General features: G+C 45.4%; 6 protein-coding genes across 6 annotated transcripts; 4 read left to right on the forward strand and 2 right to left on the reverse strand.

Annotated features, from left to right (window-relative positions):
• Window positions 1–27,865: 27,865 nt before the first annotated feature.
• On the forward strand, window positions 27,866–90,483 carry HK1 (hexokinase 1). The gene is made up of 18 exons (XM_075000242.1): window positions 27,866–28,075; window positions 37,822–37,984; window positions 46,202–46,350; window positions 57,351–57,470; window positions 60,725–60,820; window positions 62,389–62,488; window positions 62,579–62,762; window positions 65,249–65,404; window positions 69,624–69,857; window positions 72,012–72,316; window positions 73,293–73,441; window positions 73,550–73,669; window positions 75,406–75,501; window positions 76,407–76,506; window positions 78,851–79,034; window positions 81,994–82,149; window positions 85,787–86,020; window positions 88,678–90,483. Exons 1-18 carry the CDS (start codon window positions 28,013–28,015, stop codon window positions 88,820–88,822), a joined length of 2,754 nt encoding a protein of 917 aa, XP_074856343.1. The 5' UTR covers window positions 27,866–28,012; the 3' UTR covers window positions 88,823–90,483.
• An 8,787-nt stretch (window positions 90,484–99,270) lies between these two features.
• On the reverse strand, window positions 99,271–105,437 carry TACR2 (tachykinin receptor 2). The gene is given in 5 exon segments (XM_074999553.1): window positions 99,271–99,467; window positions 105,047–105,104; window positions 105,107–105,135; window positions 105,138–105,197; window positions 105,200–105,437. Coding segments are annotated over 5 exon segments (582 nt in total).
• A 9,607-nt stretch (window positions 105,438–115,044) lies between these two features.
• TSPAN15 (tetraspanin 15) lies at window positions 115,045–154,873 on the forward strand. Its single transcript, XM_075000244.1, has 8 exons — window positions 115,045–115,262; window positions 126,114–126,299; window positions 134,357–134,431; window positions 143,004–143,099; window positions 145,553–145,669; window positions 152,327–152,374; window positions 152,493–152,609; window positions 153,044–154,873. Exons 1-8 carry the CDS (start codon window positions 115,167–115,169, stop codon window positions 153,194–153,196), a joined length of 888 nt encoding a protein of 295 aa, XP_074856345.1. The 5' UTR covers window positions 115,045–115,166; the 3' UTR covers window positions 153,197–154,873.
• A 3,724-nt stretch (window positions 154,874–158,597) lies between these two features.
• On the reverse strand, window positions 158,598–175,187 carry LOC142015787 (broad substrate specificity ATP-binding cassette transporter ABCG2-like). The gene is made up of 14 exons (XM_074999589.1): window positions 175,128–175,187; window positions 174,606–174,723; window positions 173,235–173,390; window positions 172,140–172,297; window positions 171,565–171,716; window positions 170,890–170,982; window positions 170,192–170,379; window positions 169,373–169,524; window positions 169,040–169,129; window positions 167,028–167,152; window positions 165,544–165,698; window positions 161,333–161,422; window positions 159,803–159,855; window positions 158,598–158,789 (listed from the first exon to the last, which is right to left on the reverse strand). The coding sequence occupies exons 1-14, from the start codon at window positions 175,178–175,180 to the stop codon at window positions 158,642–158,644; spliced, it is 1,731 nt and encodes a 576-aa protein (XP_074855690.1). The 5' UTR covers window positions 175,181–175,187; the 3' UTR covers window positions 158,598–158,641.
• A 34,644-nt stretch (window positions 175,188–209,831) lies between these two features.
• Window positions 209,832–210,473, forward strand: NEUROG3 (neurogenin 3). The gene has a single exon (XM_074999743.1). The coding sequence runs from the start codon at window positions 209,838–209,840 to the stop codon at window positions 210,471–210,473; it is 636 nt and encodes a 211-aa protein (XP_074855844.1). The 5' UTR covers window positions 209,832–209,837.
• Window positions 210,474–248,739: 38,266 nt separating this feature from the next.
• FAM241B (family with sequence similarity 241 member B) lies at window positions 248,740–259,383 on the forward strand. Its single transcript, XM_075000128.1, has 3 exons — window positions 248,740–248,866; window positions 255,865–255,993; window positions 259,129–259,383. Exons 2-3 carry the CDS (start codon window positions 255,901–255,903, stop codon window positions 259,381–259,383), a joined length of 348 nt encoding a protein of 115 aa, XP_074856229.1. The 5' UTR covers window positions 248,740–248,866; window positions 255,865–255,900.
• Window positions 259,384–288,358: the final 28,975 nt, after the last annotated feature.

Here is a 288,358-nt window from a genome sequence, read left to right on the forward strand (position 1 = left end):
ACATTGTCTGTGCCCTCTGTAGTTTAAGTGTAAATCAGTAGAGCACTGGCAGCAGCAGCTGGATCATGAATTATCACTCAGCTAGCATGACTGCTGCCTGCTCACACTTCTGTCAAGTCCACGTGAGTGAGTCTGGCAGCAGAGCTGTGAGGAAGGTTTCCTCTGCAGCTCCTATGCTCGGTTCATCAGTCAGAGTCTACTGTTAGGGCTGATGAACAGGCAGTCAAAGCTTGCCATCTTCTCCCCCTTTTCCCACTGCTCTATTGTGGACCATGAGAGTGCAATGGATGGAAGGGGGATGAAGGCAGGAGGAGGTGCTTCACTTTGGTTTGACTCTGGCTTTCTCACTCATTTGCCTCCTGGCGTTGAAAGGGCATATGATGCCATCACATATTTCAGCCTCCCAGGAGGGGTTATTATTGGTAGGGAGGAGCAGACAGACACTGTAGGGGAAAAAGAATCAATAAATGAGTGGGGGAGGTTAAGAGAGAAAACATTGCAGATAAAATAAAAGAAGGCGAAAGTGTGGCTGAAGAAAGGATCTGGTAGTTAGACCTTCAGGATTCTATTCCCAGCTCTGTGTGTGTGGTGGTCATGGGTCATCTCACCCTGACTGGGGTCACATCAAATAGGGCAAGAATGAATATTTATGGTGCTTGGAACTGAAGTGGTTAAATGAACAGATAAATCACATGCCTATAGTTTGCTCAAGGGAGTCCAGCTTGCTGGGAAAAATATGAGAAGGGTTCACAAAGAAAGCTTTGAAAAGCTTAATAGGTTTTAAAAGAAAGTAAACAAGGAAGGTGTTCCTCTAGGTGCCTCAATAAAACTGCAGTGAGGAAGCTTAAGGACAGTGGTTTTAGAACTGTAGCTGATTGTGGAAAATGAATCAGAAAAATAGTGGCAGGAGAAAGAAATAGTTTACATTCCTGAAGGGCACATGTGCTGTAGGCAGTAGTGTTGCAGGCAATTAATTTGAATCAAAAACAGGTTAGGAAGCTAAAAATCAAATGGGACAGAAAAGTGATTTTATAAAGTAGCCAAGTTAAAGTGATGGACATGAGTGTCCTGAGTTGTATTGTGCTCACACGCGAAGGAATACAATAATGTTTTGGCTTTTGTTACTCAGCTTTTCAATGAAAAATCTCCATTTAGTGTGCTCATGACTCTGTTTGTGCTGACTAAATTTTAAAGATGTTTTGTTATATATTCGGAAACTGTGGTCTAGAAACTTTTCTATTGCTTTCAAGTTTGTTTTTTTCAGTGCAAGGTTGCAGCACTGTGTTTCTAAAGCCCAGTCTGTTTGTCTGAAATTTAAATAATTGCATAGTCATTAAATTTTACACAAAAAGGAATTGACTCTAATACCAGCTGATTTGTTATCATGATGAGAGCAATAGCAATGCCTTCATTCATCACCACAAAGTAACACTGGTGGAGAAAATAATTCACATTTTTATTGAAAGATTAAAAAGAATTCATTTACAGCTTTTAAACAAAGAACTTTTAATTCAACAAACTACAGCGGGAATAAGCAGTAAGTAGCATTTTTTACCCACAGACGTTTTAACTCTTTATGGCTTGCTGCCAATAGAGAAATATGAAAATTTTATTTGCTGTATATGCTGCCCAGTTGAGCCTGTTCCTATGCTGACATGAAGAAACTTTGAGTATAAAGAAACAAGGGAAAGAGTTAATGGTAGCATTCTTTTAGAAGAAGCCCTGGCTATCATCTTTCAGTTTGACATTGCTGTCGTAGATATGTCAAGGTATGATGTTTCTGAGGATATCTTTGCTAAAGACTTATCAGGGACAATACCTGTTAATTTACATGTGTTCTAAAGTATTTGGGTTCCTCTTTTATTTTGTTCTTGGGTTCTTTTACAGTACACTGGAATATGGAACTATTAGTATTGTCAGCTAAAGGCGGTATTAGGGATGCTTTGAAGTTTGTGTGTTCGTTCAAATATTCTGGATATAAGCAGGGCATCCCAAAATCTGAACTCGTTTTCCTTTGGTTGAAGGACAAAGAAGTCTCTCACTACTTAAATAAATCTAATATCCTGCTTCTGCCAGTGGCCTATGCTTGTGTAATTCTCTGTGTTATCTGTGACAGACCTCAGATTTGCACCTCCAGATAAAATCAGGTGTGAAATTGGTATTTCTATACCGAAGTGAGAATTTCCAGTCCCAAGCAGAAATTTGTTTAGAAACATAACAGTAAAGTTTATTACACAGATAAGAGCAAAGATTCACTGAGTCAGGAATCCACTTTCAGGAAGGAGATGAAGATATCATATAATGTACAGTACTTGGATTTTTTTGGCGTGGGCCATCTTTACTTGAAAGAGTATTGGCAAAACTGTTATATACTTTCCTATTCATCAGGGTGGGGATATTTCCTGACTCTTAGCATCATCAGCCAATAATCTGAAACCTGAGATTTGATTATTTTAGAATGAATGTATCATTTTATATATTTGGTGTAAAAACAGCAATGGAAAAAGATTGATATTGATGTGGGATGATATCACAACTTCAGGGGTTTTCTGGCTTTAAAAATGCAGGTTTTATGGGGAACCATTCTTTTTCCCCAGTGTTGTTAAAACCTCTTATACTGCACACTTGAAATAAGTATGTTCAACTGTGTTCCCAAACTGTGCTGTAACTCTGCTCTGTCCCAGTCTGGGTCACAGTTAAAGACTGTAGTTAAACCATCAGTGCCTGTACTTGGTGCACTTCAAGGCAAAACTATATTTTAACCATGTTGGGGAACAAAGATGCGTTAAGTGGGTAACCCATCTGAGTGGTTGTTATAACAGTCTCAATAGGATAGGTGTTTTTCAGCCTTAGCTACGTTACAGCTGCACGTACTCTTTCAGCAGAACAAGATTATCTTCAACTAATGGGAGCACCTCAGCTATTAACATTACTGCGGTGTTTAATTCCAGACTGTAGATACTAACATTATTATTATTATTATTATTATTTTATTAAACAAGGTGATGTTAAAAACACAAACAACAACAAAAAGCTAGGTACTTCTGAAAATAATATTGTCTCCAAGAGCTCACCTTTCTCTTCTCCGGCATGGGATTTTCATTCTTTCTCCAAAATCAGACTGCTTAGAAATTGCTTTCTCCTGGTTGTTCCTTCTCCACCCTGCTCCCCTCTATGTTCCTTTTCCCCTCTTGTTGCTGCAGTGTGGCCCTTTGTTCCTGGGGTGCGGGACTGGTGGTGGGGACAAACAAGCCAGTTTAGATTAAATACGAACACTTTCACCCACCCAGATTCTGGGATTCAATTTTTTCTCTTCCAATCTATTTCATTTTTGTGTGCCATTTGGCTGGTAATGAAAATAACAAGCACATGGTTCTTCCTACTTCTGTTTGGGCTGGAAATACCAGAAGCCTCGTAGGCGGGGGCAAAGAAAGAGAAGGGTAAAGCCTATTGTGTAATTTACATCTGAAATCTGCAGACCCAACAGGTGCTGATGAAGGTTTTACTGAAGCTTGACTTTATTTTTTCATCTTCATTTGTTATCAGTAGGACTCAAGCCACTTTAAATACAGCTTGAATATCCCACCAGTGAAGTCAGTCAAATGCTTTGCTATTGGTAACACTGTATACTTTTTCAAGACCCAGGTATAGTCTGGAAATAATTTGATAATGAGTGCAGTGTAAAAACTTGACAGACTTAAGATCTTAGATAAACTTAGGTCTCTTGAATTGTTGATTCATGTTGCAGAATGGAGAGGGGTAACTAGTGGTGTTCCCCAAGGGTCAGTCTTAGGACCAATCCTATTCAACTTACTCATAAATAACCTGGAGAAAGGGGTGAACTAGGAGGTGGCAAAGTTTGCAGATGTTATGAAACAGCTCAAGATGGTTAAGACCAAAGCAGACTGTGGAGGACTTGAGAAAGATCTCACAAAGCTGAGTGATTGGGCAACAAAATGGCAAATGAAATTTAATGTGGATAAATGTAATGTAATACACACTGGAAAATATAACCCCAATTATACGTACAACATGGTGAGGGCTAATTTAGCTACAACTAATCAGGAAAGAGATCTTGGAGCCACTGTGGATAGTTCTCTGAAAACATCCACACAGTGTGCAGAGGCAGTCAAAAAAGCAAACAGGGTGTTAGGAATCATTAAAAAAAAGGACAGAGAATAAAATGGAGAATATCTTATTGCCCTTATATAAAACCATGGTACACCCACATCTTGAATACTGCATACAGATGTGGTCTCCTTATCTCAGAAAAGATACATTGGCATTAGAAAAGGTTCAGAACTGGGCAACTAAAATGATTAGGGGTTTGGAATAGGTCCCATATGAAGAGAGTTTAAAGAGATTAGGACTTTTCACCTTAGAAAAGAAGAGACTAAGGGGATATGAGAGCAGTATATAAAATCATGAGTGGTGTGGAGAAAGTAAATAAGGAAAAATTATTTACTTGTTCCCATAATATAAGAACTAGAGGACACCAAATGAAATTAATGGGCAACAGGTTTAAAACAAATAAAAGGAAGTTCTTCTCACACTGCACAGTCAGCCTGTGGCACTCCTTGCCAGAGGAGGCTGTGAAGGCCAGGACTATAACAGGGTTTAAAAAAGAGTGAGATAAATTCATGGAGGTTGGGTCCATTAATGGCTACTAGCCAGGATGGATAAGGAATGGTGTCTCTAGCTTCTGTTTGTAAGAGGCTGGAGATGGATGGCAGAAGAGCGATCATTACCTGTTCAGTTCACTCCCTCTGGGGCACCTGGCATTGGCCACTGCGGGCAGACAGGATACTGGGCTGGAAGGACCTTTGGTCTGACTCAGTATGGCCATTCTTACGTTCTTATTATGTGAATTAAGGCACATATTTAGACATAAATGTTAACAAGACACACAACATGCTGAACTGAGTCATAAACTTCCATTTTCTTAACAAAAAGCAGTCAAGTAGCACTTTAAAGACTAGCGAAATAGTTTTTTAGGTGAGCTTTCGTGGGACAGACCCACTTCGTCAGCTTGGTCTGAAGAAGTGGGTCTGTCCCACGAAAGCTCACCTAATAAACCATTTTGCTAGTCTTTAAAGTGCTACTTGACTCCTTTTTGTTTTGACAACTTTTTGTTTTGATAGTGTATAGACTAGCACGGCTTCCGCTGTGTTTCCATTTTCTTGAATTTTTAACTGTCATTACTGCACTATTCTGTTACTCCACAGTGGAATATTGCACTCCAGTCTGGCTCCATTTGTCTCACGTGATGCTGGCTGATATGTACCCAACCATGAGAACTGTCACTAGGACAGTATGACTCACCCCAGTACCATGGCTCCCTGCTTTAGGCAACATCTCCACACATTTGTCATGAGGGTGCTGCAGGTAGAATGCTTGAGAACATCAGGGTAAAACTGAGCCTACTACAGGCTGACTCTCTCTTGTCTGGCACCCTTGGGAACGGACTAGTGGTGGATGAGGGAATTTGCCACACAACAGGAGGTCAATATTTTCTTGCACATTACTAACACTTCCATTGCTTACTGGGTTCTTAGGAGACATTTGGGGTAAATTATAGCTAAACAACAGCGCAGAACACTGAGAGCCAAGACTGGTGGCTATAAACAAACTTTATGGGACCACAAGAAACTTGGCTACACACACAAGTGGTCATCCAGCTAACTAAAATCATGCCAGATTATGGAGTTTGCCAGACAAGAGTGTTCCACATTAGAGAGGTTCACCCTGTACTGTACACAGACCACCCAAGAACATTATTGTAGTTACAGCACCTATTGTGGGCCCCCTTGCCCTATTTAGATTACTCTGCCACATTGACATCTGCAGCTGATATCAGAGACTGTTATAACTGACGTGACCATGCAAATACCAGGCTTTGATTTGCCAAGCCACTCATGGGCCCTCGTAAACTGATTATTGAATAGGTCAGGGTCAATGTGCAACCAGCTTTCACAGCTGGGGCCTGCTAGGAGATCCCACTGGCAGGTGTGGCCAAAGGCAGACAATGTCATATGCCACTGATGACTACCCTCACACCGGAGTTGATGGTGGTCTGAGGACTCTGCATTTCTCTGATGACACTGCTCCAAGCAAACTCCACATCCCATAGGAAAACTACTGTGCCTATTTCTTATATAGCATAGTCTGGGGAATCACCAGTTGCTGTAAGAACTGTGGGTTATGGGCCTTTCATATGATGAGCATTAACTATAATATCCCTCCAAGACTTTTCCCTGCAAAGTCTTTCTTTAATTTTTTGAGAATCAAACAAAACCATACTCAATTTGAGTCTGAAGTGATCATTTTTAAAAATTAAATACCCAGGAAGGAACTTTGCATTTGGCAAAAATTCTGTATGAATCTGTAGGTTCCTGTGTTATGAAGAGGTCTTGAATGGTCAAGGGCTGAATTTGTTGCGAAACACTAAATTCATTCAGAAACTGTACACAAGGGTGTCTATCCCCACTACTTTTGGTGTTCATCAGCTCTTGCTTCTCTCACCAACTGGTGGGGATGTGGGTTGGGGTGTGGTTAGGAGAAGAAGGGACATGGCGGCACAGAGTTCTCTCATGCTGATTCTTCACAGGTGTAGGTCTATTAGGGCCCACACACCAGTAATGTAAGTTACAGCAGCCAAGGAATGGCTCTAATTAATGCCATGGCTAAACTGGTGCTGATTCAGGGAACCATAACTGGATTCCTGCAGACTTCCATTTCCCCTGAACAAAGCAGAACATGGACATGGAGAGAATCCTAAATCATTATGTAACATGCAAAGATAGAGTGGTAAAGTTGTTTGGTCAATCTTAGGCTTCAGTTCTGCCCATGAAATGTCAGCATGTGAGCCTTCTGCACTGAAAAAAGGATCTGAGTCCCTCACTCTCAGTGCAACTTAAAAAAAAAACAACACCCCTTCTCTCCCTACCACACCCCACCTCTCATACCCTCATGAGGATCCATACCACTGACATTTCAGCACAGGAGGACTTTCTTCATAACTTATCAATGAGCTTTTTAGTCAGCGACAAGGCTTGCTATTGAGATATGAATGGTACTTCTTCCCCAGGAATCCAGGGCCCACCATAAGGTTCACAGCACTTTTCCATATATGCAGAAAGACAACTGAACCTCACTTGAAGGATCGACATCATACCTGGCTCTACTGTGTGGCAGTGTGGAGCACTACTGTTGTTTGTGAGGCTGTGATAGGCAGAAAGATCAGAGAAACAGATTTCATTAAGATGTATAATTATTAATCTTTGTAATTATTTTAAATAAGATAGCTCTCCAACATTCTAGGTACCCTAAAACATTAGTACAATAAAATCCCAGCAGCTTTAAGATGGTCATTTCAACAGAAACTTGGCCAGCCATCTGCCTGAAGAAATGGTTTTCCTCCCCGTTATACTATGCTGTTTATCAGTCATACTCCTTTTCACTTTTATTATGTTGGCTCATTTATTTTCTCTGGCTTCACAATTACTTCTTACTGTTTGTTTTCTTATTCTTCAGCCTTTCTGACTCCTAGTTACTGGGTCTCATAAGCATATTTCAATTTTTAAAATGTAAGTGAAAAATAAAATGTCTTGTTGCCTGTTGGTGCCTGTACTCACCATCATACCTCTTCACCTGTACCTTAGACTGAAATATGTCACTTAGTGAGTCCCATATAAATGTTGTATAAACTGACCTGAGAATATTGAAAACTCATGATGCTGAGGTGACAGAAAACATCATGGGTGTAACTATGGCGCTATCAAAGTTAATGGCAGAATTCCCATTGATTTTGCTGCTTCCAGAGGGTGGTTTTTTTTTTGTCCACCTGTATTTGGTATTGTCATTTCTAGTTCAACCACAGGTGACTTGCATTTTCCTGTGTTCTGGATGGAGGGTGCTATTATTTTAGTGATCTGGTTCCATAAATTATCCTACCTTTCCCTATATGTATCCCAACTAAAGGGTAACTGTTACACCTGCTGGATTCAGGAAGGTTTAACTCATAACAATATTATACAAAAAATTAGTTTTATGAATGTCCTAACCAGTGAGGTATCTCCCACCCTCAGGGCTTGTCTACACTTGGCCATTTGCTGAATTAGTTATTCTGGAATTGAAGTTTCGGGTAAACTTCAGAAGAAGAAGTCAAAGCCAAAACACATAAATTGATTGGTTTGACTTGTTACCTGATACGTGAATGCATCATTGTGAATAGTTAATGTCTATTTGGATCATAAGGCCTCAGTTGTGACTTTAATTGCACAACTATTTCTGATGTGTGTTTATTTAATAGGAAAACATGTATGTGCATTTTGGGATAAGAACTGTCCAATACCTTTATTGTTGCTTACTTTTTTTTTCACAGCCACTTGGGATTATCATGTGACATCACAAGAAGTGCTCCAACTATGGCCACAGAGGGAGACCTTAATGCCTTAGATGAGTCTTACTATTGCTGCTCCTCAGAACCTAAAGTAAGTGACTAGTAATCTAAAAAGACACATGGTAAAGTATACTGTGCAGGTTGGAGGTTTAAGTTTCGTTAAGTAAAGAAGAAGCAACATGATCATTATAGTAACAAAGAAGAGGAAAAACTTTTGTGACTTGGAAGATTTTGTCACTTTTATAGATCTTTGTCATAAATTGTGAAACAAAAATAATTGCATTTTAGAATTTTAACCCTCACTAATAAAGAAAATAAAATGCCAACTTTTTCTGGCAATGACACCACCCTTACTCTGGCACAAAATTGGTACAGTATTTGAAATTGTCAGAATTAAGTAGAATCTGCCTTACCTCAGTGTGGCATACCAGGGTACAATCCAGACTAATAAATCATTGTGTCACTCCTGCCCTGCACCTTTAGGTGCCTTATAAAGCCCTACTGAAGTAGCTCCCATCTGGGCTTCTCAGAAAGAGCCTCCAGCATAGAAGCCATACTCAGAGCCTGTGTGTAGCTGTAGCCAGCCAGCCATTCCTTTGTTATGTGGTATTTTCATTTCTAGTTAAACCACAGGTGACTTGCATTGTCCTGTGTTCTGGATGGAGGGTGCTGTTATTTTAGTGATCTGGTTCCATAAATTATCCTACCTCACCAGCCTTAGTTGTACTGCAGGGTGACCCCAACACTATCCAGGTCCAAATCCCCATGCTCCAATCCCCAGAAATATCTGTTTTATGCTGCCCAGCCCTCTCCTGGATAGAACAAAGTATTTTAAGTTTATTACTCCTGAAAGGGAATAGTATGCCAGTTTATCTAAAATAGTTATTTAGACACCTCAACTTAAATGGATTAGATAAAATAGTAGAACAAAATTAACTACAAAGACTTTAACTGAGTAAAAATAACGAGGCATAAAAGTCAGAAATGGTTGTATCTAGACTGCAGCTTGCCTGATGTGGCCTGCAAGGCTCAGGACTCCAAAACATTCACTCTGCTATGGGTTGAATTCTATGGAGAGGAGCCTTGGGGTCCATATCTGGACGAGCTGTGGGCCGGATCAGAACCATGGGCCAGGGGTTCACCACCCCGACTTAACAAACTATATCAAGAGTCAAGGCAAATTTCTAAGTGAATGCTTTCTACAGTCTCACTGACTAAAGTCTGTAGGTCAGGACCCCACACCAGAAACCAATGAATGCTTCCTTTGTCATGTCAAGTGAAGTGAATCCAATGGTCTTGGAAAGAGGGGAGGGTGCGGTGGGGTATTTTGACCCTCCTCTTATCGTTTCAGTCCCTTTATTGAAAAACTTTTCCTGCAGGACACTGAGGCTTTGTTTACACAGGAAAGTTATCTTGAAATAACAGCAGTTATTTTAAAACAACTTTGGCAGCATCCAAACGATGTACGAGCTATTTTGAAATAAAATCGAAATAGCAGGTGCATTATTCTTATTCTGGTAAACCTCATTCCACAAGGAATACCACCTATTTTGAAATCACTAGTTTGAAATCGGTTCTATTATGATACAAAATAGTGCTATTTTGAAGTAAGCCATAATCAGCTTCAAGGGCACTATTTTGAAATAGCACTATGGACATGGCAACTGTATTTTGAAATAGCCGGGTGATATTCTGAAATGCGTTTTGTCTGTGGATGCATTATTTCAAAATATTTTGGAATAGTGCTGCTGTGCAGACATAGCCTGAAGACAAAGAATCCATGTGGAAGTCTGTTTCCTGATGGCATTTTCTGATCTGTTTGATGACTTTGTTTACTGCTTAAATAAAAATTAAGCAGAGCACACATCCCTTTATTTAGGTCAGATTTGTTCACCAACCTCAGTTTGTGGAGAGCTATTGGGTTTGGAGGATTAATATCCTCAAACAAGGCAATCTTAACTTTTTACACAGTGCTGTCACACATTTTATCAGGACAATATTGACCAGCAAATAGGAGTTTTCAAATGATATTTTACAAGACATACCTTGTACCAAAATCACAGTAGCTTACAGGGTACAAACACAGGGGGTGCATTCTGTCACAGGCAGCTGTTAAAAAGTTTCTAAACTGCCTTCCTCTAGATAGACAGTTTTCTGCTTCACCATTGTGTTTACCAAGAATAAGCACTCCAGATCACGATCCCAAAGCAGTCACAGGACCAAGGTAGTCTTCTGAAATTACTTCCTTACCCTCATGTCCCAGTTAAGCCACTGCAAGTTGAAAAATGCAGGATTGATCCTCTATTGCATGAGTGTGAGTAGTATGTTGTGTGTGCATGTGCACTTCATAACTGAAGACAGCAATTGCAACTCCAGCTTTGTTCCCTGTAGGAGCATTTATGCCTTCAGGTCCATGGATCGTGCTTGTCTCTGAGCCCTGGGTAGTAATTTTTTAATAATGAATGTAAACAGCAAGGAATTCCCATGGAGTCTAGACTATTCAGAAGATATTTAGTGCAAGTGATACTTAAAAGTGCTGTCTCTCTCAAGAATGCAGATTAGAGTCAAATATTTTTTCCCTGTGTATTTACTTTTCATGGCAATAATGCTGTATTTATATCGATGCAGCCCACAGGTTTTCTTTTCCCTATGGGTGCCAACATCTTAGCTTACATCTGTTTTCTGTTGCTCTGAAATCTGTAGATGTTTATAAATGGTGTAACATTTTGTTGAATTTTGATCAGGAAAAAACATGCCATTAATACTGGATTGCTGTTGCTATGATGATCAGCTAATTAAAATTGTAACTGTGATTCTCTGTGAGCAAATGTATATGGCTTGCAGTAATTACTACTTACCAGTGCACAAAAGAGGGCAGTTATATGACACAACAGTTTTTGCCTCAGGAGACAAATGTTCTATTAATGCAGGACAACAAGCTGGATGAGAAAGTTCAGCATAGTTATTGGTTTGCTTTGGGGAGACTTAAAATGACTATGTAGGTCTGTTGACCGCAGAAAGGATTGCTCAGAGTTGTAAAGATGAATGGCTAACATGAGCAGAATAACAAACCAGTTCTGAGTTAAATTTATTCATAGTACATTTTAATGAATAAATAAAGGAATCAGCTATTGAACTTGGATGAGAAAATACAAAGTAGTGCAACATTCTTGTACGTGAGATGTCCTGAAAATCCATCAGGCTAGAACATGTGTGGACTAACATTTTTTAACTTGGATGATAGCAAATGTGACTAGAACCTCATGTTTAAAAGCACAGTTTGTGTTTTAAAAGCATTAGCTGTTTTTTCTTCCCTGAGAGTAGCAAAAAGGAGGCAAAACAACCTGAATTCAGATCTTCCTGCTCTAATACCAGAAGAAATAGAGGTTAGTGAAATAAGAACATGAGAACATAAGAATGGCCATACTGGGTCAGACCAAAGGTCCATCCAGCCCAGCATCCCATCTGCCGACGGTGGCCAATAAGTGATATGCAGCAGCATCCCTAGGTGAGTTGCTAGGCACACAGCTGGATATAGGCCAAGGTACACAGGTATATGCTTAGCTAAAGGTTCTTCATTGAGTACTGATCCTTATGTGCATGCCACACTCTATGGCCCACAACTCTGCCCTGTGCAAAATATTCACTCAATGGGGAGATCTCTTTGTTGCAAACAGAAACATTTCCCCTGTATTCCTCCAAAGGCTCTGTGGGCTATGGGACTCAGGGCAACGCTGTCCTGTTGTCTTTGACAAACAGTCTCAGATATTCCTTTCTTCCCAGTCCCCTAGTAACACAGGTTCTGAGAAAAATCCAGCATGGCAGGGCCAGAGTCATTCTTCTAGCACCCAGTTTGGTTCCCAGAATTCATGAAAATGTCAGCCCTAACCCAATCAAGATCTGCCTCTTCCCAGACCTCCTGACTCAGAAGGGAGGCAGAATCAGATACCTCAGTCCAGACTTACTCCATCTCATGGCCTAGAATTTGGATGGACATTGGAAAGAGAATGCTCCTGTTCAACACCTGTTCAGGCTATACATGCCCAATGTGGGAAAGATCCATCTAGGACCTGCTACCTAGCTAAATGGAGATGTTTCCACTAACTCGCTGTGGGTCCATCTCAAAGGAATTAGCACCTTCCTTCCTCTGGTAGAAGGATGCTCTGTTTTCATCCACACAACAAGATTCATGAGGGGCCTAACCAGGATCTTTCCACCCCGGGTCCCTACCTGTCAATGGGGCCTCAATCATTTTCTGCCAACACTCACCAGACCACTATTTGAACCTTTGGCAACTTTAAGGGAAACTGCACATGTGGGCAGATGAACTTGCTGACATTTTGAAAGATAAGCAAGATGTAAGAAACTGAATGGAACTTGTTTATCTAAATTGTGACAGAGGCCTATGATATAGGTTCATCCAGATCCATGAAATAAAGAGCATGTTTTGAGGTGCAACATGCTACTGAAACTGACATTGTTTTCATTTTATGGACATACATTCTGCCTTAATAGCAGCTATTGTTGCTGTTCACTTCTGCAAAATGCCCTCTTTGCAAAAGGTGAATGTGAGTGGATAGAGTTCAGGACAAGAGAATGGTATGGTCTTTGACTTACATGTGAGATATGGAGGGCAGATTCTCACAGCCACTTTGGTCTCCTGGTATGGGGGCTTAGCAGGGTGTGGGAAGAAGGTCCCAGTTGACACAGATGATTCCTAAACCATCATCATTGCAGCCCTGAATGTAGGGGCTGTGGGTGGTCAGAGTGGGATGTGCTCTGGCTATCCTTGGCTGGCAGATGGTCCCTTCAGGTTATGGGAGCTGCTCTAACCTGCACATAGGGTTGAGATCAAACAGAGAGTCTGGCAATCATAACTAAATCTCAGTGTGAACAATGTAAACTGGATACACCAGGGAAAGTGGGTTTGTTGTTGAGGTCTGCACCAGGCCACCACTAACCAAACTTTCAGGCTAAATGTTCCTTTTAAATATATATACACCTAGTGAATAAGTTCTGGAGAAAGGGGGTTGATTAAAAGTGTTGGAAATAGTCTTATTTATGTGGACTAGGGTGTGACAAAACTATTGTACTCATTTTGGATTAACGGAAAGTGTTAAATATGTGAGGATTTTTGTGATTTAACTTTAACTTCAGTGTGAGTATTGCTGCATACATTATTCCAATGTCACTAGGTCTGTAATGCTGATCCAGGAATCACCTTACATATCCCATCGAGCGGGGCCAACAGCCATACCAGGCCTCTGGGTAAACGGGGGGGGGGGGGGGGGAATAGGGGAAGGTGGAGAGGACCCGCCCTGTGTCCCTGGAGGGGGCAGGGTCTCAGGCAGTCAGCCTGTAGTGCTGCCCAAATGATGGCTTGCTCCACCCTCCCAGCCCTCAGAGTTGTACAGAGTGGTGCTCCACCAACAATTCGAAGGGTCTGGGGCTCTGGCTGCCACCACTACTGCTACAGTAGCGGTGTCAGGGAGCTCTGGGCCCCTTTGAGTCTCCAGGCCCTGGTGCAATATGTACCCTGAGGTCCCACCTTGGCAAACCTGATCCTGCCTAATTCTTTTTAAATGTGTGATTTAAAAATTCTATGAACTCACTGTTTGTGCATAGCTTGTATATTTTCCAGCATACACATCTTTTCTAGCAAGGACTGCTCATAAGTTTGAATATTTTACTTAAGGCTATCTCCACTGAAAACCATGGTTCATTTAACTGCTTTTTCTATATCCAACAACTCTGCAATAGCGTTCTTCTTTCTGTAGAAAGTTGACAAATGATTCTCCAACAGTTTTATGTTTGACCAGCAGGGGAGGCTTGTACACAAACTGTAAAATGTTTCATGTCTGGAAAACTTACAAGGTATCGTCATATCTGTGACATATAATTGAGTTTTAAATGAACTGACTTTATTGACTTACTCTAAAGATGGTAAATATTTTGCAACAACAGCAAGAACAAAAACTGATAGACCTTTGACAGTAACAAAGGGTCCTGTGGCACCTTATAGACTAACAGAAAACTTTTGAGCATGAGCTTTTGTGAGCACAGACTCACTTCATCAGATGCTGGTCTTGGAAATCTGCACGGCCAGGTATAAATAAGCCAGAGCAAGGGTGGGGATAACAAGGTTACCTCAGTCAGCAAGGGTGAGGCTTACTACCAGCAGCTGATCTGGAGGTGTGAACACCAAGGGAGGGGAAGCTGATTCTGTATTTAGCCAGCCATTGGCAGTCTTTGTTTAAGCCAGAGCTGAGGGCATCGAATTTGCAGATGAATTGTAGCTCAGAAATTTCTCTTTGGAGTCTGGTCCTGAAATTTCTTTGCTGTAGGATAGCTACTTTTAAGTCTGCTACTGTGTGGCCTGGGAGATTGAAGTGCTCTCCTACGGGTTTTTGTATATTGCCATTTCTGATGTCTGATTTGTGTGCGTTTATTCTTTTACGTAGAGACTGTCCAGTTTGTCCGATGTATATAGCAGAGGGGCGTTGCTGGCACATGATGGCATAAATTATATTGGTAGATGTGCAGCTGAATGAACCCACAATGGTGTGGCTGATCTGGTTAGGTCCTGTAAGGCCTGTGGCTACCATCAAGCACTTCAAAATGATATCACCCTCCTCTACGAACCTCTATAGAATAACTTTATTGTACAATATGACAGATGTAATTGTTGCACGCAATTTTATCTGGAAGTTGTTTTTTCCCTTTTGGAATCAGAATGCCAGGGCTTGGGGAAGTGACAGAGGTATTGTCTTTTAGACCTAGCTCCATGACAGGATTTAGATGCGCAATGCTCTTTGTTCCAACATGTAACTTTTAGGTTTTCTGAATGCTGCATGGGGAGAGTTAGGTGTCTAACTGTCTATCCTTGGAAGAGTGACTTTGAAAAAGACTCAAGGATTATTGTGGCTAAAGAGCTGAATATGAGATCCCATTTTGATAATGGGGCCAAAAGAGCTAATGTGATCCTGGGATATAAAAATAGGGAATCTTGAATAGGAGTGGAAAGGTTATTGTACCTCTGTATCTGGCACTGGTGTGATTGCTGTTGGAATAGTGTCCAGTTCTAATGCACAGAATTCAAGAAGGATGTGTATAAACTGAAGACAGAGTTCAGAAGAGTCACAAGAATGATTAAAATATTAGAAAACATGCCATGTATTGATAGACTCAATTTAGTTAGTTCAACAAAGAGAACATCAAAGTCGAGTGATTTAATTACAATCTGTAAATCTCCACATGGAGAACAAAAAATGAATAATGGGGTCTTCAGTCTAGAGCAGAAAAGTATAACAATCCAATGGCTGAAAGGGGAAGCTACACAAATTCAGACAAGCAGGAAGGTGTAAATTTGTAGCGGTGAGGATAATTAACCATTGGAACAGTTTGCTATGAACTGTAGTGGATTCTCCATCACTGACAATTTTAAAATCAAAGTTGGCTGTTTTTCTCACCAATCTGCTCTAGGAATTATTTGGGGAAGTTCTGTGTCTTGTGTTATACTGCAGGTAACGTTAGATGTGATCACAATAGTCCTGTCTGGCCTTGGAATCTAGGAAGGAAGCAAGAAGTAAGGGAATCTCAGGCTATGTCTACATGGTGAGTGGGTTTCAAAATAATTTACACAATTTGCCCTGCATAAATTAGGTAAATCATTTTGAAATCCCTTATTCCAAATTTGGTGCCATCCAAATGGCACCCGAGTTCAGAATAAGTGGCTATTCCAAAAGTTATGTTACCCCTTGTCCAATGAGGGCCACGAGAACTGGAATACTGTACTCAAAAAGCCAGCACTATTTTGAGCATGGGCAAAAAACCGCAGCTTTGCTATTTTGCTATTTATTATTATTGGTGGATATGAGCTAGGAGTCCCACCTCCCTTGCCTCTTTTTGCTGCTACAAAATGCCTTCCCCCAGCATGATGGTGGCACAATCTGTGGCCCCTCCTGCTGCTCTGCCTGGTGGGAAATTTGAATACCAAAGCATTTGGTTGTGCAAACTACAACAATTTTAGGGAGGCAGAGCTTACAGGGAAAGAAATGTGGTTAGTGTCCACAGTTTACATGAGGCCCGAGTGCTCACTGCATGTCTGGTCAAAGCACAGACAATGCTGCTCCCATAGTGATACAAATGCCCTGTAGCCCATGCTGTAGTTGGCAGCCACTGCAGAAGCCCACCTATTTTCTTCTGCACTTTCTCCATGTCTGTAGGGGAGATATAGCAAAACTTTTCACACTGAGAAATGGCTTGGTTTTGTTTTGTGCATTAAATGGAACAGCCTCGCATAACCCCAGTTTGGCTTGCAAACCCTTCCCACTCCTGCAGCACTCCTGGGGGAGACAATCCTGGGTGAAAAACTTCACAACATACCTGGGTGGTCTGCCCTTTGCCTTTTATATAAGACAATCCTCTGCCTCCTAGTCACATGCATCAGCATAACATCACTGAGGCCTGATCTATACTAGGGGATTAATCTGAATTTAAGGGGCTCTGAGGTTGATTTTTGTAAACCTGATTTCATGAGAAGTAATGCCAACATTGAATTTTCAATGGCAACTTTGGGCTAGTGCAGATTCAGTGTTGTTAAAATAAATTTTATTAGCCTCCAGAAGTATCCCATAATGCCCCCATGGGTCCTTTCTGGTCATTGCTTTCACCTCTGCTGCTCTCCACATGGGCAGGAAGTAGGTGACAGGAAGCAGGAGTCATCAGTATGAATTCATTTCCTTTCTGGCCAGTGTGGCTAGCAGAGCTCAGGAGCACACCTCAGCAGCATACCTAGCCATGAGTTCAAAGAGCCACAAAAGAGCCCCAGCATGGAGCTATCAGGAGATCCAGGACCTCATCACTGTGTGTGGGGATGAAGCTGTCCTGACGTATTTCAAAATCAGCAACATGTTCATTCATCTCTCAAATCTACCTTCTGGTCACTGAAAACACCAGTATTTGAGAGTCCAGCCACAGCACTCAGCCTCAGAACCCATGAAGATGAGAAGTGCCAGGGGTGAAGTGTCTACTTGCTCTTAACTTTAAGGATACCCTATCCCACCAATTGTTGTATTTGAAACGTTTGGACTGTTGTACTCTCAGCTTTGTTTGCACTGTTGCAGAAATTAAAGAATTGCATATAGTTGAATAGTAACAGAGAGGAAGCCGTGCTAGGCTATACACTATCAAAACAAAAAACAGTCAAGTAGCACTTTAAAGACTAGCAAAATAGTTTATTAGGTGAGCTTTCATGGGACAGACCCACTTCTGCAGACCATAGCCAGACCAGAACAGACTCAATATTCAAGGCACAGAGAACCAAAAACAGTAAGCAAGGAGGACAAATCAGAAAAAGATAATCAAGATGAGCAAATCAGAGAGTGCAGGGGTGGGGGGGAGGTCAAGAATTAGATTAAGCCAAGTATGCAGACGAGCTCCTATAGTGACTCAGAAAGTTCCCAAGCCACATGTTAATGTGCCGAATTTGAATATAGAAGCCAGCTCGGCTGTTTCTCTTTGAAGCCTGCTGCCAGCTTTGTCCACATATCTTCTCCGGAAGTACCATCACTGGACCTAATCAGGTTACTCACAGAAACACGGGCACTTTCTCATGCTCCTCCACTAACATCATATATGCCATCATGTGCCAACAATGCCCAGATGCTTTGTATATTGGACAGACTTCTAACTCCCTTAGACAAAGAGTTAACGGGCACAAAACAGACATCAAAACACTCCAGATCCACAAACCAGTTAGTCAACATTTTAATGGAATGGGGCATCTTCTATTAATGACCTAAAGGTATGTGTGTTACTGAAAAAGAACTTTCGCACCGTTCTTCAAAGAGAAACAGCCGAGCTGGCTTTTATATTCAAATTCGGCACATTAACACGTGGTTTGGGAACTTCCTGAGTCACTATAGGGGCTTGTCTGCATACTTGGCTTAATCTAATTCTTGACCTCTCCCCCACCCCTGCACTCTCTGATTTGCTCACCTTGATTATCTTTTTTTGATTTGTCCTCCTTGCTTACTGTTTTTGGTTCTCTGTGCATTGAATATTGAGTCTGTTCTGGTCTGGCTATGGTCTGAAGAAGTGGGTCTGTCCCACGAAAGCTCACCTAATAAACTATTTTGCTAGTCTTTAAAGTGCTACTTGACTGTTTTTTATTTGCATATAGTTGGTGACTAAAGATGAATGATTAGTTAAATATATTTCCAAATGCAAACATCTATTCTTCCATTGATGTCAGTTTTATTATCTTTTTTATTATTCTTTCATAATAAAACGGTTTACAATACATCCCTTATGAGTAGTTAGTGCTCTTCACACAGAAGATCCTTTAAATAAAACTGAAATAATTCAGGGGCTTTACAGTACCCCAGTGCATACAATATCTGCATCCTAACATACCCACCATGGGCTGACAGGTTTGGGCAGGCATCCCTAGTAGCATTTTCCCAGTGTTTTTGTTCTGCGTGGGATGTGTTGCTGGCTTCTCAAACTTCTCAGCAAGCCATCATACCTCATTCATTGACTAGACTTTCCCCTTTGCTCTCACAACTATTGTGCAAAACATAACATGCAGTTATAATGGGTGGAACATATTTGTCCTCCTTTTAACCTATTTCATAATCAACGCTAACTGCTTTTCAAATGGCCAATGGCATACTTGGCAAGCATGATGCAGCTACCCAGGCAATAGTTAAAATATTCCTTCCTTTTCTATTCAAGCGACCTGTGTGTAGCTTCAAATTAGCCAGAGCATCCGGGGAATTAGTTGGGACTCCCAGAATAACTGGTCAACCTTCATACCATTAATGTTCATGTTGCTCATCAGGGAAAACACTCCTTTCATTGTAAATTTAAATAGTACTGAGTTCTGAAGGATCCTAGCATTGGGGACCCAACCAGGTCACCCGCAGGTATGTCTGAATATCTGCCAGAGTGGTTTACCAGTCCTTGGAGCATTGTGGAGAAATACTCCTTTTGGTTTATACATTCTGTGTCTTGGCTGGGGGACGATAGGCATCTCGATTCTATCAGTTGCCCCAAAAAGAGTTTGGGAAGCCACGTGTGCATAGGCATAAATCATATCCTGAGCATTATGCCGCCTCAATGCCTTGGTTAGACAGCACCTTACCAATGCCATAGCAGACCTGAACAAGAACAGCCCCAGCAGTTGATTTCCCCTGCCCAGAGTCATTTGACCGCCTACAAGCCAGTAGCACACTAGGGTGGCTAGCTTCCAGATGGCAGTGGCAACCTGTTTCTCCACTGGTACACGGCAACACTGTTGGTACCCCATCACTGAGGGAAATAAGTGCAATTATTAATATTATTAATAATATAATTAATATATTTATTATATGTGGTGTAGCTGTAGCTGTTTTGGTTCCAGGACATTGGGGAGACAAGGTGGGTGACCCACACAGAGTTCTTGTCTCATGATTATCATTGTTATTGAATTTGCTCCGAGTCTTTACTCATCATACTGAAAGAAAGAGGGCAAGGGGAATGGGTTGATAGCAAATGTGCCAGTGTTGCTATCTGAATAGAGAAGGATTAATTAAAGTAGCCACTCTTAAACCTTTTGTCACATGCAAAGCAGCTCATTATATTCCCTCTACTGGAACTTATAAATGCAGCAACAAAATGGGTGGGCAGAAGCAGAAAGATCCCTTCCTTTTGCAAATTTTGGAAGACTGATGATTGGGCACTAAATTCTGAGATAGAGGGGAGTCTTTGGGAGAGGAACTGCTCTAGAAAGACTGTACAAATCCAGGGAAACAAGTAGGAACAAACAAGAAAGTTTTGGTGAATAAAAAAGAAACCCTGTTCTTTAAACACAAGATTGCTGCTGGCTGCTCAGTTAACACAACTGCAGATTGAGCAGGGCAATTCCTCCCTTCACCTTAATCATTTAAACCATGCTTAGGGGAAATCAAGGAGGCATTCCCCTCACCCTCCAAACAAAACATATAGGATTAATGTATGCAGATCAGTGAAACTCTTGATGCCATAAGAACTGAGCTTAAATAAATATAGAAATCTAGGGTATGAATTCCTGCTGACTGAGGCTGGCTTGCCCAAGATAAAGAAAGGTAAGCCTTGCAAAGGAGCCTGTGAATTTTCATTATTGCAAACAAATGATTTCACCAGAACAGCTTTGAAAAGGAAGCCAACATCTGCGTGCCAAATAGTTAATTACTTGGCTGTAGTAATTTGACTTCAGTGCAAACACTGTCAAGGAAGTGTTTCAAAGTCAAGGGTGTGTTTATGGCATTACACGCTGTTTCTATAGCACTTAATATATTCAGTGAATGTCTCCATATTGTAAATTGTAGGGAGCTTCCTTCTGCCTGTCCCTGCAATCAGTTCAATGCTCCCACTCCCACTGCAGTCAGAAAAGGTGGTAGTTCTAGTTTAAAGTCAGTGGGAGTTGTACATCCATACTGGAGAATGAATTTATCCTTCAGCATGCAGAAAACCCCTGACTCTCCAACATATCCTTTCCAAAAATGTTTTTCAAATCAGTAATTATTAATTATTTGTAATGCTGAAACATCCAGGATCCCCAGTGACAGCCAAGGACCCCATTGTGCTAGATGCTGTACAAACACAGAACAAAAATACAGCCTCACATATCTCAAAGAGCTCACATTCTAAGTGATTATGACCAAAGCACTTATTAATAGAGAAACTGGTAACTTTTCCTACTCAATTTAGATAACATGAACTATTCAGAAACTGTGGTGATGGGAGCTTATAGGAACGTAGCTAGCTAGTAATTCATGTAATTGATATAACGCCTTTAGATCTGAAGATCTCAAAAGACTTTGTAAACATTGCTTATATCTGAAGCCTCACAAAATTTAAAAAGAGTTTGAAATGACATCCCCTTCTATAGCCCTTTCATTTCATATTGCTGTCCTATCAATGGCCAGAATTTTGATTTATTTATACAATGACCTTCAATAGAAGGTGAACAATGAGAAATAATATCAAAGGGTTAGCTGCGTTAGTGTGTAGCTTCACAAATAACAAGCAGGCCTGTGGTATCTTAGAGACTTACAAATGTATTTGTAATGAAATTTATTTATAAAGCTGTTACTCTCTAATATGCCACAGGGCTGCTTATTATTAATGAGAAATAAGTTTGTTTCGTGCTCATTTCCTTTCCTGTCTGGTCAATGGTGACATCTAGGCCACTCAAGGCATCTTTGCTTTGCCTGGTAGAGCAGGGCCCTACTACCAACACTGTTTTAGAAAATCAGCCTGCAGACAGTGACGAAGTGGGATACAGTTTCACCTCTTTTCCCTGGATTAGAATACATTGCCTCTGAAAAGTCCCCCAACCTTAGCAGAAGTCCCAGGCTACAGCAACACTACCAAAATCTGCCCTTTGGTGACAAACCAGTGAGAACATACATACAGCAATGAGATTTTTCTTGGCAAAACCATCCAGTTTTGGCAACCAGACTTCACCCCCACAAGAGACTTTTTTCTTTTTGCCTCCCTTTATTGTCCACAAAAAGCCAGTGTAGACATTGGTGTTCATTTTGTTAACAGAACTAGCTTCAGCCAGTAACCCACAACACCTCGCCAGTCCTGATCACTCTGCTCAGTGTTTTGATCTCTGCTGGCCTGCAGGCTTGCACCCCTCCGTTTTCAAAGCTCTGGGAAGTACCTGACAGCGGAAGGAGCAGCTCCTTTTGGGGAACAAAAGAAGAGCAAATAATTGGAGGGCTCTTGTTCTACCTTGCCCTAGGAAGACTGAGTCAGCAGTCTGAGTAAGGGACACAGGTTGCTGGTTGGTTTGACATTTTTAAGCAGGGAGAGCTCACAGAGCTACTCATGGGGCCACTTCTGGAAGCTGTGATGACTGTGGGAGAATTCAGAGGGAATCCCAAAATGCCCAGGGATCAGCTCTGCCTTCCCGCACTGCACTGTGGGATACATGCCCACAGTGCATTGCTCATGATGTCGATGATCGTGTCCCCTGTATGGGCATGATCAGACAACAGAAGAAGCAAGTGTGAACACTTTCTGGTGATTTTTAATTTGTCAACAAAAGTTGGTAGTGTAGAGGTAGCCCCAGTGTTGCTCCCAAATCTGTGTAACATGCAGAGCAACATACTATTAGCAAGCCACAAAGCCAGATATTATGCTGTTACTGTAAAATAAATTTACGTGAGCTTCTCATTTCCATATGAAGTAGGTTCTCTGAGCACAAAATCAGGTACCAGTTAAAACAAAAAACAGTCAAGCAGCACTTTAAAGACTAGCAAAATGGTTTATTAGGTGAGCTTTCGTGGGACAGACCCACTTCTTCAGACCATAGCCAGACCAGAACAGACTCAATAATAATAATAATAATAGACTCAATAAGGTACCAGTTGTCACCCCTTTAAATACTTGTTTGTTAGCATACATGTGTAATGATGGCTTAATGGCCTTTTTTTTGATGTGGTTAAATGTTGCTGCAACCATTCTAATGCTTAAAGGGAGATACTTAAAAGACATAAATGAGAACTAGATGCTTAAATTGTATTGGCATTCAATGTGGGGCTGCGGGAGGAGGATTTATTATTTAGCTGCCATTTGTATCTCTGAAAATCACCATTTTAGATTATATTTTCAGGTAAGGGTCACTCTTTTAGAGTAGGCTGGGATGGCAAATAGTCATTTCCTGACTGTATCGTCTCACTGCTCCCCATTGCATTTTAAGCTTTCTGACTCTGTCTTGCAGCCAGTGCGTCTCTGATTGATGATGCTAGTCTATATATAGGATTCCCGTCAGAGCCTGCCTATACTGGCTTTAAAGAACATTGATGAAAAATACAAGAGAGGCGCAACAAAGTCCTTGTCAGCACAAGAGACAGCAAAGAAAGGCTCCTAAATAAGTGGACACAACTTCCAGTGATTTTTAGAGTAATGTTGCTTTAATCCAGGGAAGATGTTAGCCCAGTAATGGGAAAACAAGACTAGTAAGCAGGCTGCATGAGTGGCCCTCCTTTGTCTCAATGGGCTTCACAACTGGCAGTGGTGGGCAACCAGTGGCCCCCTGGGGTTCCGCCTGTGGCCTGCACACTCCTCCTCAGCCCACTTTCCCCGTGCCTCTTGCACATGGAGGACTGGAGCCCCACGCTTCCTATCTTCTCCCCCACCTCACAGAACTGTTGGAGTGCCATGAATCCACTGATGTGTGCTGTGGCTCCACTCTTCCTTCTCACTCCCGGAGACTGAACAGCCACAAACTACTGATTTAAAGGTCTGTGAGGGAGGTGGAGGAGGGGGGGATAAAGTACAAATCAGAGCATTCATGGTGCTCCAAGAGTACTGTGGCGGTGGGGGACAGAAGGAAGTGTGGGGCTCCTAGTGCATGAGAGGTGTGCCTAAGGGCAGTGGGTGGTGCTCTGGTTGCAGGTTGCCCATCCCCGAGTTAGTCATAGGAATCAATCACCGTAAGAAGCATACCACAGCCATTAGGCCACCAGTGTGTCATTAGGTCATCATTTGCCAGCAATGGCCCTCTACCATGTACATTGGATAAACTGGACAGTCTCCGTGCCAAAGGATGAATGGACACGTAACTGATATCAGGAATAACTTTCCTGGACATTCAACAGTAGATTTAAAAGTAGGATTTCATCAGAAGATTACAGAGGGAGACATCTGAATGGGAATTCATTTGCAAATTTGATACCTTTAAATTAGGCCTTAACAGAGATCTCAATTGTTTCATGCATTACAAGGGCAATTTCCCCACTTTTGCTATTCTCAGGAATTTGCTTCATCTGCTGGCCCAATAAGTGACAGTGACAGGTAATCCCCTCTCCCCTTTCTTCCCCCTCCTTCCTTCATGCCCCCTCCCCACTGCCATATAAACCCTGGTTTCTAAGTGTGTACTCTAATCATCTGGAGAAGTGGTTCTTACCCATGAAAGCTCATGAATTAATAAATTTGTTAATCTTTAAGGCGCTCCAGCACTGCTTATTATTTGTGTGCTACAGACTGACATGGCTACCCCTCTGAAATTATTTACCCTTCATGGCAGTAGACACTACTATGCTGTCTCATCTGAAGATGGAAAGCAAACTGTCAAAACACAATGGAGTATAAAATTAATTCTAATGGCTATTTGTTTCTCTAGCACAGCTGCCAGCTGGCTGAAGCCCTCCTTTCTCTGGATTTTCTTCAAACATTTTCAAGTGAAGAAGGTCTTCTAAAACAGCCCACCTGTTCATTTTTAACATATAGTTTTACAGTGCTGATGTCAAGGCACATTTTACACAACAACCTCACAGACTAAGGTAGATTTCCATCTTCTATTATGTTGTAAAAATTTTGACAACATGTGAAGATCTGGGACACAGGTCTGAAAAACAAGTTTGAAATACCTTGACACTCAAGAGCTTCAGCTTTGCATCCCAACCCAACAACTTTGGAGCTGGGTATATTGAGCCACAGACATCCTCGTGCGCTCTGGCTGCTCTGTACTATTCTGGTGGCTCTATGGCCATGTCTAGGCATGCAAGGCTTTGTATCAACATGCTATATCGGCAGTAGTAGGCATCCTTCAGTCTGCATAGACTATGGATCGCGCCCTTTATAGTTTCAATTGAGGACTTCATTTACAGCTTCTACTGTGACTATGAAGACCCACACGAGAGTGACAGTCCTTGCTGCAACTCTTGCAGGTGTGGTGGGTGTCTGGCAAGTCCTTAGTGTGCTTACTGTGCGCTCGCTTCTCCTCTGCTAGCTGTCTGATCCTCATCTCGCCCTTCTGAAGGCCCTTGTGTAACCCCTGCCTCCATCTGCTGCGGTCGTCTGCTAGTTCTTCCCAGTTGTCCAGTTGTCGAAGTGACAGTAAAACTGTGGTTGGTTCTGCAGCTTTTTCCAGCCCTCTGAGTGAAATAAGCTATTCTAGCAAAAGTGCCGCTGGCATGGTTATGTTGGTCACACATTCCTGACCAACACAGCTGCGCTAGCAAAAGTTAACAGCAAAGAACTGGCTTAAGCAGCCTCGAATCCAGTTTAAGTGTCTGGTTTGTGTCGGCGGGTTTGTGAAAACTGGAGCACCCTGCTAAATAATCTGGCTGCAAGAGTGCCACCTGAGTGTATAGAGGTCATATGAGCAATGTTCCCTCCATGTAAGCTGGGTGCTTGTGCAACTGCTCAGGAGGGATTCAAATCCTGCTCAGCTAACTAGCTGACTGCCCACAGCTAGGTTTTTGTTTCTTTTGGTGGTGCACATTTACACATTCCTCAGAGCACATAAAAACATATTCTACACATGGATGGAAAAAAAAAACATGGATAGAAAAGATCGGGGCAACATGGTACATAAGGAATTACAAATTAAAAGTTTTGTCTGCTTTCTGCCGTTCATTTGGAACCTATAGCACAATGTTTCCTAAAGTGTGGTAAGTGTACCACTGGTGGTACTCTAAAGGATTTCAAGGGGTACGTAGCAGAAAATAAATTACTAGAAGTCAGGAGATAAACACTGGGACAGCAGTAAGAAAGGGGGTAAACTGATAAGGCCAAAGTCATGAAAGGGGTATGCGAATGGTTTAAATTTGGGAAAAAGTACTCTCCTACATTCCATAATGGTAGGTATGTCCTGTTGTCTTTGGTCAAACTCTTCCTTACTTCAAACTCTGACACTTTTTGTTGGTCATGTTATCTGGAGTGGCCTGGTCTGTGCAAGTTATAAATACTATCTGAACAAATACCCAAAATAATCTTCTGACTAGTTCTTAACAAATAATTTCTGACTAATGGTTAGAAGGCTTCACTTATTAGGCAGCTAGCAGATGTTATGAGTTTTTATTTACATGTTTCACTGTAACAGCTAGATCTCCAATACTGCTAGTTAGGACAAAGACTGTAATTATTTTTCTCCTTGATTGTAAACTGTGTCCAGCATAGGATGGTAGCTGCCCTCTGAATTGAAGACAAGGCTTTGATAAATGAGGGACAAAGGAATGTGGGTTAGCAGATATTGAGAATTAAACACGTAACTTGCAGGAGCTGTCAGGCGTGACTACGATTGCCAACTGGCCAAGATTCATTCATTGGCTACGAAGCACACTTCTTGTGGCATTTCCCAGTGATCGCTCAAGCTGCATTAGTTTCAGCGAAAGCAACAAGGGGTCCTGTGGCACCTTAAAGACTCACACATTCATGTGGTCTTAAGCTTTCATCCAGCCCATGAGTCTTTAAGGTGCCGCAGGACTGCCCATGTTTCATTTTCTTTTGAAGGAATGTCCAGGCAGTTTCCACAGTAGTTTGCTTGTGGGATGATGATTTTTAGTGTGAAAATATTGAGTGTCTGTGTACACGTTTATTATCATCACCACAGGGGTAGCTGAGTTAGTCTGTATCTTCAAAACCAACTGAGAAGTCCTGTGGCACTTTACAGACTAACAGATATTTTGGAGGATAAGTTTTTGTGGGCAGATGCATCTGACACAACGGGTCTTTGTCCACAAAAGCTTATGCTCCAAAATACCTGTTAGTCTATAAGATGGCACAGGACTTCTCGTGGTACATGTTTATTGCCTGTAAGCAGTGACAGGGCTGCAGGGAGGCAGCCGTGAGGCTGAGAAGCCATGCGTGCGGGTGCGGAGCCTGGGGACGCGGCAGGGAGGCAACCAGCCCTGGCAGTGGTTTACTACTGCTGGATGGCCCCGTTAGTGTCGTCCACGCGATCCCCGAGGACACAGCGACGGCTCACGAGCGTCACACACGACCTAGCGCGGCCGACGCCTCCCGGGCACGCCAGAGCGGGAGGGGATGCTGCAGTCTCCGCGGCTCACGTGACCGCGAGCGGAGCTGCGCGGCGTGTCTGCCCGGCGCGCCGAAGGCGGCGATGTAGGGCTTGTGCCGGAGGCGGCTCTTTCCCGCTCACAATCAAAGACAAACCCTCCGCGGAGCTCCGCCCCGGCACCGCTCTTTGCAGCGTGCCTAGGGGGGAGCCAGCGCTTTAAAACGCGCGTTCTGGCGGGGCCTGGGGCCGCCGCGAGGTGTTAAACGCGTGTCCGCGTGCTAAACAATAGGCTCCGGCGGGTCCTCTGCCGCGTCGCCCGCTTCCCGGGCTCGGTCCCCCCTCCCTCTACCCGGGCGGAATGCAGCCTGGCGGTCCGGGCCCCGGCTGGGCACGCCCTGCCTCGTGCAGGAAGTGATGGCCTGCTCGCCTCTGCCTAGCCAGCCGGCGCGTCTCCCAGCGCGCTCGATAACGTACGTGGGGAACGTGCAGTGCTGTCTCATTTGGGGGGCGACTCTTTTCTTACGCCTCCTGCCCATCCCGGTGCCTAGGAGCCTGTTTCTCCCCTACTGCTGCAGAGCCCTCCCGTAGCAGCCAATCCCAGCGCAGGAAGGGGGCCGGTTTTACGCTGTCACTCGCCCCTGTATGGAAAAAGCCGCTGCATCTTTTTACGTGGTGGCGGGGAGCGGAGGAAGGAGCTGCCTTTCTGCAGAGTAGCAGCTCTCCGTGCGAGGGGGAAACAAGCCGGAGCCCTTTAAATCGTGCCTGGGAGGGTTGCGTGTGTGCTTTGGTGTTGAGCACAATCCTGCAGTTGCTCCCCTTAATCAGACAGGATGATAGCCGCCCAGCTTCTGGCCTATTACTTCACGGAGCTAAAGGATGATCAGGTGAAAAAGGTAAGTCGGCAACCAAATGTTTGCACCCCAAGCGCCAGTTTATGGTTGCACAAAGATGGCTTTGTGTTGTTCGTGCCCGGCATGTGCTTCCACTGGATGGAAATATTTTTTTTCGAAAAAGCTCAATGGAGCAAAACTGGAAATATTTGCTTTTAATAAAAGGGATTCCTCTGGTGTGGCGCATGTGGGGTGTTTGGGGAAAAAAAGCACCGAAGTGTTGGGTTTGTGAAATTTAAAGGCTATAACCCCTACAAAGCTGTGTAACATGCTGCAGTGTCCTTGAAAGCAGGATGTAGATGTCCTTTCTCCACTAAGCAGTCCCTGTAACGTTTTTCTTGCTGCAGGGCCTGTGTAGTGTAGTCTAGAATATATTAATACATTCACTCAGGCTCATAATATGTGTTTGAGTGGTAAACACGTTTTGGTATAGTGAAAATTCAAGGCCTAGACCAATTATTATTTAAAAATTAAGTTATCTGAACTGTAATTATTTTTTAACTTTAGATGCCTACCAACAAAATTTGAATATTTTCATTAACAAGAAATAACCTTTTTAGCAACCAATTGAATGAATAAAACGAGTAAAATATAATATTTAAAATTTAGACACACATTTGAAGCAATTTATTTATATTCTTATTAAAAGACAAATAGGGTCACTAGTTTGCTGTATGGTTATTTTATACATTGTCCCCATTTCTCATAGGTGATAACTTAGAGCGACTGACCTCCCTATAGAGGAGAAATACTGTGTTTTTAGTACCATCATTTCCTTAGGCCTCTTAAGGAGGAAGGCCAACATTTTATTATACTAGGGGTTTAGTGCCACTGTGTGTGTGCACAGACTTCGCAGAAATATTCCAATTTCCTTTAAAAAATAAAAGAAAAAATAAGAGTTTCCTTGTGCTGTTTCATTTACATTTGATTTAGTTTTGTTGTCAATGGTCATTGCAGCGTCATTTGAAAATGAAGTTCTGATTACCAGGAAGCCAGTTCGGTGTGCATCACTTCAATATATTTCTATTAATTTCTTCATATATACAGCAGGGATCACTTTTTTATCAGTACTTGCACAGATGTGTGTCAAAAGAGTGTGAGTTAAAATAAATTCAGCCATAAGAAATTTTGGATTTTTTATTTTTGTGACATATAAATGTGTCAGGCAACAGTATTTTTAATAGTTAATTGACAAAGTCTGTTTGGAAGTTATGTTAAAAAGCAGAGTTTTAAAGCTGTTATGGAGGAATTTTGTTGTGTGCTAATTAGTTTTACTGTTTTACAGTATAGTATAAAATGGGGGTGGGGTTTAGTATAAATAGATTGTGAAACAGAATGATCTTATTTTTGAGTATTCAGGTTGCAAGGGTATGGTGGCTTAACATTAAAAGGAAAAGCTCAGTACTGTAGTTAAATACTTAGCAATGCTGGAGCCTTGCACTAGGGGCCTAGGCCCCCCCTCTCACCATCCTTAAAAGCTGAACTTTCTCTTTCTGAAGAGGCTCCCTGGTTTTTCACAAACAGCCTTTTCCCTTTCTGTGCCAGTTTGTCCATGTTACATGGATTTGTGGGGAGAACTGGATAGAAGGAAAGAGCAATATTGCTAAAGGTGCATGCAAGATTTTTATAAAATTCTGCATAATGCAGCCTTCTACTTTCTTGTTAACGTTATGAATGGAGGGCATTTTTCTAGTAATATCAGAGCTTGTCTGTACTATGGAAATGTGCACCTGTGTGACTGGATTAATGTTGCAACACTGATATAAATTTTAGTATTTGTGCAACCTACCACAGTAACTACCCAAGATAAGTCACTTTTGTACACACCCCATCTTTACACTTGTGCATCACATCCTTGCTGGAGTTTGATCCTGCCCAGTATCAGTGAGCAAATAAATCCCTCAAAAAGCTATCTTCCTCCCCACCCCCCCAGATAAAAACCCAACAAAACACAAAACACAGACAGGGCCTGAGAATGTCCTTGATTTTTTTATTTTTTTTTTTTTTTAAAGTTTCCTCTTGTAGCTTTAGGTCCTTTGCCTATTTCATTTGGCTTTCCCTATCAAAAATACATTTAGGAGGTGGAGGTTAGGAATAACTAGTTTGGCCAAAGATCCTAAATTTGCTTTCTCACTGAATTTTTCTATTACCTCAATGTGTGCAACATATATATTTGTTTATTTGAAACTCCCCAGCACTGATTCTTGGCTTGAGGTTTAGGTGACAGCTTGTAGTGCAGGTGGTGAGTTTCACTGAGAAGGCCACCATAGGGCGTGGAGGATAAGGAAGGATTATCAGCAAAGAGGGGACAAGGTAACCTGGAACTGTATCCCGCAGTGTCCTATATCCCACTGACTAGAAATTTTTCCTCTTCCACAGAATCTTCGTGGTTACATAGTTATGATAGGAAACAGCCAGTTCTCTAGTACTGTTCAGCAGGTGCATTGATTATCTGGTACATGGGCTGCATTTTGATGCAGCTTGGATCATGTAGTTTTAAGCAGTATGTAGTATAGAGACTAAAAGAGGCCATGTGATACGGAAAGCATTTCTTCAGGCTGATGAATTTCTAGGCCAGTGTTTACAAGCCAGACAGTAAATGGGGATAGACTGGAAGCTGATGGAAACTGGAATGGGACGCAGATACCTTTTAACCAGATCTCTGAAGGCTGAAGTGTTTCAGTGTATTGTTTGCTGCCCTTGTCCTCTATGAAGATGAAGAGGATTGGTGTAATACCATGAACAAAACAATGCAGGGCTTCAGGGGAAGCTGGAACTCTGGCCCCTTTCCAGTGTTATAATTTCCTATATCTCACTATGTAGGGTTGTAAAATAATGAACAGCAAAAGAGCCATTTTATGTATTGAAAAATCTGGCATTGACCGAGGGCTGAGTTATCTATGACCTTGGCCTGGGATAATTTTGGAGCGTGGTGTGGTGATGTCTTTTTTTTTTTTTTTTAAATTGTTCGGCATTTAGAATGCTAGAATAAAATCTGGAGACATGGATTAGTGAGCAAGGACAGATGAGTCAGTCAGAGATCTGTGATCCATTAATATCATGGACTTTTGTAGCTTATTGTAGTGCCTCCATGTAGTAGGTGAGTGCTTATGTTTATGTAATATACAATACATGTATCTATGAAATATTTTGGATCCTTTGTGATGAAAGGCATTAAATATGAGGAGTGTAATGGCTGGGAAGATTTACTTCCTGTAGATACTGAGATGAGAATAAGGATAAAACAATCTCTATTTTTTTTTTTTAACATCTGCACTTCTGTTCATCAACAGTACAAAGAGTTAAGTAATCTGTTGAAACAAAAAGCAGTCAAGTAGCACTTTAAAGGCTAGCAAAATGATTTATTAGGTGAGCTTTCGTGGGACAGACCCACGAAAGCTCACCTAATAAACCATTTTGCTAGACTTTAAAGTGCTACTCGACTGCTTGTTGTTTTGATAGTGTATAGACTAGCACGGCTTCCTCTTTGTTACTTAAGTAATCTGTGAGTGAGTTTTCCTTTCCTCTTCAAATTGAAACCAGGAAGTTTTGTAATCCTCAGTCTTGCAGAGTTGATGAAGTTTAGGCTGATTATTTGTGTGTCAGTTCCCACAGAAGTCTGAATATGTTGCTATTTGATGCTATGCACATTTTGTCCCAGGATCACGTGTCAAATGTTGATAGTTTGTCTTGGTGGCTGTTGTCTCATGACATTTCTTGCTCTGTGGATTGTTTGTTTGTGCAGGTAACAGCTTTGGCATACCAGATGGGAGCAGAAGCCCATATAGTTGTGCATGCTAGACAGTGGACCCAGTCCTTCCAGCTGGTATAGACTGGGGGCGGAATTCATTTTATTATGTTGAAATGCTGCATTTCCTAGTATTCTTTTCTGTGTGAGCTTGCAAAAATTGTGCTCTGTCAAAGGTATCATAGCCCTAAATATTATAGTCTATGCACTACTTCATTTTTTTTCTTGGGATAGAACCAGAGAAATTACAGCTCTGCTCACTGGATATTAGCTAATCAAATAACCTATTGAATAGTTACTTTATTTTCTTGCTCAGTTTGATAAATATTGTAATTGTTGAATTATAAAAGAATTAACTTGAAGCCTGTAGAGGATTTATGTCATCCCTTTGGGGCAGTTGCTTTTATGGATGAAAGAAAAAATTTCAAATAGTAGTAGCACAGCAGAGAGTTTATTTATTAACATGTACAAAGTGATTTAAAACACAGATATTTGTACTGGGAGAAGTGCATACCTGAATCTAAAATGGCCTCTTGAATTCAAACCTCTGTACCTCTTTGGTATTGGGTTTGTTTCCATGGTTCTGTGTGTGTCTCAGTGGTTCAAATCAAATCGGAATCAGAAAGGTACTGTGTTTATAGGATGTGATCAGTGATTTTTTTTGTAAGATTTTTCTCCATGTAAATGGTAACTAAATTAGTAATGATGTGTTTTAGCCTTCTCATTTGGATCAGAGCCTTTTGCAGACATCCTTGCTAAGCCAGGCCAAGTTTTTGTGAAATGTTTATAGAGCTACTATTCTGTGGCTTTTGGGGAAGTAGTATTAGTCAGATACTCTGGTGAACTGGAGAATACTGCATACTGTACCCTTGATTCATTCTAAGTGATGCTCCCCAATATTATTAAAAAAAAATTCAGTAACACACATACCTGAAAAGGAATTATCGCACCCTTCTGGGAAGGGAAACAGCCGAGCTGGCTTTTATATTCAAATTCGGCGCATTAACACATGGTTTAAATCGTGATGGGAACTTTCTGAGTCACTATAGGGGCTCGTCTGCATACTTGGCTCAATCTAATTCTTGACGTTCCCCCACCCCTGCACTCTCTGATTTGCTCACCTTGATTATCTTTTTCTGATTTGTCCTCCTTGCTTACTGTCTTCGGTTCTCTGTGCGTTAAATATTGAGTCTGTTCTGGTCTGGCTATGGTCTGAAGAAGTGGGTCTGTCCCACGAAAGCTCACCTAATAATAAACTATTTTGCTAGTCTTTTAAAGTGCTACTTGACTGCTTTTTGTTTTGATAGTGTATAGACTAGCATGGCTTCCTCTCTGTTACTATAGTGTATTTAAAATGCTGCTGTGACACTCTCTTCAGGGAACTCAGATCTGCAAGCCATTGTGTTGCCCTGTTGTCTTAGTAAGAGAGCTTTGCTGGAGACATACCTGAAGATTCTGCCAGGGCTAACTAGCTGTGCCTACATGAGCGTGGTCATCCAAAAGATAAATCGAAAACCTGGGCATTTTCAAAAGAGTGCACGGAGAGTTTACATACAATGAGCTCTTTTGAAAGTAAATCAAAAATGCGGTGTCCCTTTTGAAAGCACCTTCCCTTTTGAAAGAAAATGTGGGTGGGTGCTCCACAGGCCGCTTTTTCGAAAAAGAAGTCCTCCATGGCACTGGCAGCTGAGGTGCAGAGATGCTCTGGCCAGCGGCAGTGAAGCTCTATGCTTCCTGTTTCCAGCTGCATTTAAAGCCACACAGACCCAGAAACCCCGTGGCAGGAAGCTGAGAACGTGCTAACAGTAGGGATGGCACAGAGCTGAGCGCGCCCTCAGGGCCATCCCTATAGGCCAGCCTCCAGATGGACAGCAGCCAGCCCCCCTGGGAGCCCTCTAGGCCCCCTCAGAGCCCTCATAGGATGGACCCAGAGCTGCAGGACTTCCTAGGACTGTGGCAGGAGGTGGAGGTCCTGTGGGAGATGGGTGGCAAGCGCCACAATGTGGCCACCCTTCACCCACTTAGTAAATGGACCAACCACCTGAGGACACCCTGCTCACTCCCCAGATCAGGTGCAGAGTAAGGTGAAAGAGCTGCAGCAGGGCTATACCTGGCCCTGGGACTCTGCTGGCTGCTCAGAGGCAGGTCCTGCATCCTGCCCCTACTACCGGGAGCTCCACAGCCTCCTGGGGCCTTGGGACAGCTCCCCACCACCCGCTGTCCTGGACACCCTGGTGGACAAGCTGGGGCCTGAGGATCACCCCCTGTACCCAAAGCTGGAACTGGCCACTAAGGTCTTCAGCGAGGTGAGGGACCTCATGATAGATCTCCCATCTTGGTCGTCAAGCTGGGTGATGGCTAGCTGGGTGTTGTCAAGCCTCAGCGAGTGACCCTCTGATAAGTGTCCAGCAGGGTTCACACCCCAGCTTGTGGGGTGGGGGACCACAGCTGCCCGTGGGCCACTTACGCATCTGGCAGATCTGGGCCGGATGCAGCCCAGCTGACTGTGGCTCCCAGCATGCCTCAACAGCTGCCGGCGACACTCAGCACTTGCTCCTGTGGACAGCGCTGTGCACCACACGGGGGTGAAGGGAGTGAGCGAAGCTAGACTGAGGTTGGGGACTGCCCCACATGGGTGGGGACCCCTTTGGCATGCACAATACCCCATGGCTGCCTGCTGCTGGACAGGAGCTGATGCCCATGGGGGGGTGGGGGGTACCAAGGGACTGATCATCTTTTCCTCTCCATCCCTGCAGTCGCATTGCAGGAGGGCAGGGAGAGCCCCGACTGTTCTGTGGTCCCCGACAGCCCGGCAGAGGAGGGGGACCACTTGCTATCCTCAGCAGCATCACGAGGGGCCTGGAGCAGGAGGGCATGGTGGTGGGATATTGCCACCTTTTGCCAGGAGGAGGTGGCAGAGCGGCATCTGCCTGGGGTGGGCCACCATGCATGGTGCAGTGTTGCATTGGAGGATCTGATGGTGGGTCATTTGCAGGTTTTAACAGCAGTCCTGTGGGAGCACTCGGGGCTCCTGACCCACCTGCCTCGACTCCTGCCCCTGTCATTTCCCCGCACCGAGCCCAAGATTTGGTTTATTTTTGCACTGTTTCATCCTTGGTGCAGGGATGGTGGGAGCTGTGGGGGGAGGGGAGGAATGATGAAGAGTGTATGTTCAAGGGGGCCTGCTTGGTGTGACTGAATGGGGGTCACAGGGTGCTGTGTGCAAAGCTATGCTGGAAGGCCTCCCAAATGCGGACCCCCTCCCGGTGGGCCTGGTGGCTTGGGGCAGGGGTTGTCTGTTTGTTTGAAGCCAGGGCTGGATTCAGTCACCCACTCCTGGGGGAATGCATTGCCCTTTCCTTCCACAGTGTTGTGGAGGATGCAGCAGGTGCCCACCACCTGAGGGACTTTCTGGAGCTTGACCTCCAGGTGCATTAGCAGGCACCACCACCAGCCCTTCAGGTGCCTGAAGGCTTACTCCACTACATCGTGGGCTTGGTTCAGGTGGGTATTAAAAACCTCCCAGGTAGGGTCAGGATGGCGGGCATAGGGCCACATCAGCCAGGGCTGCAGGAAGTAGGTGGCGTTGGCCACCGCTCAGAGGGGCATAGTGATGTCCCAGGCTGGGAGCTCCAGCCATGGGATGTATATCCTGGGCTCCATGCGGCAGCAGAGCCCAGAATTCAGGGGCATGCCTTACCTCCAAGAGGACAGCCCCTACAGTGGCCTTGCCCATGCCAAACTGTTGTCCCACAGATCAGTAGCTGTCCGGATTGGTCAGCTTCCAGATGGCAGTTGTGACCTGTTTTTCGAGGGGGAGGGTGGTCCTCGTATGGGTGTCGTGGTGCCTCCTGGAACATCTGTTTGGTTCATTTGGAAATTCTGGAGCCATCGAGTGTCATCCAGCCCCCAACACCAACAGCCCCTACCAGTTGGAGCTGCTGGGGTGGCGCCAGGGCGCTTAGGGGGTTTGCCGGCAGGTTCTCAGGTCAAGGGGCTCCAAAGCCCCCAGGAAGAGATGGAAGGCAGTTCTGAATATTGTGGCCAGGTGGCTGACTGCAGCATCAAGGGTGGCCAGCTCGACGAGGAGGAGCTGCTGCTGGTGGCCCATTGGGACAGGCTTCCAGGCATGTCTGGTTCTGCGGGGGCTTGTGACAGCTCTGCAGGCCTCGGAGTTTGCAGGGTGGGGTGCTTGGGAGGGGCCCTTTAAGAGCTTGTCAGCCATATGACCCCATCCGCAGCATTTCCTGCTCTGCTCTTTCGAAAGAACACCCGTGGCTGTGTAGAAGCTGTCTTTCGAAAGAGCCGTTCGTGACATCAGTCTGCTTTTTATGTGCAGACGTAGCAACTGTGCCCCAGTTCCTGGGTTCCCCAGGTATGTCTCTGTGCAGTGTCCACTCCTGCTTCCTAAAAGCTAGAGCACACACTGATTTGTTAGTTTGGATGCAGTCTCAGCACTGGGATAGTTTTGGTAATAAAACAAGACTATACATATTTGTAAAGAATGCAGATTTAAGTGATACCACAGAAGAATAAAAAATAAAAATAAAAATAGCACTTTTTAGAGCCTACAACTTAATATTAGCAAGCTGTGTATTTGTCTAAAATTTCCCACTTCAGGCTACCAGCATCTCTCATCCCTCCAGATGAAGATGATCCGATCTTCACAGATCGGAGGGAGCTGCTTCCTTTCCCCCTCGGGTGTCAAAAAATGAGTGACCTTTTGCTTCCCTTATATTTCCTAAAGTTCGCTGTCTTTATCTCAAGAGCCTGCAAGACCTGGAATTTTGGAAACCGGTGTCTTTCCCCCTCTCCCCCAGCAAACTGTTTCCTCTGATGCTTGATTGCTTTGTTGATTGCTCTATGTGTAAATTTCACTTCAGTTGTTTTCTGCCAGTAGTCAAGCCATGCAGACGAATAAACCTGTGTTCCCTTATCTAAGTCAGGTTCTGAAATTACTTTAAGCATGCCTTTCCAGTACACATACATAATTCTCAATACGCAATCTGTATGTACATCCCACAGTGAAATTCATTACCACTGTCACCAATTCTTATGATACCTCACATGGCACTGTTTGACTAAAGCAGCTGCGTGTTGCCAGTTAGCATCAAAGACACTGGGCTTGTCTACATTGGCAAGTTACTGCATTGAAACCTTTTCACTCAGTGGTGTGAAAAGTTGTGTCCATCTGTTTGTCCCTCTCCCCTCCCCTCCCCTCCACCCCTGCCACCAGATGCAGTGCAGTGACTTGCCAGTGTAGACAGGCTCCCAGCACTGGGAACTACATCTATGGTCCAGGTGGGTTTTTTAAAGTGCTGGGAGAACTGGCTTGTGAGCATGCTCTGATGTGAAAGTGCTGCAGCAGCAGTGCTTTAATCTGGTTAAGTGTAGACAAAGCCTTAGGGTTACTACATATAGTCTCCTATCCAAGATCTCAAAGTTATTTTCCTGACACACAGTTCTCCTTTTCATGGGTCTTTCTCCTTTTTTTTTTTTTTTTTTTTAAACCCTGCCCAGTATTTATGCGGCCTAAACTGCAGTGAAACCTTTTCAGAATGGCTTTAGAGCCTCTTTGCTGTGAACTACTTCTTGTCCTTAAGCTAGGCTAAGACTTCTGATAAGTTCCATGCTTCAGGATATAAACTGGTTATCTTCCAAGGAAGGAGATTTCCCTTCTCCTCACTATTATATACTACAACCAAGTATGTTATATTTTGGCCCTGTTTTGAACTTGAGAGCGAATGCAGGGCTAAATATGCCTCTGTTCTAATTTGGTATGTCAGTTACTGTGTTCTTATTTTTATTTTTGAGCTAAAAATAGAAAATTGTTTGCATTTCTCATTTGATCAGAAAGTCCCATAATCAAGCTAGAAAAATCATATGTTCGGTATATAAACATTTAATAATGCTGGAAAAGTCCAGTTAAAGAAAAAAGTGTCCATGTTCATACACAGAAGCAAATGCAGGATTTTCACTTTTTTTTTTTTTTTTCCTTCAGATTGATAAATATCTTTATGCCATGCGGCTCTCTGATGAAACACTGCTGGATATTATGTCTCGCTTCAGGAGAGAGATGCAAAATGGTCTTTCTAGAGACTTCAGTCCAACAGCCACAGTGAAAATGCTTCCTACGTTTGTAAGGTCAATTCCTGATGGTTCAGGTAAGAATTAGAATATTGTTTGGCGTGTTAATGTAATACACTGCATGAACATGTTGTGGTTTCCGTAGTGTTTAGAAAGGGTGAAGCATTTTACTTTCTCTAGAACCTCGTGTGGAATTAACATCTATAATTTCTTCATAGACCTGTACAAAATGGGTCGTGTTAAAGCTGGAAGAGACTATCTTTTTTTCTTAAACTGCTTTATAGATATTCTATCCATCAGCAACCCCCAACTGTTAATTGGATTTAAAATCTTGTTTCCATGGCAAAATGCTTGTCAGTAAAATTAGATTTTTCTCTTTTTTATTCATTAACAATGGACAGGCTCATCAATGGAGGTGATGGTGAGAGGTAAGGTGGGCGGGGGGGCAACTGTCTCAGCACCCAGCAATTTAAAGGGGCCCAGGGCTTCCAGCCACCACTGCAGCAGTAATATCAGCTGCCAGAATCTTGAACCCTTCAAATCTGTCTGAGCCCTGGGGGCAGCACTGAAGGACTGGCTGGGGGGAGGCTGACTCACAGGTTGACCCCTTTTTGCCAGAGGACTTGCCCCTTCCAGGGAGCTGGAGCCAGGGCCCACTGAGCTCTCTCAGCCCCTTGAAAGTGGACTAGGCATTTAAAATGTGGACATGTGAGTCTTTCTAATAAAAATGTCATGTGTCCTTCACAACCCAAGGAGATGATGTGTTGGTATGTAATAGCAAATTTTCTCCCTTTTTTTTTTTTCATCCTCATAGTGATTCATTTTCAATCTCTGCATTATTTGATATAAATGTGCTAGTAATTCTACTGCATTTCTGTAGTAGATCTAAACCTCTGTTTGCAGGATAGTTGTGCAGTCCTATTGGGAGAAGTGTTTGGGTTAAAACCAGCAAGTTAATATTAGGCAGTGAAATGCGAGGCTGTATTTGAATGGAAATCTTTATGGTTTTGCTCTGCTCTTGCTTCTTGAAACTTCATATTAATTTTTAATTTTTGAAATCAGTGAACTGTGTTAAGTATCAGAGAGAGAGTTGTGTTAGTCTGTATCTTCAAGAGTAACAAGAAGTCCTGTGGCACCTTACAGACTAACAAATATTTTGGAGCATAAGCTTTCGTGGGCAAAGACCCGCTTCATCACGGGTCTTTGCCCTCGGAAGTTTATGCTCCAAAATATCTGTTAGTCTATAAGGTGCCACAGGACTTCTTGTTGTTCCTGAACTGTGTTAAGTGTCTCAGACTGGTAGCTGTGTTCATCTGTAGCTTCACAAATAACAAGCAGTCCTGTCACACCTTAAAGACAGACAAACGAGTGTTAGTCTTTAAGGTGCTACGGGACTGCTTGTTGTTTGAGTTAGGTTCATTTTTAAAGTCTCCCAGTTTCACTGAGGTGCTGTTGGCTTCTACATTGAAATTTACCAGTGTGCAGATCATCAGCCCAAAGCCATAAATCTGCTTGTCGTGCATAAAGGCTGTGGTGGCAGATCCTTGGTGAAGTTACTATGCCCAATTGCTGTGGGAATGGGTTTTGCCAGGGAAAGGGGAGTAGTTCTGGATTGGTGGTCCATGTTTATATGGAGTTAGTAGCCCTAGTGCTTCATGAAACACATATGGAGAGTATGTGGCTGCCATAGAAGAATGATTCAGTAGTTCTGTTCTCTGGATATGACTGGGATGAAATTGATTTAATTTTTCTAGTCCCTCTGCACACCACCCCCCGAACCACGTACTTAAGGTGAAATTCACTCACTCTGTAGAAAATCTATGTGCATATGTTGGGTTGTGTGTTGGCCTAGGAAGGAAGCAATGACATGGCTGTGACTGGTCACACGTTCTCTTCTCCTGTTTGTTGGTTGCAGACAGTGTCTGTTCTTGCTGCCCAATGACAACTGTAACGTATTTACTGACCCCACTGCTTCAGGTTTTCCTGTGTTTTCACTTCTTCCAGTCAAGCCCAAATATGTTCCCTCTCTCTAGCACTCAGCTGCTAGTAGATTAAAAACCATGACATGCAGAGTAAGTAAAACAAATAATATTATGAATGTTTAAAAGATGTAAAAAACAGAATCGGGGACCCTTAGGTACAATTCTGCAGGATGGCCTAGGACAGGAATTACTGGGATGTGTTGGGTGTCAAGAGTATCAGGGTCAGACCCGGTGCAACAAGTGTGATTTGATTCTTGGCAGTGCTGTTAGCATTTCACTTTCATAACCACTTAACTCACAATTAAAAATAAAACATAATAAAATAGTGACATTAAAATCCAATCCTTAGGCAGTGCTGAGTCAGGACAAATGTCAAATTTAATCTCTTCCCCCACCCCCATCGGTACAAATGCATTAACATATTGGCTTCCTCTTAAATCTTACATGACTTACAAAAGAAACAGGATACTATTCTTGGTGCTCAATCCTGTTTCCACTGAATTTGGTGGTACTCAAACTCCCATTGACTTCATTGGTGCAAAAGAAAGTGGTTATAGTTTGTATATTGCTGTGTAAACGTAGAAGATAGGGAGCTAGCAGTCTATATCCATTTCAGAAACACAAGTAGACAGTGCATTCTTGATGTAGTGCAGGATTTTAGTATCTCTGTTTTGAATAATAACTGAAAAACTAAATGATTATACTGGGAAATATTTGTGTAAAAATGCATGTCTGACAGAAAATATTGTATGTGTCGTATTTTAAGTAGGTAACCATTGGTGTCTGTAAATGTGCTGTTTTGTCATGTGTCTTTTATGTTTTCTGCAAATGAAAACTCCACTATTGAACGAATGAGACTAAAGTGCCTCTTTCATTTTTTAGTAATAGGTTGCTGTATGAAGATTTTTGTCTGGCTCTTCTGTGCATCCTTTACAGCAGTCATGGAAAAGTGGCTGTTGTAACTATTTAGACTCTAGTAAAAATACTGCACATAAGAACCCACCCGCTGTATGAGCCAATACAAATCTGCGTGAGGTGAAACTGGAAATAGGAAAATTTTTAGATGTTTATTGGTTCCTTGGGCCTAGAAGCTAACATACCCAGATCTGAGATACATGTATCTAAGGTGAGGTAGAATCCTGTGGGAGCAATCTTTTTGCTATTTTATATCAAGTATGAAAATAATTACAGTAATGTCAGTGCATGAATTAACTGTAAATGCACACCATTCAACATGAATGAAAGCTGAATATTACGAAGAAATACTGTTGTTCATTTAGTAACCTACCTTCCTATACTGCCTTAACTAAAAACTTTTGAGTATTATCTTTTAACAGCTCTGGAGACATTCTTAGCATTATTTTGTAAAATTCTGAATTCATTAATTTTGAGAGTGCAGAAATTTTCTTGGCCATAATGGTAAGGATGGCATCTAGAGCTATTCAAAATATGTCACAAAAAGATCTTGCTATGTTTTAATTGACTCTTTCTGTTACAAAACTTATATTAAATGCTGTTACTGAGATTTGTTTAAAACTTGAAGTAATCTGAATTAAAATGCTCATGGAATATTCTAGGGGGTTTTGGTTTTTTAACTGAAAACATGAATTTCTCCATTTAAACTTTTGGTTTGTAAGTAGAGCCAAATATATTTGAAATCAAATGAGTTAATTTGTTACCTATTGCCAGATTAGAGGGTTCTGAAGTGCAGTTTTGTTTGAAGTATATTTCAGGGTGCATTTAAGCTTGAAAAAGGACCATCTGTTTTAGTGTTTGTTTATAATTATTTATTGAAGGTAATGGCTTGTGCCAGACAAATGATGCTGTCTTATGATCTGGCTTATTCAGGTATTTCATATAATAAGGTGACTGAGGTGAACTTTTTAATTTCTGATTCTGTGACAAAGGCACTAGTTACGAAAACCATGTTCACTGTGTTAAATATGATGAAGCTACATGCACAATTTTGAGGATATATTCAGATATTAAATTCTGTTCATTTGAACAACTTAGAAATAATTTAAAAACTACATACTTTGAGAAATACATATGCAAGTACTAAGGGAACTTTCTTCCAGAAAACAAAACAGGATCAGTTCAGTATTTGAGGTGGCAGAAGAAGGGAGCTTTAAGTTGTGTGGTAAAAATATTAGATGAGCCTTCGATTAGCAGGCGTGGCTTTTCAACTTTACCAATTACAGTTTTTCTAAGTATGTGTTGTTGTTTTTGAGGTCTTGCATGTGGTGGCTTGCTTGCTACTATATGCTGTGACTTGAGAAAATGACAGCTGGTATCTTAGACTGGTCCAGTAACTCCCTGTACAGTCGGCAGTTTTTTTGCAAGTAGATCCAGTTATTGGGCCATTCATGTTTCCAATAGAGTGTGTCTGGGTTGTCTCATTGTTATTTCTAGCTGTGGGACTGAACCGCGTGTTCCTAAGGCCAATCTCTTGATATCCTTCTTTGAGATGGGGAACACTGCTGTCTAGCCACCCTAAATCCTGAAACCGATGTCTGGGGCCCTTCCTCATCAGTCATTTACTCGCTTAATCCCTTGAGAGGGAGTGTGGGAAAAGAGCAAGGCACCCAGGCATAGCAAAGGAATTGCTTAGCTACAGTCATGTGAGGCCTTGTCAAGATGTAGCGTTAGTGTGTGTTAGCAGGTCTGCATGTTCAGTTAGTGCACTGCATGCTAGTGTGCTGTAGATTTGTGCGTGTGGTGCCATGTACTAATGCTCAGTGTAGACCAAGCATTACTCATAACAGTTGTCACATCTCTTTGAAAATATCAAGTCCTGACATTCCCCCACCCCCAGTGTGAGCTCGGCCTTTCACATCAATCTGTGGTTTGCCAGGGCTTGTCTACACTCTGTGCCCTTATAGCACTTCAGGGAAGGTGCTGCCTATGTCCACTAGGGATGTTATAGGTTGTCTGGTAGGGGTAGCTCCCCACCCAGCATGATCAGAGGGTTGCTCTAGCCCCGCTGGGCTGCTGTAGGTGGGGAAGCTCCAGCACAGTTTGGAGCAGCCCCCACTTGCAGCATCCCACTATGGGCTGCTGGGGAGGCTGCTCCATCCCAGCCTGGGCATCCAGGGCGGAGCATCCTCTGCCCATGACGTGCCTGGGGTGCTGAGAAATAGGGCTGCTCTGGCCAGGTTGGAGCATTGCTACCCATGGCATGCTGGGGACTGGGGCAGCTGCAGCTGTGCTGGAGTGCCCCCCACCTGCGATAGTGCCATGGGCAGGGAAGCTCCAGCTGGGCCAGAACAGCCCTGGTCCCCAGTGCACTGTGAGCCAGGCTGGAGCAGCCCCACCAGAGCATCCCTGGTTCCCAGAGCACTACAGTCGGGGGTTGCAGGGGGACAGCAGGGGATGTCGCAGCAGTCTTCCCCACCACCCTCTCCGTTTGTTGGATAACTGGGATTTTACATTCCCAGTGCCAATAGGACAACTCTGCCTCTCTGAGAAGCAATAGATACGTTGACAGGAGAAGCACAGCTGTTGACATAGTGATGTCTACACCAGGAATTTGGATGTGGATTTTCCAAACCCCTGAGCAACATAATTAATGGACATAAATTTGTAGTGTAGAAATTTGTAGAGTTTTACACTGGGCAGTGTCTCCTGCAGGCCATCCTTATGTGTGTTGTTGGTCAGCCCCTTGCACTGAACAGAATCTCACTCTTCAGTAGGGCCTTGTTTTCCAACTGTGAGGTTTTGTAGTCACATCTTTCTTGCCCACCTACTGCAGCTTTTGTGGAAAGACCATTGTTCTGTGAGGATGGGCCATTAGCAGGGAGTCCCAGTCAACAGCCCCAGGTTACAGCCTTATTGGCTTTCAGTGATGGTCCTTCAGCAAAGTATCAGATGCCTTTCCCAGGCAGGGCAGCTGCTGGGAATGCAGCAGAGTAGGCTGCCCCAGGCAAGTCTGAACTGCTGCAACTACTGTGCCAGTATATCAGCATAGGTACAAAACAGACTTCATAATATGGTTCTGTCCTATATCCCACTTTGAAACAGTGGGATCATGCATGCTTGAAAGTTACACTGCTTATGGAAGCTTATTAGGCAGTGCAATATTTCTGGAAGACTGGCCCCACTTCGATGTTATATGCTCAGTGCGGAGAGGTGGCAGTATAAATAAGACTATAAGACGCTACTGCTTGTTTTCAGAGGAGTGGTCAAACACTAATGACATACTGTACCATTTATTGTGGCAAATTATTTAGTCCATTACTCTTGATAATTGGTGAAAACCTGGTCCTGTAGAAGTCAGTGGTAAAACTACCACTCACTTCAATAGGGCCAGGATTTTACCCAGTATATATGTAATTTCTGAAATTTTAATTAACTTGACAAACGAGTGGAGAGTTGGCGTTTGGGAGAACCCTAAAAATGCAGCATTATTTTAACTGCTGCTAAGTTGCAAACAGCCCTTGGCTGCTTTTTTGTGTTTGGGGTGGGGTGTGGGGTAGAGGAGGAGGACATAAGGGCTTCAGTGTTAATGTACAGCACACACAGGCCAGTATCTCATTGTGGTAGAGGTTGTGTAAATGTTTCCCTCATTATCTTTTCCTCAAATGGTCAGTGATAGTGTTCCATTGTCTGGTAAGACAAGTCAGCACAAGTGCCATCATCTGGCTCAGTCAAGTATATTTGCACAGCAGTAAACAACGCACTGAAAGTGTGATGGTTTTTTTTTTTTTTTGTTTTGTTTTTTGTTTTTTTTTGTTTTTGTTTTTGAGATATGCCAGTCTCCCTAGCATGACTAGGTCACACCCATAAGGCCTTTTGAACTGTTCTTGGACAGGAAAAAAAAAAGTGAATGTTGTCCATGCATAGAATGCATTTAGGTGCACCAAGGCAGGTATGAATGTGCACAGTGGGTGGCTGTGGGCACTCTGCTAATCAGCTGGTGGCACCTGAATCTGTCTTGGGTGGCAGCCCCAGCACCCTGCTTACAGGGAACGGGGCTCTTGAGGTAAATGATCAACTGATTTTGCTTTAAAGTTTTGAAGCCCATCTTCTCTCTTGAGAGAGTGAGAGTTGGAAATGCCCTTTTATTTTTTCTCGCTCAGAGGAGGAGATAATTGTAGGCAGCTCTGTGTCAGATTTCAGATGTTACAAATTTTGAGCTCGTCTTGTGACAGTACAGATTTGTTGAGACAGGATCTTAGTATTTCTCTCTCTCTCACATCTATTCCTTTGTAGAGTTCACCTGAAGTTTAGCTTCCATTAATAAAACTTTTGGTTTATAGTTAACTGTGTTCCCATGTAAATGGTGTAATTTGTTTTTTTTTCCTTCTTAAGACTAAATTGTATCTAGATCCACCAAAACTTCAGAGTTACCCCAGAAATACTTTAGGTCTCACTGGAAAGACTCTTCTTAGTTTGTGCCCTTCTCCCCTAGAAACACTTTTTAATCTTCCATGCACTAGGATTCCAGTCCATCCAAGATTGCAGTGTTGCTCCTCAGATCTTCCTCGATGAAGTTGCTGAATCAGCTTAGTCGTGATGCCTGATAATGGAGCAGTTACCAGACCTTCCTCTGGATATGCCACACTATTATCTTTACACTACTGATCAGTGTGGCTGTTTCACCAATCTTAGGTTAAAAACAACAAGAAGTCCTGTGGCACCTTATAGGCTAATAGATATTTTGGAGCATAAGCTTTCGTGGGCAAAGACCTGCTTCATCAGATGCATGAGTGGTCTTTGCCCATGGAAGCTTATGCTCCAAAATATCTGTTAGCCTATAAGGTCCCACAGGACTTGTTGTTTTTGAAGATACAGACTAACACGGCTACCTCTCTCATGCTAATCTTAGATTGAATTACAGTTTGAACCTCTCTAATCCAGAACAGACTTGTCTGGCAACATTGGTGATCTGGTTAGGTGGATGACCTCTTACCATGAATACAGCCAAGTTTCCTATGGTCCTATCAAGTTTGTGTCCAGCCATCAGTCTTGGCTCTCGGTTGTTTGTGCTGCCACATAGCTGAAATTTACCCCAAATGTCTTCTAGAAATCCAATAAGCAGTGACGGTGTTGGTAATGCTACTAGACAATCTTGACCTTTTCTGGTTTGACAGATTCTCTCGTTTGGCACCAGTCAGATCCTGAGGGTGCAGGATGAGAGGTTCAACCTGTACAGGGAATTAGCTTGACGTACTGTGCATAGACATGCTATAGCTAGAACTTATTTGTATACACAATTACATTTATTTGTGCTTTCTATTTAACATAGCTTGATGTTTCATGGATCAGAACCATTCAGCAATTTTAATTACTTGTATCTTGTCTCCCAAACAGAGAAAGGAGATTTCATAGCATTGGATCTTGGTGGATCTTATTTTCGAATTCTGCGAGTGAAGGTGTCTCATGAGAAAAAGCAGACAGTACAAATGGAAACTGAGATTTATAACACACCAGAAGATATCATACATGGAAGTGGAACACGGGTAGGTTTTTTTCCTCAGGGATACTTATATAAATACTAGATGTTTTATACATTAACATTTTGAGGAAGTGTAGGAAGAAGAATCTTATTAATGCTTTAATATTCAAAGCTGTATACTGAACTCTGTAATACTTACTGATATTAAGCCTTGGTAATTAGTAAGTAAACTAGAATGCAGCCCTTGTTGCACAAGTAACCTCCTGCTGAGTTCTTATGTACCGTTTTACCTCTCCCTCAACCCCGCTTTGTAGGGCTTTGTTTCCAACCACACACACACACCTGCCCCTTAGCCACCATGATCTTACCATGTCCTCAATGAAATGGTCTGGAGACGTAGCTTCTTTTCTACAGAAGTTGATTCATAGTCATCCTGAAGAAGCCAGAAGTGGCCTTGGAAAATAAAACTTGCAGTGATTGTGAAATAGACACCCATTCATTGTATGTGTCTGTATGTTGTGTCACATTTAAAAATTGTATCTAAATTTTGACCAGGCAACATGACTGGGGATGAAAAGGTCAGTGTGATGCACAGGAGGAAATGAACAAAGCAGGACCTTATCCTGCAGCAGCTAGAGAGGCCCAGAAGAGTGAGCCCAAGCAGCTGCTGATAGAAAGTGGAGCTAGTTGTAATGGCCAAGTATACTCCAACACCGGAAAGTAGACCTAGGAGTGGTGGCAAAGCATGCTCCAACACAGGAACCAGGACTCGTCAGGGCTCCTGTCATTAGTAAAGGAGCCGACAGATATGCTCTAAGTCATGTTGGAACTGCAGAGGGCCACACACCACAGAATGCACAGTTATGTGGCCTTCTTACCTTGTTGCCCAACTTCCCCTTGTTCGGGGCCCCGAATGCTAGCAGGGAGGGAAAGGAGCAAGGACAGTCTCACAGTCCATCTCCAGGATCTCTCCACACTGCTAAAGGCTCGCATTCCTCCCCACATGTTGGCAGGATTCCCTTTCTTTTTCCCATTCCTTAACCCTCACCCCCCAAATAAAGTGCTGTAGAGAAAATCACAGTGTCATTTACTGGTTAACATGGAGTGTGGTGTGCAGTTGGAGGTGCTTTCATAAAGGTCAAGCATACGTCATTATGGAGTGTGTGGGTGGTATCACAGTAGTTAAATGCAGCAGATTCAGGTGGCTGTCTGCTTATTCATACAGCTATTTTTCAAAGCATCCCTGACTTTTGTAGCATCTGTCTGTGGATTGCTGATTGCCCTTGTGTCCAGCTGTGCATAAGCACTGCCCAGGGCATCTACCTCTGCCACCCAAGCTGGCATGAAATTTGCCCCCTTTGATTAGCAAATGTTATGAAGAGTACAGCACACAGAAATCATGGCAGGGATGTTGGCTTTGCAGAGGTCCAAATGGGTCAGAAGGCACTTGAATCTGGGTTTTAAACAGCCAAAGGCACATTCCACGGCCGTTCTGCACTTGCTCAGCCTGTAGTTGAAGTGCTCTTTGCTGTGGTTCAGAATATCTGTGTATGGCTTCATGAACCAAAGGAGCAGAGGGTAAGCAGGTTTGCCCAGTATCACTGTGGGCATATCCATGGCTCCAATCTTGATTTTCTGGTCTGGGAAGAAAGTCCTGTCCTGGAGCTTTCTGTACAGATCTGAATTTCTAAAGATGCATGCATTGTATACCTTTCCCAGCCATCCCACGTAGATATTGGTGAAATGACCTTTGTGATCCACCAACGCCTGCAACATCATAGAGAGAGACCCCTTGTGGTTTATATACTCTGAAGCCAGGTTGTCTGGTGCCAGGATGGAGATGTTCATTCCCTCTATGGCCCCACCACAGTTAGGAAACCTGATGGCAGCAAAGCTGTCCACTATGTCCTGTACATTTCCCAGAGTCACAATCTTTCACAGCAGCTGGGCATTGATTGCCTTGACTACCTGGTCACCCCACTGTGGAGCTGGCCACTGACTGGTAGCTGTCGAGCATTGCAGACTTTCACAGAGCACTTGCTGCTTGCTTGTGAACTGTCAAAGCAGGTCTCATTTTGGTATCTCCAGGTGGGGCGGGGGGGGGGGGCGGTAAATAACATGTGGAAGCTGTTGCACAAGCAGAAGTTCTGCAGCCAATGCTGGTTGTCCCAGACCTAGCACTCAACTGCATGCAATGCACGCAGGTGTGCATTCCTGGTCTCCAGTTCTTCAGTGTCGTCTGAATCAATGTCTGCATCCACCTCATCCTCCCACTCACATTGACTAATAAAACAGTGCATGATGCTTTGGGTAGTGGTCATAACACACTGTGCAATGGCTCTAAGCTGTTCAGGATCCATGCTAGTGCCATGTGCCTGTGTGAGCCAGGGCAGGCTTTGGAAAAATGGGGTGAATTTCCTCGGGTCCTTGGAAGACAAATGGCAGGGGGTGGAGTGAGAGGATAATCACTTTGGGATGATGACATCAGACACCCATAAGCACTTGTGGCATGTTTTTTCCCCAAAACACACTGGCACAAAAACCTAGAATGCAACAGGGCAGCAAGCACTGTGGGATAGGTACCCCGATGCATTGCTGAGACAGTCAAACCTCACTAAGGCAATGGGGAGACGTTGACTGAGTGGATGCTTATCTTTTGACTTTATAAAAATCTAGTGGTAAAAAGTTGATTTCAATAAATTTGACTTCATTTTGTAGTGTAGATGTAGCCTTAGTCTCTTGTGTTCTTAGCATTCCAGATTTGGCTATGGAGAGACATTTACCTTTTCCTAAGTGGTCAGGAAACAGATTTCAGAAAATATTTTATATACATACATGCTCTGCTCCAGTGTGAAATGCTTTATGGGATTATAATTGTTGGGCAGATACAATTTTTCCTGCCTCTTAAATTTCTTAGTAAGATTAGGAGCCATTGAAGAAAGTGAAGTATTGTGAGTATTTAGAAATTTCAAAGACATTTTTTCAAAAAAATGAAAAAATTGGTTGTGAAGGAATCTCCACCCTTAATGTATTTTGACAGATCTGGTGACTGTTCATACATAGTTACAGAATCATCTGACTATGACTGAAATGACTGGGATTAATGTATATAACAAGTGCAGCCATATTTGAACAATACTATTAATATTACAGCCCTCTGAAAAATTATGTTTTATTGCTTTGGCTAGATTTAATAGGTAGGGATTTATCTAAAATATATACTTTAATTTTCATTTATGTTTTACAGCTTAAAATGTTACAATTTTTGGAAGAATGGGGTTCAAAGTGGCGGGAGTTTTCTGGTGTAGAGGTATTGAGAGAAGGTGATAATCCTGTGGACAATTGGCAGTATACATTTGACACGAGCAACACTACTCTCTCATCATGGTCCCCAGACTTGATGGTGGTGCTGCCATTCTCTTGACTGCCAACGCCATATTATGTAGGTAGCTGTTTTTTATTTTTAACAGAACAGTGACAAAAAAAACCCAAAATGAAACAAAACATAAAACCCCAAAACAAACCCACTTACTGGGTGTGTGATCAGGTGGGTGGCTTTTCCCATCTTGGAGAGAACTAGTTGTGCTAACTCTGATCAGATCAAGTTAGTGTGCACTTTAGAAAAGAGTGTAACCATGGTATCATGAGTGGTGGGAGGGCCTCACTGCTCAAGTACATGATTAATGGATTGGGTGGGTATGTACTTGAAGTGGCTAGCTCCTCCTGCCAGTCACTCCCCTGCAGGTGTGCTCTTTTTTTGAAAGCTAGCTTGATCAGATGTCTCCATGACTGGGAATTTACACTTGCAGCTTAATGGGTAGACATACCTCTAGAGAGCCCAATGGGAATTGCTAGATACTGAACAAACACTCAGGCTGTGTCTACATGTACATGTAAATTTGAAGATACAGGTCCTCTTTTGAAAGAATGCAGGGAGCACCTACAAGTACAATGTGTTCTTTAGGGGAGTTGAGGGCAGAAGAAGCACTAACTCTGTTTTCTTATTACTTGGGATAGTGGTGTGTGCAATGAGCAGGTTAAGGCCTGTTTTAAATATGATTTTAGAAAAGTAAATCGTAAGATAAACAATGTAAATATTAGATGCCTCTCCATATATTAGACACTAGCAGCCTGGGCTTAAAACTAAAAGGAATCTTAAAGAAGGCTTTAAACTGGTAAGAGAGGTAGGAATACAGCTTGCACCTCTCAAATCTGATTCCTCTCTTGTCTGGCAGCATCTGTGGTCCAACAGGCCCACATATGTTCCAGGACGAGAGATTACCCGGCTGGTGCAGGAGGCCCAGTGGGGTCAGGAGCCAGAGCCCCTGCCTGCCCCACGACAGTGTGGAGGGGCAGCCTCTTTGAGCCCAGGCTGGGTCTGGAGTGCTGGGGGAGGAAAGCTGGGGCCTTCAGCTGCAGCATCCCAGAGTGCAGGGCTATCAGGGTGCACAAGTCCAGGACCTCCCCTCATCTGGCAAATTCTCTTGTTTGGGACCTTTCAGGTCCTGAATATGCCAGATAAGGGAGATGCAACCTGTATTAGAAATAAAATGGAAAGGTTATCAGACTTTAGGTCAGTTTAATTAGTTCTTGTGTGACAGAACAAAAACATGAGTAAAATTTTCAGTGGTTCTATGTTAGTTGCAGAATTTGTGCTATACTTGTACAAGGGCATCTGAGGCAACTGATAAGCATTCAGGTGGTTAATGATTAATGCTTTTGACTGGTTCTAATGCTAATGTTTCCTTTTAAATTTGTGAACCAGTTATCACAATTAGCTGATTAGCTGTTCTGTTGACCTACTGATCAAGATAGGTTACTCATGCTCTTTTTGAGCAACCTGCATTGTTAACCTCAAAGATTTATACCCTTATATCCCATTTGGATTAGTGGAGGACTTTTGAATTACAACTTCATGTCTAGCAGCACTTTATTTTGAGTTTTTCTACATTAGTGTATTCAGACTTTTATCTTCCCACTCTTGTCAGATACCAACATATTTTGCCTTTTTTAAGTCCATTTCAGGGGTAAAACTCCAGTTGGCTTCAGTTGTGCAGCATCATGCAGAGTGTTTCTGGAAAATCTTCCAATTTAGTCTAAAGAGCTAGAGCTAATTTAAGACTTAATTTCTGAAATTATCTTTGTACTCTACATCCTATTAAAATAGGTTTCAAGTCTGATCAGTGCACATTTAGCTGATTTTCCCCCCTCCCCCATTAAAACTTTACTACTAGTTTCCTGACTCTATCAGATGTCTAGGTTCCTTTCAATTAGACATTAACCCTTAAAGAGAGTACTGTTTTTTCTGTTGTTTTTTTTTTTTGCAGGGTTCCAGCCAAACGAATCAGTAAAAAGACTTGTGTATGAGTCACAGTGGTATTTCAAAAAAAGCATAAAACTTGTTGGAAATAAAGATGATAGCCAAATCGTATCTCTCACTTAGCCTAACAATCCATTCCTGTCTCCTACAATTTGCTATGAGAACAAAAAAGCAGTCCAGTAGCACTTTAAAGACTAACAAAATAATTTATTAGGTGGTGAGCTTTCCTGTGGTGGTGCTACTGGACTGCTTTTTTTGTTTCGGTAGTATATAGACTAGCACAGCTATCTCTCTGTTACTACAATTTGCTAGTTAACTTTTTTTTTTTTTAAATCTGGTAATCCTGTACATCATAAATTAAAGACGCTCCTGGCTGTGCTTTCATAGTCACGAAAACATAGCTCATTCATTCACTTGATTTGCTTGTCTAGCTTTTATGTAGTAAAATATCTCTTACAGTCTAATGTCAGTAGGACTCACCAAGATGTGCTCTGAGTCCTCATTGGTGCACATTATGGTTCCAGTTCACGCAGGCATTGAGTGAGAATGAGTAGTTTAGCAGTCTAATTGCCATATGTGATAGTCACAGGGGTAGCTGTGTTGGCCTTTATCTTCACAGAATAAAAAAAATCAGTCTTGTAGCACTTTAAAGACTAACAAAATAATCTATTCGGTGATGAGCTTTCATGGGACAGACCCACCACTTTAGGTCTGGAAAATTCTGATAAATGATAATTGAGATGAAGAGAAGTTACCAGACAGATAATAAAAAATGAAATAAAAGCTCATGACTGGGGCAGAAGTGGGGGAACAGGAGGAAGAAAACTACTTTCTACAAGTGTCTATTAAGTGTGTTGCCTGGGATCACTACAAATATCAAAGATGGGGACACTGTCCTTGCAATGTGTAAGGTAATTGAGATCTTTGTGTCGGAGATGTAAAGTGTCAAACTTGAGAACAAGCTTCAATTGAGATGTTTCCCTTTGTAATCTGGTATTAAAGTCTTTCTGTTTTAGAATGCAGGCTTTTAAGTTTTGAATGCTGTGCCCTGCTAGGCTGAAATACTTGCTGACAGGTTTATGTGTATTCAGAGTCTTAATATCTGATTTGTGTCCATTGATTCTTTGGCTAGTGATTGTCTAGTTTTTCTAATGTACATAGCAGAGGGACATTGGTGGAAGTACAGGAACGAGAGCTCCTGATCATGTAACTGACATGGTTAGGTCCAGTGATGGGTGTTGCAAGCAAAAATTCCAGGATTAGTATTTCTGTGGTGTGGCGCATGCTTGCTAGTTAGGTGGTTGCCTGTAGGAAAGGACAGGTCTGTCACTCAGGGCCCTTAAGTGTGCATCATCATGTTCCAGTATAGGTTGTAGATAATGCACTGGTGGGGTTTGAGTTGGGGGCTATAAGTGATAATGAGGTGTTCTGTTGTTAACCTTCTTGGGTCTGTCTAGAAGTAGCTGGTTTTTGGGTATTCATCTGGCCTTGTCAATCTTTTTAAACTTCTTCTGGTGGTAATTAAGTTTTGTGAATGCCTGATAGAGATCTTGAAGTTTTTGGTCAGTAGAATTGGAGCAGATGCAGTTGTCTCTCTAACGGCTGAATTATAAACAATGGATTGTGTGATGTGTCCTGGATGGAAGCTGGATGTATGTATGTAAGAGTAGTGGTCAGTGGGTTTCTGGTAGAGAGTGGTATTGGTCTGACCATCAGTGATTTGTGCTGTGGTGTCCAGGAAATAGATCTCTTGTGTGGAATGGACAAGTCTGTGATAGATGGTGGGATACAGGTTGTTGAAGTCCCTGTGGATTTCTTCGAGTCTCTTTACCGTGGGTCCAAATGATATAAAGATATCGTCAAAGTAACATCAGTAAAGGAGGAGTAAGAGGAGAAGGGAACTTAGGAAACATTGTTATTCTAAGTCAGCCATAAAAACGTTAGCATAAGTATTTTTCTTCCTTCTTTTTTCCCCTCCTTCTGTCCTATGTAGCTGATTCATCAGTTGTTTCATTTTTTGTATGTTTCTGTTAAATGATAACTGAGATGAAGAGACTTTTTTCAGAATTTTCCAGGTCTGAAGAAGTGGGTCTGTCCCATGAAAGGTCATCACTTAATAAATTATTTTGTTAGTCTTCTAAAGTGTTACAGGACTGCAGTTTTGTTTTGTCATCATATATGTCTGTACTTATTGGACTTATCTGTTCAAAGCCTGTCAGGTTGGCCTTCATCTTCTCCAAGGCAATGCACTGAGTTCCACTAGCTCACTGCGTACAGCTGGGGACCTTTCTGAATTAGAATTTAACAATCGGTCTGGTGGCCATGGCAGCTTGCCAGAAAGCAAGAGTTTGTGTCAGTGTCCTTGGTTAAATTTTCTTCTTCTTGTACTGTAATTTTAATGTCTCTTGGTTGGTTCTTCACCTGCCTATCATGTTTAAGTGTAGTAAGGACTATATTTTAGTGGCTCTGCTGTCCCGCCATACAGCTGGCTCCACTTCGTTCTGCTGCCCCCACCCTCCCACTGCATCTCCAGCCCTGGACTCCCTTATCTGCGACCCATCCATGGCCCCTGCTGGGCTGACACCAGCCTCAGCCATGCCCAGGCTCCAGGCCCAGCCCCAGCCCCATCCTCACCTGGGCTGCTGGCGCATCCCAGGACTTGTGGAGGTTGGTTCCAGCCTTGACTAGGCTGCCTGGCATGGCTCTAGCCCTGCAGAGGTTGGCTGCTGTCTCCAGCTGGGACACAAGCCTTATCACGTCGGTCCGCCTTGCCCAGGGCTGCTGCTAGCCCCCTGTCATCAGCTCTGCTTGGCCCTCCCTCTACTAGCCTCCCAACCCGGAGCTCTCTGGCCAGTTAATATCTGTGGCCCTATTGGGCCTTGGATGTTGCCGGACCAGAGAATCCCAGTTTTGAGAGGTGCAAGTTGTGTAATCTTCTGGTAGAAAGAGAGAGACTTGTTGCAGGATTAACATTCTTGGGCATTATAAGTCAGTCTGAGGTACAGCTAGCCTTATCTACTGATAGAAGTGCATGGGGTGTTGTACATTTTAGTCCAAGGGGCTTGTGTCAGCCTTATGGTGTGCTTTGTGTATTGCTATATCCATAGTCAGTCACTGGCTGGTACAATGTTTTTTAGTAGATTGTGTGTTTAGATGGAGGTGTTGTAGTAACTGAGGAGAATGATCTCACAGATTTACCATGTGTAGTTTCTGATATCAGAAAACCCAGAAGCTAACAGTCGCAGAAGCCACAAAATTCAGTAGGTAAAGCCAAGGGGGGATGGAGATGACATTGGCAAGTGTCTTCTGCTATAACCTAGAGAGAAGAAAAAAGGCGGGAGAGAGTGGAGGGGGAGATCAAGCAGCTCAGTGCAAGTTACCTTTGCCATCATCCTGATTGACGGTACACCTCTTAGCCAACCTCTCAGCACATCTATCAGCGTTCCCTCTATTTTTTTTTTCCTTCCCTGAGTGGAATTAATTTTATCATGTCCACCAATGTGCAGGTGCTGTGTGATACATCACCTTCATATTCCATGTAGCAAGAGTGAGGCCATGGGGTTCTGCGTGTGGGAGGGGGTCACGGCTTTGGTATTGGATAGTGGTGCAGGAGTGTGGGGGCTCCAGCTAGGAGTACAGGTTCAAGGGTAGTGCTGGGGTTAAAGGGCTCAGGGCTGAGGTTGAGGTGCAAGACCTCTGGCTTGGGATGCAGGCTGTAGCATGGGCCTGTGAATGAGGAGCTTGGGGTGTAGCTGGGGGGCTCCAGGTTTAGGGTTCAGGGTGGGGGAGTTGGCATGTAGGAGGGGGTGTGGGTTTTGGCATGGGACTGGGGATGAGATGGGCTGGGCGCTCAAGATGGGGCAGAAGATTGGGGTTTGGGTTTACCTGGGCAGCTCTCTGCTGGGGATGTGAGGAGGGGCCCCTTTCCCTGACTGTAGCAGTTGTAGGATTAGGGGGAAAGATCTCTTCCCCACTGTAGCTCTGAGCTCCCCTGCATGGGGCTTAACGGAAAGAACATGATCACAGAATTTAGGGGGAACTTAGCCATTTCCTCTTATTTTTACTGTTTCTTCAGGGACAAACTTACCTGGATATTCATTTCTGATGTCCTGCATCCTGCCAGCATGGTTAGTAGCCCTATGGCTGTCGTGCCAGCTGCTGAGCTATTGGTATTAGATCTACATTTGCTTGTTGATATCATTGCTGTTGTAGAAAATGACATTTGAACCAATAACATCCATACTAGCCTCTGTAACTGAAAGGATCAGTCAATTATTTCAGCATACAGGTAGGGTTTGGCCAACTCTAGTGCTCTGGACTTTCTTGATAGGCGTCCGCTGAAAATGAGATCTGTTTTAAAAGATGGAGCTTTGGTGACTGGCCTGATTTGCAGCACAGGGAGTGGTTGTAGGGGTATGCTCAAGCCAGACTGGAACTGCAGTGCCTTTTTGTTTTGAACACGCTGTGAAGCACTTTGGCACTTACTGATTTGAGATTGTAGTGTTAAATTACCAGAGTAAGAACCCCAGTAAATGGGGGGAAAAGGGGGTTTTTTAGATTTGCCTACCCTGGTATCTTGTCTTGCTATGCTGTCCTGGTTCTCCTCTTTGCAGTAATGCTGTTGTGTTTGTCACTGTTTTATAATACCTAAGCTGCTACAGGACTGGAGATATAGTAAGCTCAAAAATGTACCCTGCCTGTGTAGTTTGGCATTTTAAAATTGATAAGCTGTTTCCATCATAGTTTGTCCTTTGGATCATGTACTATATCTAAAAATCTTTTGCTTTTTTAAAAAAATGGTTAGAAGATATTAGTCAAAAGTTCAATCCTGCATGGTTCTGGTCTTTTTCGGGCTCAGTCCAGCAAATTTCAAAGAACTTGGGTAGTTATATTTAAATTAAGGATGTGAATAATTTCAATAACGTTTACCTTGTGTTGGTTTTCTGGATTGGCTTCTTGTGTTGATTTTCTGGATTGGCTGCTTGTGTGATCAAAAGCCAAGTAACAAGTTCTTTCATATATAAGCATTTTCCTAGTAAATTTGTTAATAACCTTTAAAAGAAACTGATTTTTTTTTTGTCTCCCCAAATTAATAGATCTGTTATAATATACAGAAAATTTACATATCCAATAGCCCTGGGACTTGGAGGTTACCAGATAGTCAAATATTCTGGATAACAGCGAGGTATACCTAGTAATATATAACACTAAAGAAACAGATGATTAGATATTAAGAAACAAAAATGTATTCAAGAGTACTTTATTTACCATGGCAGTAGTATTGTATACTGTAAACTTATACTGTATTTGCTGTATTTAGTTGTATTTACTTTCACTATACTGTACTTATGGAAGGTGTAACTAAAACTTGCTTATGGTTAAAATGCTGGTTATCTGAGACTTCTGGATAATAGAATGCTGGATATGAAAGAGTTTACTGTACTAGAAGGGCAAATACCATCATCCTAGGTTTTGCATTTTACCATGGTTGTGAAAATAAAAGTTAAGTAAAATTCCATAAACAAATAACTTCTTTTCCTTATTCATTTTGAAGTGTTTGTTGCCTTAATTTTAAAGCGTTACCAATTCTGAATGACACATGAAATGTCTTTAAATTAGAAATTGCTTGTTTATAATGGTCTCTCTAATTCTTTGTAATCTCTCCTGTGCGGGTGAAGACGTACATGTTTTTGAAATGGTCTTTATGACTATATTGTCATTTTGTGCTTCTCTTTTTCTTACAGCTCTTTGATCATGTTGCTGAATGCCTGGGAGACTTCATGGAGAAGCAACAAATTAAGGACAAGAAATTACCAGTTGGCTTTACATTTTCTTTCCCATGTAGACAATCCAAGCTAGATGAGGTAAGAATGCTTTAGAATTTTTTAAATGTACAGAAGAAACACAATGGTATTTAACTCTTCTCTGCCCTCCTCCCTGTCAGCAAACAGGCAGTATTTCAGTGGGCCTGATTTCCAGTGTAAGAATCAGTTGTTCATCTCAAAATTATTTAAAAATGCTTTTTAAAAAATGAATAGTTTTTTTGCTATTTTGTGTTAATAGGGTTGAATGAGAATGCTCTAACAAAGTAAAGTACAATGTATGGTTTATAATTTTGAGAGGTGGTGAGCATCCTTCACTCATTGAGCAAAAATGGGAGTTTAAGGTGCTTAGTCATGTCCAGAATCACTACACTATGTTGAATAAACACTATTTGCGATGGCTTGAAAAACAAACATGGCTACAAAATGAAATCTGTCTGGCTGTATTTTTACTCTGAATGCAAAATGATCGTTTGTGAATCCTTCTACTGCAGAGTGCGCTGTAGTACTGTATTTCTGCATTATTGCCCTTCTTTTACTTCACATAACTAGACTGACTCAATGCCATGCTATTACAGTATTGCTATAGAAACTATGTACTAATGCCAATGTACTAAGAAGCAATAAGTGTGCACATATTGGACGTATTTTAAACATGGCATTGGTACTAGTTCTACAGGCCGAAATTTTATGGTAAACACAACAAATCACATCTGATTACATCCCTTATGGGTGTACAGGTGGCAGGAAAAATTTGTAGTATAGACCTCAGTGTGTAACACTGGGCAAGTCATTTACCCATTCTGTGTGGGTGTCCCCTTGCAGGGCTGTCATCAGGTTGGTCATGAATGCTCATAAAATGCAATGAGGTCTTTGCGTGGAATTTACTCTAGCAGCGTATGGCATCTACTCTTCATATTCATTCTGCGTTTCATGTTGCAGAACCACCTCTGTGGTGGCAGGCAGATGATCATTTTATTCTCTGGGTTTAGGTGTAATCAGAAGGTCCAGAAGGAATATATTTTTCCAAACAAAGCCCTTTTAATGAGAGCAGCCTTCAAGGAGTTTATAGAGTTCAAACAGCAGCTGGAAGCCTATCAATAAAAGAAGCAGCTGCATCAAGCTGGAGCCTATGTCAGTCATGAAATGAGAATTAGAAGCAGGCATGCGACTGAAGAGTCCCAGGGATACTGTCTGTGCTTGAGAAATGTCAACTGCGTATTGTATGCCAATTCCTGCGAAAGACTGAATAAAATGGATAGTTAAGCTGTAAGAATATATAACAGGCCTGTATGCAGGAATTTGTGTGTATGTGTGTGTGCATTTATACCTGTGTGCATGCTCATTGTGTAAGTGTGGGAAACTTCCCCTCCCCCAGCAGGCCCTGCTCTTCTCTCCTCACCCCTGGCTCAGCCCACTCCTCTCCAGCCAGTCTAGCCGTGCTCCTCACCCCCAGCATCCTTGCTGCTGGTGCCCATGCCTGTGCACTCTGGGGCCTCTGCTTCCCTACCCCTCTCCACCCCTTCTGACCTGTCCTTTGCACCGGGGTCCTGGCTGCGATGCACTTGGGGCTCTCCCAGGCAAAATGGACTAGTTCAGAATTGGAGTACCCATGCTGAAGAGCATATACTTGCAGGCAGTAGTCTTGCATTGGAATAGGCAAGGCTGGACTGTTGTGCTCACATAGCCTACTGGCTCACAGCCTACTGACTTCTCTTCTGGAGGATTTAGTAGCAGGGCGTGATGTTTTCTAGGGTCCTGAGACACCTCTCTGCTGATCATTGTAACCTTTGTGCATCCCTGTGCCCTCTGCCAATTGGCACCAGGAGGTCTCCTGGTCACACAGCATCCTTAATGGCTTCTAGGCAAGAGCAATTATTTAGGAGTTAGTGACAGTCTACATCATGCTGTGAAAAATGTGAAAGAGCTAATATTAGCAGAGCCGCTATATATGACAAACCTTTCTCCTGTGTCTGCTGGAATAAATATTGTCCAAATTTGAGGGGAGAAAAATGTTATGTTCCAAAAGAGTTTATAGAAAGAAATGGTTGGTAGGTAGCTTTTAAGAGGAGACCCTTGCTGACATTCAGGAGTATTAGCTTGCGGGCCATTTGTAGATTTGTATTTTAGCTCCTGGGTAGGCATTGAGACTCTCTGGTGTAGCTGGTGATGTTCCAAAAGCCTGGATGGGTGGATAGCTTGGGGGCGGGGTGTGTGTGTGTGTGTGTGTGTGTGTGTGTGTGAGAGAGAGAGAGAGAGAGAGAGAGAGGAAATAAACAGTGTTAGTTTGTATTTTCTCTTTTCTTGATAGTAGCGTTTTGTCGTCTTTCCTTTTTTCATTATTATTTATTCACCAGTTGCCCCAAAATGAGCTCGGCTCCATCCAGATGCAAAAAAATTTCCCTTTGCTCTGGAGAGCTCACAGCTTAATTAACACAGTTGCCAACAGGGTGATGGGTGAGGGAATGCAATGCAAGGGTGAGTGATTATTTATTTCCTATTTGTTACTTTATACCAACCCTAGCTGTCACTGCCTTGATTATTTAGTGAGCCTAGACAATTTTCTCTTATTCAGTAATTTAACTCTTACATTTGGATAACTGTAATCTGTTTATGCCTTACTTTTGCATAATTCTATTTTTATTATTTTTATTTTGTTTAACCTTGGCCTTTGGTCATATTTTTATTCCTCTTAAGTTCATTCCTTTTCAGTCTTTAAATTATTTTAACCATTATTATTTTAACTTTATTTCTAAGTATCCCTAGCATGTTTTAAATAATTTATATAGTTGTCATTTTCTAAAAATTTATACTTGATCTTTGCATATTTAGCTTTACAAAAATACTTTAGCCCATTACCTTTGTAAAAATTGGTTTTAGCGCCTGCCACATTTCTAATATTTCAGCCCTTTAACACTAGCTTTCCAGTTGCAAGATGCCCACCTGCCTCTCTCCCTCCTGATGTAAATCAGTGATGATGAATGCAGACCAGATCGATTCCTCAGATCACCTTTCTTGTTACATGACATTACTTAAATCTCATTCTACTTCCAGTCATGCCTACATGGTGAACTCTTTGGTGAAGAACTTTCCCCATTTTTTTTCAACTACCTGTAGCAAGAAACAAAGATTGCCAGCCACATCAGATTAAGATGGCATTGTGGGTAAAATGATTGATCATCCAAACCCAGGGGTTTTAGCGTCATTTGAAGTGCTAAAGTTTTGTTTTAGAGAAAATGGTGATCTTTGTGGGTTTGGTTTTATATTGTATTTAATGTTACTCTCCTTTTTATTAGGGTATTCTGATAACCTGGACAAAACGCTTCAAAGCAAGTGGAGTTGAGGGAGCAGATGTAGTCAAGCTACTAAACAAGGCAATCAAGAAACGTGGGGTAAATTTGTTTGTCTTTTATATGCATACTAGAAGTTTTTTCCTGGGGTTGCTTGGGTCCTTAACTCAATGAATTTTTGTTTTACTTCATTTAAATTCTTGCTGTGGGGTAGGGCTGAGGGTGAAGAGTTTGGTAGGCAGGCTGCCTTGGAGAGAGAGGACTACCGCAGCCTTCTTTCTCTGCAACAGTTAGGGGCCAAGTGAAAATCACCTCTCCATGGCCACTGCAGCTCCAGTGGGCATAGCCAGGGAAGGCGTGCATGTGTTTCAGCTCCTCCCACCCCGCAACACTGTGCCTAAGCCTGGCTGGGGCAGGTCCTAGTTCGTCTTCCCCCTGGTCTCCCCAGCCAGAATGATGAGGAGTGCAGTAAACTGTGTACTTTCCCCTTAATGTTCCTGTATGAATTGGGGTGGAGGGAAAGTTTCAGTCCCTCCTACCTAACTACCTTCAGGGTGGGGCAGTCCTGGATTGGAGGTGGGCATGTCCCCAGCCAGCTCCTTTCACCTGCCTGGTGATTCTCTTTTCTTTATGGTTTTGTGATAAGCAGTCCCATTCCAGGCACATCAAGTAACAATTCCAGGCACATCAAGTAACAATTAAGTTACTGGATCTCACAATAATGAATTTGAAGGCACAAGCAAGTTTATCACTCATTAAACGTGAAATTACATATGTCACTATGCTAGCTGTAGTGATGTTACTGGTAGCTCAGCAAATTCTGTTCATGAGTAACTGCTTATACATGTGGCTGAGACAATCAGATGAACCTATTGATGTCCAAGTGTGACTTGGTTTGAAAATGGAATGCTCTGCTGAAACTGGACACTTAGTTACATTGTAGTAACAGAAAAACCTTTGGTATGCTGAGTTTTATCTTCACCAAGACATGCCACTATGTAATGTATTACTTATTCGGACTTTGGGGGAGATGATAAAACTCTCCAAATAAATTGATTAATGGAAATGCATTGATTTATGTAATTTTGTTAAATCCTTTGATTTTAATATTCACTGATTATGTACACACAAATCTTTTCTCAAAGTTAACACTAATTAACTAATTGTTTTCAGCTAATGCTAATCTTTACGTCATTCAGTAGGATTCTTGGAGATGCTCTGACTCTTCAAGAAAAACTAATCTAAACATTCTGTTGTAAAACAATTTGATCTTTGCATTATGTAGCTTTTCAGTCACTAGTGAATTTATATAAAGACAGAAATTTTGTTCCTTAGAAGTTACTGTTACTTATTCCTCACCTTGAACATTAATTTGTTGTTAGTGGTCTTTTAATCCGCTCCAAATAAACTTATCACCCACAAAAGGTTTGTGACTTCAGGTAGACAATAGGCTGGAAGAGTAGTTGATTTCTTAAGAGCAAAATTCTTCTGTACCAGCAAATACTGGGCTTGGGGTAATACAGAAATTGGTTGGTTATAAACAGAGTTGTCTTTAAAAAACAATGTTTTTCAGGGTTCTGTGAGTCACTGACACTTTACATTGATGTATCTAGTATTTTTTTTTTAAAGGAAAGTGTGTGATATAAGTAAAATTATTTTTTCTCCTTCAGGACTATGATGCAGACATCATGGCTGTTGTAAATGACACAGTAGGAACAATGATGACCTGTGGATTTGATGACCAGCGTTGTGAAGTTGGCTTGATTATAGGTGACATATGTTCCTCAGCTACAGTGGACATGCTACGTTTTGGTTTTGTTGGCTTGTTTTGATAATATCTGCTAGTATCTTTTCCTAAAGGAACTGGCACGAATGCCTGCTACATGGAAGAAATGAGGCATATTGATCTGGTGGAAGGTGATGAGGGAAGGATGTGCATTAACACTGAGTGGGGTGCCTTTGGAGATGATGGGTTACTAGAAGATATCAGAACTGAGTTTGACCGGGAGATTGACCGTGGCTCCCTTAATCCTGGAAAACAATTGTAAGTGAGAGTTTCATTTGCTTATTTTGTGACACAAAATGGTCAAGGCTGATCTCTAAACTGATAATACAGCAAGCTCTGCTGTGCTTTGTGCTGCAGTGATGCCAGGTCACTTACTGCTGTCTTGGCATGATAAGGTGTCCTATCATGGAGGGTAGAATAAGGCAGCCCTCCCCAGAAAGTTTCTGAGAAGGATTAAAGAGTACCTCGATGAGAGCTCTGTAGAGACGTGCTGGGAGGATTCTTGCTCCTTCTCCAGATATTAACAAACTTTTTCAGGGAGTTGCCGCTGCATGGACAGACTGGCTGCCAAAGTATTCCAGTTGCTCAGGACAGATCATACAGATTAAACCCAAGCTTCCAACCACTGTAACACAATTAAAAGATGAATTTACAAGAGGTGTCCTCTCTGCCATGATGGTCTGGCAACAATAGGTCCTGGGGTGGGATTGGTGTCAAAGTTAGAAAAACGTTGTGGCTGTTGGTGAGGTCAGATCTTCCACTTGCTTGCTGAGCCTTCTCCTCCTCATTTTCAATGCCCTGCTTTTTGCCAGAGGCTGCCTGAAGAGATGCTTGGGAGGTACCCAGGGACAATCTCAGTGTAGTGGTTGGGTCCACCTCCCCCACAATCCCATGCAGCTGCTCAGAGAAGTGGCATGTCTGCAGATCTGACCTGGACCGTTTGTCTCCTTGGCCTTCTCATACACTTGCCTGAACTCCTCCTTTATTTTCTTGTGGCGCTGCTGGGCTTGCCATGATGATCCAGCAGGTCCATTCTGTAGCCTATCATAAATGCCAGAGCCAGTGGAAGGTTCAAAATCAAAATGTTATGTTACTGAAGTATCTTCAGATTTACATTCTGAACTGTTTTTGAATCAGAAGAGAAATGAAGTTGATATTTAAAATGGAATTATTTGGTTACAATCATTACTGGGCCCTGACTGATGTCACTTAAAAATGATATTGTCCTCTGAAAAGGAAAGAAACTAGTGTGGTTGGTGGTATGGTCAGTCTTTTGACCCTATTTGTGCTTTGTCTGATGCAGAGCAGATAAGCAAATCGAGGACTTGAAACTAAGAAGCTTATAAAAATCTTATGTATATAAGTCAAGAAATTGTTTCCTTTATAAATGTTGTGACATTATTGGCTTGTTTTAGAGCTGTTACTTGATGACTCAAAAATTGTCACTATACCATGTGAATGGGGCATTTACATACATAACAGACCAGATTTTCAGCCAGGCCTATGTCCAGCTTTCCCTTTTAGCAAGACCAGTTCTGCTCGTACATGTATTTGCAGTGCAGGCCTTAGCACTAAGCATTGTAGCTCAAGCAGGTGACTTACAGAAGCAAATAGGTACCATATTTAACCATCTAAAGGATAAAATTTCATCCACAGTGATTTGCAGATGCATCTTGGGCTTCTCTAAGATTACTCTATATAATAAGGGCACTTTCCACTCATCTCAGTCCTGTGTCTGTTTCATATTTAAGTGGTGTTAATCACTAATACTGCCCATGTGGTACAGGTTGAACTTCTGTAGTTGGGCACCCTTGGGATCTGACCAGGGCTGAATGAGAAAATTTGCCGAGCCATGGGAGGTCAGTGCTGTGAACCCTTGATGTAATGGACAAATGGGGAAGGGGGGTGTCCATTAATGCTGAAAGTCCGTTTAAATGTGCAGATTTACTGTATTTGCTATAGTGTTATCCCTCCCCAGATAAGCTCCTCCAGCCCCCCCCCCCCCAATAGATGCTGGCAACTTGTCGGAGCTGCCACTGGAGCCACTGCCGTGGCCACTGCTGCTGGAGCTGCCACACGCTTCTCCCACCAGGGGTGCAGCATGTGTGCAAGTGCTCCCTGCCCACGTATGTGCCCAACCCGTGGTGAGAAGAGGAGCACATGGTGGCCCCAGCCATGGTGGGCGGCCCAGAGCCATGGCGGCTCCTCTGGTGGCTCCTCCAGCCATGGTGGGGGTCCCCAGAGCCACGGCAGCACTTCCAGCCATGCCAGTGGCAGCTCCACTGGCTTGGGTGGGGGTGGAGGACAGTCCTTTATCTGCTAAATTGGGGTCCAGTAAATCAAGGGTTTACTGTATTGACTGGCGGCTTTAGCAACACTTCCACTGCTTATTGGGCTTTTAGAAGACATTTAAGGGTAAATTAGAGCTAAGTAACAGTACAGAACACTGAGAGCCAGGACTGATGGCTATAAGCAGACTTTGAGATCATGGGAAACTTTGTCACACCATGATGAGTGGCCATCTGGCTAACTCAAGTCATGCCATATTATGGATGTTGCTGGATGAGAGAGTGCTGGATTAGAGAGGTTCAGCCTGTAGGAGACAGCAGAATATAGTTTCTCTTCTTACTAGAAAAGACGTAAGACAGAAGATGGTCACAGGCAACTTACACCTGAATGTTATGCCTGAATTTGTAAATTCACTGTGAAAACATTTAATCTGCATGTTCTTTTGGCTGTTACAGGTTTGAGAAGATGGTCAGTGGACTGTACATGGGTGAACTTGTCAGGCTGATCCTTGTGAAGATGGCCAAGGAAGGGCTACTGTTTGAGGGGCGAATCACTCCAGAGCTTTTAACCAAAGGAAAATTTGAAACAAAACACGTATCTGCCATAGAAAAGTGAGGAACGCTTTCCTTTCTTGTAAAGGCATCAGCATGAATGCAGTTTTGGGGCTGCCATTTCTTAATTGTTTGCTGCCCCTTTCTTGTTTGGCAGTGGCTAGGAAAGTGGGATATTATCATGCTGCTGGCTGCTGAGTGAACAAGGAGTTTCAAAGTGGGCTCTTGGATGGGCTGTTGCAAAAAGCTCTGCCTTACTGTGGTGTGAACAAATAGTGTCTGTCCAATAGCAGTAGACTATAAATGTACTTAATCTTGCAGCCTCCAGCCTTTTGGCTAATGCTCCTACAATTCCAGAGTTCTGAGTCACAACTGCCAAGTGTGTAAAGGTGAAGCTTGGATGTGGATCTCAAATGAACCTAAAACTTAGAGCAAGTGTATAAAATTACATCCAGGATCAGATTCTTATTACGCAAGGGCCCCTTTTACACCACTCTGGGCAATGTGAAGGAATCTCAACAGGGGTTTAAAGATAATTTCGTTCACATCCACTTTAAAGGCCATTTATGTTGTCAGAATGATGTAAAGTGGGACCTAGTGTAAATGAAAATCAGATCTCTAATCTGTTCATCTACTTACTATGGGAGCTCCAATGTACTAAAGTACTTGTTTAACTGAAAGTGCATTTATTTACATCCTGGGAAGTTCAAGCACCACTGCCATTAACAGCTCTTGATGCTGGGGACACAGCCTCTTCCCTGACCTGCTTACCCAGCTGAGCAGTTTGCTACCTGGGACCCCCTTCTTTGTGTGTATTTTTGACAGTGTTTCTGTCAGTTTGCTGACTGTCCTCCTTTCAGGAAGGAGGAGTCAAAAATAGGAGTTAGAAATGTCAACATGCTGATGAAGTTTGCACTTTGCTTTTGGGGGTAGGAATGGCAGTGAAGAATGGTGTTGTGGCATGCCTGTGGATGACTGAACATGTTGAAGTGCTGTCAAGTCCTGGCAGGTGGTAGTTTTCAGTAGAAACACCAGTCGCTACTATCATCACTAGAATGTTACTCCACTGTGGTGTACATTACGCGGCTCCTCCCTTTTAATTGAACCTGTAAAACGCTTTGTTCAGTACATCCCAGCAAATGTCTGCATAAATGACACATTCCCTAATCCCCTCCCCCCAATTCTTAGGCTGGCATAGAGTTACAGGAGAAAAGGAAGGTTGGAAGATATATTCATATAGCACATGGAAGCCACATGCACGGAGAGGGCATAGTTAAATGTGTGGAGAACCACCACTCTGGAGGAGAGGCAAGCTGGTCAGGAAAAAGGAGAGCAGATCATGTGGTGAGGAAAGAGCACAGAGTGTGAACTGGAGACCCAGGAGATGTTGCAGCTGATAGGTCAGCAAATAGAACTGCTGCAGTCCCTGGTACAGGAGCAGAGTCCCACTGCAGCCCATGAATTACCACGCGCCCTCCTCACCATGTTCCCTAGCCTCCCCTCTCCTCGGCATCCCAGAATGCAGGCAGGTGGGGTGGGGGTCAAGGGCAGCCTTGCATTCCACTCCTGGGGACACTTCTGAGAGAATAAGGCAGACGTTCTCCTACCTGTGATGGTAGAATGCTCTTGCTTACCCACCTGCCATGAACTCCTTTTGTGCCCCCTGAATGAAAAAGATTAACTTAAACAAAACAACAACAAAATCCCAAACCCCCCCAGTGTCTTCATTGTTTGTGTTGCAGTGGGATGTGGGGGTAGTTTACAGTCTTTACAGGCAAGCACCTGTCATTTTGGGGGGCACCTGCTAAAGAGCAACAGACATGACAGTCATGTTGCTTTTTGATCATTCATAAAGCTGTTTTTCAAAGCCTTCCTGCTTAGCAGTGCCCCTCACTGTGCTCTCCTTATTGCCCTGGTGTCTGGCTGCTCGTAATTTGTGAACAGATGATGTCTCAGCCCTCTAGCCAGGCATAAAATTTTCCCCCCTTCTCTCACGTACATTAGAGCACCCAGTAGGCTGCCACCGTGAGGGGAATATTGCCTTTGCTGAGGTCTAACTGTGTGTCAGGAGGCTCCTGAACCTGCCATTTAAATGGCTAAATGTACATTCTACTACCATTCTGCACTTGTTCATCCTGTAGTTGAACTGGTCCTTGTAGTTGAGGTAGCCAGTGAAGGAGCAGTGGGGGGGGGGGGGGCAGGAGTGGAAGGACATGGAACTTGTGTGAGGTAGGTGGAGGGGATGGGGGGGTGCTGTGAGGGTTTAAGCCTGGGTATGGAGGTGCGGGGGGGAGTGCTGTGAGGTTTAAGCCTGGGTATGGAGGTGCAGGGGTGGGGCTGACCAGGGCTCTGCATCCTAGCCGGCTCCAAGCTGTGGGGTTCCTACACACCCCCCCCTTGGCCGGGGTCCCTCAGCTGGTGCTGCCGGCCAGCTGCCAGGTTCCCTGCCCCGCACACCAGATTTTGGAAATCTTATGTAGGACAGGCAGCCCTGGCTGGGGGTCCTGTGGGTGGGGCTACCTGTCCTGCATAAGTTGTCCAAAAATCTAGCAACCTTAGCTGAGAGGGGTTCAAGCATGGGGGTGGCAGGGGAGTTTTGGGGCTGAGGGGGATTTAAAGCAGGGGGGACTTTGGGGCTGAGGGCGGTTTAAGCTGAAGGGCTGGGTGGGTGTGGGGGCGGGATGTTGCATTTTTCCCAGGGGAGAAAGTCCTTCCCCCTGCCCACGGTTTTGAATTGCCTTGGGTCACAAAGGCTACGTCTACACGTGCACCCAACTTCGAAATAGCTTATTTCGATGTTGTGACATCGAAATAGGCTATTTCGATGAATAACGTCTACACGTCCTCCAGGGCTGGCAACGTCGATGTTCAACTTCGACGTTGCTCAGCCCAACATCGAAATAGGCACAGCGAGGGAACGTCTACACGGCAAAGTAGCACACATCGAAATAAGGGAGCCAGGCACAGCTGCAGACAGGGTCACGGGGCGGACTCAACAGCAAGCCGCTCCCTTAAAGGGCCCCTCCCAGACACACTTTCATTAAACAGTGCAAGATACACAGAGCCAACAACTAGTTGCAGACCCTGTATATGCAGCACGGACCCCCAGCTGCAGCAGCAGCAGCCAGAAGCCCTGGGCTAAGGGCTGCTGCCCACGGTGACCACAGAGCCCCGCAAGGGCTGGAGAGAGAGTATCTCTCAACCCCCCAGCTGATGGCCGCCATGGAGGACCCCGCTATTTCGATGTTGCGGGACGCGGATCGTCTACACGTCCCTACTTCGATGTTGAACGTCGAAGTAGGGCGCTATTCCCATCCGCTCATGGGGTTAGCGACTTCGACGTCTCGCCGCCTAACGTCGATTTCAACTTCGAAATAGCGCCCAACACGTGTAGACGTGACGGGCGCTATTTCGAAGTTACTGCCGCTACTTCGAAGTAGCGTGCACGTGTAGACGCAGCCATAGTGTTCCTGAGTTGTCAAAATTGGTCCCTGTCTTAAAAAGGTTGGGAACCGGTAGGGCAGACATACCCTGAGATGCTATTTCCTTGAGGCCATTAACCAAAGAATTTTAATGGGGTTGCTGTTAACTTTGTTTTTGTTTTTTGTTTTTGTGGTGACCAATGACTGACCTCCACAGGCTTCTCCCTTCTTTTACTATCCTGCTGTCACATCACATGCTGTATTATCAGACAGTGCTTGGCAATAGTGATATACGTATGATTGTCTGCAGTTTTGGTTTGGTGTCACACTTGCTGCATGATGGCAAATGCACTAGAAAGTAGATTCACTCTAGCACAGTGAAGAATTACTCCCTGTTGGAAATACATCTTACAAGTACTTCTTAATTAAGACACAGTGCGCTTTTGGTCAAAAAGCGTATTTGATGCCAATGGCAAACAAATTTTGAGGGAATGGACAGCATTTTAACTAGATGCACAGGAGTAATCCAGCATATATAGAATGGTACTGACAGAATTGTTGAAACTGTTGTACCACTGATGGAAATAGAGCATCTATTAAATCATTTCTATTGGGCTTCATTGAAAAGCCTCATATGCTTAGCAAACATTATTTTGACTTATTTTTTATTTTGTATTGCTGAAGTCAGTTAATAGAGGATTGCCATAGGTGAATACTGCCCTCAGCTGCTTTGTCTAACACTCGTCAGAGTTTCAGACCACTGTCATGTGGCAAAGCACTGGTGTCCGATCACGTTACTTATTATGCATTTTATAATTTAATATTAAAGAGTTCACTCTGTAAATTTCTATTTGTAGAAGCAAAGAAGGTCTGAATAAAGCCAAAGAAATTTTGACACGACTTGGGGTAGAACCATCCCATGAAGACTGCATTGCTGTCCAGCACGTCTGTACAATTGTTTCATTCCGTTCTGCCAATCTGGTGGCAAGTACCTTGGGCGCAATTCTAAATCAACTGCGTGACAATAAAGGAGTAACCAGGCTGCGCACCACGGTGGGCGTGGATGGTTCCCTTTACAAGATGCATCCGCAGTAAGTCCTGTTTTTTCTATAATTAACATTTGGCACCTGTTAGGATTCATCTTTTGCAAAGGTCAGACGTGTAACATGAGGACAGCATCTTGATGCGTAGTCACGAATGAGATAATTGAACAGAAGTTGTGTGTCTGCATATATATATAGAAAGAAGTAAACAACTCAATCGGGAAATGTTGCCTTTAGCTGTAGAACTAGTCTGGGGGCTCAAAAGCACCTAAGGGAAGTAGGCATCTAACACTCATTGAAAGTAATTGGAGTTTGGGTGTCTGACTCCCTTAAGTGCCTTTGAAAGTCCCAGCAGTAGAGAACAATTTATTTGATCAAAAATACAGTTAAACAAATATCCAAAGTCTGTGTTGTTTGCCTATGGACTGGACTCTGAGGAGGAAACCCAGTAATAGGATGTTATTCCCTATTTCCAATTTAAAGTGAAAGCCCCATTTTGCCAAACATCTTTGGCTTACACTTGGAAGTTAGAAGGAAAAAATAGCGTCTGCATTTCCTTGTCCTCATAAAAGCAGTTTGTTTATTTTTTTTTGTCCTATTTCTAAGCTGCATTTTTATAATGTGTTCAGATTTAAGTAGAATTCATAGAGGAGACAGTCTAATTTTTTTTAGCATGTATTGTATGCAAAGTGAATATGTAAGTTGTTAACAGTTACTTAAAGATACTCTAATTACAACATTTAAACGAATGACCAAGACCTTGATTCTGGAGAAACTTACAAGTTATCAAGTCATTGATTTAGAGATAAGCAGTTGCATAAGAGTTTGTAGGATCAGGACCAAAGGGAAAAAAGCCTCAAAATAAAAATACTCTGACTGAAATAACCCACATGTAGTATTCATTTCTTTATTATCATTCATGTGCAGGAGCTAGAATGTTTTTGTTTTTTATGATGAGACAATAATCTTTCATTTCATTAATTTTTAAATAGTTTGTCTAGTCTGCTATACAATTCCTGTCACTCGAATTTTGGTGTTCACAAAAGCGGGAAGTCAGTACTACCTGTAACTACTAGTATGTAGCTGAAAAGGTTAATTATGTATTATGATACTACTTGGGGCCTGGAGCGTTTAGTATTAGCTAATTTGTAGATGGACTATAAAGGACATAGGAAAGTATTTTCTGAAGAGAATGTTTGGAAGAAACAAAAAACACATTTCTGAAAACTTTTTTGGAAACGTCCTGGTAGTTGAGGGGGGGGTGGGGGGGGGAAGAGAGAGAGAGAGTTTCCCAATATGAAAGTTTTGTTATGAAAAATACTGTTTTGGTCACTGTTATGAGATATGCAGTATCTAGTGTTTGCTATTCATTCATTCTGTTGATTTTTAGCTTATAAACTGTTATTTTGAGCTTGTAAATCAATTTTCTATGGTTTGCTTTAGATATTAAAAAATAAATAAAAACTCGAGGCTATTGTGATAACAGCTAAAAGGAATTGGCAGTAACATGGGAGATGCTGTAGTGGCTCACACCAGACAATTCCGTTTGACCTTGATTAAATTCTGTTAGGAGGATGATATCCTGGGAGGTTTTTCCCCATGGCTTTTGCTGTGATTTCCTGAACTCAAAAAAAGTCTGTGTGTGTAATGAATACTTTCCCACTCTCTGTCTTGCAATGATGCTTCCTTTTTTGTGTAGGAAGATGTACTTCAACTTGTGTGAGAACACTGCGTGAGGAGGCTTGGGGCTGGTGCATGCTCAGGTGGAATAGTTGGCAAGGGAAAAAACCCAGGCTGTGGCCACACTTGGCCAAAACTTCGAAATGGCCATGCAAATGGCCATTTTGAAGATTACTAATGAGGCGCTGAATTGAATATTCAGTGCTTCATTAGCATTAGGGCACAAAATGCTGCTTTCAAAGCACCACAGCCAGAAGCGTTGTATTGCTAATGAGACGCTGAATATTCAGTTCAGCGCCTCATTAGTAATCTTCAGAATGGCCGTTTGCATGGCCATTTCGAAGTTTTGGCTAAGTGTGGCCACAGCCCCATTGTGCAGCAGTAAGCAGAGAGTGGCAAATTTCAAAGACAGAGAAGCTAATTATATCCCATGCTCCCTTCACATTTTATAGCCAGTGATGATGAGTGCAGGTTTTTTAAATGACTGGCGATTACTGTTATACTATCTGCTTGTCTTCACAGATATGCCAGGCGTTTGCACAAAACAACAAGGCGATTAGTTCCTGACTCTGATGTGCGATTCCTTCTGTCTGAGAGTGGCAGTGGAAAGGGTGCTGCAATGGTCACTGCAGTAGCGTACAGGCTAGCTGAGCAGCACAGGCTGATAGATGAAACTCTGGCTGAGTTCAAGCTTACTCATGATCAGCTCTTGCAGATTAAAAAAAGGATGCGAACAGAAATAGAAGCTGGGCTGAGGAAGAAAACGCATGAAACTGCAAAAGTGAAAATGCTGCCCACCTTCGTTCGCAGCACGCCGGATGGAACAGGTAGTTTCATGGTAATTGTTGCAAAAGCAGCATGGTAAATACACACATGTACCAGTCACTGTGCCTTAAATATTGAGTCTGTTCTGGTCTGGCTGTGGTCTGAAGAAGTGGGTCTGTCCCACAAAAGCTCACCCAATAAACTATTTTGCTCGTCTTTGAAGTGCTACTTGACTGCTTTTTGTTTTGATTATGTACCAGTCAGTGCTTCTAGCCAAGGAGGATGCTGTGGTACAGGAAAATCACAAACATAACATAACATTAAAGCTGAAATGTTAGTTGATAATTTACTTAATGAATTGGATCTTGCGTGGAATCTGTGTTCAATACAAAAGTCTTAAACTATCAAAAAAGATGAAATTCTGAGTTCAGTCTATAATTTCTCTATTAATGCATCTTCTGTGAGTTAGACTTGGCTTTTTTGAGCCTAGCTCTTTTCCTGTCCCACTGCTTTCCGTTCTCTGAGTTCAAAATTGTAAGTCAGCGGGAGTGTTTACAGGGACTGGGCTCACAGCTTTCTGAAAGTGACTAGTTGCATTCTCATTGATCCTATATAGCAATTGATACCTCAACCAGCGGGGCAGCCTCCTGCTTTCTCTTGACATCCACAGACAGCAGAGAGAGAATGGTCACTCCCTTCTCTTCTTTCCCTCCCTGTTCCAACGACGCGCACTGCTTAGGACCGCACTCTGCAACTGGGGAAGCAGGAACATAGCACCATCTGCTGGCTTCCTGGAGAATTCTTTATTTTTAAAGCGTGTAGTTCTGCACCTACAGTATCAAGGGTCACCCTGTAACTGTTGTTAGAGGGAGCAGCAGCTGTGTATGGCAATGTATTTCTTCTTTTCAACAAGCAGAATGACTATGAGAAATCTCTAAACCCTTCAGATTGAGGGAATTACCAGAGCCTTATGTCAAAATGCCTGCTTGTGCTTTGTTTCTGTGTTCTTGAAATATACAAATACTTACTTTCTTACAGAGAATGGAGATTTTCTGGCTCTCGACCTTGGAGGAACAAACTTCAGAGTTTTGCTTGTGAAGATCCGTAGTGGTAAAAGGAGAACGGTTGAAATGCACAATAAAATATATGCTATTCCCATAGAGGTCATGCAGGGTACTGGAGAAGAAGTGAGCATTCGTATTTTCTTTCTCCATTAGCTCTAATTTTTAAATACTATATAAACAGACATATATTTAAACAAATATGTAATCATGTTTATATATTTCTTTTTAAAGCTGTTTGATCACATTGTTACCTGTATCTCAGACTTCCTGGATTACATGGGAATAAAAGGTGCACGTCTTCCCCTTGGCTTTACATTTTCCTTCCCTTGCAAGCAGACCAGTTTAGATGCTGTAAGTTTTATAATATCTTGTTATCTTTTGAATCTGACATATAGTGCTTCTTCTGGGCCTGATTCTCAACCTTTACACAGGCTACAGTATACTTACTGACAAGAGTAGTTCTGTTAGAGTTTGCAGTGGGAATGCTGGTGAGAATAAGCCTATAGAAAAGGCTGCAGAATTAAGTGCCCCAAATTTATTAACTTTTAGTGAGGGCCATTATTGTGTTCAACTTCTTAAAATGATGGCATTCTCTATCAAATTTTCATCAGTAATTCAATATTTAGTGCATGTGGTTATATTCTGGGCAGTACAACTTTCCCAGTAATATGATTTTTCTTTACCAAGGCTATAGCATCTTCAGAGAGCAAATGCTTCTTTATCTGGGACAATGACCCCCCCCCCCCCTCTTTTTTTTGTCTTGCATTTTCAGTGTTGAGTAGAATAGGGAACGATTTGACCATCAGATTGCATTTTAATTCTGGAAATTTTGTCTTTTGATTAGAATTTGTTGCTTTAGTCCAAATTAAAGAGTTGACATAAATTCTAAAGAAGCAAAGAGAACTTCTTTCTAAATGTAGCTTCAAGGCAAAATATTTAAAATTTGGTGCAAGAAGAATAATATTTAACATGCATATTGAAAATAAGAGTAATTTCCATACATAAAGGGGTGCACCAATAATAGGTGTTCCCTGATAACTTTGGATCTTTAAGAGACTTTTTTTTGTTTTTTGTTTGAGACAGCCATAACATAGTGCGCTGTATCAAGTAACTATGGTTAAGGATGCATCATCTACAGCAGCAGTGTCCAATAGGAATTCAAAGATTGCCACACCTGTGGTTTGTCATCTTTCCATATTCTCCACATTCTCCCCGATCAAAATAAATTTCCTCTCCTTCCCCCAGAGCCAGGTTCCCCCAATATGCACACTCCCCCCCCACCAAATAAATGTCCTTCCCCAGAGCTGGGCCCCCCCAGCCCCCCCCCCATTCTATTTCAATGCTTGCAACTTGTTGGGGTGCCGCAGGCTTCTCCCATCAAGTGTTGGGGCACGTGCATGGAGCAGGAAGATGGCATTCCCCCCTTTGCGGCTTTCAGGACCTCCAGCATTTAAATGCTCCAAGAGCTACATTTTAGCTCGAGAGCCATGGGTTGGCCACCCCCACATTCGCCACAACATAGTGTCCTATTCACCACGTGTGGTGAGTAGTGAACATATTGGACACTGCAGATCTGCAGTTTCAGGGAACAGAATTCATTCCTTTCAAATTGAAAAAATGTTCTTTCTCAAAATAAGCTGTTCCAGCAAGGAGCGGGAACCTGAGCGTGATCAAAGTACACAGTACATGCTGCTCAGTAGAGTGTTGTGGTACATTCCTGTACTTCTGTGTGTTTTCTTAACAAACATTAGAGATGTTCTTCCTTCTTTCAGCATTCCATAACTGTGTTCCACTGGTGTACAATCTAACAACTGGGTTCCAGGCTGTCAGAGTCATGGTTATGTCTGTGAGATCACCACAGCCAACTGCAGCTAGTGGGGCACCAGGGTTAAAATGAACAGCCACTCAGAGTGGAACACTGTTATTTTGTCCCACAGATTTAACTACAGTTTTCAACCAATCTGTTCAGTATGTGCTTTTATGTATTCAGTGCTTTGAAAGTGTGTTTAAATATTCTGAAACATATTCTCCTGTTCTAATGAGTGGCATATTCAGAAACTTATTAATGAATGCCTTTCTCTTTCTAGGGTATCCTCCTCAACTGGACCAAAGGCTTTAAAGCTACAGACTGTGAAGGAGAGGATGTGGTGTATTTGCTTAGGGAAGGAATTAAAAGGAGAGAGGTGACATTTCAATATTTCAGTATTTTCTTGAATGCATCTGTTAACTTGATGGTTCATGATGGAACTCTTATGTTTCTGGTATTCTGTCATTCATGAATGTGGATGCCTTTTGGCTTTTTTATTTGAACAAATGCTCATGTCTTACAAAGGAGTTAGGAAATAGATAAAAGACTGGCCAAACAAAGACACTTGCTTCTGCATGATTGATTGCTTTGTGGGGGGTAGTGTCTATGGAGTCTAGTTAGTATGCAGGCACTCTGAGGGGATGGAGCATGCACAGGGGAGATGAAGCAGCCCTTAAGGGATTTATTTGCCAAACTTTAACACATCTTTGCTTAGCATGTGTGAGCTTACATTTTTCAGAGGCTTGTAATTTGACTAAATTTAAGGTGAGCAGGTCCCTGACACCAGGACAGCGCCCTTGACAGATTTCAGGTTCCACTCCAAAAGAAGGGAGATACTAGAGCTTCTCAACCAAATGCCTGTAAGATTTTATTTAGAAAAACAAAACAGCATATTTTCCCCTAAGTGTATTCTTGGAAATGGGAGGAATTTTCCAGGCAAAATTTTCTAGAACAAGTTAGCCTGAGTTAGCCTCCAGAGTTGGAAGGTTTCAGCCTGGTTTAAGCTTGGCAAAGTTACATACTACTGAAATGAGGATCTTATAAGGGTGAATGTTATCTTATTCCTATATAAGAAGTTTAATATTAAGTGTCCTCACCTAAACTGGTATTCACATTGCAATGATTTCATTTTGATTATTAAGTTTTATGTTTTTATCCATTTATCCACTCAACACATTTTAGACAGTTGGTAAATTCCTTCCATTCTAACAAACATTGTAAAGGTTGCTCTAATGTATTACATACAAACAATCTATAGAATTTATTTTTTTTTTTTTAAAGGAATTTGACTTGGATGTTGTGGCTGTGGTGAATGATACAGTTGGCACTATGATGACTTGTGCATATGAAGATCCAAATTGTGAAATAGGACTCATTGTGGGTAGGTATTAGCGACATTTTGTTTTTAAGAATATATTACAGCTGAAATAAAAATAAACAGTTTTGTGCAAATAAGATTGCTAAGACACATGATGATGCGTTTCCTCTAATGTTGTTAACTGGGAAGTTTGTGGAGTTTTTTCAGACCTGACATAACAGTTTTTGTGTGATGAATAGGATAATATAAATCCATCCTAAAGCTTTAAAACCTAGATTTAATATATATTATTAATTGGAGAAATGTGCTGTTTCCCAATTCATATTTTTGCCAGTTTCATTTTAAAAGAAATTAAAAAGCTGACATTTCAATATGTTTTCTTGAATGCATCTGTTAACTTGACTGTTTGTGATGGAATCTTTATGCTTCTGATATTCTGTCATTGAATTTGGATGCATGTTGGCTTTTATAATTGTACAAATGAAAAAATAGAGGTGAAATATAGCTTTTGACTAACAGACATTTCTAAAAGCTATCTATTTAACCGTGTAAATGCAAAAATCCAAAAATGCATTAGTTCTTTGTTCATTAGAGATATTGTTTCATAAATATGAATCAATATTGACTATTTTAATATGAAAATCAATCAACATTGACTATTTTAATATGAAAATCAGTCTGTTTCACAGAATTAATGCAAAAGCAAGCACATACATTTTTCAGTATGTGAGGTTACCCATTAGTTGATTCTGTAATGTATATCCCTAAGTCACTAGTAGGATGACCCACGTCCTGCCTTGGTCATGTGGTCTGCCCAAGACAGACTTGTAAAGGCAAGCACACCAGTTCACAGCAGCTATACATTCTGCAAGCCTTAGTAAGCAAAGGGCACAGCACTGCAGCTGTGTCCTAAGCAATGCAATAGCTTTCAAATTGCCATCTTTCCAGGATTGTCCTGGAGTCTCCAGGAATTGAAGACGAATCTTTAAGTAAAGATTGTGTCATACAGTGAAATCTACAGGCAATATATCCATTCAGACTGATAACCCTAGCTGAGATAGTGCCACAGGAGACTCTACTAGAGCTATGTAGAAGTGCCATCCTGGTGTAAGTGGGAGGGCATGTGAATATCTCTGGTTTGTTTGTTTTTGTTTCTGTTATCTTTGGGTCCATGTCTCTGAGATCGAGAAGGCCAGATACTAAAGTTTTCCCATTGGGAAAAAGAAGAGCAATTGGAAGCCCAAATTACAAATTTTACATGGCAAAACTCATTGTCTGTTCTGAATGTCTGCAGTAAAATGCCAGATACTTCATACTCAGGTAGTATTTGGCAAAATGTTAAAAGTTAGTCAGGTTGTGCAGTTCCTGGCCTTCCATGCCCCAGGGGGCCACTTGCAGCAGCCAGCTGCAGGGCCATGTGAACAGCTCTGAGTCTGAGGGGAGAGTGGAGTGGGGGACTTCATGTTCTGCCAGTTCTTCAAACAGGCAGCTCCCAGTGGCTGGAGACCCAGGGACAAAAAGACCTGTTCAGCAGATCTTGCTAGGCAGGTCACCTAGTGACTGGTGTAGATGTTGAATGGAGTAAGTGGGGGGGAAAAAATTGATCCTTGTGCCTTTACAAGTGAAGGGGTCTAGTGATGAGGCAGTTTCCCCTTACTGCTCATTGTCTGCATCAATCCGTGAAGGATTCGTGATACAGTAAGCTTTCATCTCCGGCAGCCCTGTGACTGGGCGGTTGCTGGATATTCAGATATTCTGTAAAATAGAGAGGCATACCTAGCCAGAGGGTTTCTGGAAAAAGAAAAACAATTCCCTTCCCCCCATCCCCTGCAAGATCAGCTATTAAGAAGCAACAAAAATGTATGCTGAGTGCTTTATTTACCAACAACAGTAGTATTGAACACTGTAAACTTACACTGTATTTGCTGTATCTCTCTGTACTTACTTTCACTATATGGTGCTTGTGGCAAACGTAACTAAAATGCATGTATGGTTAAAATGCCAGCTGTTTGAGAGTTCCGGTTGACAGAATGCTGGCTATGAACCAGTTTACTGTATTCTCCTGCACATTCCCCTTTCCCCTGCAGCTCTGTCATCACTCACAGGCCCTGTACTGCACAACGCTTGTGCTTCTCAGACTTCCCCTGTACAATTCAGCCATGGGCAGGAGGAGTCCTCTTTTAGAGGAGGCACTGCAGGCCTGAGCCTCACTGTATCAGCCAGGAGAGTGTTTAGTTCTATCTTTTTTTATAAGTTTTGAAGATGCCTCATTACTGCAATAGGAAATTATTTTATTATAATATGAAAAAGCAGGTAAAAAAGCCCATAAGAGGGTTAGATGCTTTTTCTTGTGTGTGTGCGTGTGTTTTTGTTTTTTTTTTTAAATCTGTTTATTCAAATATTATAGGCACTGGCAGCAATGCATGTTACATGGAGGAAATGAGAAACATAGAGATGGTAGAGGGAGATCAAGGACGAATGTGTGTGAACATGGAATGGGGTGCCTTTGGCGACAATGGATGCCTGGATGACATCAGGACAATTTATGACAAAGCTGTTGATGATTATTCATTAAATCCGGGAAAACAAAGGTATTTAATAGCAAGAAATATGCAAAATTTATGGAACACTGGTTTGCTAGGAGTAAGTGATATATCTGTAGCTAGTTTTAAAAGGTTGTTGAAAAATGGAGGGATTAAGAGGCTATAATAGTTTTAACTGTCCCTATCCCCTGTTGGATCTCCCTTGTTCCTGCTTTCCTAGGTGGATGACTTTTCCCATATCTAACAGGGCAAATGGTTGCAGTCTTTCTCCATTGTGAACTCCTGTGTTGGTCATCCATGCCTTTTTCAGGTGTGTTACACGGCATTGCACTTTGCTTGGCACTACCGTCTCACCGCCACCTGGAAGTTTTAGCTAGTGCAGAATGCAGTTGTCTGTTTTGAAGGTGGGGTGAGTTATGTGCCCAGAAAATCTGCTCAAAACTTGGTGCTGGCCTCTTGTTTGTGATCAGTTTAAATTAAAGGGATTAGTGAGAAATTGGAAGAGGTAGTGTGTCTGAGCATGCTCTGAAACACTTAGTTTATGGCAGCACGATAAGTTAGGGTGTGGCAACTTAGGGATGCATATTCACACAGCAGCTTGTGGCACTCTAACTTGCTGTGTACACCAGCCCTCAGATAAACATGGAGTTATATGAAAAAAATATGCTAGAAGTGTAAAAACACATGAGCAATACAGACAATGGTGGCAGAATACTTAAGAAGCTCCAAAATGTGAGGATGCATTTTGAATCCCCCAAAGGATCAGGCGCCGAGGGAGATTGGAGATGCTTCTTTGCAATGACAGCAAAGGGAATATGGAACAAATTGCCAAAAGAGCATTTAGTTCAAAGTGAATTAGGCACTTGAGAGAGCCTGTTAATAGGAAGCAAGCCTGTTAGTGGATTTAAATGGAGAACATGGCTCTCATCCAGTGTGAAAAATTTTATGTTGTCCCTACATCGGATGGGGAGCCGGTAGAATCTCAGATTTGCACAAAGGACCGAGAAGACGCTGCAATGTAGTGAATTATTGATTAAAACAAAACAGCAAAGTGCATCTTGTAATGAATTGACAAACGTGGAGCCTTGGATCACTGTCTCTAACCCTAATCACTCATGTAAAAGAGAGAGAAATTCAGACTAGAACAGATGTGGACAAGGGCTGACAGGATGATGGTGGGAATGGAGAGTCTGTCCTAAAAGGGGAGAATAAAGGAAAATCTTTATAAAGCAAATGAAATTGTGGTGGTAGCAGGGGTAAGTAAACCTGTGCTGCTCTAGCAAGTACAGGTAGCGATCATAGCAAAGACTTGGTGGCACAGGTTTCTGCATCGGTTAGCAACCCAAGTACATATGCCCAGGGTCCAGTGTTCCCTGTAAACTGAGCATGTGGACGGCTGCCCAGGAGAGGTTGATGCTGTCCAGCCGATTAGCAGTGTCCACAGCTGTCTGCAGCCAGCAGCATATGTTTCAGTTGGGGGTGCACATATGCGCATGCCTTGATGCACATAACAAAATTTATTCTGCCCATGCACTTCAAAGACCAAGAGAGAAGATATGTTTACTCTCTAGAACTGCACAAGGGGTGGTGGCAAAGAACCCAGGAGAAAGAAGAGCTACGTAACTTAAAGTCCAGTGTTGGCACAAAATCATACGGGTATAAACTGGCCATGAAGAAATGTAGACTGGAAATTAAAAGATGGTTTCTAAAGATCAGAAGAGCGAGGCTCTAGAAGAGCTTCACAATAGGACTAGGGGGAGCAAATAATCTATCTAATTTTGGGGCAGAACTTGATACATTTCTTTATGGGATTATTTGGTGAAATAGCAGGGGCGTGGCCTTGATGACCCGGAGATCCTCTCCACTCCTATGTCTTATGTTCCTTTGTTTAGTTTGATTTTAAAAAAAAAAACAAAAACCCTTTGTTCTAATTGGTGAAAATGAGTTTACAAATCAAGAGATGTGCATTGGGATGTCTGCTTTTAAAAATTTTATTAATATGGAACCTCAGTACTGCTTTGTCTGTGTTACTGTATCACTTCTGAGGAATGGGAGTGGGCCACAGGCTTCTATGTTTATGTATGAACAAAGTGTGAATTAGCATTTGTGTTTTGTATAATATCTTTCATCTCAGGAATCTAGTGTGACTTGAATACACCTAATTACACTTCACTATACCTGTGTGAAGGGTGAAGATAACTAAAATGTTGCTCTGGCTGCACGTATAGCCAAAGTAAGGGGGCTTACGTTTAATACAAAAGGGTTTCTTCAGACAATTCAGTTTTTCCTTTTCAAGATGTATGACAACTGTTTTTATTGTAAACATCTGTAAAATTAAAGAGCTAGTTTAGGACATAGATTTTTTTCAAAGTACCCAGATGAGCAGGAATTCTATGGAGTCAAGGATAATATGGATAAAATGGAACAACTTGTTCCATCTCCCATAATCTTTAGTATAGCAGTATATCCCAACAGCAGTGTTAGGATCAAACTGTGTGTGTGTGTGTTTTTAAGTTTAGTCATTTGTTATATATTTTGGCACATTGGCTGTTGTTTCAACATCTGGGCTTGTGCAACAGAGTAAGTGCAACCAGACATGGAAATAAAATCTTCAGTGATAAAAATATAAACAGTCCTACTCTCTGTACTGATGAATTCATTCATAATGAAACCAATAATAATGGTTTTATACTCCCAGAAATACTCATGAACACATAATGACTTTTACTTCTGTTCATGCACTTGCTTTTTTTAATATGCTGCTCATAGCAGAACTCCTCTGTGGAAAAAAATGCAGTGCTCCAGGGACTGAAACTCAGTTTTGAACATACATTGTCTGTGTAACCTACCAGCACTGAGTGCTTGGCAGGTCCATTTCATGTTCTATCGGTTTAGCTATAGGACAGTCACCAAACTCTGCATTACTTATCCTGTACATCCAAGTAAACTAGCTGGACTGTTTATAATTTGCATTCCCTCTAAATTGTATCATTGTCTTTAATTCCAGGTATGAGAAGATGATTAGTGGAATGTACTTGGGAGAAATCGTTCGCAATATTTTGATTGACTTCACTAAAAGAGGGTTCCTGTTCCGAGGTCAAATTTCAGAAACCCTGAAGACCAGGGGTATCTTTGAAACCAAGTTCCTTTCACAGATTGAGAGGTAAGATTGATGCAAGATAGATTTGCTCCAGTTGAAGTAGTGCATATCTAATTTAATATTGATGCTTGAGGAGCTGTCTGTACCATGATCTTCATTTAAAAAGTGATGAATATCAGCTGTTCTAATTTTTTCTTGAATTAAACTTCGATAGATTGTATTAAATGTGTCCTCATTAACTAGATCTGAGCAACTGCTTGGCATTCAGTTCTTACTGAAGCTCACGCTGGCTTGTAAACTATAAGGTCCTGCTTGCAAACATTCATGTATATATTTTAATTCAGTAGCTTCACTGAATTCAGTGTCCTATCTAGAATGAGTAAAGTTAACCCAGAGGCAAGTGTTTGCAGGATTGAGGTTTAAGTTGAGAAGTTCTCAGGTACTTTGGTGTCAAAACTAATGAACATTTCTAATCGTTAGAGGCACTTTTGTCAGTGGTTATAGATAGACAGACTGACATTTGACCTGTATCTTGCATTTATGTCAGATAGATATTGCTGTTTTCCTTTTCATACTCGAGTGAGATTCAGCTTAGTTGCTCAGCTCACAGAATTTTAAACTAACTTGCCATTATAACATACGTTCATATCTTAAAGATGTGATTTTGGATTTTTTTTCTCCACATTTTCTGAAGATAAGATCATCTAGCAATTTAGGATTTCTAACATTTATTATATGCAACATTTTCCTTAAGTGTCAAACAGTAATTTTTTCCTGCCCAGCTAAATTTGCACATTATAACCTGGGAAAAAAAAAAAACTTAATGCCAGGTTAGCAAAACTATTTACAGAGCACAGTAATGAAATGGGAAGTTCATCATAGAATGATGTAACCTTTTATACACAGAGGCTAAGCGTACACTTACTAAAAACTTCGAAATGTCCTTGTTAATGGCCAAATCAAAGAATGCTAATGAGGCGCTGACATGCATATTGAATGCCTTATTAGCATGCCGCGGTTCGCTCCCCCCCGCGGCTCATCTACACAGGGGTCCGTTTTGAAAGGGTCCTATCAGCTGAGTCTGAAATTGAAGTAATCCTTGCCGCGGTCCAGGGTGCCTCTGTATGGCTTCATGAGGTAAGGAAGCAGAGCGTAAGCCAGGTCACCCAATATAGGCATAGGCATCTCCACGTCGCCAATAGTGATTTTTCCAGTCGGGGTAACAGTCCCATCCTGAAGTTTTCTGTACAGCCCAGAATTTATGAAGATGCATGCGTTGTGAAACTTCCCCATCAATCCCATGTTAATGTTGGTGAAATTAACTTTGTGATCTACCAGCAACTGCGACACCATTGAGAAGCATCCCTTTCTGTTCATACAATCAGATGCTAGGTGGTCCATGACCATGATGGGGATGTGCATGCCCTCTGTTGCCCCATCTCAGTTAGGAAACCCCATGGCAGCAAAGCCATCCACTATGGCTTGTACATCCCCCAGGGTCACAGCCTTCCTCAGGAGATGCTGAAAGATTGCATTGGGTATCTGCACCCCCACATTCCCCACTGTGGATCTGCCCACTCCAATTGATTTGCCACTGACCAGTAACTGTCAGCAAACTTCCACAGAGCAATTGCCACTCACTTGTGAACTGCTAAAGCTGGCCTCATTCAGGTATCACCATGCTTCAGGGTGGGGGCAGCAAATCAATACAGTTCCAGAGAGGTGACTTGCTCAAGCAAAAGTTCTGCACCCACGGCTGGTTGTCCCAGGACTCCAAAACGATGTGGTCCCACCAGTGTCTGCTGGTTTCATGAGTCCAAAACTGCCTCACCACTATCAGCAGTGCATCCAGGGCATCCAGCAATTCTAAGTTCTTGACCCACAGTTGAGGAATTTCCTCTTCAAAATCTTCACCCTCAACCTTCATCCCAGTCCACTCCCTTTATAGTCAAAAGAAAAACTGCACGACATTTCAGGAAGTTGATGTAACAGACTGTGTGATGACTCCAAGGCATTTGAGGATCTGTGGTTGTGCTAGCACTATGCCGGAGAAAAAGGCACAATCCTTGTGTTAGTTTTCCATGTAGTGGTGCTCTGAATTCTGGACGAGTGCTTTGCATTCAGGAATAGTGACATGAAACACACAAGCAAGTGCAGCAGTCGTGCCTCTCCCCCTCCCCCGCACAGCTCATGCAGTAGAACTTGCATAAGGCAATGGAGACGTGGTAAGTCGACACAGAGAATCGGTAGGTCAAAGTTCTGGAACATTTGTGGACAACTAAATTTGAGTTCCTAAGATCGAGGTTAAAAAATTGAATTTATTAAGTCAATTTTATTTTCATAGTGTAGGCATAGGCTGGGTGATGTAAATGACATCCTTTAGAACAACCAATTAAGGATGAGATATGCAAAAAATCCAGTCTCTTGAACCAATATTAGTTCCAAGTAGAGCATGCTGTATAGTTTGCTGTGACTCTGTATGGTTACTGATGCTTGGATCCATAGGATGGAGTAATGAGCTCAGGATATGATACTCTCTTGTGAGTGCTAACCTGGCTCCAACAGCAAATACTTGCCAGATGTGACTGTGATGATTTGGGAGTTCACCCAGCTGCATAAAAGGTTCAATCACTGCTTGTTTTGTAACCTTGGGGTACCTCTTGTTAATTCAGAGCCCCAACATCAGCAGCATGCCCATAGCGCAGTGGTCTCACCCTGCCTTCCAGCAGCCCAGCTGCTCTTTGCAGGATAACGCCAACATTTCTTCTGTCCGAGTCTCCCCAAAGCCATCTTCCTTGCAGTATTCTGTCCCTCTTACAGGTGCTCACAGAGGTGACACCAAGTTTGCAGTCTGTAAAGAGACAGTACAGCAGTCTCTAAAGAGACAGCACACCAACTTGTTAGCCCAGCTGGGTTTATTTGGGAAAGGATTATAAACAAAATCAAAAGAACACTCTAGTTTTAGTTGTAGCAAGAAATAATACTGCCTTTTAAAGTTTTACTCCAAATTGCCGGCATTCTCAGGCCCCTTTTAGCAGGAAGATTCAGCTTTCATAGGTACAAAGCTCTGGCTTCTTTGTTCTCTCAGTTGATGAATTATTCTGACGTTTCATCAGCTGATATTACCCCAGATTTCCTTATCTCTTTTTCAAGAGCCCAGAAGGCTTCCTGGTTGTACATACTCTGTCCCCCATTGTAATCTTGCTCACTTTCTAGTTTGATGGCTTTCTTTACCTTGCATGTAGACATAACTTTTCATTTATATTGTGCAGTCAGCTGGACAGACAAGTAAATGCATGTTCTTTTTTTTTTAGGGCTGGTGGGAATTTCTGGGCTGCTTGTAAATCACGTTTAGGACATCTTTCCATCCTACATTTATAACTCACTGTACCTACTCCATACATACATTGTTTCTGTGACCAGTGGGTCACCACTTTGCATATGATACTTTCCATAGGGTCTTTTAAGTTCAGATTATGACAGTAGTATGATGTTGGGGCAATGAGTGTGTCAGGCCTGATGTGAGTCAGAGTCTGATGTGCCCTTTGCCAGTTGACACTCAGGCCCTCCTATGGTCAAAGTGCTTACTGGGGGGGTTGAAAGAGTTTATTGTGTGTTGATTGTTGTATAACTACTAAATTTTGTTAAAGGCATCAATCAGTGACCTGGTCAAATTTTTTTTTTCCCTCTTCAATTTCAGTGACAGACTAGCATTGCTTCAGGTACGAGCAATCCTCCAGCAGCTGGGTTTGAATGGTACCTGTGATGACAGTATAATTGTGAAGACGGTTTGTGGAGCAGTATCGAGGAGAGCCGCTCAAGTGTGTGGAGCTGGAATGGCTGCTGTGGTAGATAAAATAAGAGAGAACAGAGGATTAGACCACCTAGACATAACAGTTGGTGTAGATGGGACTCTGTATAAACTACATCCACAGTAAGTAGTAGGCTTTCTTGTGTGTGTTTGTGATGAGTGCTACATAGCCATAGGTTTGGCCTTTCTCTGAAGTGTCTCTAGTCTCTCTTAGAGGAAGTCAGAAATACAAGGAAAGCAAATAAGGCCATTGAAGAGCGGAGAAAAGCATAGAATTATTGGTTCCTGGAAAAGAAAAGATGAAAAAAAACTTTTTTTTGCGTCAAGAGTTTCATACTGCACATTTGGAGCGTGTTTCTATGTAGTAGTGAGGATAAACTGTACAGACTGACATTAATGAAACCATGATAGGCAAAAATAAAGGAATTTGAAACAGATTATTTCCATGAAAGATCCGGCATAAGCTATCAGTCAGATAGCAGAACCATTGGCTGCTGCTAAGTTTATAATGGTATTGCAGTAGTGTCTGGAGGCCCCTATTAGGATTTGGAACACCATTGCGCTAGGCACTGTGCACACAGATGGAATGAAAAAGCACTCTGCTCCAAAGGGCCTTTTAATCAATCGATTGATGTTAATAATAATCCAGGTGATGGGCAAATGGCAAATATAGTTCCAGTACAGGCTGAAGCTCTCTAATCCGGAACTCTCTTGTCTGGCAAACTCCATAATTCAGCATGGTTTTAGTTAGCTGGGCGACTACTTATCAAGAGCGTGACCAAGTTTCATGTATAAAATTTGTATGTAGCCACAAGTCCTGGTTCTCTGTGTTATGTACTATTATTTTAGCTGTAATTTACCCCTAAATGTCCTCTAAGAGCCCAGTAAGCAGTGGAAGTATTGGTAATGTGATAGAAAATGTTGACCTCCCATCATCTGGCGAATTCTCTCATCCGGCAATGGTCAGGTCCCAAGGGTGCTGGACAGGAGAGGTTCAACCTATATATACAAACATTGCAACCCTGCAAGTCAAATGTGTGTATGAGGAAAAGATTTAGAGATGCTACAGATTGTGTTGGAAAAGGACTTTTGCAGGACTGTGAGGAACCAGTAGGTTTAGAATATATTGACTGTCAAACATGGGCCAGACAGTGTGTCATATGAAGTGTCTGATAATGGGAGTAGATAATGTTAGTGATTTCCAAGCATGCTTTGTATAGACTTGTAGTTTAGGCTCTCGGTCATAGATTGCCCATAACTGGCATTTTTTAGTAAACATATATACATTCATGAGTTCCCAGAATCCTCAGCTTCCATCACCCCGTTTCCTTGCTGTGGTGTCTGAAAGAAGAGCTCCTTAGGCTGCTAGGACATGATGGGGTCTATACAGATCCCTGCCCTTCAAATCTGAGTACCTCACAATGCCGTGTAGCTGTCACCTGAGCAGCCCACAAAATACCCTGTGTGTCTGTGTATAGCTGTAGCCCTACCAGCCACATATCAGTCACACTCTGGCTTCCAGCAGCCTTGGTTAGCACTTGGAGGGTGAATCAACACACTCCCAGTTCCAGTTTCCCCACAAAATGTGCATTCTGCATTGTCCAGTGTTCTTGTGGGCATCCAGATGTGTTGGATTCCGTTATCCCTCTGTCAGGATTTGTCACCCTGAATGGAATTAACTGCACAGTTCACAACAGTAGGTTAATTTTGGTTAAAGAATAGACTAAAACAAGTTTATATAACTACAAAGAGAGATGTTAAGTGATTACAAGAATAAAACATTAAAGTCAGAATGATTACAAGAGATTATCTGTTCTAGGACTAAAACGTAACAAACTAGTCTTGGTTCAAGCTGTAATCTCTTAACACTTATTCCCATTAAGATTACTCGGGGGGAAAAAAAAACTCAGGCCAGGAGCTCCCAAAGTCCAATGGTTATTTCTTTTGTTGTATTAGGTGAAAGAGAGGAAGGTGGATGGGGAGAGTGGCCTTGAGGGTGGCTTGCCCCCTCTTTTTTTTTTTTTTTTATAGTCCAATCCTCCTTTGAAATGCATTTTTCTGAGGGATACTCCTAGATAAAATTCATTCCCCACAGTGAGATTGGAGTAATGGAGTCTTGTGGTAAGAGGTTTCATGTAGATCTGTTCCTGCACCCCCACTCCTTGCCAAAAATGGACACTTGGTAGGTGATTTCTCATCAGCTTTGACATCCAGTAGAAATAATCTGCTTTTTCTTTCCTCATGATATATTTTGCAAGGCATACTTTGTACCGAGATTGTTACAGTTACAGTAGGGTGTAGGGTGTGAATATAGGGCTGCATTTAGTCACATTTACCTCGTAACAGCAATGGGGGGAGGCAGAAACAAGCAACTCATGGTAAAGACCTCTTTTCATCAGCTGTGGGCCTTAAGGAAGCTGCCCCATAGACTTCCCGGAGCCAGTGAGTGTCTTGAATTAATTCATGGTAGTAAGAAAGGACAGGAGAAGATGCCCTACCTCCACCCACAGAGGTGGTAGAGGTTAAGACAACCATGCTCGTCACAACTACAGGGTGGAACTAAGACACTGGCATTCAAAATGCTTGTCTTTTCCTAATTATTCCTCTTACACGGTCTCTCAACCACCTGCATTCTCCAGCAACGTTCTTCATCTCTGCCCAGCTAGTGTACAGAATGTTCTTGGACAAAATGTTCCTTATGGCAGGGTCCTGAAGCAATGTTGTGGTCTCAGAGATGGATGATGGATTACACTTACATCCTTATCTGTTTTTCTTTGTAGCTTTTCAAGGATCATGCATCAAACAGTAAAGGATCTCGCGCCAAAATGCAATGTGACATTCCTCCTTTCGGAAGACGGCAGTGGGAAAGGGGCAGCTCTCATTACTGCCGTGGGATGTAGACTTCGTGATGCTGAGCAAAACTAAACTCCAGAACACTGGCTCTAATTCTGCCTTTTGAGCACTTTCTTATAAAGCAGCGACTCTGTAGTCTGAACTGGTAGAAGGCCAGGATTCACTGCTTTATTGAAAAATACAACTACCGACATAAAAATAGGATACAAAATAGAATGTGTGCTGTTGATAATGTCGCCCATCTTTGGGCCCCCCAATCTGCATGTTTGTTTTCCACCTGATTCATACATACATTCCCCATCTCTAGGTCATTCAAATCAGTTTATTTATGCAGCTATCAAAATAAATTGTTTGAGGGGAAAAAATCCCAGCCAGACAATATACATTAATGAGCTACTGTTACTTCATATGGAATGTCTTCTCTCCAGCTGATACTACGTCCATGTTAATGCACCATTGATATGCTGAACATAAAATGAAGGTGTTCATACTTATATAGAAGCAGAAATAACTCCCTCCTGCATTTCTGCCTAATGTTGTTTCACTTAAAATGGCTGTGGAAATATTAGTGTGTCAGCACTGGGCGCTCCATGTAATTCGATAGTGGGACTTAGGATATGACTTTTTTGCATCCTCAGTTCATGTTTTGTTACAGAAAAAGTAAATGGCTCTGTCCCGTAAATCTGGTATCACTGGCATTTCCCATTGCTTTTGTGAATAGTGATGTGTTACCTAGTACAATCTGTATTGTTTAAAGAGGAGAATCTTTATTAGTAGATCCAGGTGATTAATTGGGGTAATCCAAATCTCTGGACATGGGAAATCTGTGGTCCTGAGCAGATTTTGCAGTATTCTTCACAGTTTGACTTGTAAAAGTTGTCTATCTTTTTTTAATCTAAATGAATCAGCACACTGCTGCAGTTTTGATGAGTTTGCAGATAAACAGACTGAAACAGCATCATGCAGAAGTGCAGAAATACCCCTCTTATTTTACAGAGGTTTGTTTGCTTCAAAGTAAGTTTTAATGTTTAAGCAGCTTCTCCAAACACAAATACCCAGCTGAAGTTAATGAGCCTTAGGAAATTCCAGGGTCTGGCTTTGGTTTTCACATTGATGATCCAGATGCATAAAACTAGTAAATTACAAAAGCAATGCCAGGCCCAGTTAGTCAATGGTCTACAATAACAATGGGAAAGATTATATAGAGATTGAGTAGTCTTTCCTATGTTGATTTGATTGTCATTATAATTACTTAGCACATCTAGTTTTAAATCGTGAAGCAAATTAAGACTACATTAAAATAATTTTTGCATGCCATACTTTTTTCTGCAAAAACGAGAGCCCTCTGTAGTTAATTGCTCCTTTATCAAAAATGAGTAAGTCTCTGCATGTGGTTGTTTTTTTTTTTCTTTTCTTTCCATGCAGAAAATATATATTCAGGTTGTTCTTCCCCACTTCCTGCATCACCCCCAAGATTTGGATTGCCCTAGCTATTGATAACATTTCACTATGCGCTGTGATTGAATGTTGTAAGGTAAGGTAACGTGAGTCACAAACAGGACTTGCAGCTTTGTGTGTGTGTGTGTGTGTGTGTGTGTGTATCTACCTGAAGGATTGCATGCCTCACAGGCTTTGCAAAGGTAGAAAGTCTTTTTACTTTGCACACTAGTAATAGTTATACTAGTGTTAAGTGATATTTGTGAAAATATTAAACTTTTTTCGATGTGTGTTAACTGGTGTCCCGTCATTCTTTCCGGAAGAGGCTCTTTTGGATGGTGGTTTGGTACTTCGCAAAGCACTGCTGTTTTTCTAAAGGTATAAAACCTAATCACATCACTGTCACATCTTTTTATATTAGATGTACTCTATTACTAAGGAGGAGTCCAAAGGCATGATGGAGCCTTGGCCTATTGAACTAAAGCAAGCCTGCTTAGAAATGCATTTGGCCGGCTGTTCAGTCCTGGGTTTGACAGATGCAGTTCTTCAAAACTCTTGTGGATAAGCTCCTTATTTGTGCACAATATCTGATATTTGCACATCCACATATTGGTAATTATACACAAAGATTGGTTTGCATATGCCATTATCTGATTTGTTGGTGTAAATGTTTGTATATGTGCACAAATGTACTCTCACAGGTGTGCCAGTTGTGTTCCTGGTTGAAACTGTGCACAGCTGTCAGCCTGCCGAGGGCCAGATATGCATCTGTAATTCAAAACAATGTACAAAATAAAAGTGAGAAGCTTGTTTTGCTAAACAGGGTTTTTGTTTCTTGTGAGTTACATCTTTTGTCTTTTTTTAATTTCACAAATTTTGTTTTTATGGCATTAACCTTTTGAAAATAACCTGAGCTATAACATTTGGATCTGAATTTTGAACCCTTAAAATGCGTGTCTGTTTGAATCTGAGAATTTTTGGTTCAGTAGAGAGAGACTGAATGGGCAGCAATATTTAAATATGGATCAAAGTATAGACTGAAACCTTTTCTCCTAAATCTGGAGGTGCTTGCATATGCTGGGTTTTGGTTGAGCCAATCTTCATAATTTATTATAAATAAAAATGGGATGACATTAATCACAGAGGTCACTTTGGCTATGTCTAGATTACAGGATTTTGTTGGCAGACGTTTGTATTGGAAGATATCTTGTGACAAAAATTCTGTCAACAGATCGCATCCAGAGACCAAGGGGCATTGCAAAAGTGATCTGCTCTGTTGACAGAGAGTGGCCAGACTATCCTGCAGCTCTATCGGCAAAACAGCACCTGCACAACATCCTGCAGGCCTCTTCTATTGACAGAGCCCCTCTGAACATCCAGACTGGCGTTCTGTCAAAGGATCTCTGTCAATAGCGAGGTTCTTCCTCATGGTGAGCGGGGTACAGATGTCGACAGAAGTGCTGTGTTCTGTCAACTTACTGCTAAGAGAACGTGCTTCACAATCTGGATGCTCTGTGGGCTTTGTCAACAAAATGGCCATTTTGTTGTCAAAACCCTGTGATCTAGACAAGCCTTTGTAACAGTGGAAGTGTCTCTGTTATGGAGGATATTCACATGTGATAACAAATGTTAGCTCTTTTCTAAGCACAGGATAGATGTATGCAGGGCTTTAATCCCAAAACTGCTTCTTACTCGTGAGAAATGTATTGAGTGAAGCACAAGTTTTGATTGTATTTTTTTAAATATCTTAAATTCCGTGTTGACCAAGCAGTAATTGAAATGTGTTTACAGTGCATTATTTAAAGGGTTGTGGATTGAAGAATAAAACTGTGGTCCCTACTTTGTAAGATGTTTAAATTATTTAAAAATGATCATATAAACCTTATTATATTTGCATACCTACTTTATGCTGTCACTCACTGCTTATACTGCTATAGTTGAGGGTCCTGTAGTGTTTTTCTTACAGCAGTCTCATCTGCATATTAATATTTTAAAACAAGGAACTTTTGTTCTTTTTAAAATTAGCAGAAGGCAAAAATAAAAAGTTTTTCCTAATTTCTGAAACTATTCTGTGATTTTTTTGCTTCATTATGTTGGAATGATCAGATTCTTTAGCTTAAATTTTTCCTTAATGAACACAAGTGACACTCTTTTGGTATTTAAAAACAAAAATAACTTGAAATGGTAGGTTTCAGTAGCTGGGTATTTTAACTGCAATTTAATAGTTAATCATGGCTGTGTCCATTATCAGGGATTTTATTTGTTATTATGGAGAGCCAGCTTCCTATTACCTCATAAATTGCTATAAATAATCTAACCTGCCCTACACTGCACTGTCTTATTGCAGTGCCTACTGCTTGATGGGAAGATTCTCCACTTTCAACTATTGCATCTAGGAAGTGGCACATCTTACCAGAGAGCATATTCTGATTCCAGCATAGAACTGAGCCATGACTTCTAAAACTGAACTAATAGTTTTCCAAGTGAAACAGGAAACGCGCTAACAAAAAATATCAGTGATCTGATCCATCAGAAACCTTCATAGTCATACAAGTCAAGGAGGGATGGTGATGCAACTTGCTATTCCAGTCCTTCAAGAGCAAGGACAACCTGACTGTAGAAGGGCAGTATAGATCTACTTCACCAACCCTATATCCACTTCATCAATAAAGCAACACTTCAGTTTCTTGCTAGGATATTGTAGAGCTGTTTAGTCGGAGGAGAACTCGTTAGTCACCTAAAGTGTAAATGGTTTGATTACATGTCAAGAAGAGATAAAAGAGGAACTTTCTTGAAGAATGAAAACAGTCATGGTGTATTCTCCCATCACTGACCATTTTTAAATCAAGAATAGATGTCTTTCTGAATGATGTGGTGTAGGAATTCTTGTGAATCCCAATGGTCCCTCTTGGCTTACTTTTATCAATTCAGGTTAAGGTGTCCTTAACATCCACGTAGGGACAGTTAGCATCATTACAGTTGTTGGATAGGTTATGTTGTAGCTGAGGAGGGGACAGCTAACATAATTGGAAAGAAATTACAGGGTGTTACTGGGGCCTTCCAATGATGTTAGACTAAATCAGTCATAAATAGCACCTTTTTATGTCATCTAAGGTTCTGGGCAGACACATAATGATGTGTTACTCAGGCTTGATGTGATGAGGAGCACTGATAAATTTCCTTAGCAGAGAATCTCTCCTAAAATAATTTTATTTCTTGTAGTAGTAAGAATCATGAGGGTTCTTGTTGAACAATATTGTCTTCATTGTAGTTTCTTTCAGAGAGAGAGAGAGAGTGTGTGTGTGTGTGTGTGTGTGTGTGTGTGTGTGTGTGTGTGTGTGAGCACTTTCTCATTTTATCTGTTGTACTATATTTAATAGGTGGATTCATTTTCCAACTCCCATTTCCTAAAATAATGGGAGACCTTTGCACTCACCCAAAAAACAGCTAAATAATGTCCAGATTAAACCTCTCAATTTTACTACACTGTTTAAAAGCCGCATTCCTCACAGCATTTACCCATTATTTGCTACAGTCTTTTGGGAGTCACCAGAAATACCCATATCTGCCACACATGGATGAGATGCTTCTGGTAAAATCCAGCTGTATAGTCAAGGGACAACTGACTAATGTCAAGACAAACAGATTTCATGGACTTATTTTTGCATCTTTGAAAGCCAAACAAAATTTTTGAAAGAAATATGGGAAGGACATACATCATACCAAACTGCAGTAACTGTGTTGTGAATCCATTTTAAGCAGAATTTTCAAAAGGATCCATGACTGGGCAGACATTGAAGAAGTACCCATTTACTACCTTCCCTAAAATAGCCCACTGAGATCAATACAAAGAATCCCATTGATGCAAATGCATCTTAGAGAAGGCCTTAGTAATTCTATTTTTGTGGACTGAAGAGATTCTGAGCAGTCAGAACTTTTCCTTGGTAACATTGAAGCAAATTAGCAAATGAGATAAACTTAAGAAAATAATAAATAAGGGAAAAAGCATCCAGCTGTTCATTGCACATGATATAAACAACCATTATGCATGAAACCAGATGAGTAAATAAATGTAAACTACATGTATCTGTGTAACATTCATTCTCAAACTAGTCTTTTGATCTAAATTATTAAAATGTTTCGTTATTTGTTCAAATGTTTGATATTTTACTAAGTTTCTGAAATCGTGGTTTGAGAGGTAACAAAATCTGAACTCTATTCACAACAGATGCATACACTGATTTTTATAACCAGGCATTCAAATTACAAATGAATGTATTGTGTTGAAATGCATAGCTTAGTCTATTTCACTAGCCTACTGCTTTTGGGTGTAGTTTTTCAACTCCTACTAGAGTTAAATGATTTTGGAACACTTCTTCAAGCACTGCTGGCAAGAAAACCTCTGTCACCTTTTATCACAGTCAATGTTGGGGACTTGACAGTGCATCAGATGTCTCCTCTTCTTTGCTTTCCGTGTATGACAGCATTCAGAGGCTCCAGCTAGGTACGTGTCTTATTTCCACGGCGATAAGGGTCTCAGGAAAGATGTCTTCATATTTGCAGTTGCACTAGCCCGAGAAGTTTTATTTGTTTCTGTGTTATCCTTTCTTTTTTTCCAGTTGTTTCAGCTGAGGAAAGCAGGAGAGGGAGGTGCTAGTCATAGATAATTAGAATTGGAAGAGATCTCAGGAAGTCCTGTAGTCCAACCCCCTGCTCAAAGCAGAAACAACCCCAATTAAATCATCCCAGCCTAGGGTTTGTCAAGCTTGCACCTAAAAACCTCTAAGGGTAGAGATGCTGCCACCTCTGTACGTGGGCCTTTACTCCTCACTCAGCCCAATACTTTGTAGATACGAAGCTCTTCGGACAATGTGAAATATTTCCAGACAAACTGGAAGGTGTACTGGCAAAGGAGCAAAGTCTCATCAGGAGGTCCAGCTATTGTTGCTGCAAGTCTCTTTAGTAGTAGAGAACACTGTGCTTAGGATAGGGATGAGGAGTGTTTAACAGACTTGGAAGATTTGCCTGCAAAAATTTAATGAAAGCACACCAGACTCGGGAGCAGAAATATAATCTGGGGACCCCTCTCTGGCTCTTTGAACCTGGTGATCATGTTCTGTAGTTACTCCTCTTACCTGAATCTGAGCTATTAAATTCAGGATTGATACATGCTTTTAAATAGCTTCCTCACACAGTTAACAGCTCTTTCACAGGTTCAGTGTTAATAGGCCTGACAAGCTGGAAGCTTTTTCACTTTTAAGCTAAGAGATCCACTTTGGGAGAAGAGTCATGAGACTGCAAAATCCTGCTGTGGGAGCTTTCAGGAACCTTCAGAATAGCGGAAGAAAGAGGGGTGCTAGGGACCTGCTGCCTATGTACATATGTGTTTCAAAGAGCTCTTTTTCCTGCAAGTATTTGATACTTCCCATGGACTTGTGTATGCATGGTACCTATTTACTTAACTACTCACTCCTGAGAACAGAATTTCATCTTAACACCTCAATGCAGATGGAAAGAACTTCCACAAATTGGAAAAATGTATTTCTTTCATGTTCAAATGATTTTCCTTGAACTGAAGCTTTGGCTCTTTTTAAAGACAACATTATTTATCTTTTTAACCGTGACAGATTTTGTGTCAATTTGTTCAGGTTTCATTGCCTGAGGGATTTATAACATTTATGGCTGTAAAAAATTAGCCAGAGAATATGGAATCAAAATTCCATATTTTAAAATATCTTGATTGTATGCAAGGATACATGACTGCATGCTGAGTTTCTTAATCCTGCAAAACTCCTGTTGAAGTCAACAGAAATGTTGTTGGCTTAAGTACTACAAAGTTCAATGTATTGGAAGCAAGCATGGCTGGATGCTTAAGTGAGGTAACGGAATATTTCTTTGCAGAGTTTTGATAAGAGAATAGCATTCAAACAGTGTTTTCTTTTTTTTTTTTTTTTTTTTTTTTTATTTTACAAAATAAGTACTTATATCAACTATCAGAGTAGGCTACCCCTCTTGCTACTACTGAAACTGATAGCATCTGCTTTGGCTGTAAAAAAGAGCACTAGCTAATGGTATCCAACAAGCTACAACTCACATAAGGAAAACACAAATAATATGCTTGGTGTGATTATTTTTGAACAACCACCATTTGTGGAATGGGAACAACTGATTTACTCAAGTTACAGCAGATATTGTTTTCACATAAACTGCATTAAAGGAGGATTATGCATGAAGCCTTTGCACACACTTCTGGTATTAACCCTAAAAGGCTACATATGTGTATCTTCTCAGAATGATGACATTATGTAATTATTTGCTACATCAAAGTAGATTACATGTTTATAGCTAATTGTGTAATCCCTGGATTATAAAAATACTTGGATTCTTCATGCTTGAAGTAGGGGTTGTGGGGATTCACAGGAGCCAAGATTTGTGTGTATTTAACAGTTTACATTGTTTTCTCTTCTTATTTACCCATCTAACCACCATTTCTTCAAGTGGTCCCTGTGGGTGTTCCACAATAGGTGTCGGGCTCGCCCGGTGCCGCAGATCGGAATGCTTCCAGCAGTTTCTATTGGATCGCGCATGCACTGACGCGCGCCGCTCCCTTGTGCGCCCCCGGCCATGTATGCGATCCGGTCCCCGCCAGTTCCTTCTCAACCGCCATTGGCTGCAGACGGAATCCGCTCCGGCTAAAGCCAGAGACAGATAAGATAGTTGTTTTTACGTGTAGTTTGCTTGTTTTTGTCACTATCAAAAAAAAAAAAAAAAAAAAAAAAAAAAAGAGAATATTAGACAGCAGAAAGAAGAACGAAGGAGAGAGGGGTGGACAAGAAGGCTAGTTAAGCCGTCTACTGCCCCGCAGGCCGGTGAATGTTATTTTGGGTTAGAAAGCACTGATTAGTGGCTAAGTACCCTATTAACAGTAAAGACTCACCGTGATGGCCTCCTCGGGGTTTAAGAAGTGTGAGTCATGCCGCGAGGCTATGCCGGCCTCCGATGGGCATCGTGAATGCATTCGCTGCCTGGGAGAGTCACACGTTACCCAGAAGTGTTCCCACTGCGCTAAGCTTACAGCCAGGGCCAGGAAAGACAGAGAGATGAGGCTCAAAATGATGTTTGATAAGGCTCTCCAGCTGGAACCGCTGGAGAAGCCTCACGCAGAAGGGCCCTCTCGGTTGCATAAAAGGAAGGCAGCCTCTTTGACCCCCTCAGTGCAGAAGAGGAGGAAACTCTCCCCGGCTTGATCCTTGCCGGCGGGCCCAGCGGGCAGGACGAGTGGAATGCAGAGTCCCCAGCCGCAAGCTCATGAAAGAGGCAGCGCAGCAGCGCACGTGGCAGAGGCTGAGCCTCCGATTACACAACAGGCGGCACGGAAGGCGCCGCGAGCACCAGTGAGGCAAGCGCCGGAATCAGCGCCGCCGATGCTTGTGGCACCGGCCCCCGCGGTGCCGACGGCACAGGGGCACCCGGCATGGAGCCTATCGGTGCCAGAGGAAGCTACCCGCGCGGCACCGCAGCTGACTGTGCCGAGCGCGGCGCTGACAATGGGGCCGAGATCCCCGGCATGGGAAGGGGCGGCGCCCACCCCGCAGGGGAGGGGCAAGGCAAAAACAAAAACTCGGCACCTCAGTCCATCTCCAGGCAGGGCTGCGCTGCCCTTATCTCCTAGCCTCCCCCTTCCCCCCTGAGATACACATGCCGCTCCGACGGGCTGTAACTCCACCGGCTTATTTAGGGCCTCCCTCTCCGTTCCTCCAACCCATTTTGCTGTGGCTTGGGCCACCTTCACCACTTCTGGGCATGGATCCCCTTGAGTACTATCATAAACCAGCTTCACCACTATCTATGTCGTCGCGGAGGTCCCGCTCTCCCAGACATCATGACACTCCCCGATCATGGTCCAGGTCTCCATCACCGGGCGCTTGCCCATGCTGCTATGGTCGTCCTCATCATGCTGAACAGAGACACCACAGGCCTAGATTCAAGGGCAGGTCCTTCCCTGCTACTTGTCAATACTCGCGTGTACACTTTCGCTCTGGGACGGGAACACAGTTGTCTCAGGGGGAATTAGGTCCAGAATCCTGAGACTTCCCTTCACAGTCCTCCAGGGAGCAAGTATACCACCGAACTCGGGAGCCAGAAGATTTGAGGGAGGTTTACCCCAGTGGTTGCTCCTCATCCTCCCCAGATGAGGCCATGGCCCGCGAGGGTGTTTCCCCCCTGGGTGACCTTAAACACTTCCAGGAGCTGTTCAAAAGAGTAGCTTTCACGCAGGACGTTCAAATAGCAAGCCCAACACCTGTTGTGGAGCACCCACGGGGACACATCTCGAAGAACCATCATTACTACAGGTGAGTAACTTCTCTTTTCATCCTCTTAGATTGTCTCCCTCTGCAACCTCAGGTGGGTTACTGCACAAATTCTGTGGCTAAAGAGATAAACAGCTTTCTCTTAGGTTGCAACACTGTTTTATTTTTGGTTAACAAGAGGAGCTAGGAAAAAAGCAGTCCTGTAGCACCTTAAAGACTAACTATAATTTATTAGGTGATGAGCTTTTGTGGGAATGTTATTGTTATTACATTGCTAGGCTACATCTACACTAGAAGCATCTGTCTACAGAAGTTACTGTCAGAAGAGATGTTCTGACAAAACTTCTGTCAACAGATCACATCTACATAAAAGTGGATTTTTTTTGATCCATTCTGTTGCCAAAAGGGCCCTCGGGATCATCTACATGGCTTTTTTTGTAGACAGTTTCTGTTGACAAAACACATTTTGTGTGCAGATGCTCTGCGAGTTTTGTTGACAAAACCCCAGTTTTGTCAACAAAACTCTCTAGTGTAGATATAGCATTAGTCTTTAAGGTGCTACAGGACTACCATTTTGTTTTGTGAAGATACGGCTACCTCTCTAAGAAGTCCTACATTTACAGGTGTCCTTCTCCCTGCCTCATGGAATTAGAAAGGTTATTACTTGCTTATAGCCCTTGTAACCCAGACTACTGAAATTAGAAGCACTTTCTGTAAACTTTCAAATGATGCTGCATAGATTTCTCATTTCTATTTTTAAAGAAAATGCTGTTAAGTGAGCTGATGCTTCTAACCAACCTCATCTGGCCAGGCAACAATACATTTAGTCCTTCCATTATTGATCATGATCTCACCATAAAAGCACTGTGGGAAGACAAGTCCAAAAGCCACCACTCTTATTATTCTTATAATTATTTTGGTGCTCACAGCAGAAAGTTTGTGCTTAAAAGTATTGATTATAGCTATGTCCGTAGGAGAAAAATGAGAACATAATTTTTATTATTGTACCAATAAACTAGAAAAAAATGAGGGCAAAAATATGACAAATCATGTATCAATAAATAACCACAATGACACATTTAAAGTGGTACACTTTTTTGTTTTGTCACTTCCACTGGAAGGAAAAATTAAAACCTTTTTATAACAAGTCATTGCTAGTTTATCCTAAGGGAATGTACTATTCTCTGTGAAACTTATATCTTGCATCTACATTGACTTCTCCTTTGGTTCATACAGTAATACAGAGGGAATGAGCAATAATTTTGTTTAAGACTATATGCATAATAATTTGTAGTGATCCTCCTGCCTTATAGACTTATTTACTGCTTCCTCGCTAGATCTTATAATTTGCTAATTTAGGGAGCTTGAATGAACTAAGATAAACGAAATGTGCTCCAAAGACTGATACACGCTGTTGTCCATAAGTGAACACAGTCCACCTTAAGTAATGAAGACAGCTTAATGTGCTGCTGTTGTGGCACTGCTGTAGACCCAGCTGAATAATTGCAAAGCCAGCTCTGTCCGCCAGAAGGATTTGCTGCAGTGGTGCAGTTGTCTCTCACTGAACTCAGAAAAAAGTACTGAAACTGTGGTATCAGTTTGGTCTGAATCTTGACAGCATGACTGGCATTCAAATTTTCAGCAGCAACAGCAGCAGAAGTATTGAGTTGCATGCTGCTTTGTTCCATGGAATCTATTTCTCACTGTCAGGGAAGAGTAAATTAAAGCAGGATCTCCACCAAAGTCTCCTATTCTATTCTCAATAGCTGAATGTAGCCTTGTGTATCATTTGCCATGGATCTGAATTGTTGATTTTAACGGGGGAAGTTTTGTGTCATCCTTCCCTTTCTGTAACAACTCCTAGCATATGTGTTAGAATCAACAGTATACTACAAATTGCTTTCTCCCACACCTGTTCAGAGCAATCATTTCAGACATGTTGGACTATTAAATTACATGGAAAATTTAATAACTTGTTTTTAACTTCTCTATGTAAAACTACAGTTGTGTCCCAGAGAATATATAAACAATTATTCATGTCTTGTTTTGTCTACCTTGTTCCTTATCATGCTTGTTTCAAAGTCCATCTGGAGTGGAAAACTTTAACTTCCTTGTTTTCATAGCAAAGGAACTCTGTGGCTATTGAAGAGAATTCTGTCCAGGTCTTCATGTAATCTAGACATAATGAATATATGAACTTAAGACCCATAAGTATTGCATATGGCTTAGAGCCTTGTTAAGCAAGAAGTAATGTATAATTCCTGTTGTATGTTGTTTGTTTAGATTCCAGGATTATAACATCATACTTCACTAAAATCTGGTGAGGAATGAGCCAAACAGTAAACAATCCCCTAAATATTTGCTTGAAAAAGCTTATGAATCTGTGTTCTATTCCATTTCTCATGATGAAAAGAAACTCTGAAATTTATCTGTCAGTTACAGCACTGACTGAGCTGTCAATGAGGAATTGCAATTGGACCAAGTGTCAGAGAGAAAGGAGGGTATTACAGTACAACAATGCAGAACAGCTTAATGAACCACCCTAAGTTTGGACACTCATCCAAATCCTGAGGACTCTTTCCCTGTTATGTCCTTGAGCTCCTCTTCTTCTGCCCCCTACCTCCCTACAGACTTTCAGTTCATTATGCCTCATATAGTAATGAGAGGGTTGGTGTAAGGCTAAAGGTCGAGGACAACAGTCAATACTTTTGTGAACATACAGCAAAGCTAAAGGCGTCAAGCCTGAATGATGGTAGGTTAAAGCAAAAACTGTGCTAGGTAGATTTTGCCCACAGGAATGCAGCAAGAGACAGCTGATAGGTCATGCGTAAAAGCACATAGAAGCACCTAAAGCACCCAGAGCCAGGCACTTAGTGATACACACAACCACATCCTGCTTAGTACCATGCACTCCCCATACCCACCCCATAGATAACAGCTTAGCACCAGGTACATTCTGATCCAAGTTCAGGAACAGGTCATAGTGACAGCATGATGGACAGTGTTGTTTTGATGGTATCACCATTATCCCCCAAGTTAATGGATAGATCTAGCTACATTAAGGTGTGTCAGTGTATTACCGTGAGGGGGTTGTACCTGGATACGTGATTTATTTATACCTGTGTATAACATGGGCTGTGATGAGGAACCTGGGGGACGACGGAGTCCCCTTGCTGTCAACTGAGTCACATCCGTTGTCAAGGTGTATGCATGTACCAATGTAAACTGTTGAATCATATTGTCGACTCATGAGGGTATTGGAGACCATATGTCAGTGACAATAGACCTGGCTCCGGTGCCTTCATACCTCGCTTGATTTGTGGTTCTTGGGGGCTCTCGGAGGTCTGTAGTGTCAGCTAACTGCAGGGTCTACACTGTTGCTCAAAGAGAGCACGTGCACGAGGCCAAAGTAATTGACATCAAAGGGAGCAGACTGGACATCTGAGCACCTTCCAGTAGAGATGCCCGACCACACCTTACCTGTATAGACAAAACAACTTAATCAGTTTAACAAACTGTAAGTATGAACATTATGTGCTTATAACCTTTTCTGAGGAAGTCTGGAGGAGCTTGTTATCTAGAACTTGAATTTCCAGCTGCTGATACACCTTTTTGCCTTGAGGTCTCGGTGTAGCTTGTCTCTATTAGAGAGATTGTGCAGATTCTACAGGTAGGGTAATATACAATGCAACTGGAAATTTTAGGAGCCCCTTCTGCCAGCAAGCAAGAAGGAGCTCCATGCTAAACATTGTGACAAAGGCAAAAGTAATGGAATCTTTCTCATAGTAATGACTATCAGTAAGATCAGTGACTTTTAGATATGCCACTTCAGGATAAACTGTTTTAAATTATGGTGTTTCATCAAGGTGAGACAACGGAGCTTGAGCAGACATTAAGAGCTACAACAATAGACGGAAACAGAAATTTTCCGTTTCCAGGATGCAGTGTCAGGATCTACATAAGGTCAAATAAAAGACAGCTAAACACTGTTAGGACAGTGATGCCAAGTTTTTCCTTTTGAATCTCACCCTGCAACTAAAAAGGCTTTAGCTTTAGATAGATTTTTATCAAGAATCCCTGAAGAGTAAAAATAGATACAGATGAGACTACACTGAGGGAGAATGGATATTTAACTGTTCTCTGGCAAGGTCTAAGGCTGTACGTAAAATAGTTTCCAACAATCATTTATTTAAGCTCAGAAAAGCAAACTGTTCATTAATTTTAAAATAAAATTATGAAAACATACTTTCTTCTATGTGGACTGACTATGGGTAAAAATCAGCAGCCCCAGTCTGTGTAATTATACTATGTTAATGTCTGTTAAAAACTGGTAACTCTGACATGTTTCTATTTTCAAGTACAATTTTCAGTATACTTTGCATACGTAATGTTCTGAAAGCACATCATGACTTATTTTGCAGGATATTATGCAAGCAAATCTGTTTTATCCTGAACTTGACTTTTCTATCACCAGGTTGGCAGGGACTGGTGGGTGTGCCACAACAGTTACTCACTTCTGAACCAGCCTGCTAAGAGCAGAAGTTGCTATGAAAGCAGCTGCCCAGGATTAACTAAATAATGCCTTTGGAAGGCTTCCAGAGGGAGGCCTGTCCTACCCTTGCAGATAAATGATAATTCTGACAGACAATCAGCAGAATACTTACATGTTGCCTTTCTTTGACGGGGGAAAATTCTGTCAGACACTGCAGTTGCATTGAGAAAAATCAGGGAAACCCAGATATTTCCTAAAGTCTGGACTTTGAGCCACTGCCTTGAGATGATTTGCAGAAGACTGGTGGCTCAGAGGAGGTAGGAGAGGAAAGATTAAAGCTCTTTCCTAGTGGGTGAGGAATGGAGGAGACTGGGAAAAGACTGACCTAGGCAATGGTTCCCAACCTGGGGTTCATGGACCCTGGGGGACCATGAGGGCATTGCAGGGGGTCCACTGGGTGGGGGGGAATAAATAAAAGTGATCATAGAAAGTAGGTTTGCAAAGTTACAATAAAATATTTTTAAATTAAATATCCTACAATAATGTTATTTATTACTATCCAAAAATCTATTGTGGTTTCCTTTTTCATTTAATAAAGTGTATACAACAGCTACAATTGCCTTTGATGGGAGTCCACTAATGGTTCTGGGGGTGCAATTAGGGGGTCCACAAATGATTTGGGGGTCTGCACTAGCAAAAAAGGTTGGGAGCCACTGATGTGGGGTATGTCTACACTTTACAGCTTTTAGTGACACCGCTGTGTTGATACTGTCCTGTTGCTAAAAATCAGCTTGTGTGAACGCTGTTTGTTGGTACTTTCGTCAACAAAATACTTCCAACGAGAGTGCTTCTTCCAACAGAGCAACATTCACACTTTCATTTGCTGTGGTCAAACTTTGTAGTTCTTTTGGATTTTCCTAAGCACCCATGAATGACAGAAGTTTGGTGATCAAGTGCAAGCATAGCCATACACCTAGAAAGGATCAAGAAGAATTCCAAATAGGTGTGGAGAAGGCTTGAAACTGGGAACTGGAGAGTTTGGAAGTCAATTTATATCCCTCTCACACCTTTTCCTGTCTTATGGACAATGAAAAATGTGACCTATAAATGCATGCAGACCTTGCATCCTGCTCCCAGTGTGAAATCAATTTTGCCAGTCTAATGAAGCATTTTGAAAATATTAAATGGCTTCTTACTTAACACAGATATTTAAAATCACAATGAATATAATCAAAGTTTTGATCTTGAATAATTAATCCTAACAACTTGTAGATACTAAGTCTGGTATGTGAAGTACATTTCTTTGCCTTTTCTTTGTCGTTGCATCTTGATTCAGAAACAAGCATTGTGGATTATGACATTTTCAGTAGGAGATCATATAAATTCCACCATGAACCAAATGATGGATCTTTCTGAGGAGGAAAAAAGTGTTTCTATTTATATGAACATTTAGGAATTTGCTGTGGTATTTAATGCTTAAAACAAAACTCAGAGATACAAGCTATTTTCATTCATTATGTTAACCTATGTTTGCGTCAGATCAGTGACCTAGCGAAGAGAAGATCTATATGCCAGCAGTGACCATCTGGCCCGTTTTTGAGATGTCAAAGAGGCATCCTGACTTGCTTTAAAAAAGGGACTAATTGTCTCGTATCTTCTGTGCAGGTGTAGCTGCCTGCTGGAGAGCACGAACAGAGGGAGCTGGCAGGTTAGCTGGGGGAGAGGGAGCGCTGCGGCTGCCCCATTCCTACCACTTCCCCGAGCCTTGAGAAAGTGGCGGGGGAGTGTCCCAGCTACTTCCCTGAGGCTTGGAGAAAGGGGGAGAATGCCTCCCCCTGTCCCGTATGTGACCATGGGAGATATGGTCACCGTATGTATGCCATTACCAATCCCACCTAAACTATCCAATCCATCAGTAAACATGCAGCTATTAATCCTTTCTGCTAGTGAAGCACTGAAGTGGCAGGTTGTGAAACTAGTGCATAATCAAAGCCTTGCAATAAAATAATCTTCCTTTCTCTCTAAATTTTTATTTATCTTTCCATTGCATCTCTTACCTGTCAGCAGCAATCACAGTCATTGAAGAAATATTCACAAACATTGCAGATAGAGGGCAAAAAAATTCTGGAACCTGCAGAAATCATGCCAAAATACCAGCCATTGTGGCTACCATAAATAAAATTGAAAAGTCTACTGAAAGCACTATAACTAAATCAGAAAGAGCCAAATTAACCATAACATAATTGGTAACTATCCTCATTCTTTTGTCTGCTCAGATATTCCAGATGATGGTGACATGGATGCAATAACTGTGAAAGAATGTGATAGCCCAAAGAGCTCTTTGCCATCCTGGCTGGGTAAACGTTGCTGTGGTTTGGTTGCCATCATCCTCAGGAAAGTCAGCCAGGGAAACATTATTATAATTTAAAAAGGAAGCTGTGCTCATTTCTTTATTCGGCTAAATGTAGAAGACCTGTTTGGTATTTGATGATCTCCTCTTACAACAGTCATTGGTGTTATGAATTCGTTATTTAGATAATAATTATAAACGATTAACAAAATGTATCAATTAAATGCATAGCATCCTTTTGCCCTGTTTTCATGTAATATGAAATATCTCTTTTCCTCCTCTTTAATTTGTCATATTTGAAAAGATTTAAAAAAGATAAAAGTCCACAATGTTTTAACAGCTTTCTATATCCTTTTTATTTTTAACAATTCCAGACCTTTGGTTGAGAATCTCTTTCTTCACATTTTCAGAGGTAAAGTGTCAAACAGTAGAAAATTCTAATCCAAATGGAAACCTTAATAGTCCTGAAAAGTAAAGCCTTGATATTCAAGTGAAGCCTTGAGGTTCAGGTTGGACATTAGGAAAAAGTTCCTAACTGTCAGGAACTCCAGGAACACTGGAACGAATTGCCAAGGGAGGTGGTAGAATCTCCATCACTGGAGCTATTTAAGAAGAGGTTAGATAGATGGCTTTCAGGGATGGTCTAGAAAGTGCTTGGTCCTGCCATGAGGGCAGGGGGCTGGACTCGATGGCCTCTCGAGGTCCCTTCCAGTCCTACGCTTCTATGATTCTATGATATTACAAATGATAAAATACAAAGGCTCTGTGGTAGGAGTGATGGTAGTTCATTATCATCTCTGTGGCCGTAACTGCTGAGTGTAAGCCAGTAGGTGAACTGGTATATGTTTTCAAAAAGGGCTTAGAGATTTCGTAGGGGATGTGGAGACTGCTGCATACAAGATATAAACAAACAATGGAACACCAAATGAAATTTCATGAGACGGTGCTTAAACTTTTCTTTGTGTGATCTTCAGGTAATGTCTGAGACTAGTCTGTTCATGCCAATCTTTCTATCTCTATATACAAATGGTAGCATTTTACTAATCCTGCATTCCTTTTGCTTCCAAAATTCTCATTTATGTCAAAGAGCATTTTACTGTTCAAGTAGCACAGAAATGGCCCAGTTGAATGCTACAGATGTAAACAGAACAGTATCAAAGCAAAAATGTACAGAAGACTCTAGAATAGTTTTATAGTAAAAGAGAAACTTAAAAGTTATGGGAAGTTAATTCAACGCAGCCAAGGGGAACAATAAGTGGAAATAAGCTATTATTTGTCTCTGATGGACACTGGCCTGGGAAGTGAAAGACGTGGGATCAGTTCTTTGCTCCACCATGGGTGTCATGTGTGACAGAGTCTTTCAGTGCCTCAGATCTTCACATCTGTAAAACAGAGTCCCAGAATGAACACAGATGCTGCTGGTTTACAATATTGCCTAATATGGAGTGATGTGACGACGTGTGGTATTTTATATTTTTAAATGGCTTTTACTTTAAATTATTGAGACCTGGTCTACACCCAAAACTTAGGTTGAACCACCTAATTACATCACCGGAGGCTGTGAAAAAAGTCGCATTCTGTGTGATATAGTGTGGTCGTCCTAGTTCCCACTGTGGCTACAGCTATGCTACAGAATTATTTTGAAATAAAACAGCCACACACACAATGTATTTCAAAATAGTATTTCTGGACACACAGTGCTATTTCAAAATAGTGCCACTAGCTGCCATTATGATTTATTTCAAAATAGCACCATTCTGTGTCTAAACAGCACCTATTTTAAAATAGGTGCTATTCCTCCCGCAATGTTTACTGATTTCAAAATAATGGACTCACTACTTTGAATTTGTTTTGCAATAGTGTGTGCATAGTGTAGGTGCTAGCAAAGTTATGTTGAAATAACAGCTGTTATGTTGAAATAACTCTGTCATGTAGATGTAGCCTGTAAATGCAGTTAGGGCGATGGAAGGACTCTTCTGTGACTTAGCTATCCCCTCTTGCAGGGTTTGTGTACTACAGAAGTGAAAAAAAAAACTTTCTTGAAAGCATGTTTTCATTGCTGTAGTTTCTACACTACAGTTGTTGTCACTGTAGTGCTAGTAGTGTGGCACTCACTACTAGGCAATATGCTTTTTAAACCCTGCCTCAAAAACTTCAGTCTTAAGGCACAACATAGATATAGGCTGGGATTTTAAAGAGCATTCAGCGTTGGCCTAACTCTGCTCCCCTTGATGTAAATAGCCTTTCAGATAGAATTGTTGTCCCCCTCTCCCTCTACAACCTATATTTTGCTTGAATAATCATTTACTGTGGGGGGAAAAACAAAGAAAAACTCTCTATTTGAGTTCCACATTGTCATAATGATACTATCCAAGCAATAGTAATTTGCGAGGTCCATATATTCCCTCTTTCAGGTTCCTCTGCAATGGACCAAGTTGATATTATTTTATGGGTTTTTTTTTTTTTTATACCAGCAGCCAGGCCTGCTGACAGGGCAAAGGTGGCAATTGCCCCCAGCTATGGCAATTCAAAGGAGCCTGGAGCTCCAAGCCTCTTTGAATTGCCACAGAACGCTGTGCTGCTGCTCTGCATGTGGTGGGGGACCCCCAAAGGCTGACTGTCCTAAGCCCCACCCCTTCCAGGGAGTGAGAAGCTGGGCCCCCCTCCCACCTGGCCCCTGGGCCCACAGCTGCTGTTGGCACCAATGCCAGCAGATCCTACCATAGATCAAATTGTCTCCCTCTTACTGCATTAAGATGAAACAGGTGTTCTTTGAGGACAGGATGAAGAAAAAGTACAACTATGTACAAATAAATGCGTACAGAATTATGCATACCAGGCCTTATGCTGTTATGCTGGAACCTCACTGTTACAAAAACCTTGGGAACTGATTTAATACAACTTTGAAACTTTAGTATGCAGGAGAAAAATGCTGTTTTCCCCTTTATAGTAGCTTATGTTTAGCATAGTACTACACTGTGTTTGTTTGCTTTTTGTCTCAGCTGCTGGCTGATTACACACCTCTGGTTCCAAATGAGGTGTGTGCTCAACCGGTCAGTTCATAACTCTCGTGTTCATAGTCCTGAGGTTCTACTGTATCTGTTATGCTCTCAAGAAAATAGCCCCCTTGCCATATTGAAATCTACCTTTATTCACACTTTCCATTTCCCTTTGTAGCAACACACACGCACACACACACACACACACACACACACACACACACACACACACACACACACACACACAACACTTTTAACAACCCTCTGCACACTATGCAAGATAACATTTATTCTGTAAGACAGTTTCAACTTTTAATAGTATTCCTCAAGGTTTTTCTTGATCTGCTTGTAGTCTCATTAAACTCCAAAGATAATATGAAGAAGAATCTCTTCTGATTTTTTAGAGGAGGAAAAAAAAAAGCGCTGCGTGAATTGTGCCTACATTGCAGAATACAATAAAAGGTTAAGAGAGAGAGTGCAATTTGAAGATGAAACTAAATCTGTATGGATTAAATTTAAATTCTAAAGTGATCAAGCTGTCAGTCTCTCTCATTAAGGGCCACAAACACGACAAAAGACTTTCCACCCACATAGCGTTGCATAACAAAGACTGCAACCAACCTTATGTAAACATTTAATCATATTAGCTGCCTCATATTTTCTTTCTCGTTGGTACACTCCCACCTTCATATTAATTTTCCATTTGTATATTGCCTATAACAGAGTCTTTCCCATCACATATTTTTTTTAAAATGGGGCCAAATGCTTTCATAATTTGTGCATTCAAAATTGTAGAAATTAATTTAAAACTTGCCTCTATATTCCTCACAGAAGTAATAACCTCCTGGCTAGGATATTACCTGTAACCCAAAGAAGTTCCCATTCAGAAGAACTGAAAGGTTACTGTAAAATGGGGATAATGATACTTTGACCTCTGTAAAGCACTTTGTGATCTATTAATGAAAAAAGTGGTAATAGCTGGGGTGCCGCTAGTATTGCATATGTATGTATGTTGCTTGAATGTTTAAATCTTCGACAATATTAAATAAGTCACCATTTTGAGTAAAAGAATTGCAAACTTGTAAAAAGGTTAGTGGTTGAGAAGTGAAGCATGTGTCTTGTATGTTTGCTATCCAGAAAAAACAACACAAGACATACAGGCAGTAGAGCCTGTTCCTGTAGCTGATTCATGCATTGAACCCTACTTGACTTGCAGTGAGGACTCTGTACGTGCAACAGCTACAAAAGCAGGACCTAAGCCACATTAATTTCTTATTAGCTGAAATCCACCTTAGACGTGGCACAATAGAGTTTGATGGGGGATATCTGAGTCAGAGCTGTACCAGCAGAAAAACAGTAGAAGAATTTCTGAACTATTGGCAGGTCATAAGGACAGAGTGTTTTTGCCAGTGTGTGTGCATGATGCTTTCCAGGGATACCCAAGGCTGTGAGGCACCTCACTACTACCTGCTGTTGGCATGGAGATGCCTTGTTTGGACGCCAGGGCTCAGCTCCCTGACTGTCAGCTACAAGCAACACACGCATTGCTCATGCAGTTCCATAGTTAAGAAATTGGAACATTCCAACACCCAATTTCTCTGAGCATCTCCCTAAAGGGCCGTGTCCCTGATGTTCTTGACAGTCATAATTTCATGATCCCCTGTTGCTAAAGTAACTACACTACAGTTTATCGGTTACAACTGAAGGACACTGCTCCACTTAACATACAGCACTTGACTTTGTTTAAAGCAAAACCAAAATAAGCTTATTGCAAAAAGTTCAGAGATATTAGTAACAGCAAATAGAAATACTGTATTTGAAACAAATGGTTACATATAAAACAAAATCATAACGTGACCTTTATTAGACAAAAGAGCAGTTGTCTCTCTAGGAGAAGGATGCCAAGGCATTGCTGTTTACCTCCTAGCTATGTTAGACTAGGTCCTTTGTTCTTCACCTATAAACTGCCTTCTCCTAGCTGTTCACCTCTTTCTGTTAATTTATTCTCATGGAGTCCTGCACTCTCTCCATTTGTGTTTGACTCAGTATGCAAATAGACTTTCATACACACTGACACATACAACACAAAATACATAATTGGCGCTACTTCCTGTCTGGTGAAATGTTAAGCCATGTTGCCTCTGAGTGATCTACCTTTAAGTATTTAATTTTTAAGGCTCTAAGAACTAACTACATATAATCTGCATGTACGTTTTGCAATGATGGCAATGATTAGTGTGAGACAGACTTTCAATAAAGACCTTTCTTGATACTCTTTGGTGAAAAAGTGTGCAAATAGTAGATTCTGGGGAGTCTTGTAGCCCTTATGCACCACTGTGCCCTCCACCACAGTGTTCTAATTAGCTGCTCCTACACTTTTTTTTTTTTTTTTTTTTTTTTTTTTTTTGAAGGATACCAACCACGTGCTCCTCCCCTTTACTCCTCTTGAGTCCATCGGCCATTGCAGAAAAAGTTGGGGCCATGCCCGTACCTCTTTTGGAGCACCCAGCCATAGATGTCAACTTCCCTTCCAGCCAGGGAGTGCTCCACCTCAAGCACACCCCACCCTGTTCCTCCTCCCTCCCAGAGCTTCCTGAACACAGCGAATCAGCTGTTTGCAGTGCTTTGGAAGCACTGGAAGGGAGGGACAACAATCAGTTAGTGGGGCTGCCAGTGCCAAGAGTATCCATGGAGTCAGAGCCTATGCATCTAGCAATACTAACACTGCCCCTTATTCTTGAATGGTGGCAACAGCTGGATGTGGGTCATGAGGACCCTGGATGATCAGCAGTTCTTGTAAACTGCGCACTTGGGTGGCAAATCTCTCCTGCATTGCCACTCAGCTGATTAGCAGAGCGCACACAATATCCAGAGCTGGCAGCAAGTGTTTCTACTGCTGGTGCACATCCACATATGCTTCATTTCACATAATAAAATTTATTCAACATCTGGATGGAAAAATTAGAGGGAACACTGCTGAGGACCTAGTCCACACATTTATATTTCAGCTGCCCTGTCAACATCAGACAGCTGTTTTATAAATGGTATTGGGATGCAAGCTTCTCAGATGGTAAAGGGGTCAGAAAAGCTCATTGTTCATTTTCCTGTGCTGGATGCCTTTACAGATTGTTCCCTGCAGTATATATGCAAGCAATGACCTCATAACCACCAAGGAAAGGCAACTTCCCCCTCCACCAAATCTCATGCTGGTATTACTGGAATTCTCAGCCTCTTTTAACGCTGCCCCTCCGTTGCTGTATGGTAGGTGTGGATGAAGTTAAACTGGTCCCATTTATTCCTTTTTTTTACAAATCCCAAAGAATGTGAATGGCAGCTTCTCCCTCACTTTGAACATTCTTACATGTGGAATCTCATAGGGCTTGGATGTAGGTAGGCTTAGAAGAATTAAATTTTTAAAAAATAATTTTGACAGTTAATGCACTGATAATTTAGTTTAAATTTTTACTATGAAAAATTATGGCTTTTAAGCATTTTTATGATCAGTTTAACTGTGTACAGGTGTGGGAAATAATGGAAAGAGGTCAGATGGTAATTATTTAATTACCTTATATACTGAGATTCAGAAAGGTAAAATTTTGAAACTATTAAAGCAAATTGTCACCACCTGTTACACACAGCGGTTCCGTCTACACTACGGAGATCTTTCAAAAGAAGCCCTTCCAGAAGATCTTTTCTGAAAGAGTTTCTTTCGAAAGAGTGCGTCCACACACAAAAATGCTGATCAAAAGAGTGATTTGCTTTTTCAAATGACAGTGCCCACGCAGCCCCCCCCACACTCCTTCGAAATAACAGGCCAGGGATCGAAAATGAAGACTGTTCCTTCAAAAGAAGGGCCCTGCAGAGTGTCTATACACATTTTCTTTTGAAAGAAGCTTTTGAAAGGGGGCGCTCTTCCTGAAAAGGGAAAGGAAGAGTAATTTTGGAAGGAGTACCACATTCTTCTGACTAACTTTTGAAAGAATGCTTGTTGTGTGCCGACGCTCCACGGGCTCTTTAGAAAGAGCCCCCTTCTTTCAAAAAATCTTTTGAAAGAATTTGCTAGTGTAGACGCAGCCAATGTGAATTACAATCTTTTAAGTTCTTGAATGAATCATGCTATACTTCATCACGTATAAAAAGAAAGGCTTGTTGTCAGAATTCTGGGATTCTAACTTTTGAGTATAGCCCTCATTCATTAATCATCTGAAGTGACAAGGTACAGTAAACTCTTTCATATCCAGCAGCCCTGGATACCTAGAGGTATACCTAGCAATGAGTAGCACTAAAGAAGAACAAGTTTAGATATTAATAAACAAGCAAATGTACACAAAGTACTTTATTTACCAACAACAGTAGTATTGTACGCTGTAAACTTACATTGTATTTGCTTTATTTATTTGTATTTTCTTTCACTGTATTGTACTTATGGAAAACGTAATTAACACTTTCTTATGGTTAAATGCCAGTTATTTTTAACCTTTTAAGGAAAAGTATAACATATTTGGGCATTGGTAAGTTAAGAACTGCTAGTCTAATAATCATTTCCTATTTTTAATATTTATTTGATTCTTCACTATGCAAGGGTTTTGTTACACATACTGGGAGGGTGAGGACTACTACCAGCAGTTGATCTGGAGGTGTGAACACCAAGAGAGGAGAAACTGCTTTTGTATTTAGCTAGCCATTCACAGTCTTTGTTTAATCCTGAGCTGAGGGTGTCAAATTTGCAGATGAAATGCAGCTCAGCAGTTTCTCTTTGGAGTCTGGTTTTAAAATTTTTTTGCTGTAGGATAGCTACTTTTAAACCTGTTACTGTGTCTCCTGGGAGACTGCCATTTCTGATATCCGACTTGTATGCATTTATTCTTTTCCGTAGGGACTGTCCAGTTTGTCCAATGTATATAGCAGAGGGGCACTGCTGGCACATGATGGCATATATTACATCAGTAGATGTGCAGCTGAATGAACCTGTGATGGTGTTGCTGGTGTAGATATGTGGGCAGAGCTGGCATCGAGGTTTGTTGCATGGGTTGGTTCCTGAGTTAGAGTTGGTGTGGTGTGGTGTGGTGTGGTGTATAGTTGCTACCCCTCTGATACTTTACATGTACTGTAAATCTGACAACCATCAAGTGAAGTAGGATGTTTATAGAGGTTGAACCTCTCTAATCCAGAACTCCCTAATCTGACAACATCCATAATCATAATATCAGTTAGCTGGGTGGCCAAGTTTCCTGTGGTCCTATGAAATTTGTTTTTAGCCATCAGTCCTGGCTCTTAGTGTTTTGTGCTGTTATTTAGCTGTAATTTACCTCTAAATTTCTTGTAAGAACCCAGTGAGCAGTGACAGTGTTGGTAATGCTGCTAGACAATATTAACCTCCCCTGGTCTAGCAAATTCTCTCATTCAGCATTGGTCACTGGATTAGAGAGGTTCAACCTGTAGTTACATATATCTAGAAGAATATTTTCCAGATTTACAGTTCATGGTGCACTCTATAGTGGAATGACTATGAAAGGCATCTATGAGTTTACTGTGTCTGGTGTTCCCAATGCCCACTTTTTAGTGATACTCAAAGCCATGGCAGATGAACCAAGATAATTTTACACATATATTCCTCTGGTATATTCTGTGACACATTGTGCTGTTTCTAAACAGACATGTAGACACAGGTGAAGTCACAGCACTCCCTTATTTTCTTAAAAACAATTTGTGTAAAAGGGTGAGATAATAGGGGAGGGTAGTGACTTCTCAGAAGCCCACGCTCACTTTCACTCTATCCTCATCCACTCTCCATCTTATTCCCTCACATTTACTCTTTGACAGTCACAGCATCACTTTCACTTATGCCTGCACACAGTGCTACACTTCGTGACTTTCGGATAGTCCCATTCTATCACACTCCCACACAATCAGTCACACATACTATCACTCTCACACAAACAGATGAACACAGTCACACAATCATCCTTTCTCACAGTTACACACGCTGTCACTCTCTCACACATACCATGTCACACATGGTTGCTCTCACACATTGTTACATACACTCAAAACAAAAAGCAGTCAAGCAGCACTTTAAAGACTAGCAAAATGGTTTATTAGGTGAGCTTTTGTGGGACAGACCCACTTCTTCAGACCATAGCCAGACCAGAACAGACCCAATATTTAAGGCACAGAGAACCAAACCCAGTAATCAAGGAGGATAAATCAGAAAAAAATGATCAAGGTGAGCATACGCTGTCACTCTCCCTCTCTCACGCACCATTACACACTGTCCCTCTCAGTCATACAGTCACTCTCCCTCTCTCTCTCTCCCACACTCTGTTACAGACTCACTGTTGCACACACATGCTGACACACTCGCACTGTTGCATACACTCTCACACTGTTGCAGTTACACATTGTCACTCACAGTTGCACATACACGATTGTACAGTCACTCAGTCCCACATACACTCACAATGTCACACACCATCACTCACACACTGTTGCACACACATGGTGTCATACTCACTGTCACACTCTGTTGCACACAACTGTCACTCTCACACTGTCGCACATACACGATTGTACAGTCACTCACGGGCGCATATACACTCACACACTGTCCCTCTCTCACACACTACGCCGCACACATTCCCCTCCTCTCTCTCTCCCTCCCTGCTGCTCTCCCTCCCTCTGCCCCCGCCCCTGCCGAGCGCCAGCCGCTCCCTGCGGCGCTGCCCCCCAGCGGCGCGGGGCGGACTGCGAGACGCCGGCGGCGGCTGGGTGCCGCGCGGCAGGTGGCGGTGGGAGAAGCAGGAAGCGGGGCGGCCCGGGGAGCAGGATGGCGGCCGGGGACTCGGAAAACATCCGCTACTGTGCGCGCTTCCCCTACCTCTGCCTCAAGTTCACCCTCGTCACCTACTCCACGTTCTTCTGGGTGAGGCCCGCGGGCTGCCGGGGCGACGCCGAGCCCCTGCGGGAGGCGCTGCCGTCCCGCCCTCCCCCGGCCCGGCGGCGTCCGGGGGTGCAGCGCCTGGGGATGCTGCCCGCGAGGCGAGGCGAGGCGAGGGGAGCGGAGGGGGCCGCTGCGACGCGTCCCGGCTGCGTGCGTGCGGGGGGCGCCGCCCCTGAGTGCGGCCCCTGGCGGTGCGTGAGCCGGCAGCACCCGGCCGGGCCTTGACTTTCGGGTCGCCCGGGGCGTGGAGGTGCGGCCCCGGGCTGGCCTCGTGCGTTGGCCGATGACATGCGGGGGAAGGGCCGCAGCGCCTCCCCCTGCGCCGGGGTGATCCGGCCGGGCCTGGCGGGGGGGGGCACGAGCTCGGCTCGCTGCACCGCCAGCCTCGGAGCAGAGGGGCCTCGGCGAGCTCCCGTTGGGCTGCGCGGGTGCCGCTGGGGAGCGAGGAAGCGGCGTGGGCAGTTGGCGACTTCCAAAGATGGGAGGGTTTGGCAGCTAGCGGGGAAATCCGCTGTGGACTGCGCTGGGGCGATCCAGCCCGGCGCCTTGTCTGTCTCCCGCGGGGCCAGGACGGCTGGCGCTTCCCGCAATGGACAAGCGGCTGTCCTGTGTCTGGGGAAGGCGTTTCAGTGTTAACTTCTGCAGTGTTTCATAGACAGCCAGAAGTCCTGTGGCACCTTGTAGACTAACAGATATTTTGGAGCATAAACTTTCGTGGGCAAAGAGCCGCTTCATCAGATGCATGAGTGGTGGTGGGGGGGGGGGGGAGTGTTCCAGAAGAAGATTTAAAGAAGGGGTCTCAGTCAAGGGAAGGGCCAGAGCTGACAAGGTCTGTTCAGTCAGGGTGGAAATGGCCCGTTACGGGCAGTTAATGTGGAGTTGTGAACATCAAGAGAGGGGAAATCAAGTCAGTTCAGTTGGGGGTATGTGGACCATTGTCAGTAGCTAACCTGGAGGTGTGAACGTCAAGAGGAGAGACACTGCTTTTGTAATGGGCCAACCCCTCTCAGTCTCTGTTCAGTCCTCGATGGATGGTGTCAAATTTGCAACTGCACTGCAGCTCTGAAGTGTCTCTTTGGAGTTAATTTCTGAAGTTTTTGTTGTTGTTGTAGAACTGCTACTTTTAAATCTGTTGCTGAGTGTCCAGGGAGACTGAAGTATTCTCCTACAGGTTTTTGTATGTTATGGTTCCTGATGCCTGATTCATGTTCATTTATTCTTTTATGTAGAGACTGTCCAGTCTGGCCAATGTTAATTGCAGTGGGGCATTGCTGGCACACGAGTGTCCTGGGCTTTTAAGAGAGGAAGGTGCGTTGTTGTTTTGGTGAGCACAGATTTTTACCATAGGGAAGGAAGTAAAAGCGAAGATTATACATCCATGGTCAAGCTTGGGTTGTAGGAGGTTACAAGTATATGTTAATGTGGTTGAGGAGGAGATACACAGCTTGTATAACAGGCATTGTCCCAGGTTAAGGTGGGTGTGTTTTTGAAACACAAGTAAATAAGTGTGTGTGGGTGTGTTTTTGAAACATAAGTAAATAAGTGACCTAGAGGATGCCACCCATAAATGGTATAGAGTTACAGTCTGGGGTGGTGATGTGCATAGGCACCTCGGTGGAGCATGTCCCTAGGTGGTGTGTCCCTGGTCTGTGGTGTCTTGTGGGTTTTCTGGGGAAAGACATTATTACTGTGCAAAGCAGCAGACCAGATCTCTTAAGTGGTTAAGAAAATTGCTCCTGTTTGCTAGGTGAAGAGAAAGTAGTTTAGAGCTTCAGTTGCAAGATATCGTTAACCAGGCTGTTACACCCCAGATATGACTTACATGTCTCTCCTCAAATACGGCAACTTCACCTTTAGTGTCCACTCCAAGTATAAAAAAGCAATGATCAGGGGTGACCACTCAGTAAGCCAAAAGAGAGAAACAAACAAAAATATCAAATTTTAATTTTCAGGGTGTGAAGTTCTGGCTTTACAACAAAATCTAATAGACCATTTGCAGTGCAAGGAAATGTCACATATGTTGACATTTTAGATTCCTATATGAGTTTTATTTCTTTGTCTTCAGAAAGTTCCAAATTCAAGACTCATTCATTTCTTATTTTGGAGATCTGATAATTTTTCCCTAATAAAGGCAGATTTTTGTTTATAAAGCATAAGTTTGGAGAACATGTTACTTTGAGTTTCTGACTCTTCTTAATATATCCATTTAAGTTTTGTTTAGAAGAAACAACTACAGTTTGAAGAATGACTCAAAATTAAAACTTGAGCCACATTGCCTTTAGTTCAGACTTTTTGGCAGTTTAATTTTTTTTTTTTTAATTTTTTTAATAGGAAATTAAACTTTTCTTTTCCTTGTACCCTAATTTCACAGCAGCAATCGTTTCATAAATTGAATCTTTTTGGGGGAATAAAAGGATCAGGGTAACAATAATTATCGCCTTCACACATTAGGATACTTGTCTTAGTAATAACATTTTATTGATTTTGTTCTGTTGCTCTGTGTTCAAAAGGTTTCTAGTAATTGATTTCCTTGTCTTGACATGGAAGCCTAAGCTTGAAATAGGCTATTTCGGCATGCAATGCTGTCTAAATGGCACCACATGTCAAAATAAAATGCTATTTTGAGGCATCCCTTACTCCTCCTGTGATGAGGTGTACAGGGACGTCAAAAATAGTGTGCCCGTTATTTCAAAAAATATTTCGAAATGATGGGCACATGCACAGATGTGGATGGGCTATTTTGGGGTACAATAGCTCCTGCCATGTAGACATAGCTGGAAAGTATGCTAAGCTTTTTCCTCCTATCAAAATACATATAAGGCACAAGCCCAACACTATGGAATTGTTTTTAAAAGGAAATTAGATATAATTTATGTAATTATATATAGTTATATATATAATGGTTGTGAACTAAAATTCCTAATGTTTGTGTGAGCTAAGGTTAGCTAATGTAAATGGAGTTTGCGAACATAGTTTACAAAATAATCCTGCAGCGACAGAATTTAAATTTGTGCATGAATGGAGGAAAGTTTACACATATTGCATCATCTTTGTCACCTCCGTATGGGTCAAGGAAGTTTTTAACATACTGGGGGTTCCTGTTTTACATCTCCGTGCTTAATGCTGTTTCTCATTTATTTTGCTGCCAAAAAGTGGAACTGTTACTCTTGACGTCCTTACATTCCCGCACGTAGGTCCTTGCGTTTCCTGTGTGCATGCCCACCTAACTCATATTTCACACCAGTGTGGACCTGAAGCAAGCAGAAGTGCCTCTCTGATGCACCCCTCCCCAGCCCTTCGGTCGGAAGCAATGAGTTCTAAGCATTCCACTAGCACTTGCATTATGAGTGGAGTTAGCGAATGTAAGCAGTTCCACAGCAGTTTGACGCTGGACATAAGATTGGACATTATACAGCACACTAAAAAAGGTGAACGTTCTTTTGGTATTACTTGCCATCTTGGGCTGCATGCATCATGCACACTATTATCAGGAATGCTGATGTTAATGTGGGGAAAGCAAAGCATGCTTCAAAACATTTCTCTGTTAAGATTATGTGGCAAAGAAGTGCTAAAATGGAAAAAAATGGAATGGATGCTGGGTATATGGCTGAAAGAGCTGCATTAAAAACAATACCTCGATTAGCCTTGTCCTCATTCAGAAGAAGGCCATCAGCTTGCATGAACACATAAAACTGATGAAAAAAAGACTGCTGGGGAAACTTTCACTGCAAGTCAGGGGTGGTTTCACTGATTCCAGAAAAGGTATGGATTTAAAAATGTGCATGTAAAGGAATAGGCAGCTAGTGCTGACATGGAAGCAGCAGAAGTATTTCCTGAAATGCTTAAGAAAGTGATGGATGAAGGCAGCTATGGCCCTCGTGAAGATTTTAATGAAGATGAGATGGGTCTGTAATGGAAATGGATACCAGCTAGAACTTACATTACATTTCTATTAACAAAATAAGCACTCTTGGCTTCATGGCCTCTAAAGATAGCTTAACTCTGCAGGAAGGAGGCAATGCTAAAGGTGGCAAGAAGCTCAACCCATCTATCAAAGTGAAAACCCATGAGCTATGAAAAACTATGTGAAATCTTGGCTTCCTGTCATATGGAAATCACACAGAAAGGCCTGGATAACAAGACTAATTTTTCATGCTGGTTTGTGGACTATGTTGTCCATGAAATGAAACAGTATTGTCAGTAATAAAATTTGACATTTAGGATTCTTCTGATTCTGGATAATGCTAGCACCCATAACCTGGATTATGAAGCACTCTGTACAAACTTCAAGTTATTTTTAATGCCATCTCACACATCAGTCATTCAGCTAATAGATCAGAGGTTATTACCACTTTCAAGGCATATTATTTATGGAGCAAATTTTGAGAACTTATTCAGGACACTGATGGTGAGGGAAAATCCACAGTCCAGGGATTTTGGAAAAAAATACAACGTTATAGATGCCGTGATGATCATGGGTGCCACCTGGGAAGAAAACTCAGTTCACATGATGAGCAGTGTTTGGAAAAAAAACCTTATCCTGAGGCCGTGAAACACTCTGTAGGGTTTCCAGAAACTCCTGTTCATTCTGAAATAGTGCAACTAACAAGAGAGGTTGGCTTTGATGAAGTGGAAGAGAAGGGTGTGGAAGAGCTGTGGAAATCATACTCCTTATCTCTTGCTAATGAGAATCTCGCTGAATTAGGCAACGAAACATTCCACAAAGACGGTATGGACGAAGAAGAGGAAGATGAAATATGAAAGAAGGGCACTGACAACTGCTACCCTTCCACGTATGTTTGAAGTGGCTGAGGAGCTTATTGACATTTTAAAGGCAAACAATCATCTCACTGATCGTTCTGAAAAGGTGGCACAAGCTATAATGATGACTTGGCATACTACAGAGAAATTTACGATGCCAGGCTTTGGCGCCTTAAGCAAACTATTTTGAAGGCAAAAGGCCATCTCATTGATTGTTCTGCAAAGGTGGCGCAGACTATAAACGATGACTTGGCATGCTAAAGAGAAATTTAAGATGCCAGACTTTGGCTTGTTAAGCAAACGGTGCTGGACTCTTTCTTTATAAAGAAAGTGATGGAATCCAGACGTAGTGATGTTGACATCCTCATCCTTTGCCTAAGTAGGAAACTTTAAAAATTGCTGTTTAAAATGCTAGTAAATAGGGTTTTCAATTTAAAGCTCTGTTTAAATTGTTAATAAAAATGCTGGGAATGTTAAAATGTTTTTAAAAATACAATTTAAAAGAGCTACAATAATAAGAATGTATTTAGATTTAAATTTCTGTTTAAAATGTTAATTAAATGTTATTCCTTTTTATTGATGGGAACATGAAAATGTTTTAAAAGTGGTGTTTAAAAGTGCTAATAAAAATGAAGTTCAGTTAAAAAGGGGGGAATAAAATATTTTAAAAATGTGTGCAGGGTGTGAGTTGTGTTTTGGTTGCTCAGAATAGTAGTGTTACATCTCTGAAGTCTGGAATCTAACTGTCCCATATTTTGTTGTTTCCTGTGGGGGTAAGGTTCTCCACTCTGCGTGTTGTAGGCAACTTAGGGAACATCGGTAAACGCATTTCCCTTATTTTCATTGATTCCTGTGGGGGAATATTCCCCGCTTAATATTGTTTCATTATAAGTCCCAGTTTCCTGGAACATATCTACAACATATGGGGGGACCCCCTCTACTACTCCACTCTCAACAAAATTACTGTGCATATTCTAAAAATGAAAAGAAAGAATAACTACAAAGAAGTGACTTTCAAATATAAATTCCCAAGGCATCAATATTTTAGTGACTCTTTAATTTTAATTTTATTTATATCTAAATGTTCAACTCATTAATATATTAAGAAGGCAGTTTAGAACTTAAAAGTGGGACAGAGGCCACAATGACAGAATGGTTGGTGAAGGAAAGGATGGGGGCTGATGGCATTTGTGCTTGCCAAGGGTTTGTTAATATAACTGCCTTCTTTCACATTTTGAACCTATGATATATTGTTTGAAATACGTCACAGGCTTGTACTCCTTCTAAATTCTGCATTCTCCCAATCAAGTGAAACAGATATCTTTATTTGTCCAAATGTGTAATACATTCCTAAGGCTGAATTCTTTATTCTGTTAGGCTAACACAATCCTACCAGCGTCTGTGAGAGAAGACTCTTGTTCTTTAGAGTGAACATTCCTTCTAGCTTGTGAAGGAATTTCTCTGTTACATTCACTTGTTTAAATCTTTGTTGACTGTACTCACGGCTCTGTACGTTCTCCTCTGTTAGGATTTTATCTTGTTTTGTGCTGAGCACATTTGCCTTCCATTACTTCCATATGTACATTTTACAGATTTTTGTTTCTTTCAGCATTATTTAAGATGCACAAATCTGATTAAAAATAGTCTGAAAAATCTTGTTTTGACTGTCAAAATGAATAAATTTGTTGCAAGGTCCTGTCTCTGCTATGATTTCAACTGGGCATATAGAACTCTGTTAAAAAAGCTGCTGACTTTTCTGTACAACTGATTTCTAATACTTAATAAAGTAGACTTGTGCTAGACCTAATAACATTATCAATTCCCGTCTCCCCCATGACCTGCATCCTAGGTTGGCCTGTAGCGAGGTTTGTGACAGTAGTGGGTGTGATGTAAACATGAAGCATCTTACAATACTGTTAGATTCTAATCCAGCTTTGAAACTGGCTTCAAACATGAATACTAAAAATCTTGATATAGAAGAGATTAATAGTCACTGATACAGTTTCAGAAACCTTTTTTTTCCAGAGGTTCTGACCCTAATGTTTTAAAATAAAACCTATTCCCCACCTTCAGGGTTTCAAGATAAAAATAATTAGTTCTGAGTAGTCATAGAATTACTTGACACACTTGTACTTTTGTATGTTAATTAAAAGGTATATTTAGTGCTGGAATCAGGAGGTAAAAACTACTTTTTCATCTACTTGGGAAACTGATTCTCCTCTTTTCCATACACACAAGATACAAAGCTGTCCCTGTCCTTGAGTGATACATATTCAGCTAATGCAAATCAAAGCCAAATCATGTTTGGTATAAAACTTGCCAAATTTAAGTTAAATTGTAAAGAATAGAGAATGCAAAATATACTTACATCTCTGTGGTTATCTGTGTGTGGTTTGTGTTTCTAAAACAGCTGTGAGGAGGAGAAGGGTCAGCTAATAGGAAAGGGTAAGTGGGAAGGCCTGAAGTCGTTTCCCAGTTATTAATCTTGGTTGAGGCAAAGCTTTGATGCTGTTGTTTTTAGGCATCAGGCCGTGAGTTTTGTTTTTTGATAGTTTGAAATAATAGTAGAAATAGTGAGTATGGTAGTAAAGCTGATTTATTATGCACATTTTACAACAAATTCTTTCATTCTGGTTTTCAGTCAGAGAAGTTTAACCTTTTGGGGAGTGGGAAGAAAGGAGTTGTTTTTGTGGCATGTTGATTTAACAAAGGAAAATAACTGAAACTTCTATTTTTGGAATATCTGAAGTAGTCTTGGTGGAGATGGATGGGCAGAAAGCAGGATTAAATGGACAATTGTGCATTTTGTTGTATGGCCCTGCAGTTTATTAGGTAGGTATCATTCAACGCTAGATATGTAAGGTTTGATATATTCCTACTTCCAGACAAAAATCTTTATATATGGTTTGGTTTGTAAGTATGGATCAATTACTCCAGGGAAAAATCTTTTAAGAGAATTTTCTAGTGTTAAAGCAACAGACTTCTGAAACCCAGGATATTCAAATATAAGTTTCCACAAATAAATTTAACTCTGACTTATATCCCCATCATCTTACATGCCCTCTGTATACATTATAGAGTTGTTTAACAAGTATCTCAGCTATTATGCAAATCAAACCCTCAAAACTTACTGCTTTGGCTGTGAATGTTGACAGATGAGGATCTGATAAACACTGTATATTGTACTTCAGTGTCTTGTATGCAGTTGTTTGTGGTAGTGAGTATTCATTTCTACCAGCAGTGCCTTTCCTGTGAGGGCACACTGGACAACATTCGATTGGAGAGTATACTTTGTGCTGGGGTGGTGAAACTTTTTTGGGTCAGGGCCACTGATCCTTAAACAAATGAGTCTGGGCCACAGAAGTGAGAAGTTAAAAAAAATACCCACCTTTCCGATTTTGGGCTGGGGAAGGAAGGATGCAGGAGTGAGTTGAAAGTGGGTGATCTGGGCTGGAGTGGGGTGTCTGAGCAGGAGGAGGTACAGGAACAGACTGGGAGACTGGGTCTAGGTGAGAGGAAGGGTGCAGAAGAGTTTGGGGTCTGAGGTCTGGAAGGGAGAGATCATGGTGGGAAGGGTCATGTTGTGGGTAAATGGTCTGGGAGGGAGGGTGCAGGAGCCAGGGTGTGGGTGGGGAGTCTCAGCCAGAGGGACAGTGGTCTGGGCAGGAGGTCTGGGCTGAAGGGGTGGTGGGTTTGGGAGGGTGTGGAATCTGTGAGAGAAGGGTTAGAGTAGGGGTGAGAGGTCTGGGAGGGAGGACACAGGAAGAGGGTTGGAGTGGAGGGGTCTGGATAGGAGGGGAAGCAGGGTCTGTCTGTGGGTGCGGAGCCTGAATGATGAGGGTGTAGCTTACCTTTGCAGCACCCCCTGGATGCACCTGGCTTTGCGCCCTCTTCCTCCTGCTCCCAGGCACTGCCTCCACTTCTTTGATTGGCCAGAATTCCAGCCAATCATAGCAATGGTAGGAAGCCTCTGGGCAGGCTGTCAAGGCTGCTGCTGCTCCCCTTTGCTTCTCCCAGCTGGGAGAAGAGCAGCAACCGACAGTGGAGCCTGGAGCCAGTTCCTGCCCCCTCAGCCCTGCCCGCACCCCTCTGGTCCCTGGCAGAGCCCAACATATGGATCTGGACTGCGGCTTGCCTTATCTGGAATGTGAGGCTTGGGCGTCCAAATCCTTCACCCCACTGTGGGCTGGATGCCATGGAAGGGAGCCCCGAGCCTTGGGGCCCGGATCCAAACAAGCTGTGGTCCGGATTCAGATCACAGGCCTGAGTTTCCGCACCCCTTACTTAGTGTAACTGCAAGACTACATTAGGTTTAAATGATCTACAGTGTCAGGCAGCTTGAACAATAGATAGTAAAGAATTATAAAGTGGTAATAAAACTTACAATTTCTAAGCTCCCAGAGTGCAAACGTGCGCCTGGGACTTGTGTTTCAGTGCATGGTACATTTCAAGAGATTTTGTGGACAGATTTTTTCATTTTCTTTTTAAACAAATTCCAAATGAGAAACATTCTACATCAGATTTCACTCAGAGTAGATTTTGTTACTGAGATTTAAGTACCTGAAAACTGGAGTTTGTAATGGGAAAACTGACGCAGTCCTAACTGTGGTGGCTGTAAGGGGGTTTGACATAGAAGCATGTAAAGTAGGCATTTGAAATCGTGGCAGATCTGAAGTTGCTGCTTTAATCAAATTCAGATTTACACCTGTTCAGCAGCAGGATGTTACAGAAAAAGTGGCACTGCTTCTGGGTAGCAACACATTATTGGCTTAATGTGCATGTGTCTGTTCTTGAAAAAATACGTTTTTAACTTTTTATTGCCAGTAATTTCATTGCATATTTATTTTTAAGGTCTTGGCTAGGAGGTTCTAACACAAAATAATATGTAATTTTAAGCGAAGTAAGGAATATAGGGCTGTAAGACTAACCAACACAGTTTTTAACATAAAGCTTATTTTCTAGATCATTAGTTATATTACTATTAATGCTATAATGGCTGAGAAGCCTGCAATTTATCCATTACCTTGATGCTCAAGATTTTTGATAAGACACTTTTAAAGGAGAGAACTTGAAAAATCCTATAAATTGTATTCAAGTGAGGAGAGACCAATTTGAAATAAACAGAGTACTAATACATTGCTTGTTGTGTTTTTGGGCTTTTAGCAAGCTATTTCCCCATTTCATAGTTGTTCCTTATAAACTTCAATAACCTCAAATAATTAGTCAGTATCAACATTTTACTGGAGTAATATTAAAATGCTACATTCCATAATAATTCATTTAAAATTAATGAACTTTTGCAAATCTTCTAATGTACAATTGCTATTACAAGGTTTATTGATGATTCTTTGGGTTGTTTGCCAGTTTCCTAATTTTCAGTCCAGTTAGAATAATATGAATTGTTATGATCATAATATAATTTATTGCTGATAAATCAAAACATTTTGCTTTTTAAAAGATAATTTATCAGAGATAAACCTTCTAAAGATGTAAAATCAGTTAAAATAGTAGAAAAAGTCTTGTCACGTTAACTACTAAGTTGAATAAGCATTGTCTGTCTTTTCTCTTCTGTGATTCACAAACTGCCTTATACAATAGGTGCTCTGAACTGGGGGAAGTGTATTAGCCTGAATTCAGCATGATTGAATTAATTATTTAGTAGTTTAATTCACCAAGACAGTGATAAGTGTTAATGCACAAAAAAAAAAAAGACACTAATGTCAAGTATACCATCAATGAAAGTGTTGTGTCAATTCGCAAAGCTCTTGAAAGTTACATAGTATTAGTGGCTCTATATCTACATTACAGATGGCACAGAGAGAACATTATACAAGATAAATTTAGAGATTAGTACTTCCCTCCCCTCCACCCCTCTTAATCTATTGCACAGTAATTGTAGAAGTCAACCATTAGTAATTTGTTTTAAAGTAATTAGTGACAATATTTGTATATGTCAGGTAGTGACAAAGACAAATTTAATACAGTTCATCAAAAGACACCTCTGTATTTAAGGTAAATATTATTATTTGAAACAACAACACCTGTTTTTCTTTTTTTTTTTTTTTTTTGCAGTTGATAGGAGCACTTATTCTTGCCATTGGAATCTATGCAGAAGTTGAAAGGCAGAAGTATAAAACCCTTGAAAGTGCCTTTCTAGCTCCAGCAATTATTTTAATACTCTTGGGTATTGTAATGTTTCTTGTCTCCTTCGTGGGTGTATTGGCTTCTTTAAGGGACAATTTATCCCTCCTTCAAGCGGTAAGTACTATAGTTTTTTACTGGGTGTCTCATAGCTTTTGTATTTGTAGATATTACTTGAATGCAACCTCCATAACAGTTGCTCTGTCTATCTTTTAGAACATTTTGGCTGTGTCTACACTTAGAGAAAACTTTGAAATAACCATGCTAATGGCCATTTCAAAGAATACTAATGAGGTGCTGAAATGCGCATTCAGAGCCTCATTAGCATGCTGCCTGCCTTGGCACTTTGAAATTGTTGCTTTTCGCTCTTGCGCAACTCGTCCAGACAGGGCTCCTTTTTGAAAGGACCCCGCCAACTCCGAAATCCCCTTATTCCTATCTGTTGATAGGAATAAGGCGATTTCGGAGTTGGCGGGGTCCTTTTGAAAAGGACCCATCTGGATGAGCTGCATGGGAGCGAAAAGCGGCAATTTCGAAGTGCTGAGGCTGGTGGCATGCTAATGAGGTGCTGAATATGCATTTAAGTGCCTCATTAGTATTCTTTGAAATGGCCATTAACATGGCTATTTCGAAGTTTTCTCTAAGTGCAGACATAGCCTGTTTGCGTGCGGGCGCGCGCTCCTCTCCTTCAATTCAATGATAAATAGAAACTATCTAAAGCAAGGCTGGTAAGCACGGCTCTTTGCAATATTACAAATTCAGTTTTCTTACTTTAATTAAACATAGTAAATCCTTTATGATTATCTATTCTTATGAATATTTCATTGCACTGGTACCTTTGTAATGAATGATTTGGATTATTTATTTATTTATTTCATGTATACAAATGGGATTTTCGCAAGTGTTCAGCACCAGCACAGCTCTGCTCCCACTGAGGTCATTATTGATTTCTGTGGGAGCAGAGTTCATGAGCATTTTTGAAAATCTCATCCTAAGTGTAGGGTAACCACAGAAGCATTTCAACTCCTGCCAAGGGGGAGTGAAGTCTCTGCTCTACAGCCTTAGCGGCATGCAGTAGAGTCCATGTCATAAGCTCACGGATTCATTCCCTCCTGCCGATGTCCCAGGTTTGTGGTCCTTACAAGTGGGAAAGTGAAGTTTCTGCTCCATTGTCAGTGGTCTTTGTACCCTGTGGGGTTCCATGTGCATAACAGCATAAGTGAACAAAAGATGAGCAAATAAAAAAGTCAGATATTGAGAGATTAGGTTGTTTATCTGTAAGTAGAATAAATATTATAAATACTTGGAATATTTTCTAATTTGTAGTAAGGTAATAAGATACCCCTCAGCATTCTATCTGGACTCCCTTTATAGACCTTGAGGTTAGAAATGTACCAAATATCATCATCTAAAAGGAAAGAGCATATTCTTTACAATGCTTGTAGTAGTAAAGTGAGCTTATCTCAGGTGATCTGTGTCAGATGAAAGCTGTAAATAAGGTGTTCGAAGAGACTCCAAGGTTTACAGCTGGAGAAAAGCTAAATAAAGGGATATACATCACAGTTTAACAAAACCGGTGGATACCTGGTAATTTTTAATAGTAGAAGGTTCACTATTTCAAATACCCTCCTTTACACTTTTGCGAGCTTCATCCTTGAAAGAGGCAGCTGAAGCCTATTTTCTATGTGTTGTTGGTTTAACAGCACCTAGGACAGGGGTTGGCAAACTGTGGCTCTTAGTTTAAGGAATCATTTGTGGCTCCAGCAGCTGCTGCCGCTGACTACTCTTGCTGCTCCCTGCCCTGCTGCTGCTGAAACAGTAGAACTAAATTTAATTGGTTTAATGGCCAGCAGGGCAGCATGAGGGATCCGGCCATGAAGCCAAATAAATTCAATTCTACTGTTTCAGCAGTGGCAGGGCAGGGAGCTGCAGGGAGCCCCTCACTTGCCCTGCTACTCGTCCCTCCAACTTGCTTTGCATGAAGCTTCCCTAGCCTCCGCTGCCCAGCAGCTCCATTCCGGGCTGGTTCTGCCTCTCCTCGGCTCCAGCACAGGGCTGGATTCAGAGAGGGGCTTTGGGGTGGGCTGTGGGTGGGGGGAGGCAGCTCCGCATGCTGCTGTTCCCTCTCCCTCAGTGGAGCCATGTCCCGAGGAGGGAAGCCCTGATATCTGGGTGGTTACAGCCCTTCTGTGGGTGTGGCTTGACTCACACCCAGCAGAAGGATACCTCTGCCAGCTTTCCTTCTGCTGGGTACATGTGGCCTCTTGGCGTGGGCTCCCCAGCCAGTACCACGGATGGTTTAGTCCTGGAGGCTGGTTTGGGGTTGAGAGGGGTTAAGCCTGGGGATGTGGGGGTGAGTTTGGGGCTGAGAGGGGTTAAAAGCTTGGGGAATGGGGTTATCGGGTTTGGGGCTGGGAGGAGTTAAGCCTGGAGATAGGGGGATGGGTTTGCAGGATGCGGGCGCTAAAGCTTGGGGATAGGGTTTGGATCTGAGGGCTGAGATGGATAAAGCCTGGAGATGGGGGTCAGGATTGGGGGCAGAGGGGAGTAGAGCTTGGGAATGGGGGAGTGGTGTGGAGGTTTGATGTGAACATTGCTGCTCCCTGCTTAAGAGCCTATCCCCAGGCATAGCGTTTTCCATGTCCTCATTTGCTCTCCAATTCAGTGGTGAAAGTAACTTAAATTGTCTGACTGGTACAAATCGTTATGTATGGGCTGTTCTTAAATAGGGGCTGCAAAAAGTCCAGTCTGACGTTATTAAGGACCGTCTCGTATTCACATGCATTGTGGTTCTTGAAGTGTTGATTTTGTAACTGAATTTGGAAAAATGGCTCTTCTTGCTAGTTCGGTTGCAGACCCCTCACTTCGGAGGAAAATCAGTGTTCGGTGAGATAACCGGAACCTAGCTCAATAAGGGCTTTAGTGAACTAGCAGAGGTATCTGGTGTTACTTGATTCCTTAACCAAAGTGTTTTTTTTCTGATTCTGGCCCTCCCCTCTTCCCCCTTTGCCTGGAGGAGGCAGTGGCAGGTCAGGCCACAGATCCGGCCTCCCATGCCTGTCCTTGGAGAAAGTGGGGTGGTGGTGGGGGCTGGTTTAGGCCAGGGCTCACAGCCTCCCTGCCTGTCCTTGTGGGGTGGAGTGATTTGGGCTGTGGCTCCTGGCTCCCCTTGCCTGTCCCTGTGTTGGGGGCTAGGTCCAGCCACAACTGCTGGCCCCCAGCTGTCCTTGGAGAGGAGGTCTGGTTTGTGCTGTGGGTCCCAGCTACCTCCATTTGTCCCTGGGTTGGTGGGCAGGCAGGAGGGGAGGGCGCAGCTTCTGGTCCCCTATGCCTGTCCTCAGGGGAGGGGCTTGGTTTGGGTTGGAGCTTCCCAACCTCCACCTCTCTGGATTAAGGGACCGGATTGGGCTGTGACTCTCAGCCCCACCACCTGTCCTCAGATGGGAAGGCCGGTTTGGACTGCAGCTCCAAGCCCCTCCAACTGTCCTCAGTGAGGCGGCTTGGGCCACGGCTCTCAGCCTCCCAGCACCTGTGGGCCCCAGCTCCTGGCCTATCTTTGGATGTAGTGGGGTAGGGGGCAGGCCTCAGCTCCTAGCCATGGCCTGAGATCTGTGGGGGCTAGGTGGGCCAGGCACCAGTGTGCCCCGGCATGAGCTCTGGAGAAGCGGGGTTTGGAGTACCAGGTCCCTCGCCCTGGTGTGAGCTTGGGTGGGGGGATGGGACCAGGTTTCTTGGCCGCAACATGTGTAGGGGCTAATGTGGGAGGGGCTTTGAGGGAGCAGGAGAGCTCCACCTTTGCTGTGCCCACTCCATCTGGAGGCAGGCAGGGTTGAGAGCCCTATCTCCACATGACCACTCTTTTCCTGCTGCAGTTACCCCCAGTGGTCACTCTGCAGTACATTAAACCATTGAGTTATGTGGGGGTTATGTTCCTGCAACTCCCACGTAACTCAAAATTCTGTGCAAGTCAGGGGAGATGGGAACCAGGCTGCAGCCTAGTTTCTGGCTCCCCTGGGCTTGCAGGAGCTGGGAAATTGACCAGCCCACCAGGGCTCCTCAGTTTCCTGGCTTCCCATGGCAGGTGACATGCCTGTGAAATACTATACAAATTGCTCCCCATTTAGTTCAGCTACCCTAGAGACAAGCCTTCTCCATGCGTGCCTCTTAATGTACTTCTCACTTGATTAACCGCCCCCATGCTGCTGCTCAGTTGAGGAAAGCTGCTTCTTTCCTAATAACAAAAGCAGGGCATGACAGCAGCCTCCTCAGCGCTTCCAGGACAACAGGAGTGCCACAATTTTTTTTGCTGCTGTCCGATGCCTGGGACCACAATGGAATTTCTCTGCTGGGTTTTGCCATCCTTAGTTCTGCTGTACACCCAGCAGCATGGGTGTTTCAGGTAAGGTGAGAAGGATTCTGGGTTTTTACTTATGAATAGTAACAGAGACATAGCTGTGTTTGTTTGTATTCTATCAAAACAAAAAAGCAGTCGTGCAGCACTTTAAAGACTAACAAAATAATTTATTAGGAGATGAGCTTCCATGGGACAGACTCACTTCTTCAGATCATAGCCATACCAGAACAGACTCAATATCTAAAGCACAGAGGTCCAAAAATTGTTGTCAAGGTTGACAAATCAGAAAAATTGTTATTGTTAGCAAATCAGACAGAAGAGCAGAGAGATGGGGGTTAAGGGTGGGGAAGTAAGTGTTAGGCTAAACATCAAAGTATGTGAAAGAGTCCTTATAGTGGGTCAGGTCATTGCAGTCCCTGTTCAAACCACGTGTTAATGTGTCAAATTTGAATATGAATGTTAGTTCTGAACATTCTCTCTGTAGACGGTTGTTAAGTCTCTTTTCTGCAGAACACAAACTCTCAGGTCTTTAACAGAATGGCCCACTTCATTAAAGTGCTGGCTCACAGGTTTGTGTATTTGGAGATTTTTGATGTCTGCTCTATGTCCATTCATTCTTTGGTGAAGAGTGTTTGCACTCTGCCCTATATAAAAGGTGACCATCTGTCCCCTGTTGGGCAGGATGGTCCCATATTTTGGATGGCAAAAAGGCATCCTGACTTACTTTTTAAAAAGGACGAATTGCCCTATATTTAGGCTCATCTCCTAATAAATTATTGTGTTAGTCTTTAAAGTGCTACATGACTGCTTTTTGGTTTTTACTTATGTGTTATTATCCGCCTTTGCCAAGTATGCTCTGAGTCCAGGAGCTGCTGCAGATCTCTGTGCTCTGCTGTTGTTGTTAGGAGAAAAGTGACTTTCCCCAAATGAGCAGCAGCGTCCCAGGTCAATCGAGTGAGAAGTACTTTACCGTTCGTGGTGTGTGAGGTTGAGGCTCAGTTTGAAGCAGTGTGTTGTTGCTCAGCAGCAGCCTCCACAATCTCTCCAGCGTCCAAGAGACATGAAGGCAGGGTAAGGTGAGGAGCAGGGTCAGCGCTCCTCAGCTCCTGGGCTGTGCCCCGTGCCCTGCCTCATACTAAGGAGAGCAGAAGTGGCATGCCAGCCCTGCTGCCCCAGGGTGCCATCCCCATTCGCAGCTGCTTTTCAGAGGCTTCTTCTAAGCAGACCTTCTTCTTTGGAAAGCTGGTTGCTGAAAATAACCCCCAAAATTACAGACTATACCCAAGCAAGCACGGGAGGAGGCGAACTACAAATGCTCCCCCCAGACCTGACTCGCGTTAATATAAAAATGCGTAAGTTGAGTCCATGTAAAGTTAGGGTCTGTTGTATTGCCTTTCCCTGTAATCGCTGTCCCCAGTGGTGAGTCTGAAGTATGTTGTCCCTCCTCTTGGTTCCCCACCCTTTCCAGGTTCTGGAAAGCCTTTGGATTTCATGCACTTCCCCGCACCCGGGCACATCCAAAATCTGACCTTGGTTTAAGTTAGAGTAAGACAAAGCTGCATTCCAATTTCATGGTCATTGCTCTTATGGTTTAAGAGGAGTTCTTGAACAAACGTAGCACAGACAGGCAGACACGCTCACTAAAACGGGTAGGTTGTGTCTACACTATCTCCCTACTTCGAAGGGGGCATGGTCAGAAGGGTGTCAGGAGATTATTAATGAAGTGCTCAGGTGCATACGCGGCACTTCATTAGGCTAATTCTCCCCTGCGGCAACTTTGAAGTGCCGGCTGCCATGTAGCTGCATTTGCTTAATGAAGTGCTGTATATGCACCGGAGCACTTCATTAATAATCTCCTGACGCCCTCCTTACCATCCTCCCTTTGAAGTAGGGAGCTAGTGTAGACTTACCCATAGAGAGGTAGATAGATAATCCAAATCATGAATAGGGAACCAAAGTGGATCACTTTGACTGAAGGTTACAAATAGCTTTCAAAATTAGCCCAGGATAAACTATGTGCCCTTTGACTAGCCTAATAATAGCAATGGTATAAATTGTGATGAGGATTACATTTGAGAGGAACCTGCACAATCTCTTCCCCAGTTGAAAATGAAAGAAAAAGTGTCTGGCCTCTGCTGCTATCTGCGTGCAAAGAGATTTAAAGCTGTGAACTGCTTTGATAGCTGGATTTCACAGTGGTTCTCAAACTGTGGGTTAGGAACTCATTTTAGTGGGGTTTCAAGAGCTGGCTTAGAATAGCTGGGGCCTGGGTCTTCAGCCCTGGGTAGTGGAACTAAGGTTACAGGCTCCCTGCCTGGTCCCGAAGTCTTGGGCTTTAGCTTTGGCCTTCCTGCCCAGGGTGGTGGGACTTCAGCTTTGGCTTGTGCCCTCCACCAGGGCTGGCAGGTCGTGGGCAGGCTGACTTCTGTCCTCTCTCCTGAGGAGTTTTCAAAAGAGGATCACAGTCCAGTGAAGTATGAGAATGTCTCGATTAAGGTATTAAACTGAGGGAGAACATTTTGAGGAGATGTCAGGCTCAGATTGAATCGGAACAGGTTGGCTTGGATTGAAATCTTAGTCACTATTCATTGGGAAAACGGGGGGAATGGTGCCGTAGGGCGCATTGAGAAGGAGATGTACAACAGCCTGTTCAGTATATGGGTGGCTTTCTAGCACATAGCTCCTCAAAGTTTCAGAGCAGAGATCCTGGAGGAGGGAACAGCAGTATCTTTTCTGCTATTTCTGTGTGTGAATGAGTGTAGCTATTTGAGGGCAATTTCATTCACCCCTTCAGAGTGTTCTGGTCACAAACAACATATAGACATTATTATTCTATTTTATTTTTTGGAATAGTTAAAATGATACCTAATGATGGGTGATCATGGCTTTAAAAAGTACAGATAAAACTGCTGAGAATCTGAGATTGTGTGATCGTAGTCTCTAATTGTACAGCTGTATTGTTTCCCATTCGGTGGCAGGAAATCTTACTATTTTTGTTGCTGCTCATGATTTGCACAATGAAAGTTCTTGGTTTTTCTTTCTTAGACTAATTCTGTGTCTGGAAAAGAAAAGGAAAACCATAGTATTTCCAGGTTGTTCACAAGAATCTGAAAAAGCTCTTTACTAAGGAGCACTATTTGCTTTTGCCCTTGGTTAGTCTTGGAAGGTGTGAGTGTGTTCACAAGTGACAAACTGTATTTTCCTTGTTGGGGGTTGGGAAAAGAAAAAATAAGCTGGAATCAGGAAGTTTAAATATTTCTGATGCTCTATCCACAAAGTGCAGCACTAGATTTTTGCCTCCATGTTTTGGGAAAAAGAAACTGTGGTGGTGGTGAACATCTGACTCTTAAGATTTGGCTGACTGAGTATTACTGATCTTTTCCTGAAACACAAAAACATAATATTCTGTGGCTTTCGGAGTTCATTAACATGGCATTACATGAGCTATGATGCTGAACTAAAGAGAGGAAGAGGTGTTTTGGCATGATAAATGCAATGTGAATTTTTAAAAAAAGATAAGTTAACTTTAATTCAGTTGAAAATAGGAACTTAAATCAGCATTATCAAATGGAAAAGGGTACAGTTAGTACCATGGGGGAAAGTATCTCTCAAAGCACAAACAGTTTATATAGCTATAGTCATAGAAACCTTCAGTTTTCTTTTTGTCTTTCAAAAGTACGTAATGATTTAGAAAATTGTTTGTATGTGGTAGGTTAAGCAAAATAATTGAAGGAATAATTGAGGAAATTTGATCCAAAGTTTATTTAGGATATTATTATTGTTATTTATTATTATTTATTTTTGCAATTGCATTTTGCAGTTTATGTACATCCTTGGCATTTGTCTCTTAATTGAGCTGGTTGGTGGAGTTGTGGCACTGATCTTCAGAAATCAGGTGAGCCAAATCAGTTTAAATTTTTATTCCACAGTAATGTTATATACAATATGCAAATTTGTGGATTCACTCTTCAGTCAGTGAATGTATTCAATTTATCATCTTAACACTAAAAGGTGAGGGAATAAAGAAAGGTAGTTTTAATTTTTTTCATATTACTTAGAAAAAAGTAATTGTCATAACTTGTGCAGCTGATCTTGAGACCTGAGAATAAGAAAAAGATTATGTGTCTGGTTCATTAGTAAGGATTTGCAATATGTGTAGAACTGGTTTATAAAAGATTTCTGTGTTGTGAAATGCTTTTCTTCATTTTACTTCCTGTTTTACCTCTATTTGCTGCTTTCTGAAATTTTCCACTGTCCAGGGAGACTTGGTCACTTTTGGGTAAACCGTCTGCTTGCATTTCATTTTCACCTAGTTTATGTATATTATTTTAGTAGTGTTTACGTTATCTCAGTTCTGTTACTAGGTCAGAGTGTCTTTCTTTCAATAGCAAAACTGCTTTGCTTGGACAGACCAGATCAGCCATTGTACAATCAATGTACAATACAATAATAGTATATTTATTAAATTTAAAAAAAATGGACTGATTGATCTACAAGTGTGTCTGTGTTTCTGGTAGATAGGTAATAGATTGCCCTTTTTTGTTAAAATTTCAGAACACAAATGTATGTGCCGTGTTAAGGACCACAAGTGTATACACATCTATTTTTTATATTGACAAAATCATTAAGAACATTCAGAAGGAACAAAGGAAAAAAAAATGGGTCACACTCCAGTGTCTTACATCTGTCTCTTCTAAAAATGTTCTTATTGATAGGTTTCAAACAAACGCTTTTTAAATGATTAATCTTGCATTTTACTTCTCACCATTGTATTGAAACAAGTTTTCCCTTTCCCCAGCATTGCTTTTTCCTCTTGGGCTGGGTCTACACGTTCCGCTTCCTTTCGAAAGGGGCATGTTAATGAGCAGGTTCAAAATATGCGAATGAGGTGTTGCAATAAAAATGCAGCACCTCCTTAGCATAATGGCGGCCACAGCGATTCGAAAGTGCGGCTTTTCCAATCGCGCGCCGCCCATGGAGATGGGACCTTCCGAAAGGACCCCCTCAGTTTTTGAAAGCCCTTCTTCCGATCACTGGGGGGGTCCTTTCAGAAGGTCCTGTCTCCGTGGGTGGCGCGTGATTGGAAAAGCCGCACTTTCGAATTGCTGCGGCTGCCATTATGCTAATGAGGCGCTGCATATTCATTGCAGCACCTCATTAGCATATTTTGAACCTGCTCATTAACATGCCCCTTTTGAAAGGAAAGGGAACGTGTAGACCCAGCCTTGATGTGTTCTTGATACTGTACAGTAAGGTCTCAACATTCGTGAGGGTTCCATGTTGAGAACTCTCGTGGACATTGAATTTCGTGAATATGGCTCCTGCTTGGAGCCTTGGGGAAGCGATGGCTGCCTGCACTCCTGCCCTGGGGCCCTGGGGGAGGTGTTGGCTGCTGGCATCCCTACTTATTTTTTAAAAGGGACATATTGTTCCGTATTTGAGCATTCCACCGCTGACCATTTCTGACAGCAGCTGTGCAGGCATCAGTTCCCCGAGCCTCGGGGAAGTGTGGGGAGCCTGGGGAGCTGCCACATCCCTGCTGCTTCCCCGAGGTTCCCAGGGAGGGCCTGTGGCTGCTGCATACTTGGGGCTCTGGGGGATTGCCAGCGGCTGCTGCTTCCCCAGGCTCCCAGGGAGCGCCAGTGGCTGCTGCCTCCTTCCCAGCTCCCATATTTGGGACAGGGAGATAAGGTTGCCTTACTTAAAGTGAGAAACTAGACATCAGAATAGAACCCATCAAATGCATACACAGTTTTAGAATAAAAAATGAGTGGCTCTTATAGTAAATAGAAGATTTGGTTCATGGTAAGTAAAATATCTGGGATTCAATTTGTTCTCTTTAGCATGTGCAAAAGAGGGTACAGGTTATTTTCATAAAGGAAAAGCACAAATGGTCATTTCTCTAACTCTCTGCTGGCATCCTTTTCTTCTGTTGGCTTACCTGGCTGTCTCAGCAGAGAGATTAATAATTGAAGGGACCTGGGGTTCAGACTTCCCTCTTTTAGGGTTGGTAGATTGCTCAATGCTAATGGTTTAAGGACCAGAAAATAATTTTAAAACATCCTGTTGTGCTCCGTGAAACACTGTATTTAAATGATATTGTTTTGCCCAGACATTTCCCTCTGAAAGCTGCTTGTCTTTGTGTCATTCTTACTGTAAGAAGTATCTTGTCATGGTATTTGTTTGCCATTCTTTATGTTCCATAACAGAGGAGATATCAGCTATGTATTCATATAATAACTGCATGAAAAATAGAGTCTATGCTAGGATTACCATATTTGAACTTTCAAAAAAGAGGACACTCCTCACATTAATACAATGTGAGTTGGTAGATACTGATACAGATACATTTCCTCTCAGGGGTGTCCTCTTTTTTTGAAAGTTCAAATATGGTAATCCTAGACTATCCCTGTTGTTCTAGTGTGTAATTGATGTTTCATTTTTATGGAGGCATTTGTGGACCCCCAGCCTGTCTAACGTAATCCAAATCAAAGGAAATTTCGGTTATGTTCATATGAAAAAAAAAAACTTTCAGCACACGAAAGAAAATAAGTCTATAGAATGTCACAATGTCTCTTGCACATGATTCTCAGTCGATAGGATACAACCTTCTGAAACTATATCTGCAGTCTTTTACAGATATCAAATGAGACTTCTAATTTGCCCTTCTAGCCAAAGGATCAGCAGTTTACAATTAACTAAAAGAGAAATAGATGAGGACTTCAGGAGGGAAAATGAGATTCCCAGAATGAAAGAGATGAGATGACCTCTGGGCCATGCTTTGTGGACTAAGGCTTGGTCTACACTACAAAGGTAGACTGACATAAGCTGTCTTGTGTTGATCTAATTATGCAAGTGTCTACACTAAAATTCATCCCCCACTGATCTAAGCACCCTATTATAATGGTGCAATAACAACACCTCCATAAGCAATGCTAAGCCTTGTTTGATGAACTGAGGTCAACCAAGCATATGTGTAAAGCCTGCACTATTTATGTTGGTCCTAACTGTTCTCCTGCAGCTATCCCACAATAGCCAACACTGACTGCTCTGGTCACATTGTAAACGCCACGTGACCAAGGGACACAGAGACCCGAAGACTTCTCTAGCCCTAGCATAGCAAATTTTTGAAGTGCTTTTTCCTGATTATTCAGCTCAGCCAACACATCTGATGGCTCTCCATTGGTGTGTGCAACTGCCCAGCAGTCAGCTGGATCTATACATTGCGGACCTACTCCGGCTTGGAGTAGAACGAGATATTGGACTTCCTGAATGTGCAGGGAGAGGAGGCTGCGCAGGCACAAGTAAGAACCAGCTACAGAAATCGACAAGTGGATCGCATGGAGGATCAGCAACAGTGCTGTGTGATAGCAGAGATTTGTTTGTAAATAACATAAGAACAACCATACTGGGTCAGACCAAAGGTCCACTTAGATCAGTATCCTGTCTTCCAAGAGAGCCCAATGCCAGATGCCCCAGAGGGAGTGAACAGAACAGATATTCAACAGACTGATCCCTCTCTTTTCATCCAAAGAAGATAGAGGTATTCTGGTTCTGAGGATAGCTCATTATTAGGAATGTTGTGACTGTACTGGCTACTGGCCAGTGGGAACTGCAGAGGTGATGCTCAGGGTTTGGCCCGTACATGGAATCCCAAAGGACACACCTATGCCTAGGAAACAAAAGAACATACTGGGGCTTCCTGGGAGCCTGGTAGGGAGCCTTCAAGTCCCATACTTTTTAATGTCCTAGTCAGCAATGCAGGCCAGAGCCACCAAGGTCTCTTTTTTGACAAGGCCTAAAAGTGGACAAATGGCAACCCTACAAGTGGTGGGAACAGTATTAAACATTCAGCTTAAACAAGGTGTTTTCTAAAGGCAGTTATCCTGGCAACAGTGAAAAGGAGGAAAGATGACTTTCCAATACTCAGGCTTTGTCTACGCTAGCACATAAAGTGGATTTTAAGGCACTTAGCTCAATTTTACACTGTGACTGTCTTCACAGCAAATACCATTAGGTCAGTTTTAAGGGGTGCTAAGGCTGACTTTCTCACATCGCCCCTCCCAGGCAGAGTAATGTCAAGTTTGAATTTAAAAGGTCAAATTAATGCTAGTGTGGAAACAGTGTAACTTTAAATACATTTTATTGGCCTCAAGAGGTATCCCACAATACCCCAAATGTGTTTGCTCTGGCTGCTATCACCTCTGCTGCTCTCCAGGTGTGCAGGAAGTAGGAAACAGGAAGCCCAGCAAATTAAATTCATTTTCTTTGTGGCCAGCATGGCCAGCAGACCTCAGGAGTGATCACATCTAGCCATGAGTTCTCAGGGTTGCAAAAGAGCCACAGCATGGAGCCATCAGGAGATCCAGGATCTCATTTCTGTGTGGGTGGATGAATCTGTGCTGAGTAAACACCAGGGATGCTCAGCAGTGCTGTGTGAGAATCAAGCCCCCGGCTCCCACCACATGGCTGCTGGGCTGTGCAGACCATGATTCCAGACAGCAGCATGTCCTGCCCTGCTTGGGGGGAAGGCTTCTTCCCTGCACAAGGTTTAGCAGGAGAGGCCGATACACTTGTTTTCTGTGCTTTGCATTTTGTGGGGCTGCCCCCACCCACAAAAAGTGCCATATGGCTGGCGGGCTAGACCCCTCCTCCTCACCACATGGCTAGCTCCCACCCCACCACACTGCTGGATAGTGGCAATGCGGACCATGCTTGCAGACAGTGCCATGTCCTGTCTTGCGTGGAGCTTCAGTTACACACATACACACATCTCACAGAACTGGAAGGGACCTTGGGAGGTCATCAAGTCCAGTCCCTGCCCTCTTGGTGGGACCAAGCACCATTTTAAAATCTATTTGCCCCAGATCCCTCAATGGGCTCCTCAAGGATTGAACTCACAACCCTAGGTTTAGCAGGCCAGTGCTCAAACCACTTCTTGAGAGGGCTGACCCTTGTGGTTTAAGCAAGAAATACTACAGTTACCGTGCTAAGGTGAAAAGAGGATATTTCCTACAGCATTTAACAATGTACATTTTATGGGGCTGCCCTTTCCCTTGCCACGTGGCTGCTGGGCTGTGTGGACAATGCTTGCAGATAGCGGCATGCCCTGTCCTGCGTGGTATTCCGGTGCTTAAGAGGGCTTTTTCCCTGCACAGGATTTAGCAGGCAAGCACAAGAAACTTGTTTTTGGTGCTTCACGTTTTACGGGGCTCCTCCCGTCCCCAAGGTGCCATGCAGCGCTTACGTTTTTGAGAGGTCCCTGCTGGAACTGTGCTTCATTCTGTCCCTTTTTAAAAAGTAACCCCTCAACCCAAGACGTTCTTTGGTTAAAAACCATTTCCTGTGCTCACCCTGCAGGGCCGTGCTTCCTTCCCAAAGCAAGTGGCTCCAGGGACAATTTCCTATGAAGCAATGGCGCTTGTGGGCTCTCTCTGTTCCTTCCAACTCACACACAGGCAGTTGAGCTAGGGCTTCTTGACCAGAAGAGGAAAGGGAATGCCTCTTAATTCTTTAGTGGGGCCAACAGATAGTCTCAAGGTTCCGTCTTTCTTCAACTTTTCCATCTTCTAATGCTTCCTTAACTTTTCCTTCTCTTCTCGAGCCCCTAGTACTTCTGACTGAGTAATGGCTTCTTCCAGCAGCCAGTAGACACCAACGCTCCCTGGGATTCCATACGGAGTCTTTCCTTCTCTTCTGTTTAGTCTTGGATTCATAATGAGTCTTGGTACTACTACTTCTGATGGTCTCTTCGCCTCATGCTGGAGACATCCATGTAATGGCTCCTTCCAGCATGTTAACCACTAGACACCTAGTGCCCTCTGGGATTCCATACCTTTCCTTCTCATGTTATTGTATCTTCTTTGTGAACAATATGAAGTCTTTCCCTAGTTGCGGAGACCCACGTCACTTCAAACCTGGCTCCTTCAGCCTCTCTCTTTCCCAGTGCCTCTTTCCATAATGCGGACGAGTCACAAATTTCGCTCTCTGTTTGTATTTTAAACCTGGTATCTACAGCACCTGCAAGTGATAGACGTGACTAAGCGTTGGGGTCTGAATCCAGACAAGCTGCGGTTTGAATATGAACCGTGGGCCAGGGGTTCTCCACCTCTGCTCCAAAGGAAGTTAGGAAGGCAGAGGATGGGATGTCCAGCAGCAAGAAAAGTAGAGCAGGAAGAAGCCTGGTTCCATTTTGTGCATCCCTTTTACAGAGTGTTTCTAGGTTCATTCAGCTAGTCCTGTCAGTATAAGTGACATAGATCTTGCTGGGCATGGGGTAAACTTGAATATAACTTAATATGAGTACAAAGTTACACTTTGAACAGGGGAGTGGAAGACTGTATGCTGAACACTGCATTTTGGGATGGTTAGGATGAGTGGGAAACCCTGAACTGATAAGCTTGTAATATATTTAAGGTGTGGTCATAAGCAGGTGGCGTTTACATGGTCCGCAAAGTGATTGGTCTTTACACAATCTCTACGATGTACAAACCAATTTAGATTCAAGAACTATAGATGTTAGTAGTTTGGAAAAATGTACATATACTGTGTGTATGAATGACATGATGTGCAGTTATAGTACCTTACATCACCTGCATCTGAGCCTGGCCATGGAGCTGTTACAAGCCTAATAAAGTAACTTGAGTGAGTAGCTGGAGTTGCACTGAGTTTTAGGATCCCCAAGAACTGGATGAAGTGTTTTCCCACAACTGGACCAGGTGTCCTGGGTAAGCTGAATGGAAAAGTTCTCTGAGAGCGTTCAAAAAATAAAACGTGGCAAATGTACCCTTTGCAGCTCCTCTCACTGGGAGGGCTGCCTTTCGCAGGCCCTTGCCCTGGAGCTGCCAGGGTTCATGACCAGTGCACAATCTGAGCTGGCTTATTGAGGATCAGGTTGCATGGGACTAGGTCTTGGGAAATAGCCCAGGTCATCTTTCTCTGGCACCAGCCTTCTGGATGACCAAGGGCAAATCACTTCTTCATGCCCTGGTTTCCCCTTCTGTAACATGATGCTAATGATGTTTCCCTTCTTTGTAAAGTGCTTTGTGGGCTATAGATTGTGGCAGGGTCTGGGTCACTCCTGGGCCCCAGATATCTGCTCAGTCCACAAATCCACGGTGTGGGGCCTATTTGAGCCCAGGGACCAAAGCCTGATGCCTGACAAGGGCACAGGTAGGGGGAGCCCCCTGGTTTGATTGGGAGGAGTACGCAGTCCCCCACAGCCTTCAGCTGTGCCCTGAGGTTACTGGGGACATGGAGCTCCAAACACTCCCTGCAGGAGCTGCTCACCTCTCCTGCTGTCTCTAGTGTTGCCATGATGCCTGAACCACTCTTTAACTTTCTCCTTGGTTGTTTGAACCTCCTCATTCCTCTTCTAACGTGTCTTCCACTCTCTCTCCCCTCTCCCTAGGGGAAGGCTTTTTAAAAGGCCAATGGCATCCTCAAAGGGAGACAGTTGGCCCTCCATTGAGTTATGGCAGCCTCTTCTCTGCTGCTCCCACTCTGCCTATGATGATACTTGATTAGCTGAGGCTATTTCTGCTTTTTTAGAGCTGCCTCTGGGCTGGCCCTGTCATAAAATGAAAAATGCAATGTAAAAGCTAGGCAAGGTTAGTTATTTATATTATCATAAAAAATGACATCTAGGATACCGATTATCCAAAAATGTGCACGTGCTGAAACTTTAAGCAGTAACATCAATGGGATTACTTACGTGCTTAAAATTAAGCAAGTGAATAAGTCTTTACAGGATTAAGACATAATTTAGTTCCTATCCACAGCTGCGTGTACACTAGCAAGTTCTTTTGAAAGATTTTTCTAAAGAAGGGGCTCTTTCAAAAGATCCTGCGAGTGTCCACACACAAAAAGCGTTCTTTTGAAAGTAAATCGAAAGAATGCGGCACTGCTTTTGAAAGCGCTCTTCCACTCTTGTTTCAGCAAGAACACTCCACAGGGCCCTTCTTTCGAAAGAGCAGTCTTCATGGTGTCCGATTATTTGATACCTGGCCTGTTCTTTCGAAAGAGCGGGGGCTGCGTGGATGCTATCTTTCGAAAGAAGTTCTTTTGCAAGAGATCTTCCAGAAGGGCTTCTTTCAAAATGTCTCTTTCGTGTAGATGTAGCTCACATCTACTATGACAGAATATCTGTTTGGGCTAGTTTTATGCCCATTAGTTACTCTACCAGTAGGTGTTGAGCAGGGTTTCCTGTAAGCTGTGTGATTGTGTGGCTGCTCAAGAGAGATCCAAATGCCACCCAGCTGATTTTCAGAGTGCCCACAGCCAGGTTTTTTTGTTTCTTCTGGTGGTGCACATTCACACGTGCATTGGTGCATGTAAAATTTATTCTGCACTTACATGGAAAAGCTGTGCACATGGGTTGAAAAGATTAGAGGGAATATTGGTCTTGAGTCTTAAACACCATTGTAGAGTATTTAAGTGATAAATTTTATTTTGCTTTTGTCCTCTAGACAATTGATTTTTTAAATGACAATATCCGAAGAGGAATTCAGAATTATTATGATGATCTGGACTTCAAAAACATAATGGATTTTGTTCAAAAACAGGTTAGTTATTCTGGAAATGTTTAATTAAAACTAATATTAGAAGGGAACATGTGAGAATACTCCCCCAACCCTCAGTCACACTCAAAAATAAAGAACATAGAGGCCGTGTCTACACTAGCCAAAAACTTCGAAATGGCCATGCAAATGGCCATTTCGAAGTTTACTAATGAAGCGCTGAAATACATATTCTGCGCCTCATTAGCATGCGGGCGGCCGCGGCACTTTGAAATTGACACGGCTCGCCGCCGCGTGGCTCATCCAGATGGGGCTCCTTTTCGAAAGGACCCTGGCTACTTCGAAGTCCCCTTATTCCTATGAGCAGATAGGAATAAGGGGACTTCGAAGTAGCCGGGGTCCTTTAGAAAAGGAACCCCGTCTGGACGAGCCACGTCAATTTCGAAATGCCGCGGCCGCCCGCATGCTAATGAGGCGCTGAATATGTATTTCAGCGCTTCATTAGTAAACTTCGAAATGGCCATTTGCATGGCCATTTCGAAGTTTGGGGCTAGTGTAGACATAGCCAGAGTGTATTCTTCCATTAGTGTGTTGAGCAAACTCCCATTAATAGGGAGACCAGACTCCTTTCTGTGAATTGGAAAATATCCTGTAAATTCTGTGCTGGTGGCAGTCTTACGGAATTCTAGTTGGCCTTAAAAGACCAGGTGTGAGGAATGCAGACTGCAACTCTTACACCTCTGAATGTGAATCTGGGTCGCTGAGCATGAGTCAAATCCTGTTGAAGAAAATACAAAGATTTCCTTTGACTATAATGGTCTTTGGATTGGGCCTTGCTTAAAAAAGTTATGAAGTATTTTGCTTAAACAAATTTTTCATATTTTTGAAATGCTAATTGAAGGAAGTATATCTGTTAGTAGAAAACAGAAATTATGTTGAGTACAGCCAAACAGTATTTAATAGCATATGTGCCAAACACATTTTCTTAAATGTCTCTGGGTGATACACAAATTATTTAAACTCATTATGGAAAATGCCATTGTTTTTTCAAAAACAAATTTAGCATGGAAAAGTGTCAAACGCAAACTATCTTTAAGAAAATTTCTGATTTTAGTTCATACTCTTCTAAGAGTTTCTGTGTTCTACAAATAGTTATGTATATGTACAGTGACTGTAAGTACCCATGATAAACACATGCTTTTTCCTTATTTTGAAAAAGAAAGCAATATGGGGAGAATTGGGGGAGGGAGTGTTTAAATTAAGTGCACCACTATAAATTTAATATTTTTGTTTGGTTTGCAGGATCACAGTCTTATTCTGTTAATTAAATCACTTGAAAATGTTCTGCTGTTTTTTATAATTTGCAGGAATCTCCCTAGATGGCACATCTTTTCCGTGTTTAAATTAATTTTTTGACAGAAACTTGGTCAAAATTGACCAGCTCAAAGTTTGCGGGGAGGGATAAGTCAGTGGTCAGCGCATTAGCCTTGTACACCCAGGGTTCTGAGTTCCGCCTTTGATGGGGCAGAAAAGATTTAAAATAAATAAATAAATCATCCACACTTGGTGATATGTCCTGCTGTGAGTTCAGGGGACTGGACTTCATGACCTCTGAAGGTCCCTTCCAGCTCTATGAGATAGGTATATTTCCATGTTTCAATTTAAAAAAAAAAAGATTGTAAAAATGTTTTCTGGTAGCGTTCAGACCAAAATGATGGGTCTAGCGTCTTTCAAAAATAGAGTTGGTACTGAGTACCGGCTACTTTACTTTCAAACCTAGAGTAATGGCTTAGTGAACACCGGAGGGACATGTCATAAATCCATAGTACTGCTAGACATTTTCATTAGACAGCATATTGAGGTTGGATCCTGCGTTTCCGGAACAAGATTCTTTAGCTGCCTTAATACTCTTTCTGTTTTGAGGGGCAATGTGATGTACGCACATGTACAAAGAAGTACCACACACATTCATATCTGCTAATCAAAACAAAGCTCCAGCTTTAACTCTACCCTTTAGTGGCGTATGTACATCAACAGAGAACCAGATCTTTCAGTTTAGCTTTTCCTTCCTTGTCAGTCAGATAGAAGCTTTCCTTTGGATATACACTTTTGTGCAAAAAATAGTATTGTACTGCCTCAGCAAGCGTGATGAGAACTTTTCCTCTTTCATTTTGCCTCTAATCCTTTGGTTTTACCAATCTCTATAAATTATGTTTGGGCTCTTTTCTTGAAATGTTGAATCTGATTAGGTATACTTGAAATCTATTTTTTTCATTACCATTTTTTATGTTTTATTTGTGAATTTGACTACAGTTTTGGGACATGCTCTTCTATAACTTTTGTTAATGAATCAATGGTATGACAAGCAAATGCCACACAAGCTTCTGCCTCTTATCTTGTTGATACGTGAGCTTTCTTAAAATGAATTCATTTTTATAGTTGATTAATTCTGCTATTATTAGAAAAAATATTAAGACCATTTTCTTTTCTTTTTTAAGTTTAAGTGTTGTGGTGGGGAAGATTTTACAGACTGGTCAATGAATCCATACCATGAGTGTTCTGCACCAGGGCCATTAGCCTGTGGAGTGCCTTATACTTGTTGTGTCAGAAATAAGGTATGTATGCTCTACTTGATCTGGTTATTTTTTCTGGTTTATGTCAAATCTTGGTGATTCCCAGAAAAATAACTGTCCTAAATGACTTACCATTCTCTTAAAAGTAACCTTTCATCACTTAAGAGTCTTGGGGAGTATGTTAATGAAGCAGAAAGGAACAGATTTTCATAGTAGTTAAGTTTTTATGCTAAGTGTAGCTTCCCCAAGGTTGTTATGACTGTTCATGCTTTGCCTTTAGCAAGATATGCATTCTTTTGGTAAGTTGTATTCATGTGTGTGTACATGTCGCATACCCTTTTAATTAGCAACTTATCCTGAACAAAGAGAAACCCGCATACTTACAATGAGAATCTAACCTTTTCTTTCCTCAATGGTCTGACACACAGCATCAAAATTGGTCGAAATGGCTTAAAAATACCCCTGCTTTTTCTGCTACATGGCTGAAATCAGTGAATGTCAGCTTGCTGCCAGATAGGCAGAAACTATCTTTTCTTTTTTTATCTAAACCCTTCCAAAAGTACTGATTTGGTTAGAGCAGGGCTCCTCAAACTGTGGGTTGGGACCCTAACATTGGTCACAATCCTATTTTACTGGGATTGACAGGGCTGGTGTTAGACTTGCTGAGGCCCAGGCCCCACCACTCCAGGCCGAAGCCAAAGCCTGAGGGCATCAGCCCTGGGCACTGGGGTTCAGGTTACAGGCTTCCTGCCTGGAGCCCAAGCTGTTGGGCTTTCTCCTCCTCTAGCCACAGGATGGTGGGGCTCAGGCTTTCATCCCCACTTTTGGGTCATGCAGTAATTTTTGTTGTCAGAAGGGGGTTGTGGTGCAGTGAAGTCTGAGAACCACTGGGTTAGAGATTTGAACAGTCTCTACATCTATCACGCAGATCACAAGCATTTTTTAACTAGTCCTGTTGTTTTGAAGGATATGTGTAACACCCTTTGATAAGGAAATGGTGTGCAATTAAAAATATTGGAAATCCCTTTCCCATGTTTTTTGACTTTTTGGAAGCTGTGTCTGTGTGCAAGACAGAAAAATACCCCCTCCTGAGACTCTCAACAGTGTAGAATCTCAACTTTGTTCATTGTGTAGTTCCCTGTTTTCTGTTCCTGACCAAATTAGTTTTGAAATAAGAGATTCTGGTATTAGCGTTTGTACTTACTGCATAAATCTTTCTTCACATACCTGGGTATTTATAGTTCTCTGACTTGGATAAAAGGCTACCAGACTGTCTTTTATATTGTGTTTGTCATGCCAAATCTAAATGTTTACTCTTTGCACAGATCCAGTTAAAGATCTATTTGTAGATAACTTATTCTCATGTGATATAAATCATCCTTTTTATTCACTTCTTCAAATTAGTTTTCCTGTGAAAGTCTGTAAACAACTTCTTAAAGAAAATTGCAGTAATTGGCTGAGGAATCTTGTTGTATGTTGTTTATATTCTTCATATATGCTCATCCCTCGCTATACGAGCACAATTGGTTCCCAACTTTCTCCTCGTAGGTGAAAACTTGTAAGAGGGACATTAAATTCCCATTAAAATATGTGTAAAAGTCTCTGATTGGTTCCAAGTGCTCAGAGTGGCAGCAGGTGGCATTGCTTTTGAAAGGTAAGTGAATCTGAGGTTGGGGAGGGTTAAAGGCTGGGGGCAGCTTCAGGATATGAGTGGGAAGGAGGGTTAAAACATGGTGGCGGGTTGGGTCCACAGGAGGGTGCAGGGTTCAAGCTGCTGCAGGTTGGGTCTGTGGGGCTGGCGAGGGGGTTAAGGCTGCGATGGGTTTGGTCTGCGGGGTTGGTGGGGTTAGGCTGTGGTGGTTTAGGTCCGTGAGGCTGGCGGGGGGGTTAGGTTGCAGTGGTTTGAGTGTGTGGGGCTGGCGGGGTGGTTTAGTTTGTGGCAGTTTGGTGTCTGTGGGGCTGCTGGGTGGTGACGGCTTAGGTTTTGGCGGTTTGGTGTTTGTGGGGCTGGTGGGGGCGGGGGTCAGGCTGCGGCAGTTTAGGTCTGCGGGACTGGTGGGAGGGTCAGGCTGCGGTGGGTTGGGGCTGCAGGGCTGGCGGGGGTGTCAGGCTGCGGTAGGTTGGAGCCGTGGGGAGGGGTTAAGGCTCGTATTAGTGAGGGGAGTTCACTCGTCCAGAGAACAAAAGGTAAGTATATGTGTCCCTCATTTGAGCGAACACTTGTAAATAAACTACTCATTTAAGGAGGGATGAGTGTATTATATACAAATGTGTTTATTTTCCATTTTGTGTGCCTAACCTACATTGTTTCTGAGAACTGAAAGGAAAATATTTAAATTCGTATTTAAAAAACATAAATGATAGACTGTTTCAGAATCCAAAACTCAGCAATTAATATTATTAGTTTTATCTCTTTGAGAGTAATAAAATACATTGCATGTAAATGTTTTAGATATGATTTTTTGCAGTATTGAAGTAATGGGGGCTTTACAAGAACCAGAAACTGACTGTTTAAGTTGAGGATGCAGAGGGATGGTGGTGACCAATAAAGAACAATCCAGATTCTAATTAATTTACACTAATACAGGTTGCACCTTTCTGGTTTAGCAGTCCCAGGATCTGAGTGGTCCTGAACCATGGATTTTACTAGATTGGGTAGATCAATGCTTCCCTGCTAGCTTTCAGCCCTGCTCCCGGCCTCCCTGTCTGCCTGTGGAACTGCTCCCAGCTACTGGTCCTAAAAGCTTCCTGATCCCTGCCTGTGGCTCCATGGCCCTGGCTGCTGGGCTGCTGGTCTCCCAGCCTGTATGTGGATTTCTGGACCCGCTGGGGCTCTCCAGCCTGCTGCCATTTCCCAGTCCTGGCCAGGCCACAGCTTCCTGGCCACTGCCAGTCCCCTGGGCCACCCTGACTGAATAGACCTGGTCAGCTCTGGCCCTCACTTTTACTGGGACCCCACTCTTTAAATACGCCTCTGAAACCACCCCCCGCACTCATGCATCTGATGAAGTGGGTCTTTGCCCATGAAAGCTTTTGCTCCAAAATATCTGTTAGTCTATAAGGTGCCACAGGACTTCTTGTTGTTCTCATCAGAAGATACTTATTGCATAGGGTGACCATATTTCCCTATGCCAAATAGGGGACACCTGGTAAAATTGCTCATACTTCAGCGAGTTCAGTGGAAATCAATCAGACATATGCAATACAAACGTTCAAAATAACATTGTTTACCGAGCACCCATTAAAAAGATGTACTACATTTTTATAACTAATAGGTGAAAAAATTAAAAATATGTATTTTAACTGAATTGAAGTTAGCCAGAAGTTTATAATGGGAGATTGCTATGCGCTCATGGTTTCTAATGCAAAAGCTTTTTTCTTGTCTTGCAGTGAGGTATATGACATTACAAAGTCAGCATTTACCAACTGTATCCATGTACATACCACAGGGAGCTGGGAAAAGGGCTGCAGACCTGTGGGTGTGGCTCCTGGCTTCCCCAAGCCACGGGGAGCCGGGAATGGGGCTGTAGACTCCCAGCTGCCTGATGCCACAGGGAGCAGGGAACAGGGTTGTAGCCCTGCCCTGGGGCAGGGCTCCCCAGCTGCCGAAGGTGACTGCCCCACGGGGCTTCCCCAGTTCCATGCGGGGCTGCACAGTGGGGATGGAGCTACCTCTCCACAGGGGTCTCCCTGGCTGGAGGGGCAGCTTCCCCAAAAAGGGACACGGGGTCCCCTTAAAATCTTAAACAAGGAGTGAGTCGAGGGACACACTACCCCCTCCTCTGTCCCAACTGCCTTATCATATGGCAGGGCCCCAGGCTCCCTCTACTGCTGCTGCGTACACATCTGGCCAGTCAAGACATGCTGCACTTGCTCTCTGGCCAGCACCTGGTATCTGTGACTGTGGCTGTACTCAACTGGGGGAAGGGCAGGGGGTGTGAATATGGGACAATTAACCCTTTTGGTAAAATAAGCTGGACACCTTCCTGACACCTGAAATACAGGACTGTCCTCATAGAAATGGGACAGATGCTTACCTGATTATTGCACGAAACATCTCGCAGCTTCAAAATAAATACATAGTTCTTCTTTGAGTGATTGTTCATGTACATTCCATGTTAGGTGTATGGGCACGCACATGCATGGTAGCCAGAAGATTTTTTTTCCCCTAGCAGGTAGCCCTTGGGTTGGTGTGCAGGTAGCCCTAGAGTGGCGCCTTCAAGCTGTTCAATATAGGCACCGCTGAGCCATGGCTACCGCCTCAGTTCTTTCTTGCCGCTTGTGACTGATATCTGGAACTCCCTCCCCTTGTCCTAGCAAGTGCTTTAGCAGTAGCTGTTAGTCTTTGTATTATGAATATCAGAGAGGTAGCCATGTTAGTCTGGATCTTCAAAAACAACAAGAAGTCCTGTGGCACCTCATAGTCTAACAGATATTTTGGAGCACAAGCTTTCGTGGGCAAAGACCCGCTTCATCATCTGAAAGCTTATGCTCCAAAACATCTCTTAGTCTATCAGGTGCCACAGGACTTCTTGTTGTGTTATAATTTTGATTATTTTGTAAATAGTTGTAATTAGTGGTTAGTTAGTGTTAGTATTTAGTGTTAATTATCATAGCTTTTGGGAGGGTTGCTTCCCCTCCCTTGAGTCCCTGGTGCTGGGGCATGCCTGGGGCTTTAAAGTCTGTACTGATCATAGCAAAAGTATGCCCAAAAGCAATCCCCATCCTTCATTTTGATGTGTTTAGGAGAGTCTTATGAGAGCGATCACTGCACTGTGTGCAAAACTTTGAAGCCCAGGACTTTGAAGGATAGGGCTCATTGCCTGAGAGTCATCCTTAAGTAGGCAGCACTTCAGCCTGAAAATGCCTCATTTGGCCTAGCACCAAGCATCTCATCCTTGGTGCATAGTGCACCAGCACTGAGCTCAGCAGTGGTGCTGATGAAGGATGAGTTGCCATGGAACCATGCTTTGTTGTCAAGCACCCAGGGCCTGGAGGGGCATAGGTCTCAATCGCTGGTGCCTCACAGAAAAAAGAGGTACGAGAGGGTAGGTCTTGTGTCTCAAAACACAGGGAGACAGCACCAGCCAGACTTGAGCTCGTCCACCCCCCACTGGTGCCATGTCTTGCTGAGTGTGCGTCAACTCTGGTTAGGAGGTCGATTCCGCATCTGCAGTTGCCTCCAAAGATGCAAAGACACTCTTCCCATTTAAAAAAAACCAAAACACCTGTCAAATATTACTTATTTTTATTTTTCAGTAGTTTTCTTCAAAAAACAACACATTTATAAAAACACAAAATTTAAAAATATTTTTCTATCCCTAATTTGTTTTGTATTTCTTTTTCATAAAAAAGTTTTTTTTACAATTTAAGGAAGCATGGTTCTCTTTTCGAACAATATTGTCCTTCCCCTTTTTGTACAAAAAAACCCCAACACTGACCATCCTCCTTTAGGCTGTTATATTGATGTTTTGTTTTGGGTTTGTACTTAATGTTTACATTTTATACTTAATTATAGATTTGCTAACCATCCTCCTATCAGAAGGAAATTGTTGTTCATTCAGATCATTTTCTCTTTTTATATTTTGCACTTTGTAAAATAAAAGACATCTAAAATTTTTAAATCAAGTTTTGAGCGTTATGTGCAGCAATTTTTCAGTATGAAATTGTTCTCCATCCTCTTCTCCTGGGAATGTATGTATTCTGTCAATATATTCTAGGCCCAAAAGTGTTCTGTGGTTTAATTAGTTGGGAAACGCTGCTCTAGGTCCTCCTTATTTCACTTTGTAAAGATAGGGTCCTATATTTGCTCTTCTCCAACCATCTGTGACCTCAGCCACCCACCATGAGTTCTCAAAGATGGATCCAAGATTACTTCAGCTAGCTCCTTCTGTCCCTTTGAATACTTCTAACTTATTCTAAATATTCTTAAACTTGTTTTTTTTCCTATTCTGGCTTTTGTTCTTTCCCTCTTGTTGTTAATGTTAGTTATATTAAGGATTACGTCACAATTTACCTTTTTTAGTCAAGACTGAAGCAAAACAGGTACCAAAACACCTCAGTGTCTTTAGTGTCTTCTATTACTGCCTCTCCTTCCCTGCTAAATAGTGCACCTATGCTTTCCTTCAGCCAAGCCTGCATTACAAAGTTAGTTCAAAGTAAGTCATTTTGTGTCAATCTGCACATGTGTGTGCTTGAACTTTATGTACCCCATTACACTGATGCAGTAAAACCATCTCTCTGCATGGCGTGAAGCCATGGTCAGCCTACTGATAGTGATACAGCACAAGTGTAGAAACTGTGTAACTTGTGTCGATCCTAACTGTCTTCCATTAGTTGTCTCACAGTGATCTGTTCCCTGTGACAGTGATTTCTTTGGTCATGATAAATTTCACTGGCTATGGGTCACGGACACCAGAAGCCCCTGCCTCTTTTATGATATTCATGTCTTTTAAATACATTTTCCTGATTGCTCTCGTTGGCAAGCACAACTAGCCGCTCACCCTCATGTGCAACTGCCTAGCCATCCATTCTGATTCCATGCACAAGACATGTTCCTACCTGAACAAGGAGAGCCTGTGAGGAGAAGAGTTAGGGCTTCACTCTAAATTTTGAAGTTGTCTTTACGTAACTCTAAGTGAAAAGTAAGACCATATTTTCTTTTGTGATTCTTGTTTGACATTTATTTTTTCTTTTCAGACAGATGTAATGAACACTATGTGTGGCTATAAAACTATTGACAGAGAGGTAATTAAAAAGATCTCTACCTCTTAATTATAGAGTATTTCATGTTTCTTCTTTCTGGATTTTGTTAAGATTAATAATAAACAAGTGTTGTTTGAATGCATATTTAATTATTTTACAGCGCCTGAGTGTTCAGCACATTATATATATCCGAGGATGCACAAATGCAGTCCTCATTTGGTTCTTAGACAACTACAGCATCATGGCAGGCATCTTGTTTGGCATATTGTTTCCACAGGTAAGTGTAGGTCATTATATTGTCCATTAAAAGGAATGTTTGGTTCATTACCTTGATAGACAAAATGGGATTTTATTTGATAGTCAATGAACAAGTTTTTATTTAAAGTTTATGCTTTCTATAAACTTATGTGGCTGGATTTTTGTGACAGCAGTGTCATATTTTGCCTTTTGGTGATCCCTAACCACTTCCCCTGAATTCTTTCCACTAATTTGTTTCCACCAAGACTTATTCTACATTCCATACCACAGACATAAGTATCTTTTAAAAATATCAGCTGGTCATAAATATATTTCCTTCATTCCCCAAAATTTTCCCTTCCCAGGGTTGTGCTGTCTTGAGGCCCCAGGTTTTACATATAAACAATTTGGAGTGAGAGGTGTTGTATAAGCAGTACTTTTTCTCCTATTTATACTTGCTGTTTTATTTTTCAGTTCCTTGGAGTGTTGTTATCTTTACTTTACATAACTCGTGTAGAGGATATCGTTGCTGAACACAAACTTAATGAGAATCTTCTTGAAGGAACAGAGCAGAGATCAAAAATGGAATTTGAAAGTGCAGGTTGCTGTATGTGTTATCCTGAGTAATGTAGTTGACATGCAAGACCTCAAGTGCAGTTTAAAACAAAAACAAAGCATGTGGTATGGCTTGTGTGTGTTTTTTCAGATCTTAAAGATCTTGAGAACAATTAACTTTTCTAATTTTTTTTTAAAAAAGCTTGTACTTCCAAAACAGAACCTTAACTTTCTCCAACATGTGGTCTTAACTACTTTTCCTCTGTATGTCAGCTTTGACAATGCTTTCAATTTTCACGTGATCTCTCAGGGTGTTCACTGGATGGCATTTCATACCCTGCAGAGTGCTAGATCTCATGAGAATCAAAAAGCGGGCTAGATAATGCTATGTGTGTCAAAGGAATGGGAGTTCTGCAGAGGACAAAGCATGGCCACCATACTATAACGTAGTTCAAATGTTCATGGTGGTGCTTTTCCCAGTTCTGCTTTCTCTGATTTGCCTGACAGAGGCCCTGTATCTCCTCTCCTGTTCTCATTTATATTTCCATGGCAGCACATGCCCTTTAAGGCTGACTCTTTAATTGCACAAACCCAGGTGCCTACCCTGCTAGACAGTGGTTGACTGACCATTTTCTAATTATTACTGAAAAATCTGTAGCGTTGGGAAAACTTAGAGCTAAACTTTCTTTAAAGAGCTTTTGTATTTTAATTTAACATACATAAATATTTGTATTTTCATGTTGGTTCCTAATCAGAAGGGAGACTTGTGTATCTTTGTATATTGAGTCAAATTGTGATATAAAATACATGTTTAATAACTTTTTCATGCTGATCTTGACTAAAACTGCCAGTTTCGGTTGGGAATATTCCTGGAGGTTTCATCACATGGCGTAATCTTTAACTAAATATTAATCTTTAATTCCTGGAGACTCCAGGACAATCCTGGAGGCGTGGTAACCCTAATGACTGATGACACAATGGAATGGCCTGTAGTGTTGCACACTTTCATCGATGAATCTTTTGCGTCTTTGAATAATTCATGGATATGCTAGTGTTTACACCAGTCAGGTGATGCTTTGACAAACTTTTAAACAATTTATTACAGTACAATTTTTATATGTGAGCTATTGGCTGTTGGGTTAGTTTAAATCTTGTAATTATTGTATTTTTCCCTTCAAGTAAATTAACTAGAGTACCTATTGATTTTTGGATTTGTTCTGTTATGTGCAGCTATTTCATTTTCAAACTTGATTGTTCTAATAAATAATAAATGTTATGCTTTTTAAAAAAATCAAAGCTTATTTAAATCTGATTTCAATTATAATTTAATGGGGCACTTTACTAGATTTGGTATATTGACAAGAAAAGTTTTTGTCCGAGCACATTCTCTGCAGCGTTTCTGACCCCTGCCATACTTAGAGGCAAAAGGTTCTTGGGTTCTGTAAATAAATTAAAGCCAAGCGTTAGACTTTTTCTGATACGTTGTTTTTACTAGCATTAGCCCTACTTTTTGATACTCTAAATCAGCAGTTCCCAACCTTTTCTGGACGGGGACCCATTTTGACAATTCAGGAAGACTTTGTGACCCAAGGCAATTCAGACTGGTGTGTGTTGGGGGAGGGGAAGCAATGCTGTAACTAGCTGATTTTGCATCTGAGACAAGAATATAAAATTGTGCCCCCTCACATTTAACTGTTAAGAGTTATTCTGTAAAAAGGCAAAATACATTAATAAAATAATGACACTGTTTATTTGTTGTAGTTTATTATTATACTAATCTGAGTTGTGCTGGGGGAAAGACGCATCCTCAAACCATTCGCCCTGCACCTGCCTTAAACCCCACACTCAGAGGCTGGAGGGGCTGGTGGGAGTCACAAACAAAAATGAAAACTGAGAAATCAACTACATAGAAGAGAAGGGAGGGGCAAAAGGGAGAAAGAGAGAAGTGAGGGGTGAAAATTACCACCAGAGACTATAAAGTGGCTTGCCTGGGATTCCTACGGATATCAGAGACACAGAGGCTGTCTTTATAATGTGTAAGGCAGAGGGGGGTCCAACTGTTTTTTTCACTGGGAGCCACATTGCAATTTTTTAAATGTTTCAGGGTCTGAACACAAAATAGCCCCAAACCACCACCCCACCCCCAACTCCAGCCCTAGACCCTCTGCCCACTACTGTTACCTGCTGAGAGCAAGAGGGCTGGGGAAGCTGCCCAGCCTAGCAGCCTTAGACTCCCCCCACAGGCCCAAATGGACCCCAGCCTTGGACCCCCCCCCAGCAGCCCCAAACTGTCCCCAGCCTTAGACCCCCCACCCCCGGCAGCCCTAAACCACCCTCAGCGTTAGGACCCTCCCCCCCGCAGCCCTAAACGGCGCCAGCCTTAGACACTCCCCCTCCTCCTGCAGCCTCTTCACCAGGGCTGCTAGGCTGGGCGGCTTCCCCAGCCCTCCTGCTCCCAGCAGGTAACAGTCGTTAAAACCAATTAACTCAAGTGTTAAGCTTTCAGCACGTAGGCATAAGGTAATTGCTATCTTTGTGACAGAGACAACTTCCATCTCCAGCAGCTATCTCTGTTGATAGATAGCTGCCTGAGGCAGCAGTGTTAAGAAACTGCAGATGGCTTCTTTAACAGCCACATGCGGCTTGGAACTGCCCATCTGGCTACCCTCAAAAAATCTGATGGCGACCCATGTTTGGGTTCCGATCCATAGGTTGGGAATCCCTGCTCTAAATGGCTTGGCAAAAGTCCAACATCACCTTTTCTTCCTGACTTCCCCCATTCCTCTTTTATTTCCTTTCCATTCATTTCTCTTGTTCTCCTAGCTCCCTTCCCCAGTTTTCCCTGCCATTTCTTTTTTAGCTTTCCTTACTTACCAGAGGTCTTTAATATAGAAAGCGCCATATTTCTTCAAAGATCATTGGTGCCAGAAATGTCCAGCTTGATCTTAAATGACAATAAACTACAATGATAGGAATCAGAGGGGGAAAGTCCTGTTGGATCATCCAGTCTATTCTGTGTCAATATAGGATCCTTCCTATAGTACATTTTCTAGAGTTGTGCCCAGACCATTGTTAAATATTTCTGATTATTTCACAGCTTTATTGATCTCAAGAAGTTTTTCCTGATGCTTATTCTGAGTTGTGCACATCTTTCTTTGCTGGATCATATTTGATAAGTTTAAGCAGGAAAGTTGAGTTTTAAAGATGGATTTGAATAAAGAGAGAGAATTGTAAATGAAGGGGGCGTTTTGAAAAGAGGGATCAGGATTAGTATTGGCAAAGGATAAAAAGGAGTATTTTGGAGCAGCTTAGGCAAAAGGTACATTTTTTTCAGGAAGTGGAAAATAATGGACTAGGAAGAAGTGAGAGCTGAGATGTGGATAGAGATACGATATTGAACATGAGGACATAAATCTTGAATTTATTGTGCAAAGTGAGAGGATGTCAATGTCAGACTGCCTCGCAATGAGCCAAGAGTATAAGTACCTACCTCAGGGCAGACTGTAAATAACTAGTGTAAGCCACCTCTTCCCTGCAGTTAGCTATGAATTCCTTACTTAGATTTCACCAATCAATTATTGAGTATAAATTTCGTTGGCACTGTGACAGTCATAGAAGATTTCTTTGGTATTCTGACTTATCTTGTCACCTAAACAAGCTTGCCTTTGTAATAGTTGTTCCTTATATCAAGAATCAGCAATGTTTAGATTACCTCCAGTCCCAAAGGAACACTCACGCATACCAGGTAATTTGCACTTTACATCTCACACCAAAGACAACACTTGTGGACAATCCTATAATAAACCATCCACAGATTTATTATATAGGGAAAAGGAAATTAAAGATTATTTACAAGGTTAACGTAAGTATATATACAGACAAATAGGTTCCAATCTTAAATTTCAAAATATAATAGACTCTGTTTGTCTTTTAGAGCTAACCTGCACTTAGTAGTGGTCGATCCTTTGCTTATGCCTAGAATCCTTGCCCCTAGAGTCTAGAGAACAATGAGATACAGTTCAGCCTTGTTATGGGTTTTATTCTCATTCCCCTTCTGCTTTGAGCTTCAAATTTAGCTGATGGGAGGAGTTCACTTGCAACGCTGACCTTCTTAGGAGAGTAAACAGTAACATCTTTTGGCCTCTTTAATGTTTTGCTCCACCTGTCTGAAGTTGATGGGCCTTGCTTGCTGGGCAGAGTATAACGTTATTTATTGGAGACGAGCATTTCATGTTAGCTCATGGGTCTCTCCTATTTCATGATTTACATGCTTACAGAAGCTTATAGTGCAAATGGTCAAATATGGCCTCACAATATGGGATTCAGATGTTTTAAGTGAGGGTAATACATGCAGCAACTCACAAGGATTCTACAGCAAACTCTTTCATGTCCAGCATTTTATCACCTGGAACTCTCAAATAGCTGACATTTGAACCATAAGTAAATTTTAGTTACATTTTCCATAGGTACAGTATAGTGAAAGTAAACACAAATAAATACAGCAAATACAGTGTAGGCTATGTCTACATTAGAGAGTTTTGTGCACAAAACTGAAGTTTTGTAGACAAAACTCAGGGAGTGTCTCCATATAAAATGTGTTTTGTCAACAGAAACTGTTAACCAAAAAAGCTGTGTAGATGCTCTGGGGGCCCTTTTGTCGACAGAGCGGATCAAAAGATCGATCTGTTTTTATGTGTAGATGTGATCTGTTGACAGAAGTTTTGTCGGAACTTCTCTTCCAATGGTAACTTCTTTAGACAGATGCTTCTACTGTAGACATAGCCTATAAGTTTACTGTGTACAATACTACTGTTGCTGCATACATTTTTTGCATGTCAATACCTAATCTTGTTTTAATTTAGCGTTATGCATTGCTAGATATACCTCTCTACTATCCAGAATATTTGAATACCCAGCAATCTCCCCGTCCTGGGCCTGCCGGAAATGAAAGAGTTTACTGTATAAAATCTAAACACATTCTTATAATTCTAATACGTATTTCATCAATACAAATGAAGTGGAATGATTTGGAAAATGTATTTGCCTATATCAGTTGAGGCCTGGGGACCTTGATGTATGCTGGTACCCAGTCTGCCAGCATCATAGCCAGCACAAAATTTGGAAGAGGTAAATTACTATAAGGATGATTGCAGTATTTTGCATAGTGATGAGGTGAAATGTGGGCTGGTTAAAAAATTGGAAGCTGGAATAGTCTTAACAAATGATGATCAAAGCATAATCAAGAATTTGTGAAGGATGGAAAGGAAAGAATAATTACTGGTAGCTAAAGACAATTCTCTTCTAACTAACAGGCTAGTGGCTGTATGTGTGGGGATTGCTGATTATTGTGGGCCATGGATTGTTATTAGAGTATCTGACCATTTTCTCAGTTAAAAAGAAACACACAGTTGTATTTAATGATTAGTTTTACACATTGGCCGTGTCTACACAATCCCAAAACTTTGAAATGGCCATACAAATGCTGCCCTAGTGGATACTAACTGGAAATTGCCCAGTTTACTTCCAGTGATTGACTCGTAACAGCTGAACATAGGCAAAGCAAAGGAATGCAAGTGACAAGCATAGGAGAGCAACCTCATTCTCCCAAAAGCCCCACATGCTGTAGTTGATGCCTTGCTGCTCTAAGTACATCTCTCCAGGGACCCTGCAACAGACAGACAGACACTAGTGTTCGGCACTGTTGAAATAAAACACAATTGCTTTTATTTTAAAGGTAACTGTGATGAGTTTTAATGGGGATTAGTAAGAAAATAGATTATAACCAGACACAGCAAAGGAAGGGACTTTGCAAGTCTCTCCTGTTCTTTTCCCCACAGCTTTCTAAAGCAACTAGGTCTTGTCGCTTCAAGTTATTCCAGACTGTGAGCCTCAAAAGGCTCTGTCTTGCCCTAAGCTGTGCTGGATAAGAGTCTCCTCCCTGGAGGCTGCCTGGCGAATACAAAACTCACTAGCTCGTTTAATGTGTGTCATTCCTATTAGCTATTGATTAGTGAAAAATGGAGTGTATTAATCTTCTGCAACATCTAGCTTTATGGCAGGGGTGGCCAACCTGTGCTCTCGAGCCGCATGCAGCTTTTTGAGCCATTAAAAGCAGTTCTTCCTCAGAGCCATGCGCTGGGAGTACCATCCATCACTCTGTGCACGTACTCCCAACTTGGTGGGAGAAGCACATGCCCACAGTGGTGGTGGTGGTGGTTACTCTGGGGCAGCGATGGTGGTGATGGTGGCGGCTCTGGGTGGCGACAGCAGTGGAAGAGGCTCTGGTAAGTTGCCAGCATTGAGTTAGATCGGGGTGGGCTGGCGGGGAGGGCTGCAGGTGCCTGGCTCTGAGGCAGGGGAGGGGGATTGGCTTAGACTGGGGGAGCTAGGAGTGCCTGACTCTGATAGAGGGGGAGGGCATTGAGCCTTGTATTAGCAGATATCTATATATCTACAGAGAGGTACATAAAAATAAATATATAATGTCCAGCTCTTTACCCTCTCTCCACAGCTATTTTGGCTCTTTGTCTCTAACTGGTTGGCCCACCCCTGCTTTAAATAATTCTCTGTAATTGAGCGCTTGTATGAACCCCTAGGCTGAAGTGTATCAGAACAGCCGCTACCTTCCCAAGGCTCTTGTTTTGTTTTGGGTGGTTGGTGAACAGCAGGAATACTTACGTGGAAAAGTTCAGATGGAAAACTGCTCCTTTAAGCTCATTGATAGTCAGGGCCTGGAACAGGAAGCATATGTTTAAAAATCTAATCTGTTAGGTCATGGCATATGAAGGAATTACTCCAAGAACAATAGTATGTCACCAGAAAACATGCCATTTTGGCAGTGGTCCTTCCTTGACCTTTTGCATACTGGAAACACCCTGTATTCAGAGATTTGGGAAATGCAGCATGACTGTGATGCCCTGACACAAATTTGGCACAGGTTGTCAATCTACTCCATATTGGGACCACCCTCTGTTCAGCAATTTGGGAACTGCAATGTGGCTGTGATGTCCTAACACCCATCCATAACTCCTACGTTGTAAACTTTTGAACCATAACAATCTGGGATAATGAATTATGGGCTAATTATCAAATAAATATGCCCTGCAGCTTTTAAAGCATAGCTCCCCCTTGTTCATCAGGAGTCTTCCAAGGTAGAAATGCTTCTGGGATAATTGTGTCTTTGCTTAGCATTGGAGAGACCCCATGGTAACAGGATGTTTGGACTGGATCTGGAACAGGACAGGGAAGAGCTTCCTTAGTTTGGGGGTGTATGCACACTACAAAAATAATTTTGAAGTTCCTTACTTCAGAGTAAGCAACTTCAAAGTTGAGAGTCTACACACACCCTACTTACAAGTTAAACTTCGAAGTAGAGTCCTACTCCGTTCTCGGGAATGGAATAAGGACTTCAAAGTTGGGTTCCCTACTTTGAAATTAACTTGAAAGCAAGGGAAAATATGTGTAGACTCTCTGCTGGCTACTTCAAAGTAGTGCCTAACTTTGAAATTAACTTTGAAGTTTGGTCCTAGTGTAGACACACCCTGAATGGGGTAAAAGGAGAAAAAAAATCAGCTAGGGGCATTTTCTTCCAGCATTTCTCATGGTAAACATATGTAGAAATATTTATTGTTAGCCCCAGAAGCAGGAAAGCAATGAATCTTCATTGAAAAGAAGATAGTGGTTTGTTTTACTGCATCAATATTAAATGCTGCCAGTAGATGGTGCCATAATTCCTAGAAGAATTATGTTGAAGGAAGACTTCTTATAAACAGCTTTTTATTATAAGAATACAGTAAAGTTCATGTTCTTGCTTAGCTTGTGAATGCATACACATACGTATTGTTTCCTTCACTTCTGATGAGTACCATTGTCTGTGCCAAAGCACGGTATCTAAGTTTACAAAATGAGACAGAAATGCAGATTTACAGATGTTGTCAGTCATACAAACTCAGCAGACAGCCTGCATTTTCTGCTTGGTCAGAGGTGGTCTTCTAGGACCTCTTCAGAAGGTGTGTAAGCAAATTAGACAAGATCATTTTTATTAGGTCTTGGTAGTATCAGGGGAGTTTACTGTGTCTTGGGGTATGAGCTTGTGAGGTGGCAAAAAGACTTGAGGGATTTTGTACAACTGGGGGATGAAGTTCACTTTACTTTTGAACCTGCTGCTTTGCACTTTGCCAGATCTTCCCTAAAAGGTATGTGACTCACATTCATTCCATAGTGGAAGATGCTGATCCATTTGATCCAAGAAAGCCAGTTCAGCATGGAGTTCAGGTTTACGAGGAACCCACCAAAGACCTGTAGAAGACGGTGCAATAAAACAATGTAGATTACATTATCAATGATGCAGTTGCCTTTTGTCCCCAAAGTGCTTGGGAGCTGTTCTTTAGTACCAGAACTTTTAAGCCAAAAAGTAACCCTCTTTCATGAGAAGGAAAACAGGGAAATTATTATTTTTTTATCAAATATATGGCGTTCCTATTGACTGTATTCTGAGGAAGAAAATAACAATTCTAAGGATGTTTATTCAGTTTTTGTGTTAATAAAAAATCTAGTTTAAGATTGCTAGTGTATTTACTAGTTAAGAATTGTTTTGCGTATTTTTCATACAATATTTGTGAGAAGTTTAAAAATTAAATTTAAAGTTCAAATTTAAAATTCATTTTTTAAAAAGTTTTAGAAATATTTAATAAACAGATCTATAATCACCCATTTGGAGTAGTAAAGATTAACCTCAGAAGTGGAAAAGCTGAGTCAGAGATTTTTAAATTACTTAAGATAACAGGTAATCAGTACTGTAATGGAATATTAAACTGTATTTTACTGTTCAATCAGTGAGTGGTCCTAAACTATTTTATTTAAGCTGACCTCAGCTATTCCTGGCAGAATATTAAAGGATCTTATGATGAACACATCTGGTATGTATAAACAAGATCAATGGCAAGTCCATATCTTGTACACAAATTTGACATGGTGTCAGCAGTAAATTAAGCACAGAAACAGAAGGAAAATAGCTCCAATGTTGCAAATGGAAAGAACAAACCATCAAAGGTTGCAGGATTTCTCAACATGCTGCACTTTAAAGCCCCCAGAAAACTTCAGCTTTGACAAGTAGACTGGAAACAATATTTTGCAAGATTTCATATCGCTATCAAGCTATACAAAGAAATGGGAGATATACAGGTATCGCTTTTATGCAATGGGAAAGGAGGTAGAACATATATTTAAATCTTTTGATTTTACTAAAGACAGTCATAAATATGACCGTGAAAGGATTAATGCTATGTTTGATGCATGCTTTATACCACAGAGAAATGTGGTTTATGAAAAAGCATGTTTTTCACCTGAAAATTCAAGAACCAAGGGGAAATGTTTAAAGTTTTATAAGAGCTCTGTATACGTTGGATGAAGACTGTGATTTTGGGAATGCAGAACATGAAAATATCAGAGACAGACTGCATACTGAGTTAACAGAAAAAGACCTTTCACAGTAGCTAGAGTTGCAGCTGGATTTAACCCTAACCAGCTATTGAAATAGCGAAACAGTCTGAAACGGTGGAAGAGAAAACACAGATAAAATTGTTTACACTTTCTATGCTACTTTTAGGTTTTTCCAGGTTTTCAGACACTTGAGTGTTAAAAGTCATTACCATAAAACCTGTGAGGCAAAGAGACAGAACTCCTAGATTAAGAGGGACAAATTCCAATCTACATGCATAAAATCATGCCTGGAAAAAGTCATGTCCCAAGAGATGATGCATGTCCAGGCAGAGGGCCCACAGTGTAATACATGAGGACATAAGGACATGTTGCAGCTGTTTGCTGCACCAAAGTAGTCTGGGAGTTGACTCATATTACAGACAAACATGTCATTGTTTCTGGGATCTATCACTTTTGATGACGTATAGCTTACATGCAGAGTGAAATTCAGCTTTCACGGCAAGACTGTTTTCTTTAAAACTAACTCAGAAGCTGATGTCGCAGTCATCTCAGAAGGGACTTGCAGTCACCTTCCACCACTCCCAGAGCTGCAGTCACCTGTTAGAACTCTGGCAAGCCCTTGAAGCATTCTGAACTGCATGGTTCAGTTCACTACTGAAACAACCTAGACAGACAAAAGCTAAGCATTCAGAGTGCATGTGACCAAAGGATCAAATACTGACAACTTTCATAACTGCGGTGTGGCAGCCATGATGGGCCTAGTGAAAAATGTGGAAGAATCTGGTGGAAGATTGGATGATACAGGACTTTTGAAAAGACACCTGGGACAAATAAGTTAGAGTTAATATTGAACTATACCGTGCCCAAACACTGTTAGCAGAGAAATCTTGAAAGAACTAGCTTCAGATTTATGCAAATTCAGACTACATCATTATCTGGTTATAGTGTGCTATTTTTCAAAATATGTAAAAATAATGTACTTGAAAGACAATGTGTCTGTGTTATCAGGAAACCAAAGGGCACTTTTGCTCTCTTTGGTAGTTCACAGCTAGTGACAGACAATGGACCACAATTCAATGCAGCAGAATTTAAGATAATCCAAACAAAATACAGTAAGTTTTATTATTTGGCATTTTTGGGGAACCAGGGATGCCAGATAATAAAACGTGACGGTTATTTGAGTTGGGTCCAGCAGCAGCCTCATTCTGCCCCACAGCTGGGCACCATGCAGCCAGTCCTGTTCTGTGTTCCTTTCCCCTACTGGGCAGCTGGCCCTGCTCTCCACCCCTCCAACGCCAGCCCCGTGGCAAGGCAGAAGGCAGCCAGTGTTGTGGGAGTTGCAGCAGCTGTCCTTGGCAGTCACAGTAGCCAGCCCTGGTTGGTCAGCTGGCCCTGCAGCCGATGTGGCAGCCAGCGCCGGCCAGTGAGCCAGCCCAGCGGCAGCTGCTGATGGCCCAGCCAATCATGCTGGTTAACTGAATGTGTAAGCTATCCATATCACTAGCAGCTCATGTTATCCACAAGTGAGTGGAAAGGCTGAGAGAACTGTACAAACAATAAATAAATAAATGAATAAATAAATGAACCCTACAGCAGTAAGAGCCATTCCAGGCACTTGTAAATTACATATAAAGAACAACAGTGACTTTTGGATGTAGTCCAGCACAACTCCTGATGGGATGATACCTCAGAATAACTGTTCAAGTTTTGGAACAGAACATAATGCCCAGAGATGGAGAGAGTAACCCAAGTCAGATAAAAAGATGAAAAGAGTTTATGAACACTTTTACAGCTGAAGTCATTCCGTTAACGAACTGCTGGGTCTAGAACAAGGTGACTGTGTTCATGTCAAATTGGATGGAGAAAAAGGATGGACAGCTCCAGCTGTTGGAAAGAAAATGTGTCCAGCACCCAGATTATATGTGATTCCGACTGACCAAGAAGAGTTCATCAAAGACCATCAACATCTGTAGTGTCTGTCTTTAGGACAATTAACAGAACAAACGCCACAGATTGCATATGCAGAATCAAAAGAATACTCAAGGATTCCAAACCAATCATAGCCTGTCACTGAAAATAAGAACAGCTGCATGACCAAGTTGTTATATGTTCAGGTCATATAACTAGACAGCCAGTATGATACAGACACACTTAAGACTGATATGTACTGAACTTCAAAGATAGTGTGGTTTGGACCTATTGTAAGGTAGGAATGTAGAACTTAGGGGGGCATATGTTATGGAATACTAAACTGTATTATTCTGTTCAGCCACTACCTGGCATTGTGTATACGATACTGTGGAACCCTGTTTCTCTGATGGTCCTTTATCTGGCTCTCTGTATTAATCAAACAGTCAGCACACGTTAAGTCCACAAGTGGACAATCTCTCCTGTGGTCCTAGATGGCGCTGCAGCCTCACATTTTCTCAGTCTCCAAATTATCCAATATTTTGATCATCTAACCGGATGCCAGTCCCGGTGGCATTAGCTAAACGGGGTTTTGATTTATCTTAATTATGCTAACCTCAGCCAAACCAGAAAGAATGGTGAATGATCTGACAATGACCACGTCTGGTGTGTATACGGAAGTGCTAGTAGTCAGTCCATATCTGATTCAGGAACATGACTGGTGCAGAGACAGGATTAGAACTCATGCAATGCTGACTGCCTGTGCTGTGCTCAGATCACACCAGACCTCTTCCCTTATAGCAGCTGAACTAATAATATATTCTTTATGGCTACACTTGATCTGTGCATTGCTTTCTTCCATCATAAATACTCCTATTTTATTGAATAAAAAGCCTTCTCAGCATATTCCAATAGGGACCAAACCAAAGCCTCTCATCCGAGCCACCCCTGCAGTTTGAGATATTTGAAATCAGCATCTGAACTGAATATTGCAGTTCAGGCCCATCTCCGATCCCCGTGGACTCTGTATATCCTGCAAGGCTCCTCTTGAGTGGATAAAAAGTTCTCACCATCATGAAGACGAAGGGCAGTGCGATTAAGACATTAGCGATGGCAAATGTGTTGACGCTGGCGCTCACCAGGAAAGCCATGCTCACAGCTGCCAGATTGGTCAGACTGAGGGAAAGAACATACAGGAAGAAAGAGCCTGCATCCTGTTTCAGACCTGTGTGTGGTGATAAAAAGAAAGTGACCCAGTAGCATAGGGAGGTTGGGATCCATAACAGGCATTGCCATGGATGTGCTACAGTATAAGGCGGTTCCCATTACAGGAATCCAACTTGACATGTTCAGGAATGGAAAGCCTCGCCACAAGCACTGTAGTGAGGCGGTTTTCAATGATGGATGCATTGCATATGCTTCCAGGACAGGGTTGTGAGAAATCTCCCATTACAGGTTGAACCTCTCTAGTCTGGCACTCTCTTGTCCAGCAACCACTGATAATCCAGCATGATTTTAGTCAGCCCCACTTATGAGCATGGCCAAGTTTCCCGTGGTCCCATAAAGTTTGTTTACAGTCACCAGTCCTGGCTTTTGGTGTTCTGTGCTGTTATTTAGCTGTAATTTACCCCCTAAATGTCTTATAATAACCCAGTAAGCAGTGGAAGTGTTGGTCATGTGCTAGACAATATTGACCTCCCGTGGTCCAGCAGGCTCTCTCATTTGGAATTGGTCAGGTCCCAACGGTGCTGGATTAGGGTGGTTCAACTTGTATGAGAATTTTGGTCAATATTTGGGGTATGTCACAGGAGGTGGGTAATGTAGGCAAGAGAAGGCATTGCCTTCCCAAAACTGCCTATAGTCCCTGCCCCCTGCTAAGGTAGATGGCATGGCATGGCAGCCCAGCTCCCTGGGTGCTGGGGAGGGCGGGGCTGCAGTGCGGTGATCTGGCTCCCTGGCTGGGCTGGGGAAGGTTGTGAAGGGGACAGGGCCTTTTGACAGAAGGGTTGGGGCCTTGGGATGGAAGCGGTTGGGCAGGGGCTTGCCGTCCCTAGCTGCGCCTTCACTGCCACCCATGGGTATGCGTATTACAAAGCTCACTGGATCCATGCGGCATTTGCAGGGAGGGGCTGTGAGTGCCAAGCTTATTTCTAAAGAACTGGTGAGTGCACTCCCCGTTTTCTTATTCCCTGGAAAGCTGGGCCTGTTTTCATCCTCATCTATAATCATGTTAAAATTACCTGTTTGGCGGTGTGGGTTTAACTTCTCAGATCAATGCCTCAAATGTCATTGAACCCATCTGACTGATTTTCCTTCACTGTTCCCTAAGCTCTGGGAGAACCTTAGAAGGCCACACTGCTGGAGTTCTACTGGGAATGGATACAGCGCCGCTTTGTGAGAACTCTACCAACTGGGGTCAGAACTAGGGGTATACTAGGAATATGATGAAATTGGGTGTGGGTGGTCGTCTTCTGGTGGGGGGAAGTGAAAATGAATTTTGTTCCTGAAACACGTCCTCAAAGAGATGCTGAGCTAGAGGAAATTCAGAACTTACCCATCATGAAATAGGATATGGCAGAGAACATCAATAAGGGGATGATCCGATTGGGAATCAGATCAGCAAACACCTTGGCCAGAAAATATGCCGAGGTCCTATAGTATCCCCTGGAGCTCTCATGACTGAAAAAAAAATATGCAACAGATAAAAGCACTGGAATATCAAAGTAGCTGCTTCATATATTTACAATATTTAACTCTGTAACCATTTTAATATTTCAGTCTTTTCCTTACTCTTCTCGCTCAATTCCATCAACTTCCATCCATCTCCATCAGAAAGTTCTTCATCTCCAAATAGATACTCCATTAAATAATTAGTAACCATAACTTCCCGAAACAAAATTCTGTCACCTTAACTTCACCTTTGCTAATACTCTCCCATTTACCCTTACTTTCAGGAACATATGCATTCATCTTTATTTTCTACTATTTCTGTCTTCTGCTTCTTCCTGGTCTGTAAATCTGCCTACCCACATATGACACTACCCAGATATATCCTCTGATGACACTCTTCTCTATGCCTCTATTTCCTCATCTCAATGCTTGTAACTTCCTCCTTCAGTGATCTTCCTCTGAGACAAATTTCAATTTGTTCAAAATGAGGTGTCTGCTAGCCAGTCTCTTCATTCATATCTAGAAATATGAAAACACCAGGCAGGCCTTCTGAAAGCTTCTCCAGCTGTAAACTCCTTGTCTGCCTTAGACTCCAGGAATACAGTTTCTTCTGTTGAAGGCAGGGCTGTATCTTGACTTACTTGACAATAACCCTTGTACTCTGAGTGGAGCACAGGTCATCTACAAGTCTCCTCCATGTCACTCTGTCTCGGGAAAAAACTTCTAGCTGACTCCAGGAGTATTCTCTATCTTACTCTCATTGATTTCAGTGCTATAGGATTACGCCTTGAATTCTTACATGAACTTGCCCAGAATATATGTATACTCTCACACGTGCTTTTTTCTTCTTCACGGTATTTTTTCTTTTTTGTAATCCAGCTCTCACTGTCCTCAAGTATCCAATTCCTTTCCCTTCCATCCTCGTGGGCTCACCAGAGTAGAAACTGCACTTTTCCTGTATTTAGTCTTTTCTGTCTGGAATGTGTCCATTCACATCTCTCTTCTATTCCCTACTATGTCTGTAGATGCTACTTGCATGCTGTGTTGTGACTTACTGAACAAAGTGTGCCCATATTTGCATATATAGATTTCAATCGGTTATGACTGTATTTGTTTTGAAATAAAACTGAGCAGTTTAATGTTGGAAGCTGAGCCAGCCTTTCTCAGGTTCATGCTCTACTAGCTGTTTCTAAGGCTGGACCTAAATTCTGTGACTTTATTATTTGTGAGGTGTTCCGATGTGGAAATCTGGAAATTCTGGGCAAAGTTCAGAAGAAGTACACAATTTTTTTAAAGAGTAAAACCTGAAAATGAGCAATACAAGTTTTCCTGTGTCACTTTTATTTTGATGACAAAAGAAACCACTTTTCAGTGATTTTTAGTTTTTCAAGTCCTGCTGATTTGGGTACTGAGAATGCATAAGTGGTAAAAGCTATTGGAGGAATCTGAAAATATTGGTGAACAGGTGGAGCTTTTGGCTCCTTGGGAAGGCATTGAAGATAGTTTGGTACCTGACACTTACAAGTCATTCGAGGCATTTGGCATTGAGTGTGGGGATGAATTGTGTCTTTCCCTTCCGTTTTTAGAAAGAGGCAGAGATTATTTGAAAATATGGGAGGGCTTGATGCCCTAGTCCTGCATTCCAGATACACTTGTCATTAACCAGCTGCCTCCTGCCCCCCAGTCAAACAATGAGCCCAATAGATTCTGGAAGAAAACACTGCACTTCTCAAAGCTTTTCTTTCCAACTGGAAGGGCTAAATTTATTTGTAAATAAAAGTTAAATGACTGGAGCAGTTCTGTGGCAATGGGCAGATCTGTAGCAAGCTCTGCGGCCACAGCTGATTTATACCTGTTTGCAACATTTTGATTTGAAGGCCTTTTAGAGTCACTCACATGAACAGCTTTCTCTCATTGATGAAGAGCTCCACCGCAGACAGATTTCCAAAGACCTGATTGATGACCAGGAAGAAGAAAGCTCCTAACCTGCAGAGAAGGGAGGGAAAGGGAAAGAGATTTATTGGGAGCGCTCTGGAAGATGTGTATGTAAGGGGCAGAGAGTTCTGGCGTGCTTCACACTCACATTACACTGCCTCAGAAACATCCTTACTGAGGTAAGTGTTAAATTATAGGTAAAACATTTTGGAATGTCACTGTCGTTCTTCCATTCTGCCTCCCTCATAATTACAAGCTGGAGGAAGGGACTAAAAATGCTGTTCTTTCTCTCACCTGTTCTGAAAGGCTTCAGGCAGAGTGTCCGGTACTTGGTAGAATATGAGCCCCACCAACACAGAAAAGAAAGTGCCTAACAGCAGCTGGCCAATGGATGTCTGAGGATTCCTCAGAATGTTCTTCACATTGCGATTGCTCACTACGTACAGCTAAGGGAACACACATGCACATAAATTAAATCGCCATCTTTGAAATATCACTGGCCAGTCCAAAACCCTGTTTTGAGTCCTAATATTCCCTTTGGTTTTCTCCTGCTTTCTCCATGCTCAAAACTTCATACTGCAGCTCACATCCATACTAGCCAAGGAAACTTAGCTGCAAGTCCCTTTTAGCTGCACTCTTCAATCATTCCTGGGGATTTCTCTGGAGTGATGTGCCACTCAACCTCACCCACAGACGCTGAGCAAGACTAAGTTCTCCCGAGCGGTGGTTGCAGAAAGTGACTATAACAATGGCATACACCCACACCTCTTGCATGGCAAGTGCTCAGCAACATCCAGCCTGAGATTGGTGAGATGTGAACTCTAAAATGATGTAATGGGGATTCCCAGGCTCCCAGTGAGGATTATGTGCAAGCAAGCTGGCTGGCCTCTAGTGGAGAATATAATCGTTTGGAAAAGCTTAGCCTCAATCTCAGCTTCAGGAAAACAGTTTCCAAACCAGAAACAGGCAAAGGTCAATGAATGAGTGTGTCCACTGCCTGCAGCAATTGTCCATTCACCTTTACTCTGGGGCAACCTGTTTTAAGGCCACAAAGCCTGAAACCTTCCTTGTGCCTTTTATATTGCATTTCCCTCCTTTTCCTCCCCCCCTCACCTGGTAGAGGAATGAGGTGGCATAAATGGCTTTTGTTGTAACTGCATCATTGACGTGACTCTCAAATGTCTGTAAATTTTCTAGCTCTTCCTGCAGCTGCTCATAGTAGTGGGACTTTTGGTAGTAGATGGTCAGTGGATTCTTTTCACTACAGGAGCTGCCATGAGAATCGGATGATCTGTCTGATGCTGCAGAGCAAATGGATAGTCCCAGGTCAAAACATTCTATTCCTGCTTCAAGTTTGCTTTTGATGCATTTTGGAAGTGTGACGTCAATTCCCAGAAAAGCCAGAACGATTGCTAATCTTCATACCTGTATTTTAAAGCCTATCACTGAAATGCTACTGAAAAACAAGAACTACAGCAACCTCCATATTAATTAGATAATGCCTTGGCACATCTGCTTGTTAAAGGGAAAGTATAGACAAAAATGTTACACGGAGACTGCGTCTGTACATGCAATACTAGCATGTGACTGATGTAGAGGGGAATTAGCTCTGTGCATTAACAGGAATTATTCTGAGGCAGAACCAGCATGTTGTATGTAGGCCCTGAGCTAAACGCTGTAACGGGCCCTGCACAAGTGTAGCGACCTCTGTTTTTACAACTCTCATGTATGTTTTGTTGATGTGGATTAGTATGGCATTTTCCAACCAACACCTCTCTCTTTTTCAGCCAGTTTGATTGCACAGCACTCACCTAACTCTGGACTAGGCTGGGACTGTGTGATCTCTCCACTGATGACATCCAGAAAGAAGTCCAAAGGATTGTTAAATGCTTCACATTGGTAACCTGAAACACACCGTTTTATGAGTGAAAACCAAAGATAATCTCATGCACAAATGAGCCATGCAAGAAAAACTGTGCTAAATATCATCCAAAATCCTATATTCAGGACATTTTATAATGAAAATTTTGCTTTATTTGATATTTTGGGAAAATGGACAGTTGCACATTGTATCCTGTGAAAATCTGAGTTCACACATTTTAATATGAAAATTTGGCTTGCTGCAATTAAAAAATGTTGAGATTTTCAATGAACCTATTTTGACTCCAAAATGTGCCTAATACTGAATGCAAAAAAGGTAAAGCTCTTTTGCAGTGCAAAGCACAGCCATGAAGCAATTGACCTGGCTGTTGCTTGTTGTGAGGCAGTTAAGATTTGAATCAGAAGTTTTCTGTGGCGTCCTTGAAAGTGAACTCCTTGCCTGTCTGTTCAAGGTTTTTCTAGTGCATCCTTCTGTTAGCTTTAGTATAATGCATGCAGATATCTTGACTGATACGCTTAAAGGTTCCATTGAGAAAAAACACTTTATAGCTCTCCTATAGCAGTAGTAAATATAATTCTCATCCTGCCACAGTGTTACCTCTTACCAATGCTGTTGAAATAGTCAGTGGCATCTGCAGCTGGTCCTGCATAAATTATTTCTCCTTTGTTCATCAGTGTTAGATGGTCAAGCAGACGGAATATGGAATAACGTGGTTGGTGAATAGAGAAAATCACAGTTCTTCCTTTCCTGGAGAGTCTGCAAAGCAGAAGAAGCACTTGGTGAATATCACAGTCTCAGGCCAGCAAGAATTTAGTGTATTCTTAACGTGAACTGTATTTGGGAGGAAATGCCATATTAAGGTATTTCCTGCCTATGTCTCTCAGGGCTTTGTAAGTAGACACTAACCACCTTAGAGTACTATTTGAAAAGACACTAATATGAGCCCAGTGTTCACACTACAGCTTAATCTCAAAACAGGTTCTAATATGCCTGGCAGTGTGTAATATTGTTGCTCGCATAGCATTGCCTGTCCTTTCAATACCTACACAGTGCCTGTGCTGCACGTAACCTGTTAATTGCTAAATCATTTTGACATAGCTTGAGTATGGAAAGAGGGATAAGCTCAAACTGAAACCTCAGAGATCATAACTGAGTGCCAGAAAAGGACAGCAGGCTCACTGGTGCAGCAGCTGAATGATGGCATTAGCTGTGTTGGCATCCAGTCCCGTTGTTGGCTCATCCAGGAACATCAGTGATGGTGCAGTGATTAGCTCCATGCCAATGCTGCACCGCTTCTTCTCCCCCCCCGAGACGCCACGCAGGAACTCCGTGCCAATCTGTTGCCAGTGGGAAAAGAAAGAAAGCCAAGAACCTCCAGGAGGAGGTAGATCAGTTAAACACAGGAGACAGTGAGTGGATCAACCTGAGGTGGACACAAATGGTAACTTATAGCTGGGGCACGCCTGGTCCTTTCAGTTGTCTCTCCCCATGTCAGTGGGAGAGCTGTGTCCTCTCCTGGTTCCCCTCACTCTGAGCTCTGGGAGCCATGCTGGCTTCTCCCTGTCAGATCGTGTTCATTAGCTGTTTCAGAGTTCCATTGGTAATTATTTCAAACAATTCACCACGTATAGAAATAATCCATACTGGTCTGTATTTCACAGGATCATGGTCACCATAACCACGTGGCAAACTGGAAACAGCTAAGTAGTGGTTCTCTTATGAGAACTGTCCATAAACCAGAGTCCACAGTCCAACTCTATTCCTGGAGCTGCTCCATTTCCTGGCCCCCCTCCCTGTGTCCTTCCCCACTGGGGGAGGGAGGAAGAGAGAAACTGGAGAAGAGCCTTGCCTCTCCAATGTGTCACCCATCCTGTTGCTCTCTAATGGCTAGCCCCTATGGAACATTTGAATCTGCTGTTGGTTCTTGCTCGCAGACACAATCCTTCAGCTTAGGGGGTAAAGCACATGATTTCAGTACTGAAAGCCCCAGATTTTGTCCCTGCTGCTTGCTAAAGCAGGGCTGGATGTACATGCAAAGTTGCAAAAGCAAATACCTTGTGTGTGTTCTGTTCAACCTGCTTGTATGTTTTGCATGCAGGGGCTGGAATCTATACATGCCACTCAAATCACCCACCTCTGTCTCTGTGATTAGTGTGAAAAGGGTCTTGTCAGATGCTTGTGCGCACACCTAAGGTAGCTGCTACTTAAAGGAGGGAGGATGGTGAGTCCCTATGTGACCTCGACTTGGTTTTGATAAAAAGGTAGTACAGTAACCTTGGTGTCAGCACAGTCCTGCAGCCCCAGCTCCTGTATCACCGCATTGACCTTCAGCTGCTTTTCTGCTTTGCTGTTCCAGCTCTGCGAGAGGCGCAGGTTGGCAGAGAACTGCAGGTTCTCCTGGACAGTGAGCGTTCCCATCAGAATATCCTCCTGTGCAGCACAGAACATTGGAAAACGCTTGCTTTAAGAAGGACAATCAGCCAGTGCTTTGAAATGGCTTCCACAGTGAGTCCTGGTACCAATAAGGTTGTTCTAATAATTTGATGTCTTTACAGATAGACTGTACCAATAGCAATTTCCAGTGAACGGAAAACAGACCTTTATGGCTCCCACAGATGTTCTCAATGGGAGACGGGGACTTATAGGCTGTGTCTACACGTGCACGCTACTTCGAAGTAGCGGCACTAACTTCGAAATAGCACCCGTTGTGGCTACACACGCCGGGCGCTATTTCGAAGTTAACTTCGACGTTAGGCGGCGAGACGTTGAAGTCGCTAACCTCATGAGGGGATTGGAATAGCGCCCTACTTCGACGTTCAACGTCGAAGTAGGGACCGTGTAGACGATCCGCGTCCCGCAACGTCGAAATTGTGGGGTCCTCCATGGCAGCCATCAGCTGGGGGGTTGAGAGACGCTGTCTCTCCAGCCCGTGCGGGGCTCTATGGTCACCGTGTGCAGCAGCCCTTAGCCCAGGGCTTCTGGCTGCTGCTGCTGCAGCGGGGGATTCATGCTGCATGCACAGGGTCTGCAACTCGTTGTCGGCTCTGTGGATCTTGTGCTGTTTAGTGCAAGTGTGTCTGGGAGGGGCCCTTTAAGGGAGCGGCTGGCTGTTGAGTCCGCCCTGTGACCCTGTCTGCAGCTGTGCCTGGCACCCTTATTTCGATGTGTGCTACTGTGGCGTGTAGACATTCCCTCGCAGCGCCTATTTCGATGTAGTGCTGCGCAACGTCGAAGTTGAACATCGACGTTGCCAGCCCTGGAGGACGTGTAGACGTTATTCATCGAAATAGCCTATTTCAATGTCGCCACATCGAAATAGGCTACTTCGATGTAGGCTTCACGTGTAGACATAGCCATAGTCTCTTACAGGAAAAAACAGTGATTCAAATGGAGAAAGTGTCTTTACTGACATGATCCAGGGCTCCCTCTGGGCAATGCCAGAATCATGTGACTATGGTTCAGTGAAGTGGTATTTCAGGATCCTAAGTAGATACTCTGGTGTAGCCATTGAGAGTGCAAACCTGGGATTAACCAGCTTCATAAGTTCTTGATGTTGCATGTCCTGGGCATTTCAGGCTCACTGTACTATTCAAATGAAAAATCAGACACAAACTGGGAGGCACCATGGATTCTGCCCTGACTCACCTGAACTATGTAGGCAGAACATAGGTGAACTTGCGAGTTTACTGCCCGGCCATCCATGAAGACTTGTCCACTTCTAAGACCCTTGGGGTCCTTCCATCCCGCAAGTACATCCAGGAGCCTGAAGAGAGAAGTGTGACTTTTCATACAGTGTCTCGGTACAGGGATTCTCCCCATGTCACTCTAATCTATGGACCTTTCTCACCCCGTCCTGCACGTGCCGCCTTCTGCCCTGGCAAACAAATCTGCTCTCCAAGTTCGTTCAACTTTGGATTTCTCAACTCTGCTCTGCTAAAGCAACTGAGGAGCTGCCTTCCGGAACCAGTTTTATCCTAGGCATATCGCTGGTTCCTGTGGCGAGAGGGAACTGAAGCTCAGAATCCAGACTCTGCCAATGTACCTGAAACCAGAGCTGCAGATTCCACCGGGGTGGGTGGGATTGAATCTCACCCCTGTTTCTGTCTTTGCAATAGATGCAATATCAAAATGAATACAAGAGGGACTGATTTAGATGGCCACACTTACGAGGTTTTGCCACTTCCGGTGGGTCCTAAAATGGCATTCATTCCAGGCTTCATAATGCCGCTGCCAAAAAAAGGTCGTGAGAAGCATTACACACTGTGCCAGAGAGGATTTCGCATGCCAAGAGCCCCTGAGCAGGCAAGCCGGAGAAGTGAAAGCAGTGGGCAGGGAAGGGAAGGGGGCACAAGCCCAGCCAAGCGTTCTGACAGAGAGTGTGCTCTTTGTGACAAAGAGCCTGGCTGCAAATGGCTACACGCTGTGTGATGTGCAGTGAGCTGTTCACAAAACCGGTACGGACCCTCGGCCAAAGGAACGGGGGTGTCGCAGCTGCGTGACTTGTTGCAGACCATTGGCAAATAAGCCCTGAGAGCTGGAATTGTGAACATAATTCTTCAAGGATAATTCCCACACAAAACTACCCTGTCAGGCCCGTTCAAAATGTTGCTGTTAAGATTTGCTACCTGGCCTGCCCTTCTGATTACATCATCCCCCCATCCCTTCACAGGTTTCCCCTTCACCACCACATCATATAGAACCCAGTTTGGTACCGTTAAGTCTGTTCACTACTGTGTTTAACTCTCCCTTGCCCACTTTGTCTTTATAGTATGTCAGCTGCCTTCTTTTTTCCACTGAGCATGCCCACTCTCATGGGCCTATCTGGCCACTTCTCCCACAATCACCTTTATGCATTTTTCCATGACTCCCCTTAAGTGTGAAACATCTTCCCAAACCAAATCCATAAAGTCAGGACTCCATCCTCATCCAAACCCCTCGTTGAGATCCACTCCTGCTGTGATTCTGCCAGATACAGGCAAGTGTTAGGCAGACAGAGAACAGAGATTTTTCTTCATTTAGCTCAAAATGTGCCCTTGAAACACACATCAGAATCTCCAAACTATACCCACATTTAGTGCTCCTAGAAATGTGTTAATACCGTCTCCAGCAGCCCTCTATTTGTCTGCTGCACCCAGTTTTGGTCTAATATTAGGCCTGTCTACATGACACATTTAAGTCAAACTTAGCCACATGTGGTTAATTTTGTCAACAGTGAGTCCACATCACCAAGCCCGGTCAGCCAACTGTAAGGCTGGGTCTACACTTGCATTCCTCTTTCGAAAAAGGCATGCAAAGGAGGGAAATCAAAAAATGAAAATGAGGAGGGAGAAAACTTGTTCTTCTTGGCCTCTGAGGCTAGCACAAGAGGCAATGAACTTAAACTGCAGCAAGGGAGGTTTAGGTTGGACATTAGGAAAAAGTTCCGAACTGTCAGGGTGGTCAAACAGTGGAATAAATTCCTAAGGGAGATTGTGGAATCTCCATCGCTGGAGATATTTAAGAACAGGTTAGATAGATGTCTATCAGGGATGGTTTAGACAGTACTTAGTCCTTCCATTGGGGCAGGGAGGTGGACTCGATGGCCTCTCGAGGTCCCTTCCAGTCCTAGTATTCTATGATTCTATGAAATAAGGTGCAGATTTACCTATCTGGTGCCTCGTTTTCACATTCTTCTTTCGAAAGAAGAAAAGCAGTATAGACAATGCTCTTTCGAAAGTAAACCCCACCTTCAAAAGAACTCTTCTTCCCCAAATCTGCACCTCATTTGCATTTTTACATTTCCCTCAATTGCATGCCTCTTCTGAAAGAGGAATGCTAGTGTAGCCACAGCCTAAGGGCTGTTAAGCTTGATGTCAGTACTGCTGTTTTTCGTGAGTAGTAATGCTAAATTTGACCTTTCATGATTGACTGTGGGTGGTGCCGACGCAGCACTGTGAAATTTGATGTTCTTAGACTCCTGGAGGTGTCCCACAATGCCCCAGTGTGACTGCTCTGGTTAGTATTTACAAATCTGCTGCTCTCCAGCTGCACAGGAAAAGGCCTGGGAAAGTCAGAATTTCATTTCCTGTTTGGCCAGCATGGCAAGCAGAGTAGACAGCACACCTCAGCAGCACACTTGACCACGAATGACCAGGGTTGTAGATGAGCTCCATGTGGGAGATCCTGGACCTGATTGCTGTGTGGAGGGATTCATTTGTGCTGGCAGAACTACAAAACATTAAAAGAAATGCTGATATGTATGCCAGGACCATATAGGCATGGTGGAAAAAGAGGGGACATGCACCTTTGACTTACAAAATCAAGTGCTAAAAATTGATCTGAATAAATTTGACCTAATTTCATAGTGTAGAAATTTTAAGATCTTTAATATAGGGTCTGTCTCATCTGTCTGGACAGTGCACAGCGTAGTGGGGGGCCTGATCTTAGTTGGAGCCCCTTTGTACTACTAAAATATAAATAAAAAGGAGTAATGGTCATAATTATGTGTTAGCTGGAATGTTGGGCACCCTGCAATTGTTCATAATCTCCCATATCCCAAGTAAAGGCAGCACTGATCTGCTGCTGGCAATTAAATGATTCATGATAGTGTTCCTGCAGCAGAGATGAGGGGTGGTTTCTGGGAGGCATTCCAACTCTCATGAAGTTCACATGCCAGCCTGCCCAGGGTTTCAGAGGGCATTAATTACTCCCACAGCCTAGCACATGCACTTGCTGCAGAATCTGCCCTTTGGTTCTTCTAGACTTTGGAACGCATGGCAGTGCCAGCCTCTTGGCCTTTATTTCAAATTTAACACACTCAGCACATGTTCTTGCAATCCTGGGGTTTGGCATCTGCAGCTTTGTGCCTTGAAGACCCAGAAAGAACTTGGGGTGGCCAGTCTGGATCAATGAAATGCTGGGAGGAGCGCTGAAGAGATGTGATGGGTGATGGGAAATGACAACTACTATAGGCATGACTATGCCATCGCAATTGATAAGTGCAAGAGTACGGGAGTGACTCCCTGTTTGGCGTGGCAGACGGTGGTTGCAGATGTTTTTTTTAATCGCTGGATGGTGAGTGTTAGGAGGAAAGGGGGTTCTGGTGTGCCATGAACTAAAACCTTTGTGAAATTCCCAGCCTGCCTGCTCTGCTGCATATTGGCAGGGGTCTGCAGTGTAATACAGCCCACGGTGGTGTTTATTATTTAAGCTCCTTATTTTAGGCACAGTGCAAACATATGACAAACAGAGCTCTGCCACCTGAGGGAGGGTCTCGTTTTCCTCATCAATGACTCTCTCCGTCAATTAAGGATAGGACCGGAGGGGGTGATAAAGGGCACGCCTTGCTCCTTAGCCGAAAGGAAAAAGGGACTGGAAGCTGGGGATTGATAAAACAAAAGGAAAGAGAACTTGGGTTTCTGAGCGATGGGGATGTTTCTGCAGGGGTAAAATGGTGCTTCCGTGAGGAGTACAGTGCTAGCACAGTGCTGAATTTCTGAACTCGCTTTGGTAGGGCCACACACACAAAGTCACCCCTGCTTGCACTGCCCCAGAAACATTAAACATTTCATTTTGTTTTCAACGGTAAGTTGCTCGTGAGACCACTGGCACACAAACAGCACTAGGAATGTCACTGCCCCCATGGAAACTTGACGGGCAATACCTGGGGTCTGCCTGGCCGGGCTGTGTCTCCGGGTAAGCCTGGGATATAAATGGACAAGGTGACCTGAGCATGACCTGCACCTCCTCGCAAGAAGTTGAAGCTCACACAGTAGCATGCACATGATCCAACAAAGCCAGCTGTGAGCACTGTCTGCCTCTTCCTTTCCAAACTGAATTTAAGTCACCAGCACTGCTCTGGGAGGCACTTAATAGTCATAGTCCAAGCTGTATCATGAACCACCTATTCAGCACTGTCAGAGATAGCAACACTCCACCGGGGTGCTTCGATCAGTCTGGGTCAGAATAAGGCTCTCCCATGTATGGGACAGTGCAGGAGCACCTCGTTGCCAGAGATCAGACAGCATCCATTCCAACCTTCTTTGATACTCTCCCCCCCCAGCCCTGCCCCCCAGTAATGGCATCTCTCTTGGACTATCAGAAAGAAAGAAAGAATATAATCAGCAAGAGAAGGCAGTCAAAAACTAAACAAGACCATAAGAGCTATTTACAGCATGCTCAGTCCATTAATTTTGGTGTAGTGCTTAGATATTGCTGTGATAGGAACCATAGACGACCCTGAGACAGCTAACTACTCTTCAGTGCGACTGGGTTCTGTCTAATATGAGTATTCAATACTCTGATATTTAAGATTTCCTAGGTCCCTGTGGCCCCAGCATCCTATGAGTTGTTTTTGGCCTTTGCAGGGAAGAGACTTTCTTTACCTGACATTCCTGAGAATTTCCTTTTCTTCTGCTTCTTTTGAGAAAAGAGAGCTGGCGATCGGGACAGAGTAACTGATATCTTGGAAAGCCAGAGTTGGCCCAGGCACATTCAGCTGGGTAACAGCTTCCTGAGAAGCAGATAGTTCCATCCCTGGGCGTGTACGATCAGCTGAAACTGGAGGTGCGAGGTAATGGCCACTGTTTCCCTTTGGATTTAAAAAAGAAAAACAAAAAACAAACAAACAAACAAACAAAAAAAACAACCAAGATTTTTTCAGTGTCCTTGCCACCAACTCTCTGTCTTGCTCTGTCTCTGCTTTCTCATGTCCTACTGCTGGGAACACTCAGTTTTATGTGGAATAAGAGACAAAGTCCTTCACAGCCAAGCTGCAGTATAATTGTGCAACCAATAATATGTTCAGCAGGGTTACGAGTGCTGATGTCAGACTGCATATTACAATAGGCCAGGTTCTTCCCTCCACTGACGTCCTGCGTCCTTACACCAACTGTGAGTTTGGCCCGTTATGTGGGGCATCACAAATGAATGGAATGTTGACACTAGAAAATAACAATAGAACAAACTCATTTGTGAAAGGCCCAAAAGATGGGCATCCTCTGCTGGGAAAGGCGACCCCTGATCTTTAGTTGCTGCACTTCTCCCCAGCTCACTGGCTTTGTCAAGCTAGAAACACCACATGGCTCTGGCTCCAGGTGTGACAAAAACAGCAAGAACACCGTACATGTGAGTTTTATAATTCAAGGGAATTTCACATAGAGTCACTGAGGAAAGAGGCCCATGTAGCCCCTCAAAGGACCTCTCTGTAGTAGGCAAAAGTGGGAAGGGTGGGTGTCATAATGCCCTTTGTACAGTAGGTGGCGCTGACTACTTACAATTTTGACCGTTGCTTTTGGTATCTGCCCCCTTCCCAGCAGGTACAGCATGCCAAGTACATCATCTGTGCTGTCAGCCTGGCGGCATCGTGCGCCTTGGCAACGTCAGAGTGAGGCACAGTAAGGGCAAGGCCCCTTACCGTGGTGTAGCGTGTGGGGTTTGTAGTTCTGAAGGCTGAGGAGACACAGCGCTAATCTTGTTCCAGGAGCTCCATTCTTGCCATTTGCACAACGTGCGTAACATGAGGTACCAAACGCAGGGAGACAAGGTCAGAGTTAGACATGGCTGGGGCAAGGACCTGGAGGAGTTTGGAGAGGTCCAGCAACCTGCATGCTTGACGACTATTACACCATCTTATCCTGCAGCACCTCACTAATTCCACAACAGAGACACCCTTTATTTAAATAGAAAATTGTCTGTCCCTTACTCAATCAGCGCAGGACGACCTTTATTTCAGCATCTGGGGGTCCTGTACTCATGGGTGCATCTTTCCACTCCCCTCCTGACTCTGAACAGGGAAGGCAGCTCAGGCTGTGTTCGGGAACTTAGGGCTGGGAGGTTAGTGCAGCAGACTGACCCAGAAGCGCGGGCTCCCTGCAGGACAGGGCACTCTGCTGACTCCAGCTTTTGGCCCAGTCTGCTTTCCCTGTGCAGGCTCTGTCTGGCCAGGCTGTGTGCCCTGGAACTGTGCTGAAGGGCCAGGGTCAGGAAGGGCTCTGTCTGGCAGAGGATTTGCCACTCCCCAAAGTCCCCCCCACCCGCCGCTGGCTGCACCACCGCAGGCACAGACCAGCCCTCCAGCCTCCAGCCTCCAGCTCAGCTGCTGGCGCGCTGCAGAACCTGAACCTGAGTTGCAGCAGCTGCTGGCTGAGTACCTGGAGCTCTGGGTGCTCAGTAGCACACAGACCTGCTGAGCGATTGGGCAGCACAAGAGTTGGGGAAAGTGACTTGGCCTCAGAGGTCACCTCATGACTGGAGACATCTCAGGCCTGTCCTGTATTTTATAAGTACTGCGGCAGCTGCTGCCTGAGGGGGCGCCCCTTTCTGACTCCCCTGCTGTTCATGCTGCTGCCTCCCCTCCGGCCCCTGCCCCCACCGCCTGTCCCCATCATTTGCTCCATCCCCACCCCTGGCTCCACCCTTGCTCTAGAGAATGTCCTGTTCCCAACCCTGACTCTCTTCCCCTGTTCCTCCTTCTTTTCTTCCTCCCTCCTCCCCTGATCCCCTTCCCTTCTGATGCCTTCACTGTCTCTGTCCCCTACATTGCTCCTATCCTTACTGTTCCCACCCTCCTCCCCACTCCTCATCCTAGTGTAACAGTCCCCAGGGCTGTGGATCCGAGGGAGGCATCCTCTGTTTCGCCCTCTCCCAGCACATCCGGGGCTATTCTTCATCCGCCACCCATACCTGTCCCATGGCAGGGGCTCGGCCCCCTGCCCATCTGTCTCTGTTGGCTGCGTGGCCCACAGAGGTCTGGCCCAAGGGTGGTCAGGGCCCCGAGGCCCCAACACTGGACGCACTGAAGGGCGAGATATGCTATTTCTTAGAGGACATTCGTGGCTCCAAGAATAAGGTAACTCTCGCCTTTCAGCACTGGGGTGTGTGTGCGTGTGCTATCATCGTATCCTGGAGACTGTGACAGCCATCCTGAAAGAGGGTAAAAGGACCGGGACGAGGGATATCGCAGCCTACCAGCAGGCCTATGGCTTCCATGATGCCCTGCTCACCTTCGGGGTCGGTCACAGATTGCTGCGTGGCCCTATGGGGACCGTTGGTGTTCCCTCCAGTGAGGATCTTCCCGAGCCCTCACAATGCTGCTGCCAGTTGTCTTTGCCACCTTGAACACCAGGGGTGCAGGTCAGGTCTCCGCATGTGCCAGGTGCTCTCCTTCCTTTGGGAGCAGGGGTACTCAGTCACCTTCCTACAGGAGATACACACTGCTTCAGCCGCAGGAGCCAGCTGGCGGCTGGAGTGGAGAGACAGGGTCTATTTCAGCCACCTTTCTGCCCTTCAGGCCAGGGTGGTGACCCTGTTCTCCCTGAACCTGCAGCATGAGGTCGTACTGGGTTGTCTGCTGTACCTCTGGGGCCAGGTAGAGGGGCTCTGGCTACGTCTGATTAACATCTATGCCCCAACCTCCAGTCCAGAGAGGACTCATTTCTTCCAGCAGGCATTGGCCTTCCTCAACACTGCAGTTCCTCGCAAGTGCCTGGTCCTGGGCAGAGGCTTCAACTGCACCCTTGAGGAATGGGCCTGTACAGGGACCGAGCAGTTCACGGCTGCTGCGGGCATCCTCCAGGAGCGAATAGACTGTTGCTCCCTGTTGGATGTCTGGTGCAGCCACCACCCGGAAGGGGACACCGTATTCACCCTTGTCTGGGTGGTGGGCCAAAGATCATCACATGCCGGGCTGGACCGTATTTATAGCTCTCGTCATCACCTTTCATGGGTCCACTCCTTCAGAGTGCAGCCGGCTCCCTTCTCGGACCACCACTTGGTAGCCATGAGGGCTTCCCTCTCATTTGGGAAGACGGGGCCAGCCTACTGGCACTTTAATACCAGGCTGCTGGAAGATGTGGGCTTTGTGACGTCCTTCTGGGAGTTCTGGCTGGCCTGGTGCAGGCAATGGCAAGCCTTTCCCTCAGCGCGGTGGCGGCGGATTCTAGAAAAGGCGCGCATGCTTCTCTTCTGCCGCAACTATACCGGGGGCGGGGGCAGCCAGCAGCAGGATACAGTGATAGGGCAGCTGGAATGGGAGGTCTTGGAGCTGGAGTGGTGTCTAGACACCAGCCCCAGGGATCCATCCCTTTGTGGCACGTACCAGGAGAAGTGGGAGGAGCTCCAGGCCCTAGACCACCTTCGGACCCGGGGTGCCTTTGTGAGATTGCACATCTACCTCCTTCAGGAGATGGATCGCAGCTGCCACTTCTTCTATGCCCTGGAGAAAGAGGCGGGAGGCCAAGAAGCACATCCTCTGCCTGCTTGCAGAGGACGGCACCCCACCTCGCGGAGCCAGTGGAGATGCAGGCGAGGGCCCGTACCTTCTACGCTGCTCTCTTCTCCCCAGATCTGACCGACGCTGATGCCTGCAGAGTGCTTTGGGACCCGCTCCCAGCAGTCAGCGCAGGTGGCTGGGACCAGCTGCAGCTACCTCTCACTCTGGCCAAGTTCTCGGAAGCCCTCCTTCTCATGCCCACCAACAACTCCTCAAGCATGGACAGGCTGACTGTGGAGTTTCACTGCATGTTTTGGGATGTCCTTGGCCTAGACCTAGTCAGTGTCTGGGCTGAGTCCTTACAATGCAGTGTTCTCCCTTTGTTGTGCAGGTGAGCCGTGCTCTCCTCGCTACCTAAAAATGGGGATCTCCTTCACCTCAGGACTTGGCGTCCCATCTCGCTCCTCAGCACAGACTACAAGATCATTGCCAAAGCCATCTCCCTGTGCTTGTGGCCCGTGCTGGTGGATGTGATCCACCCAGACCAGACCTACACTGTCCAGGGCTGCAACATCTTCAACAACCTCTAGCTGGTCCGGGATCTCCTAGAGCTCGGTGTACGGATGGTCTGTCGTTCACCCTCCTGTCCTTGGATCAGGAGAAGGCATTCAACAGGGTGGACCATGGGTATCTCCTGGGCACTCTGCAGGCCTTCGGCTTCAGACCTAGGTTTGTGGTTTTTCTCCAGGTGCCGTACGCTACCTCAGAGTGTTGGGGTCCTGTTGAGCTTGACCAGACTGCACCAGTCAGATTCAGGCAAGGAGTACATCAGGGCTGCCTGCCGTCAGGCTAGCTGTATCCTCTGGCTATCGAGCCCCTCCTCCATCTCCTTCGCCGAAGGTTGATGGGGTTGGTGCTCCATTAGCCAGCGACACAGCTGGTCCTGTCAGCGTATGCTGTTGATGTGCTTCTTGTGGTCCAGGACCTGGCCGACCTGGTGCAGATGGAGGCCTGTCAAGTCACCTTCTCGGCAGCCTCCTCCGCCCAGGTCAAATGGGTCAAGAGCTCTGGCCTGATGGTTGGGACTGGGTGGCAGGTGAGTCACCTCCCACCAGCACTTCAGGCCATCTGATGAAGTGTGGGTCCACTGCCCTAACTCAGTGTTTTTCTATCTTCCACGCATCCCTCACCACAGGAGACCCGGCAGGGTTTAGAGGGCAGGGTGGCTGAGCAGTTGCAGAGGTGGACAGGACTGCTCCAGTGCCTCTCCCTGTGAGGGAGGACCCTGCCGCTTAGCCAGCTGGTCATGTCCATGCTCTGGCACCATCTCAACACCCTGATCCCAACCCCCGGAGTTCCTGGTCAACCTCCGGAAGCTGGTTCTGGAATTCTTATGGCCAGGACTACAGAGGGTCGCTGCAGGGCATCTCCAACTTCTCCTGGAGGAGGGAGGGCAGGGCCTGACAACCTGCACACGCAGGTCCAGGTCTTCTACCTCCAGCCCCTGCAGGGACTTCTCAACAGTGCAGATAGTGCAGCATGGAGCACGCTGGCACATGCTTTCTTCCACCAGTTCCGAGGGCTCCAATACGACTGGCAGCTCCTTTACCTTCCTTCGAGAGGTCATCCGCAAGACCTCTCGGCGCTGCCAGTCTTCTACCAGGGCCTCCTCCACACTTGGCAGCTGTTTTCAGCTGCCAGGTCCTTGGGAGCCAGCATGGGGGACGATCTCACAGAGCCCCTGCTACACAACCCACACTTTCACGTGCAGGTGGCAGAGTCCCCCAGCAGTGTGCTGGAGGTTGATCCTGGGAAGAATCACCAGAATCAGAGCCCTCCTGGACTACGACTGGGGAGATTGGATGGAAGCCCCAGTGCTGACCCAGCAAATGGGGCTCTCCACCCTCCCCACTCCCCAGCGCGTGCTCCAGGAGGTAAGGGCCACCTTACCCCCCATTGCCTGAGTCTACCACAGCTGGGTCCTGTGAGAGGGTGCACCCTGGCCCCCCTCACTCCTGGCCCTCCAGATCTCTCTACACACCCTTGGCCCTGTGTGCCCTCCAGACCTCCCCACCCTCAGGTCTCAGGGTGCCTGGCTGTCTGCCATCTGGGAAGGCTTGGTCTCAGGGCGTGGCTGCAAGGATGTGGGGAACTGCAGCTGCCACCACAGAATTCCGTTGGACCAAATTGACAGATTCCTCTTTTACTAATAGTTTTGTCAACTGAAACTAGAGCTGTGTATGGAAATGCAGCTGTGCACACCTGAGTTCTGAACCACCCCAAAACACAGCCACCCCCAGCTGTGTACTTAAATTAACCTTGCACACCCAATGATGGATCCACTCACTGAGAGCTGGGTTGAGGCTATTCTGACTGTTTGCCCCACTATACAGAACCTGGGCAGAATTAGCTTCCAAAATCAGACGTGCATGAAATCAAAACCTCCATCCTTCAAGACAGGGAAGCTCCACTGTGTATGTTTTAATACCAAACCAGGCAGCGTACTTGGATTTCATTCACTCTCCCACCAACTGTTAAATTAATCACCTGCAGGTCCTTTGTGCTCCCAGACATGCAAAATTCCTTTGTTCCTTTGGAAACATCAGATAAAACTGCAGAAACAATTTCCAACCTGCTCCTTAGAAGTGTGTAATGTGCTGATTAGTCATGGCCCAGATCGTAAATAGGGAACACTTTCCACTCCCATTAATTCTGGTGGGGATTGTGGCTACTCAGCACCTTACTAGATCCAGGCCACCAAACAAGCGGCAAAAAAAAAAAAAAAAAAAAGTCAGCATAAATCAGAAATGGCTTTTGGCAAATTAATATTGGCCAGTGTAGCAAAATCATCACTAAGGGTAATAAATAATCAGCAAGGCCTGTGCAGAGGAAACTGCATCCTCGTGTTCTGGCCTGTGGGAAATGAACAGTGAGAGGAGCTGGAGAACCTCTGATGGACCACCTCTGTGCTGGCTGTAGTATCCCTGCTGGTCCTGGTTTCTCTCCCTGCCTGTTCTTTTCAATCCTGGGAAGTTTCTGAATGGGCCAGGCAGTGTCCTGGCAGCCCCTGACCCAGTGGCATACAAGAACAGCCGGCCAGCGTCAAGCCAGGATAATTGTTGGGCGTCAAAACGTGAGTGAAAAGCAAGCGGGAGAGCTGTGAAGAGGGTCACTCTAGTGGCTCTTTCATTTTTTGCTGAGGAGGAAGTTAGAAAAGCAGAGGCCTCAAAGCCTTATTGAAAGAGGGACAGAGACGGAACAATGTGTAGGGCTGAGGAAAGGAATCTGTGAGTGCTCACCTGAGTGTCTTAATTATCTGACAACAATTGCGCCTTTCATGGTGGACCATATGGCGGATGGTTTTGCTTTTATAAAATAAAAGAAATTACTTTAGAAACTTACATGATGTTAGAAAATGGTAAAAAATGGCTGTAAAAAGGAGGGGGCAGGGAGGGATGCTCTGGACATGTGGGAGCCCAGGTCTCCTTTATGGTACAAGTGTTCTACATAGAGCTGGTCAGAAGATTTCCAATGAAATGCATTTCCCTTGAAGTGTGCTGTCCCCTGGAAGCTTAAATGAGCTGGGAGGTGTATCAGGTCTGATTAACTTTTTGATGGAGAGGTTTTTGTGGGGTCAGGTGAATCTTTGACTAGGGGGAGAGAAGAGTGAAACCTGACCTCTTTAGTCTGAAAATGGATGTGTTGACATGAGCCTGCTGGTAAAAACATAGAAAGGTCTGTACTTCATTCCAGTGCAGAATGAAAACAAATACCAGCACATCAGAAGCTGCCACAACATGGCATTAGCATCCACTGCCAGCTCTCATCCCACACAAATCACTGCCCGGTGGATGGAGGCTGCAGAAAGGTATATGGCCAAGGGGGTTAATGGCAACAGGATTTGTTCTTCTCCTTCACAAAGTTGTTTGCTGTGAATGAGATGTTCTTACCAACAAGGGAACAGGAGCACTAGCTGCAACCTGAGCTGGGTGCAAGCTGGAAGGGTGGTGACATTCTGCGCAGAGCTGGGAAGCCGCGCCAATGCACTGAATCCCTCCTGACCTACACAGGCCCTGCAGAGGTCTCAGGGCCCCTCAGTCCCTGCCTACAAATCCCTGCCACTCCTGTGCGGGGTCCTGCATGTCCCTGCCAAGGAACATTACTACTGCCCTGCTGCAACATCCCCTGCTCCCCCACATTCAGGCCACCACATGACTACCAAGCACCTCGGGCAATACTGGCACAATCACCGCTTTTTGCAGTCCTGCACCCCATTCAGTTCTGCCCTTGCAGGTCTCAGTTATCTCAGTTCTGAGAGACAAATATTCCAGCCAGGTCCACAGAACAAAACAGTTGAAGAATATGCACTGATCTAAGGGTTTTGAAACCAACCAATATCACCAAGTGGCAGCACAAGAAAGCCCGGTTCCCACGCTCTAAAAGTAGACTAGATGAGAAGAGTTTATACTTGAGAAAAAATTTGTTGATCTCTTATTCTGCTAATGAAATAGGAAGTTTCATGAATCTAAACAGTATCATTATCGTCAGTGCTTTTTTTTCTCGGATAAAGGCTCCTGGAACTCAAGCCCCAAACACTTCCCCACCCTGCAGCCCCAAACTGTTGCCAAGCATAGACCTTCCCTTCCCCACAGCCCCAAACAACAGTCAGCCTTTAACCCCCCCTCACAGCCCCAAACCACACCAACCTTTAACCTCCCCTCACAGCCCCAAACCGCCACCAACCTTTAACCCCCCTCACAGCCCCAAACAGCCACCTGATTTTAACTTCCCCTCACAGCCCCAAACCACCACCAGCCTTTAACCCCCCTCACAGCCCCAAACCATCAGCAGCCTTTAACCCCCCCCCACAGCCCCAAACCACCACCAGCCTTTAACCCCCCCCCCCCACAGCCCCAAACTGCCACCAGCCTTAACCACCCTCACAGCCCCAAACCGCCACCAGCCTTTAATAACCCCCTCACAGCCCCAAACCGCCACCAGCCTTTAACCTACCCCCCATCCCACAGCCTCAAACCACTGCCAGGTTTAACCCCCTGGCCCCACACTGCCTCCAGGCTTAACCCCCGCCCCACAGCCCCAAAACACTTCCGGGCTTAACCCCCCAACACCCTTGGCCCCAACTTGCCACCAGGCTTTAAACCCCTCTCAGCCCCAAATCACCACTGGCCTTTAACCCCTCCCCTGCATCCCTAAACCACCCCCTCCTAGCCCCAGGCTTAATGTCCCCCGACTCCAAGTTCGCTCACCTTACCCAAGACTCAGCACTCCACATGCTGCTGCTGCTCTTTCACCAGGCCCTCTGCTCTTCCCCATGGCTGTGCAGCTCCCTCCAGCTCCCCCATGTACAGCGCAGCAGGAGCAGCTCTCAGCATCCTGCTGTGCTGATAATAGGACTCATTTTAACTGTTTTTTTTTAAACCAATGAAACTGAGTCGTCTTTCAGCATGGCAGGCTGCTGGGAGCTGGAAGGGAGCAGCAACGGCAGGAGCCGCAAATGGCTCCTTAAAGAGTGACATGTGGCTCAGAGCTGCTCAGCCGCCTTTTATAAATGGCAGCTCCAGGAAGAAAGGTGCCAGAACACAGTTCTGGGGCATTCCACCAGAAAAAAGCCCTGCTTATGTGACTGTAATTGTTGTAGCAAAAACAAATAGATGCTCTACTTTATGATCAAAGCCCCATGGCTAAGGATCCTCCCCCCCAACTCGCAGGGAGACACACATGCAAACAAGCACACTTGGCTTCTGGCTCAAAGTGTTTACACTGCTATGGGTACGACCAGTGACCACAGGTGGGTACAACACAGGAGAACAGAAATGAATATGACCTGTGTCATGAGGGGTGGTGACAGCACGTCAGCTGACTAGTTGCCTTCCTGGTAGTGCAGTTCCCATCTCTGTGCTTCCTAGTGGTGGAGCTGGATTTCAGAGTGAGCAGAGAAAGGCGCATGTGACTGTATATACGTCACATTTGAATGCTGGCTTTGGACAACAGTTCCTTTGAAATGGAACTGGGCAAAGCAGAGAAGAGAGAGACCATGCATACAGTGCTGCATCTTTTACCTGCATTTTGGGGCATATTTCTTGAGGTTTGTGCCAAACAGGCTATGGTTGGGACATACAGCTGTGCAGACCGAAGAGAGCTGAGGCAGGCGGACCATAAGGCGAGGGAGGCAAACTGTCTCTCTGGTGCTTCATCTACGGTCAGGTTTATGCTAGACCTAAAAGCTGATTTCAGATATGCAGTTCTAGCTACAGCAACTGCGGAGCTAGAACTGACGTATTGGAAATCGACTTTTGTGACTGTCTTCACTAAGGAAGGTCAACGGGAATGTTTTTCCCATCAACCTCTCTTACATCTTCAATAACGAGGTGTGCAGGGCTTGACTGCTGACCCCAGGCAGATCAGTTTCACCCTTCTTTTCCAGATCCATGAACTCACACGCTGGAAGATCATCCCTGGCTGGTCAATCTTCATAGCAGTGTAGACAAGCCCTAAGACTTGCCAGTTCGATAAGGAGCTCAACACTACTCAATGGCGATCCCACCTCCAACATCAAGAGTCCCAAACATACCTTGGCAGGCACAGATGTGTCGGAAAGAGGCTCTGACCCAGAGGTCGAAGTTATTGACAAGGAGGTGGAGTTAGATAAGGCTGAGGAGCTCCCAGTGGGGTTGTCTGGTGCGGCTGGCAGCCAGAACCTGTTCCTCACTCCTGAGGTGCCTAGCCAGGCTCAGCAGTTGCTGTCCAGCAGCAGGGGATGAGACACACAGAGTAAGCGACTGTGGCTTCTGGAGTGCAGACAGGGCCGCCTCTACCTGTATGCAAAATACACAGCTGTGTAGAGTACCACACTGTTTGGGACACCAGATTGCCCCCAATTTTATGGTGCCCGAGGCAACTGTGTGCTCCATGTGGGCAGCACTGGCTCTGGTGGCCAGCCCCATCCCCTGCATGCTCCCCCTCATGGGCTGAGTCAGGAGGGCTGTCCCTGGGGAGCATGGGGCCCTGGACCCCCACACTCCGCCCTGCTCCACCCCATCTTACCCTGCTCCTCCCTCAGCTTAAGCCCCCATGCCTACTCCACTCACTTCCCGCCTTTTCCTGCCCCGCTTGCCTATTCTCCCAGTCTCCCTCCCCTTAGCAACGTGGCCCAGGGCCTGGTGGGCCTGGTGGGCCTGGTGCCAGCAGCAGGGGTCTGGCCCACCCGCACTCACCAGCAGCAGGAAGCAGAGCAATCTGTCCCCAGCCTGGTCTGCTCTGTCAGCTCCCAGCCATGTCACTGCGCTTCCTGCTGCTGGGGAGTATGGGGTGGGGGCGGTTCTACCTCCTCTCCTGACCCCCGTCCCAGAGTGATGTGGCTGGGAGCTGCAGGAGCAGAGCAGGGTGGGCTGGGCTGCTCTGCTTCCTACTGCCAGTGAGTGCAGGAGTGGGTCTGACTCCTGCTGCCTCCCTGGCATGCTCCCCGCCTCACAGCTTTGGGCCTGCCCCACACAATTCCTGCTCCCAGACCTGAGTGCCACCCCATCCCGGCCGGGCGCTGTCTAAGGAACTAAAACATCCCGGGATGGCCCAAGCACACAGACAATTGGAAGGCTGGTGGCGTTCTGTGAGTGGGACATTTCCTGGGGTGGCAGCCAGTGTGTTAGTGCGCCCCAAGGTCTCAGGGGAACCACTCAGAGAGATCGCCAGGAAAGTTTAATCATTGTTAATCCTCTGCTGCAGGTTCCATGACTGCAGCTTTGCTCCTCGCCCTTTGCCCTGGCCATGGGCAGGGGTAACAGAGGCCAAGGCAGGCACTGGCTTTCCAAAAAGACTGGTGTGGCCCCGCCAACCACACTCTGGCCAGCTGGAAAGTCTGGGCTCTGGCTGCAGTGTGGCTGCCCAGCCTGCCTGGGGCTGGAGCTCGGGTACAGACAAGTGCTGGGATCCTATGGCTGCCTGGCTACTCCCAGGAATGGACCTGGGGCCAGGGCCACGGCTGCTTCTCCAGGGGCCACAGCTGCTCCTGCGGCCAGGGCTGCCCTGCTGCTCCTGGGGGCTGGAGTTGGGGTTGGGCCTGTGCTGTGGATGCCCAGCTGCTCCTGGGACTGGGCTGAGGGCAGGGCTGCATGGGTGCTCCTGGGACTGTGGCTGCCCTGCTGCTCCGGGACCATAGCTGCAGCTGCAGGGCAAGGGTGGGGGGAAGGTAGGGTGCCTGGTGTTGAGAGGGAGAAGGGGGAAGGGATGTGATAGCCTGGGGGTGGGGGCAGGCCCATGGCCAGTAGCCACAATGGGGGCTGGGTTGTGGTGGGCATGGAAGGGGCAGGACTGGGGCCCAGACTCCCCCCAGCCCTGGTTCTGCACTGTTCTGCAATTGCTTGTGCAGGAATCAGAGCAGCACATAGGTGAGCTGCACGGAGAGGAGGCCAGAAGCTGAAAGCGTGAGGTGCATGTAGGCTGGCCTCCCTCAGCAGCGAGATGTGGCTAGAACGATCCCTGCCTGGTGAAAAGTCTGGGATCAGTTTAGAAGTTGTTCCTGGTGAAGCTGCCCCCACAGACTGTATGTGGAGCCCCCTTCACACCACCCCAACAGGGCTGTCTCAGGGCAGTGGGGCCCAGGGCAACCCCCACATGCCCTGCCCCTTCCCCCTCTACCCCCACGCTGGCTCCTGGCCCCTTCCCTCACCAGCCTGTCCAGGGACTACTTGGGGCGGCAGATGGGCAGCAGACAGCAGCAGCAGTAACAGGGATGTCACTTCCCCTGGCCTCCTTCCCCATCCCAAACTCACCATGTCACCCTCTGATGCTGCTTCCCAGCCCTGCTTCTCCGTGGGTGGCTGGGAGTGGAGGGCTCCCAGCAGTCTGTGGAGGAGTGTGGCTCAGTGGGCCTGGAGGCATCAGCAGAGCAGAGAAAGGTGCTGCTTGCACCTTGGGGTAAATTCAGGGTGGAAGGCGGAGGGGAGAGGCCAGCGAGAGGTAACTTCCTACAGCTGCTACTGCCTCCAGTTGCCCCCACTGCTTACACCCTGCCCCAGGTAATTCACCCTCCCATATATAGGATTGCTGGGGCAGCCACCGTCGGGTCTCAGAAGCATGGGGCCTGAGGTGGCCACCCGACCCCATCCTATGGATGAGATGGTTCTGTCCCCTCCACTAACTCTCACCATGCTTTGGGTTCTTGCAGAGATGTGTGCCTGGCAAGGGCCAGTGAGAGAGGGATTGGTATATTGCAAAAGGTCTACATGACTGAAATGGATCGATGTTGTGCTTGAATTTGACAAAACATAAAAGCAGTCAAGTAGCACTTTTAAGACTAACAAAATAATTTGTTAGGTAGCGAGCTTTTGTGGGACAGACCCACTTCTTCAGACCATAGCCATACCAGAACAGACTCAATATTTAAGGTACAGAGAACCAAAAACAGGAATCAAGATGGGCAAATCAGAAAAAAAATTATCAAGGTGAGCAAATCAGAGAGTAGAGGGGCTAGGTGGGGGGAGTCAAGAATTAGATTAAGCCAAGAATGCAGAAGAGCCTCTATAATGTCCCAGAAAATTCCCATCCTGGTTCAAATCACATGTTAGTGTGTCGAATTTGAATATAAAAGAGAGTTCAGCAGCCTCTCTTTCAAGAGTGTTGTGAAAATTCCTCTTCAGTAACATGCAAACTCTTAAGTCGTTAACGGAATGGCCCACTCCGTTAAAATGCAGGCTAACAGGTTTGTGGATCAGGAGTGTTTCTATGTGTGTTTCGTGTCCATTGATTCTCTGTCTGAGAGAGTTTGAAGGCTGTCCAATATATTGAGATATTGTATATTGTGTATTGTATATTGGATAATATAAATTATTTTGTTAGTCTTTAAAGTGCTACTAGTCTGCTTTTTTGTTTTGATAGTATATAGACTAGCACAGCTTTCTCGCTGTTACTATTGAATTTAACTGTCCCTCTTCTGTTCATTGGTTCCAGTAGTTCATCAGATGTGACCTTCAGAAACAACCCCCCCACACCACTGCTGCCCATCTCTGACAGATAAGAAAGTGGCCAAGGTGCAACAAAGTAGATACTTTCTGGGTGCTTCTATAGTGCTCCACAACGAAGAAAAAGGAATGCAAGTGCTGGGAAGCCAAAAGGCAGAACAGAAAAGAGAATCAAGCATTTGCTTGGGATGCACCTGAGCAGATGGTAAATGTAAGGGAGGAGCAAACAAGAGATGCTCAAGTCTTCAATAATGCTGCAGAGTGAGCATCTCTGGGCTCAATCTCTGCTGAAGCACATACACTGTTCCTTACCATGCCCACCCCCAGCTTCTTTCACACATTCCTTTCCACTTTCTGGGACCCTTCAGGTTCCGCCGCGAGCAACTTTCACAAGGACGGCTACATCGGTAGGCAATTGGGATAGCCTGCCCCATCCCAGTCCCCTGTTTCCTAGCCAGCATTTGTGTTCTCCTGAGTTCCAGAGTGGCCTTTCTCGGTCAGTAAGGGAAATGTTTGGTCATGATAAATCATCTTTATTTTGCCTCCTACAAGATTGCTCTGTAATTACCATGACTGCATGTGTAGGCATTTAAAATATCATCTTAGCTTCTTACGAAAACTACCTCCAATGGAGCATTGAAGCCCCTCTGACACCGGTATGTATTACTGCTGCTCATTGTCAAAGTGCTTCCTCAAAGTTGGAAAACGTGCACCATGTATTGCCTTGCTGCAGGTGGGGGAACGCCAATCTCAAAGCTGGCCACATATTTCAGCCAGTCACGACCAGTGTTCTGTGCAACCTGAGCGCTTATGTGGCCATCCAGGAGAGATTCAGGTGCTGCCCAGCTGATTAGTTAAGTGTCCACAGCCACCCAGAACCAGCAGTGTGTGTGTCTCTCAGTGGTGCACAAACCTGGGTGCACATAAAATGTATTCTGCACACGGATGTTAAAAATTAGAGGGTCGCAGCCCTTCTGAGCACAAGGTGATGTATTGCTTTGCGCACTTGCATTAATTGAGCCCACCAACCGATTCCCCCACTCCAAATTGGTCTGTGACTGACTGGTGGCAGACTGGAGTTACTAACTGCCCCACAGTTATTGTCACGTACTTCTCTGTCGAGAGGGCAGGTCTCAGCCTAGTGTCCTTGCACAGTGAGTCAGGGGTCAGCTCCACACACAGTTCCAGGATGGTGGCTTTTTGCCTCCCAAAGGTCTGTGGCCACTGCTCTTCAGCCCACGCCGACGTGGCAATGTGAGTCCACTAATTTCCATCTCTGGAGATATTTAAGAACAGGTTAATAAATGTCTAGCAGGGATGCTCTAGACAGTACTTGGTCCTGCCATGAGGGCAGGGGGCTGGACTCGATGACCTCTCAAGGTCCCTTCCAGTCCTAGCATTCTATGATTCTACTCGGTGCTGGTTTCCCTAGTCCAACAATGACAGCCTACCCTAAGCAGCTGCTCCATGAATGCCAAAAGCAACATAAAGTTGCCACCATCCATATTACACAGAATGTCGGGGACCTGCAAGGCTGCCGCTGTTAGGAACTTCACGACTAACTGCCATGTGTGTTGTCCTCATGACACGACAGAGCGTAGGAGCACAGTGTGGGGTCCATCCCATCTAGTGATAGATGCCAGGGCACACAGCAGAGAATGGCCATTGAGAAAATGGCATGAAAGTAATCTGGAAACCACTGTGAGACTGGGACACACAGGAATACATGATGGGGCATTTACCACAGTCCCACGATGCACTGTGATCCACTCCACCTTCCCACGATGCCTAGCGACAGAAAGTCACCCTGCCCTGTGGGATACCTACCCACATCGCATTGCTCCCACGGCCTATGATGGCGCCCGCAAAATGGAAGTCATCTGTTGAGAGAGGCAGCAAGCGTGAACACGCTTTTCTGAGTTTTAGTATGTTGACATAAGTTTGGTTGCCCAACCTTGGTAGTGTAGATAAAGCTGCAGCTAGTCATGCAGTGAGGGTGCTATAACTCATGAACTGCTGATCCAGTCACTCTGATGTGTTGTTTCAAAGGGCGTGTGTAGGCTGTCATTTTCATTTACACTAGTCTCGTTCAAGTGCAGTAACTTGACTTGATTGTAGTAGCTTGAACTAAGTTTTGCAGTGAAACCAAGACTTGAGGTTTTAAGGATAACATAATCACTCAGGGTATGTCTACATAGCAAAATTGTTTCAAAGTTGTCACTACCTACAGGCAGTCTTGAATGTGGGCTCTCTAGAGCTTAGTGCAGGCACCTCTACAGCTTGAGCTAAGGGCCAGATGGCTTGCAACTGAGGCCATAGAGGACACATTCTTTCTCTGTTATGTGGTCTAGGTACCACTACATGGGGCAGTTAACTGCACATGTGTGTGGGTTACATAAGCAACCACTATTTTGAAATAACTATGTGAGCGTCTACACAACGCAACCACTATTTCAAAATTATTTTGAAATTGGTACACCTCACTGTACAAGGAATAATACTGATTTTGAAGTGGGAATTTTGAAATTGAGGCTGTGTAGACAGGAAATAGAGCTTATATTGAAATAAGCCCTAGTGTGTCTGATGGCTGTATCTCAAAATAGGCTCATGTGTGTAGATGCTGTATTTCGAAATAGCTGTGTTATTTCAAAATGCATTTTTTGTGTGTGTATACGCCTTCCGGAATAGCTTATTCAGGAATAACACTGTTGTGTAGACATAGCCTTATAGTCGCATGGGGAGTTTTTCAGCTTCTCATGCTGTGTCTGGGCTGAAGGCTCTCAGAACTCTACTGTCCTTCACTGCTGCCTTTGTGTAGATCTGAAAGCCAGAATTGCAGTGAGCAGTTAGGTTAACCCTGGCTGCCTTCACTTGGAAAGAATCAACATTTTCTCTCTGTGAAGAATTGTCCATCTTCTCCATGGATCAGATGGCTTAGAGTCGGGCTGCATTATCTGCAAAGGCAGCTGCAGAGTTGTGGATGGAGGTACCAAGAAATGAATGAAGGACTTATTGTCAGTTTTGGTCATGTACTTTTTGGAATTGCCTGGAAACTGAAAAATAGATCCTGGTCCTTCTTGTTTGGTAAAAAGCAGCAGATTGGGAGGGGCAGGGTAAGGGAGCATACTTGGTAGATATTAACATCTCCTTATGAGATCATCAGTTAAATGAACGTTCAATTCCTCATAAAGAAACCACATATTGATATTGACAAGCCACTTACTGGCCTAGCTTTATCTGCCCCACGTGGGTAAAGATAACTGAGAAAGATTGTGAGAAAACAGCTTTGGCATCATCTCGTACCCACTGATTTCTTTGCTCCTTTCAGTTTTGGCCTTTGCTAGACACCTTGTTCCATGCTCTCCGAGCCAAAGAGCTGATGTTCATGATGCTTTTCTTTACTTTTGTCAGCATACAAACTGGTGTTGACTCATGTGCAGACCTTGGCAGGTCCAGATGGGGTCACGCTTCAGCGATTTCATTCTAGGAGATCTCAGAGGGTGAGACACTGCAGTTACTCATCTACTCCAAGGACTCTTTCATGTGGACTGCTGCAAAGTTCCATCCTGCCAACCATTTTTATTGTGTAAAAGTGGCCCTCCAGGAGATTGTGAGCCAGAGTGGGCTACAGAGCCATCAATATGTGTTCAGCTGTATAATTTATTTTCTCAGACACCATCATTTGAGCTCAGAAATTAGGCTGATGGATGTGTCATAAATAAATAAATGAATAAGATAGAAAGGATAGAGGCTGCTGACAATCTCATGAATTTTCAGCTTGTTTTCTGGCTCTTGAGTAAGCATGCAAATATTTCAATAATCCAAAGCTCTGAATCTTCTGAGGTTCACCTGCTACCACTTGCTGCCAATATGATTTCCCATTCATAGGACAGTGGGCTAGCTTGCTCAAGTTTACATCTCAGTTCACAAAAGTATGCAACCAAGAAAATGTCCTTCAGGTCAAGGCCAGTCAAACCATTCCAACTAGAATTGTTTTGCAATGGAAGTTGAGATTTTGGCTAAATGAGGTTTTAATAAAAAGTTTCTGATTTCTGTAGAAAAAATTGCCCAAAATATTTAGATTCTGCTATTCTACTGCAGTGCTGTGGTAGTTCGATAGCCTCATGTCCCCTTTCTGTGCTATGGCTCATGCTTCCCAGACAGATTACAACTCCCCTGAGGTGCCCTGGCACTAATTCCAATTTGAAATGTTTTCTCTTTTGATAAAATGTCCTAGAGGCAAAAACTCATTTTTTGTTATAATCTTTAATGTTGGCTGATTTAGAATTAACATTGACATCCTGCATTAACGCATACTTTGGGAGCATGTGCATTTTAGCTTTTCTTGTGGCAACCAACATCACATCCTATCTTTTCACATGGGACATCCTGTCTTAACTTCACTCAGAGATGGGTTTTCTGTCAGCCATTACTGTTTGTACAGCGCACTGCATACACTCACGACAAGCTGTTTTGGAGGTCTTGTGCTCTTTCACCCTGCACACCACTTTCAATATTATTACATGGTGCTATTGCTGTCCAGGGCACTTTACAGGCCCGTGAGTAGATGTAGTTCTTGTCCTAAGGAGGCTGCAATCTGTGTTAGGTAAGTCAACCAAAAACGGGCAAGAGAGCGTGGTCTGTAGCAGGATGGGACCGAACAATGGAAGGAGAATGAAGTCATTGGGATAATGCCAGTCTGTGCCAGGATAATCTGGGGTGTTGGCAGCAGGGAGGATGATTGTTCTTTTCATTTGCATGTCTTGTTTGCATATGTGGACTTTTTAACTTTATTCTACTTTTGAAAACATAAATGTAGAGGTCTGGCACTGGAGCAGGAGAAGAACGCGTCAGCTGGAGGTTAGTGCTACCAAGCTAGGCAAAATAAATGAACTTTTAGGAGAAGGCGGGTAGCGAATGAGGTAGTTGGGTGGAAGAGAAGGGGGGGCTGTCAGCTAGCGTGGGATGGGGGGAGTATGCAAAAAGAGCAGCAAGCAGTGAGGAATAGGCACAGTGCCTCACTCCAGAATTGTGTGAACTACTGAGGCAAGGACAAGTAATTTGAACTTGACATAGGAAGTTACAGGAAGCCTGTAGGAAGGGAGTCCAGGGTGATGATGCATTGGAAGAGTAAGAGAAGGAGATGATTTTGGCTGGTCTAGACTGGAGAGCTGAGAAGGACATGGCTGTACACACTTGTCTTTGATGATCTCTCCCCCACTCCCCAAGGCACAGTAACTATTGTGCTGTCACTCCAATCTGTGTGAAATGTGCCTGTGGTATGGTGGGGTCTTCAAGGCTGACCCCCACTCTGGTACTGCTAGTGCAGAAGGTGGCGGCCTGCAAGAATTTTAAAGTCCCCTGCCATTAAAGGGTGCTGTTAAAAAAGAACCCTCCCCAGGGTCACAGTCTACAGATTCCCTGACCCTGGGAGATATGCTGCCACCACCCATTGCAAACCGGACTTTTTAGAACCCAGCAAGATACACATGGGATGTCTTCCTATGGGGTAACCCTCAAGCTCTCAACCTCCCTTCGGAGAGAGCTTGAAAACAACAGCAATTCCTTAGCAGCTGACCTCCCAGTCACAGGCACTTTCACACAGAACTGCCTCTAGGATGAAGGAATCAGATCATAGTCTTAAAAAGGTGATTTTTATTAACAAGATACACAGATACCAATGAATATTTCTGTCTGTGGGTGTGGAGACAGATATCTGAGGCTCTTTCTTGCAGCTATGGGTGTGTACGCAGATACATATTTTGCACCTAGAACCCTTCAGATTTGCAGTATCTGCTTTACATCCCCAATGTGGGTGCAAATATTCCACAGTTCATTTTTGTAGATGTAGAAAACATTTGAAAGGTGATTATACCACAGATTCCTTAACACTCAGCGCTGTCTGCTTGTTCAGGCCTTCTGTGAAATTCTCCTCTTCAATTAGACTTCAGTATACACTGAATACAAGGCTGAATCGAGGGCATTAATCATTCGAGCTGAAATTTGCCATGTCCAATGTCTGTTGTTTGGAAAATTTCAGCCAAAGCAGTTCAGCTGTTGCCAAGAGCTTGGGAAAATGTATTGTTAAAATATATTGGTGGGGAAAAGAAATTTTGGTGACCTTTTTATTGACTAGCATTATCAGCCCCATTCTTTGGAGCTGGAACTTGAAATTTGGCAAGGATGGCTTTGGGTCAGGAATGTGCCTTTTAACATGCCCGTGAAAAGAATCTGTCTAAATTGGGTCTGTTATAAACATTTAAAAGCAAATAATCACAGTGTGCACTTGCTAGATTTTTAACAGCAAAACTCCCCAAAGATTCTGGGTTCTCTGGGCATGATCAGCCTGGGGCTGAGATGGACTTTCCCTGCAAGTGCAGCTTTGTGCAACTACGAGCTGGACCAGCTCAAGCGCCTGGACTGAGAGCAAAGGAACAATCTTTCCTGCGCTCTTGATGACTCCCCCGCTCCCCGGGCCCAGGCAGTGTAGAGGAGAAAGCAGCTTGATTTGAAGGGAGAGGTGACCAAAGCCAGACCTTTGTGAAGAGCCAGTGGAGCGGATTGGGTCCAGAAGCTTTGGACAGAAGGACAGAGAGACTGGAGGCTGGAAGAGGGAAACTGGGACTGGGAGTTGGGGAGAGGGAGATTGGAATTAAAAACCAGCATGGGGACTAGGACTGGCAATATCAGGACAAGGAAAATGAGACTACAAATCAAGGAGGAGAATGGACCCAGTAGGTGGGTGAGGAACTGAGTCCGTTTGGGGAGACTGGGCCTGATCATCAGTGGTGCATGGGAAGGCAAGTGGGAGGGACAGGAAGGCAGATGAGATGAGATGATTAGGATGGAAGTGGCTCAAGAGAGATGGGGAGAAGGAGGTGAGGGCGTGACACTTTGAAAGGCTGGAGAGGGAGATTGGGATCTGAAGCCAATGAGGGTGGTGTAAGTGTGTGTTGTGGGGATGGAAGACTGGAATGGAGAGAGAGATCAGACAAGAAGCCAGGGGCTGGGGGTGACTTGGCAAGGAAGCTGGAGACAAGGAGCTGGAGACTTTGGGGAGAGAAGTGGGAACAGTGGGGACATGGAGACTGGGACTGGAAGTGAAGACCAGGATTAGGAGTCTGGAGGGGGTGAGACAAGGATTTGCTGAGCAAAGAGGACTGGGATGAGAAGCCCAGGGAGTGGAGACTGGGACTAGGTAGGTGAGGAAAAAGTTAAGGAGACCCATGGAGCAAGAGTCAGAAGTGGGAGGCTGGAGGGTCTGAGGCAGGAGGGGACTTGCTTGCAGGGAAAGGACAGAAGTGTCTATTCCCCCCTCCCCACCCCAAGCACTGTCTTGCCAAAGCCAGGAGTGGAACATCAAGGCTCCCGGGTCACACCTTTCCTCAGCTGACAGCAAATATCGGTGAGGAAACCTGCTAGCAAAGTGCTCGGCCCTCTGTGGTGCTGGTCTAGGCAGAGAATGGCCACCTGCCACTGCTGTCAATTCCTCTATTTCCTCACGTGGCAGAGTTCTGTGTGGTGGCCCAGAGTTCTGGCTGCTGCCACTGCCTCAGTAACTGCCACTGCCACTGCCTCAGAAAAAAAACTGAGTGGGGCTTGATTTGTCTCAAGCTATGTTAAGTGATTTACAGGGACGCTAGGGATCATGTGTTCTTCATGTCTGCTGAAGGTAGGGCAAGAGGTAAGGGCCTTACTTTGCAGCAAGGGAGAGTTAGGTTAGATATTTGGGGGGGCGGGGGAAGACCTTTCTAATTATGAGTTCTGGAACTGGCCTCCAAAAGAGGTTGTGGAATCCCTATCACAGGGAATTGTATAGGAACAGGTTGGACAGACACCTGTGAAGAATGGTCTAGATTTACTTGACCATGCCACAGTGCAGAGGGCTGGACCTGATGACTTCTTGAGGTCCCTTCCAACTCTATGTTTCTATGAAGTTGATGAGCATCTACAGTTGCAAATGAAATCAATGGCAGCTATGCTTTGGCTTAGTGTTATGTAATAGTAAGTACACTGAAAAACCAGGTCATATGATTTCAAATTGGGCCCCAGAAGTAGTGGATACTTTTGTCAGTCTTATCTGGGTCTCAGTTCCACAGCTGTAAACTGAGGATACTATCAGTCTCTCATCCCGTAGTGATGCCCCAGAGGGAATGAACAGAACAGGTAATCATCAAGTGTGTCATTCCCTGTTGTCAAGTCCAGACAAGGGTTATCTTGGAAAAGGAGCGTGTGATTAAAGATTGCCTGAAACAGCATATGCGCAAGGGGGAAAGGGTGAACAAAGGTTGTACAGCCCACTTTAATACTGTCATTTCCTAACTTGGTCACTGTAATAATGTTCTTTTAACATAACTTTTCCTTTGTGTGATTAGAAAATGGTATTTACAGTTTTGCATGTTATATTTGTATCCGATTCTCAGCCTTTTTGTATTTCCAGCTGCACTTGTGTTTCGCATCTTCATTTTACATAAAGCATGATGTGTACAAGCACAGCTAAACAGGCTAATTTTCAAATCATCGTTCTTTCTCTTCCTCCTTTATGACTTATGAAATGGCACTTTCACAGGCTGAGGTTCCCTTAATACTATGTGGTAATTCACAAAAGAAGAAATTCAACTTTGTCTCTCTCTCTTCTGGCAGTGTTTACTATGGGACTTGGAGAGGATATTCTCCTCAGACAGATCTGTGCATTCACTATGTAGAGAAAAAGTCATTTTGACAGACTACAGCTACTGGTAGTCATCCATTGGCATGCCTTGCCAATTCTCACATGTGTTGATGTGTTTAGCCTTTGAGCTGTGTGCTTTCCTATCAGAATGGAAGCCTTTTCTTTGATGATTTTCAGTGGTCAGAAAGAATTGTGAATCTTTTTGAATGACACCTAGAGGCAGGTAAAGAGTGGAACAGCTTGAAGGAGTACCAGTTGTTGGAGCCAATTATAACTGGATTGACCTGTTAGGAGTTCAAAAGGTTTAGAAAAAAATGGCCTTGTCCAGGATGGAGGTTTTGTTTAGGAAGCGGATAGTTTGGTGCAGATAAATACCCAGGTAGGGATCCTTTAGAAACAATGACAAAAGGAGGGCCTTACCCACATTTAGCCTTAAGTCAGTATTTCACACCACGCGGGGAATGGCTGACGGGGAGGGTTCACTTGATGATTACCTGTTCTGTTCATTCTGGGACACCTTGCAGTGGCCACTGTCAGAGACAGGATACCGGGCCAGGTGGAGTTTTCGTCTGATCCAATATGGCCATTCTCATGCTCTTAAAGGAAATTGGGGCAGCCAGAGAGTTCACCTGCTGAAAGGCTCCTTTTCCTGACTTGTGTCAGTAGCTGCCATTTTTAATTACAGTCACTCTTTCAGGCCCCAGTTCAGCAAGATACTTAAACACATGACTCACTTTAAACAGGTGATGTCAGGTAAATGGAACTATCCTCAGGCTTCAAGTTAGCCACATGCCTAAGTGGCTGGATGAACTGGGGCCTAAGGGGTGTCTGTTCCTCACAAACTAAAAACTTCCCTTCTTTTCAAATGGAGTTTTGCTATAGGGAGTTAGGTGTTTGCCTCACCATTTAAAAGCAGGGCCATTTGGCAGCCCAGAAGGGAAGACCACCTGATTTAAATAAGAGCCTGGCTGCTTTGCCTGGGCTTTGGCACAGCAGTGCCCCACTTCCCACCAGCTCACTGAAATATATACTCTGCTTTGGGGCTGGAGCCTGCTTCTGTTCAACTCCCATTGACTCTAGGGCAGAACGGTGGGAGGGAGGGAGAGTGGGGCTCTGAGAAGCCTCTGCTATCACAACAGGTAATACTCTGCCATGTCCCACGTGTGCCCCATTCCTCCTTGTAGGGCCATGTTTAGCCGGCAGCGGGGAAAGTGCTCCGCCAAGCCACAGGGGCACGAGCCTGCATGGCACACTCAGGCTTGGCTCCTTTGAGCTTTTGCCCTGTGACTGCAGGCTCCAGCCCCCAGTTACTGCAACGCCTCCCTAGGGCAGGTTGTACTCCTCCCCCGGGGTTCTTCCCTGTGTAAGGGCAGCCCCGGGGTGAGGCCATGGGGGCCAGCAGAAGCTTTTCCATCGCCCTGGCTCAGGGGCGGGGGTGGCTGCTTGTTGCTGCCTCACCCCCAAGCATGTGTGGAAAAGCCCAGAGCCCTTATTCTCTGCAGCCAGGCCCCTGTTTTCTCTCGCGCTGCCTTTGGACACCTCACACAAAGGACACCGTTAAAGAGCAGGAAGATTTACAGTGCTAAAGGGGACTGGCTTTGAGGCTTTTCCTATTCACTGGCTTGGAGACTGTTGCCCTGCCTTGTAAAATTAGCTGAATAATGAATTATTTCCCGGGAAAACCCCGGGAGGCGCTTTTAGGTCAGGGCAGCGCTGGGGGCTGGAGACACGCGGGGGCAGGGCCTTTCTCGCTCTGCCTGGCTGCCCACGGGGCGGTGGCTGGGTGCGGAAGGGAACCGCTCGCCTCCTCGCCTGATAAATGAGATGCGGAGCCCTGCTGGGGCCCACTTCCCCCCGGGCTTCACCTATAGCCCTGGGGTCCAACACACCAGCCGCTCTCCGGCCCCTTGCGTGCGGCCGGTTGGCTTGAACGACGGGTGTATGTCCAGAATAAAGTGGCTAGTTCTCGCTCTGGCTGCACTGGCGCCGCACAGGGCAGGACTGACTTGGGAAGGCGGGAAGACCAAGGGATGCTCCTGCCCGGGGCAAACAGGCCGCACACCCCGGCTGCCCTTCCCTCTCTGCCGAGGGAACCAGCCCCGGGCCCCTCCAGCCACCGGCGGGAGGCGCTGGGGTCCGGCGTGGCTGCGCGGGGCTCCCAGGGGTCTAGCCTCGCCTGGCAATGTCTCCCTGCCGGGTGGCTTAGGACTCCTGCCCGCTCGGGGAGCGGAAAGCAAAGGGCTCCGCTTCCCTCCCTGCTCGGTTCCAGCCTCCCTCCGGCACAGCGGACCCCCTGCCAGCCGCCGGGCCCAGAGCTCTGCCCCCGGGACAAACCCGAACTCGGCGGAGTGGCGATCCTGGCCCAGGGCTGCCTGGAGCGCGATGGCTCAGCGCGGGGCGCGCCCCGGCCCTGCCCACGGGAAGCTGCCGCTGCTGGCCCGGGCACAGCGCCACTCGCCCCGGGGAGCGCATCCTTTGGCTCGGCTGAAAGCGGACCCCTGTGCGCCCGGCGCCCGTGGGCCCCAGCAGACCCGGGCCGGAGGGGGGGAGCCGGACGTGCATCTGTTGGACTCTCCCGGCCAGGCACCAGCCGGGGCCGTCGCCAGCGCGCTCGGTGCCCGGGCCAGGGCGCAGCGCTGCGGGCACAGGTCCTCTGCTGGGGAGGTGTGGCGGCGGGAGCAGCTGCTGGCCCCGGCGCTGGGAAGAGGCGGCACATGGCCGCAAAACATATGGCACCACAAATCACAGTGTCCTTTTCACAGGCTCCCGGGTCCCGGCCGGCCGCGGAGGGGGAGGAAGGGACTCGGGCTCCCAGAGGCCTGCGCTCCACGACAGGTGCGCGCTGCACCTTTTCACGCACTCGGCGCCGCCTCGCTCCTTAGGGGCCGCTCAAGCGAGCTCAAGAGTTTGTTTGTCACTTGCTGAATGGGGGCCCCGGGCACGCGCCACTCTGGAGAGCCCGAGGGCTCGTGTCCCCCCTCCCGAGGGCGCCCCGTGCGTCTCGGGCTGGCTGGGAAGCGGCATATGGCGGCCCTCTCGCCTCTCCAAAAAGGCTCCCGGAGCGCATGGGGGCTGCCACTCGGGCAGACCGTTGATTTTATTTTCTTAAATTGTATTTACTTTCCAAGTGTGCGTGTGGGAGAGAGCCCAAAGGCGGCCGAGTGTTATCTCAACTCCCTTCCTTAAATTAAACAGCAGCAGTTGGTCAGAGCAGCCTGCAGGCAAGCCCCAGATTGCAAAACACCCAACGCCTGGCAGATGAAAGATGGGATGGAGCTCAACTGGTTACCATATGTTTTCAATAAAATAAGACAAATAGGACAGGGAGATAGGGCTTGCAGTAAACCTGTTATAAAGTAGCATAAAATAGTCCAATGTAAACGACACAGGGGCCCCTCCTGGAAGGGCCATTTAATGCCAGTCCTGTAGCGAAGCTGCCCGGACAGGTGTGAGTAGGAACCTAATGCAGTCCCCCACTAGATTTTTATCACGTTTGTGGTAATATTGTGCTTGTTATGCTAACTATGAGTAAACAGAGCCGACCAGTCATTATGGCAACAGGAGAGAGTTATCAGAAAGTGGCAGTGGGAAGGTGATTTAACAATAAAGTTGCCTTGTTTTCCAGCAGGTGATGGCTGCCCCCAGCCCCATGATTAATGTTTCCCAAAGCACTCCACTTTGCACTCGCTTGTAATTATTTATTAAACGAAATCTATTTATTATTATTTTAGCAAACAGTGGTACCAGGTGGGGCTTTCTTTTCCTCCTCAGCTTTTGTTTGAAGGACGTTTGAAGTGGGCAGTCTAAGGGTTGGAAACTCGCTCACCAGATTTTTGTCAACCATTTGCACGAGCACAAAAATCTGCCAGGGCCTTGCTATTCATTTCCCCCTTGTTGCAAATCTAAAGGGCACACAACATTCGAGAGGCAAGAAAAGGGCCCCCTTTTAGCCCCCCCGGAAAAAGGAACGAAGGAGGCTTTCAAACCCCAAGCAGCCTCGCTTTTTAAAGCAATCACAGGCACTCGCCAGATGCACATGCCCTTGGGAGGCTCCTGTTAAGCCTGCCTCTCTCCTGCGCTTCTGGAGACTGCCGTGCGCAAAGGGGCTCCACGTGCCAGGGTTGGGGGGAGCCCAAAGAGCCCTGCGAAAGGGGGCAAGCAGCGAAGGGCCAGGGACACATTTCTAGCCCTAGAGAAGGAGCTGTTTCAGCACCACCGCTTTACACATAGCGTTCCGCGGCAGTCCCAGCCCGAATCCCCCCGGCCGTACTCGAGCGACGCCGGGAGAGGTTTGGTGAAGGAAAGGGAGCCTTTCACGGCTTCCAAACCACGCCGCGTGTGCTTTACCAGCGCTCTCGTCCTTTCGCCCCTCGGGTCCAGGAGCGGCTGCTGGACATTTGGAAATGTCCTGTCCTTCACAATCGAATGTCCGGGGAGCGAAAGGCTCCCCCCGCAGAGCTCACGCCCGCTGCCCGGAGGAGCCATTGCGCAAAACCCCGGGCACGTTTTGCGCACCGCAGGGGCCGCTCCGGCTCTTCTGCGCCCAGAGGGTTCTCCCCAGGAAAAAAAGAGTTTCGGTCCCCGAGCTGGTGAGAGCGACTTTCCCCGGGGGGTCCCGCCGCAGCCAGCCCCCAAACCGTGTCCCGCGTGTGCTGGGAGAAGCTCCGCTTGGTCCTTGGAAAGGCGGCAACTCGCCGAGCGCCTCCCCACGTCTCCCGGAGGGCTCGCGGGGATCCGCTTCCCAGCCCAGCTCCTTTGCACTGGGCTCCCCGCAGGCTCGCCACGTGGGGGGTTTGGCCGGGGGACCTGTTAGCTCCTCGTTTAGCACAGCGGAGCCTCGAGAGCAAACCCGGCTACTCGCCTGAATGGGGCACTTCGTTTCTCACGCACGGGCTGGGACTCCTACGGTGCGGAGAAAGCCGCTTTGTCCCACCACTGGACTAATGCCCAAAGGCCGCCCCTGGGGTCCCACCGCCGCCTGCTGGTCTTTCGGGCTCCTTCCTCCAGTTCAGCAGGCCGCTTGAAGGTCTAGTCCAGAGCTTTCCTCGTGTTCCCTGCCCTTTGTAAGGCCAAGCTCAAACCCTGAGCTTTTTCACCAGGCTGGATGTCAGTGGATGGGGTTCTTCATTGCCTGTGCTCAGGGGAGCTGCAGTCGTGCTGTAAGTGGTTAGGAGCCATGTCATTTCCCCGGAGGTGGCTGCCTTCCGCTACTGGGGGAAGTTCTCTCTGTTCCTAAACTGCAAACCCTGCTGCCAAGTTTGTGGGAATACCGCCTCTGTCGACAGTGTTTTGTTGCCAGCGTGCCTACATAGATAGTTCTGTGGACAGAGAGGTCTTCAGGGTCCCCGGGCAACCCTGCATACAGAGCTTCCAGTCTGTGGAGAGAGGGCAGGGCAGCCTGGCTGCTCTCTATCGAAAGAGTGGATGGCTCTTTAGATCTAAACTCAATCTGTCGACAGAGGCGCTGCTGAGGTTTCTCGGTTGACAGTGACTTCTGTTGCCAGAGGCTGCCTGTGTAGACATGGCCTTTGACTTTGGTTACACCAGAGAGCTCTGTTGACAGAAGTCACCGTTGGTAGAGATTTCTCGACAAAACATCTGTCAGCAGTCTGGCCGCACACAAAAGCCAATCAGAAGAGCGCTCCTCGATGTCAACAGAGTGGCCAGACTGCCCCACCACTCTCATGACAAAACAGGCACCTGGAAGCACAGCGGACAGGGCTATCCATTGTCCTGCCTGCCTCGTCTGCTGACAGAAGGCCCCCAGAGCATCCACACAGCTTTTTTGTCTACAGAACCTGTCCATAGAGGGTGTTCTTCCTCATTTGGGAGAGGCAGAAAGTTGTCAGTGGAGGTGCCGACTTTTGTCCCCACACTGTCGACAAAATGCATTTTGTGTGTGGATGCTCTTCTAGTTTTGTTGATAAAACTGGGGTTTTTGTCAGCAAAACTTAGTAGCGTAGCCCTAACCTTCCAGTAAAGTTTCTCATTGCCTGTTTGCTTGGGGTTAGGACTCCTTGTTTTACTTTGCTAATATGGCAACTACATTTTCTTACATCTCTAGACAGAGGGGCATTTAATTTAAATTTAAATTTAAACCACAGCTGCAGGAGGAGCACTTGATGCAAGTGGAACGTCTTGATGGGAAATATCTGTAAAAATATGCCGAAGAAACTGAAGAGCAAAGTATAGAAAATCAGGCTAGGCCACTAGCAGATCTGGCTCAGCCAGGCAATGAGGAAGAGAGGACGCAATACCTTCACGCTCCTCAAATGAGCGTGCTCAGGTGGACGCTGGGTACCATGAGGGGCTAAGCAGCTACATGGTAGGAGCCACCATCCAGGTTATCCCCATCGCGGAAAAGCTGACAGGTACCTGCTGAGATGGCTGCGCCATGCGAGATGCCCAGCTGTGCCGTATGTTGGCCACAGGGCACAAGAGCTTATAGTCAGGGGCCAACGGCACGAGATAGACCTAAAAGAAGGGCGGCGACAGACACTGAGGGACAACAGGAAGGCTGGTGTCAGCGCGGAGGACGCAGTCATGAAGACCATGTGACAAGGAAGAGCAAGAGCCACCAGCCAGGGCAAAGCAAAGAGACGCGCCCACAGCAGCGCCATCTTCCTCAGCCGGCTTCCCAGGCCTGTGCTTTGTGGTGGGAACGCCACGTCTCGTACGAATCTAGGGGTTTTTAAACGTGAGCCTCGAGCACCGGTGCGGGGGCCCCTCCCGCGCCTGTTCCGAGCCCCAGAGCACATGGCGAGCTTGTCGCGCGTGCGGGGCTGTGGCGCAGGGATCTCTGAGCTCGTTTCCCCATCCTCAGCAGCAGGCGGGCTGGCGGGTGAGAAATCTGGCGCTGAGATGAGGGAATTGAGCTCCGCAGCGCGGTGGTTCTCACCCTGCGCTGCGGGCACCCCGGGGGGGGGGCGTGATGCCCTTTCTGGGCCTGCGAGAGGCGCCAGGTCATGGAGAACCCAAACCCAGCCGGGCGCCCTGAGCAGCAGGCCTTGGGGTAGCCGGCCCGGTGTATTTCTTACCGCTGCCCAGCGCCCATGCATTTCACGCGCCTTTAGAAGCGCCCAGGCCCCCAGCCCCGCGCTGGTAAGGGGGCGAGAACACCGGGAGAACCAAAGGGGGGCGGGCTGCAGTAAAGGGTAAGAACCGCGGCTGCAGTGTGCTGGCGGTTGCTGCTGGTCCCCCCAGGGCTCCCCCCCCGCCCAGGGAGTGGGCTGAGCCAGAGAAGCGGGTCCCGTGCCCAGCTGGCGGTGGGGGTCCAGCCCCAAGACCCCCGCGCCGCCGCTGCGCAGCCTGTGGGGGGCGGAGAAGCCGAAGGGACCTCGGGACCCCCTCGGGCGGGGGTGGCTCGACCGCAGGGCGGGGGTGCCTGGAAGCAGCCGCGCCGGGCGGGGGATATGCTTTGGGTTCTCTCTGCGGCTGGAGAGGGCGCGGGGCCGCAGGTGAGCGGGGCTAGCGGGAGGAGGAGCCGCGCTGGGGCTGGGCTGAGCCTCCAGGGCTGCTGGCTAGAGGGGGCGGGGGCCGCCCCTCGTCCTCCTGCCCCTCCTCCCGCCCCTCCGCCCGCCTTTGTGGGAGCCCAGCCGCGCGTGGCGCTGATTGGCCGGGGCGGGCAGCAGCGGGCCAGGCACGCTCCGGCCCGGGCCAGGCAGATAAAGCGTGTTCCGGGCACACGCTGCGCCGGGCAGGACCTCCCCATTGTCCCGGCCGCTATATATAGGCGCGCCAAGGCGGTCGTGTGCCTGGCGCGCAGCGCAGCCCTGCCCCGGAGGGACGCCGCGCCCCGGCTCAGGACACCCGGGGACCCCCCGCGCCGGTGCCATCCCCGCGCGCCACTTCGCTGGGGATCCAGGTAAGCGCCTCCCCGCGCGGGCCTGGCGGGCAGCGGCTCGAGCTGCAGTTTGCGGCGGAGCCGGGCTCTCCCCGCCGGCCCAGGGCACAGAGCCCGGGGGCCTGGAAAGCCGCCGGCGCAGTCCCGCGGGGCGCGGCTCGGCTCGGGGCTGACGGTGCCGGCCTTTCCCTGCAGGATGTCGCCCAAGACCGAGGGCTCGCCCGGCGCCCAGCTGAGCGGCGCGGCCGAGCGCTACTACGGGGGGGCTGCGGCTGAGGCTGCCTCCTGCTCGCCCAGCCCTGCCCTGCGCCGGCGGCCGGCGGGAGGCTGCCCCGCTGCCCGGCCGAGGAAGCCGAAGGCGCTCCGGGGCCGCACGAAGGCCAAGAGCGAGGTGGCGCTGAGCCGGCAGAGGAGGAGCCGGCGCATGAAGGCGAACGACCGGGAGCGGAACCGCATGCACAACCTCAACTCGGCGCTGGACGCGCTGCGGGGCGTGCTGCCCACCTTCCCCGAGGACTCGCGGCTCACCAAGATCGAGACACTGCGCTTCGCGCACAACTACATCTGGGCGCTGACCCAGACCCTGCGCCTGGCCGACCACAGCCTGCAGCAGGAGCTGGGCGCCGAGCCCGGCCCGCAGCCCGCCGGGCCCCTGGAGCTGGCCAGTCCCGGCAGCCTCTCGCCCTGGGAGTGGGACTCGCTGTGCTCCCCGGGCTCGCAGGCGGGCAGCCTGAGCCCCGGCGGCTCCCTGGACGACGGGCGCCCTTACGCTGCTGCGGACGCCCCGGCCTGTCTCCGGCCCGGCCCGCCGGCCTTCCCGGAGTTTGTCTGAGGCCGGGGCCGCGGTCTGGGGGCTCCCGCCCCCCCTTGCCTCCTTCGCAGCTGCAAACGGGCGGCCCAAGCCTGGAGCCCCGCGGACACGCGCTGGCCCCCGGCCCACAAGGAGAGTGATCTTTGCCGGGCGGGGGGGGGACCCTCTCTGAAATCCGCTTTGCCTTAAAACCTTCCGGGGCCCACCCCGCGGCTGTGCGCTGTCCAGGGCTCCGGCCAGAGGCGGCGCACGCCGGGGCCGCTCGGGACTTTGCCTTTCGAGAGCGCTGCCTCCCTCTGGCTGTGATCCGCGACCCTGGCCCTGGGCTCCGGGCGCTTCGGGTGGAGGCGATCCACGCTTCCCCGGCTGGCGAGTCTCTGGCCGAGCTCTTGTTTCCGGAGAACGGCAGCACGTCTTTACAAATCCGCTCTCTGTACTCGGCAAAGGTAAATTATATTAATTTGCGTCGCTCTTTGTATTTATTGATTGTACTTCAGACCGAATATATATTTTGTACCTAAGATTATTTTTGGCACCGGTTTAAATGATTGTAGGGAACAGGGCGGGTGGTGGGCATTGCAAAACAAATAAAGCCTGTCTCCTCGAGAGCTGCTACCGTCCAGTCCCTGCTCAGGAGCGCGTTTGGCCCACAGCCTTGGGGGTGCCTAGCCCGGATCACCAAGGAGCCGAGCAGGCTGGGCCGGGTAGCCTGTAGCTCCCGGCCTGCGCTTTAAACGTGGAACCGCAGGGACTTACACGCTGCCTTGCAAGGATTTCTGCGTCTGACCGCTGGTTCTCACAACGTGGGGCTGGTGCGCTCACCTGAAGGCGCCCCATCTACCCGCCCACTGCAATGTGCAATCAAAGCTGCGCCGTTCACAGGCTAGAGGTAACCAGCCTGGCTGCCGGGCTACCGGGGTTGAGAGTGAGAGAAGAGGGTGAACGGTACTGAGGCCTTAACACCCAGAACACATGGGGGGGGGCAGTTTCACAGCTGGTCCGAGCATTCCACTGGCCTGTGCCAATCACTCACTGGATGCGGGGCGGGGGGTGCGTTTGGAAAGTACCAAGTGCAGTTGCTAAAAGAGAGACCATACTCTGGCTACAACCGCAATCTCCTAACCCTGCGGCTCTCCTCTTATCGCCCCTCCTACCTCATCCGTGTCCTCGCCCCGCTGGAGCGGCCTGCCCGGCTGGCGGGGGGCACAGCAAAGAGGCGACGGAAGGGAAGCGCTGTGTTCTGCCCTGTGATCTAACCTAACAGCGCGAGATTAATGAGCTGTCGGTGGCCTGTCGCAATAGGCAGTTACGCACAGGCGGAGAACAGGGCGCACCTGCACTCCTAAGGCCGCCGGGGCCACAGCCCCAGGGCGCCAGACATCCACCGCGGCAGGGGGCTCGGACAGCGCTCAAAAGGCAGCGCCTGGGCTCGGCTGCGGCAACTCTGGCGCATTTCCCTGCGGAGGGAGGGAGGGGGATTTCCTTTGGCACAGCTGCGGCTGGCGCGTTCTTGCCCTGGAAAGCCCCGGTCCCCTGCTCCCTGGGTAGCTCGGCCCTGATTTAAACCCGCTTTAGCTGGTGCGCCCTCCCCTCTCTGCACGCGCTGCTCCAAACTAGTCTTTGGCCGAACACACCCGCCTTTGCCCCTCCCCAAGGCACACACAGGGCACACATCGGTTGTGGGTCACGGCCCCTGGCCTTGCTAAAACTCCCGCTAACTTCAGGGGCACCATTTTCACGAAGAAGAGCACCAGGACCTGTTAACCCCTCGCTAGGGTGCAGCGGGCCCGGGGGTTGGACTCCCTGGGCATTCGGAAGGGCAGAACACCCAGCCTATGGCACCTGAGAGACCAACCGAGTAACGGGCGCCAGAGCTTTGGTGGGCCAAGACCCACCGCGTCAGGTTGTGGACTAAGGCGCACAGCCTTGCGCCAGCCGTGCTGGGGGCAGGCAGGAGGCGCGCTGCGTACCCCTTCCCGGGCTGTGCAGTGATGGGCCATCCCGGGCCGGATGCTGCTTCCCTTTGTCCCGAGCGCTCCCACCGGCGTCAGCGGGCGTTTGGGGTAAGACAGCAGAATTTGGCCTCGTTGGTGCGGTTTCAGACGCAGCTGCTGCTCATCTGCGCTTGGATTCCGTCTTCTCCCGTGAGCGCCTCTAAATTCCCTGAGCCCGTTGCTCTGCAGAAGTACATGGCCTGTCTTCGCCCTGCCAGCACCGCTGGTTTCGCTGAGCAACTAAAAACAAAACTAAACATCTTTGGCTGCCACTACACTAGCACGTTTGACAGCGCTCCTCCATTCCTGTTTCAGGAAGAGCTCTTCCTTCTGAAAGCTTGTTTGCAAAGCAAACGGGGTAGAGCTCTGGCTGCCTCTATACTTCAGGGATCTTCCGAAAGAGGATCTTCTGGAAGATCTCTTCTGGAAAATTCTCTTCCGGAAGATTGTGTCTACACACCAAGAAGTGGATTGAAAGCACAATCTGCTCTGTAGAAAGAGAACGTGCACACATCTCCAGCTGTTGTGAAAGAATGTGCCCTGGACAGAAAAAACTGGTGCCAGGAGGGAAAGGAGCCCCCAGAGAGTTTACACACATTTTCTTTTGAAAGAATAAGAACATAAGAATGGCCACTACTGGGTAAGATTAAAGGTGCATCTAGCCCAGCATCCTGTCTGCAGACAGTGGCCAGTGCCAGGTGCCTCAGAAGGGGTGGACTGAAGACAACGATCAAGCAACTTGTCTCCTGCCATCTGTCTCCAGCCTCTGACAAACAGAGGCCAGGGACACCATTCCCACCCCCTGACTAATGGCCTTTTATGGACCTAACCTCCATGAATTTATCTATCTCTTCTTTGAAAAAAAAACATTCTTCCTGATCTGGGAATGGAAGGCGGCTTCCAGAATAAGAGCCGTGTTCTTTCGATGTAGGATGGAAAGAGGACCTTTTGTGTGTAGACCCGCTGCATGCTCTTTCAGAAAAGCACCTGATTTTCTGGAGGATTTGCTAAAGACAGCTTCCATGGGCCCTTTTTCTCAAAAGAGCTGTCCTTCTGGCACCAGATTTTTCCATACCCGGCCCGTTCTTTCGAAAGAGCAGGGGCTGTGTGGATGCTCTCTTAGGAAAGGAGAAAGATCTTCTGGAAGGACTTCTTTGGAAAGATGGCTGTAGTGTAGCCACATGGCTGCTAGCCCGGACCACATGTGAAAACTTCCCCAAGCTGCGAGCAAAGCAGAGTTAATGCTCAGCATGACAGCCAGCTAGGAGTATGTAAAAGTGACCTACACCGGGAGGGAAGGCCCTTGCCGCATCTCTCTCCCCAGTGCAGCACACTGCACTGGCTCCCAGGGAAGCAGCTCTGAGGGCCGGTGTGGGCAGGTCTGAAGTTTGTCTTTTCTTGTAGCCTGCTCATCACAGTGGGGTTTGGGGGGCTCCAGACCCTCGTTAGCTGCCACTTTAAGATGGATTGTCCTTTGGAAGTGTAACTGCCCACAGGCAGACTCCACCCTGGGGCCTCTGGAGCTTAGCGCAGGCACATCCACAGCTCCAGCTAAAGGCCAGCTGTAGCTCAGGCGAGGCTGTAGAGGACACTTACGCTTTCCTTGTGACACGGTCTGGGTACCGCTACCTGGGGCAGTTAACCACGCGTAGGTGGGGGGTTACATAAGCCCCTTAGCTTTGGCAAGGAGCCTCCAAAAACCGAGTTGCTAATTACCCTGCAAAGCTTCCCCAGTTCCCAAGGGCCTGGGCTGCGTCTACAAGGCTGGCTAAAACCAGGCACCCGGTTCGGACTTGGCGGCGGATTTAGGGCCGCGCTCGGCGATCATTCTCCCGCTGCGCCAGTGCAATGGGGCCGAGAGACGAAGAGGTGCGGCCGGGCCAAGAGGCTATTGTGATGCTAATTGTTGCCAGCGGAGCCCACTTGCGGCAGCAAAGAGACGCGACTGAGGCAATTTGTAGCACAAAAGATACGTGGGTCTTGGGCACAACGCCGCGCGCCCAGCCCGCGCCAGCAGCGGAAAATGCCAGCACGGGCTGGGAGCCCCGGCGGCCGCTCCGCGCACTGCGCCCGGCCAGGGCTGTTGGAGCGGAGCTCTGCCTGTGGGTGGCGGGGGCGCTGCCCGTCCTCCCACATCTCAGCGCCCGGCGCGGAAGGGCCCCTGGGAAGGCAGGAGCCGAGGCGGCCCCGAGCCATCCCCCGACTGAGGTGTATGGGGCGCCCGGGGCCTTGGCCAGACTGGCTGCGCCCCGCACCGGCTTCTCCCTCTCTCCACGCCGGGGCGAGAACCGGGGGCGGCTTCCCGTGTCCCAGCGCACGAGGGATTCTCCCCCGGCAGAGAAAACAAGAAGCCGGGCGGCGCCCGGAAGATTAACAAGCGTTGGGGCAGGAGCGGGGGCGGGGGCTAGGCTCCCCCCCCGCGCCAGGCACCGGCCCCTGCCCCCTCCCCATCGCTCTGAGCTGGGCTGTCTCCCGCTACTAGCCCCCGGGGGACAGCTGTGTGGGAGGAGGGAGAAGGGGGCGGTGAGTGTCAGAGAGGCTGGGGGTGTGAAGGGCGGGACAGTGAGGGATGGAAGAACGGGGTCTGGGGCTGTGAGGGGAGGTAGAGCAGGGGTATGAGAGAGGCTGGGGTGTGGGAGCTGGGAGGGGGTATGGAGGAGTGTGTGTGAGGAGGCAGAGTGGAGAGGAAGGAGAAGGGGTGTGAGGGGAGGTAGAGGGGGAGTATGAGGAGGAGGGAGAGCAGGAGTGTGAAGGGAGGGAGAGAGGCTGTGAGGGGGAGGGAATCCTAGGGCCAGAAGGGACCTCAGGAGGTCATCCAGTCCAGTCCCCTTCTTCAAGCAGGATCAACTCCTACTAAGTCATCCCAGCCAGGACCTTGTCCCGCCGGGACTTGAAAACCTCAAGGGATGGAGAATCCACCACCTCTCTAGGCAACGCATTCCAATGCTTCACCACCCACCTGGTGAAGTAGTTTTTCCTAATATTCAACCTCCTCCTCTCCTTCTGTAACTTCAGACCATTGCTCCTTGTTCTGCCATCTGTCACCACTGGGAAGAGTTTCTCTCCACTCTCTTTGGAGCTCCCTTTCAGGAAGTTGAAGGCTGCTATTAAATCACCCCTCAGTCTTCTGTTCTGTAAACTAAATAAACCCAAATCCCTCAGCCTAACCTCACAGGTCATGTGCTCCAGCCACCTACTCATTTTTGTACCGTCAGGTGAACCTGCTCCAGCACGTCCACATTCTTTCTATACCAGGGCGCCCAAAACTGGACGCAATATTCTAGATGTGGCTCACCTGTGCGGATTAGAGGGGAACAACCACTTGTCTAGATCTGCTCAAAATGCTCCTCCTAATGCACTCTAATATGCCTTAGCCTTCTTGGGTGCAAGGTCACACTGTTTACTGATATCCAGCCGTTCATCCCCCATAACCCCAAGGTCCCTTTCCCCCAGCACTGCTGCTTATCCAGTTGGTCCCCAGCCTATAACAAGTCTTGGGATTCTTCCGCCCCAGGTGCAGGACTCTACACTTCAACTTGGTGAACTGCATCAGATTTCTTTTGGCCCAATCCTCCATTTTATCCAGGTCACCCTGGATCCTATCTCCACCCTCCAATGTATCTACTTCTCCCCCTAGCTTGGTGTCAGCTGCAAGCTTGCTGAGGGTGCAATCCAGTCCCTCATCCAGGTCATCGATAAAGATGTTGAATAAGGCTGGTTCCAGAACCCAGCCTTGGGGCACTCCGCTGGAAACCCACCGCCGTCCAGATATGGAGCCATTGACCACTACCTCTCGGGCCTGACCCTCCAGCCAACCAGGGTGTGAAGGGAAGGTGAGGCTGTAAGGAGGAGGGAAGGGATGTGGGTGTGAATGGAGGGAAGGGGTGTGGGAGAGGCAGACTGGGGGTGGGAGAGGAAGGCAGAGCGGGGCAGTGCGGTGCCCCTGTGGGAAGGAAGGGATGCTGGCGGCAGGGCTGTGCGGAGGCGCGGCGAGGTGAGGAGCGGGGTGTCCGGGCGCAGGAAAGGGGCGTGCGCGCTGCCTGCAGGCTGCCAGAGGAGGCGCGGGGGCGGCGGGCTTATGCGCCAGGAGAGGGGGCGGGAAGAGCCTGGGGCGCCCTCCGTGTCCTTTAACAGCAGCCACACGCGTCCCGCAGCGACCGGTCTGCCCGCGCTCCTGCCTCAGGCTCCGGGGCTGGTGCGCAGGTGGCAGCTGCTCCCGAGCCCAGCCGGGCCCGGGGCTTTAGCGCTCCACTTCCCGCTCCTGCCTGCAAACTCGCTGGGAAGCTCCGCGCCCTGCCCGCCCCAGAGCCCGGCCTCCCCTGCTCAGGCCGCGGCTCCCCGCGGACCGGCCCCGCGCAGGACCGTGCGGCCCGAGGGTGCGCGGGGGAAGCCCGGCGCTGCTCCGAGCGGGGCTCCCAGGAGGCTCGCCCGGCGCGGGGCTGGGGCGCGCGGCGCCAGCCGGCGGAAGCCCCTGGCCATGGTGCTGAAAGGCGCGTCCCTCTGCCGGGCGCTGTGGGAGGGAGGCGGGTTGGGATCAGCCCTCGGCAGGCCCCGCCCTCCCGTCGGAGCCCACCAGGCTCGCCAGCTACGCGCCCCCGGGGCCAGAGCCACCCCCGCGCTGCCCGGCCCTTTGCCGGGGAGGAGGAGGAGGCGCCCTTGCTTAAAGGGGCGCCCCATGGGCTGGGCTCTGGCGGGGCCACGGGCGGATCGGACAGGGATGCGGGGCACAGGGGATGGAAATGGCCCTGCCCGCTTCCCAGCCCCAGCAGCCCCACCCGAAGCTGTGCGCGGAGCACTGGCGCTCCGGCCCCGGCTCCCAGCCGCTGCTGGCCTTTCAGCGCTTGGGAGGGCAGCAGGGAGCCGGGCAGGGCGCGGCTGGGGCGGCCATTAGGGAGGCGTTGGGACCAGCTCCAGGCACTGCTGCGGGGCCTTCCCCCGCGACATCTGCTCCCCCTGCTGGCTCCACGTGGCAGGGAGCATCCTGGGACTCCCGCTTTCGCTGGCATTATGGAGAGCAGTGGCCTGGGGGCTACTCTCCTGCCTGAGTGCACAGTGGCCCGGCAAGTCTCTGGGAAGGTAAGTGGGGCTGGCAGCAGGGGAGAGGAGAGAAAGAGAGGGTGTGGGATGTTCTATTCCTGAATGCTCCCCATCCTCCACCTCCTTGGAGGCCAAATAACACGCCCCCAAGTCCTTACTGCTTATCTTCTGATCCTCCTTCCACCAGTTCAGCTTCTCCAGATCCGCCTTGCCTAAGCCTCTCCCAGGGGGTAAGAGATCAGGAAAAGAAGGACAAAAGACATGAAGACACTCACAGTCTCACACAAAGGTTTGATGAAGTCCTGGTGTGAGACTCCACCTTTGTATGAGCGGAGGAGGGGATGGAGCCCTACAATACAAGAAGTCACAGGTACTAGGGGAGGCCTGGAGGGTGAGTGTTTGGTAAGAGTTGCTTTTCTAGGAAGGGTTTCACTGCATCACAGCTCTTTCCTTTGGAAATGAGGACATCAGTGGTCCTTTAGTATTCATTCTGTGAACTGGCAGGGAAATTTACAACCTCTGGAGAACTAGTGACTGCTTTAGGGTCTTGAATGCATCTTTTTTTTTCTTTGCCTCCACATTATTAGGTTAATCATTGCTTGAACTGGTTGCTATGGTTTTGGCAAACCCATGGAGAAACTTGATAATGAAGACTGAAAGACTCCTTTTCCATTTATCTTGTTTTAGTGCTTGGTGCATGATGGTTTCATTTCTGTTCATCGGGCTCTCCCGATCTGGTGTCCCCCCATAATAACCCAGGTTTCTTTAATGACGTGTGCACTTGGGGATGTACAACAAACAGGATGGCTGTTAGAAATGCGCCTATTCCAGAGAGACAGAAATGTACAGAATCTCCTGCTCTTGCAAACAACATTTTGAAAAATATTTAACACATGCAATGCCAGATTTAATTGCTGAGAAATGTACACAAAGAGGGACTGACTTTTATTTTTGAAGACAGCCAACTCCCTGCAATATTTCTTCTGCTTGACACACACAGTCCTAGGTAATATGTTTCTGTCTGGATGACAAGATGTGAACGAGAGGATCAGCTGACAGCCAGAGGTAGCTGCATTTCAGTGATGGGAAACTGTAAACCTTGTCAAGCATTTTTAAGGATCCTTTGGGTTGAAATATGTCATATAAAAACAAGACAATATATATTATAAAGGTGGGGATGCTTTAAACACCTCCAGTTCAAAAGGTTCAGGAAAGGGCAACAAAACTGGTTAGGGGTTTGGAATGGGTGTCATATGAACAGAATTTAAAAAGTCTTCAACTTTTCACCTTAGAGAAAAGGAGACTTTGGGGGTGAATTTGATAGAGGTTTATAAAATCATGACAGGTAAAGAGCAAGTGAATAGATAAAGTTATTTACTTGTTCCCATAACATAAGAACTGGGGGGTGTCACTAAATGGAATTAATAGGTAGAAGGTTTAAAACAAACAAACAGGAAGTATTTTTTCAATCTGTGGAATTCCTTGCCAGAGGATATTGTGAAGACCAGGACATTAACAAGATTCAGAAAAACAAACAAATAAACAAAAAACCTTAGATAAATTATGGAGAATGGGTCCATCTATTCTTATTAGGCAGAATGGGTAGGTATGGTGTCTCTAGCCTTCATTTGTCAGAGGCTGGAAATGGGTGATGGGGTGAAATCACTTGATGATCGCTGTCCTGTTCACTCCCTCTGGGACACCTGGCATTGGCCACTGTCAGAAGACAAGATACTGGTTGATATGGACCATCAGTCCACCAGTCTGATGTTCTTACAGACTACATTTGTCTTGTTCTGAGTCTGTATATTCATTTTCAGCCATAAAAGGTTTGTTTTGAAGCACCACAGCCTAATTTTTCAGGACACATGTAACATTCAATGTTAGTGCAGGCATGGTTCATTGCTGGGAGAGATGGTGATGGAGCTGGAGTTTCTGTTCTTACATATGGATTGCTCATGAATGCTTGTATCAAGATGACAAAAAGACTGTAAAAATGATGAACGGTGAAAACAAAGAAGATAAATGATTTACATGGTAAAATGATAAGAAAGGCTAATTACTAGAAAGCCTTGCCAGAGCTCATGACACTGGAGCACTAAACTGATTAGTGGAAATTTTCCTATCAGAGACTTCATTAAAAACTTTTCTATGCTGACCTCTGCTCCAGGAGGAAGTAGCTTGATAAAATCATGTAAGAAAACGAGAAACAATTTATCTAGAGTCCCATATTTGCAAGACGAAATTTATTTGACCTATGGCCTTCAGTCCCTGCCTAAATGTAGATTTAAGGAAAGCACCCCACCCTTTCTGGCATGTTTGTTCAGTCCCTACCAATAGAAAGCATCTCATTTTGAGAATTATTCTTCAGTCCCTTCATATAATTAATTTAGATATCATTTTCATAAGTACGTTAAACCCTTTTGTATTTTCTGTACATCCTCCATATAAAAAGAGCCCTTTATTTAATCTGAGATACCATCCCTGTTAAATATGTCCCCCTCATGTTTGTATTTCTCCCAATCAATATTTAGTGGGTCTCATACAGTTATGAATAATTGATTAATGTGAGACCTTTATGCCTCATCTACAAACTCATACGTTTACATCTTAAAGATTTCCTCCTCAGCAAGGAAAAGGTCTAACGCCCAATAACTGCAAAGGCTAAGAATCAGAATCCTTTCACATGAGCGGTTTTCAAAAGTCTCTCCTTTTTCCAGCTATAATGATAATCCAAAGAGTTCCTGATAGGGTTTTAAAAGATGCTTATTCATTCACTGTCCACCAAGCATGAAAATCCAGCTCATTTGTTTCCATTCTTAGTGCAAATGACCTCACAGGGCTCAGTTCAAGCTGAAGCCTGTTGCCCAAAACTTGTCACTCACACTTTTAACTTCTTTTTGTTGGTCTCCTTTTATTTCATTCTTCTGGATCCCCACCTCCTTCACTGCCCCACCTTCTCCCTAGTCACAAAAAGAAGTCTGGAAATCTCTTTAAGGCTGCAGTGGCCCCTTTTAAAATCGATACAAAAAGCAATAGCTGAAAAGAGATCACAAGTATGCATAAGATAGAAACTTCATACTTTCTGGTCAGTGGACTCTACACACTGTAGGAATTAGAAAAGAAAATAGATTTGCTGCATGTTACAGTGCTTGAAAGCTGAGCAGTCATGACTAGGAAGGACCAACTCTTTGGATATGAATCAAGTGTCACACTGTTAACATGAATGGGGGCTTTTTGTAGACGGACATGTAATCTGAGGTCTTAAGGACATTTTAAGGAAAATACAGCAGGGTTCTTCAAGAGCAGAAATGAAGGCAGTGTCTGGAAGGGTAAAAGCATCGCAGAATGAGAGGGTGGTTAGCTTGTATCAGCAACAACACTGAAGGGCTCCTTGCTGGGAAGGACCACAGCACGTTTTGGCCTCATGTCTCTGTTTGTTCCACTTGTCAGCAAAGAATAAGAAAGCATCTTATGTTTCAGAAAGTGGATTTTCTTTTTAGTTTGGTGTAATTGGATGTTTTGGCAGATTGTGCATAATGGTTATTCATGCTTTCCTAATGAAATCGTCCTTTGCATCTCTCTGGGTGTCCCAGAGGACTGCCCTTTTTGATGGTTAATAGGTCATATTAGAGAATCAACATGCTGAGACGTCAGTTCGCCTGAATATTGTGGATGCATTGATCCAGAAAAGCACAGGCTTTTGGTGTAGAGAACCAGACTATAACTTGCTAAGCAGGGCCTGTGTGATACAATGACAGTCTCTGTTGGTACTATTAACTTTATTCCCACATGTGGACATTTGACCAAAGCTTACCACTCTGAAGGATAAACGTGATAAGAGCCATGACCTCTTATTTCATTCCTTTACATTCTAAAATGGGATTTTCAAAAATACTCAGCATTGGCCTAATTCTGTTCCCACTCAGTTCAGCGGGAGCAGTGATATTTTTTGAAAGTCTTACAGTCCTACAAGTTCTTTCAGAAAACCAGCCCTTTTTTTGAAAGAACACATGGAGTGTCCATGCCCAAAATGTGCTCTTTCGACCTGAAATCAAAATAATGTAGCTCTTCTTCCAGAAGCCCTCTTCCACTCCTGGATCAGGAAGAGCGCCTCCTTTCAACAGCTTCAAAAGCTCCATGGGCCCTTTTTTTCAGAAAAGCAGTCCTCATGGTGCTGGATTTTTCAATCTCTGGCTCATTCTTTCAAAAGAACAAGGCTGTGTGGATGTTCTGTATAGAAAGAAAAGATTGATCTTTCAATCTGCTTTTTTGTGTGTGGATGTGCTCTTTTGAAAGAAGATGTTCCAGAAGACCATCTTTTGAAAGATCACCGTAGTGTAGACGCAGCCTTTGTGTTTTATAAGCTACGTCTACACGTGAACCCTACATCGAAGTAGCTTATTTCGATGAATAACGTCTACACGTCCTCCAGGGCTGGCAACGTCGACGTTCAACTTCGACGTTGGGCAGCACCACATCGAAATAGGCGCTGCGAGGGAACGTCTACACGCCAAAGTAGCACACATTGAAATAAGGGTGCCAGGCACAGCTGCAGACAGGGTCACAGGGCGGACTCAACAGCAAGCCGCTCCCTTAAAGGGCCCCTCCCAGACACAGTTGCACTAAACAACACAAGATCCACAGAGCCGACAACTGGTTGCAGACCCTGTGCATGCGGCATGGATCCCCAGCCTCCGCAGCAGCAGCCAGAAGCCCTGGGCTAAGGGCTGCTGCACACGGTGACCATAGAGCCCCACAGGGGCTGGAGAGAGAGCGTCTCTCAACCCCTCAGCTGATGGCCGCCATGGCGGACCCCGCTATTTCGAAGTTGCGGGACGCGGATCATCTACAGGGTCCCTACTTCGACGTTGAACGTCGAAGTAGGGCGCTATTCCCATCCCCTCATGGGGTTAGCGACTTCGATGTCTCGCCACCTAACGTTGATTTCAACTTCGAAATAGCACCCAACACGTGTAGCCGTGACGGGCGCTATTTCGAAGTTGGCGCCACTACTTTGAAGTAGCGTGCACGTGTAGACACGGCCAATATGATTTTAGAAAGAAAGAGCTCATTTCTAGTACTTTTTTCGTGCCAGTACTTGCTGGTACTGAGTACTGGCACCTCAGCAGCTCCAGGCGTGGGATTGACAGGCAAGTTGGGGCAGGCAACTGGATGAGTACAGGCTCCTCTTTTTTTTCACACAAAAGGCACTGTTCATATCTAAGGAGGCCATATACACCACAGCGGAGACTTCCAAAGGCACAAAGGGGAGCTGGGCATCCAAATACTACTCATGGCTACTCATGGCTACTCTACCCACTTGTTTGGTCTGTACAGAGTTTGCTGTCTAGCTGTTTCTCTAGCTGTTTTCTGAGTTTGTTCTTGGTTCAGGGCACCAGGGAACAAGGCAACCACCCCATTATAGAGTTCATTGGCAGCAGGGGCTGCCACTGTGGGGTGAGGAGGAATGGGGCAGCTGCCCCACCGAGAAGTTCCCCTGCAGCAGAAGCTGCTACCACAAGATTCAGAGCTCCACAGAACAGGGCTATTACCCAGTAGAGCTCTATGGCAGGATAGGCTGCTACCCTAAGACACAGGGTGCCAGGGAACAGGAGCCCTGCAAAATATGGGACAATTTTCCCATTTTCTTAAAAAAGCCAGCTAAAGTATGGGACTGTCCTCAGACCCTATCTCTGTTATGACTTTTATTGCTGTCATCCACACTTTGAGCTCATCTTCACACTTGTAATTACTGCAAGGGTAAAGCAATTCCTCGTGACTCTTGCACCTCCATTTTATACCTTCCATTCATGCCTTCTGTTTGAACCCATTGGCCTTCTATGAAATAGCTGAATGGGATTTATCTTCACTATACTCTTCAGAACGTCACACACCTCAGTCAGTTAGCATCTTTTCTAATGGATGTAAACATAGCTTTTCTACCCTCTACATAACACTACAACCCTGATCCCCATTATAATTTCTGTAGCTCGTTGGGCTTATAACTTAAAACACTGCCACCCTTCTATGTACGGCAGAGAGACATCTGCATGGTCATGAACTTCCCCCTCTTCCTTTCCAAAGGAAATGGACTGGAACTGAACTAAAAAAAAAAAAGAATCTCTGCCTGCCAGTTACCAATCCATCATCCGTAAATGCTTCAGAAAACAAGGAGTGTCAGATCCAGCTGGTCAGCCACTGCAGGTAAACTGAGAGCGAGACCCTGCCTCTGATTTTGTTCAATCCTTTTGCTTGATCAGCAAACAGTTTGTTTTAAACACAGACATTTCAAGTACATGGGACAGAAGAAGATTAATTAAACAGGTGCTTTGAGCCCAGGGTTGGAAAATTCACTGATAACACTTCTTGTTGAGATATGGCGTAAGTCTATACTTAGTTACAACTACTCTGTTGTGCCCACCTGGGGAGCACGCCTGGGTATAAGTAACATGCAGAGAGGGAAACAAAAGACTTGCTCTTCTTTAGTGCAAAGATGAGTTTGTTTGTTTGTTTTGCACCACCCAAGGAACCTGACTAGTTTTTTGGTTCACAAAACTGTAAGACAAGAAGGAATGAGAGGATATAAAGTAGTTTCATGTGGGCAGTTGAAGGGGTTTGTGGATTAATGGATCAGTGTGCTCTCTACACTGGAGAACTGAACTGAAATTTTGGATGGAGTCATAGGTGAAGGTGGACATCTGGATCTCAGCATAAGCTGACAGAGTTTTTGTCTGCATTACACTTCTTTAACCCACTCTTTACTCACCCACAATTTGGCACAATTTAAAATGGCTGTGAGCGTCTCCTCAAGAGAGACACAGAAGTTGAATACCAAGGAGCATGGGAGGGCAGCAGGACTGAAGAGATTTCACAGTGCTATGAAGGAACCAATGATTGAGAGAGCAGGGATGCTGTAGGTCAGAACTGAGAAGGAGATGGGAAATCAGAACTGAAACAGCTGGAGTGTTTGTTCCATGTCAGGGAGGAAATGCATTGACTGCAGCAGTGTGGTGAAGCTTAACCAGTGTTTGCTCACTCAGTGACCAGATTTTTTCTTTAAGAAGACACTAGCTGCGTTTGAGGGGTGTGATCAGGGGCTGTACAGCAGGGATCCCCAGAAGATTTCTAGCTGACTCAGCACAGTCTGCCAAGGGCATAGGACACATGCTGGAGCAAAGCTCCTACCGCCCATGCAGCTGTTATCATGTTTTCTTCTGCACACTTCGACCAGCTGCACTGGCTGGAGTGATGCGAGGGAATGAGAGAGAGAGAGAGAGAGAGAGAGAGAGAGAGAGAGAAGGTGCACACACACACACACCTGTGAGGCCTGTGCTTCCTACTTAGGCAGCAGCACTGGTCCAGAGCAGTGCATTGTGATTATGGCTAGCTCCTGCAACAGAGATGTGGAGGATATGACATGTCCCCTTGTGTTCTCTTCTTGGTCCCTGTGCAGGTGTGACCACAATCTGTCCCTCCACCCTTTTTAGGGTCTGGTCCAGGAAAGAGATTTTCAAGAACAGACCCTTATGCCTGCACAGAGCCCCATTGACTGTAATGGATCTTGTCTCTCCATGTGCCCTTTGGCCACACTATCAACTTCTCATTTTCTTGAAAACCACATTCAGGCATAAACACGTACCTTCAGCTGTTCCTTGAATAATAACAAATGAATTATTTAATGCTTAGTGCTTATCTAGCACTTTTCATCAGTTGCTCGTATTTGATCAGGATCATTATTTCCATTTTTACAGATGGGGAAACTGAGGTGCCAGGAGATGAAGTGACCTGCCCAAGGTCACTCAGTATGCCAACGAGTGATGTAATGTGTGGAAAATAGCCCCTTAAGAAGGATGTGACTGAGACGGTAATGGAATCTTTGCAGTTGGACCCTAGCCTGGCACTGTTTTGAATGTCTAGATCTCTGTAGGTAACTTAGAGAAATACCACAGCAGTTTGCTAAAGCCGTTAGGGACACTAATGGAATCTTTGTGTTTATAGGCAAGCTGGAGACACTCTTATGAAGGGCTGACTTCATTATGTATGATCTTTCCCTTTCAAATCTATTCAAGTGAGCACCTAAATGAATCATAGCTGTGCATCACATCCGTGACCACAAATCATTCTTGTGGCCAGGTAAGAAAAATTGGGGCACTTTTACCTGTTAGCTGTCAATGAGCTGCACTTCTTACTCTTTACTTTGAATGTTTCTTCCTATAGACTGAAGACATGAAAATGAAGGAGCTAGTGTTCTCCCACCTTAGAGAGGTATGAAATGACATGCATGCAGAGGGACAAACCCTCAAATGGATATGGAGCCTGAAAATTAATAAATCCTTACATGTTAATATTTTCAGTATGCTGTGTTTTTTAGTAAATTACCAGCCTTGCAGGGGTATTGAAGGCAAATGCTTCTTTGTACAGCCACATATTATCTTGTTTATTTAGCTCAAGATTTTCAAACTAATTAGGCTTTAAAGCTCATTGGCATTCAATGGGAGTTGGGCTTGACTCTTTTAGACTCCTTTGAAAATGATGATAACTCAGTGGTTTGAGCATTGGCCTGCTAAACCCAGGGTTGTAAGCTCAGCCTTTGAGGGGGCCATTTAAGGGTCTGGGGTAAATACATTTAAAAAAATTCTGTCAGGGAGGGCGATAGGTCCTTCTGTGAGTGCAGGTGGCTGGACTTGATGACATCTGAAGGTCCCTTCCAGCTCTATGAGATAGGTATATTTATCTAGGCAGTGGCTGTTGCTGTTGCAGGGTGCTCCTTGGATGTGGGGGGAAGCCAATTGTGGGTCCTGGTTGCCCCATGCCTTGGGGTGCTGGGAACAGGTCTATGGTCCTGCTGGGGACCTTCCTGCACTGGTGCTCTTCCTGCTTCAGCAAGCTGGACGGCAACTGCGTTGGCCTGGCTCCTGGCTTCCGTGAGCCACAAGGAGCTGAACGGCTTCCCCAAGCAGCTGAGAGCCAGGAACCCGGCAGCAGTCATGATAGTCCGGCTTCCCTGAGCCATGGGAAGCCAGGCAGAAGCTGCACCTTCTGGCTCCTGGCTCCCCTGAGTCATGGGGAGCTGGGCAGCAGCCCTGATGGTCCAGATCCTGGCTCTCCCACGCTGTGGGGAGCTGGGAGCTAGGCGGCAGCCATGCTGATCTGGCTCCCTTGAGCTGCGGGGAGCCGGGTGGCAGCCACACCAGTCTGGCTCCCTTGAGCTGCAGGGAGCTGGGCAGCAACGGTGTTGGTCCAGCTCTCGGCTTCGGTGAGCCATGGTGAGCTGGGCAGCAGCCACGCTCATTTGACTGCTGGCTTCCGCGAGCAGCTGGGCGTCAGCCACACCTGTCTGGTTCCCAGCTCCCGTGAGTTGTGGGCAGCCAGGCAGCAGCCACACCAGTCTGGCTCCTGCAAACTGTGGTGAGAGGGAAATTGGGCCGCAGCCACTCTCCCAGGTAAATGCAGGGCAAATACAGGAATCCTTTGGTAAGATAAATCAAGATGCCTTCCTGGTGCCAGAAATATGGGGCTGTCCCAGTCCAAAAGGGATGGATGGTCACCTAAGACCTGAGGAAAAGGGAGCCAGTGGCGGCTGTCTGCCTGTTTTCTGTGAGAACCTCACAGCGTGAATTATGTTATGCTAATTGTTGTGTAAGCTTGTGAGCTCTCTGGTCCCAGGCCACTAGGGCAGGGAAGCAGTTTGTGTTAGAGTAGAAGAGCCTTTGCATCAGACAGTCTGAAAATGTGTGTGTGTCAGGAGGCCTCTATGCTTAACAGTATTTCTATAGAAACTAAAGAAACCAACCCCAAACCCTCGTACAAACAAGTCAGGGAAAGGTTGATTTAGACCTTAATGTGAGGCAGCCGGCTCAGTGTCTGACCTTGTGACTCTGGTAATGATTTAACTCCCTGAACGAGACATTCGTAAACCTGTCAGGGGTGAGGTTCTTGCTCCCTGTCACAGTGCGACTCTAGCCAAGCGCTCTAACTAAGGGGGAGGACTAGCGGGGGAAACCTTCAGCTCATGGACATATTCTCCGTCCTCAGGGTCCCCCACCTGGCCTCTCTGCAGCCATCTGCTGTGGCTGGCTGGTTCTATTGATCAAACTCCACTCAATAGCCCATCTCTCTGACTAGACTGGGTAAAGCCAAGGTTTAACCTCCCTCCCCATTAATGACTCTGGAGGGACTGCTGACTTTAAATTTATCACTACTCCTTTAAACATAAACCATTATTTATAGCCCCTCTCACTCTCTTTTACTCCCTCCGTCTTTCTTTCTTAAAGCACTGGCATTTCATCATTCTGACCAGTGATTTCCAAACATTCCTCTTTCTCCTTTCCTTTGGTTGTTTAGGCAGTCCCACACCTTCGCTTAGGGGATTGATGATTGTTCCATTATGGCTAGTGACATATATATTTTCATGTTATTTCTCTGAGATTGTACCTATCCCTTTTCCTTTTCTCTCCTCCTCAGTATCCTCCTGCTATAATGTATAAGTGGCTGCCTAGCCAGCTTCTCTCTAATTCAGTCAGTGTGTAGGCCGCAATGAAGTTGATCCATAACCTCCCAAGCACCAGAAAATGTCTTCTGAGATGGCTCTTCCTCAGGAAGAAGGAATTCTGATGGTCACACATGCAAACTTTGACACACAGGAGAACTGTAGACAGAAAACAATACTTTAAATTGTACTGCCACTGAATTAGAGCTGGGTTCACACTATTGAAAATTATGGGTTTCAAGTTAAATAAATATCCAAAATATTAGCTGCTTATGCCAATATGGGCACCTATATAACGATATAGTCTCTTTTAATGCTACCTGACATGGGGTTTCAAAGAGGCTGGAGACAGGCTATTCTTGGGGGTGGAAAATGACAGAAGAAGAAGTAATGGTTTCACATCGCAGTGGGAGAGGCCTCGATTGGGTATTAGGAAGAAAACTGTTTCACTAGGAGGGTGGTGAAGCACTGGAATGGTTTACCGTGGGAGGTGGTGGGATCTCCATCCTTAGAGGTTTTTAAGGCAAGGCTTGACAAAACCTTGACAAGGATGATTTAGCTGGGGTTCATCCTGCTCTGAGAAGGGGGTTGGACTAGATGGCCTCCTGAGCTCTTTTTCAACCCTAATCTTCTATGATTCTATGAACTTAACTACCAGTAAGAGGTCTGGAAACAGAGAATCATTTTTTTTCTTTTTTTTGGATGTATGACATCTGTATTTGTCATCCCTCTTCCAGGTTCAAAAAGCACCATTGTTGCATTCATGTCTTGCCAAAGGATGAATCATACAATATGGTATTCACTCCATGTAATTCTGACGTATACTTTAATGCCCATCCTCTGGTGGGTGCAATTGTAAGACACATGTATGCCACGGTGAATTGTCACAAAAAGGTTTTTAAACTGAACCTTGCTGGCAAGCTCACAGGGACTGATAGAAAACCCACTCCTGTAGCAATACTTGAAGGTACAATATAGAAAGAGCTCTTCACCTCTGAGTTCTACTGTTCCCTTCATCCTGTAACAAGCCTTAGGACTTTATTGCCTTCAGCATCTTCTAGGGACACCTGCAACTTATTTCCAGGAAGACTGTCAGGCTGGAGCAACAGAACATGGCATAGGGAAGGGAAGGTTGCTTGCTTCACAGTTCTGAAAGAAATTTAGGCTCCCGGTCATAGAACTTCCATGGACATGGGTTGATTTTCATGAACACAGGTTTACATGGAACCCAGACTGATTTTAAGTGCTTTGTGATTTGAGTCAAACATTTTGCAGACCTCTAATAATTATACTCTTATTTTTCCCTGTTACACTCATTTATTACCTATCCCTCTGTGCTTTTCTAAATTGGAAGTGAGCATCTTTGAAATCATGTCTGTTAGGTCATTCAAAGGTTTTCTTTTGGTTTTCTTTATAATATAAAGCCAGTGGGTCAAATTTGCAGTGAAGATGCATCCAGACCTAAACTTTGGATAAAAAAACACTTTGGATAAAAAAGGTGGGGAAAGTCAGATAAATGCTGAATTCCTGTCTGAAATCCTATCTCTGTTGAAGCCAATGGGAGTTTTGAGATTGTCTTCCAAAGGGGTTTCCTCTTTAACCTTTGTGGCTTGCTTCCATCCCTCACTATCAGTAATACCACGTTCATGGCACTTGTGTACCAACATAGAGCTGCAAACTCCAAACCTGCCAGCCTCAAACATTTCCTACAACAATGCAGTTTTGCATTGTGTAAATTAAATAAAAAGCTATTAGAAGTCAATACAGTACAGCTGGAGATTTTTCTGGTCACTTCTACAATGTTAAGAGTTTTTCACTTCGGAAATAAGTTACTTCAGTTATCCTTGCATGCTAGCAATTTGCCTTGAAACATCAAAAGCCAAGTTAGCAGTATTGGCACATAAATATAAACTTTTCTTTTAGTGATCTCCCTAAGTCCCTGTTGGGGATTCCCTGTGAGGCAGGACAGCCTCAGGTACCCTCCGGGTCTATCCATGTTACCTTCCTACCTCCTATTGGGGCTTTCCACTTTCCATCACAAGTCTCCCTCCTGGTGGTTTCCATTGCTGGGGTATCAGAACTGATCTGTCTGGCCCCAAATATCTACTTGTAAGAAACAGCTCTGAAAGGTGGAACTTATAAAGGTTAAAGGCTGGAAACACTATTCGCTGTAATCCTATTCCTGCAGTCATGATGCTATATGCTCTGTACGGTTCAGTATTGCATGATGTTGTCTTTCACAAGCATTTCCAGCCTGCCGTGTGCTTTGGCTAGGTTCAGCTATAACGCAGTTAGGGAGCTTCTCTTTTTCTTTCTTTCTTTTAATGGGGCCGAGGGGTAAAAGAAGAAATCCAAGTGGGAGAGAGAACTAGATCAGAGACAAGTGTGTGCTCGTGGCAATGGAATGAGAGCACAGAATGGGCCCTGTGCAGAACCAGTGCATGCTGGAGAGCCATCTCAGCTTCCGGCTGGATGATGTGTCAGACGTCTATAGAGTGTGGTAGCTAATTGCAACTGAAAGGGAAGAAGGAGAATCTCGGCCCCTGGGAAGAGAGGCGTGTCCTGCAGGAACTAATGTGGCTAGCTAGTTTCTAACCTTTTGACCCTGGAGATGCTGTTTGGTACTCTAAGATCATTCATTGGGTTGGAAAAGAAGCTCTATTCCTCCCCCCCTCCCATATTTTTCTATCCCATCCCCACCCCCTAGTCCCTGCCCTTCATGGAGAAACCCCATTCAGTCATTCCGGGAGAGGAGCGTTCAATTAGCTCAGTCAATCGTCAGTAGAAGAAAGACACAAAGGGGCACAATGTGTGGGCCTCACCCAGGCCTGCAATGGCTTTGAAGCTGTGATTTGCTCACCCTGGGCAGAACCAAACGAATGCTAATTCACCTGCAGCTCACAGGGGGAGGGTAGCTGGGGGGTGCTTTGGGGGCGTTCTCCTCTCAGGCTGTGGATGGTTGAACAGGCGAGCTGAATCTGACAGAGTAACTAGAAAGGATATCTTGTGTGTGTCTGAACACAGACCCCAGAATCTCATTACGTTCTTTTCCCCTTCCTCCCCCTCTCTCCCTGTCGTCTGGCCCGGGCTTCATTTAGGGTGACTGATGAAAGATATAATCCCTTTTCCTTTTCACTCCTCTGTGTTGGTGAAAGGGAAGCAGTCTGCAGCTGAACAAGAGAAGCAGTGGAGAGAAAGCAGTGACTGACGAGAGAATGCGATGCCACTGCTCCTGCAGCGCTGACCTTGGCTATTGCTGGGGAATGTCCCATTTTAAGGCATTTCTGGCTCAAAGATCTGTCGTGAGAATGGTCCAGATCCCCATGTCTGGCCAAGGTGAATTTGGCTTTACTGACCTTTATACACTCTTGATTCTGAGGTCTGCTGGGGGTTGATCTGTCCCCAGTATACATTAGAGCAGCCAACTGGTTGCTGTAATTTGTACCCAGCTGCCCATGGCCCCAAAGAGCTGTCATGGCCTCTGGAAATTGGTAGGGTGTTGGAATGCCTTGACCATCCCTTCTTTGTCCTGGATGTGCTTTATGTGTTGAATCTGGGACATAGTTAGTAGCCACTGTGGAAACTTTACCCACACCTGAGGATTCACCCAGCTCAGGAGGACACACCTGGGGATGGTTCTGTTGGATTTCAGGATGTTTTGCTTTACCAGATGAGTGAAAACCCACTGAAGTGGGACTAGGAGTCAGCGTGGTCTCTTTTGGGGGCATAGTTGGGCAAAGCTACTGTCCAAGCAACACATCTTCTCTACCCACGTCAAAAAGAAGAATTGCTCCGAGGCACCTTTTTATTCTTATTGTGTCTCTCAAAAAGACTTTGGATTGAGAGACAAATGAGGACTAGTTGCATCTGTCCCAGACTCATAAAGGTAGAAACATTTTAATAATACTTTGGACAGCAACTTTACTTAGGGGTGTCAGCACTAATTAAGTAACCCCCACAAGATGACTATGATTAGAGGGGGAGTAGTATTATCATCCTCATTTGATAGATGAGGTTAAGTGACACAAAGCAAAGTCACACTGCTAGGAGTAAAACTCATAACTCCTGGCTCTTAGTCCCATATTCTCTCTGTTTTCTACAGCATTTAATTATCTAAGTAACAGCAGTAATTAAACTTTTTTGGAGCTTTAATGAGTAACTCCTGTGCTGAGGAACTTTTTAGTTAACTAACTTTAAGCATAAAGTATCGGAGGGGTGGCCATGTTAGTCTGTATCTTCAAAAACAACAAGAAGCCCTGTGGCACCTTATAGACTAACAGATATTTTGGAGCATAAACTTTCATGGGAAAGCTTATGCTTCAAAATACCTGTTAGTTTATAAGGTGCCACAGGACTTCTTCTTGTTTTTTAAGCATAAAGCTGTAGACTATTCATGTATATCTGATTTTTTTTTTGGTACTTTGGCTCATTTTCAAAGATATTTGTGCTTAAATAAGGGCTTTTCTCCCCTATAGGCTACGTCTACACTAGCCCCAAACTTCGAAATGGCCACGCAAATGGCCATTTCGAAGTTTGGGGCTAGTGTAGATGTAGCCTACATCTGCCTTTAAGCTGGCTGATACCTTCTGTGTGCCAGTAGCAGAGCCTAGGCAAGCTGCAAGATGGCTGATCCCCTCTGTAGCTTGAAGAGGAAGAAGGGAACATTAACAAAAATGAACAAAGGAAGAACAGTTGAAGAAAAACTTCCAAAAATTATAATGATGGAGAACCGATAAACGCAGCCTATGATCAGCACCTATTTTCACCGGCTTTCTGTGGTTTGTTCAGCTTTTTAAAATAGCTTTTGTAACAGTTAACCTTGGGATTTATTACATTGACCCAGGCATTCATAAGCCGTGTCTACATGAGCCGGCTACTTCGAAGTAGCCGCACCAACTTCGAAATAGCGCCCGCCATGTCTACACGTGGCAAGTGCTATTTCCAGTTGAAATCGACGTAAGGCGGTGAGACGTTGAAGTCGCTATCCCCATCAGGAGATGGAAATAGCGCCCTACTTTGATGTTGAACGTCGAAGTAGGGCACGTGTAGATGATTCGCGTCCCGCAACTTGGAAAGAGCAGGGTCTGCCATGGCGGCCATCAGCTGAGGGGTTGAGAGACGCTCTCTCCAGCCCCTGAACTCTATGGTTGCCGCATGCAGCAGCCCCTTAAAGTTCCCTGCCCCCTGCGTTCCTGTGCAGGAAGCTGAGTGCGTGTGCAGGCGGCAGCACTGCCATGCGGCCAGCCTGCACACCTGCAGCAGCCCCAATCCACCACCCTGCACTGATGGCCGCTCGCCAGCCCCCCAAGCGCCCCCAGGGCACCCCCCGCCCCCAAGGGGAGCCAGGGCTCCCAGCCAGCCAGCCAGCCAGGGAAGAAGCAGCGGGGCCTCTCCTGGATGGAGGCCGAGATCCGGGACCTGCTGGGGCTCTGGGGCGAGGAGGATGTGCTCCAGGTAATGGGGAGCAAGAAGCGGAATGCGGATGCATTCGATTGGCTGGCTGAGGGCCTGGCTGCCCGGGGTCACCCTGCCCGCACTCCTGACCACGTCCGGAGTAAGGTTAAGGAGCTGCGGCAGGGTTACACCCAGGCCTGGGATGCGGCCAGCCGATCTGGGGCCGCCCCCGCCACTTGCCCCTTTTACAGGGAGCTCAGGTCCATCCTGGGCCTCCGGTGCACCTTCTCCCCCCCGGCCACTCTTGACACCTCGGCCGATGAGCCCCAGCAGGCCCCGGAGATGGAGTGCGCCCCGGAGGCCAGCCCTGCACCCCAGGACCCGCCCCCAGGTGCCCACCCCTGGCATGCCGGAGGAGGAGGAGCGGGACTCCTCCAGTGATGGGGGGCTCCAGATCACCCTCCTGTCCCGGAGCTCCAGCAGGGCGTCCACCCAGAGGGTGTCCCCCGACTGTGGGAGCGGACCATCAGGTATGTACCCCCCACTGGTGCACACGCCTGGGGTTAAGGGGTGGGGACAACAGACATGACTAGGGCCCTCCACATGCCCAGATGACCATGGCCCCAAGGACAGCAGTGGCATGTCCCTCAGAAGAGTGCATCAGCCCCTGTCTCCCAGCAGGACAGTGCCATGCCCCATCCCTGGGGATGGGGGGAGCGGAACCTAGGGTCCCCCGGGAGGGGCATCCATCATCATCATCAGCATCTCCTGGGGACGGGGATGGGGAACCAGCAGCAGAGGGGTGCGGGGACAAGGGCCATGGGTCATGGCCCACACTAACGGCTGTCTCCACTCTTCTCCCGCCCTGTGTTCCGCAGCTGCACCATCGGAGGGCCCGGAGAGCACCGGCGAGGTGTCAGTGGTCCTGGAGAGCCCACCAGGGCCATCCCAGCAGGCCAGCCCCTTGGCGGAGCACCGACCAGCCCGAGGACAGGGCCGACAGCACAGCCACCTGCGGACGGCCACGGACCCCCCCCAGCTGCTCGCGCCCCTCCGGCATCAGCCGGAGGTGTCGGAGCAGTGCCTGCGGGTGGAGGAGCGGCGGCTGGAGCTCCAAGAACGAGCACTGGCCTGGCGCCAGGAGGCTTGGGGGCCTTCATGCGGACCTTTGAGCTCATAGCGCAACACCTGGCCCCCACCCCCATGCCGCGCCGCCCGCCGCGCCGCCTGCTGCTCCACCCGCTGCTCCGACTGCTGTCCCTCCACCGTCCACGACCCTGGGGCCTGCTGCTGAGGGGGACCTGGGGCCTGCAGACACCAGCCGGCTGTATTTGCCGGGTTGCCCGGCCCCCACCCAGCCTCGGCCAGGGCTCTGGCCGAGGTGAGGGTCGTGCCCTCCAACCCCGGGTGCCGGACAGTAGGGGTGAGGGGCCGAGGACGTGGCCCCCCCTCCTTTGTACATATCCCCCATTTGTATATAGTTTGTGTTGGACCCCTGTTCTGTTCTGCTACCTGCCCCCCCATGTAAATAGTTCCCCCTTTTTTTTCTATATCTAGATCTATATCTAGATCTATATATTATTAATAAGAGATTGCACTGTTTGGTTTCAAACAACATGTCCATTTATTTGCAAGAAAAGTTGGGGTGTGTGTGCTCTTGGGTGCTCTGTGGTGTGGCCGTGGGGGCAGGGAGTGTTGTGGAGGATGGGAGGGTGCAGTGGGTGGCCTGCTAGCATTCAACCCGCAGCCTGGTCGAAATGAGCCCGCAGGGCCTCCCGGACCAGGATCCCCTCGGGGTCCACCTGGTGACTGGGGGCAGCGGGTGGCTGCACATCGGCCCTGCCAGCCTCCACAGCCCAGCCCTGGAAGAAGGCCTCTCCCTTGCTCTCCACCAGGTTGTGGAGTGCGCTGCACGCGCCCACAACCTGGGGGATGTTGGTGAGGCCTGCATCCACGCGGGTGAGGAGACACCTCCAGCGCCCTTTGAGGCGGCTGAAAGTGCGCTCGACCACCTGGTGTGCATGGTTCAAGAGTGTGTTGAACCGCTCCTGGCTGGCTGTGACATGGCCTGTGTAAGGGTGCATGAGCCAGGGCCAGAGGGGGTACACCGCATCTGCAACGACGCAGAGGGGCATGGTGGTGTCCCCCACAGGGATCTCCCACTGGGGGATGTAGGTCCCTGCCTCCAGCCGGCGGCACAGGCCCGAATTTCTGAACACCCGGGCGTTGTGGGTGCTGCCAGGCCAGCCAACATAAATGTCCAGGAAGCGGCCCCAGCTGTCCACCAAGGCCTGGAGGACCACCGAATGGTATCCTCTGCTGTGCTCCAGGGCATGGATGGGGATATGGGTCCCATCCAGAGCCCCAAAGCAATTTGGGAAGCCCAGGCTGGCAAACCCCATGATGGCAGCATCTGGGTCCTCAAGCTGCACGATCCTGTGGAGCAGCAGGGCATTGATTGCGCGGACGACCTGCAGGGGAAGGACATGAGAGAGCACCAGTGAGGGGTGTGCAGGGTGTGTCTGGCCCTCCACCCCAGGGCTCCCCCCCTCAGGGCTCCCCCGCCTCCCTGGGCCCTCTTACCTCCATGAGGACAGCCCCGACGGTGGCCTTGCCTACGCCGAACTGCTGCCCCACAGATTGGTAGCTGTCTGGAGTGGCCAGCTTCCAGACAGCGATGCCGACCCGTTTCTCGACGCTGAGGGCACGTCGCATGGAGGTGTCCTGGTGCCGTAAGGCAGGGGTGAGCCACTGGTAGAGCTCCAGGAATGTCTGCCAGCTCATGCGGAAATTCTGGAGCCAGCGGTCGTTGTCCCACTCGCCGAGCACCAGCCGCTCCCACCAGTCCGTGCTCGTGGGGTAGCTCCACAGCCGGCGGCGTGTGCGGCAGGGGTCAGGGCAGAGGGCAGCAAGGTCTGGGGCTGTTTCCTCATCCCCTGGTGGCAGCTCCTCTTCCACGAATAAAAGGTGATCAGCTGCCTCCTGCATAGCACTGAGCAGGGCAGCCACTGCTCCTGCAGGGGCGGGTGTGTGGACCTCTGGCTGCTGCTGCTGCTGCTGCTGCTGCTGGGGGTCAATACTGCTTCGATGGGGTGTGCGTGCCTGTGGCTCTGCAGACCGTGTGCTGTGCAGGCTGAGTGTGCCTGGGAGGGGCCCTTTAAGGGAGCAGCTAGCTGTTGCCCTGGAAGTGCTAGTCCGCCCTGTGACCCTGTCTGCAGCTGTTCTTGGCACCCTTATTTCGATGTGGGCCGCTTTGGTGTGTAGACGCTCCCCTGCAGCGCCTACTTCGATGTGGTGCTGCCCAAAGTCGATGTTGAACGTCGACGGCACCAGCCCTGGAGAACGTGTAGATGCTATTCATCGAAATAGCTTATTTTGATTTTGCTACATCGAAATAAGCTATTTTGATGTAGCGTCCCCGTGTAGACGTAGCTATAGTATTCAAGAGTATACAAACTCTTTCCTCTGGCATTCATTCAACGGAACTCTCACATAACCGGCACAAACATGCTGCTTTCTGTTCTGAGAGCATAACTGAGAGTGGAAGTAACTCCCAGCTCCAGGGCTGACGGAGTTCCCCCAGCCCCATCACTGCTGGAGTTCCTCTATTCCTGGCCAGTTCCTCAGGGCTGGAGTTGCTGGAGTTTCCCCTGCAGGGTCCCTGGGGCTAGAGCTGCCAGCATTCTCCCGGTCCCTGTCGACCACCCAGCCCAGAGGATGCCGGTGTTTCCCTGGCTCCAGAGCTGCTTGCATTTCCCCTGTCCTGGACAGCTTCCCAGCCCCAGAGCTGCTGGCCTTCCCCCACCCCTGGCTGGCTTCCCAGCACCAGAGCTGCTGGCAAACCCCCAGCCCTGGATCTGCCAGCCAGCCCTCAGCCCTGCCGGCTTCCTGGCTCCAGAGTTGCTGGTGTTTCCCTGGCCCCAGCCAGGGATTCCACGGCTTTGTCTCTCCCCAGCTGCCTGTGACTCTCCTGACCCTGCCTGTGCCTCCTCAGCTGCCCTCTGTTAACCGGCATATTTGCATATCTGGCAACCTCACGGTCCTGGGGTTGCCAAATATGCAAGAATTGACTGCAATTAGTTGCTGACTAGATGGGCATGGGGACGTGGGGTAGGGGAATATCTACTTTTGTGGCTCTTCGGCATAAACAGTTGCCCTTTTCCAGAAAGGGGCTAAGGAATTTGCAGAAGATGGAGCAAATAGGATTCATGTACATTTCAGCCATCTCCGTATTATTTGGGCCACATGACCACTGCACAGATACTGAAATCAGAATGTTATGTCTGAGAGAAAGTGGTTCTGAGTTGCATGCCTCTGACTGGAATTCCAGTGCCCATGGCTCTGTTGTTGCTTTGTTTAAATTCTACTCTACAATGCTCATTCAGAAAGGCATTTCAGGTCTCAATTTTCTCAGTCTGTGCTATAATTTATCCTGTAACGACCTTGCAACACCACCATATTTAGGTAGATTGCTGAGGTTTGCTTTTATCAGGACTTCTTGGTAGGTTGCTGCCTGTTCAGAATGCAGCAGCGTATTTGTTCTCTGGTCTGAGCAAACATGATCATACTGTGCCCATCCTGTATTCATTATTCTGGCTGCCCATAAGTGCCAGAATCAGACTGATTTTCAATTGGCCATGATGGTGTTTAAAGTCCTCACTGGAGTAAGCCTATGTCTGTGACCTCTTTGCTGGTCCTCAGAGGAATTGGTGCCAACTACTTTTCAGGGCTCTAACTGTTTCCTTTCTTTTTAGCAGTTGGGCCCACGGAATGCAGTTCCCACCGCCTGCTTTTGAGACAGGTCTACATGAAAGGTGACGATTGAATTAAGATATGCAAGACGAGATAGTCAACATAGCTGGAGCCAGCACACCTTAACTCAAGTTTCTATGCCATCTCCAGTATGGGAGGTTGAGGGGAACAAATGCTCCCACTGACTTCCCTTACTCTTGTGAGAAGCAGGAGCACTGGTACTGATGGGTGCACCCTGTGGGTTCAAATTTTGCAAATCCCTACCAGACGTGCTAAATTGAATTCCAGAAGTGTTAATCTTCCATGTAGCAAAGATGTTCCCTTACCTACCATATTAAAATGGTGACCTTTTGCCCAGTAAGACTCCTGTGGGCCTTTTATGAACACCCCCATTTTCCTATGTGTCACCACTGCTTTTATGAGAGTACTTTTATGACATTGAAGTATATGTATTGAATTATTGTTCTGCCAGCAAGTGTTTGTCTATGATCCATGCTGGACACAGAAATGGTCAAGGTCTATGCTGGGAACAGCTATTTCCATGACCTTTCTGAATACATTTCTAAGGGGCAGGGAGACAGTGACCCTCCCCTTCAAAAAAAAAAAAAAGAATATCTTTTTGGAATCAAGCAACAATGAGCAGAAAGTTTACATGAAAAAGTGCTGATATTCTTAAACTGGGGAGAGGATAGTCATGTCAATTATTATTCATCAGTGGCCTAGAAACCTCAGTGTGAGAAGCTAATGTTTTTTCCCCATATTCAGAATTTTTCATAGGGACTTTTCTTTTTTTAAGTATGACCCCGGCATCTGTCCAGCCTTAATCCAGTGTTGCTGCAGCCTGCAGTCCCTTACTATGGCCTGTTCTTCTCTCTGCCGGAACGCTGCCCACATTGTTTCTGTGATATGTGGACACTACAGATCCCCGCCTCCTCAGACCTGGGTTTGGAGAATGCTTCCCCACCTCTCCCCCCTCCCCACACACACACACACTCTCCAAGTTGCACGGCCTATTAGGGAGCCTCTTTGTGATGTAATTGGATTTCTCCCCTTGTTAGTCTGCAATGAAAATGTCATCTATATCGGGGAGGTGCCCATTCATCTTGAATTAAATGCAGTCGTCTCTTTGGTGAGCTGTGAAACTATTCACACAGCAGCAAGCAGCTGCAACTGGAGGCTTCCTTGACAATACCCCATGCTGCTGTCTGAGTGCAGCGTCCGCAGTCGTACAGGGCTGGCTTGCTCCCATACAGCGTGCCAAGAGGAGTACTTTGTTTCCTGAAAACTGCAGGGCCATCCCACATCTATAACCAGGAACCCACCTTCTGGACACACCATAAATTAGAAAAGTGAGAGGGGTTCCGCAGCTACGTTTTGAAAAGTGGGTACTGATTTTATGTGTCTCACTTGCACCTGCCCAAAAGAAGGATCCAAAGTCTGTAGTCCATTTCAAAAATGTCAGCCATGATAGATGGATTCATTTTCAATGCGCCTACTATACATTTAAAATTAAGGCTGATAATGTCTGAATGCAAGCTATGATTAATAATTCATAACTTTATTAGGCTTTTAGGGAATTTTATATCACATGAAGATAATTTATTGAGACTTCCAGGCACATTAGATGAAGCATAGTATCATAACAATCTGCAGGGGAATGAACTTGATAGAGCTTAGTGGAAATTGCCTTTATTATACAAAGCCATGAAAAGTGTTCATATTTTTGCTCAGCTCGAACATCATCATCATCAAAGTACCATTTACAAAGAAACAAAAAGCCAAATTAACTTTTATTAAGGACTTCCAGGCACAACTGATCTTTTTGAATATACCAAATATAGTAGATTGAGTCTGAATTTCATGAAATTGTACATATGCAACTATCTGGGCATGAACTAGGGAAAATTGTGCCTGACATTCGTGACATTAATTTTGTATTCATTTTATTCATCATTAACAAAATCAATAGACTGGAATTGCATTCCAAAACCAATGTGATTGCCCTCTGGTGGTCAAGTTATTTGCTAACAGCAACGAAGGGTCCTGTGGCACCTTATAGACTAACAGAAAAGTTTTGAGCATGAGCTTTCGTGAGCACAGACTCACTTCATCAGATGCTCACGAAAGCTCATGCTCAAAACTTTTCTGTTAGTCTATAAGGTGCCACAGGACCCTTCATTGCTGTTACAGATCCAGACTAACATGGCTACCCCTCTGATACTTGACACCATGCAAGTTATTTGCTATAATTTTTCATGCAACAGTAACCTACTGAATACAAGAGGAAAGTTCGATTTGAAGCTTTTAATTTTATTTCACAACCTGTAAGGGCCAAATGCTAACTGACAAGTTCTTACGTTGCTTTTTTCTTATTGTCAAATAATCCCTATGATTTTAACATTTAATTATCTTTATTCTCCAAAAACACTCAGCAATTAAAAGTATTTAAACAACTCTTCCTATACATGACAAATATATGATAAACCTTAGTTACTAATATGCATTGCAATGAAAAAGTAACACCAAACAAAAGACTGGATTTTAAGGATTTAAGTGCTAATGGGTAGTGTGAAACCCTGGAAGAATAAATAGGAATCTCTGTTTGTTGGAACTTGTGGAGATTTCTCTTCCCTACACTAAGAGGTAAGTGGGACTCCAGACCAGTATAGTATTGGCACCCAACACAACTGTCTGGTGGGATAGTTTAGCTAAATAACTTAACTTTGAATTGCTTAAATTTCCTCAGTGTGTATTCAAAGCATGTGTTTACTGAAGCATATACAGGCCAGTCAGTAATGGTTTTTACTTTACTTTACTTAAACAGTGATAAGAGTAGGCCCTGGTCTACATTAGATGGGTTTGTATCAGAAGGGTAGCCATGCAACGAGAAGTCCTGTGGCACCTTATAGACTAACAGATTTTTTGGAGCATAAGCTTTTGTGGGCAAGACCCACTTCGTCAGATGCATATAGTGGAGCTTAACTAGAGGGATTATTTCAAAATAACCACCGTTATTCTGGAATAATGAGTTACCCATGTATGCTAGGGCTGTGGCTACACTGCCTCTCCCTTTCAGAAGGGGCATGCAAATATGGCCGATCAGAAATGCAATGAGGTGTGGATTTAAATATCTCATGCCTCATTTGCATACTCATGTGGGATCTTGATTCTGAAAGAGCTGTGTAGTTGGGGGTCCATTTAAAAGTAACCTTCCTCCTAATTTTTTCAGGAAGAAGGGTGCTTTCCAAAGCAGGGTTTCCTTTCGAATGAACCTCATCTACCTGGCTGTTTAGGCTTTCAAAATCAGCTCTTCTGGAATCGAGATCCCGCATGAATGTGAAAAGGAGGCACAAGATATTTAAATCTGGCCACATTTGCTTGCCCTTTCTGAAAGAGAGGGGCAGTGCAGCCACAGCCCAGGCAACTGGGAGTTATTCTGAAATAATGTAGTCCTGGTTTTGAGAGGAGTAAGCACCTGTTCTGGAATACTTAGACCAAAATAGAACTAGTGTGCATGAGCAGGGACTATTATTTCAAAGGAAGTGGCCTACAGGGGCCTGGCACAGCTGCAGATCTGACCACTCTAGACATACCTGCAGCCAACTCTATTGCTCGCCCCCCTGCAGAGCCTTGGAGGAGGCAGCCACAGGCAGGAGGGCTTGGCTGCACGTGGCCTGTCCTGAAGCTCTCAGCTGCAGGGTAGCCAGAGGAACCCACAAACCAGGATGGAGCTGCTTGCATGGCACTTAGTACCTAGTACCTCAGGATGCAGGCGAGCATCATCTTGGACTGGTGTGGAGATCACTCTCTGGGATCTCTGCACCAGGTGACAGAATACTGAGGTCTTTGGCCAGATTGCTTCTGGCCTGGTGGAAAAGGGGCACATCTGGATCCTGGAGCAGTAGAGCATAAAATTAAGGAAGGAGCTGCTCCAGAGCTAAACTAGGTCTTGGAGAGGTCATAGAATCATAGCATTTACAACAAGATAAACATGCCTGCTCAAGAAATGCATAGCGTATATCCAGTGCAGCGTTATCTCCAGACCTGAAGAAGTGGGTCTGCCCCGCAAAAGCTCATCACCTAATAAGTTATTTGTTAGCCTTTGAAGTGCTACAGGACTGCTTTTTTGTTTTGTTAAGATACAGACTAACATGGCTACCTCTCTGTTACTCTTCATCTCTAGACTATCACGTACAAACCTATGTACATAAAGAAACAGTTCCATGAGGTCTGTTTGTACAGATGAGCTTTTCAAGGTCCAGCTGTTCTGGGGTGGCACCCCACAGGTGTCACTCTTATGAGCAGCTGGATGTCATCTTAGGAGAGGACTTGTCACTGCATCTCTGCCCACAAGGTCATAGAGTCTGGCTAGGACATGTCCAATGTCACCCTCGAAGTGCCCCAGGATGATGACTGGGAGGAGGAGTTCAGCTGTTCCACCACACCTGCCAGCCAGTTCCCCACTCCAGGATGCTGGCAAGGGCATGTCAGGTGAACTAGAAACCTTTGCCTATTGCCTAGAAGGCAGGCAGCAGGGGGGGGGGCACAATCCTCCTGTGGCCTACATGGCCTTAGGGGTCACAGAACAGCCCAGTCCCCTGTCTGCACATGGTCCGTCAGTCCAGAGCAATCAGCTCCAGAACACTCCCACATGAGGACCCCGCGGCTTCTCTCAGAAGGTTCCTGAAGAGGCCTGCCTTATTCCAGCCTCTGTAGTAGGACACCTTCCTATGACAAGCCACCACTAAGTTGTATGAGGTCAATGACCCACACAGCAGTGCTGCTCGGAGCCCAGGTTTGGGCCCATGCTCAGGCAGCATTTGTTCCCAAAGTAGCAGGGTGCTGCAGGGGAGACTGAAGTCATGTAGGCGACCCTTCTTGAGGGGGGGTTGGGGAGGCAGAGGAAGGAAACCCAGTGGCCCTGTTCACAGCAAGTAGCGCCTGGCACTCACGCACATCTTCCCTAACCCCTCCCTTACTATTCCCAGGACGACCTGCTCTGGGAGGAGATGGCCTGCCAGTGGACTGCCATGGAGGACCTGGAGGAGGAGTGGGCGGAGTGGATCAGGAGCACCACCAGGCCACCTAGAACTGCCTGATGTGCCAGCAGGACACCAGTGCTGCAGCAGTGCAGTGCCTGGTGTTCTGTATGGAGCAGGTCACCAGCCACATCTCTGCTTTCCTGCTCCAGCCTTCTGCTCCCAGTCACCACAGGGACTGCTGGGGCCTCAGAACTTAGGGTGGCGGGACACATCCCAGTCAGCCACAGCCTCCCCACCCCTTTGATGAAGCACTCGCAGCCCCATCCCTGAGCCACCTCCCAGGTTCCTGTCCCCTTCCCTCTCCTGTTGTATGTCCCTCCCAACAAACATTGCATTTTGTTCCAGAATGTGATCTTTATTGTTTGTTCAGCAGGAGAGAGAGATGGCAGGAGGAAAGGGCGGGGAGGGGAGGGGTGGGAGATGAAAGACACACATGGGAAAGCAAGGACCCCTTGTGGAGAGGAACAGGGGAGAGTCTCAGAGGTGGCCTTGCAGAAAACTGTTCTTCAAGGCCTCCATGATGATCACAGCCCCTTGATGTGCTCTGTGTATGGCACCTTAGTCTGGCTACTCATAGATCCTGGCCAGACATTCTGCCTCAGCCACTCACACTGGCAGGAAATCCTTCCCCTTGCTCTCATGCAAGTTTTGGCACACATAAGAAGCTGCAACCACAAAGGAGATAGTGCACTTGATAAGGTCCAAGTGGGTGAGAAGATACTGGCACCTTCCCTTAAGATGGCTGAATGCACATTCCACCACCATGTGGCGCTCGCTCAGCCTGGCATTGAAGTCCCCCTTGCTGGGCTTCAGGCTGCCCATGGAGGGCTCCAGGAGCCAGGGGAGCAAGGGGTACACTGTGTCACCCAGAAGGATAATGGATATGACCATATCCCCCAACTCTGATGATGCAGTCAGGGAAGAACTTGCCAGAATACATCTCCCAGAAGGGGCAGGAGTTCCAGAGGATGTGTGCTTCATGAGCCTTTCCTAGCCATCCCACTTTGATGCCTGTGAAGCAGTCCTTGTGATCCACAAGGGTCTGCAGCACCATGAAGAAGTAGCCCTTGTGGCTAACAAAAATCCACATCCTGGTGGGTGGGGGCCAGGAGGGGATGTGTGCGCTACCTAGGCACCTCCTCCCCCACAATGACAAAGCCCGTGGTGGCAAAGCCATCCATGATGGAGTCCATGTTTCTCTGAGTGACAACCGTGCACAGCAGCATCTGGTTGATGGCATGGATGACATGCAGGATTGCCCCACACTGAACTGGTGCCTGACGGAGCCACAGGGCGATGACAACACATTTCTGCATGGGGATGGTGGGTCTCATGCAGGTGTCCTGTTACCAGAAGGTAGGAGGAAGCCACTTGTAGAGCTCCTGGAAGGTGGTCTTCATTCCGCAGCCACTGCTGATCATCCCATCCATGCAGGACAGGACAGTCCCACCAGTCGGAAGCAATGTTCCGTGCTCTGCAGGGGACTGAAGGTACCATGCAGCAGCAGGAACACCAGGACCTGGATGGGGTGGGGAGGGGTCTTGCTGGTCCTCTTTGTTGTCCCACTGGAGCAACATGTGGGCAGCTTGAAGGAAATGTGCCATGAGATGCAGCACAAAGCCTATGCTCAGTGCCTGTGTATACAAAATATTGTAAATGCTACATGTGACTGTTTTGCTCTGCCCTCCCTTGTTATTTCTCTGAAAGCCAAAGTTAAAAAAATAGATGTGCATAATCTCTTATTTGCACTTAAAGTCAGGCTGATCTATGAAAAGTTTTTGGGTCCTCACAATTTCACAAAAGCCTAAACTGAACTGGCTTGCACAATAAGGAACAAACTGATTAAAAAAAACTCCCCATTTTTTTCCAGCACTGTTGCTCAGGAGTAAATTTGATCCCATTAAACTCCTGGAAAGTTGTCAGCATGGTTTACCTGGCTATTATTGACAAAACCTACCGTATATGTGAAGCTTGCACCACAAACAGGGATTGCACACTTTATCTTTGAGATACTTGGAGTTCAAAAGATAAAGTCAAACTCATTGGGGTTTCCAGGAGACTGCAACATTCAGTTCAGTTTTAAAAATATGTGCAGTGTGTGGGCTGATGGGGTTGGAAAATGTCTTTTAAGGATTTCTTTATTTCTGAAGGAGTGGGGGAAGGGGATTAATGTTGCTGCCCTGAACTTCAAACCAGCTTTCACCACTTTCCTTTGGTTGTTTCGTCTGTTAGAAAAGGCGGCAGCACTCTGTTAAGAGGATTACCTCCATCACTTGAATTTACAATGGGGACCCCCAGTGAAGAGAAGCTATTTCTTTCAGTGTCCAGCTTCAATGCACTCCTTTCCTGAGGAAGAGAAGGTGCAAGATAAAAAAGACTATAGGACATGAACAGGGTAACTCACCACCCTGTCTCTGTCCGCATTTCAGGGTTCCTCCAGTTGCTTTGAACTAAGCTAATGCCAAAGAGCTCTAAATAGATCCAGACAGACAAAATAACGCATCCCTGTGTCAGTAAACATGTCCCATTTAAAGCTTTCTGATCTAGGAAATGAACTTTTACTGGGAACGCCAAATTTGCTGTATCAAGGGACCTGAGTGTGCTCAAACCTGCCAATGCCCTCATGGGGTTATAAAGCATTATATGTCTGTGTGAACAGAACTAACCACATTACTAAACTGTGTTAGTCCTGGAATTTACAAGTCTAACATAGCCTAAGGGTAGGCTGAACGCATAAACAGGGCTGCTGCCAGCTGTACCCCTGGCCAGGACACTCAAACCAGTCCTCGAGGAAACCTAGCCTGGCCCCTAATCTGCTACCAAAATTCTTTCCAGCCCGCCTTAACTAGCATCCCCAAACGCTATCCTCGCTCAGGAAGCAGTGCTTAGCGCGCCTCAGGGCTGCGGGCTGGAAGCACCATCCGCCGCTCTGTGCATATGCCCCACCGCTTGGGGAGAGACGTGCATGGCGACAGCGGCGGTGGCAGTGGTGGTGGTCACCCCTGGGAAGTGACAGTGGTGGAGGTGGTGGCTCTGGTGAGTCACTGCATTGAGTCAGAGCCGGGGAGGGTGGGGGCGCCGGGCTGTGGGATGGGGGTGGGGATTGGATTATAGTGGGGGCTGGGGTGCCTGGCTTGCGAGGAGGGGGATTGGACTGGGTTTTATATATGAGGTGTGCCACGAGATGATAAAGGTTGCTGAGCTCTGTCCTAGCTCGCCATTGCCCACACATTGGCTCTAAGCTAATCCCAGTGTTAACCATCGCTTGAACTCAGACAATGTGTGGCATGGGGGTGCCGGATCTCACAGTCACCCGAGCACCCCGCCCCCCTCCAACATTAAACATAGCCACAAACCCTACCCTTGTTTAGGCCAACAAGCTGGTCCCCAGCCGTGGTGATCTGGCCTCAAATTCAATCCCTTCCTCAGTCTGCGAATCTGTCTGACTTTACCTGCCTGGCACACTTGTCCGGTGGGGTGGGAGAGCCCTATGCGGAAGTCAGGACCGTTGGACAGATTTGGAGGCAAGGGGTCAGTGTTTTGGATTACATAGCCTGGGGCTCATTGCCCAATATTTCCTTCCCCACTTCTCTTTCGGGCCAGTTGTGTGCCACGACTAGATTTCGGCTGCCTCAGGATTGTCACAGTTCTTGCGACAGGCTGTTTTTGCCCACACGGGTCCGGGTAAAGGTGTGTGGGTTTAGCGCTGGGGAGGGAGCGGGCTGACTGCAAAGAGAGCTGGCTCAGAGAACTGCAGTTTACTGTGGAGCCTGAAGAGGGGTTTGCTCAGCTCTGCAGAGCCTCTGGCTAGAAGAGAAGCTGCCTCCTCCTCTCTCCCTTCGCTCAGCTTCCTGTGATGTCAGCCTGGAGGAAGCAGCAGTTTGGATGGAGTAGACAGAGAGAAGCTCCCGAAGGTGAGTACGTGGTTTCTGGTGGATTGTAGGAAATCTGCTCAGGAAGCAGTACAGGGTCTTCTGCCTCCCTTCCCTCCACCCCCACCCCCACATGCCTTCTGCTTCACGCACAGTTCTGCCCAGAAACGGGAGTCAAACAACCAGAGTTGCCAAGTACCAGGCAGGATAACGCAGGCAGGTTGGATACCACACTGTCCCTGCCTAGGCAAAGCAAAGCCATGCGCTTGACCCAGACGAGTCTCTTAATGCTTGGCCTCTGTTGCCCAGCATATGTGGACACCTCATATGTGGCATGATCAGTGTGTTCATGTATCTCTACATTTATCAGCCCCCTGGGAATGGGAGAGACTGGCCGTCAATTTCCCTGGAACAGGGGTCAGCAACCAGCATAGAGAGAAGAGCCATTTTTTTCAAATCTGGTAAAAAAAAAAAAAGCGACGTGTTTTGTAACTGATGAGATGTGTTGCTCATGTCCATTCCAAGTCGGGTGTGCACTGGCACACGCCCAGTCGCTGGAAGCTTTTTGCTCTAGCCAGTAGCCATACAGTTGGTGGAGCGCCCCCGGAGTGGCAATCAATATATGCACCACCCCTTCCCCCACTCCGTTCCTTCTTGTTGGCTCTTCCAACAGTGGGGAAGATGGGAGGGTTTTGGAATGGACATGAGCAACGCATCTCAAAGAACACCAGTTACAGAACAGGTAAGTGTCTTTTCTTGTTCGAGTGATTGCTCACGTCCATTCCACACTGGGGCTACGTCTACACGTGCAGCCAACATCGAAATAGCTTATTTCGATGAATAACGTCTACACGTCCTCCAGGGCCGGCAACGTCGATGTTCAACTTCGACGTTGCTCAGCCCAACATCGAAATAGGCGCAGCGAGGGAACGTCTACATGTCAAAGTAGCACACATCGAAATAGGGATGCCAGGCACAGCTGCAGACAGGGTCACAGGGCGGACTCAACAGCCAGCCGCTCCCTTAAAGGGCCCCTCCCAGACACAGTTGCACTAAACAACACAAGATCCACAGAGCTGACAACTGGTTGCAGACCCTGTGCCTGCAGCATAGATCCCCAGCTGCCGCAGAAGCAGCCAGAAGCCCTGGGCTAAGGGCTGCTGCCCACGGTGACCATAGAGCCCCGCAGGGGCTGGAGAAAGAGCATCTCTCAACCCCCCAGCTGATGGCCGCCATGGAGGACCCAGCAATTTCGACGTTGCGGGACGCGGATCGTCTACACGGTCCCTACTTCGACGTTCAACGTCGAAGTAGGGCACTATTTCTATCTCCTCATGAGGTTAGCGACTTCGACGTCTCGCCGCCTAACGTCGAAGTTGGTGCCGCTACTTCGAAGTAGCGTGCACGTGTAGACGCAGCCTGGGTGAGTACAAGCCAATGCCTAGGAGGTGGGGTCGGAGCCCTGAATGGACGGCAGGACAGCCCTGTCCACAGCAGCGTCTTCCCGTCTGTGCTGTGTCGAAGCGTAATGTGCTGTAAACGTATGAATTGAGGACCAGGTGTCTACCCTACAGATGTCCTGGATAAGCACCTGCACCAAATACACCACAGATGATGCCTGCGCTCTCCAGGAGTGTGCCCTAACCAGCAGGGGAGGAACCCCCATGAGCCTGTAACACTTTTCGATGCACATCACTATCCAGGAGGAAATCCCCTGGGAGGAGACAGAAGGCCCTTCATCCCATCAGCAACTACCACAAAGAGTTGCTGTATTCTTCTAAAGGGCCTAGTTCTATCCATACAGAAGGCCAGCACCCTTCTAACGTCCAAGGTATGTAAGGGAGGCTTTGGGTAAAATACTGGGAGGGAATGTCTTGGTTAACATGAAACATGCAGACCACATTAGGTGAGCATGTGGGGTGAGGTCTCAGCCTAACCTCATCCTTGTGAAACACTGTGTACAAGGGGTCCACTGAAAGTGCTCGCAACTCAGATACCCTCCTGGCTGACGTGGTTGCCACCAAAAATGGTGTTTTGTAACTCAGAAACAGCATGGGGCAGGTAGCTAGGGGTTCAAAGGGGCACCCCATAAGCTTGGCTAACACCAAATTGAGATCCCACGGGGGATCACCCTTGAGTGGGCAGTGGTGCCCAGACTCGGGGCTTGATTCTTTATAAACCTCTCAGGAACCTTTTGACTACAGGGTCTGAGAATACAGAAGATGTTCCATGACCCGGGTGAAAGGCTGAGATAGCAACTAAGTGCACCCTAACCGAGGAGAGGGACAAGCCCTCCTGTACCAGACCCCATAGGTAATCTAAAACCAACTGAATGGGGGCTTGTGAGGGAGATAGACCCTCATGGAGGTTTTTCTACTATTTAACAATACTTACTTTATGGGATCTGAACAGGCCAGCTCCAGGTCCCTCAGCCACGGAGCACACATGCTGTGAGGTGCGGTGACTGGAGAATGGGATGTTGCAGTCTCCCCTCTTGCTGCATCAGCAGGTCTGGCTGGATCAGTAACATTATTGGCTTGAGGATCCACAAGTGCCGGAGGGTCAAGTACCAGTGCTGATGGGTGCACGCTGGTGTCACCAAGATGATCAATGCCCCTTCTGAGCAAATCTTGAGGAGAATCCTGTGAACTAGCGGGATTGGAGGGAACGCATACGTCAGCCTGCCTGACCAGGGGACACGGAAGGCATCTGCCCAGGACCCCAGGCTCTGATTGTGGTCAGAACAAAACATACTGCATTTCACATGGAGGTGGGAGGAAAACAGATCCACCTGGGGATACCGCCACTTCCGGAAAATAGAATGAATGACGTCTGGGTGGAGAGACCACTCGTGATCCGTAAAGGACGCGCTGAGTTGGTCTGCCAGTGAATTGTGCATAACTGGCAGGTCAAAGGGCTGCAGCGTGATGCTGTGCTGTATGCAGAAATCCCAGAACTTCATGGCCTCGTGACAGAGGGGAGAGGAGTGTGCACTGCCTGTGTGTTGATATAGTGCGTTGCTGTCGTGTTGTCTGTAGTGACTGACATGTAATGTCCCTCCAGATTGGCCTTGAAAGTCACACATGCTGGTCTGATGGCCCTGAGCTCCTTCACATTTATGTGGAGCTGAAGGCCCAACGCACTCCAAAAAGCCTGGGTTTGTAGCTGACCCAGGTGTACTCCCCACCCTGGTCCAAAGCGCCTGTTACTAGGGAAAGTGAGGGCTGTTGAGGGACAAAAGGGGACTCCTGTGAGGACGACCGCCTTGTTCAACCACCAGTACAGGGTCTACAAAGTCTGTGTCAGCTCTGTAACCACCGACTCTAAACTGTCTCTCACAGGCTGGTACACCCATGACAGCCATAGCTGTAAAAGGCGCATCCTCAACCTGACATGCTGTACCATGAAGGTGCACACTGCCATGCGACCCAGAAAATGCAGGCAGCACTTGACCATCATGCTGGGAACTGCCAGGATGTCTTGGATGATGGCCCCCATGTGTCATCTGGCAGGAACGCCCTGACACACCTGGTGTCCAGTTGTATCCCTACAAACTCTGTTGACTGAGACCGGACCAACACTGACTTTGCCTCTTTGATGACCTCTCAAGGTCCCTCCCAGTCCTAGTGTTCTATGATTCTATGGTTCTATGATCAAGAGACGGAGGCTTACAAAGGTTTGACAGATCAGCTGTACACGCTGGATCATCTGCTCCCTGGAATGACCCTTGACTAGCCAGTTGTCCAGGTATGGGAACAGCTGCACCCCTTGCCTGCGTAGGAGAGCTGCCACTATTGCCATGCATTTGGTGAAGACCTTTGGGGCCACAGATTGACCAAAAGGCAGGACTGTGAACAGATAATGGTTCCCATCTGCCGCGAACCTGAGAAACCTCCTGTGAGGAGGGTAGATTGAGACATGGACATGTGTGTCCTGTAAGTCGAGACCCGTGACCCAATCCCCCCGCTCCAGCTTCGGGAGGGAGTATGAGACCCAGAGATATCACACGAAATTTTATCTTTTTTATGAACTCATTGAGACCTCTTAGGTCCAGAATGGGCCTCAAGCCCCCCTTTGGTTTTGGAATTAGGAAATACCGGGAATAAAACCCCTGTCCCCTGAACCTGGGAGGAACTTCTCATACGGCCCCAGAACCCAGGAGGGATTGCAATTCCTGCTATAACAGGATCTCTTGAGAAGGGTCCCTGAAGAGGGACAGGGAATGGGGCTCGGAAGTGGGGTAGGAAGAGAACTGACTGGTGTGTCCCCTCTGTACTGTACACTGGACCCACCAGTCTGTGGAGATGCTGCACCATCTATGGTAAAAAGGGGATAGGTGGAACGAAAAAAGTTGGGATGCTGGAGTGGGTGAGATCAGTCTGACACTCTCGACCATGCCATCAAAACTGAGGCTTGGGCCTGAACGGCGCCTGTTCCACCGTCTACTGCTGTCCCTTTGTGGCATCAGAAACTGTCTTTGCTGAGGACGGGGGTTAAAATGCCTGTATGGTTTCGCAGGTGTGTGCAGCCCCAGGGAGCATAGGGTGGCCTTAGAGTCTTTCAGACTATACAGACTTTTATCTGTCTTATCTGAAAATTGGGTAGGGCCATCAAAGGGGAGGTCCTGGATCGTCTGTTGGACCTCACGAGGCAGGCTGGAATCCTGCAACCAATCCCCCCGCATATTGCCACTCCGGAGGCCATAACCCTCATGGCTGTGTCTGCAGCATCCAATGCTGCCTGCAGGGCTGCCCTTGAAATCAGTTTGCTCTCCTCCACCATGGCTGTGAAGTCCTGCTTGGCTTTGGGTGGCACCATCTCAGAGAACCTAGGCAGGGCACTGACTGTATTATAAGCATATCTGCTAACCAGATACTGCTGGTTAGCAATTCTTAATTGTAACCCTCCCATAGAGGTCCAAGCATTTAGCTTCTCTATTTTTTGGGTGGGGACCCTGGAACCCTTGGTGCTCTCTGCAGTTAGTAGCATCCAATACCAGGGAGTCAGGTGGGGGGGCGTGAACAAATGTTCATTGCTCTGGGATGAGACAAAGCACTGTATCTCATTTCTACAGGCCATAGGAAGGGTGGAAGCAGAGGTCTGCCAAACAGTTTTAGCTATAGTGGCAATTGCTTTGATTGTGGGCAGAGCCACTCTGGTGGGGCCTGCGGAGGACAAAGTGTCCGTGACAGGGTCCATTTCATCCCGGACCTCTTCTGCTTGCACTCCCAAGTTTTGGGCCACTCTCCTAAGGAGCTGTTGAAAAGCCCTGCCATCCTCCGATACAGATGAGCCCACCACTGCCTCAGCTGGGGAGGAAGACAATGACAGCCCTTGTGCTTCCATTTGGATGGGAAGGGCAGTAGCAACCTGTTCAGGCACTTAGCCCCCCATGGAAATTATGGGCGAACCAGGGGGCATGTAGGTGGAGCTGGGATAGATACAGGCTGGACAGAAAACCCTGCAACAGGTGGCACAAACAGTGCTGATACCGCTCCTTGCACTTGAGTTGGTGCTGGTGCCTGGGCTGGCGCCTGCCCCATCAGCACTGGAGGTACAATTATGAATGGTGCCAGCACCGAAGGGGTCCAGTCCCTCTGTGACGGTGCTGATGACGGTGCCAAGGTTGATGTCAAGGAGGTAGACACAGATGGCTCCACAATGACCGCTACTTCCTGTCTTTGTTCTGGTTGTGGGGCTCCCAGCAACGCTGACAGTGCTGGGCTTGGTGGGGTCCCTGGGTTCATTAAAGGCACAACCATGGCCTGGGCCTGCACCTCGTGAGATGCCCACAGGGTCCAGAAGGGCCACTGATGAGTCACCTGTGAAACCAGCAGCCAACCCCTATTGTCCAAGCGATGACTACGATGCCTGCGATGGCTATGGTGCAACCTTCTTGAGCTCCCACTCCATCTGGAGCTTGAGTAGATTCAGAGACAGATGACCATGGTGGGGCTATTGGAGTCGGCACCAACGTGTGCACCAAGTGCAGTGCTGGAGCCGGAGCATGGGGCACCTGAAACTGGCCCACAGTCTGCTGAGTCGGCACCAGAGCGCTTGGCACCGGATACAGTGTCAGTGCTGTCACTGACATGAGCGCAGGGGTGGGTGCTGGTGTCACGTCCATGAGCACCAATTGCTCCATTTCAGTGCTACAGCACCTGTCCTCCATACACGGAGAAGGACCCAGCACCGTGCTCTGAAGCAGTCCTTGTGCCGCTCGAAACACCTCTGGCATTTAGGGCAAGTCCAGCTCAAGGACTAAGCTGGCAAGTCCAGTGCCTGTGGGCTCCTGCTGCAACCCGGCTTCAACGTATGCGTCTCCTGCCCTTCGACAGTGCGCACTGGAGCCTTGGAGTTGAGGCCAACCTGCTTTGACTTTGGCAAATGATGCCTCTCGTGCCTCCTCTTCTTTGGCACCAAAGATTGACTCCTATGGTGCTGAGAAGGTGACGGTGCCTGCACCTGCTCCTAATACCGAGAGTCCTTAGGCGGCACCATGGTTGATGGTGATGGTGCACTTTGCACAGAAGAGGCTCCACTCTCTGCTCCTGCTGTAGACTCTTGAGGCTTAAGATCCTCCTCCATTAAGAGGACTTACTTAAGGGCGTTGGGCCCTGTCTTTCAAGTTCTGGGCTTAAAGGCCTTACAAACTGGACAGTGATCATGTAAGCGTCCTTCCCCCAAGCAAATCAAACAGGCTGAATGGGGGTCACTTTTGGGCATACGATTGCTGCATTTTGAACAATTCTCAGAGCCTGGGGAGCCAGGCATTTCCCAGTGCTGAGGTGCCAAGGGATGGAAAGCTCTGCCTTGGCTATTAACAAAAACGCTAACTAACAAATACTAAAACTGTTTACACTTCTTCAAGAACTATTTACACTGCTATAGGCTACTAGCTAATGATTTGAACAGAGAAAGCAAGAGCTCCATCAACTGGCAGCGTGTGGAGAAGGAACTGAGCTTGTGGACGGGGGGAGGCGGGTGTTGGGCAGTGCATATATTGGTTGCCATATCAGCGCCACTCCAGGTGATGCTGTACTGACTCTATGGCTACTGGCTAGGGCAAAAAGCTTCCGGCGACTGGGCATCTGCCAGCGCACACACATTTTGGAATGGACATGAGCAATCACTCGAAGAAGAACTCAGTAATTCAAGAGCTACAATTCATGTGAATATAAGATGGTTCTTAATAAATAAAGTCAAACCGTACTTTTTGTAACTGTTTTCTTTCTTAAAATGCATGTTGGCCTTCACAACAGGAATGCTGCAAACTTCCTTTTCCTTTTCTTTTTCCTTTTCAAAATCAAGACTATGTTAGTAACACGATCAAAACACAGATATGGTATCGTATCCCACATGCACTGCACATATTAAAGGGGAAGTTATCCTGTGCTTCGAGACCACATGTTGCTTGCTTTGTACATCTGAGTTGTTCATTATTGGGCTTTTAGATGTTCACCGTTTATTAAAAAATAATCATGAGTAGGTTTTTTTTTTTTTTTACTTTGCAAATATAGTGTTGGGAGCCACAAAGATGTCCTTAAAGAGCCACATGCAACTAGGGAGTCACAGGCTGCAGAGCCCTGTGTAAACATTTTGAAATAAATATCATGTGTAGATGATATATTTTGAAAGCGCTAAGTGCTATTTTGAAATGCATTTTGTGGGTAGCAGCCTTATTCTGAAATAAGCTATTCCGGCTGTGTAGACCTACCCTCAAAGATTTGCTATTACAACAGGGAAAACCATATTTTAGAACTTTGTAGCTGGTGATACAACTGACTTTCACTACAATTTCCTAAACAATGCTCATATGACACTTGGAAAAGTAATTTTTAATGGGTTTTTGAAGTTTTTTGAAATATCTTCTCCTGGGGGGTTCCTTAGACATGAAAAAGTATCTTTTTCATTTTCTGGTAGTGGGATTTTTGCTGTGTCCATAAGATACATTTTAATGTGGTATGAGTAAGTAATAGATAAACAAGAGAGATAGACACATCTGTATCTTCCCCCTTCCCCAAGAGGCTAGATTGTGGCATTTACGCTGCTACCTTTGGTATGGTGGCATATGCAGCAGCATGGCACCATGGTGTGTGCTGGGAAGAATGTGCCATGGTGTTTCTGAGCTTCTCTGTGCGTGCACATTTCCTAGGCTGTACCTCTGTTGCACTGGCCCTGTTCTGCAGGCCAGTGAGGAATGTGGGTTGTGTGGTGACCCCCCCAAAGTTCCCTGCCCCTATCAACTGCTAGTTTGCTGTCTTTGCTCCTGGGTAGGCAGCAGGAGTGAGCAGTCCTACCCTCCCTAGAGCAGGGGAGATCAGACTTTTTATGTTGGCCCCCCACTTTTCATCCCTGCAATTAGCTGGGGTCCCCCAACCCATCTAATGTCATACAAACTAATGGGAATGTCGGTGATGTTCATATGAAAAAAAACCCTTTTGGCATGTGTAAGAAAATAAGTCTGTAGAATGTAAAAATCTTATTATTAATCAGTATATAAATGTGAATACACAGACATAAAAACAGTTACAGATTTCAACATTTTTAATGGGATGTATGAACCTGAGACCCAGGAGCTGATTGTACAAAATTTCATGCACCTCCCGGTTGTGTGCACCCCTGTCCTAGAGGCCTCTTTTGGGATGCCCTTATGAAGTTATGCAAAGAGTGGGGAAGGTTTCTTGTATGGTTCTCTTTCTCTGCACTCACAGAATGGCTCAGGATGTTTAGCTTGGTATCCCTGAGCCTCTCGTCCCTTCTAAATCTGTGTGAAGTGGCTAACAATGCTCAGGGAGAACCACAGGCCCTTTCTCTTGTGTGTTACAGGTGGTGACAGGGCAGGCGTACTGTGTGACTCCAAGGATGGTCCAGATTTTGGCCAATGGAGATATTGTACAGGATGATGACCCCCGGGTGAGGACAAATGCACAGCACAGGGAGAACATCTCCAGGCAGGTAATGAAAGAGAAATGTAAAAAATGCCGAGTATTTTTGTGATTGCTGAGATGTTGGGTCAAAATAAAAATGGATGTGCATCATTATTTACATCTTCAGTGGATGTTTCCTAACTAACATTCCCTTTAAGCCCTGTGCATGCTCAGCTGCACAGCAATTGGGTAGCTACAGCGCTCCTCACATGGCTAAAAGTGTGGCTGACAGCTGGACCCTCCTGCCAGAACCTGCAGCAGCTTCTCTTGTGTACCACAGTAAACCTCAAGCCAGCAGGGAGGGAGAGATTGAGTAGCGTTTCTCAACCAGTGGTACATGTGGCCTTGTGGGTACACCGATGTCTTCCATAAGGTACATCCACTCATCTAGATATTTGCCTAGCTTTAGAACTGGCTACAGAAAAACACTAGTAACTTCAGCACAACCTAAAACTTCATTCAGACAATGGCTTGTTTCTACTGCTTCATAAGCCTTATGCTGAGATGTAAGTACAATATTTCTGTTCCATTTCATTTATTTGATAAGATGGTAGAAAGTCAGCAAGTTTTCAGTAGTTGTCTTCTGTCATATTTTTGCATGTTTTGGTAAGTTAGCAGTTTTTATGTGAGGTGTAACTTGGTGATGTGCAAAACTCCTGAAACCCCTGTGTGACTCCTGGAAAGGGTACAGTTATCTGGGAAGGCTGAATGGCAATTGTTTCAAGACCTCAGATTACTTTAGGACCATGGCTCTGAACTGGTGGTATGTGTACCCTTAGGGGTATGTGAGAGAAGTCTGGGTGCACTTATAACTTTTTATAGGGGTATTCTATAAAAAAATGGTTAAGAAACACTGAGATTGCCATTTAGGTAAGGCTAGGGGATGTCTGTTCATGCTCCTGGTGTGGGGCCCGTGAAGCCAGCTGTGAAGAGGCTAGTCCCTGCTACTGGGAGCAACCTCCAAAGGCTGCCAGTGTGAAATGAACCTGATGGAGCCTCGTCTAGCAGGAACTGTGGCCTGAAAGAGGGGGAGACTCTGCTGCCACGGCTGCTGGGGCAGGAGTGCCTGGTCTGTGTGCGCCTGCCTGCTCCAGGTACAACGGCAGCTCCCTCCTTGGCATCTGGTGGGGTGGGTGGGCAGCTCTCTTGGGAGGGTGCTGCAAAGAGCTCCCTCAAGCCCTGAGGCTGCTGGGAAGGGATGGGCATAGAAGCTTACAGTAGGAAAGGTAGGGCTGCTGGTTTCCTCAGTCTGTGTTTTATGACTCTAAGGCCGTGTCTACACTAGCCCCAAACTTTGAAATGGCCATGCAAATGGCCATTTCAAAGTTTACTAAAGAAGCACTGACATACATATTCAGCGCCTCATTAGCATGTGGGCAGCTGCGGCACTGCGGGCGGCCGCGGCACTTCGAAATTGACGCGGATCGCCGCCGTGCGGCTCGTCCCAATGGGGCTCCTTTTCGAAAGGGCCCCGCCTACTTCGAAGTCCCCTTATTCCCATCTGCTCATAGGAATAAGGGGACTTCGAAGTAGCCGGGGTCCTTTTGAAAAGGAGCCCCGTCAGGACAAGCCGCGTGGCGGCGACCCGCGTCAATTTCGAAGTGCTGCGGCCGCCTGCATGCTAATGAGGCGCTGAATATGTATTTCAGCGCTTCATCAGTAAACTTCGAAATGGCCATTTGCGTGGCCATTTCGAAGTTTGGGGCTAATGTAGACATAGCCTAAAACTGTTGAAAGTTAATAGGTACTCAACCCTGCTATGTGTGCCTGCATGCCCCACATGCATAGGTAATACCAACGTGCTGCTTTAAAAATGCTTACACTGTTCAGTGTGATGCAGTGTAAACAGATTTTTTAAAAAAAGTCTAAGATTGCCCAAGGACAAAATAGAGCTCCCACTGGAGTTTGAAACTTTCTCAGAACAAAGATAATGTAGAGGGAACATTGCTCATAATGGTTTGACAAGACAGAACTGGGAGAAGGAGCACATCGCATCTTACTGCAACACAGTGGAAGAAGTGTTGGGGTAGGCGTGGAAATGAGTAGAGTGGATGCAGAGTTTGAGAGGGATCTGAGTTCATATTCAGGGCCCAGCCACCCCCAATTAAGGAATAACTTACAGGAGGGGAGAGATGCTGCAAATCATGGTGCACTGTGACTGCTGGGCTCTGCAATGTGGGCATGTTGACCGGAGGAATTGAATGACTGTTTAGGCCAGGGAGCTGCAGAACAGAGGCTTAAGCTCTCTAATTCCCAGATGTCAGTTCAGGGCCAGTTGCAGGTGTGGGTGATCATGGCAGTTGCCTTGGGCACCAACTCCCAAAGCGTGCAGTACCACCATGCTGCCTGGTATGTTTGTATTTTGTTTGGTTGCTCCAAGGGCACAGAAAACATGTTGTATCCTGGCCAACACAATGCCCCTGGCAGTTCCTCCATTGGTTGTCCCTCTGCCAGCCCTCCTGGAATTTGCAACATGGAAGAATTTGATTGTGATTAGGGGGCCTACTGAAGTGATGCGTTGTAAGTTGCTTTGTAGGCAGGTAGTAATGAGCCAGGGGAGCTAATTCTGATTTGAACAGTACTGACCCCAACTTGGATTTCAGAAACCTGGTAGTAGTGGATCATGCTCCTTGGCTCCACCCCTCTTCTCCTGACACACCACTTTCTTCAGTTCCATAAAACTCCAGCCATGCAGAATTTGGAAGGGCATCAAGTTCTCAGGCAAGGAGCTGCTGTTCCCAGCTGATTCCACCTGACTGGGCTCCCCTGCACAGGCATAAGTGAGCGTGTCTCACCCCAAAGGATTTATATACAGTGTAGTGGGCAAAATTGTGTACTGTGAGGTGTAGCATGAAAGATGCAATCTCTGTAATTGTTCTAACGTAACCTACTCTCCATTCTTCTCTCCTCCCATTTCCACTTTAGTTCATAAAGGCCAAGTAGTTCCTAAGAAATACTTGTGAGGAGGGGCAGTCAGTTGTGCTGCTCCTCTCTGTGCCACATTGTCTCTCTTGGTGACCTCAGATGACATTTTAATTTTGAATTTAATAACTAGGAATGTTTCTGAGATTTTGCCTTGTTCTTTCCTTCAGCTTCCGCCCCCTCCCTCCAGTGAGTCTGGTTCGGCAGGCTGAACACCTTCTCTCTCTTCTTATGTTTGCAGGAGTTTTTCAATGTGCTGCCTAATGCAGGCCGTGCTCCACTGCCGCAGCAGGCTGCCAGGCCCGGGGGACGCTCCCCATTTTCTGAACTGAACCAGCAGCTAGTGAACATGGGATTCCCCCTCTGGAACCTCGGTAACCAGGTGGTGGAGCCAGTGATGTCCATCCTGCTGCTTTTCCTCCTCATGGCGGTGGGCGTGCGGGGCCTCCTATTGGTGGGTCTTATCTATGTGGTGTCACACCTGAGCCAGCGGTGACAATGCCCTCCCACAACCCACCACTGCTTCCTGATTGCTGAAAGAACGATCAGATTTCCTGGGCACGTGTGGGTGTGTTCATGAGTGTAACCCTCCCCTCCCTGTGTGTGTGTGTGTGTGTGCGCGCACATGCGCATGTGCAGGGAAATAGCTGTGTATACTGGAAGGGGCTGTGTGTAGTGTTCCCAGGGAACTGAAGTGTGGAGTTGCAATACCCAAGGACACAGCCCCCAGGTGTCACTTTTTTCTTCACACTAAGCTGTGCCTTTCTAGGAATGCCCAAGTGAGGCTTGACTTACCCAGCAGCTAAAGAAGTCATACCAGAAGCCCAGCCTTTGGGAAGTGTCTGGCATGCCATGTTTTGTCATCCAGCATTTCTCAGATACAGTGTCTGGCTGTGAGGGGACCTGAAATGGGAACCTAATTTTCATCTGCAGATGTGGAGGGCAGTAGGGGTCTCCAAAGAGCAATGAAACAAACAAGATAGCTGCGTCTACACTACAGTTCCCTTTTGAAAGGGGAATGCAAATGAGGCAAATTGGAAATGCAAATGAAGTGCCTATTTACATACCTCACACTTCATTTGCATAATCACATTCTCAAAAGAGAGTCTTTTGAAAGAAAAGCAGCAGTGTAGATGGGGCTTTTTCGAAATAAACCCTGTTTTCGAAAGTACCCTTCCTAATTTTTTTCAGGAAGAAGGGTGCTTTTGAAAATGGGTTTGATTGCAAAAGAACCCCATCTACACTGCTATTTTTCTTTTCAAAGACTCTCTTTTAAAAATGTGATTATGCAAATGAAGTGTGAGAGATGTAAATTGGTGCTTCATACGCCTTTCTGATTTGCCTCATTTGTATTCCCCTTTTGAAAGAGGACTGTCGTGTAGACGCAGTGGATGTGAGAGGATTAGAAAATGGCCTGAAGAGGACAGGGCATGCTGTGGAATTAGCGGTCTGATCTTAGAGGTGTTTTGGAAGGGATATTTAAATTAAAAGACGATGAGATATTTATGGACTTGGCTGACAATACAGTATGTGCTACATCTTAAAAATATTGGACTGGAGGGCTGTAAAAAGATCCTGGAGCAGGTCATTAAATTAGAAAGTGGGGAGACCAAAAAGGAGTTTGAAGATTAAAACAGGAAGAAGAGAAGTGTCTGTAAAACAGATGTCACCTGTACTTTGTCTGGCCTGGGTTGTCAAAGATATTTATGTTTGACCAAGAGCTTGCGTCCTTTCTTCTACTGTGTGGGGAGCTTGTCACTGTGGGTGATACCTTTTTCCTGCTGCAAAGGGTATGATTCTAGCACTGAGCAGCAGGGAAGGCTGGGCTTGGAAACGTGTGGATGGGGGAACCAATTTTTAAACAATGAAGCTGTGGATAATTTGCAGAAGTGGAAATGAAACACATCTGCTAAAAACAAATTGTAGAAGGATTGTATTAGGTGTAGTGTAGTTTAAAGTTTTCTTCAATCTCTTTTTAAGATTAAGAAATATCCCCTTGAAGAGCTGAGAATCAGTGAGCAATCTCTGTCCTCTGTCTGATAAATAGAATCAGGCTGCAACCAAAACAGCAGATCCAGACTTTGGGGGAGGTTCACATCCTGATCTGGATCCATACTTCAGGCCTGTTTATCACCACAGTAGGCCAAACCAGACCACAGAATTTAAATACCCCCCTGCAAATTTCTGGAAATTTGGATTCAGATCCATTAATACAGTTCTGACAGCTTTACTCCTGGGGTGTGTGCAAACGTGTGTGTGTGTGTGTGTCTGTGTGTTGGGATGGAGGAGCCTTGCTGAACATGTGTAGCATGCATGGTCAGAATGGTTCTTATTTTTGTTCAATAAGTTAAGTGAAGGAAATTGCATATCACAGATTGACTGTAAATTTCAGCCTTCTCCCCATGGAGTGTATTAATGCCAAGACCAACACCTCAAATTCTTCTCTGGTTCCTGTGATAATGAGAACCTTCTGCTAAAACAACAATAAGAAAAACTGAAATATGACATTTTATTATAAAAATGAAGTTGTCTTGTGACTCCAGTACATAAACCTCTTTCCAAACTTCCTGTTCTCTGAATTTCTTCTGTTCTTGGGCCTCTGGAGAGCATGCCAGAACCAGTGAAAGTTGGTGATTGTTCCCCAAGAAGGCTCCCCACAAATCCCATACTAAAAAGGCTGGGAAGACACAGCTGCTATGATTTTAACTGGTTCATTGGTTAAACACAACCCTACAAATGAACTGAGTAGCTCAGGGGATTGGAAAAGTAAGCCTGTCACACCAATGGCCTCTAAGAATCTCCCAGGTACAGGGCTCAGGTGGAATCCCACTGAGCCTGTCCAATGAGCCAGGCTAGCTTTGAGGAGTAGTGCACTATCATTGTGTTGAATTGCACTGTGCTCATGTCCAGTCAGGCTGCTGCTCTGAAGCGGAATTTCTCAGCCACCCCTTCTAAAACTGAGGCCCTCTTTATTCGAGAGCCCTGGCATTAACTGAAATGTGTTACCTTCTGATGGTCATTTGGTGGCCTAGAGAACTTGATGTGATGCTCCCAGCTTTGTTGCAAATGAATGGCTGTCTACCTTCAGCATAAGTGTCAGTTACTACAAGAGTGTCACACAGAGGTCAAGGACTGAATGGCATTCTGGGACTAAACCATGCACCCCCGGAGGGAATCCCTTCACAGTCAACCTGAGGGGCATATTGGCAGGTTTCCACAGAGCGTGGCCAATTTGGGAAGCCAAGTGTTATATTGAGGTGACAGGGACTGACTGGCTTCCTGTACCCACCTCAAAACCAAGTCAGTCTCCCTAGCACAAAATCAACAGGGGACTGATCCCTTGGGTTTCTAGGAAGTTTCTTCCTGTCTGCATCACCAGCTCTTCTTCCACAAGGAGGCAGAGCCTCTGTGAGAGACTCTTACAGAGATGGGACTTCAACGCTGGGGGCCTCCCATTATGAGTTGGACTGATGGAACTAATCCAGTTAGTAAATCATTCCTGCTCTTTCCACAGAAGAGAAACTCCTTGTGAAAAGAAACAATAAGGGTGAGCACAAGGGATTTGGGTGCTTCTACAACAGCCGTGTTAATCACCAGACCTAATCTCCTGAACAACTGTGTTCCTGTGTCAGGTTGAATTTGAAGCCTGGATGCTCCAAGTGAGTTTGAGGGCTAGTGCAGTAGGCTCCGTTCAGCCAAGAACTTAATGTATCCTACAAACTAATTAATTGAAATTAATTCAACCCTATTAATACCTGCTCCAGCCTGGTTGCTCTTACTGCTCTTTAGTTACTGTCCCATAACTGCTCCAGTCCTAAACGCCTCTCAATACTAGGCTGCTATGTCATTCTTAATGCAAGGGAATTTGCTTCTTATACCTCAACAGGTATTAAAGTTGTGCTGCTGCTGAGGGTGCTGTGTTTTGTCACCTGGATGCATGTCTTTCCCCAACACCCCAGATTTATGTTAAAGGCTACTATGGTAGTGGAGGAACCTGGTTATTCCCCGTATGCCACTGTCTCAGTCGAGTGCTGTGAGCTGCACGCCACGCTGACACAGTGTTAAGATATTCAGCTTGTAGCCGGCAGGTTAATGAGCGTGAAAATTTTGTGAGAATTTACATGAGTAAGAGTTTGGGAAAGACAAGCAGTGAGCTCCTAGACCTAGGTCAGAGCCTCTCAATATCTTTAAGAGAAGACAAAGGCAAGATGTACTGGTTTGCTTTTGTACAAAATCTGTAGAGAAGGTTTTTTTTTTTTTAATTTTTTTATTCACGTAATGTAGAATAACAAAGGGGTTGTTGGCGACGACAATCTTAAAACTTGAAAGTCATCCATTCAAGACTGTCCGTGAATGTGTGTGCCAGAGGAATGTGTGTGTGAGACCCACCTCTGGCATATATCTCAGGCACACACATGTTCTACAGGATTCTATTCATGCATGCCTGGTATGTGCTGACGTCCTCTCATCTACTTCCTGTATGTGGATGTATGTCAGTCATGCATGTCTCTGCTGATGCTGGCCAGACACATACACCTTTATGTTGGCACTCTCAGCACCAGTTTTGAATATATTTGAACATATTAAAATGTTAATGCAATTAATTAGTTGGTTAGTCAACAAACACAGTTTAACTAGAAGACGACCTGCAACACTCGGGAGAGGTGGGAGGTATGGAGAGTTTTGAATGGATTTTTGGAATATGCACCCTTTTCACATACGGATTCCTTTTCTGCTGGATCTTTTAGCTGAGCTTTCTCTTTAGGGGATCTCCGTATAAACACACTCATTCAGCCATGGCCTTCAGCTTCCTTTTCAGCTTCCCAGATACTTGGCATAGTTTGGAGGGTTGCTATTTCTCAGCGGTTAAGTGATGGGCTGGGAAGTGTAATGACTGTAGGTAACAGGGGGAGCAAGCCAGCCCTGTGGGATGGGAGCTGGGCTTACAGAGCAGCGTGGGTTATTGTCAGGGACGCCTCCAGTTGCAGCTGCCTGCTGCACTGTGAATAGTTTCACAGCTCACCGAAGAGACGAGTGAATTTAATTCGAGATGAATGGGCGCCTCCCTGATATAGATGACATTTTCATTGCAAACAAACAAAGAGAGAAATCCAATTACATCACAAAGGGGCTCCCTAATAGGCCGTGCAGCTTGTGTGCGCGGTGGGGCTACAGGCTTCTTCGCCACAACAGTCCATTGCAGAGGGAAGCCATGCAAGCCATCCATCAGCCACACAAAGCATCGGGAGAGAAACACTCACCCAACCTTTGTGTTTGCGGGGCTAAAAGAGCATCATTCGAAAGTCCAAGAGACACCGAGATTGAGTGAGCAGCCTTTAGCAGGGAAGGGGTTTAGAGTGTCCTTTCCAACAGAGCACTTAGTCTGTGTGCAAGTGTGTGTTTACATTTCAGTTGCTGATTGAACAACAAGGCTTTGTGAGTCCTTAAGTGTGGGACTCAGGAATCCAGGCTCTTATACTCCTCTCCTTCTGCTCTTCAATTTCTTCCTTCCATTCTCTACCTCAGTCGAGCAACTGGAATCCTGATGGCAGCAGTCAGGACTAAACTGAAGTCCAACGAGCTGCATCTGTTTATGCCATGGCTGCACTTGGCTTTTTGTTTCCTTCCTCTTCTTCCTTCACCCTTCCCTTGGTTTCCCCTTTCAGTCTCCTTTCCTTCCTAAGAATCTCTCTCTCTCTCTCATACTACTCTGTTAGAGTTCTTATACTGCCCACAGGCCAGCTCATGCACTCCCCTCCTCTTCTACCTTCCAAGGCTGCAACAAAATCCATAAACCCATATTCAGTTTTTGTCAGCAGATAAAAAGGACCCGGTACTAGGTCACCGAAATAAAAGGATGACTGCATGGTGTGAGAGATGAAGTCTGGCTATTGCACAAAGATGCTCACCTATAACCTGCTCTTGTCCAAGACTTTGCATGCATCTTGGAAGTTAATTGATATGTAAAGTCCCAGGATGAAACCAGGATTTTTGCTATGAGCTGAGGATATATCAGTTGAAAGTTACATTGGAGAAGGAGGAGAAAGACCTGGATATATAAGTGGGAATAGTAGCTATCAATGTGATTTAGTTGTGAAAAATGCTAATGCAGTCTTGAGACACATCAAGTGAAGTATGTCCAGCAGAGATAGGGAAGTGTCATTAGTATTATACAAAACACTGGTGACACCCCATCTGGAATACTGTGTACATTTCTGGTTTCCCATGTTTGAGAAAGAGAAATACAGTAAGGTCTTGACATTTGCGAGTGCGACATTTGTGAATTCAATTATTCGCGAATGCAACTTCCCTGGGACTCCGGGGGTGGGGTGGGAAAGTGAGTGCTGGCAGCCGCCACTTCCCTGGCGCTGTGGGCCCTGGTGTGCCGGCAGCCGCTGCTTCCCCAGGGCCCCATATTCACGAAAATCAACATTTGTGAGGGTTCTGAACAAGGAACCCTCGTGAATGTTGCAACCCTACTGTACAAACTTGAAGAGATACAGTGAAGCACACTAGGATAAAAGGAATGGAAACCCCACTTTCTGAGTGGAGCTTCAAGGCACTTGGCTTCTGTAGCTTTCTTAAGTATACATGCATCAGAATGACAAATATCAGGCAGGGAGAGGTGTTGTTTAAATTAAGCCCCACAAGACCAAATGAATATAAATTGATCATCAATGGGTTTAGGCTTGAAATTAGAAGATGGTGGCTAACCATCAGAGGAGTGAAGTTCTGGAACAGTTTTCCAAGGGGAGCAATGTGGATAAAAAGCCCAACTGGCTTCATGCCTGATAAGTTTATGGAGGGGATGGTAAGATGGGCTTCCTGAAATGCTGTGTGGCCCACTGACAAATGTTAGTAGCAAATATCCCCAAGGACTGGAGATGGGACAATAGATGGGGAGGACGCTGAGTCACTAAAGTGAATTCTTTCCCAGGTGTCTGGCTGGCGGGTCTTGTTATGTTCATATTCTCATGTTCTCTGTATTTGGGGTAAAGAAAGAATTCTTCCCTGGTCAGAGCGGCAAAGACCCTTTGTTTTTTCATCTTCCTCTGTAGCTTGGGGCACAGATCACTAACATGTTTAAACTGGAATAAATAATAGCGTAAATTTTCTGTAACCTGAAGTCTTTAAATCATGATTTGAGGATTTAGGTAGTTCAGCCAGAGATTCTATAGCCTGCAGCATGCAGGTGAGACTAGAGGATCATGGTCCCTTTTGGACTTACGGTCTATGTCTATGTCTACACTAAACAGTTTTGTCGACAAAAACCATGGGGCGTTTACAACCCAAAGGTTTTCTGGTGACAGTAAATCAACAGAGTGCAGCACTTTCCGTTGCCAGCATTCTGCCCCTCACCCCTCCCCGTGAGGCAGAACGCCTCTATTGAAAGAGATCTGTAAACAGAAAGCCAGTCTGGATGTTCTGGGGGGCCTTCTGCCAACAGACAGGGTTTCTGGGACACCAGCCAGCCCTGTCTGCTCTGTTTCCAGTTGGCCATTTTGTTGAGAGAGCGGCTGGGCAGTCTGGCTGCTTTCTGTTGGCAGAGGGGATCACTCTTTCAGTCTGCTATGCAGTTTGCCGCAATCTGTTGACAGACATTTTATGGGAAGATATCTTCCGACAGTAACTTCTGTCGACAGATCACTCTAATATAGACAAAGCCAAAGAGAGTATTTCAGATCGAACATGCTGAGGTAGAAGCACTTTTTTTTTCTCTGTAATAAACTAAAAAGGCAAATTTGCTGCCCGTAAAAGTGAAGGACGAGTACGACCATGACTACACATCTTAGTGTAGCAGGTACGGCGCAAGCGTGCCCTGCCACCAGGTTTTGCTAATGTACCTCAGGCCTTACCTGCAACGACTTCCCCTAGTCTAATTCTGAGTATCTCCTGAGGACAGACTGCAAATTCTACTGAGTAGTGTAATGAGGTTTTGTTAAAACATAATCATTTGTTGTAGGTTGTGGTTCTGTTGATCATTCACTAAAGAGAAATAGGAATATTAAAGAATCACTGGAGATCTGTGGCTTTCCCCCAGACCTCTTCAAAATCATCTGGCCCTCCAGATGCATAGGGATGATTGGGGAAGATCTTTGGCTTGACCCTTGCAGAAAGAGTGGACCCCAGAACTGGCTATGAGCAGAGAAGAGATGGGGAAATCAACATCCTTCTCTCTGGATTTGGGACAGATCTGATTACACAACTGAGATCCAGTACAGATGGTAGCTACAGGGAAGTTTTTGCACAGGGAAGTTTTGGTTAGCGTTTTGATATTTAACATCAGTTCTGGATCTGTACCATGTGAATGCTGTGAGAGGTACAAAGGGAAAAGACCCATTCATTGATCTAGTTCAGGGGTGAGCAAAGTGGAGGGCAGATTCCACCCCCCGGGGGGGGAGGGGCGTGAAATTTCATCGGGGGGCACAGCATGATCGGCTGCTGGGTCTCAGGCTCATCCATCTAATTAAAAATATTGAAATATATTAGTTTTTATATATGTATGTACACATCTATATACTGATAATAGTTTTTACTTTCCACATACTTATTTTCTTACACATGCCAAAAGGATTTTTTTTTCCATCTGAACGTTACTGAAATTTCAGTCCGTTTGGAATACATTAGACTGGGAGGGGGGCCCTGCTAATTGTGGAGCCAAAATGTGGGGTCCAATGTGAAAAGTTTGCTCACTCCGATCTATTTCTAGCCTCTTTTGTCTTTTCCAAAAATCCTCTGAGAAAAGGGTAACATTTTCAAAAGCTCTAAAGTGACTGAGAAGCTTTAGTCCCATTGACTTTCAGTGGGAGTTAGATCCCTAAGTGGAAAACAGGAGGCAGTCTCTTTAGAGGCTTTTGAAAAAATTGCCCTTGATGTATCAGATTGTAAATTGACACTGCGCTTGCTCACTCTCCAGGCCAGAAAGAAATGTCGAGAAAATGGAAATGAAAAAAATCTGATTCTGACTTGATTCTGGCTGTGGGAGGTGGCCATGGAGGGGTCATGTGATTTTGATACCAGGGAGAAATGGGGCACTCATAAGTCATTGTTTCTGGGTGCATCAACAGTCAGGGAAGGAGAAAGAACACTAAGGACTGAGATACAGATTCTCACAGGAATGTAGGTGCCAAACTACCTCTCTGGGAGGGGATGAGAGAACCAACCCCACGTCTGATGTGTAGGTGTCACATTGTTTAGCATACTTCTGGAGGGCACTTAGCAAGTCAGGTGATAGATTTGCTAGCAATGTATTTCAGAAATATGGGGCAGACCCCATATGTTCCCAGACTTGACTTGAGCCTTTCTGTGTCTCTGTCCTTCCAAGGACTCCTCTTTCTCCAGAACCCAGTGGTACCTGTCAGGCTCTGTGTGGGCAGTGCTTTATTTTCCAGAAAAAAGGGTGCTGGAACTCAAGCCCCAGATCAACACCCCTGCCAGAACTCAAGCACCAGACTGCCTCACCGCCCCCAGGCTTAACTTCCCTGGTAGCCCCAGTCCACTTGACCCCAGGATCAGCTTCTTGCTGACCCTACCCCCCAAGATGATTTAAGCCCCACCCCCATTGCAGCCCCAAACTGCACCACCTTCCTCCTTCAAGCAACTTAAACCCCCTTACCAGAACCCCAATCCACACCCCCTCCTACCACGCAAGTGGCTTACCCCCCCCCCAGCCCCAATTCACACCCCCTTTCACCTCCAGGCTCAACCTCTCACTGCCCCTCTGCTCCAGACAGTTTAACTTCCCCACAGCCACATCCCAGCCCTGGCTCAAACTCTTGCTGCCTCCCCAGGTAGCTTAGCCCCAAACCACCCCAGGCTTAACCCCTCTGCACCCCCAGTCCCCCTCACCACTCCAAAAGAATGCCATCCTTCTTCCCCAGAGCCAGACACCCCAGCCTGCCCAACTGAATGCCCTCCCCCTTCCCCACTTCCCCAGAGCCAGGGGTACCCCCAGCCCTTCCCCCCAAGTAAATGTCAGCAAGTTCCTGACCTGGCACTCCAATTAGAGGCGTGCTGGGCTGCCAGAGCTGTGCTGGGCCGCAGGCACTGCATGGATCCTGGGTGGAGCTGCAGGAGCCATGCCAGGACTGGAGAAGCTGCGCGGCTCCCAGCTGGAGCCGAGCATGCATAAAGCAAGGGGGAGGGGTGCCCAATGTGTTTGTCTCTACTGAGCCACATTTCACGCCCCCACCCCCACCAGCTACTTCATTCACCACCACATGTGGCAAATGGGAAGTGTAACCCAGCCCCCTTCCAAAATGGCGGTGGCGCCAGGACAGATGGTGCTGGAACTCAGGAATGTGGCATTCCGGCGGGAAAAAAGCCCTGTGTGTGGGTACTGGAAGCTGAGTGAAAGGTATCTGCCTGTGGCAGTGCTGTGCTCCACCAAGGAGTGGGGCTCAAAGAAGGGGTGTGGCCTTGAGGAAGACAATGGCTGGAGGAGGCTTCACTGCAATCATCAGGGTCACCATTTCAAATTTCAAAAGGAGAAACAACTCGCGGCGAAGCGGCGAGACCAAATTTAAGCAGCATTGTCATCCTGTGCCCCAGGTTCAGCTGCCAACAAGTAGCATGTTGCAATGCAAAATGCTTGACAACAGCTCTGTCCTGGATTTCAGTCGCTAGCGTGACTCCCACATGGCTCTGACAGCACTATACTCTTGGTGGGAATAAGGGATACGAGGCATCCCATCCTGATCTATCAAAACAAAAAAGCAGTCCAGTAGCACTTTAAAGACTAACAAAATAATTTATTAGTCTTTAAAGTGCTACTGGACTTCTTTTTTTGTATTGCTAGTATATAGGCTAGCACGGCTTTCTCTCTGTTACCATCCTGATCTAGTAAGGAACAGGCATTTTATTCTTTAAATAAGGGACATCCTTTGAAGTATGGGACTTGGCAATCCTGGTCGATGACGAGCACAGTATAAGAACCTATGTGCACTAGAACAGAGCTCCCACTGGTTTCTGAATCACAGCCCTTTGGAAGTATGAAACCCATTGTGATGGGATGGCTAACAGGTAACATTGAGCCAGAGTGCCCTCTGGTGGATCATGAAGATGTCAGTACATTGTATTGTATATTTTAAATGAAATGCAAAAAGGTGACTATTCTATCCCTTTAAAAAGAGATTCTATATAGCGCAGTATCTCCTTCTTATCCCATCAATGAGGATGAATTTGTTGTGCAACCATGTGCCATCCTCCTCTGTCCAAAGTGGCACTAAGGTCTAGTCCCTTACCTTATCTTTGATACAACCCATCCATTGCTCTCTTGCTATGCTCAGGTCTCTTTCCTACCACCCTCTCCTGCTATGCTATCGTCACAATGTACTCTGCAGGTACCAGAACCACTGAAGGTGAGGTTCATGGATTTTTGACAGCCACATCCTATTTGGACTTCCGTCCTAATACTTTTATTACAACTGGTGTCTCTTAGTGTATGGCTGCATAGCGCAAAGACATCTCACCTCAAACACCTAGCAGCTTTGTGAGCCTGCTGGCTCTTTATTACCCTTGCTTGTGCTCCATACAACTTTGTGGGGAGTGGCACTGTTCTGTATAGTTGGTGTTTAGTGACATATGGTTGTCATACACAGCCCGTGAGATCTTATTCCACAGTATTCCAGCATGTTTCAAGCTGGACTGTATCTCACATTCAAGTTTGCCATTTTCCATGACTGAGGGTAGGTCTACACAGCAAAATTATTTTGAAATAACTATCCTAGGCTGTGGCCACACTATCCCTCCCTTTCAGAAGGGGCATGTTAATGAGGCAGTTTGGATATGAATATGCAGCACCTCACACAATTCGAAAGTGATGCTTTCAGACTGCATGCCGCCTGTGTAGACAGGGGACTTTCTAAAGGATCCCCTGACTTTGAAAGCCCCTTCTTCCTACAGCCAGATAGGTTATTTCAAAATAAGCTATTCTGGAACAGCTTATTTTGAAACAATGTTGTTGTGCAAACATACCTCCAGGCACCAAAGCTACGTCTACACATACATTCCTCTTTTGAAAGAGGAATGCAAATGAAGAAAATTGAAAATGTAAATGAAATGCTGATTTACATATCTCACACTTCATTTGCATAATCTCTTTTCAAAAGCGATTCTTTCGAAAGAAAAAATTCAGAGTAGACAGGGCTCTTTCAGAATTAAACTCTGTCTTTGAAAGACTACTTCTTCCTATTTTGTTTCAGGAAGAAGGGTTCTTTCAAAGATAGGGTTTAATTTTGAAAGAGCTGCACCTACACTGCTTTTTTCCTTTTGAAGAATCTCTTTTGAAAAGAGATTATGCAAATGAAGTGTGAGATATGTAATTTAGCGCTTCATTTGCATTTTCAATTTCTCTCATTTGCATTCCTCTTTCGAAAGAGGAATGCAAGTGTAGACATAGCCCAAATAGTTAAACTGGTTAGTCTGGTTTTGTCTCACTCCATTAATCTCTGTGTTCACTTTCCTTGTGACACTTCTACTGACCCACATGACCTCAGTCCTAATAATGCTCATTTTCAACTCGCTCCAATTTAGTTGGTCATGCTAATGATTTTCTGTATACTCTACACCTTTTGAGGATGCCATATCTGATATGTCATTTGAATATAGGAACTTTTCCCCTTTTCCCCTTGGGATCTTCCTAATAGAGTGAATCAGTATGAGACACAGCTGTGAATTTAGGACTGGCCTCTGGTGCTGTCTGACTTCCATGTCAAAGGGACCCTGTCTTGTTACGCAGAAATGCTGTGTAGCAGAGAGAAAATATTAGCACGTACAGAATATATTCATGTCCTTCAGAGGATAAATACATTAGACCGTGAGGTGTTCTGGTTCTACAGTCAGAGATCACATGAATACCTAGTTTGATCACAATTTGTTTGTTTTTCTTCTTTCACTTTGTCTGACCAGCACTTTAGAGGACGTACTGAGCTGAGTGCTCAGGTGCTGTAGAGTGGCAGAGATCCGTTGACTTGGTTCTTTAGGAATACAATGAGTTTTATCAGTGTTCCTCTAAAGACAGCTGTTGAGCACGCGTTTTCCATTTACCATCAGTAGGTGGTGCTAGCCTCCCAGCTGCTGACTTGTGCTTGTTCACTGCTGGTGTAATTTCAGAGCAAGAAAGGCAACTCTCACATTACTCCGGAGGTGACATTCATAAATGAAACAGAAAAACAAATGGGTCATAGAATAAGTATCTCTTGGGATTCAACTGTCGTTGAGGTGAGCCAAGCTCCTTGGAACCTTTGTCAATCTCTTTTTTGCTGTGGCTTTGCTGCTGAAAAATATAAGGTTTATGGTGCCTGCAGGGTTGGAGTCCAGGGTCAGAGACTGTATGAAGCTTCCATTCTACTTTACTAAAAGTTCAGCAACAAAAAATTAGCTGTAAAGCAAGAATAAAGTTCCTCTGCTGGCTTGTTTCTGGGAAGTGGGGTCCCTGAGCAGCATCAGTGCATGCCTGCCAGCTGCCTCTCTGAGTGAGATGGAGGCCAAGAGGAGTGAGGTGCTACCATCTCCCTAAGGGTGTGAGCTGAGCCGGGAACAGCAGCCTCAGCCCCTTCTTGTTACTGGAGGCTTGAGCAGTTCCCTGCCACTAACCTGCTGGTCTCTGTGATGAGACATGATGGCTGCAAAACGCAGTCTTTCTAGAGATTCTGCTGGTTCCAGGGCTGAACTGAGTTATCACCTGCAAAGTAAGATGCAGCTTGAACTATAGTGACAGACGTCAGCACCAAAGATTTTCTCCATTTTTCTCTCTTCCCTTGACAAGTATTCTTTTGTGTTGTGTGTTCTCTTCCATTTTCCTTGTTTTCTAGGCTGAGGCAGCAGGAGAAATGGCATAAGGTGTTTCCATGTTAGCAAGCGTCTAAAGAACAGCGACCTGAAGGAATGCAAAAACTGGAGGGACATCACATTACTGTCTATTCCCGGAAAAGTGTGCAATAGGATTCTCTTGCAGAGAGTGAAGACAGAAATCAATAGACAGCTCAGGGAAGAACAGGCCAGCTTCTGAAGCAAGAGATCTTGTACTGAGCAAACAGCAATTCTCAGAGTGATCATAGAACAGTTGCTTGAGTGGAACTTCCCCCTGTACATAATATTCATATACTTTGAAAAAGCCTTCAACAGCGTTGATAGAGACACTTTGTGGAAACTGCTGCAACACTGTGGCATCCCACCCAAAATTATTAATTTGATCTGTTCAATGTATGAACCCTCGACATACCAAGTTGTTCACAATGGGGTCTTGGCAGAATCCTTCAGCATAGTCTCAGGAGTGCAACAAGGGTGCCTATTGTCACTTTTCCTGTTCTTTATCACAATGGACTGGATTATGAGCAGGGCAACAGATGGCCATCAACTGGGCATTCAGAGGACACATTGCAAACAGCTAGAAGACATTGATTTTGCTGATGTCACCCTCCTTTCACACCACCATGAGAGCATGGAAGAAAAGATCACAACACTAGTCAAAACTACTTCAGTTACTGGACTGAACATTAACAAGGGAAAGATCAAGACAATGAGGATCAACCAGTCCAACAACAACACTTTCACACTGGGAGGGATGGCTTAGCAGATGTGGAGCAGTTAATCTACTTGGGGAGTATTATGGACAGAGACGGAGGAACAGATAAGGATATCAATGCTAGGATAGAGAAAGCAACAGCTGCATTCAACACTTCATCTCATATGGAGTTCACAAATAATATCTGCAAAGAGGAAACTGTGGATCTTCAACACAAATGTGAAGAGTTTGCTCTTGCATGGATGCGAGGCCAGGCATACTAAAAAGTTGTCAAATAACAAGCTACAGACATTCATGAACAAATGTCTAAGGTACACCCTTCACATCAAGTGGCAAGACTTTGTCACAAATAAGGAGCTTTGGAACAGAGAAGGACAAGAACAACTTGACATTCAAATTGAGAGAAGAAAGTGGGGATGGCTAGGCCACACTCTCAGAAAACCATCATCCAGCATAGTCTGTCAAGCTCTCAAATGGAGCCCCCAAGGAAAATGCAAAAGAGGAAGATCTTGGACAATGTGAAGAAGATCTATTGAGACTGAAAGACAACAACGGGGGTACTCCTGGAGTCAACTAGAAGTTTTGTCCCAAGAGTGAAGTGGAGGAGACTTGTAGATGACCTATGCTCCACATGAAGTACAAAGGTTTAAGTTAAGTCAAGTGGAATCTACCTAGACCTGGCTAGCCATCAGCCTCAGCCCAAACCTTAAACTGAAATGAACCTGGGACAATGACCATCTTTTTTCTTCATTTTGCACAAGGTTTTGCTGCCTCGTGATACTGAATGATGAAGCTGTTGATAAAACAGATGTTGGATCACTTCCCAATGTGTCTTCAGCCAATTAACATGCTACACATCACAGACTCTCAGTATAACCCATGCGTTTTGTATATCCAACTTCCAATGGCTGGTCCACAAATGATGTGAGTCCAGTATTTTGCCAGCTAAAGGCATTAGTTTTTTAGCACACACAGTAGACCTGGTGCTTTTAGTTTTTGTTGGACCAGATTCAGTCGTCAGTAATGGCTGACAATGACCATTAGTATCGGAGGGGTAGCCGTGTTAGTCTGGATCTGTAACAGCAACGAAGGGTCCTGTGGCACCTTATAAACTAACAGAAAAGTTTTGAGCATGAGCTTTCGTGAGCACAGACTCACTTCATCAGATGCTGGTCTTGGAAAGTTGCAGGGCCAGGTATAACTAAGCCAGAGCAAGGGTGGGGATAACAAGGTTAGCTCAGTCAGCAAGGGTGAGGCTTACTACCAGCAGTTGATCTGGAGGTGTGAACACCAAGGGAGGGGAAGCTGCTTCTGTATTTAGCCAGCCATTCACAGTCTTTGTTTAAGCCTGAGCTGAGGGCATCGAATTTGCAGATGAATTGTAGCTCAGAAATTTCTCTTTGGAGTCTGGTCCTGAAATTTCTTTGCTGTAGGATAGCTACTTTTAAGTCTGCTACTGTGTGGCCTGGGAGATTGAAGTGCTCTCCTACGGGTTTTTGTATATTGCCATTTCTGATATCTGATTTGTGTGCGTTTATTCTTTTACGTAGAGACTGTCCAGTTTGTCCGATGTACATAGCAGAGGGGCATTGCTGGCACATGATGGCATAAATTATATTGGTAGATGTGCAGCTGAATGAACTCACGATGGTGTGGCTGATCTGGTTAGGTCCTGTAATGGTGCTGCTGGTGTGGATATGTGGGCAGAGCTGGCAACGAGGTTTGTTGCATGGATGGGTCCCTGAGTTAGAGTGACTGTGGTGTGGTGTATAGTTGCTGGTTAGGATTTGCTTCAGGTTGGCAGGTTGTCTGTGGGCAAGGACTGGTCTGTCTCCCAAGCAGGAGGCAGGATTTATTTGTCATAGCTAATAGGTAATACCAGGAAATGAACAAGGGGAGCTAACCATAAAGTGGGGTCTCAGCCAGCAATTCAGTGACACAACCAGTCCTTTGTTCTTAGCCTCTCAACCCATCAGTGCTGTTTCAAGAAAGTAAATGCGCTGTTTCACTTATTCACCCTCTTCCCAGCACAGCCCTGCAATAAATGAGCACAGAGAGTTTCTTCCAGATGCCTTATCATTGCCACATCTGCTGATACTAATTGGGATTATTATTGGAAATCTGTTATGATGTGGTTTCCATGACAAAGGTGCCTTTCTTTTGGCAGGTTGCCACAGGACCCTGTTGTCATTTGTCAGTGATTTGTAGGCATGCTCCAGGGGACGTCTTCTTGGCACAGCCCATAGTCTAACAGCAGAGCCTAATTATTGGTTGAAGTTTAGAGATCATTAAGTATGAACATAAGGTTATTTTCCTCCTGTTCCCCATATTGCTCTCTTGGGAACTCCCTCTTCCTGTATCACATATTTGGTCATGACAGATGTCTGACAACTTTCAGTTTGCCCATTCACCATGACATGCCCTAGAGAAGGGGTCAGCCACCCCCGGCACAGGTGCCAAGAGTGGCATACGAGACAATTTTCATTGACATGTGAGATGGGAACTCAGCCCCGTCCCTCTTCCCCTATGTAGCCAGGCGCTTGCTCAAAGCCACGCCGCCTGTGGGTTAACAAACACCAGCTAATGCTACCAAACACCAACTAAACATCCAAGCTCTGCACCTTAACTTACCTATTCATGAAGCTGTTGTAAGCAGGACTATTAGTGACTTTAAAAAGTATCACCAGCACTTGGACCATACATAGAGGTCAAATTTTGGCACTCCTCCTTGGAAAGGTTGCTGACGCCTATCCTAGACTGTATTTTCCAAGTATTTACCCAAATATCTGTCATCAGTAGTGATGGCCCAAGACCGTGAAAAAGTATTTGCAAATAGTCATTTAACCGAAAAACCTCAGATTGATTTCCCTGGGCTTCAAGGGCCCTTTTTTTATCTGCTTGTGACACTATATGCACACCTGTAAGGGTAGAATAATGGCAACATAGTGGATGTGCTGCCATCACAGTTACTGTCTGCCAGATGGTCTTGGGCCTTCCAACGATGCAGTCCAATGGTCAGCGTCCATGCACTCAGATTCAGGGCAGTGTGGCCAGCAGCTGGAGCCCATACAGTGCCGCCACTCCCCCCCCCACCCCCCGACTCCCTGCACAGTGCAGCATGGCTAAGCAGTCAGAGTCCAGACAGCACTTCCTGCATCACAGGGTAGTGTAGCCCAGGGACCAAAGGCCCTAGAGCAGCCCTCAAGCGCAAGGCCGTGTGTCTTCGCAGCTATGATTGGTGGGTGACTGTTTTTTGACTGGACTCTCCAGTTGAAAAGGGACTCTGCAGGTCTTGTGAACACTGCTGCTCAGACTGCCAAATGTCTGTCTGGTGGTATTATGCTGGAGCTGGGTGTGCCAGGGCTAAGGGGAGCAGGTTAAGCAAGGCTCTGTGCTTGGCTCCTGGGAAGTGGTGATATGCCTGGCTCTTAGGCAGAGCACCTGCAGGTATCACTCTGAGTGCCAGCTCCACAATTCCCATTGGCTGGGAGTCTGGCAGATATGAATCCAGGATGCTACAGCCACAAGCAGATTACTCCATCCTTGGGCAATACTGGGGTGGTGCTGGTGTGGCTGCTATTTAAGGGGCTACGGGAATCCCCAAGCCTGTACCTCCTCCTGCACAACAACCCTTGCCTCATTCTGGAGCCCCCACTTGGCTCCACCTCCAGCCCAGAGCCACCTGCTGCCTGCCAAGTCCCTCATCCCAGATGCTGCATTCCCATCTGGAGGTTCCAGTGCATCCACCAACCCAATCAGCAGGAGCCATGCCAGCAACCAGGCATCAGCCTGACACTTTGTATTGGTGTGCAAGTGGCCACATGGCAACAAGGAAAGCAAAGCTTCATTTGGAAGGAGGTTTCCAAAACCATGGATCTAGTTCCTGGCTAAGGTAGACTCCCTTACACCCTTTGCTTCAAATAAAGGACAACTTGGAAATTTATAGGAGAAAATTTATTTTTAAGGGCATCCGCTCAGTGATTTGGGACACTCATATACAATGGGGTATTTGTATTTCAGTGTACAGTCCTCTGCATGATGACTGATGTACACAAGACCGTATTGATTGAGTTGGGGTGTGATGTGGATACTAGGCACCAAATGGTAGAATGTCACACAGTGTGACTGAACCAACGCCCTGTCCCACACCTTTCCTCTCCACCTGCACTGGGACAAAATTTGGGGCACAGTACAGGTGCAAAAACGTAAACACTAGAAAAACCCATTGCTTAGCAGATGGCAAAATAGGGAGAACTCAGAGTCTGCATCATGAGTTACATTTTATACAACCTCACCTTAACATTAAAGAGCTACAATGAATTCATAAGACATCAATGCAATATTAAGGTTATATATTGCAATGTAAGTGGCAGGAAATGCTAACATTAAGACTCCCACAATATTAGTGTGTCCACGTTGTTTAAATCTATGCCTTGATAGAAACCATGTGCAAGCTAATTGTCAATGAACACAGAACAGCATAACTCGCTCCCCTGCCTCCATACAGCTCATTCTAAGGTAAGGAATGAATTGGTCCGTGGCTGCAGCAATAGTGGATCCCCTGCTGGGACAGCTGCATAAGGGCAAGAGGAAAACAAAACCAAAATGAAAACCAAACAAAAAAACCAAAGCTAAACAAGCTCCTACAATAGTATCTTCAATTTCACGCATTGCAACTGAGGGGGACCTTTCTGGGGTTATTAATTTTACAGCAAGATTTAAAATCCCTGGTAAGGTGAAGGGTGTTTGAATCACACAATCCATCTCCCACATTCGAACTGTTGCAGCTCCTGACAACTTCTTGGCCTTGCAGTGAAAGTGTGTGTTTGCAGTGCGGGTGGGGGGGGGGGGCAGCCAGAGGGAGGGGCAATGGGGCAGGGGTATTCAGTTTTCAGCCATTAGAAAGCTGGGAACGCTACTAGCAGCTGGAGTCCATGCAGAAGCTGCCAGGGACAGGGTAGTGTAGCTTAGTGGCCAGATGCGGTGGCCACCACCAGATGGGTGGCAGTTAGGATAGGAAGTCATAGGCCGACCCAGCTTCACCACATATCAGATCAGGGCACTAAGAGCTGCAGAGTAGTCTGTCATTGCCTTAGCAGGGAATCTAACTGCAACACCCTGCCCCTACACAGGCAGGAGACAACACTCACTCACCCTTCATGGGTCAATTCCCACCAGGCCTCCTGAAGCTACAGTGCATGTGGCAGTGAGGTCTCAGGCCTCCTTGACACAGATAACTCCCTGGGACACCAGTGGCAACAGGTCTCTAGTCTAGATCACAGAATCTGCAGCTCCCACAAGCAACGGATCTAACACTTCCCAGCCTGGCACTTCCACCAAGCTTCCTCCCTCATTTGCAGCCAGACAAGCGTGTGCTGGACTGCGCTCCTTTATATTAGTGCAGCCTTTGGCGTGTGCCCAGTGTGGTCTGAGAAGCAGGGCTTCCTCTGACCATAGTGTGGGATTAACTCTTTCCTGCTTTGTGAAGGGTGTGCACAGCCTGTCACACAGCTTTTTGCAAACATTTGGGTTAATGAAATCTTTGCGTGAGTATTCAGGGAAAGGAGATTCGAAATAAATGTTCCGCAAATATGGATTCATAAAACAGTATTTGCGCGGTCAACTTGTAAGCTCTTTGGCTCACATCCTCAAAGGTATTTAGGCATGTGTATTGATTTCAACCTACGTAAAATGAAACATAATGTACCTAAAATGTCTTGCTTTTTTCCACACCAGACGATAGTGAAAAATGCTAGTGTCACAGGATGACTGGCCATTTTAAATGGGAAATGGTTCAAATCACCTATGAATAGGTAGGGGTCTGATAGTGTATATCTACATGGGGATAAAAAAAATCAGGTCAGCTGAGTAGGGCCCACAGGACTCAGGCTTTGTGGCTGAAAAATTGCTGCATGGACATTGGGGCTTGGACTGGAGTGAGGTCCCTGCACTTCTGAACATGTAGAGAGCGTTTTTTAGCTCCACAGCACAAGCCCAAGTCAGTTGACCTGGCCAACCATGGTCAGGGCACAGGGCTTTTATCTCTGTGTAGACGTGCCCATAGAGCACATCTGCCTTCTATAAAGACACAGACAGCAGTTGTGAAAGGGGAGCAGAAAGACACATCAGGAAGCTGGTGAGAGCTGCCTGAGATCCAGGAGAGTGGTTGAGAGCCAGAGGTGCAGTAGGAGAACTGATCAGAGCTGTTGGAAAGAACTGGTGAACCCAGCTGAACAGGAGGCACATACAGAGGCCCCATATAAAGGGCAAGAGCCAGCCCAGGCAGAGAAGAGCAGGCTGACCCCAGGAAAGCGAGGGTTGCTTCTGGAGGGAGGTTTTATGAGAAGTTCACCGGAGGCAGGTCAGGTCATGCAGGAGAAGTGGGCATGGGCTGAGGAGAGGAACTCTGCAGGAGTCATGCAAGTCCTGCAGTGAAGGCTGAAGGGGAAGGTCTAGATTGAATATTAGGGAAAAAAACCTGTTTCACCAGGAGAGTGGTGAAGCGCTGGAAAGCATTATCTAGAGAGGGGGGTGGAATCACCACGCCCAGAAGTTTTCAAGTCAGGACTTTGTCAAGCCCTACCCTGCGCTCCGCACAGAGTCTGTGAGAAGGCAATCTATTTTAATTCCCCTGAATAGTACTTGCTTCTCACCAAAGCGATCCCTAACTTCAGGGTTCTAATTCCAAAACTGTTTAGTGTTTCAGACACAAGGTGAGGAAAGATGAGCCTTGATTTTCCCTTTACTTGTCTGCATCAGTGAAAAAGAAACAGATTCCTCACCTTGAAATGTTACAATAGCCCCTTATTTGCACAGCGCCACAGGAGACCACATTTAAGGTTTCAGAGATGATATTTATCACCCTGTAGTTATCATATTTTTCATAGGCCTCTATTGTGGAAAGACATTTGTTAAAAAATAACACATCTGGTCCTTTACATGCTCAGTTATTAAGTCTGGAAGTTTGGCTCGAGCCCTTTTCAAAATGAGGCCCCATGCAGTTACTCTGGACAATGAACTCCAGTCACCAGCACACTACTGAACGTTGCTATTTTTCATTGTTATGGATTTGAGCTTCTTTTCCTTGGTTAGGCTGAAGGCCCTGCCCTTGGGACTCAGCTCTGTCTCTCAGAGCTAGAATCAGGAAGGATTTGCTGCCATCAGGCTAAAAACAGGCTCATGAGTCACAATTAGTAACTTTTGAACAAGGCATGCAATGGGCGGTCCCAAACACAGCACAATACTTCAAGAGAGAAACCAAACAAAACATAGCTCAGGAAATTTTCTATGATGATGCAGGAGAAGACTCAATTTAGACAATTTCCTGAAAGAGGTTCAGGCCACAACTGGATTACTTTTATCTTGATGTTACCAGCTACTTGAATGGAGGACTAAGAGCATTAGACACTCCATTTCACCAGTTAAATATGTTTAGTACTGTACATTTCATCCCAAAGCACTTTGCAAACTCACCTTTGCACATACAGGTATCACCTTGCCTACCACTGAAATTATGACCAGGAAAGTCAGGACAAACTTCTGCCTGTGCAAAAAGTGCTAAATATTTATTGAACATATAAAGCACCTGGGATCTAATTTTCTAGAATCTTTCATGGAAGATCTGCACACACCGCAAACTGGATTGAACTAAGGTACTTGGAGGGAGAAAGAGTTAAAAAAGGCCTTGTCTGGATTTGATCCCAGAGTAAGTTGGAGTCTAGGTATTTCAAACCTCATGTTTAAGTCATTAAACTCTCCTCTATTAGACAGAGTAATGATACATTAGAAGGGAACACAAATTGAATCTAAGAACCTGGAACTCGGGGCATTTAGTTCAGAGAAGCCCTTTTCTGCAGAGGGCCCTTAATACACAGAACAGACACAGCAAAGGTAGCAGTACAAGCTGTAAGGAGAACCATATTCAAAAGATTCAGGCAAACTCTTGGAGGGAAAAATAAATTAAAGGGAAGGTAAGATGTAAGACATCTAAGTGGACAGAGATGAATTAGTCTGGTTACATGGTTCCTTGTCCTCTAAAACAATGCAAGTCTATATCAAGCATTTGTTCTGATGAAAGATGGCCAAAACTAGGGCTGGAGATTTTAATGTAGGTTTTCTGACACCCACCTAGAATCCCAAATCGATCAGCTGGGAATTACCAAGCCTCTCCCAGCAAACCCTACCCTTCCCTTCCCTGTGGGAATGATGAAAAGAGTATTTCCCTGCTTCCCATCTCAGGTGATGTAATCACTGCCGTCATAGAATTCTGGCAAAGCCATTGGACACAGTAGTAAGATGAAGGCAGTGTGTGACTGAGCTTTGACAATGTCCAGGACTGGCCAAGCTGTTAGCCTGTAAGTACTGCTGTGACATGAGCAAACCAGGTGCCAGCTTATGGCAATGCCTCCATGTCTCAAATGAACACTGACAGTTGGAATTTATCTTATCAATATTAACGAACATGTGAGCCAGATAGGTATGGTAGAACCTTCAAGACACCAGAACATCAGAGTTACGGACTAACTGGACAACCAGATGCCATGGGGAACTGGAAGTAACCAATCAGGCAGCAGGAGAGACCGAAGGGGGAAGAAAAAAGAAAAAAGAAAAAAGAAAGCACAAATACTGTACTGTGCCTGTATTGTATCTTAAAGTTAGACACATCTGAGATATCTGGCTGTGCCCCATCCCTATTTACCATGGTGCAGGGCTGCCACTTATAGGCAGGAGGTGGTAAATGCTGTTACCCCTCCCCACTCACTCACCCACAGCTGGGAAGGAGCTAACTTGAAAGCTCAGAGCCTAGGGAAAAAATTGCTAGCTGCTACTGACACCTGGCCTAGAGCGTAAGGTACTGGAGCCCGAACCCAAGTTTTTGCCTGCATGCTGGGCTCTGGAGCAGCTGCTGTTTTAAAGGGCCACAGCGTTGTGCCCCTGCTGACACTGTGATACCCCAGGCTGCCTCACTAGTTGTAAGGCAGGGCAGTCTTAGCACTCGGTGGCTAGAACCAGTTGCCTGCCCCCACCTGCACTTGCTGGGCCTCCACTGCCAAGCTCTGAGCCCCCACACTGAGAAGTTTGCCTGGAGGAGTGTCAACATGCCAAAAGGCCTTGTTCAAAGTTTCGAACATTTCAGCGTTATTAATAACCTCCACTCCTGAGGTGTCAGTAACTTTGATGTTCTCCTGTATTAGAATTAGGAGAAAATGTTTTGGGTTTAGAGTCTACTGAATCCTTGTGAGTTGCTGCATGCATGTTCCATACTGTAACGCAGTGGTTCTCAACCAGGGGTATGCAGCGATCTTCAGGGGGTACATCAACTCATATAGGTATTTGCCTAGTTTTACACTGGGCTACGTGAAAGCACTAGTGATGTAAGGACAAACTAAAATTTCATACAAGGACTTGTTTATACTGCTTTATATACTACACACTGAAATGTAGCTTTAATATTTATAATCCAATTGATTTATGTTATAAATATATGGCAAAATGAGAAAGTAAGTAGTGTGCAGTGACACTTTTATATTTCTGTGTCTGATTCTGTAAACAAGTAGTTTTAAAGTGAGGCGAAACTTGGGGGTACACAAGGCAAATCAGACCCTTGAAAGAGGTGCAGTATTCTGAAATGGTTGAGAGTTACTGCTATACTGTAATATTTGAATGGCTGTAGTATTAGTTTCTGTTACTCTGAATTGCCACAGAGGCAATGACACCAGAACTGGGGGGATCAGGGGACATGCCTGTTACTTTAAAAAGTGGGCTGGCCAGACCCCACACTTTTTAGCAGGGCATAGACTGGGGATGCCTGCCTCCCCCAAACTGCAAGCAGTCTGTAGGCACAGAGCAGCTCCTGCGGGGAAACTGATCAGCGTTATCAACACTGCTCTTTGGTTCCCTCCCTCTAGGTTATGTGCCTGTTAAAAAGTGGGATGTCAGTGCTCCCCGCACTACTTCAGGGGTTCTGGTGCCCTTGCCCACAGGAGCAGGACATTAATTAGTGCAAAGAACTGCTGTTCGGCAGAAATTTTTATGCCACTCTGGAAAAAGGAGACCCGTTGATACTCTAATGCAGGGGTCGGCAACCTTTCCAAGGTGGAGTGCCAAAATTTGAACTTTTGATCTCTACGTACGGTCCGAGTGCTGGTGACACTTTTTAAAGACACTAATAGTCCTACTTACAACCGCTTCGTTAATACATAAATTAAGATTCAGAGCTTTACTGTTTAAGTGGTGGATGGTAGCATTAGCTGATCTTTTGTTAGTCTCCAGGCAAGCTCCTGGCTGCATGGGGGCGGAGGCTGAGTTCCTGCCTCGCGTGCCTATGAAAATTGTTTTGTGTGCCACTCTTAGTACCCATGCCAAGGGGTTGCTGACCTCTGCCCCAATGTTTGGCTCTTACAACTGGCAATGTCGTGCATCCAGACTGAGGAACTGTCAATGAAAGGACTAAATACTCTGGATGTTGCTTTATTTTTCTCTCTGAGAATGGACTCCACCCATCAGCTGAGTTTGCTGCTGTGAACACATGTAAGGAGGGGGATAAAAACCGAAGGAATTGAGGATCTCTGTGTTGCTGGGACTCTGGAGGTGTAGGAGCTTACTAAGGGTGTGTTTACACAGCAAAAATGATATTTTGAAATAACTTTGAAAGAGCGGACAGCTTATTTTGGATTCTGTAAAACTCATTCTATGAGGAATAGGGACTGCATAGACAGAGAATATGTGCTATTTCAAAATAGGGGGTCTCCAGCTGCACCCAGGTTGCCCTGCTGGCCAATCAGCGTGGATGCTCTAGTTTGAAATATCTGAGTGCTATTTCAATACACATTTTGGCTGTGGCTACACTGCCCCTCCTTTTCAGAAGGGGCATGAAAATGCAACTGATTGGAAATGCACATCAGGCACAGATTTAAATATCTCACACCTCAATTGCATACTCGCACAGGATCTTTATTCCAGAAGAGTTGACTTCAAAAGCCAAAACAGACATATAGGTGAGGTTCATTTGAAAGGAAATCCCAGTTTTAGAAGCACCCGTCTTTCTAATTTGTTCATGAAGAAGGGAGTTTTTAAAAGTGGGGTTTCCTTTTGAATGAACCCCATCTACATGGCTCTTTTGGCTTTCAAAATCAGTTCTTCCGGAACAGAGATCCTGTGCGAGTATGCAAACAAGGTATGAGATATTTAAATCTGTGCCTTATTTGCATTTCTGAGCTGCACCTCATTTGCATATTCCAGATCTCTTCTGGAATATTTTATTCTGAAATAATGCTGCTCTGTAGATGTAGCCCAAAAGCTCCCCGGCCGCTTTGCCTGGGTTAGCCCCAAAGGAGGAATACAGCTTGCTGATTAAAGAACCCTATATTACACTTTAAAGCCTAAGACTGTAACTCATTTGTGAGTCAATATTTGCTTCCTTTATCCTTATAAATTAATTTCTAGCTTCCTTTTCCCATTAGCAAATCTTCAGATAATTTGTTATAGGACTGGCTACAAGAGTGTGAGATGTAAGGTGCAACTGACCAGGGCTAAGTAATTGGTTCTTTTGCATTAGAAGTAACTTGAATTTAGATATGAGTCTTGGCTTTAAGGGCCATCTATTTCGTCACTCGTCACTGGTCCAGTGAATCTGGGCCAAAGCAGTGTCGTGTGGTCTACAGCAGTGTTTCTCAACTCTGCCCCCCCTTTTTTTTGTATAAAGTTCCCCTTTTAAAAGAAATTAGAAGTACTCCCAGACTTCTTTTGTGTACCCCTAAGGGTATGTGTACCACGGTTGACAAACAGGGTCCGAAGGTAATCTGGGTTTTGAAACAATTGCCATTCAACCTTTCCAGATGACTGTACCCTTTTCAGGAGTCAGATTTGTTTTGCATATCCCCAATCACACCTCACTTAAAAACTACTTACTTACAAAAACATGCAAAAATATCACTGAAAACTACTACTGAAAACTTGCTGACTTTCTACCACCTTATCAAATAAATGAATTGGAATAGAAATACTGTACTTATATTTCAGCATAAGGCATATGAAGCAGTAGAAACAAGTCATTGTCTGAATGAACTTTTCGATTGTACTGACTTCAGTAGAGTTTTTCAGAAACTAGGAAAATATCCAGATGAGCTGATGTGCCCCCTGGAAGGCCTTGATGGACCCCCAAAGGCATACATATGCCTGGTTGAGAAACACTGCCCTACACGGCCATTTCTGTGCTCTGACTGAAGCTGATTGTCTCGCTGGCCTCCCACTACAGATTTATGAGAATCTGACTGAAGTTCTGTGAGCAGGTAGCTGTGTGCATGGCCAAGGACTTGGTGGTGGCTATAGCAAATTCAGGAGACAGCTTACTCTGCTTGCAGCTCAGCAAACAAAATGAAAGGGTTAAATGCTCAACAGCTGAATTTGAAGCCAGGGGGCTCAGGGCTGCCAACTAGCTAGTCTTGAATAGAAAAAATTGAAACACAAGTCCAAAAGGTTTTGGAATAGCATTTGGGGTGGTCAGAACCCAAGTCTGGAGCCCCCAGGCCTGGTCCCTACCTGCCCTAGAATAACCGCTATGCTTGGTGGGAGGTAGCAGGTGGCACACCTTAGAGTTCCCCTTTGCACTGTCAGAATCTGCCCAGGTCCACTCTCTTCGGCCTCTAGGGCCTTGGCCCAGAGGATTTACTGGCCCAAGTTGGATAGACATGCATGTGGAGGGAAGGCAATTTTGGACTGAACATGAACCAGACCTATACTGCAATGTAGACGTACTCAGAGCCTGTAGTTCTGAATCACAGCCAACAACCCCCCAACCAAAACAGGAAAATATTTCCACAAAGCTGGCCAAAGAAAGATTGAAAAGCCTCCTGAGGAAGCCTGCAATATTCCAGCTGACAGGAAACAGGAGAGACGCTGAAAGCTAGGGCTGCACTCTCAGGAAGGTGCATGTATAAATGGCTATACACACACATTTTAGGGTTCAGCTACTTTGTAAAATCAGAAAAAGACCAAAACCCTGCAGCAGCAAATCTTGGAGCCAAGGTCAACTGACTTAGGCTCATGCTATGGGGCTAAAAACAGGGCTGAAGTCTGTTCTCTGAAACCCAGCAAAGGGGACAGATCAGAGATCCCAGCCCCAGGCCAAGCAGGAAAGTCTTCATTGTTATTTATGGCCTCATAGCACCAGATTAAGCCTTGATTAGCCTCTCATGCCACGGGTGTTCTTTGCAGTGGAGATGGTCCCTTGAAGCCTCATTCATGTGGCGAGCGTCAAGCAAATGCATGAGTCTATCACCTGTGGCCCCAGCCTACTTCATCCCCATGTCCTGGACACAAAGTGATGTGCCAGTAGCCTCTGTTCAGTCATAGACTATGAGGCTCTGCTGTAGATCAGAGTTAAAGTGAGTTGGAGAAGTCACATGGAAACTTGGAAGGAAATTCTACTCCCAGCCCAGTGTGACATTATTGGATTTTCAGATGAACGTGCAAACCATTGCTGCAACCACCCTTCTAGGTTTGCACCAAATCTTACGCCAAGTGGGCCAAGTGAGGTGGCTAATGAAAGCTGATGATTCTCTGAATCTGTTCATACCGCTCATATGTTTGTTTCGTTTTTATATGTGGGGTTATAAGTATAAGCTCTGTGAGAAATTTTAGTTTCTGGGAGTCCACAATAGGAGGCATGGCGACCTATTGTGAAAGGGTTGGTAGTCAACTGAAGCAGTACTTGACAGAGAGTTGGCCTTACCGTATTTCAGTCATCACCTGAGGCTCTAAGGTCTAGGGTGCTTGATGGTAGGTCCTCTCAAACATGCACTCTACTATGTACAGGCCAGGCAAGGCCCTCCAGCTGCCTCAGGAACTCATTTCTCATGATTGCACTGGTGATCTGTTTCTTGATGCTAGAATTAGCAGGACAAAAGCATTTTCCCTCTTACCCACTCAAACTGTCTGATCCTGAGTCCCCTCCTTTTCTCTCCTTCCATTCTTTTTTTTAAACTCTACCAGGCCTTATTCAGTCATTATACAGTCTGTGCTCAGCCAAATAAACTCCAACTGAAATTTCCCTTCCATGTGACTTCCTTTGGAAAACCACTGGGTAAAAAGTGAGGGCTGCATCCTTGGGTCCAGCCCAGATGCACTCCATGCCACCTTTCTGTTCCTCTGATCTTGGATTCACTGAGGTCAAATGGTCTCCCACTAAGCTCTCAGCTCCGGCACCACTCAGCCAAGTGCCCTCAATTCACCGGCTCTCTGCGTCACTCCTCGCTGCTCTGTCCCCAGGAGGAGGAAGGTGGTGAGCAAGAGGTATCTTTGGTTGTGGAGGATACAGTGGAAGAGGCAGTGGGGTTCCTGGGGAAAGTGGGAGAGGCACCAAGGCCCAGTTGTCTCTTGGTGAGTTGGTAGCAGTGCCAGAGAAGACACTGCCTTCCCTGGCCTGTTACGTCCTTCAGCCATGTTTTTATTATAGCAAAAATCTACAAATATTAGAGGATTTACCCAGCATTGCTTGGGTCCTTGAAGGGGCTCAAGGCAGGGGGTGAGGAGTGTAGGAGTTCAGGGAGGGAGCTGAGAGATGTGTATGCATGGTGGGGAGGGTGTCAGGGTAGAGGGTTAGGAGGCATGGGGGCTCAGGGCAAGAAGTGGAGGTAAAGGAGTCGGGGCAGGGGCTTAAGGGGATTTAGGGTAGGGGGCTCAAGACAGGGGTCTGGGAGGTCTTGGGAAGCTCCCTGGGGTAACCTGTGGAGGCAAGGACAGTGCTATTCCAGTGGCAGTAGCTCCCTGGGGCAGCTCAGGGTGCTGTGCTCAGGTGGCGGTGGTTCCCTGGGACTGCCTGTGGTGGCAAGGGTGATGCTGCTCAAGCAGTGGCAGCAACTTTCTGGGGCCAGCTGGCAGTAGCTCCCCATGGCTGGCTGGCATCATTTGCTGCTGGGATTTGCATTTGGACCACTGCTGTTAC

This window comes from Carettochelys insculpta, chromosome 7 (genome assembly GCF_033958435.1).
Source record: "Carettochelys insculpta isolate YL-2023 chromosome 7, ASM3395843v1, whole genome shotgun sequence".
In the NCBI taxonomy this organism is placed as follows: domain Eukaryota; kingdom Metazoa; phylum Chordata; order Testudines; family Carettochelyidae; genus Carettochelys; species Carettochelys insculpta.

What these genes read in the sequence shown, in the direction of transcription:
- HK1 (XM_075000242.1), top strand. Translation starts at nt 28,013, where the DNA reads ATGATAGCCGCCCAGCTTCTGGCCTATTACTTCACGGAGCTAAAGGAT. An exon ending in CAGCACGCCGGATGGAACAG is followed by an intron (nt 72,317 to 73,292) that starts GTAGTTTCATGG and finishes ACTTTCTTACAG; the next exon opens with AGAATGGAGATTTTCTGGCT. An exon ending in TTCCTTTCACAGATTGAGAG is followed by an intron (nt 82,150 to 85,786) that starts GTAAGATTGATG and finishes CTTCAATTTCAG; the next exon opens with TGACAGACTAGCATTGCTTC.
- TSPAN15 (XM_075000244.1), top strand. Translation starts at nt 115,167, where the DNA reads ATGGCGGCCGGGGACTCGGAAAACATCCGCTACTGTGCGCGCTTCCCC. An exon ending in TGGATTTTGTTCAAAAACAG is followed by an intron (nt 143,100 to 145,552) that starts GTTAGTTATTCT and finishes TTCTTTTTTAAG; the next exon opens with TTTAAGTGTTGTGGTGGGGA. An exon ending in TTGGCATATTGTTTCCACAG is followed by an intron (nt 152,610 to 153,043) that starts GTAAGTGTAGGT and finishes TTTATTTTTCAG; the next exon opens with TTCCTTGGAGTGTTGTTATC.
- LOC142015787 (XM_074999589.1), bottom strand. Translation starts at nt 175,180, where the DNA reads ATGAAGCCTGGAATGAATGCCATTTTAGGACCCACCGGAAGTGGCAAA. An exon ending in ACCGGAAGTGGCAAAACCTC is followed by an intron (nt 174,724 to 175,127) that starts GTAAGTGTGGCC and finishes TTCTCTCTTCAG; the next exon opens with GCTCCTGGATGTACTTGCGG. An exon ending in TTCCATCTGAACTTTTCCAC is followed by an intron (nt 158,790 to 159,802) that starts GTAAGTATTCCT and finishes TGTCTGTTGCAG; the next exon opens with GGTCCCTGGAGAGATGTACT.
- NEUROG3 (XM_074999743.1), top strand. Translation starts at nt 209,838, where the DNA reads ATGTCGCCCAAGACCGAGGGCTCGCCCGGCGCCCAGCTGAGCGGCGCG.
- FAM241B (XM_075000128.1), top strand. Translation starts at nt 255,901, where the DNA reads ATGGTCCAGATTTTGGCCAATGGAGATATTGTACAGGATGATGACCCC. An exon ending in GGGAGAACATCTCCAGGCAG is followed by an intron (nt 255,994 to 259,128) that starts GTAATGAAAGAG and finishes TTATGTTTGCAG; the next exon opens with GAGTTTTTCAATGTGCTGCC.